The sequence below is a fragment of the Nycticebus coucang genome, chromosome 5 (assembly GCF_027406575.1).
Source record: "Nycticebus coucang isolate mNycCou1 chromosome 5, mNycCou1.pri, whole genome shotgun sequence".
NCBI lineage: Eukaryota > Metazoa > Chordata > Mammalia > Primates > Lorisidae > Nycticebus > Nycticebus coucang.
This window is the reverse complement of record NC_069784.1, coordinates 30,888,005-31,097,500: the sequence shown is the minus strand read 5'-3', so window position 1 is coordinate 31,097,500 and position 209,496 is coordinate 30,888,005. Positions and strand designations below refer to the sequence as shown.

The 209,496-nt window shown below is 39.6% G+C and overlaps 6 protein-coding genes across 14 annotated transcripts; 3 read left to right on the top strand and 3 right to left on the bottom strand.

Annotated features, from left to right (window-relative positions):
* The first annotated feature begins 2,687 nt into the window (after positions 1 to 2,687).
* Positions 2,688 to 55,569, top strand: DBT (dihydrolipoamide branched chain transacylase E2). Of its 4 annotated transcripts, none has more exons than XM_053592089.1 (11): positions 2,688 to 2,784; positions 8,283 to 8,406; positions 25,631 to 25,706; positions 30,905 to 31,086; positions 36,440 to 36,561; positions 40,677 to 40,893; positions 42,658 to 42,824; positions 44,638 to 44,715; positions 47,592 to 47,783; positions 47,921 to 47,992; positions 53,717 to 55,568. In XM_053592089.1, the coding sequence occupies exons 1-11, from the start codon at positions 2,734 to 2,736 to the stop codon at positions 53,882 to 53,884; spliced, it is 1,449 nt and encodes a 482-aa protein (XP_053448064.1). In that variant the 5' UTR covers positions 2,688 to 2,733; the 3' UTR covers positions 53,885 to 55,568. The 4 variants fall into 4 exon arrangements, with proteins under 4 accessions (XP_053448064.1, XP_053448066.1, XP_053448065.1 ...); XM_053592090.1 differs by lacking the exon at positions 2,688 to 2,784 and adding an exon at positions 2,800 to 3,535 and having other exon boundaries at positions 53,717 to 55,569; XM_053592091.1 differs by lacking the exon at positions 8,283 to 8,406 and having other exon boundaries at positions 2,737 to 2,784; positions 53,717 to 55,569.
* A 755-nt stretch (positions 55,570 to 56,324) lies between these two features.
* Positions 56,325 to 127,835, bottom strand: TRMT13 (tRNA methyltransferase 13 homolog). 4 transcript variants are annotated; one of them, XM_053592095.1, is made up of 11 exons: positions 127,603 to 127,835; positions 123,556 to 123,602; positions 123,401 to 123,467; positions 114,999 to 115,061; positions 114,480 to 114,549; positions 114,217 to 114,323; positions 113,711 to 113,878; positions 106,788 to 106,860; positions 105,514 to 105,588; positions 101,084 to 101,516; positions 56,325 to 57,510 (listed from the first exon to the last, which is right to left on the bottom strand). In XM_053592095.1, the coding sequence occupies exons 1-11, from the start codon at positions 127,747 to 127,749 to the stop codon at positions 57,411 to 57,413; spliced, it is 1,350 nt and encodes a 449-aa protein (XP_053448070.1). In that variant the 5' UTR covers positions 127,750 to 127,835; the 3' UTR covers positions 56,325 to 57,410. The 4 variants fall into 4 exon arrangements, with proteins under 4 accessions (XP_053448070.1, XP_053448072.1, XP_053448069.1 ...); XM_053592094.1 differs by lacking the exon at positions 56,325 to 57,510 and adding an exon at positions 98,859 to 100,777; XM_053592097.1 differs by lacking the exon at positions 101,084 to 101,516.
* Positions 69,404 to 100,553, top strand: LRRC39 (leucine rich repeat containing 39). 2 transcript variants are annotated; one of them, XM_053592105.1, is made up of 9 exons: positions 69,404 to 69,538; positions 75,836 to 76,025; positions 84,880 to 84,985; positions 87,879 to 88,035; positions 88,622 to 88,758; positions 92,803 to 92,948; positions 93,712 to 93,864; positions 95,228 to 95,367; positions 100,295 to 100,553. In XM_053592105.1, exons 2-9 carry the CDS (start codon positions 75,916 to 75,918, stop codon positions 100,348 to 100,350), a joined length of 1,005 nt encoding a protein of 334 aa, XP_053448080.1. In that variant the 5' UTR covers positions 69,404 to 69,538; positions 75,836 to 75,915; the 3' UTR covers positions 100,351 to 100,553. The 2 variants fall into 2 exon arrangements, with proteins under 2 accessions (XP_053448080.1, XP_053448081.1); XM_053592106.1 differs by having other exon boundaries at positions 95,228 to 95,371.
* On the bottom strand, positions 85,098 to 87,083 carry LOC128586357 (U6 snRNA-associated Sm-like protein LSm3). Its single transcript, XM_053592109.1, has one exon. It carries the CDS (start codon positions 86,635 to 86,637, stop codon positions 86,329 to 86,331), a length of 309 nt encoding a protein of 102 aa, XP_053448084.1. The 5' UTR covers positions 86,638 to 87,083; the 3' UTR covers positions 85,098 to 86,328.
* On the top strand, positions 127,817 to 164,786 carry SASS6 (SAS-6 centriolar assembly protein). Of its 2 annotated transcripts, XM_053592081.1 has the most exons (17): positions 127,817 to 128,157; positions 133,697 to 133,757; positions 135,640 to 135,719; positions 136,133 to 136,237; positions 137,956 to 138,127; positions 138,778 to 138,843; positions 139,671 to 139,790; positions 141,426 to 141,617; positions 146,059 to 146,253; positions 146,359 to 146,448; positions 146,525 to 146,704; positions 147,642 to 147,723; positions 148,393 to 148,529; positions 150,982 to 151,110; positions 160,406 to 160,491; positions 162,436 to 162,530; positions 162,628 to 164,786. In XM_053592081.1, the coding sequence occupies exons 1-17, from the start codon at positions 128,093 to 128,095 to the stop codon at positions 162,732 to 162,734; spliced, it is 1,962 nt and encodes a 653-aa protein (XP_053448056.1). In that variant the 5' UTR covers positions 127,817 to 128,092; the 3' UTR covers positions 162,735 to 164,786. The 2 variants fall into 2 exon arrangements, with proteins under 2 accessions (XP_053448056.1, XP_053448057.1); XM_053592082.1 differs by lacking the exon at positions 133,697 to 133,757 and having other exon boundaries at positions 128,031 to 128,157.
* Positions 164,787 to 164,919: 133 nt separating this feature from the next.
* MFSD14A (major facilitator superfamily domain containing 14A) lies at positions 164,920 to 206,592 on the bottom strand. The gene is made up of 12 exons (XM_053592088.1): positions 206,362 to 206,592; positions 191,902 to 191,997; positions 186,513 to 186,575; positions 185,048 to 185,175; positions 182,725 to 182,839; positions 179,864 to 180,082; positions 179,517 to 179,630; positions 178,638 to 178,709; positions 171,906 to 172,018; positions 168,439 to 168,536; positions 167,414 to 167,577; positions 164,920 to 166,299 (listed from the first exon to the last, which is right to left on the bottom strand). The coding sequence occupies exons 1-12, from the start codon at positions 206,443 to 206,445 to the stop codon at positions 166,093 to 166,095; spliced, it is 1,473 nt and encodes a 490-aa protein (XP_053448063.1). The 5' UTR covers positions 206,446 to 206,592; the 3' UTR covers positions 164,920 to 166,092.
* Between the last annotated feature and the right edge of the window lie 2,904 nt (positions 206,593 to 209,496).

The window sequence follows — 209,496 nt, the reverse complement described above, 5'->3', positions numbered from 1 at the left end:
TTGCTGTGAGCTATGACACTACAATACTCTACTGAGGTTGACAAAGTGACACTCTGTCTCAATAAAAAGAAAAAAGAAAAAATGCATACCCAAAGAAGGTAAATGGGAAAAAAGCATAAGCAGGTATTTTAAAAATGATTAATAAACATATGCTCAATCTTAATTACAATCAGGGAAATTTAAAGTAAGATCAAAACACTATTTTATAATTACTAAATGAGAGGGAAACTTTAAGTCTGAGCATATTAAATGAGGAACAACAGATACTCCTGTTACACAGTAGCTCGGTGTGTATTTTGTACAATCAAATTAAAAAACAATCTAGGATAAAGTTGAAGATAAGCATAACTCTTGTCTCAACAATTCCATTTCTAGGTATGTATCCCGACCTTACTAATCAAAGTGTGGTTGGCTAAACAATAGCATTTAAATCACCTGGAACTTGTCAGAAATGCAGAATCACAGCTCCATATCTTTTGAATTTGAACTGCACTTTAACAAGATTCCTAGTTGCTACAAATGCCCATGAAATTGAGACGCACTGCCCTACAGAAACTCTTGAACATGCACCAGGAGACGTGATGGAGAATGCTCATAGCAGCACTGACAGTAATAGCAAAGAACTGGAAACAATACAAATATTTACTGAATAGCGTATGAATAAGTAAATCGTTCATAAAATCTAGGTGCGGAACAATTTGATAACATTTTTGTAAGACTCAAAAGCAACTACAAGTAAATAATATATTATTAGGAATCCATATATGTGTATGTGGGTAATTCTAAAAGAAACAAAGAAATGATAAACACACAGTTCAGGGTAAGGGTTATTTGGGGGAAAAGGTAAGGGAAGAAGTGGGCAGTGACCTTCACCAGCCTAGAAAGGTTACCTTTCCTCTCCTTTCCTTTCCTTTCTTTCACTAATTTTTTTAGAAAGAGTCTCACTCTGTCAGCCTGGGTAGAATGCTATGGTGTCATAGCTCACAGCAACCTCAAATTCCTGGGTTCAAGCAATCCTCTTACCTCAGTCCCTAGTGAGATGGGATCTTGCTCTTGCTCAGGCTGGTTTCAAACTCCTGAGCTCAAGCAATCTGCCTGTCTCAGCTTCCCAGAGTGCTAGGATAACAGGCATGAGCCATAGCACTTGGCCAAAAGGTTCTGTTCCTTAATTGGGTGGTAGGTCCAAGAGTTCATGTTGTATTATTATGTGACTTATCTATGGGACTTTTTATTTTTTGTTTGGGGGTGTTTTTTGCTTTTTTTTTTTTTGAGTCAGAGTCTTACTCTGTTGCCCAGGCTAGAGTTCAGTGGTATCCTGATAGGTCACTGCCACCTTAAACTCCTGGGCTCAAGTAATCTTCCTGCCTCCGGCTCCTGAGTAGCTGCTGGGACTATAGGAATGTGCCACCACACTGGGGGTTAGCCTTTTTTTTTTCTTTGTAGAGACACTGGTCTTGCTGTGTTGCTCAGGCTGGTCTTGAACTCCTGGGCTCAAACTATTCTCATGTCTTCCAAAGTGCTGGGATTACAGGCCTGAGCCAGGAGGCCAAGTCTTGGGTAAATAATGAATTTGTGAAATATCTGAGATTTTGTTTCACAACTACTAATCTTTAATGCTGAGGATTTAAAGTATTGTCTTTGTTACATTTTTTTCCTCTAAAATTCTTTAGACATCTGTGTAGAGAACAGACAAATGTTATCCTGGACATTCCCAGAAATTGGTTTCCTAGTTGCTCTGAGAAAGATAGACTATTAAAAGAAAGCTCTAATATATTCTTTACCGGTTCCACTTGACCCAAATGTAACACTTTAAGTGACAAGTAAATCAAGGTTATACGTCTTTGGCATGAATTGTATGTTCTATTCATCTACATTTGACAGCATCCTGTAAGAAGGAAAGGTAATGGCGATAATGTTTATTTTAGACATTAGATAACCTTTCTTCTTTCATGGAAAAAAATTGAGAAGCCAATATTGGCATTCAATATTGCCAGTCACTGAGAAGTGTTCCCGTGAAACAACTAGTAGAGACAGTTGTCTCTTTTGTAGAGACAACTACAAAAGACAGTTGTCTCTTTTGTCATAAAGTGAGACTCTGTCTCACTTTATGACCCTCGGTAGAGTGCCGTGGCCTCACACAGCTCACAGCAACCTCTAACTCTTGGGCTTACGCGATTCTCTTGCCTCAGCCTCCCGAGCAGCTGGGACTACAGGCGCCCGCCACAACGCCCGGCTATTTTTTGGTTGCAGTTTGGCCGGGGCTGGGCTTGAACCCGCCACCCTCGGCATATGGGGCTGGCGCCCTACTCACTGAGCCACAGGCGCCGCCCCATCCCTCAAGTCTTACCTCAACTTAACTTCGTCCAGGTAAGTGCCCTTCCTTTGTGTTCCCTTAACTCTCTCTACTTCTACTTCGCTTTTTACACAGACCAAAAAGATTGCCGCTGGCGCACGTGTTTACACAGCAGAACCTGCCCGGTTCGGTCCTCTGCATTAGGGTTGGGCTGTCCCCTCCCCTGCCCCCGCCCGCCCCTTCCCTCCCCCCTTCCCACCCCGGCCCCTCCCCCCCGCGGGGCGCCCTGCCCCGCCTCCTCTGCGGGTGGCCGCGGCGTGGGAGGCTCGTCCCTCCGCTCGCCATTGGCCGCTCAGGGGGCGGCGCGTCTCCCACCTCCGGATAGGTCGCCCGGCCGAGGCGTCTCCGCATCTGGGCTCACTTGTCATTTCCGGGGTAAGATGGCTGCAGTGCGTGTGTTGAGAACCTGGAGCCGGAATGCTGGGCAGCTGGTAAGCCGGTTTGGGCATATCTGAAGTCAGGAAGGAGTGATTGTTCGGAGTCACCCAGGAGCGGTGTGTTACTTTCTCCTCCGAGCCACGCATACAGTGCACGCGAGACAGAGAGGTGGAGGGATGCATGCAAAACCAAGGGCGGAGAGGTGGCCAGCCGGCCCGTCTGGAGTGGAAACGCACTCCCGCCCTGTACCTGGGCGCAGTTTTGCAGGGACTCAGTCGCCCTGCTGCTCCTTCTGCACCGAGGCCCGGCTAGCCTTTCTCCTGCTAAACTTTCATCGAGCACCTTCCAGGTGCCAGGCATTGTAATAGGGATGCGGGATACAGACATGTGTTCAGCCAGCGTGTATTGAGCGCCCACGGAGTGCCAGACACTGGTAATAGGAGCCCTACCCTCGGGGAATTTACAGTCTAGAGGAAGAGACCGTTCAGCCAAAGAATATCGCCACGATCCTTGCCCCTGAGGAACTGAGATGCTTTTTACTCTTTTGGCTCGTCCTTCTCCATGTTGACAGCACGTATCATTTCAACCCTTCTATCACCAAGGCTGTGTGTGACTCAACTACCATCTCCCCTGCACTTCCCACTCTTTCCCCCAGTCTTAGCACCAAGCACTAACGTGTCCTGGTAATAATACCGTTTCATCCTGTTTGCTTAGCGTTTTTCTTTCTAGAACCTTTTCCCCTTCCCAGTCCCTACATTTTGCTGGCTTGGTGGACCTCTGATGTTACAGCTCTTGAAGAGCCTGGTATGTACTAATGCTGAAGATACATTGTGAACAAGACAGACACCATCCCTTCCCTCTCAGAGATTACGACTTGTGATGGAGGACAGGGGAGAGGGAGTTAGGGGTGGACACTAAGCAGTAACAACCCAGCACGAGAAGTGCTATGATAGGACAAGTGCCTAGAGCTACAGGAAGGCACAGGAGTGGACACCTATGGTGGGCCTGGAGGTAAGGGAGGAGTTCCTGGAGGATACTTTAAAACTGAGATTTGGGAAGGATAAGTAGGAGATAATCAGAGAAGGGAGCTCTTGTCAGCTGCACCTTACTGGTACTGGCCTCTCTTCTTTGCGAGTACTTCATTCTTGCCTTTTGTGATACCATCTTCTCAATATTCTTCTTCCTACACCGTTGGCCACTTAGTCCCAGTATTTTCTTTCCCTACCCAACTTTTAAATAGTGGTGTTTCTAAGCCCACTGACTTTGGCCCTCTGTACTTTTCCCACTTTCTGGGTTATCTCATCCACTTTTTAGATTTAGTTATCAACTATGCTGATGATTCCTAAAGTTCCCAACCACGTCTATTCCAGACCCATATATTCTACTGTACTGGAAATCTCAAGTTGTAGGTATATGAGGTGTTTTTCAGCTGCAAGTCACAAAAACCCAATCAATAAATAAGAAATTGAGTATTTATGAATATAGAACATTGGCAGCTGGCATCAATTAAATGCAGTGTTTTCATCCATTTTTATCTCCATGGCAAACTTGAACCTATAGTTAAACTTCCGTGGCATGCTTAAATTATGTTGATTAAAAAAAAAAAAATGTCTGGCTGTGCCAGTGGCTCAAAGGAGTAGGGTGCTGGCCCCATATGCCAGAGGTGGCGAGTTCAAACCCAGCCCCGGCCAAAAACTGCAAAAAAAGTAAAAAAAGAATATACTTAGTATGCTTTGAACTTCTTTTTTTTTGAGACAGAGTCTTACTTTGTCATCCTCAGTAGAGTGCTGTGACATCACAGCTCACAGCAACCTCAAACATTTGGGCTCAAGTAATTCTCTTGCTTCAGCCTCCCAAATAGCTGGGACTACGGGTGCCCACCACAATACCTGGCTATTTTTAGAGACAGGGGTCTCAGTCTGGCTCAGGCTGTTCTCAAACCTGTGAGCTCAGGCAATCCACCTGCCTCGGCCTCCCAGAATGCTAGGATTACAGGTGCAATCCATGGAACCTGGCCTTGAACTTCTTTTGAAAATAATTTAATTAACGATCTTTAAAATTTTTGCAGCATACCCAAGATCCTCTCGCCGCACACTGGTTGAAAATCACTGATTAAGGGTGGCGCTTGTGGCTCAATGAGTAAGGTGCTGGCACCATATACCAAGGGTGGAGGGTTTGAACCCGGCCCTGGCCAAATTGCAACAAAAAAATAGGTGGGCATTGTGGTGGGCGCCTGTAGTCCCAGCTACTTGGGAGGCTGAGGCAAGAAAATCGCTTAAGCCCATGAATTGGAGGTTGCTGTAAGCTGTGAGGCCATGGCATTCTACCCAGGGCAACAGCTTGAGGCTCTGTCTCAAAAAAAAAAAAAGAAAAAAGAAAAAGAAATCACTGATTAAGTGGCTCATCATTATCAGTGTTGTCATTTTCCTAGCAGTTTATTGAGCACTTCGCTCCTGGTCACAAGAGGGCTATTACAACTTCTTATTCCAAGTTCAAGGCAGGAAAGAGGAGGGGTCGAACCAGCCAGACTTAATGGGTAGAACTGGGTTTCATGGTCACTGGTCACTGCTACCCATCTGCCGTAATGCCCCGATGCACATTAGATACTCTAGGCTTTGGAACTGAACCCTCAAAACTGTTTCCCTTGATTTTAGCCTGCAACTCTCTCTCTGAAAAAAATCCGCAACTCTCTCTGAAAAAATCTGATCACTACTTTTCCACACTCCCCTCAACTGCATGTGTCCTGGTCCTTCCCAATCGGACTTTCCACCTCAAATTTTATGCCTTTCTAACCCATTCTTCACAGTATAGCTGGGGTAATCTTTTAAGACACATTTGATAATGTCATTTTCTTGCTTAAAACTTCTCTCAGCAATATGTCCAAAATTCAGATGACTCTGAGCAAATTATATCTTCTGGATTATTCCGATCTCTCAGGCTTCATTTTTACTAAAACCCACCCATGCTAACCCCAACTCTGACACTGCCCCACACCTACTCCACACTAAAGCACATTAGAACTCTATTGCACAGGCCAGGCACAGTGGCTGACACTTACAATCCTAGCACTCTGGAAAACCAAGCAGGGTAGATGGCCTGAGCTCAGAGATTTGAGACTGTCTGAGCAAGAGCAAGATCCCATCTCTACTAAAAACTGAGATAAGAGGATCTTTTGAGCCCAAGAGCTTGAAGTTGCTGTAAGCTGTGACACCATGGCACTCTATCCAGGGTGCCAGAGTGAGGCTCTTGTCTCAAAAAGAAAAAAAAAAAACTGTTGAACAAACTTTACTTAACTGAACACACATTGTGCTCTCTCTGAACTCCAGACCTTTGCACATGTATTTCTTCTGTTTTAAAGACTCTTGCCTTAATCCCCTGTAGCCTTATATGCAACACACCTCATTTTCGGGGTTACTCCTACTCATATCTCAGGTCTTATTTCAACATCACTTTGTCCAGGTAGATTCCCCTTCCTTCTGGTTCCTTTATTATTTCCCCATAATAGCACTATGTTATGATCACCTGGCGGCGCCTGTGGCTCAGTGAGTAGGGCCCTGGCCCCATATACCAAGGGTGACAGGTTCAGTCCCGGCCCCGGCCAAACTGCAACATAATCACCTATTTACTTCTCTTTATCTTTCACCGGACTCTACATTCCATAAGAGAAAGAATTGCATCTATTTTGTTCTTTATACAGGGTGGCCATGAAGTTCATGTGTATTTTTAAAATAGTTGTCTATTTTATTTTTATTATTATTATTTTTTGAGGCAGAATCTCACTATCAAACTCTTGGGCTTAAGTGATTCTCTTGCCTCAGCCTCCCAAGTAGCTGGGAGTACAGGCGCCCGCCATAATGCCCAGCTATTTTTTTTGTTGTAGTTGTCATTATTTGGCAGGCCCAGGCGGTGTTCTAACCCGCCAGCCATAGGGTATGTGGCCGGCACCCTGGCCGCTGAGCTATAGGCACCAACCTTATTTATTTATTTTTGAGACAGAGTCTTATTCTGTTGCCCTCAGTAGAGTGCTGTGGTGTTACAGCTCACAGCAACCTCAAACTCTTAGGCTCATGTGATTCTCTTGCCTCAGCTTCCTGAGTAGCTGGGATTATAGGCGCCCACCACAATGTCTGGCTATTTTTAGAGGAGGGGTCTTGCTCTTGCTCAGATCTTGAACCTATGAGCTCAGGCAATCCACTCACCTTGGTCTCCCAGAGTGCTAGGATTACAGGAGTGAGCCACCATGCCTGGCCTAATAGTTATCTCTTAAATTGCATAGGATTTACATGGCTACCCTGTATAATCCCAAGTGCCTGTCGTATGGTGGGTACTCATATATATTTGTTGAATGATTAGTAAGAAACAGTTTGGTTTTTCATCTTTTATAAAAGTTTTCGAAAGAGTTCTTACCACCTATAGTAAATAATTTAGATGATTTTTTGTTGTGTTTTACAGTTCTCTGAGACATCATGCATTTGATTCTTGATTAACTTAACCATGCCATACTGAATGTTTCTGTTGTGTCTATCTTCCTGTAGTAAAGCACAGTGGTTTAAATTTAAGACTTTGAATATAGTCATATACTGCTTATATTTAGCTTTGAATTTCCAAGTCCAACACAGTGTCTCACTTAAGGAGCTCTTAGGTTTTAATGTATTGAGTTGAATACATCCAGGCTCACTTATTTGTATAACATATTATTTTGTATTATACTAAGTTGTTTTATAAAATATTTAAATCTAAATAATCACCTATAAATTACCATAAGAAAACCCTTGCATATAATATTATGCATTTTCTCAGTGTCTTTATATGCTAACTATTTCTTTGTTGTTGTTGTTGCAGTTTTGGCTGGGGCCAGTTTGAACCTGCCACCTCTGGTATATGGGGCTGGTGCCCTACGCCTTGAGTCACCGGCACTACCTATTTCAGGAAGTCTTCATGACTTAATATATCTACAAGTTGATGTATTTATACAGAATATATTGTTACAATTTCCTTCCTTTCAGAAGAATTTTGGACAATATAAACATTATCAACTCTAAACTTAAGGATGTGATGTTACTAAATAAACGAACAACAAAATGTTCTCTGTGTGCTAGAATTTGAGTTCTTTGATTGCTTAGCCAAAAATACTTAATAACCAGTCTTTATAAACTTGATCATCACTGTGGCCACGTACTCTGGTGCCTAGATAATTTGATATTTATCTTGTGATACTGATTGTTCTACTTTTATTTTTATTTTTTTGAGACAGAGTCTCACGTTGTCTCCCTGTGAGACATAGCTCACAGCACCCTCCAACTCTTGGGCTTAAGCGATCCTCTTGCCTAGGTTTTTCTATTTTTAGTAGAGATGGGGTCTTGCTTTTGCTTAGGCTGGTCTCAAACTTGTGAGCTCAAGCAATTCACCCACTAGGATTACAGGCTTGAGCCACCGCTATCGGTGCAATTGTTCTACTTTTAGAAAAGAACTGAAATTCAATTAATACTTAAAGAGATAAGTCACTAAGATCATTTATAAATGCTTTTACTTTTTGTTTTCTCATCTGTAGATCTATATTCGATATTTTCAAATATGTAGTAATGTTCATGTTTTGAAGCCAAATTATGTGTGTTTCTTCGGTTGTCCTTCGTTCAAGTATAGCCATCCACATCACCTATTGAAAACAGCTGCTGGTGAGTATGATCTCAAAGTAGCATGTACAAAATAATGTTTTGCATTTTATTCAGTAATTGTTTATTTCTGTATATGACCTTTCACACACTTTCCTTACTATGGTGTCTTGAAAATATTGGGGATAGGTTATGCTGTCATCTGCCTATTGTCATCTGACTAAGCACAATAGTCAGCATTGATATGACTTTCTCAATCAAGGTAAATTTTTGTTTTATTTTTTATTTTTTGAGACAGAGTCTCACTATGTCATTCTCAGTAGAGTGCTGTGGCATCACAGCTCACAGCAACCTCAAACTCTTGGGCTTAAGCGATTCTCTTGCTTTCAACCTCCCAAGTAGCTGGGACTACAGGCACCCACCACAACACCTGGCTATTTTCTTGGTTATAGTTGTCATTGTTGTTTAGCAGGCCTGGACCAGGCTCGAATCCATCAGCCTGGGTATATGTGGCTGGCGCCCTACTCATTGAGCTATGGGTGCCCGGCCTAAACTATTGTTTTTTTTTGTTTGTTTTTTTTTGTAGAGACAGAGTCTCACTTTATGGCCCTCGGTAGAGTGCCGTGGCCTTACACAGCTCACAGCAACCTCCAACTCCTGGGCTTAAGCGATTCTCTTGCCTCAGCCTCCTGAGTAGCTGGGACTACAGGCGCCCGCCACAACGCCCAGCTATTTTTTGGTTGCAGTTTTGGCCGGGGCTGGGTTTGAACCCGCCAGCCTTGGTATATGGGGCCGGCGCCCCACCGACTGAGCCACAGGCGCCGCCTAAACTATTGTTTTAATAGAAGCATCTTCGTGTCCTTACACTTACTGTAGTACACATATTGTTTGTTGGGTACACATACACTTAATTGGTTCTGTAAGATGGTGTGATAAAACCAACCTGGTATAAATGGCTTATACCATTTACTTACTTTTTCTACCCTCTGTTGAGAACTTGAGGGTTAAAGTATTACATTTGGCAAGAGTGCAAGAACTTTTTTTTTCTGAAGTGACTCTCTTCTATATAAATAAAAAAGATTATCAGAATCCTGATAAGGAAACCTAGACTTTTATTACATCATTAAACTTTTGACAAATACATGGGGCCTTCATCTGTGCTGACAAGGAAGAATAAGGGAACGGTGCCTGTGGCTCAAGGAGTAGGGTGCCGGTCCCATATGCCAGAGGTGGAGGGTTCAAACCCAGCCCTGGCCAAAAACCACACACACACCAAAAAAAAAAAAAAAAAGGAAAAATAAGGGGGTTCCAGAAAGTCCCCACACTGGAGTTCAGTCAGTCCTTCCATATTTTCTATATGTCAGCTTCCGTAACAGCCTAAGTTATACACAGCTTATCTTTATCACTTTTTATTTTTTATTTTTTGAAACAGAGTTTCACTATGTCATCCTCGGTAGAGTGCCTTGGCATCACAGCTTACAGCAACCTCCAAATGCTGGGCTTCAGCCATTCTCTTACCTCAGCCTCCCAAGTAGCTGGGACCACAGGTGCCCTCACAATGCCCAGTTATATATATATATATATATATTTTTTTTTTTTTTTTTATTTTGTGTGTGTGTGTGTGGTTTTTGGCCGGGGCTGGGTTTGAACCCGCCACCTCTGGCATATGGGACCGGCGCCCTACTCCTTGAGCCACAGGTGTTGCCCAACGTCCAGTTATTTTTTATTATTGTTGCGGTTGTCGTCGTTTAGCTGGCCCAGGCCAGGTTCAAACCCACCAGCCTCAGTGTATGTGGCTAGTGCTGTAACCACTGTGCTACAGGTGCCACGCCTCCATCACTTTTTTTTTTTTTTTTTTTTTTGTGGAGACAGAGTCTCACTTTATGGCCCTTGGTAGAGTGCCGTGGCATCACACAGCTCACAGCAACCTCCAGCTCCTAGGCTTAAGCGATTCTTTTGCCTCAGCTTCCCGACCATCACTTTTTTTTTTAATTTCTATTCTTTTTTTTTTTGTGGGTTTTGGCCCGGGCTGGGTTTGAACCTGCCACCTCCGGCATATGGGACAGGCGCCCTACCACTTATTTTTTTAAATTGATTTTCTTTTGTTACTTCTCAGAGAAAATAAGAGGCCATTCCTGCTCCAGTTTTTAAACACTTATTATGTGCTTTGGGTTTCTGAATACACCAACTCCAGGCTACCTGGGTTCCTCCTAGTCTGCTAGTTACTAGTGGTATAACTTTAAGCAGAGTCATCATCTGAAAAATGGGAGTAATCAGAGTATTTAACTCATACTGTTGTGAGAATTTAATTATTCAACAACAAATATTTATTAATTACCTTAGAGTAAAGCCAAGACACTGCCCTAAGTACTGGGGATAAACAGTAAGCAAAACAACGATCTTTATACCTGGCTCATGCCTATAATCCTAGCACTCTGGGAGGCTGAGGCAGGAGGATCCTTTGAGCTCAGAGGAATTCAAGACCAGTCTTAGTGAGAGCGAGACATCACTTAGAAAAAATTAGCTCAAATATGGTGGCACACAATTGTAGTCCCAGCTACTTAGGAGGCTGTGGTATGAAGTGTGGTTGAACCTGAGAGTTTGAGGGTGCTGTGAGCTATGATGATGCCACTGCCCTCTAGCTAGAGTAACAGAGTGAAAGTGTCCTTTAAAAAAAGTTTAAGGGGCAGTGGCTGTGGATCAGTGAGTAGGGCACCGGCCCTATATACCCGGGTGGCTGGTTCAAACCAGGCCCCGGCCAAACTGCAACCAAAAATAGCCAGGCATTGTGGTGGGAGCCTGTACTCCCAGCTACTTGGAAGGCTGAGGCAAGAGAATCACCTAAGCCCATAAGCTGGAGCTTGCTGTGAGCTGTGACGCCACAGCACTCTAACAAGGGTGACATAGTAAGACTCTGTCACAAAAAAAAAAAATTTAGATTAGATGAAGTATTTAATATCTACCTTCTCTGGACATTTTTAAAGGTTATTCTTCCTCTACTGCTCTCAAATTTCAGTTTTTTATTGGATCCTGTCCTTTGCCTTCTCTTTTACATTTACACACATGCCTTCAACTGTCACCTCTTTGTTGAGAACTTCTGCATTTACATTCTTTTTTTTTTTGCGTTTTTTTTTTTGGCCAGGGCTGGGTTTGAACCCACCACCTCCGGCATATGGGGCCAGTGCCCTACCCCTTTGAGCCACAGGCACAGCCCCCTGTTGAGAACTTCTGAAGCTGTAGCTGTAGCTCACCAATTGTCTGAACATCTCCCATTCCCACATACAATTCAGACTCCGCACAGTCTTCTACAAATCTTGTCTTCCTGTATTCCTATAAATCTCTTCTTTCTGTGGTTCCTAACTTAGGAAATAAAGCTAGAAGCTTGAAGTCACTCTGACTCTTGTTTTACATCAAATTGATCATCAAAACCTATATATATATATAAATATATATTTATTTATTTATTTTGAGAGATTCTCCCTAGTCACTCTTGTTAGAGTGCTATGGCATCATAGCTTATAGCAACTGCAAATTCTTGGGCTCAAGCAATTCTCTTGCCTCAGCCTCCCAAGTAGCCAGGACTACAGGTGCCTGCCACAACGCCAGGCTAGTACTGCTCAAACCTGTGAGCTCAGGCAATTCATCTGCCTGAGCCTCCCAAGTGGTAGGATCACAGGTTTGAGCCACAGTGCTTGGCCTGACATCTTTTTTTTTTTTCTTTTGGTTGTAGTTGTAAATTTTTTTTGGGGGGGGGGGTTGTGTTTTTTTTTTTTTTTTTTGTAGAGACAGAGTCTTACTTTATGGCCCTCGGTAGAGTGCCGTGGCATCACACAGCTCACAGCAACCTCCAACTCCTGGGCTTAGGCGATTCTCTTGCCTCAGCCTCCCGAGTAGCTGGGACTACAGGCGCCCGCCACAATGCCCGGCTATTTTTTGGTTGCAGTTTGGCTGGGGCCGGGTTTGAACCCGCCACCCTCAGCATATGGGGCTAGTGCCCTACGGACTGAGCCACAGGCGCCGCCCTGTTTGTTTTTATTTAATTATCAATCATAGCTGTGTACATTAATGCGATCATGGGGCACCATACACTGGTTTTATAGACCGTTTGACACATTTTTTTTTTTTTTGTAGAGACAGAGTCTCACTGTACTGCCCTCTGGTACAGTGCCGTGGTGTCACACAGCTCACAGCAACCTCCAGCTCTTTTGCTTATGTGATTCTCTTGCCTCAGCCTCCCGAGCAGCTGGGACTATAGGCGCCCGCCACAATGCCCGGCTATTTATTTTTGTTGTTGTTGCAGTTTGGCCGGGGCTGGGTTTGAACCCACCACCCTCGGCATATGGGGCTGGCGCCCTACTCACTGAGCCACAGGCGCCGCCCCGTTTAACACATTTTCATCACATTGGTTAACATAGCCTTCCTGGCACTTTCTTAGTTATTCTGTTAAGACATTTATATTCTACATTTACTAAGTTTGACATGTACCCTTGTAAGATGCACCGCAGGTATAATCCCACCAATCACCCTCCCTTCGCCTGTCCTCCCCCCTCCCTCCTATCCCTCTCCCCCTTCCCTCTATTCTTAGGTTATATCTGAGTTATAGCTTTCATATGAAAGCCATAAATTAGTTTCATAGTAGGGCTGAGTACATTGGATACTTTTTCTTCCATTCTTGAGATGCTTTACTAAGAAGAATATGTTCCAGCTCCATCCATGTAAACATGAAAGAGATAAAGTCTCCATCTTTCTTTAAGGCTGCATAATATTCCATGGTGTACATATCCACAATTTATGAATCCATTTGTGGATTGATGGGCATTTGGGCTTTTTCTATGACTTAGCAATTATGAATTGGGCTGCAATAAACATTCTGGTACAAATATCTTTGTTATAATGTGATTTTTGGTCTTTTGGGTAGAAGAATTCCTAGTAGAGGAATTATAGGATTGAATGGCAGATCTATTTTTAGATCTCTAAGTGTTCTCCAAACATCTTTCCAAAAGGAATGCATTAATTTGCATTCCCACCAGCAGTGTAGAAGTGTTCCCTTTTCTCCATATCCATGCCAACATCTCTGGTCTTGGGATTTTGTGATATGGGCTAATATTATCAGAGTTAGATGATATCTCAAAGTAGTTTTGATTTTCATTTCTCTGATGGTTAAAGACGATGAGCATTATTTCATATGTTTGTAGGCCATGCGCCTATCTTATTCAGAGAAGTTTCTCTTCAAGTCCCTTGCCCAGCCTGCGATGGGATCACTTGTTCTTTTCTTGCTTATACGTTTGAGTTCTCTGTGGATTCTGGTTATTAAACCTTTGTCAGAGACATAACCTGCAATATCTTCTCCCATTCTGAGGGCTGTTTGCTTGTTTTACTTACTGTGTTCCTGGCTGTGCAGAAGCTTTTTAGTTGGATCAGGACCCAGTAGTGTATTTTTGAAGCTGCTTCAATTGCCCTGGGGGTCCGCCTCATAAAATACTCACCCAGACCGATTTCTTCAAGGGTTTGCCCTGCACTCTCCTCTAGAATTTTTATAGTTTCATGTCTTAAGTTTAAATCTTTTATCCAGTGAGAGTCTATCTTAGTTAATGGTGAAAGCTGTGGGTCCAGTTTCAGTCTTCTACAGGTTGCCAGACAGTTACCCCAGCACCATTTGTTAAATAGGGAATCTTTTCCCCACTGAATATTTTTTTTTTTTTCTGTAGAGACAGAGTCTCACTTCATGGCCCTCCGTAGAGTGCCGTGGCCTCACACGGCTCACAGCAACCTCCAACTCCAGGGCTTAAGCGATTCTCTTGCCTCAGCCTCCCGAGTAGCTGGGACTACAGGCGCCCGCCACAATGCCCGGCTATTTTTTGGTTGCAGTTTGGCCAGGGCCGGGTTTGAACCCGCCGCCCTCGGTATATGGGGCCGGCACCCTACTGACTGAACCACAGGCGCCGCCCCCCACTGAATATTTTTAATTGGCTTGTCAAAAATCAAATAACTGTAAGTAGCTGGATTCATCTTTTGGTTCTCTATTCTGTTCCAGACATCTACTTCTCTGTTTTTGTGCCAGTACCATGCTGTTTTGATCACTATCGATTTATAGTATAGTCTGAGGTCTGGTAACGTGATTCCTCCTGCTTTGTTTTTATTTCTGAGTAATGTCTTGGCTATTCGAGGTTTTTTTCTGATTCCATATAAAATGAAGTATTATTTTTTCAAGATCTTTAAAGCATGACAGTGGAGCTTTAACAGGGATTACATTAAAATTATATATTGCTTTGGGTAGTATGGACATTTTAACAATGTTGATTCTTCCCAGCCATGAGCATGGTATGTTTTTCCATTTGTTAACATTTTTAGCTATTTCTTTTCTTAGAGTTTCATAGTTCTCTTTACAGAGATCTTTCACGTCGTTTGTTAAACTGCCAAATATTTCATCTTCTTTGGCACTGCTGTGAATGGAATAGAGTCCTTAACTGTTTGTTAAGCTTGACTATTGTTGGTATATATAAAGGCTACCGATTTATGAATGTTGATTTTGTAACCTGAGACGCTGCTGTATTCTTTGATCCCTTCTAAGAGTTTTATAATAGAATCCCTGGTGTTTTCCAGATATACAATCACATCATCTGTGAAGAGTGAAAGTTTGATCTCTTCTGACCCTATGTGGATACCCTTGATCGCCTTTTCTTCCCTAATTGCAGTGGCTAAAACTTCCATTACAATGTTAAAGAGCATTGGAGACAGCCTTTAACATTGTCTGGGCAGCCTTGTCTGGTTCCTGATCTGAGTGGAAATGATTTCAATTTAACTTCATTCAATACAATATTGGCTGTGGGTTTGCTGTAGATGGCCTCTACCAGTTTTGGTTAATTCTATGCCAATTTTCTTAAGTGTTCTGATCTGAAGGGATGCTGGATATTATCAAAAGCTTTTTCTGCATCAATTGAGAGAATCATATGGTCTTTGTTTTTTAATTTGTTTATGTGCTGAATTGTATTTATAGATTTACGTATATTGAACCAGCCATGAGACCCTGGGATAAAACCGACTTGGTCATGATGTATAATTTGTTTGATGTGCTGCTAGATTCTGTTTGTTAGGATCTTGTTGAATATTTTTGCATCTGTATTCATTACTGATACTAGTCTATAATTTTCTTTTATTATTGGGTCTTTTCCTGGTTTGGGGATCAGGGTGATGTTCGCTTCATAGAATGTGTTGGGTAGTCTTCCTTCTTTTTCTATATTTTGGAACAGGTACTAGTTCCAAAATGAGTAATATAGGTACTAGTTCTTCTTTAAAGGTTTGGTAGAATTCTGATGTGAAGCCATCTGGTCCCGGGCTTTTCTTTTTAGGGATATTTTGTTGTTTTATTTTTTTGTAGAGACAGAGTCTCACTTTATGGCCCTCGGTAGAGTGCCGTGGCCTCACACAGCTCACAGCAACCTCCAACTCCTGGGCTTAAGCGATTCTCCCGCCTCAGCTTCCCGAGTAGCTGGGACTACAGGCGCCCGCCACAACGCCCAGCTATTTTTTGGTTGCAGTTTGGCCGGGGCCGGATTTGAACCCACCAGCCTCGGCATATGGGGCCGACGCCTTACTGGCTGAGCCACAGGCGCCGCCCTTTAGGGATATTTTGTATGGTTGATGCTATTTCCGAACTTGATATGGGCCTGTTCAACATTTCCACTTGATTCTGGCTAAGTCTTGAAAGGTGATGTGCTTCCATGTATTGGTCAATTTCCTTCAGATTTTCATATTTCTGAGAATAAAGTTTCTTGTAATATTCATTAAGGATTTTTTGAATTTCTGAGGAGTCTGTTCTTATTTCATCATTGTTGTTTCTGATTGATGAAATCAGAGATTTTACTCTTTTTTTTCCTGGTTAGGTTAGCCAAAGGTTTATCTATTTTATTGAACTTTTCTTTTTTTTTTTTTTTGGTCGGGGCAGGGTTTGAACCCGCCACCTCTGGCATATGGGACCGGCGCCCTACTGCTTGAGCCACAGGCGCTGCCCTATTCTATTGAACTTTTCAAAATAACCAACTTTTTGATTTATTGATCTGTTGTATAATTCTTTTGTTTTCAATTTCATTTAATTCTGCTCTGATTTTGGTTATTTCTTTTCTTCTACTGGGTTTGGGGTTGGAATGTTCTTCCTTTTCCAGTTGCTTGAGATGTCCCATTAAGTTGTTAACTTCCTCTCTTTCCATCCTCTTGAGGAAGGCTTGCAGGGCTATAAATTTCCCTCTTAGGACTACCTTTGTGGTATCACAGAGGTTCTGATAATTCGTGTCTTCATTGTCATTTTGTTCCAAAAATTTGGCAGTTTCCTTCTTAATCTCATCTCTCACCCAGCTACCATACAGCATAAGGTTGTTTAACTTCCATGTATTTGTATGAGTATGCAGATTCCTGTTGTTACTGATTTCAACTTTTATTCCATGGTGGTCCAAGAAGATGCAGGGAATAATTTCTATTCCTTTAAATTTACTGAGGTTAGACTTGTGACCTAAGATGTGATCAATTTTGGAGTATGTTCCGTGGGCTGATGAGAAGTATGTGTATTCAGTTTTGTTGGGATGAAATGTTCTGTAGATATCTGCTAAATCCAAATGTTGGATGGTTAGGTTTAAATCTAAAATTTCTTTGCTCAGCTTCTTCTTGGAGGATCTATCCAACACTGCCATAGAAGTGTTGAAATCTCCGACTATTATGGAGCTGGAGAAAATCAAGTTGCACATGTCTGTTAGAGTTTCTCTTATAAATTGAGGCGCATTCTGGTTGGGTGCATAAATATTAATCATTGAAATCTCATTAATAATTGAAATACTCATATTGAGTATGACCCTTAACAAATATGAAGTGACCATTCTTATCCTTCCTTACTTTTGTTGCTTTAAAGCCTATTGTATCGGCAAATAGAATTGCAACACCTGCTTTTTTCTGATTACCATTTGCCTGAAATATGGACGACCATCCTTTCACCCTGAGTCTATATTTATCTTTTAAGGTAAGATGTGACTCTTATATGCAGCAAATATCTGGCCTGAGTTTTTGTATCCAGTCAGAGAACCTGTGCCTCTTTAAAGGACAGTTTAAGGCATTCTCATTAATGGACAATATTGATAAGTCTGGTAAAATTTTGGGTATTGAGTTTTTCGAAAGTCCAGTGAACCCTTTTTTTTTTTTTGCCAGGGCTGGGTTTGAACCCACCACCTCTGGGATATGGGGCCAGCACCCTACTCCTTGAGCCACAGGAGCTGCCCCACCAGTGGACATTTTTAATCCTTTCACCATTGTAGAAGTTGGAGTTTGATCCAAAGTTTCTGAGTGAGTTTACTTTTGTGTCATTATGGAGGACAGGTCTGAGAATATCCAGAGGAGCTGGTTTGGTTATTGCAAATTTCTTTTTTTTTTTTTTTTTTGTAGAGACAGTCTCACTTTATGGCCCTCGGTAGAGTGCCGTGGCCACACACAGCTCACAGCAACCTCCAACTCCTGGGCTTAAGCGATTCTCTTGCCTCAGCCTCCCAAGTAGCTGCGACTAGAGGCGCCCGCCACAACGCCCAGCTATTTTTTGGTTGCAGTTTGGCCGGGGCCGGGTTTGAACCCGCCACCCTCGGTATATGGGGCTGGTGCCTTACCGACTGAGCCACAGGCGCCGCCCGGTTATTGCAAATTTCTTCAACATAGGAATGTCATTCAAGTATTTAATTTCTCAATCATAAATGAAACTCAGTTTAACTGGATACAGGATTCAGGGTTGAAAGTTATTTTGCTTTAGGAGATTAAAAGTTGATGACCATCCTCTTCTGGCTTGAAAGTTTCAAGAGAGATATGCAGTCATTCTAATATTTTTCCCTTTGTAGGTAATGGATTTCTTACGTCTGGCTGTTTTCAGAATTTTGTCCTTCATATTAACTTTAGTGAAGTTAATTATGATATGCCTGGGGGATGTCTTATTCGCATTGAGTCATCTTGGGGTTCTGAAACTGTCTGCTATCTGAATTTCAGAATCTCTTGGCATGTCCGGAAAATTCTCTTTCATAATTTTATGGAGAAGGGCCTCTGTGCCTTGTGAGGCCACTTCATCACTTTCAGGGATTCCAATGAGGCGGATATTAGCCTTCTTCAAATTATCCCAGAGCTCTCTGAGAGAATGATCCATTTTTGCTCTCCATTTCTCTTCCTGTTTGAGAGTTTGGGAGCGTTGAAAGGCTTTGTCTTCAATGTCAGAAATCCTTTCTTCTGCTTGCTCCACTCTGTTACTGAGGGCTTCTACTATATTTTTCAGATCTTTGAGGGCTGCAAAATCTTGTTTCAGTGCATCAAAATCTTTGGTGGTTTTGTCTTTAAATTCGTTAAATTCTTGAGACAATTTTTTAATTTTCCTCGAATTTCTAAGTCCGACTTTTGAATTGCTGCTCGAATTTCTAATTCCACATTTTCCTCCATTTTGTTAATCTTGTTTGCAATCTAAATTCTGAATTCGATTTCTGACATCTCAGGCAGCTGTTTATGAATGGGATCTTCAGTTACATCTGCCATATATTTCCTTGGGGTGGTTGATCTATTCTGGTTATTCATGTTACCAGAGGTTTTCCGCTGATTCTGCCCCATGATTATTTTACACCGTTTGATTTTTCCCCTGGAGCTTTGTCAAAGACCCCATACAGTGCTATGGCCTGAGAAACTGGGGACCTGTTTGGTGTGGTGGGGCTAAGTGGTTCTGTCTTGTTTGCAGCTGGTTTCTGTTCGACCCTAGTGAAACAGTTAGTCTGGGTTAAAGTCTCAGCTGTGGAGAAATATCAGCAATTAAGTCACCCTCCCCCCTCCCCCCCCAGGCAACAATTGGAAAAGGAAAATCAAACCTTCCTACAACCACACCCCCAGAGCACCAATTGAATAATCCTCGAGCGATTGGCTCAGTTCAAAAGGTCCAAATCAATTGTCTCAGTCAGCACCTGTCTCAGGTGGGAGTTTAAAAGGTCTCTGGGAACTAGATCGCAGGGGTCTGGTAACCACTCAGATATGACTTGCTCCACTGCTTTGTGAAGTCAGGAGGACCCACCCAGCAAATAGATCAGTCTGGGAAGGTTGATGCCTCCTTCCCCACCTTGCACCTCTGTCACACCCAGTCACTGATAGCGCCGCATGGCTGTGACCCAGTTGCCTCTAGTGAACAGATACTCCAGGGGTTTGTACCTGCCTGAATCACAAGGAAATCTATTTCTGCTCAGCCAGGCTGCTGGGCTCTGTCTCTATCCAGCAGGGGGAGGTGAGGCCTGACAACTTTGGGCACTTCATGGAGGCTGGGGGGTGTTCACTCAGTTCCAGCCCTGCCCCGATTGACGTTACTGACAGAACAGAAAGAACAACTTTGCGGGAATTTGTTTCGGTCCCTGCTAAATTCCCCTCCAGAAGAGAAGCTGTTTTGAGTTCCCAGAACCTGCGCCTTAGGCCCTGTCTTTTGTCCTGCAGGTTTGTATTCATTAGCTGTCAGTTCTAGCCTCCTGCCTTCCTTTGTCTATAGGCTGACGATCCCCTGAGGGCCAGGTGAGTCTTAGGGTCAGTAAAGCAGTCCTCTGGTCAGCCCCACCCTGGGAATTTCCCAGCTCTACGCATGCGTTTTGTGGTCTCTGCGCTCCACCCAGGCCAGTGCCACCACAGGGAATCCCTTTACTCAACAGGGCCTTTGTTTCCGTCCCAGATCTGTAATGTGGTGGTTCCACCTGAGAAGATGCCCAGCTGCCTCTGGTTGCCCAGAGAGACGGGAGTGTGGCTTCAGAATATCTTGGAGTGAGCCCTATTGTTGCCAAAAAATGGCTACTGCTCTGCGCCTCGGGGCACTTCCGCTCCCGTGTGGTTCCCTCTCAGCCGACCATCCTCTCCTCACTCCCATGCCTCAGAATCAGCACTGACCAGCTGCAGTCTAGGCCCTGTCCACACCCCTCGAGAAATCACCTAAGAATCTGGACTCCTGGGGGACAGGCCTCCAGACCTCAGAGTGAGAGTGGAGGGGAGTGCTGGGAGCTCAGAATTGCAGGTAGAGAGTATATACAGTTCTATACGGTTTTATGCCTGGCAGGAGAATGCCGTGGCACCCTACTAGGGGAGGTAGGTCCAGTTTTTGGAGGTTCTCTCCCGTGGAGTGTAGTGGGAGGACCTTTGAACTCTGCTCGTTTGTTTGTGGGGCACTCCTAGCCATTCTCATGTGGGAGGGACTCCTGTCCACTTGGTGATGGATTTTGTACCTTTTGTTTGTATCCTTGGGGTCGCAGCTCGCCTCAGCAGCGTTGATGTGCGTTTTTCAACCTTCTCTCTTGGTGCAGCTCTAATCCACCAGGTTACTTGCTAAATTTTTGTCCTTTAACTCTCCTTCTGGACAGGAGCCTCTTGGGTTGCATAGCTGTGGTCGCACAGGAAACTGTTATTGATTTTTCCGATATCAATGTCCTCCTCCATTGACCGTAGGGTTACTTGCATGGGAACCAGAAGCCAGCAGACAAGTATCCATGATCCCTCCCCGCAGCCAGTTTCACAGGAGAGGGGGGGCAGGGGAGCCAGTGGGACTGCACCATGGCCTGAGCCTGGCCGGGATGAGGGTGTTGGTCCTGTGGGAGGGCAGCTCTGGCAGGTTGGGACTAAGGAAGCTGGCCGGGAGCTGGGCAGGGTGCTGTGGCCAGTGCCAGCGCACTCACCCTTACACCCACACAGGCGCGCTAGCAGGTGCTGCTGCTGCTGCAGGAGGCTGGAGCTTGTTGTTTTAGCATGCCGGGCTGGGTTCCAACATGCCAGCCTTGGTGTATGTGGCTGGCACCCCACCTACTGAGTTACCTGTGATGCCCTGGCCTTACATCTTATGTTTCTTTTTTTTAATTTAATTTTATTTTATTTTTTTTACATCTTATGTTTCTTAACTATCTTCTTTTCGTACAGCTTTGAAAAATTACACATATATGTAAATACCATACTTTTAATTTCTTGTCCTCAATAACTCTTGGTTTCCCTGCTTTGTTCTGCCTCTGCCATCCCTTCCCCAAACCCATTCACCTGCCAGAGAGAGTTTTTCTTAAAACTATAGACTTGGCTGGGTATGGTGGCTCACGCTTCTAATTCTAGCACTTTGGGAGGCAGAGGCAGATAGATTGCATGAGATCAGGAATTAGAGACCAGCCTGAGGAAGAGAGAGACCTTGTCTCTACATAAGAAAAACATAGAAGGGCGGCGCCTGTGGCTCAGTCGGTAAGGTGCCGGCCCCGTATACCGAGGGTGGGTGGCGGGTTCAAACCCGGCCCCGGCCAAACTGCAACCAAAAAATAGCCAGGCGTTGTGGCAGGCGCCTGTAGTCCCAGCTACTTGGGAGGCTGAGGCAAGAGAATCACTTAAGCCCAGGAGTTGGAGGTTGCTGTGAGCTGTGTGAGGCCACGGTACTCTACTGAGGGCCATAAAGTGAGACTCTGTCTCTACAAAAAAAAAAAAAAATAGAAAAATTAGCTGGGGGTTGTGGTGGGCACCTATTGTCCCAGCAACTGGGTAGGCTGAAGCAAGAGGATCACTTGAGGTCAAGAGTTTGAGGTTCGGGTGCCCACCCCATATACCGAGGGTGGCAGGTTCAAACCCGGTCTGGGCCAAACTGCAAACAAAAAATAGCCAGGCGTTGTGGCGGGTGCCTGTAGTCCCAACTACTTGGGAGGCTGAGGCAAGAGAAGAATAGCCTAAAGCCCAGGAGTTGGAGGTTGCTGTGAGCTGTGACGCCACAGCACTCTACCGAGGGCGATAAAGTGAGACTCTGTCTCTAAAAAAAACAAAGTTTCATTCGGAGCTGGCCCTTGGGGTCTGCAAATTAGCTTCACGGCGAGGCCCGCCAGGGGTCGCTGCCACTGAGCCTCCCACAGTGGGCCAGCCAGAGCATGGCCACCGTCCTCCCTGGTGGCTCGCTCGTGGCCCACCACAACTAGTACCAGCGCCGTCTGGGCTCGGCCTCCAGCAGCAGCAGCTCTTAAGGGAGCACCGAGTGCCCTGGGGAAGTTACCTCCCAGTACCCCGGTTTGCCCAAGGCTGATCCGCGTCACTGGTGAGCGAGCTTCTTTTTCAGAAGGTCCACGTTCCCGTTCATGGCCACAGTTGTGGAGTGCCTAAGCACCCTGAAGCTCCCCAGGCCTTCAGAAACATGACCACCAGTGGCCTAGCCCGAGAAGTCACGAGGAAGCAGCCTTGCGGCCAGCCCAGTGCTGGGCTCCCGTCCTGAACCACAGCTGGGCAACCAGACTGCAGGACACCGGAGAGAAGATAGTTCTCAGATGGCAGAGGCAGCCAGAGCCCTGGCCTCTACCACCCACGCGCACACAGCTTTCCTGGCACCCTGTAACTCTTCACCTTGCACCAAGTGGAAAATAAACTCCAAGCAGCCAGCAAAAAAAGAGTGAGGTTGCTGTGACCTATGATGACACCATAGCACTCTATCCAGGGTTACAGAGTGAGACTCTATCTCAAACAAACAAAAAAAATAGACCTATAGTCACAAATCTGATATTGTAGATAAGACTCTTTATCAGTTAATTATTGCTGAATAACAAACCACTCCACAACTTAGAGGCTTGAGGCATCGGTGATTGATTATTTTTCAGGATATAATCAATCCTGGTTCCTCTGCAGGAACTTGGCCTCACAAACATGGGTGTGTTCAGTTAGAGGATCCTCTGGGCTTACAAGGTCCAAGGTGATCTCCTCACATGTCTGATAGTTGGTGCAGGGTTTTGGCAGGGCATGTCATTTTCCTCCATGTGGCCTCTCATCCTCTAGTGGACTGAACCAGCTCCCTTATAGGGGATCTTAGGGCAGTGTTCCAAAAGGGAGAAGGTAGAGGCTGCGAGGACCATTGAGGCCCAGCCTCCTGCACTTGCACAGGTTCACTTCTGCTTTATTCTGTGGTCTAAGCAAGTCACAGGTCAGTAATGTAGCATCTTCTTCCCAATGGCAATAGCTGCAAAGCTCCAAATTAATTTACTTCTATTTTTTTTTTTTTTTTTTGGGACAGAGCCTCAAGCTGTTGCCCTGGGTAGAGTGCTGTGGCATCACAGCTCACACCAACCTCCAACTCCTGGGCTCAGGCAATTCTCCTGCCTCTGCCTCCCAAGTAGCTGGGACTACAGGCGCCCACCACAACGCCGGACTATTTTTTAGTTGCTGCCGTCATTGTTGTTTGGCGGGCCTGGGCTGGATTTGAACCTGCCAGCTCAGGTGTATATGGCTGACGCCTTAGCCACTTGAGCCACAGATGCTGAGCCTATCTGTCATTCTTTAATAATGCTGGGCACTATCACATTTTCTTCCTTTCTCTCCTTCCTTTTTTTCCCTTCCCTTCCCCTCCCCTTCCCTCCTCTTTTTTCTTTCCTTTAGAGGAGAGGGGTCTTCCTCTGTTGCCCAGGCTGGAGTGCACTGGGAAGATCATGGCTCACACAGTCTCAAACTCCCGGACTCACGTGGTCCTCCCGCATCAGCCTCCTGAGTAACTGGGACTAGAGGCATGGTACAGCATGGCTAAGTTTTTTTTTTTTTTTTTTTGTAGACACAGTGTCTCAATATGTTGCCCAAGCTGGTTTCCAACTCCTGGCCCCTGCCTTGGCCTCTCAAAGTGCTGGGATTACAGGCATGTGCTACCATGCCTGACCAGTATCTATTCTTATTTATTTATTTATTTATTTATTTGTGGTTTTTGGCCAGGGCTGGGTTTGAACCCGCCACCTCCGGCATATGGGACCAGCGCCCTACTCCTTGAGCCACAGGTGCCGCCCACCAGTATCTATTCTTAAGCAAAGTAGAATTATTTGTTGTCAAAGATGTTGACTTAAAAACATTTTTTAAGGCTTTTGATGCCTTAATGCCAAACTACTTTTCAGAAAGGTGCCAGTGTATACTCTGAGCAGCAGGCTGTGAGAGGGTCCAGCTTACTAGAGGGGAAACGAGGAATCTAATAACTCCATATACAAAATGTATTTTGTATTTCTTTACTACTCACTTAACTCTTCATGTTTATTAAAGAAAGTTTTAAAAGCTTAAGCAGTCTAAAGATAGAGGAGTACTCCCTAAATAGAGTCAGAGTAATTTTTTTATTTTATTTTATTTTTTTTATTAAATCATAGCTGTGTACATTGATATGATCATGGGGCATCTTTTGTTTTTGTTTTTTAAGACACAGTCTCACTTGTCACCCTTGGTACAGTGCTATACTGTCAGAGCACACAGCAACCTCAAACTCCTGCACTTAAGTTGTTCTCTTGCCTCCGCCTCCCAAGTAGCTGGGACTACAGGCACCCACCACAACACCCAGCTATTTTTAGAGACGAGGTCTTGTTCTGGCTCAGGCCGGTGTTGAACCTGTGAGTTCAGGCGATCCATCCACCTCTGTCTCCCAAGTGCTGGGATTACAAGCGTGAGCCCCTGTGCCTGGCCCCCAGAGTAATTTGTTAACCTGGAAAAGTGAGAAGGTCCATACATACTCTATTGACTAGAATCCAGTATCATTGGCATCCAAAGGTTATTAAAGGAAGATAGAAGCTGAGCTGGTACATACTTATAGTATCAGCAGCTTGGGAAGCTGAGGTAGGAGGCGCTCTTGAGCGCAGGAGTGCAAAGCTGCAGTGAACTGCTGTGCCTGTGAACCAGCCTGGGCAACCTCTATACCCAGACCTCACCTCTATAAAAAGGAGTAGGGGGTAGAAATTTGAAAAGGGGCAAAAAATGAAAAGAGGAAAGAAAAGACTTAGGGATAAGTTGGCAGAACATAGTTTGGGCAAATAAGAATTTTTCATCAAGTCTGTTAGATATAGAACTGCCTGATTTTTAACCACTAAGAACCATAATAGTTACAGGAGGTTCAAAGACATCTGACATTTATGGTTATTATAGCTTCGCAACATAAAACAAACAGATCCAGCTGGATTTCTCTTTGTATGATGTCTTTGTTCCATTTTCTACTCAATACTATTGTTTCAAAATCTCATTAATTTGTTAGTAGAGCTTTCTATTGCCCCATAAAAGAACATTATTTTGGAAGTTGGAAAATGTAAATTCTTTGGCAGTGTCTATAGGTGTCTGTTGTGGAATGATTTATTTAAACCTTTGATGGTTATGAATAGTTATGCTTTTAAAAATTATAAAATTCTGTTTTTCTGTCTATAAGATGGAACAATTCTTGCCTCTGAGAATATTTTCTAATTTTAGACGTAAGAGCATTTATTGGTAATGCGTTACATTTTAAATGAGATCTTTCTCTTTGTCTTTGAAGCTTTACATGGACAAGTTGTTCAGTTCAAACTCTCGGACATTGGAGAAGGGATTAGAGAAGTAACTATTAAAGAGTGGTAAGTTAACCTGTAAAAATTTATATGTAAAAATAAAAATAATATGAATACAAATAAGTAGGAATCAAATTGAGAAATTTCTTTATATAACATATAATGCTTTTATTTAAAAAAAGCAAGAAGGTAAAATTACTGTCTTGAAAATATGCTAGAATGTATTATCTATGAAAGGATCTTATTTGATGAAGTTTTTTAAAGATGATTTTTCCCTCTTGTTAAAAAACTTCTTTTACTATTTACCCCTCACTTCAGCTAGAAAGGAGAAATTGGCTGAGTGTAGTATCTCATGCCTATAATGCAGCACTTTGGGAGGTCTAAGGATTGCTTAGGGTCAGGAGTTTGAGACTAGTCTAGCCAACATAGCGAGAACATGTCTGTACAAAAAAATAAAAAAAATTAGTCTGGTGTGATAGCTAACGCATATAATCCCAGCACTCTGGGAGGTGAAGGCTGAAGTATCCCTTGAGCTCAGAAGTTCGAGACCAGGCTAGGCACAGTGGCTCACACCTATAATCCTGGCCCTCTGGGAGGCCAACGCAGGTGGATTGCTTGAGCTCACAAGTTTGAGACCAGCCTGAGCAAGAGCAAGACCTCATTTCTAAAAATAGCCAGGCGCTGTGGTAGGTGCCTATAGTCCCAGCTATATGAGAGGCTGAGGCAAGAGGATCTTTTGAGCCCAAGAGTTTGAGGTTGCTGTGAGCTATGATGCCACAGCACTCTACTGAGGGCCACAAAGTGGCACTCTGTCTTAAAAAAAAATGAAGTCTATCGAGTATTTTCTCTGACCACAATGGAATACAAATAGAAATCAACACTAAGAGCAACACAGGAAACCCTACAACCACACGGAAATGAAATAATGTTTCTAGATTACCAATGGGCCAATAAAGAGATCAAAAGAGAATTAACAAATTTCTCAAAGCAAATGAATATGAAAACAACATATTAAAACTTACAGAATGCAGTAAAAACAGTACTAAAAGAAAAGTTTATAGCAATAAATGCCTATAGCTACAGCAAAATAGTAGAAAAACTTCAAATGAAGAACCTAACAGTGTATCCCCAAGAACTACCCTGTTTCCCCAAAAATGAGACATCCTCTGAAAATAAGACCTACTTACAGGAAAGATAAGACGTCCCCTGAAAATAAGACCTAGTGCGTATTTGGGAGCACCCCTTAAAATAAGACACTGTTTTATTTTCGGGGAAACGGGGTTGAAAAACAAGAACAAACCAAACCCCAAATTAGTAGAAGAAAAGAAAAAATAAAGTTTAGAAGAGAAATAATTGAAATGGAAATAGAAAAAATGCAAAACAAAAAGTTGTTCTTTTTGAAATGATAAACAAACTTGACCCACCTTTAGCCAGACTAAGGAAAAAAGAACACCCAAATAAATAAAATCAGAGATGAAAAAGGAGACATTACAACTGATACTGCAGAAATCCAAAGGACTGTCGGTAAATACTATAAGCAACTGTATGTCAAAAAATTGGAAAATCTTGAAGAAATGGATAAATTCCTAGAGACATACAACCTCCAGTGATTGAACCAGGAAGAAATCTAAAACCTGCATAAACCAATAGTAAGTAATGAGATAGGAGCAATGATAAAAAGTCTCCCACTAATGAAAGCCCAGGACCTTTGCTACTGAATTCTACCAAGCATTCAATCCTACCTAAACTATTCCAAAAAATCAAGGAGAGAGGAAGTGTCCCAAACTTCTTCTCTGAGGCCTGTATCATCCTGATATCAAAGACACAACAACAATAACAACAACAACAAAAACTATAGTCTAGAAAACTCTGATGAACATAGATGTAAAAATCCTCAACAAAATATTAGCAAAACAAATTCAAAAACACATTAAAAAGATTATTCATCATGATCAAGTGGGATTCATCCCAGAGATGCTGGGAAGAATCAATTTTTTTTATTGAAACAGAGTCTCACTTTGTCACTCTCAGTAGAGTGCTGTGGGATCATAGCTCACAGCAACCTCAAACTCTTGGGTTTAAGTGATTCTCTTTCCTCGGCCTCCTTAGTAGATGGGACTACAGGTGCCTGCCACTTTTTTTTATGTTTAGCAGCCCCAGGCGGGGTTTGAACCCACCAGCCTCAGAGCATGTGGCCAGCACCCTAACCACTGAGCTATGGGCACCCCCCTGGAAGAATCAATTTTAAAATGTTCATACTGTCCAAAGTAATCTGGAGATTTAATGCAATCCCCATCAAAATACCAATGACATTTTTCATAGAAATTGTTTTTTTGAGACAGAGTCTCACGATGTCACCCTCGGTAGAGTGCTGTGGCGTTACAGCTCACAGCAACCTTCAACTCTTGGGCTTAAGTGATTCTCCTGCCTCAGCCTCCCAAGTAGCTGGGATACAGGCACCGCCACAATGCCCAGCTATTTTTTTGTTGTAGTTGTCATTGGTGTTTTAGCAGGTCCAGGCCAGGCTTGAACCTGCCAGCTTCAGTGTATGTGTCTGGCACCCTACTCACTGAGCTACAGGCACCAAGCGAATTTCATAGAAATTTTTAAAATCCTAAAATTCATATGGAACTACAAAAGATCCCAAATAACCAAAGACATCCTGAGGAAAAAGAACAAAACTGGAGGAATCACATTACCTGTCTTCAAATTATACTATACAATTGTAGTATCCAAAACAGTATGATACTGGCGTCAAAGCAGATGCTTAGATGAGAAGAACAACATAGACAGCCCAGAAATAAATCCACATATCTATAGTGAATTTATCTTCAACAACGTTGCCAATAACATACAGTTGGGAGGCTCGGCGCCTGTAGCTCAAGTGGCTAAGGCAGGTTCGAATCCAGCCCTGGCCCACCAAACAACAATGAGAACTATAACCAAAAAAAATAGTCAGGCATTGTGGCGGGCACCTATAGTCTCAGCTACTTGGGAGGCTGAAGCAAGAGAATCATCACAGCCCAGGAGCTGTGATGCCATGGCACTGTACCCAGGGTGACAGTTTGAGGCTCTGTCTCAAAAAAAAAGTACAGTTGGGAAAGGATAGTTCCTTCCCTAATTTTGCTGGGAAAACTGAAATCCTTATATAAGCAGAAGAATGAAACTAGACCCTTATCTCTTGAGGTATATTAAAATCAAATCAAAATGGATAAAAGATTTAAATTTGGCCGGGCGTAGTGGCTCACGGCTGTAGTCCCAGCGCTGTGGGAGGCCGAGGCGGGTGGATTGCCTGAGCTCAGAGGTTCAAGACCCATATGAGCAGCAGTGAGCCAGAGTAAGACCCCGTCTCTACTAACAACATCAAAAACAGCCAGCACCGCAGGAGAAAGAAGAAAATCAACAAAAAAGGAGTACTTCAAACAAAGAAGAATGAATAAGCACACTGAAATTAAAAATTAAAAAAAAAAAGTGGAAGACATTATTCTTAGTAAAGCATCGCAAGAATGGAGAAGCATGAATCCTATGTACTCAATTTTGATATGAGGACAATTAATGACAATTATGGTTATGGGGGGGGAACAGAAAGAGGGAAGGAGGGAGGTGGGTGGGGCCTTTGTGTGTGTCACAATTTATGGGGGCAAGACATGATTGCAAGAGGGACTTTACCTAACAATTGCAATCAGTGTAACCTGGCTTATTGTACCCTCAATGAATCCCCAACAATAAAAAAAAAAAAATTAAAAAATAAAAATTAAAAAAAAGATTTAAATTTAAGACCCGAAACTATGGAACTACTAAAAGACAACATTGAGGAAATCCATAAGGACATTTGTCGGAGCAAGGACTTCTTGATTAATACGTACAAAGCACAAACAGTCATAGCACAAATGGATATATGGGATCGTATCAAGCTAAAAGGCTTCTGTACAGCAAAGTAAACAACAGAATGGGAGAAAATATTTGCAAACTGTTCATATGATAGAGATTAATAACTAGAATATATAAGCAGCCCTAACAGCTCAATTGGAAAAAATCAAATAATCCAATTAAAAAATGGACATAGAATCTGAATAGACATTTATCAAAAGAAAACAAGGGCCAGCTTGCACTGGCTCACACCTATAATCCTAGCACTCTGGGAGGTGGAAATGGGAGGATTGGTTGAGCTCAGGAGTTTAAGACCAGCCTAAGCAAGAGAGAGATCCCATTTCTACAAAAAACAGAAAAATTATCTGAGTGTGGTGGCATCATGCTTGTAATCCTGGCTACTTGGGAGGGTGCAGGAGGAGCCCTTGAGCCCAGGAGTTTGAGGTTATAGTGAACTAGGATGATGCCACTGCACTTAGGCAGGACAACACAGTGAGACTCTGACTCGATAAAAAAAAAGAAAAGAAGAAAGAATGATATTCGAATCAAAATTCTATGTAGTGTATGCATATATCAGGTTTGGTCCCATTCCTCTTTTTCTTTTTGCTAAGACTCTAGAAAAGCCTTGTGAAGTATACCTAAAGTTATTAAGGGGATAAAGGGACTTAAATTCAAAGAAAGGCTAAAATAATTGTAGAAAGAAAAACAGGGACGTCCTACCTAAAATTCATGAAATTATAAAGGACATTTATCAGTTTTTAAATTTAATTGTAGTAATAATGATCATCCCTTAAAGATTGGAAAGGTAATATAAGACACTTTAGAACTTTTTCCCCCTAATAAATGGGTCCGACAGAAAACCTGAGTGTTTAACTAATTTTTTGGAATATAGACTATGAAGTTTAGTATTTGTTTCTTTCTTTTATTTTTTTTGAGAAAGAGTTTTACTTTGTCACCCTCAGTGGAGTGCTATGGCGTCACAGCTCACAGCAACCTCAAACTCTTGGGCTCAAGCGATTCTCTTGCCTCAGCCTCCCAAGTAGCTGGGACTGCAGACGCCTGCCACAATGCCTGACTATTTTTAGAGATGAGATCTCGCTCTTGCTCAGGCTGGTCTTGAACCCGTGAGCTCAGGCAATCTACTGGCTTCAGCCTCCCAGAGTGCTAGAATTATAGGTGTGAGCCACACCACGCCTGGCCAGTATTTCTTGTAAATATATCTAAGAGACTCTGGAATCCATTACAGCCTCTTTCCAAAACATTTTTTGGTACAATGTCTGGAAATAAATGCGGGGCTGGATGTTGACAGATCTCCCTCAGTGTGGCATTCACACCATTAAGCTGTAATCTGTAGTTATGATTGTTTAAATGTGTCTTGTCTCCTTTTCTTTCAGGTATGTAAAAGAAGGAGATACAGTGTCTCAGTTTGATAGCATCTGTGAAGTACAAAGTGATAAAGCTTCCGTGACCATCACTAGTCGTTATGATGGAGTCATTAAAAAGCTCTATTATAATCTAGATGATATTGCCTATGTGGGGAAGCCATTAGTAGACATAGAAACAGAAGCTTTGAAAGGTACTGTAAATCTGTTCATCTATTTTACCAAATTGATTGCTGCTGTCCTTTTGCAGTGGGTCCCAATTAATAGAGATCTTGAGGGCTGGCCACAGTGGCTCATGCCTATAATCCTAGCACTCTAGGAGGCTGAGGCAGGTGGATTGCCTGAGCTCAGGAGGTTGAGACCAGTGAGACCTCCCATCTCTAAATCCAAAGTGAGCTCCTTGGGAGGCTGAAGCAAGAGGATCACTTGTGCCCAAGAGTTTGAGGTTGCTGTGAGCTATGATGCCACGGCACTCTACCAAGGGTGACAAAGTGAGGCTGTATCTAAAAAAACAAAATAAAATAATTAAATAAATAAATCTAGCTGAGTACTGTGGTGGACACTTGTAGCCCCAGGGACTCAGGAGGCTGAGGTGGAAGGATCACTCCACCCCAGGAATTTGAGGTTGCTGTGATCTATGATGCCACAGCACTCTACCCAGGGTGACAGAGTGAGACTGTCTCAAAAATAAAAAAAATAAAAAGAAGGCTTGATATAGCAAATTATACATAGAAAATTATATCACTTCTTTCAGGTAAAGGGATGTTTTTTCCTAGGGAATTTTTTCACAAAAATTAATCTCCTATACAATGTGAGTAAATCTCAGAGAAATTATGTTGAGTGAAAGAAACTGGAAAAAAAGGAGACCATGCTATATGATTCCATGTATGTAAGATTTTTAGACAATGCAAACTAATCTTTCAATGACGGAAAACCAATGGGTAGTTGCCTGATATTGGACCCAGGAGCGGGTGGAAGGGTTGGAAAGGAGGCGTTACCAAGGTGCACGAGAACGCTTTTGGAGGTGGTGGATAGTGTTCATTAATCTGGATTGTGTGATGCTTTGTGGATATCCCTACTGCAAAGCTTACCAGATTTTTTAAAAAATAACAATAACAATGTTTAAGATAAGGATTGAAACAAAAACCTTGTAAAGAATGAACAAACATAAATACATTCAGAAAAGGAATCAGACAATTGCTACATCAAAATATTAAGCAATATGGGCGGCGCCTGTGGCTCAGTCGGTAAGGCGCCGGCCCCATATACCGAGGGTGGCGGGTTCAAACGCAGCCCCGGCTGAACTGCAACCAAAAAATAGCTGGGCGTTGTGGCGGGCGCCTATAGTCCCAGCTACTTGGGAGGCTGAGGCAAGAGAATCGCTTAAGCCCAGGAGTTGGAGGTTGCTGTGAGCTGTGTGATACCACGGCACTCTACCGAGGGCCATAAAGTGAGACTCTGTCTCTACAAAAAAAAAAAAAAAAATTAAGCAATAATAATAATAATAATGATGCAAAGAAAGTAATATTCACATTGTCAGCTTATCAGATTTTATATTGCTTATTATATGTTAGCTACACGTCAGTAAAGCTCTAAGAACAAGATTGGTGAGATTGAATGGGTTATGTTTAGAATAACAATTACCTCCCAGAGAACTGATCATTTGCTATCTGTACTAGAGGGTGTCCCAGAAGTTGCCTCTTAAAGTCACCATACATAGGGAAAATGGGAAATTATAGCTAAATGTACAAAATTTTAGAAAGAGGTGGCTTGCACATACAGAATAGTTTGTAAAATTTTGTAATGAATATTTTGTGAATAAAGGTACCTTTAGCTACGATTTTCCACTTTCTCTATATATGGCAACTTTAGATGGGACTTTTAGGACACCCTGTATTTCATTTGCCATTCATAGTATATTCTAAATAATTATCTTGTATGCTAGTTTTATTTTGCACGTGTACCCTTTTGGTTTTATATTTATATTTTCCTGCTTCTTTTTTTTTTTAACTATAAGAATAAACCATGAACTATAAACTCATGTATCAAGTAAGCAGGCATAAAGAATAGTAGATTCAGTTTACTAAGGAAAATTTATATATGTCTCATTTTAATTCTGGAAAGAAGAAAATTTCTATATATTTTGTGTACCTTTTCTTAAGCAAGAATTTATGTAATACTGTTTGTTTATATTTGTTCTTATTTTAATGGTAGTAAAATCAATTGTACTATATATAAAAACTACCTAATGCAAAGTCTTCTAGAAGTATAAATTACATTATTTACTTTTTTTTTTTTTTTTTTTGCAGTTTTTGGCCAGGGCTGGGTTTGAACCCACCACCTCCAGCATATGGGGTCAGCGCCCTATTCCGTTGAGCCACAGGTGCTGCCCCACATCATTTTATAGGTGGAAAATAAGTATAGCATAGAACCATGAAGCAGTATACGAGACCAAATCTAGACATTTTAATAGTAGTATTAGAAATTAAATCGTGGGCGGCGCCTGTGGCTCAGTCGGTAAGGCGCCGGCCCCATATACCAAGGGTGGCGGGTTCAAACCTGGCCCCGGCTTAACTGCAACCAAAAAATAGCCGGGTGTTGTGGCCAGCGCTTGTAGTCCCAGCTACTCGGGAGGCTGAGGCAAGAGAATCGCTTAAGCCCAGGAGTTGGAGGTTGCTGTGACCTGTGTGATGCCACGGCACTCTACCGAGGGCCATAAAGTGAGACTCTGTCTCTATGAAAAAAAAAAAAGAAAAAGAAATTAAATCGTATCTAATGCTAATTATGTAGAGTTATTATATCTTTTGGAACATGATTGCAATCTGCTTTTCAAGTGCTAGAACTACTAAATTGCATCAGTTGGGGAGAATCTTGAAATTTGATTTTAAGCTTAGCTCTATTCCCCTTAGTCTGTTTCTACATTGGTAAAATTGAGAAATCAGCCTTCACATTCATAACATTTTTGTAATCATCAATGAAGAAAATGTGTGTTACAACACTGAAAATTAAAGTCCTATAAAGTAAGATGGTAGTTTATTATTTAAGAGAGCATTCTTCCTACAACTATGTGATTATTACGAATAATATGTGAGTAACTTCTCACAAGTTTTATTTTGTCACTCACGGTAATACCCAAGTTATTCTAAAAGGTAGTTCTATGTAGGTGATATATCACAAAATGTTTTCCAGAAAAGGTGAGTTGCCGTAAATTACTTGATCTTTTGGAAATATAATTTTGGTATATAGTATATTTGGATATTTATGCATTTCTCTTACTTCAGCAAATATGCATTGTCTTAAGATAGTATTTGGGGTTCCTACAATTGAATCTCCTGATTTTCCTTGGGATCTTAGTTCCTAATGCTAATCTTTCTTACTAATCTCTCTAGTAACTTTAACAGATGTGGACAATATACCGGGCTTCTGAAAGTTCAACATAATCATGCCTTGGGGCGGCGCCTGTGGCTCAGTGAGTAGGACGCCGGCCCCACATACTGAAGGTGGCAGGTTCAAACCCGCCCCGTCCAAACTGCAACAAAAAATAGCCCGGCATTGTGGTGGGTGCCCATAGTCCCAGCTACTTGGGAGGCTGAGGCAAGAGAATCGCCTAAGCCCAGGAGCTGGAGGTTGCTATGAGCTGTGTGATGCCACGGCACTCTGCCGAGGGTGATAAAGTGATACTCTGTCTCTACAAAAAAAAAAAAAAAAAAATCATGCCTTGAGCTATAGGAGTTGTATTTCAGCTACTTTGAACAGAAAGAAAATTTACTAGGGCCATAAACTAATGGGAGCAGCACAGAGTAAGTCAGCCCTAGGATTGAATTTCAGCTCTTGGATTCATTAGGTGTGTGACCTTGGGCCAATCTTTTCATCTCTTAAATCATTATTTTTTTAATCTATAAAATGGGGATAATAATACATCTCACACAGTTTGAATGAAGATTAAACCAAGATATTGCATATTTAGTATGGTACTTGACACATAACAAGTGCTCAGTTTTCCCTTTCCTTATTCATCTCTAGGGAAATTTTTTTTTTTTTTTTTTTTATTTGGCCGGGGCTGGGTTTGAACCCGCCACCTCCGGCATATGGGACCGGCGCCCTACCCGCTGAGCCACAGGCGCCGCCCAGTCTAGGGAAATTTTTTTAATAGCTCCACTGGTAAAGCTATTGACTAGTGAAGAGAATGAATAGATTACCTTTTCATAGTTGCAGTGGTGGTAAAATTTTATTTGCTTAGAATTGAATGTCAAAGCTGTCAAAGCAAATCCAGTTGTCTGTTAATTTTCAGAAGTTCTATGGTCTTTAGTTTACCAATTTATTCTGCTATACATTGTTGATCTCTTAACAGCAAACTCTGACAATTAAATGCTCTCAAAAACTTTTTTGTTTTTTGCTTGCAAAAATACATGCTGATAGCCTAAGATAATTTTTTTTTTTGTAGAGACAGTCTCATTGTACCGCCCTCGGGTAGAGTGCCGTGGCGTCACACGGCTCACAGCAACCTCCAACTCCTGGGCTTAAGCTGTTCTCTTGCCTCAGCCTCCGGAGTAGCTGGGACTACAGGCGCCCGCCACAACGCCCGGCTATTTTTTTGGTTGCAGTTTGGCCGGGGCTGAGGTTTGAACCCGCCACCCTCGGCATATGGGGCCGGCGCCCTACTCACTGAGCCACAGGCGCCGCCCAGCCTAAGATAGTTTTTGTAAGATAAGGACTACATAGTTAGGGAGAAGAACAACCAAGTTAGTAATAGCCATAGCATACCTTAAGCCATATTCAAAGCAGAGCAGATTTTTAAATACTTTATCATCTCAAAGCAGTATTTAAGATTGTCACAGATTGATTCTTTTATATAATTTACCTCACATTTAATTCTTTTTTTTTTTTTTTTTTTTTTTGTTAAGCAGTCCGGGGCTGGGTTTCTGTATACAGGGCGAGTGCACAGGGCCAGTGCTCTAACCACTGAGCTACAGGTGCCCAGCCAAGGCTTGGGTGTTTCTTTGAATTTTTTGTTTTCTTATTTATGAGGCCTAGGCAAGGCTGGAACCCACCGTAGATTCTTTTTTCATACTATTTGCAAATCAGAATTTTGTTAGGAAAATATTTAAAATACAACATGTTTTAAAATTATTGAAGAAATTCTCATTTTTTAACTTGTAGCTGCCATATGATTTTAACAGAAGTATGTCCCAGTACCAGTACACACTGCCTCCTACTCCATCCCTACCATTGGGATAATTGTGTTTTCCTATCCTGAAGTAACTCAGCTACAGAAGACCCTTCATAGTCGACACCTCCCCACACTGGCTACTTCCTTAAGTGGACCTAATTTTCACAGACTGGAAATGTACGTATCAGTCCAGTAGACACACAGGTTGACATGTTGACCAGTTTGTTACAGTCCCTGGGGTGGCCAGCTTACAGAGGTTCTACTATATTATGCATTTAAAGTATAAACTTTAAGTTAAATTTATTAAGATATTATAGTCCACTAAGATTTTTTTTTTTAATGTTTTCAATTGAAGTTAAGTCTTACCTTATTACCAGATTCAGAAGAAGATGTTGTGGAAACTCCTGCTGTGTCCCATGAAGAACACACGCACCAAGAGATCAAGGGCCAGAAAACACTGGCAACTCCTGCAGTTCGCCGCCTTGCAATGGAAAACAACGTAAGTTCATTTGTGAGTCTGAGATTGCCTAGGAAGTATACATTTGTATCTTGGAAAAATTAGCCAACTATCCCATGATGAAATGGCTCAAGTTAGAAATAAAGAAAACATGAAAATGTTTATTACTAAAAAGTGATAGTTGTATAAAAGTACTTGGGAGAAATGAGAAGTTGTGAACTTACTATAACATTAATCGAGCAGCATGGATTTATTATTTTTCCTTTTTTCTTTTTTGTTTTTTGAGATAAGAGTCTCATTATGTCACCCTCAGTAGAGTGCCGTAGTGTCATAGCTCACAGCAACCTCCAACTCTTGGGCTCAAGTGATTATCTTGCCTCAGCCTCCTGAGTAGCTGGGACTACAGGCACCCACCACAATACCCGGCTGTTTTTTTGGTTGCAGTTGTCATTGTTGTTTAGAAGGCCCAGGCCGGGCTCGAACCTGCCACCTTCGGTGTATGTGGCCGGTGCCCAACTCACTGAGCTACAGGCACCGAAAAATTTTATTATTTTTTCTTAAAGCCTATTTATAATAAGAGCTCCCATTTATTGAGCACTTGTAAATACTAGTCAGCACCTTAGGTTGGGTCCTCTAGAAGCATAGCTTGAGATAGGAATTTGGGTACATGTGATTGATTGATTGAAGGGGAAAACCTATAAAGGGAAGGAAGGAAGCAGGATACGAAGGAAAAGAGAAAGGCAATGGGCCAGGTGTGGATGTGGTGTCAAGAATCTATCCTAATTCGATGGGGAGAGCTCTAGAATTACAGCTTTGCGTTGAGGACAGCCTTTTATATTCCCTCTGCCAGTCATTGAATGGAAGGTAGAATGCCAGGCAAGTGGACTCCGTCTCTCTGTGATAAATATTTACACACTGGGTGGCGCCTGTGGCTCAAGGAGTAGGGCGCCGGTCCCATATGCCATAGGAGGCGGGTTCAAACCCAGCCCCGGCCAAAAACCACAAAAAAAAAAATTTACACACTATCTCATTTAGCCCTATGAGATAAGAGGCAATTCTAAGACTTGAAGAGGTTAAGTAACAAGTTTGAGGATGTAGAGTTTACACAGCATGGGAGCCAGAATTGGAAAGTGAGTCTATGTCACTTTAACACCAGTGCTCTTAGACATTATATGGTGCTTCAGCCATCATTGCCTCTGTTATTTGAGCGCATGCTATTCTTTTTGTTTTTGTTTTTTTTTATTAATATTAAATCATAGCTGTGTATATTAATGTGATCATGGGACACCATACATTAGTTTTATAAACAGTTTGACACATTTTCATTAGACTGGTTAACGTAGCCTTCCTGGCATTTTCTTAGACATTTGTATTCTACATTTACTAAGTTTCACATGTACCCTTGTAAGATGCACCGCAGGTGTAATCCCACCAATCACCCGCCCTCTGCCCATCCTCCCCCCTCCATCCCCTCCCGCTCCCCATTCCCCATATTCTTAGGTTATAACTGGGTTATAGCTTTCATATGAAAGCCAAAAATTAGTTTCATAGTAGGGCTGAGTACACTGGATACTTTTTCTTCCATTCTTGAGATACTTTACTAAGAAGAATATGTTCCAGCTCCATCCATGTAAACATGAAAGAGGTAAAGTCTCCATCTTTCTTTAAGGCTGCATAATATTCCATGGTGTACATATACCACAGTTTATTAATCCATTCGTGAATCGATGGGCACTTGGGCTTTTTCCATGACTTAGCAATCACATGCTATTCTTTGAATAGGTGCCAGACACCGAACTCACATTATCCCTAATCCTTGTAGCAACCCTGCAGGATGGTTTGGATTATTCCCATTTTGCTGATGAAAAAGGGCAGGGAAATTGATTAAGTACATGTATCTAAAATCACATTAACTGAACTGGGGATTTGAACACAAATGTGTCTGTTTTCCAAAGCCTGAGTTCTTTCCACTGTGCCCCACAATGCAGACTTTTTGTTTGTCTGGTTTTGAGAAAAGTATTAATAATTAAATTACATGTAACAAAAGTTTTAGAAAAAAATAAAAGTTTACATTTTGGAAAAACATTAAGAGGATCATTAAAATGTTCGTTCATACCCTTTCAGCCAGTTATGCTGCTGTTGGAGAACTATTTCAAGAAAATTATCTAGGATACATTCTTTCTGGTGTTTTATATAGCCAAAAAATTAAAGGTGTGTATGTGTTCTAAATCAGGGAAATGCTTAGGTAAATTATGTTTTATACCTTTGAGGAATTTATATAATCCTTAAATGTGCTTAAATATGAAGACCATTTAGCATAATTAAAAATGGAAATAATAATATGGAACACTATTAAGGGCATCAGATGAAATGATGGTTTTATATATTGCTTTGAGAGCTATAAAGCATTTTACAAATGTATTTTTTTTTGTTTGCTTTTTGAGATGTCTCACTCGGTTGCCCTGGGTAGAGTGCAGTGGTGTTATATCTCACAGCAACCTCAACCTGTTGGGCTTAAGTGATCCTCTTGCCTCAGCCTACTGAGTAGTTGGGATTACAGGTATCTGTCACAACACCTGGCTAGTTCTTCTATTTTTGGTATAGATGGGGCCTCACTTTTGTTTAGGCTGGTCTCAAACTCCTAAGCTCAGGTAATCCACCTGCCTCAGCCTCTCAGAGTGCTCGGATTAAAAATAGGCATGAGACACCACTCCTGACCACCAATATTTTTCTGTTAATTATATAGAATGACCACCTGTAGAAGAAATGTGTGTTTGGCTTTCCTATGTCACTTCCTAAAGATATACATAATAACTAGAGTATATATGATTACTAGAAATTAAATAGTGGATTTTATTATTATAAGTCAGCTTTTTCTTGTAATCTGCATATTTATAAATTGAGTTTGTTTAAAACTAAAAGCCAGTGACATTTACAGTTGTTTGTAATTGCCAAAAACTTATTTGTTTAAATTCTCAGAGTTTGTTATAAATTTAGTGTTTGACATAATAAAGTCCTTTGTTCTTTAAGGTTATCCTTAGAGACGCATTAATACAAATGAAGCTAGACCCTGAAAAATTAATTACACACTATGTGTGAGGATATCATTCAAGCTAATGTGCTTATTTTTTATTAAATAGAATTAACTGTTCTGTACTGATATTTCTAAAGCAACTATCAGAAAAAACTAATTGGAGAGAACTTTGGTATGATGATCAAACAATTACATGTTTAATTGATAGCTAATATCAGAAACATGGGTCTAAACTTGTTATAGTGTTATTTCTTCTTTAAATTCTCAAATTCTTAGTTCTCAGTTGTTGTTTTGGAGACAGAGTCTTACTCTGCTGTCCAGGCTAAAGAGGAATGGCCCCAGCATGGATAACTGCAGCCTTGAGCTCTTGGGCTCAAGGGATCATTCTGTCTCCTGAGTAGCTGGAACTAAAGGCATGTGGCACCAGGCCTGACAAATTAAAAAAAAATTACATGGGTGGCGCCTGTGGCTCAGTGGGTAGGGCGCTGCCCCATATACCGAGGGTGGCGGGTTCAAACCCACCCCCGGCCAAACTGCAACAAAAAAAATAGCCGGGCGTTGTGGCGGGCGCCTGTAGTCCCAGCTACTCAGGAGGCTGAGGCAAGAGAATCACGTAAGCCCAGGAGCTGGAGGTTGCTGTGAGCTTTTTAAAGAAAAAAAAAATTTTATGTTTCAAAGCAGAGTCTCACTGTGTTGCCCAGGCTGATCTTAAACTCTGGCCTCAAGCCATCCTCTCTTCGTGACCTCCCAAAGCACTGAGATTACAAGTGTGAGCCACCACATCTGGCCCAGTTCTCTCTCTTCTTATGTGGTCTCCAAGAGTAGAAAAGATTGAGTAAAAATTATGCAAGTGATTTAAAAATACTTGACTATTCGTAAGTTTTCAAAATAGCTATGAATTACGTAGATACCTCACAGTTACCATGTGTACAAAAGTAATAAATGATTACTTATGTAAAGTAGCTGTAGCTTATCTATTAAGATAATGAAAATGTTATTTTCTTCTTCTAATTTATTAGGCAGAGATATATTTTTACCTTCCATTGATTAAATTCCATTTTGAAATTTTAATGGTTCACTTTTAACAGTTGTATTTTTAGCATTAAAATATGTCATTTTTTAGATTAAACTGAGTGAAGTTGTTGGCACAGGAAAAGATGGCAGAATTCTTAAAGAAGATATTCTCAACTATTTGGAAAAGCAGACAGGAGCTATATTACCTCCTTCACCAAAAGCTGAAATTGTGCCACCTCCACCAAAACCAAAAGACATGACTATTCCCATAACTTTATCCAAATCTCCGGTATTCACAGGCAAAGACAAAACAGAACCCATAAAAGGTAAAAATAAGAACAATAACGTAAAGTGCTTATTTTGGGGCAAGCTACTTCAACAGATAAATGTATATAATACAATGTTTTCAGTTCTTCCTAAAGGGTAAGTTCAAATTCGGCATATAATTTTTTAATGGTGTGTCAGGATTCCCGGGCAATCCAGCCTGGGATGGTGGTCGACAAGGGAGACAGTGCTAGAAAAAACACAAGACTTTCATAAAAACTTGGTGCATAGGCTTGGCGCCTGTAGTTCAAGTGGCAAAAGTGCCAGCCATATACAGCAGAGCTGGCAGGTTCAAATCCAGCCTGGGCCGGCCAAACAACAATGGCAACTACACCCCCAAAATGGCCAGGCGTCGTGGTGGGCGCCTGTGGTCCAAGCTACTTGGGAGGCTGAGGCAAGAGAATCGCTTATGCCCAGGAGATGGAGATTGCTGTGAGCTGTGATGCCACCCTCAAGGAACAAATTAAAATGTGTTCTATTGGCTCAGCACCTGTAGCTCAAGCAGCTAAGGCGCCAGCCACATACACTACAGCTGGCGGGTTCAAATCCAGCCAGGGCCTGCCAAACAACAATGACAACTACAACCAAAAAACAGCTGGGAATTATGGTGGGTGCCTGTAGTCCCAGCTACTTGGGAGGCTGAGGAAAGAATCACTTAAGCCCAGGAGTTGGAGGTTGCCGTGAGCTGTGATGCCACGACACTCTACCCAGGGTGACAGCTTGAGGCTCTGTCTCAAAAAAAAAAAAAACTTAGTGCATAAAAGCCTGAGAGTCTGAGGAGGCGTACCTAGTCTTTTGTGCTTGCTGGCAGCTCAAGACAGTATAGCACTGGTCCTGCTTCTCGGGCGTCTTTTATTGGTACAGCCACAGGGTAAACATGGAAGAATAAACAGCAGTTAAAGAGAAAACACAAGGGAGCTTAAGGCCTCCAGGAAGGTTGGGTGAAGGGCAGTGGGGTAAATAAGACTGGTGAAATAACATAGCTCTTCCAGGAAATACTTGCAACTTATATGTACTATTAATTTCTGAAGAATGATACCTTAACAGGTTTCTTGGAGTACAGACTTGTATGCTGGTAATTTTTCTGTTTGAAGATTTTCTCAGAATATTTTAAACATTTATTATTTTTAGTTAGCTTTCTAAATAGCTACTTCTAATTTGTTATGTATAAACTCTTAGGATGATTAACTTCCAGCAGAGTGGTTTGGCAAGAAAAGCCAAGAGGTAAACGCTGAATTGCACCCTTCTGAATTATTTTTGCACCATAGCATTTAAAGCGATTACCACTATGTTATTCTACTTGTCACCGGGTGTGAGGCAGCCAGTGCTCCAGTGCTGAGAGTAGTGACTTGCTGTGTAATGTGATGTGATCAAGATGGTAGCAAGAGGAAGAGTTTAATTGAGAGAGTAAAGAACATTAGAGAACCTTCTATTTTTTAAAAGGGGTAGGAGGGATTTAAAAATTTAATAACTCGGGGTGACGCCTGTGGCTCAGTCGGTAGGGCGCCGGCCCCATATACCGAGGGTGGCGGGTTCAAACCCGGCCCCAGCCAAACTGCAACCAAAAAATAGCCGGGCATTGTGGCGGGCGCCTGCAGTCCCAGCTACTCAGGAGGCTGAGGCAGGAGAATCGCGTAAGCCCGGGAGTTGGAGGTTGCTGTGAGCTGCGTGAGGCCACGGCACTCTACCGAGGGCCATAGAGTGAGACTCTGTCTCTACAAAAAAAAAAAAAAATTTTAAATAACTCACAGTTGTATCTTTTCCAGGCTTTCAAAAAGCAATGGTCAAGACAATGTCTGCAGCCCTGAAGATACCTCACTTTGGATATTGTGATGAGGTCAACCTTACTGCGCTGGTTAAGCTACGAGAAGAATTAAGACCCATTGCTTTAGCTCGTGGAGTTAAACTCACCTTTTTGCCCTTCTTCCTAAAGGTGAGATTTTATTCGTTTCAAACGTGTCTTGAGAAGGACATTTAAATTTCATTTTATTTTATTATTATTATTTTTTTTGGCCGGGGCTGGGTTTGAACCCGCCACCTCCGGCATATGGGACCGGCACCCTACTCCTTGAGCCACAGGCGCCGCCCTTAAATTTTATTTTATAAATATGCAAAGTGTTTATTTTATGTAATAAAATATTACTTTGCATCATATCATATAGTTAGAAAATGTATAAATGCACATTTGTTTCGTGGGATTTCTAAAATGGAAATTTTTTTTTTTTATTTTTGAGACAGAGTCACACTCTGTTGCGCTTGGTAGAGTGCCATGGCGTTACAGCTCACAGCAACCTCCAGTTCTTGGGCTTAGGCGATCCTCTTGCCTCAGCCTCCCAAGTAGCTGGGACTACAGGCGCCCACCACAATGCCCGACTATTTTTTGTTGCAGTTTGGCCGGGGCCAGGTTTGAACCCGCCACCCTCGGTATATGGGGCCGGTGCCCTACTCACTGAGCCACAGGCGCTGCCCTAAAATGGAAATTTTTGTCATATTTTTATATACATATCTTTGAGCTAGGTGGAAACTATCCTGCCAGTTAAGTAAAGCCTTTAATTTTAATAGAAACACTCCAGCAAAGTCATGTCTTGACATTGGTTTTGCAAATATCACTGACCAGAAGGCAGAGAGGAAAAACATAAATGCCACTCAGAGACACTTAGGCACCAAAGTATATTAAATGTTCGTGCCAACTCAGCCCTTCGTTTGGCCAAGGACACCAGCTACCAAACTGACCTCTCCTGCCCAGTGCACTTTGAAATCCTCACTACATTTTCCTTCTACACAGGGAAATAGCTTGCCTCCCTTTCTCTGTTTTAATTCCTAGTGTACATTTAGACTATAGGTCTATTTCTCATGGAGATCTTAAGCCTACATATAAGTAAGGAGATCACTTAGAAAAATCTCCTTGATCTTTACAAGCTACCTGACTACTTTATAGTTTATCCTGAAAGCAGCGGTTCTCAACCTATGGGTCACGACCCCTTTGTAACAATGAAAACTACATTCTGCATATCAGATATTTACATTACAGTTAATAACAGTAGCAAAATTACAGTTGTGAAGTAGCAACGAAAATAATTTTATGGTTGGAGGTCACAACAACATGAGGAACTGTACTAAAGGGTTGCGGCATTAGGACGGTTGAGAACCACTGGATTAAGGTGACCTAGTTCTGCACTACTTGAAGGTAACATTGGAAGTAATATGCCCAGGTACATGGAGACTTGGAATTAAACTCAGCATAAATAAGAGCTCTCTCTCTACTTTTTTTTTTGAGACAGAGTCCTACTTTGTCACCTTGGTTAGAGTGTTACGGGATCCTAGCTCACAGAAACCTAAAACTCTTAGACTCAAGTGATCCTTTTGCATCAGCCCCCCAAGTAGCTGGGACTATAGGTGCCCCCCACAATGCCCAGCTAGTTTTTGTTTGTTTGTTTGTTTTTAGCAGTTCTTGGCCAGGGCTGGGTTTGAACCGGCCACCCCTGGCATATGGGGCCTGTGCCCTACTCCTTTGAGCCACAGGCACCGCCCTCCCAGCTGGTTTTTCCATATTTAGTAGAGACAGGGTCTTGCTTTTGCTCAGGCTGGTCTCCCACCTTGGCCTCCCAGAGTGCTAGGATTGTAGGCATGAGCCATTGCGGCTGGCCTTTCTCCCTCCTTTTAAAAATACTTCTTACTGCTTAGACTCTCCTTTTATCCTTCTTAAGTTAAAGGTGCTAAGGTTGCATTCTCTTTCTCTTAAACAGGCTGCATCCTTGGGATTACTACAGTTTCCCATCCTTAATGCTTCTGTGGATGAAAACTGCCAGAATATAACATATAAGGTTGGCTATACAGTGTGAGAATGACCTTGTTATGCATAGAACTTTGTGCCAATGTGCTTGTAAGCTAGAGAGACTTCTGTTGTACCTCAAATAGTGATATTTTCTAGATTAGAATTAAAAATATGGGATAACTTAAGTAACTTAAGTATAATTTATTGTTATTGTTGTTTTTATAGGTTAATAATGCTACTATCTAGATATGGAGATTGGCATTTTTAAGCTTTTTTGGTTTTCTGCTTAAGATAATGGAAATATAGTAGAACTTCTATAAGTTGACCATCCACGGGACTGTAATAGACTGGTCAACATATAGAGGTGGTCAACATAAGGAACTAGGCCTACTATACTGCTACTGTACATGGGCTATATGTCCCGTCTATGAAAATTAGGTCCACTTAAGGAGGTGGTCAGCCATAGAGGTTCTACTGTATATGGCTGTACCCCAGTAGTTGTGTTATTTACCCTGCTTGCACTCTCTAAGAGAAGCAGTCCTCTCAAAATTAAACTCCTGAAATTTTAAGAATAAGAATAATTTAAATGAGAAAAGTAATGTTTGAATTCAATTTGAACCAACTCTTCTATTTGGAGTGGATGCTTCTTATGACCTGGAACTTTTGGGGGGTGCCACTCCCATGTACATTTCTCATTAGAAATATACCACTAGGAAGTGAGTTTAGATATTCTGCATTGTCAGATATAAAATACTAATATGATTAATATAGCTGGCTATATTTTTATTTTAATATTTCCTGATTAAGTGTCTACTTGTTATAAAAATTTCAGGCAAGAAAATAATGTTTACTTTCTTTTCTTTTTTTTTTTTTTGAGACACAGTCTCACGATGTGGCCCTCAGTAGAGTGCTGTGTCATCACAGCTCACAGCAACCTCAAACTCTTGGCTTCAAGCAAGTCTCTTGCCTCAGCCTCCCAAGTAGCTAGGACTACAGGCACCCACCACAACACCCAGCTGTTTTTTTGTTGTTGTCATTGTTGTTTAGCAGGCCAAGCTGGGATCAAACCCACAGCCCTGGTGTATGTGGCCAGCACCCTAGCCACTGAGCTATGGGCGCCAAGCCAGTGTTTACTTTCAAGGTCATAACCCTATGATAACTTACTATTTATGTTAAGATATTCATACTTTCAGGATATCATTCTTACATACTTTTTAAAAAATATATGGAATCATTCATATTTTTCTTTATCTCACCTTTTTCTTTTTCATATACTACAGACATTATTATAGGTAAATATAGTCATTTAGTCAGTGACTTATTAATGAACATTTTCATTGTTTGCAGTTTCTCAAACTTATAAACAATCTGTATTCAGCATTCCTGTGTATCTTTACACACTTCTGCATTTAGCTCTTTAGAATATATTTTTATAGGGGCACCGGCCCCATATGCCAGAGGTGGTGGGTTCAAACCCAGCCCTGGCCAAAATAACCACAAAAAAAAAAAAAAAAAAGAATATATTTTTATAAAGTTAAAAAGTTTGACAAATATTGTCCTGTGCTCTCCAGAAAGTTTATACAGGTTGAGTATCTCTTCTCTGAAATGCTTGGGACCAGAAACATTTTGGATTTGGGTTGCCCCCCACCCCCGATTTTGGAATATTTGCATATATACAATGCAATATTTTAGGGATAGGACCTAAACACAAAATTAATTTGTTTCATATATACCTATATACATGTGCCAAAGGTAATTTTATACAATTCTTTTTTCTTTTCTTTTCTTTTTTTGGTGACAGAGTCTCACTATGTTGCCCTTGGTAGAGTGCTGTGGTATCACAGCTCACAGCAATCTCAAACTCCTGGGCTCAAGTGATTCTCTTTCCTCAGCCTCCCTAGTAGCTGGGACTACAGGTGCCTGCCACAATGCCTGGCTATTTTTTTGTTGTTGTTGTAGTGTCTCTACAGAGATGATAAAGTGAGACTCTTGTCTCTGCAAAAAATATATATATATATATTTTATTTTTTTTTAGAAATTATTTTTAAATTACAATTATTGTTTTAAGAGACAAGACTTTGCTTTGATGTCCGGCTGGAGTACAGTAGTGTGATCACAGCTCACAATAACCTCAAATTCCTAGGCTCAAGCACTTCTCCAGCCTCTCAATTAGGTAGGACTACAGGTATGTGCCACCACACCTGGAACAAATTTTTTTTTTGAGACAGAGTCTTATTTTGTCACCCTCAGTAGAGTGCCAAGGTGGCACAGCTCACAGCAATCTTAAACTCTTGAGCTTAAGCAATTCTCTTGCCTCAGTCTCCTAAGTAGCTGGGACTATAGGTGCCCACCACAACGCCCGGCTATTTTTTGGTTCTAGTTCTCATTGTTATTTGGCAGGCCCAGGCTGGATTCGAACCCACCTGCACTGGTATATGTGGCTGGTGCCCTAGCCACTGAGCTACAAGCGCTGAGCGGAACAATTTTTTTTTTTGAGACAGAGCTTCAAGCTGTCACCCTGGGTGTCACAATGTCACCCTGTCTCGTTGTTGTTTGGCAGGCCCAGGTTGGATTCGAACCCACCAGCTCCGGTGTATGTGGCTGGCACCTTAGCGAGCTTTTTTTTTTTTTTTTTTTTTAATTGTTTGTAGAGACAGGGGTCTTTTTGTGTTGCCCAGGCTGGTCTCAAATGCCTGGCCTCAAGCAATCCTCCAGCCTTCACCTCCCAAAGTACTAGGATTATAGGTGGGAACTGTAATCTCACACCTCTGCTGGCCCTCTTAAAATTATTTCTTTTAAATCATTGCCAATCATGATCTGGTAAAAATCATTTTTGGTAGTTTTTAGAAGAGAGTGAAAGTTGATTTTTTCCTTTGCTATTAGCTTATTTATTTAAAAGCCTACTATATAATTTTTATTTTTTAGGCTTCTCATAACATTGGGATAGCAATGGATACTGAGCAGGGTTTGATTGTCCCTAATGTGAAAAACGTTCAGGTCTGCTCTATATTCGAGATCGCCACTGAATTGGATCGCCTCCAGAAACTGGGCTCTGCAGGTCAGCTCAGCACTGCCGATCTTACAGGAGGGACGTTTACTCTATCCAACATTGGATCGGTAAGTAGTAATGATGTCCAAATTCATAAGCTGTAACAAGATTTTTGATTATATGCTTAATTAAAAATATAAAATATCACTTACCATTTGTTCACTGAAAGCTTAGTTTTTCTACTCTCCTTTTTTTTTTTTAATAGATTGGTGGTACCTATGCCAAAGCACTGATATTGCCACCTGAAGTAGCCATTGGAGCCTTTGGATCAATTAAGGTACCTGTATTAAATAACTGAAAGCCAGAGGTCAGGGCGGCGCCTGTAGCTCAGTGGGTGGGGCGTCAGCCACATATAAGGCTGGTAGGTTTGACCCCAGCCTAGGCCAGCTAAAAACAACAATGACCACTGTAATAACAAAAAAGAAATAGCCGGGCTTTGTGGCAGGCACCTGTAGCCCCAGCTACTTGGGAGGCTGAGGCAAAAGAATCACTTAAAGCCCAAGAGTTTTGAGGTTGCTGTGAGCTGTGACTCCATGGCACTCTACCCTGGGCGACAGCTTGAGACTCTGTCTCAAAAAAAAAAAAAAAAACAGAGTTCAAGCACATTGGGGGTAGGAGCGGTAAACACAAAGCAAAGTAACCACTTCTAAGATTTTTCCCCTCACTTTATAGGTTTGACTTTGTGAATTTGGGTCAGTAAGTCTATTTAATTTCTTCCTAAGAACTAGGCCTGCAGTTTTGGTGGCTGCTTCTATATGTAATAAATAGTGGTGACCTGGATCGTTTCTGAGTGGATCAACCATTGTGGATTATGCTAGGCACAGACATGAGTCTTTATGGATAATCATAAATACAGCCAATCTCCTATTAAATCTTTGAATAAAGAATACCAAAGATGGGTGGTGCCTTTGGCTCGGTGAGTGGGGTGCTGGCCCCATATACTGAGGACTGTGAGTTCGAGCCCAACCCCGGCCAAACTGCAACAATAAAAAAAAAATTAAAAAAAAAAAAAGGAATACCAAAGACTTCCAGCTGTTCGGGAGGCTGAGGCAAGAGAATCGCGTAAGCCCAAGAGTTAGAGGTTGCTGTGAGCTGTGTGAGGCCACGGCACTCTACCGAGGGAGGTACAGTGAGACTCTGTCTTTACAAAAAAAAAAAAAAAAGAATACCAAAGACTCATGCCTATAATCCTACCACTCTGGGAGGCTGAGGTGAGAGAATCTCTTGAGCTCTGGAGTTCAAGACCAGCCTGAGCAAATTAGCTGGGCGTTCCCAGCTACTTGGGAGGCTGAAGCAGGAGAATCACTTGAGCCCAAGAGTTTGAGGTTGCTGTGAGCTATGACGATGTCACTGCATTCTAGCCTAGCCTAGGTGACAGAGTGAGACCCTGTCTCAAAAAAAAAAAAAAAGGAATCATTGAGAATGTTAGTTAAAAATCCAGATTTCTTGGCCTTGGGGACTAAGTCCCCAGAACTTATATTTTGAACAAGAATTCAGGTGGACAAAAATGATCTGTGACTATGTTTTAGGAGACACTTAGAATAAGAGTTGCAATGATTCTTAATCCTGGTTGTGCATTAAAATCATATGGAAAAGCTCCTGGATACCGCTTTAGTTAAATGTCATTATCACAGCATTAACCTGGATTTTGTTCTGCATGTTTTTTTTTTTTCGTTTGTTTTCAGAGACAGAGTCTCACTTTGTTGCCCTCGGTAGGATGCCCTGGCGTCACAACTCACAGCAACCTCCAGCTCTTGGGCTCTTGCCTCAACCTCCTGAGTAGCTGGGACCACAGGTGCCTGCCACAATGCCCAGCTGTTTTTTGTTGCAGTGGCCAGGGTCAGGTTCGAACCCGCCACCCTCTGTATATGGGGCCAGCGCCCTACTCACTGAGCCACAGGCACTGCCCTGTTCTGCATGTTTTAAGAACCTTTGTTTTGGGCGCCGCCTGTGGCTCAGCGGGTAGGGCGCCGGTCCCATATGCCGGAGGTGGCGGGTTCAAACCCAGCCCCGGCCAAAAAAAAAAAAAAAAAAAAAAAAGAACCTTTGTTTTGGCTCAGCACCTATGGCTCAAGCGGCTAAGTCACCAGCCACATACATTTGAGTTGGCAGGTTCGAATCCATCCTGGGCCTGCCAAACAATGACAGATGCAAAAAACAAATCAAAATCAGAACCTTTCTTCTTTTCTATACTTACAATGCTTCTACTTTGAACATCTCTCGGACTTGTCTTATGAATTTACTACTTGCATGTTGTATCCCAAACACTCACACAAGCTTTTCTTCAGCCTTTGAGTTGCTTTCTAAGTTATTCCATCTTCCACTTTCCTTCATTGCAAACCGAGGAGATGGAGAAAAATCATAAACACACAGCGTGACACTTGTTCTTTCCCAATCAGGATTTCTCTGAGTGGTGACTTCTTTATCGCTTATTCTCTTCCCCGCAGGAATTCAACATTTGAATCTCACAGAATTCTGGTTTCCAAACCACTACACCTGTTTGGTAGTTTTATTTTTCTCTTTCCTTAAAGAGATTTATTTTTTTTTCTGAATTATATGTGTGTGTATGTATATAATTGCGATTAAATACAAGGTATGACAATCAAGTTCACAAACCCATCCTAGAAAAAGTGCCACATACCTCGTTGCTGAACACCATTGCAGTTACCTTCAAAGTATTCCCCTTGGGAAGCTACGCACTGCCACCAGTACCTAATCCATCTTTCCAAGCAATTTGGGAACTCTTTTTCTGGAATGACCGTGAGAGCTATTGTCGTGCAGCACGTAAGAACACACAGTAATAATGAACACCATTCAGCAACACATTGCCACACGTTGACACAAACACATTTGTGAGACACTAATATACCAAGGTTAGGAAACCTCTCCGAGTTTGTACCGTGTTGCCAGTGTAATCATGTGGTGGCAAGGTCGCCAATTTATTTATTTTATTTAATTATTAAATCATAGCTGTGTACATTGATAGGATCACGGGGCATCATACACTAGTTTCATAGACCGTTTGACACATTATTATCACAATGGTTGACATAGCCTTCCTGGCATTTTCTTAATTATTGTGCTAAGACATTTACATTCCACATTTACTAAGTTTCGCATATACCCTTGTAAGATGCACCGCAGGTATAAGGGTGGCCAATTTAATTGTCAGACCTCATGCTACTCCAGCTCTGATTTGCATTGTAACCATTTTTTGGCTGGTGTCAGTGATGCTATATCTGTTCAGTAGACATATTTTTACAGAATCATTTTAGCCATGTTCAGCTGTGAAGCATAGTTCTTTGAGTACACTTCTTATTCATACCTTAATGTAATCTTTGCCACAAAGGGACAAGTAGTATTTCATTCCTTTTTTCTTTTTGTATTATCTTTCCTTTGCTATTTTCTCTTTTCATTATAAATTTTTAATTCTTTGTTGTTAAGTTGTTTAAATCAAGAAACCTCCACATTACCCACTTGTCAGTCTTCTTCCTTGACCGACGTAGCTGTACTTGAGACAATTGATCAATTGTGGAGACACTTTCCTCACACTGCCTTGCAGCGTATCTGTCCCCTCTGGTTCTCCCCCTGCCACACTGCCTGTCCCTTACAGTCTCTTTTGCCCATATCCCCTCATGTTCCCAATCTCCAAACATCACAGCACCCAGGACTTAGTCTCACCCCTTTCTGTATCTGATTCAGTCTCATGGCTTTAAATACCATTTATACACAGATGACTCTCAAGTTTTTATTGCTAGATTAGACCTCTTTATTTCATTTTTATTTTTTGAGACAGAGTCTCACTCTGTAGCCCTGGGCAGAATGCCATGGTATCATAGCTTACAGCAACCTCAAACTCTCAGACTCAAGCAAGCCTCTTGCCTTGGCCTCCTGAGTAGCTGAGACTACAGGTGCCTGCCACCTAACACCCGGCTAGTTTTTCTTTTTCTTTTTTTTTTTTTTTTCAGGAGTTAATAAAAGGCTGATTTCATACTCCTGAGCTCAAGCAATCCACCGCCTTGGCCTCCCAGAGCACTAGTTGTGAACCATACACCTACATTTGAACTACAAACTGATTATCTTGCTCGGATGTTTAAAAGGCATCTCAGATTTTAACATGCCCCAAACTGAGCTCCTGCTCGTTTCTCTGTCCTCAACTCTGTTCTTCCTGAAGTCTCCTGTTTTAGTGACTGGCTCTTCTGCTCAGATACCTCCGATGGTTTATCTTGCTCAGAATTAAAGGCAAGTAGCGGTAGCGGCCTACAGGCCCCTACACTGATGCTTTTCAGAGTGATCCAGACCTGTACCTGGTGTGACTTTTGTAAACCAGGTGCGAGGAGAGAAGTACAGAAAGGGACAGTAGAGCTTAGAAACTTTATAGCACTTTGATGGTGGGATTTTATGTCTGTTGAAGTTCCAGCACAGTATACCCCTTCTTCCCTCCATAAGGCCTGATCCGGGTGTAAGTGTCGTAGAGCTTCTTCAGAGCCTGTTTGATCTAGTGTTTCTTGGTTTTGACATCCACAGTGGACACGGTGCGTTGTGGTCTTCATGGCTGACTGTGGTTGGGGGGACTTGACGGCAGAGTGGTCAAGCTTGTTTCTCCTAGGGGTGTTCTGATGATTTTGGGGTTGCCTTTACAGCTGCAGTCTTGGCAGGGAGCTACGTGATGCGCCGGTCTTCTTTTTTGTGTATGGCTGTGAACTTATTTCAGCCCTGCCTTCTTAAAGGGGCAATAATGGAGGATTACAAATGGAATGAACTGTGGCGATGACACAGACCAGGGACATTTGCTTAATATAGAGTATGAGATCACATGGAAATGTGGGCATTTATAGGACTATATAATTTTTTTAAACTTTCAAATCTGGGGTGGCGCCTGTGGCTCAGTGAGCAGGGTGCCGGCCCCATATACCGAGGGTGGCGGGTTCAAACCCAGCCCCGGCCAAACTGCAACAAAAAAAATACCCGGGCGTTGTGGCAGGCACCTGTAGTCCCAGCTACTCGGGAGGCTGAGGCAAGAGAATCGCTTAAGCCCAGGAGTTGGAGGTTGCTGTGAGCTGTGTGAGGCCACGGCACTCTACCGAGGGCCATAAAGTGAGACTCTGTCTCTACAAAAAAAAAAAACTTTCAAATCTGAAGTTTGCATAAGAATCCTTTTTAAAATCTTATTTTAATAGATCTGAAGTGTACACATGGTGTTTTGTTACATGGATGTATGGCATAGGCTTGTATTGTCCTCATCACCTGAATAGTGTGCATTGTACCTGATTGGCAGTCATTCACTTTTAATGTGTTTTTTAAAAAAAAAAAAAATAGTCTTCAGGGGTTTAGAATTTTTTTTTTGCAGTTTTTGACCAAGCTGGGTTTGAACCCACCACCTCTGGCATGTGGGGCCGGTGCCCTACTCCTTTGAGCCACAGGAGCCACCCAGGGGTTCAGAATTTTTTTAAAGTCCTTACCAAATACGGATTGAGAAGCATGACCTTTAATGACATGCTCCCTTCCACCAGTGCAGCTGTGATCTCATCTCCTGGCTGCTGTCATCCACCTCTCCCTCCTCTGCTGCTCCCTCAGCACCTGCCCTTCCCCGTCACGCTTCTACTCTGACTTCCCTCCGCGGGTGTCCATATGGCTTGTTCCTCACCGACTTCAGTGAGGAAGGCATATTTATCCTAATTGTCTGTCTCACAGCCCAGAGGAGTACCCGGCACAGTAGATATTCAATAAACAGTTGTTAAATATTTGAAATCTGAGATGAAATGTAATGAATGCAGCAATGGGAATTTTATGAGGAAAAGGAAATACCTTAGAAAAAAATCTGGAAGATTGAGGCACATTCTCAAAAACGGGAGAAGTAGTAGTCAGCATTTTCAAAAAATATTTGGGATGCCCATTTTTTCTCTGTTGTAGGAAGGAGGATTTACCTGATCTTCTGCCATTGTTAGAGCTTAATCTTTGAGCAAGTGAAAGTTTACTCTTTGTTCTTTTTTCCCCCTAGGCCGTTCCCCGATTTAACCAGAAAGGCGAGGTGTATAAGGCACAGATAATGAATGTGAGCTGGTCAGCTGATCACAGAGTTATTGATGGTGCTACAATGTCACGCTTCTCTAATTTGTGGAAATCCTACTTAGAAAATCCAGCTCTGATGCTGCTAAATCTGAAATGAAGACTGTTAAGACATTTTTGAACTTTCTGAATGTCCAAAGAGTTTGTAAAGCCTCCCTGTGCCAGCACGTGTTTATCTTTCTTATTTGTAATATAAATTATTTGTATTCTATGATTAAGGTTCTAAGGCACAATATTTATCATGGTTCTATTAGATTTTTTACTGACAATGAATAATGGTGTAATGGTTCTTCTTCTGTAATGTGACTTCTTAATATGGTGGTGCTGTGGTCGTGTGTCAATGGATTGAAAATGGCAACAATAACAAAATTAGTGTTACAAAGGGACAGGCAGCCACAAATATACAGTATTTGCCTATTTTTTTTTAGCTGACTCAATAAAATGTTTCAATTCTACTTAATTGGGAAAAGGAATTTATATACAAAAAATATTTTCCATTTCCCTACAATCATGCTAATTGTATAAAATAAGTGCAATTATATTTACTTTTTAAAAAGACATCCAGGTATAGGCTGGCAATTGTAGCTCAGAGGGTAGGTCGCCGGCCACATACACCGAGGCTGGCGGGTTCAAACCCAGCTCAGGCCAGCTAAACAACAATGACAACTGCAACAAGAACAAAAAATGTAGCCGGGCCTTGTGGCAGGTGCCTGTAGTCTCAGCTACTTGGGAGGCTGAGGCAAGAGACTCGCTTAAGCCCAAAGGGTTTGAGGTTGCTATGAGCTGTGACAATACAGCACTCTACAGAGGGCAAAAAAGTGAGATTCTGTCTCAAAAAAAGACAAAAAGAAAAAAAAAGGTATCCAGGTATATATTCTTGCTCTGTATAGAGAATATTAAGTGTTTTATTGGTGTAAATTAACATGTTTTAAAAGGGGAAACTATAACCTAGTCTTAAAAATTCTCAATTATAGTTTTATAACAGTCTATTGAAAGTGTTTATTTAAAATACTGTAGATACACTTTTAGAATTGTGGAAATAATTCAATTTTTTGTTGGGAAAGAGCTTCACCTTTGCAAACTTCCATCATGTAAGGAAACAATTTTAACTGTAGCAAGCTGACATTTTTTATATTCAGAAGTCTGCTCCCTTTTAACTTTCTTGGGCTTCAGCTAAAAAATAGGATAAAATAAGAAATGAAGGTCTATTCTATTCTCCATATGCTAAATGTGAATAAGAGGAGATAGGAGCCTTAATAGGTAATGATGTACATAAAAATAAAATAATAAATTTTATATATCAGTGATTTCATAATGATCATTATGTTAAATGTCCACTTAATCAGAAATAACATCAACATGAATATAATACAACATTTTAATTTGCATTCAGAAATTCAGGTTGTTGCTAATATTGTTCAAATACTGTATGCCAAAATTAGTTGTTCAAGTGAAGTTTTGTGATGGGAAAAAAGATCTTTTTAATGTCTAGATTTTTCTCAAACTGGAAATAAATGTTTAAGTCAGAAAATAATAAATGCTATTATTTTAAAAATTCAGGTAATACAGAGTTATCAAGACAGTAATCATTCATAACCTATCACTACCGATATTTTTATGTATGTATCTGTAGCCATGATTATTCATGGGATCATTTAGCATTATATCATGGATAATTTTCTGTGTCAATAAACAATTCCACACTGTTATGCTTTTAAATGGCTGCATAGTATTCCATTTTGTGTCTTTATTGTACACTCAAATAAATAGTAAACACCTACTCCATACCAAGCATGCCCAGCCTCTTGGTCCTTCAATGGGAGGGTCCCTTAGGAAGGTCCCCCTTCTAGGTCCCTTACAGCTTAGTAGGGGAAGCAAATATTGAATAACCATAAAAAATAGAATTGTTCTTCTAGATATAAAATAACCCAGGTGCTATGAACCATCTAATAGAGGTTACTGATCCTAACTGGAAGGATTGGAAGATGGATGTCCTGTAATAGAGGTTACTGATCCTAACTGGAAGGATTGGAAGATGGATGTCCTGTAATTTAACTCATAGGCATTTGCTGAATTCTAAATGAAGAATAACATGATCAGTAAAAATGTCTCCCTCACTTAAAGAATGTGAAAACTAGGAGAAGAGAGTCTGAAACAAGTATGTAATGTATTCTCTACATTCCCAAAGTAACCTTGAGCTGTCTATTCTGTCTGAACCCCCTGCCATTACTATCTTGTCTGTAGTCTAATTCGTTCAGAATTTAGCAAAGGATTTGTTCCCTATTGTGTGCAGGACCTTACAGGTAGCAGGATCCATTTCCTATCAGAGACCAGAGGGCCAGGAGCACAGCCCTAGCAGCAGTGCTGGTCCACAGGGCTCTGCACATAGGGCCAGGGGTACTCGGGGGAAGCAGGTTCTTGCTGTGTTCCTAGAGGTTGAAATTAAAGCAAAGAAGCTAGAAAATGGAAGTTCTTCACTAATATGTCAGAAGGTTAGGAGGTATATATACTAGGGGCAGAAGCATAAATTATTGCTGAGAATGGCCAAAAAGAAAATCAAGGCTCTGTTCATTATATTGTAGAGCATTCCTCTGACATTTGAACAAGAAATACAACAGAGAAGGAAGTTTGAAGGATGCAAGCCAGAATTGACATGAATTTCCATGTTATTTTTATTATTATTCTTTTTTAAAATTTTCTTTGAATTTCCATTTTAAAGATAAAAATGTGGCCAGGTGCAGAGGCTCACACTTGTAATCCTAGCACTCTAGGAGGCTGAGGTGGGAGGATTGCTTGAGCTCTACAGTTCAAGACCAGCCTGAGCAAGAGCAAGACCCTGTCTCTACTAAAAATAAAAAAAATTAGCTAGGTGTTGTAGCAGAAGCCTGTAGCCCCAGTTACTCAGGAGGCTGAGGCAACAGGATGGCTTGAGCCCAAGAGTTTGAGGTCACTGTGATAACATCATATCACTCTACCCAATGCCACAGAATGAGACTCTGACTCAAAATAATAAAATTAAATAAAAATAGAGATCAAGATGAACCTAATGTGGAAACATACCTAGGAAGTGTTTTGTAGGGAAGAGAGCAAAAGTGACTGCTCTTGTCCAGAAAGCCCATTGGCTTGTCTGGGTATTTCTCATGGCTTCCTACCCAAAGTGGATCCCAAAATCACTTAATGGATTCCCTTGCTGATTTCTAAGTAAACTATGGTTTGCAAAAGAAATGATTACACTCAGCACTGCCCTGCAATACCAGGAGTGCAAAGGTTTCCTGGAAGTCTTCAAAGACATTCAAAACATTTACCCAGTAATTGGCTAATAAGTTAATTCTGCATAAATTTATTGAACATGTATTCCATTCCAGCTCCAAGCAGAGATTGGAGATAAAGGTGAATTAGAGAGATGAAGTGTCTGTTCTCACGGTGAGAGCTTTGGCCAGTGATTAAAGGAGATGGGTACGTTTAGAGCTGAGTTCCACAGGCATCTCCTGTCCGTTCTTAATGCCAGTTTGCTCTTTTCATATACACTACCTTTTCTGAGGTTGGATCATGTGTGTGAACTCACATTGTTTCCAGTCAAAATCCTAACGACATCTCTGATTTGTCTTTCTTGGTTCCCATGCCCTTCAGTGTGGACAAGAGAATACAGTATTCCAGCCACTCTTCAGTTTTATGGTCACATTTGGAGTCAGCCAGCCCCATTCAACTACAGGGACTATGGAATTTCTGTGCAGATTAAAAAATAATAATAATAAGTCAACTACATAAAGTGAAAGGTTGCCTTCTTCCCACCCTGCCCTGATGTTAAATTATGAATCTTTTAAATTATTTTTAAAGATTTAAGATCTTATCTTTGTTTAAATTATGAACTTTTCTTTTCTTTTTTTTTTTTTGAGACAGAGTCTTATTTTGTCACCCTCCGCCGAGTGCCATGGCATCCTATCTCACAGCAACCTCAAACACTTGGGCTCAAGTGATTCTCTTGCCTCAGCCTCCCAAGTAGCTGGGACTACAGGTGTCTGCCATTATGCCAGGCTATTTTAAGAGACGGGGTCTTGCTCTGGCTCAGGCTGGTCTTGAACCTTGTGAGCTCAGGCAATCCACCCGTCTCGGCCTCCCAGAGTGCTGGGGTTACAGGCGTGAGCCACCACGTCTGGCCTAAATTATGAACTTTTCTGTTTTTTTCTCTTGCAGTTTGGCCTGGGTTGGGTTTGAACCCACCACCCTTGGGATATGGGGCCAGCGCCCTACTCACTGAGCCACAGGCGCCGCCCAGATTATAAACTTTTCTAAAAGAGTTTTTTAAGAGGCTGGGTAGGGAGGAGTAGGAAGAATAGGAACCTGGAGACAAGTACACAAATATTATTAAATAGTGTGGCTGTTTCAATTTCAAGATTTTATAATTTCTCCAACAAAGAATATTTGTGGGCTAGGTGCAGGGGCTCACACCTATAATCCTAGCACTCTGGGAGGCTGAGCTGGGAGGATCCTTTGCAGTCAGAAGTTCGAGATCAGTCAGAGCAAGACCAAGACCTCATCTATACTAAAAATAGAAAAATCAGCTGGGCATGGTGTCACACGCCCATAGTCCCAGCTACTCAGGAGAGTGAGGCAGGAGGATTGCTTGGACCTGCGAGTTTGAGGTTGTTCTGAGCTAGGCTGACATCAGGCTACTCTAGCCTGGAGCAAGAGAGTAAGACTTTATCACACACACAAAAGGAACATTTATGTTTTCTTCCAAAGTTAAGTACAATGTTAATGAGAAGTATTTTCATTCTTAAACATCATGTGATGTTGACAATTCAACTGACATCAAAATATGAATTATGAACTTCAATATTCTCTATTCTGATTTTTTCTTAAGATGCATGTTTATCTACTCACTAGTTTTAAAGTTCTGCTCTTATACTGGCACACTAGTTACAGCAGAAGATAAAAAGTCCAAGCTAAATTTTCAAAGCCTAATTCTTTGGTTAAAGAGAAGATCAACAGAACCCCGTGGCTTACCATTGGGATATTTTTCAAGACAACAAGAAGATACATATTTGAATTTACCTGACACGTTCTATGAAATATTTCAGACATGATTAGTCTGAAACAAATTCCTTCCAAATTGTATGGCAAATGCTTAAGCCATTCTTTACAGCGTCCCAAGTTTTTTCTGCTCATTTTATGCACCAACCCAAACATTTTCCTAAACTTGTCATAATAAGCAAATAGCCTCACCTTCTACCTCACAGAGAAGACAAGGTGAATCAACCTAAAAATCTTTAATTTCTCTCCTTTTCATCCAAAATCTATCTTCACACTTTCTCTTTCTGAGGAAGTACTAGCTCTCCATTCACAAAAACCAAACTTTCTACTCATTAAAAGTTTGATTTTAATTCCATCTCTTCCCTCTGATCCAGGTCCACGTGTAACCTCATCACCCCATTTTGGTCCTTCAATCTCTTTCTTATGTCTAGAACCGTGTCAGATTTACATGCTTAGTACACTGGTTAACATTCATTTCCAGGTTCCTATGGAAGTGTTGGAGACTGATCCCAGAACTCTCTGCAAATTTCAATGTGGCAGGGTAAAGTTATGCACTCCTTTTCCTGCTGAGCACATGGTTAAATATTTTTCAGGCTAGCTTGCAGTTAGGTAGGGCCATATAATTGATTTGTAACCATTAGAATATGGGTATATGCAGGTCATTTCCAGACGTGGGCTGCGTAAAACTTCCCAAGACATGTTCCACACTCTCTTCCTCTCCCCTTGAAGGGGAGCTACACTAGGTGGAAGGAACCAGCATTTCCAGTGACTAGGTGAAGCAGTGTGCCCCTGCATCCTAGCACTGATGGATTTGGATGTAATGCAGTTGAACAATATACTTTTATTGTAAGACACTGATATTTTGAGATTAATTTGCAGTCTAGTTAGTAATACCCTGAGCTGTCCAGTGTGGTAGCCATTAGGCACAGGTGGCTATTAAAATTTACGTTTTAATTAACTAATGTGGTCACTGAGCAATTGAAACATAGCCAGCATAACTGAGAAGCTACATTTTAATTTAATTAATTAGTACATTAATTAATTATTTTCTTTAAGACAGAGTCTCACTTTGTCGCTCTGGGTAGAGTGCTGTGGCATCATAGCTCACAACAACCTCAAACTCTTGGGCTCGAGAGATCCTCCTACCTCGGCCTCCCCAGTAGCTGGGACTACAGGTGTCTACCACAACACCCGGCTAGTTTTCTTTGTATTTTTAGTAGAGATGGGGGTCTCACTCTTGTTCAGACTGGTCTCAAATTCCTGAGCTCAGGCAATCCACCCACCTTGGCCTCCCAGAGTGCTAGGATTACAGGAGTGGGCCACCACACCTGGCCATTAATTTAATTTTAATTAAAATTTAAATTTCCATGACCACATGTGGCTAGTTGCTACCATATTGGATAGCACAAATATAGAATATTCCATCATCACGGAAAATTCTATTCACTAGTGCTGCTCTAACTAATAAAATAAATAGAACTGTTCTTATTTTTATTTTATTATTTTATTTTTTTATTTTCTTAGAGACAGAGTCTCGCTTTGTCACCCTGGGTAGAGTGCTGTGGTGTCATAGCTCACAGCAACCTCCAGCTCTTGGGCTTAGGCGATTCTCTTGCCTCAGCCTCCCGAGCAGCCGGGACTACAGGTGCCCACCACAACACCCGGCTATTTTTTTGTTGCAGTTTGGCGGGGCTGGGTTTGAACCCGCCACCCTCAGTATATGGGGCCAGCACCCTACTCACTGAGCCACGGGTACCGCCCTGTTCTTATTTTTAAATAATCCTGAAAATAAACAAAATAAACTACTTCCTCTCTAATGTCTTACTTTGCTTTAATGACTCAGAACACCTTTCTCTCATTGTTACCTCTCCCTGGCACTGCATGAGTAAATCCCCTGTCTTTTCCTTCCTGCCACACTTCCTGAATGAGTGGTCTTTAACTCCTTGCAATCCTGGCTTCTTTTGCCACTGCCCACCTGTAATCATGGTGTTGACAAAAAGCTTGACCACATCTCCCACCCAGATATCTCCTAAATAGTTTTGTATGGACCCACCTCTCTCCTGAGCTCTAGACCAGCAGTCTCAACCTTTGGGTTGCGACCCCTTTTGGGGGTCTTCTGTATATCAGATATTTACATTTCAATAAATAACAGTAGCAAAATTACAATTATGAAGTAGCAACAAAAATAATTTTATGGTTGGGGGTCACCACAACACAAGAAGCTGTATTAAAGGGTCGCGGCATTAGGAAGGTTGAGAACCACTGCTCTAGCCACTCATTTCCAATGCTTTAGCATCTTAAGATCACCAAATAGTTCAGTAACGTCTCATCAGACCAGGCCAACTCTGAGCGACTCATGCCATACCTGACGTGGTTCGTGTTATCATTGTTACCCCATCAAAATAACCACAGGCTCATTTATGTTGCAGAAGACATCATCATTTAAAGAAACACTGAGGGTAGCACAGATCCCTGATGTTTGCACATTCAGAATAAAATGGAAATGAAAATCAATTTATATAAGCCAGTCCCGGTATTGAGCACAAAGGCCTTGAACTATGAGTGAATTCATGTGCTAGCCAGACCCTTGTGAGAGAACTCCAAGCCAGCTTGCTAAAACTGAGCAGGAGAATTTGGAGATAGTCCAGAAAAGAGCTACAAAAACAACTGAAGCATGACCAGAGTGGTGGCAATTCTGTTATAAAGAGGTCATCTATCTCAGGCCTTTACGGAGTACCATGTGGAATGTTACAGTGGAAAGCATGAGGAACAGCTGGGTGGGTCTTGACACGCGGCAAGACAGAAGTGAGGGCAGATGAGGGATTGAAAATTTAGGTTCAGGCTGGGTGCCTGTGGTTCAAGCGGCTAAGGCGCCAGCCACATACACCTGAGCTGGCGGGTTCGAAACCAGCCCGGACCTGCCAAACAACAATGACGCCTGCAACCAAAAAATAGCCGGGTGTTGTGGTGGGCGCCTGTAGTCCCAGCTGCTCGGGAGGCGGAGGCAGGAGAATCGCTTGAGCCCTGGAGTTGGAGGTTGCTGTGAGCTGTGATGCCACAGCACTCTACCCAGGGCGACAGCTTGAGGCTCCATCTCAAAAAAAAATAAAAGAATATTTAGGTTCAATGTGGGGGAAAGTGAGGACAATCAAAGAAAGGGGTTCACACTCATATCAGGCTGAGCAGGAGCCAGAGTCTCCCCCAACAGTGCAAGTGCGTCCACCCATCTACACCCCCAGAGGAGCCCTTGGACTGTGTTCAACTTGGGAAAAGCTACTTGGGAAAATTTTACTTGAAGTTTGCCGAGAGAAAACCTTATAATAGTTCTAAAATATGATGAACAGCAAAATCCCCGAAGACCAAGATTATAACGTCTGTACAGAAGTTGCAAGAGTAGCCAGCCATAAAAAACTAGCAATTTATTTTCTTGGAAAAATGCAGCTATAATTCAAACTGTAGTAACAAAGGCAAATAAACTAAGTTGATAGAGGTCCAACTAAGTCAATGGAAACCTCAGGGATGAATATAAATCAGAACATAACTAACAGTTTGAAACATTAGAAAGTCAAATGCTCAAAGCTGATGAGCTAACAAGTCTGCAAACTAAAGGTTTTGCAAATTGCACAAGAACCTGGCTTTGCTCCCATTGTGTTGCTGGCACAAGATTAGAAGGGCCCCATGGGTTCAAATGTTGCTTGCTTGCACAGAGCCGGGCAAACTTCCCACAGCAAAGTCATCATTTTTAAAAAACCACCACTATCCTTTAGTGCACTACTTTTCTAATAATTAGGTGTATGTTTGAAATAATGATGTATGGGAGGCCAAGGTGAGACCATTTGAGACCGGGAGTTTGAGACTAGCCTGGGCAACAGAGCCTCAGCTCTACAAAAAATAAAAAAGTAGTTGGTCATGCTAATGTACCACCTATGATCCCAGCTACTCGGGAGGCTAAGGCAGAGGATCACTTGAGCCCAGGAGTTGTAGGTTGTAGTGCACTAGCTTGGGTAACAGAGAGAAATCCTGTCTCAAAAAAAAAAAAAAAAAAAGATTTAGGAATGCAAAACATTAAGCAAATAAAAATAAAACAAGCCCAAGCACAGGGGCTCACACCTGTAATCCCAGCACTCTAGAAGGTCAAGGCGGATGGATTGGCTGAGCTCAGGAGTTGAAGACCAGCCTGAGCAAGAGCAAGATCCCATCTCTAAAAATAGCTGGGCATTGTGGCAGGTGCCTGTAAGTCTCAGCTACTAGGGAGGCTCAGGCAAGAGGATTGCTTGAGCCTAAGAGTTTGAGGTTGCTGTGAGCTATGAAGCCATGGTTCTTTACCAAGAACGTCAAAGTGAGACTCTGTCTCAGAAAAAAAAAGAAAGAAAGAAAAAGACAGTTAACTCCAAAAAAAGAAAATACAATAATATAATAATTTCCACTATTTTGTTCAGTTATAAATATTTACACAATGCTAATTAACACTAATTACTAATTTATCCAAAATTGTAATATAAGTATATTGGGAGGGGAAATAAATATGGTGTTGAGTCAGCAATTGAAGATGACAGAAGTCTCATCTTTCAAGCTACAAGGTCAACATTTTTGGTATATGAAGAAAGAGCATTATACGGACATTATTTGGAAAAATAACAAGAAATAGTTAAAGTAGTTGTGTCAGTTTCTCAGATGCCAGTAATGAAATTCTTTCAAGCAAGTTTAAAAAGGAAGGGCTATTTGTTATTAACTTGGCTGGAGTTGGAGACCATTCTACTTAGTAAAGTATCACAAGAATGGAAAAGCAAGAAACCAATGTAATCAACCCTAATATGAAACCAGTAGACAAATATTCCCCAGCACAAGAGAAAAGCACAATTAAACTCAAGTTGGGGCAGGGGGAAGAGGGATTTGTGTACTCCCATCTAAAAGGCATGGTGTAAGGGTATATGCAGCAGACCTCCTGGGTGAGGGGCACAATTTGGACTTTACCTAACAAGTGCAAATAATGTAACCTAATTCATAGGTCCTCAAACTACGGCCCGCAGGCCACATGCGGCGGTGTGATTGTATTTGTTTCTGTTTTGTTTTTTTACTTCAAAATAAGATATGTGCAGTGTGCATAGGAATTTCTTCATAGTTTCTTTTTTTATACCAAGTATGTTTTTTTTTTTTCTATTTTTTTTTTTTTTTGTAGAGACAGAGTTTCACTTTATGGCCCTCGGTAGAGTGCGGTGGCGTCACACAGCTCACAGCAACCTCCAACTCCTGGGCTTAAGCGATTCTCTTGCCTCAGCCTCCCGAGTAGCTGGGACTACAGGCGCCCGCCACAACGCCAGGCTATATACCAAGTATGTTAACCAGTTTGATGAAAATATTTCAAATTGTCGGGTGGCGCCTGTGGCTCAGTGAGTAGGGCGCCGGCCCCATATGCCGAGGGTGGCGGGTTCAAACCCAGCCCTGGCCAAAAACTGCAACAAAAAAAATAGCCGGGCATTGTGGCGGGCGCCTGTAGTCCCAGCTACTCGGGAGGCTGAGGCAGGAGAATCGCGGAAGCCCAAGAGTTAGAGGTTGCTGTGAGCCGTGTGACGCCACGGCACTCTACCCGAGGGCGGTACAGTGAGACTCTGTCTCTACAAAACAAAAAAAAAAAATTTCAAATTGTATATAAAACCAGAACATGGTACCCCATGATTGCATTAATTTCATAGTTTTTTTTTAAACTATAGTCCAGCCCTCCGACGGTCTGAGGGACAGTGAACTGGCCCCCTGTTTAAAAAGTTTGAGGACCCCTGGTACTCTCATACTAAACCAAAATAAATTAAAAAAACAAACAAAAAAAAAAACAACAAAGTAAGGGCTATTAGTCACAGAAACAAAACCCAGAACAATGTAAAGGGAGTAAGAGAGTTACTATTGCTGAACTCAGAACCAGTTTCACTGTTGTGGCCAGGAATCTATCACTGCCAAAATGAACCCCAGAATACATTGCCTCTGCTGCTTCCGGTGGCAGCAAAAACGGACACCAACTACCCAGCTGGTTTTCGCATAGTTTTTTGCCTCCACTTAAAACCCTCTGTTGGTGTGTAGAACTAGTGGAAGCTTAGCCATATCCTCTCATTTGGTGGCAGGGGATGCTGGGATTTTTTCTTCTAACTCTACTTTCAGAAAGCAGGATTCACAATGTAGGGGAATTATAAAAAATATGAAGAAGGTGTTCAAAAGATTTTGGGTAGTCGTGAACAACATATATTCACTATATAGTAACCGTCACTTCCTTCACTTTCAACGTCCCTCAAAATCACCAAAATTCTGGCTATTCTCCCTCGTCAATATTAATAGTTGATGCATCTATTCACTTTTCTCCATCCTCCCTACCAGCAGTTGTTTTTTTTTTTTTATTTGAGACAGGGTCTTGCTGTGTTGTCCAGGCTGGAGTGCCGTGGTATGATCATAGCGCACTGTGAGACAGGAGTCAGATACCCTGTAGGCAGTTAGGGCAGGGACCAGGAGAAGACGACAGGACAAGAAAGCTACAAGAATGGGAACGTGCTTAGCTAAGATAAATGTACCAACAGGAACCCTTTAGTTAGTTATCTAGGGTAACAGGGGAAATTTTTCTAACTGGGGCATGTGCATGATTGAGGCAACAGTGTTCCTAAATTAACTACCCTTATTAACATAGTAAAAGTCACACCCACCAGTGTCCTGACAGTTTACCAATGCCTCCCCAACTCCAGGAAGTTACTCCGTAAGGTCAAGAAAGGAAGGGTTCCCAGTTCTAGGAACTTGCCTGCTGCTGCCATCCCAGAAAGTCCACGAATATTCTGCCCCCAGTTTAGCATAGCATTAAGATTCACTTTAAAAGAACAGACCCTAACTGAGGGGTGACCCTGTTTGTCTTTTTTTATTTCAGATTGATACGAGGGTACAAATGTTTAGGTTACATTGTTTTCCTTTCTGAGATAAAGTTCAAGTTGTAGTTGAGCTCTGTGTGAGGGTGTGCTGAACACCCTCACGTTGCGCACTTTAGGTGAGATCCCGCCCATCCCTTCCCTTCCCTTCCCTCCCCCTTCCCTCGCTAGACTATACTTGTGTTTTTCTTTCTTGTCGGCTTATAGTTGTTTACATATTGATTTCATATCAGTATTGAGTACATTGGATACTTTCTTCCCCCCATATTCTTGTGATATTTTACTAAGAAGAATGTGTTTCAACTCCATCCAGGTAAACACAAAAGATGTGAAGTCTCCATGTTTTTTTTATGTCTGAATAGTAAGTACTCCGTGGTACACATATGCCACAGTTTGTTAATCCATTCATAGGTTGATGGGCATTGTGACCCTGTTTCTTACTGGAGCAGTCCATCTTTGAGGGTGTACCATACTTTCTATACTCCGTCTTTAATAAATTTCTTTGCTTAACCTGTGACTCTGTATTTCAGTTCTTTCTTGTGTGGAGGTCAAGAATCTACTCTGCTGGTGCAGTGATGGTCTTTACCACTGTGAACTACACCCCCACCTCCTGGACTCAGTGATCTTCCTGTCTCAGTCTCCTCAGGAATTGGGACAATAGGCTAATTTTTTTTTTTTTTTAAGAGTCCAGGTCTCACTAGTTGCCCAGGCTGGTCTTGAGCTCTTGGCCTCAAGCAATCCTCCCATCTCAACCTCCCAAAGTGCTGGGATTATAGTTATGAGCCCAGCTCATGCCATTTCTTTTGGGTAAGTCACCTGGACAACTTCTTAACTGATCTCATTTTCTGCACTGTTGCCTCTGAGGTCTGAAGATGGAAAGTATGAGGCTAGCTAGGTGAAGAGGCAGAGAGATGCCTTAAAATTTGTGGGTTCTCTATAAATACTGTCACATTAACATTTAATGGTAGACAGTGCCAAAGCAGAAAGAAATTTGTTTTCAAAGTAGTAAATTAGTGCTTTCTAAACTGAAAGAAAACTCCTCCCTGGCACTCAATTTTTACCTCTGAACATAGTCAAAATGCAGTGTATGGTGAGCATACAGGGTATTCCAAAGGTCGTAATACATATATCATAGGGAAAATGGCAAATTGTAGCTAACTGTACATTTATTTATAAAATATTTACTACAAAATACAGTAGAACCTCCATAGCTGAGCGCCTCCCTCCATTGGCCACCTCCTGGGTTTATCTAATTTTGCCCGATGGGACATGCACCACATGTACTCACTGCAAGTTCCTTAAGTCAGCTGACCACCGCTGTACCTTGACCAATTTGTGCCAGTCACTTGGGTGATCAGCTTGCAGAGGTTCTGCTGTATTTACAAAATGTCTCTATGTTTTGATATATAAATATAAAACATACTAAAATATAAACTGTAATATGAGTTTGTTAACTTTCATACGTATGACGACCTTTGGGACATTTATGATATAAACAATCAGGATGAGGAGGTTGAAGTGTAACTTCTGGCCACGGTTCCAGAAGTTACACTTCTGTGATCTTGAAAAGTCTCATGTGATCTTGAAAAGTCTCTGTGATCTTGAAAAGTCTCATAACTCTCGGAGCACATTCCTTACAGAAGTGTTAGAGAATATGTATGGGATTATCAGGCATTTAGAAGCACTAACATTGCTGAATTATCTGAATGACTAAATAAATTATGATCTACCAGCACAGTAAATGCTACGTAGCCACTGAAAAGAATGATGCTGCTCTAACCAGGCTACTAAAAAACACTTTCCAGGATACTCAGAGTGAAGAAAACACATCCTAGAACAATGTACATGCTACCATTTTATGTGTGTGAGCATGGCAGGATGTCTAGGCAATATGCAGGCTTGTAAAATCATTGAACATTTTCAGGAGAATGTGCAAATAACTGGCAATAGTAGTTGCAATAGAAAAGAGGATTAAGGCTTGGTGCCTGTGGCTCAAGCGGCTAAGGCACCAGCCACATACACCCTGAGGTGGCGGGTTAAAATCCAGCCTGTGCCTGCCAAACAACAATGACGGCTGCAACCAAGTGCCTGTGGTCCCAGCTACTTGGGAGGCTGAGGCAGGAGAATCTTTTGAGCCCAGGAGTTGAAGGTTGCTGTGAGCTGTGATGCCACAGCACTCTACCCAGGGTGACAGCTTGAGGCTCTGTCTCAAAAAAAAAAAGGAAAAGAGAATTAAATGGCTGGAGGTAGGGATGCGGAGGGAAAAGAGTTTTCGTATTTTGTTTCATTTGCATATGTTACAAATTAAAAAAATAAATGCAGGTTTGTTTTTTTTTAAAGAACATGGAATCAAGTCCTAGATACAAAAGCTGAAGAGACAAAATTTAAGAGATAATTCAGTTTGAAATGTGGGTACAGCAGAAGTTTGGGGCTCCTTCGTTACCCATGCTTATCTATGCATTCATTTTTTCTTTTTCTCACACATCCGTGCCTTTAGTTCAAATATTTGTAGACCCATGGTTTACTAGGTAGGATTTTTGTTATGCTATATATCGGCATAAGTTTCTCTGCTTAGATTTATTAAATTCTATTAAATACTTAAAACATGTAAGTCGTGAAAAGTAGAAAAATTTTCATTAGGATTTATTTTTCTTAATACTTAGAAATAGTTGGGTGGCGCCTATGGCTCAGTCGGTAAGGCGCTGGCCCCATATACCAAGGGTGACGGGTTTAAACCCAGCCCCGGCCAAACTGCAACCAAAAAATAGCCGGGCATTGTGGCAGGTGCCTGTAGTCCCAGCTACTCGGGAGGCTGAGGCAAGAGAATCGCTTAAGCCCAGGAGTTGGAGGTTGCTGTGAGCTGTGTGAGGCCACGGCACTCTACCGAGGGCCATAAAGTGAGACTCTGTCTCTACAAAAAAAAAAAAAAAAATATTTAGAAATAGTTATGCTTGGGGCAGCACCTGTGGCTCAGTGGGTAGGGTGCCAGCCCCATATACCAAGGGTGGAGGGTTTGAATCCGGCTCTGGCCAAAACTGCCACAAAAAATAGCCGGGTGTTGTGGCAGGTGCCTGTAGTTCCAGCTACTTGGGAGGCTGAAGCAAGACAATCGCCTAAGGCCTAAGAGGTGGAGGTTGTTGTGAGCTGTGACGCCATGGAACTCTAGTGAGGGCGACAAAGTGAGACTCTATCTCTAAAAAAAAAATAAATAAATAAAAAAACAAAACACACACACACGCACACACAAAATATATATATAGTTATGCTTGGGCAGCACCTGTGGCTCAGTGGGTAGGGTGCTGGACCCATATACCAAGGGGGGTGGGTTTGAAGCCGGCCCTGGCCCAATTGCAACAACAACAAAAATAGCCAGGCGTTCTGGTGGGCATCTGTACTTCCAGCTACACGGGAGGCTGAGGCAAGAGAATTGCCAAAGCCCAGGAGTTGGAGGTTGCTGTGAGCTGTGATGCCACAGCACTCTACCGAGGGCGATAAAGTGAGACTCTGTCTCTTAAAAAAAAAAAAGAAACAGTTATGCTAGATAGTTTTATAACGTCTGTTGGACAGCGCTTTGCAGTTTACAGAATGTGCTCACATACATTATCAGCTGATCCTTTGCACAGGAGCCCCATGTGATTCTTTCTATTCTCAGCTTTGTTCATGAACTAAAATTAGAGGTCGGCTGACATTACATTTCATTTGGGTACAGCTTGACCGAGGATTTAATCCTTGCGACACACACTGAAAAAATTCCCCTCCGTGATCTACTCTTAACTGATAGTCACTAACTTTGGACACATCAGCCTCAACATCCACTGACAATGGTAAGTATTTTTCAAAACTCTTCCCCCCTCCCATTCTTCATATATACAGTGAGGGCTGATGATGTCTTTACTGTGTGTGTATTTGCCAGAATGTCCAACAAAACTGGAATTGATTTGAAACATTTTTTGAGGGGTTCTAGCCACTGATGTAATTGTCCTCTAGAAGACAGATTTGCGCAGCAGAAGCCTTTCTTCTGAGAGTGTATTTCTTTTGCTTTTTGTCTTTTTCTTTTTACGTTGGGAAGGCGATACCTAGCCACGATGTTACCATGCTGTGTGCTTTTCTGTTGTGGTAATAATCAAACCAGAGAACACAATCCTGTGCTACAGGAAGAAATACATCCATTATTAATGACCTGTGCTCCCCTAAAACTGTCATCATGGGAAATCTGATGGATGACCCAAGTTTAATGGCAAATGAGGAAATGAATTACCAAAAGAACGGTTATATATATCTAATAAAATACACACGTACATGTAGATACTTGGGATTTTATTAGCTCTAGAATTACCACAGTTATCCAAGTAGATCTGATAAATGCATGCATCCCCTCCGTGAAGGATACTTGGGATTTTAAACATATTTTTTATTATTTGATACTGATTACTTAAAGTATTTAGCAAACTTCAAACCTCCTAAAATTTGAGACAATAAACTGTGATTGACTGTGATATTCCCAGGTAGTTGGATTACCAACATATGAATGCCCAACAGATCTCATATTCTGTTCCTGAGTAAACTATGCATGTGTTACTTACAAATAGAGACCCCCTCCTAATAATTTTCTGCATATTGCCAATTACATATTAATCCTGAAATAGTTCCTCTCCCTTTCTCTATCCTTCTGTCTCTGTTTCTCTACTCTCACACACATAGACTGTACGGTATTAGTTTAAAAACTCAATAACTTAGAAATGGTTAGTCTGGATGCAGTGGCCGATGTTTATAATCCTGGCATTCTGGGGACCAATGAAGGAGGATTACTTGAGGCCAGGAGTTCAAAACAAGCTTCAGTCAGAGTGAGACCCCATCTCTAAATAACATAGAAAAATTAGTTGGGTGTGATGGTGCGTGCTTGTAGTCCCAGCAACTCAGGAGGCTGAGGAAGGAGGATCGTTTGAGCCCTGGAATTAGAGGTTGCAGAGAGCTATGACGACACCACTGTGCTTTAGCAACCTCACTGCTCTCTATTACCAGTTGTGTTCTCTAGGAGAAGCCACTTTAACTGCTTCAGGATATAGTTTTCAGTACTTGTCTCTGTATTTCCTTTTTTTCTCCCAAAGGGAATTATTCCTTACCAACTTTAGACAATTACCTATGGAACTTCATTATGATAGATGCTTCGTGATGATAGATCCCTCGTACCCCATAGATTTATGTCCCTACTTTGAGTCTCTCTTTTGATTATATTCAAACTTTAAACAAATACTTAAATCCCTACTGCTTGTTCAGACAGTACCACGGATCCCCCATCTTGGAGACATGGATATTGGTGTTCCTACCCTCTACTTCCCCATTTCTTTTTTCCACATTCTATTAAAAATACTTTTAATAATTTCAAGATGTATGACAATGACATGTATATTCTGGTCTGTGACCATAAATACCCTGTTTCCCCGAAAATAAGACAGTGTCTTATTTTAAGGTGTGCTCCCAAAGATGCGCTAGGTCTTATTTTCAGGGGACACCTTATCTTTCCTGTAAGTAGGTCATATTTTCGGAGGATGTCTTATTTTCGGGGAAACAGGGTACGTCTTCTTTCCATTTTTATTGGTTGAGATCAAAACGTAGCCTTCACAGTGTTGTGGCTGTGTGATTATCATTTTATACAGAGCCAACATTTCCTTCTCAGTACCAAAGTCATACTTGTTGTGCTACATGAGTGTTAGAAGAATGTTAAAATAGACCCTCCTTTCCTGAGCGTCAATAATTGCTAAAAATCATGCCATATACTCTTGGCTTTATATGCGGACTGCGCCTTTCTTGTACAGTGTTTTCCTCAACACAATTTCTGAGTGGCTTTATTTTTGTTGTTAAGAAAAAATTTGATCTTTTTCATCATATCTCTGATGTCACACAACTTTTGACCCTTAATTCTAGTTATTTTTTTATTAAATCATAAACACATAGATCATGCATACATTAAGGCATTTATAGGGCACAATGTGCTGATTTCATACAAAATTAGGAACATTTACATCACCTCATTTAATTATTAAATTAAATTATTAAAATTAAATATATACCTCATTTAATTCTAGTTATTTTTGTAAATCATTGGATGGATATTTTCTTTGTTTCTTTTTTTTTTTTGAGATAGAGTCTCACTTTGTCACCCTTGGTAGAGTGCTGTGGCATCACAGCTTACAGCAACCTCAAACTCTTGGGCTTAAGCGATTCTCTTGCCTCAGCCTCCTGAGTAGCTGGGTCTACAGGTGCCTGCCACAATGCCCGGTTGTAGTTGTTCATTGTTTGGCAGACCTGTGCTGGATTCGAACCCACCTGCTCCAGTGTATGTGGCTGGCACCTTAGCCACTGAGCTACAGGCATTGAGCCTTTTTTTTTTTTTTTTCTTTTGAGACAGAGTCTCACTATATTGCCCTAGGTTGAGTGCTGTGGCATCACAGCTTACAGCAACCTCCAACTCTTGGGCTTAAGCAATTCTCTTGCCTCAGCCTTCCAAGTAGCTGGGATTACAGGCACCACCACAATGCCCAGCTATTTTTTTGTTGTAGTTGTCATTGTTGTTTGGCAGACCCGGGCTGGGTTTGAACCTGCCAGCCTCAGTGCATGTGGCTGGTGCCGTAACCACTGTGCTACGGGTACTGAGCCTCTTCCATGTGTTTTGAAAACAAGATGAATATCCTACAATTCTTTCATTGTGGGCTACAGTTTTCACATATAGCATTTAGGTCAAGTTCATTCATTGTAGTTTAAATCTTTAGTATTCTTTTTATGTTTTGCTGTTTATTCAATCGATTGCTGAGAAAAGGGTTAAAATTCTCCACATCTGGCGGCCGGTGGCTCAGGCCTGTAATCCTAGTACTCTGGGAAGTGGAGGTGGGTGGATTACCTGAGCTCAGGAGTTTGAGACCAGCCTGAGCAAGAATGAGCCCCCGTCTTCACTTAAAATAAAAAAGCTAGCTGGGTTTTTGTGGCAGTTGCCTGTATTTTCAGCTACTGGGAAGCTGAAGCCAGAGGTTCGCTCAACCCCAAGAGTTTGAGGTTGCATTGAGCTCTGACACCACGGCACTCTACCCAGGGTGACAAAAATGAGACTCTATCTTCAAAAAAAAAAAAAAATTCCCTACTTCAGTGCCAGATTTCTTGATTTTTCTCTTTAGTCCTGTCAATTTTTCCTCGTATATTTGAAGCCTTGTTTTCAGGGGCATATAATTTAAGGTTGTTTTTTATCTCTTCTGAATTGAATCTTTTATCATGATGTGATCTTTTATACTTATAATTTGCCTAAAGTACATTCATTTTCTATTAATATATTGATATCAGCTATTTTTTTTTTTTTTTGAGACAGATCTTGACTTTGTCACCCTGGATAGAGTGCCGTGGTATCATAACTCACAGAAACCTCAAAGTCCTGGACTTAAGCAATTCACTTGCCTCAGCCTCCCAAGTAGCTGGGACTAAAGGCGCCCGCCACGACGCCTGGCTATTTTTTAGAGATGGGGTCTCCCTCTTGCTCAGGCTAGTCTTGAACTCCTGAGCTCAGGCAATCTACCGGCTCGGCTTCCCAGATTGCTGGGATTACAGGCGTGAGCCACCATGCCTGGCCTCAGCTTTCTTTTGATTAGAAGTTGCATGGTCACTGGGTGCCTCTAGGCAAAACCCACAGATCCACTAGTCTACTTTTTGTATCTATGGACTTACCCCTTCTGGACATTTCATATAAGTAGGATCATATGGGTGGTGCCTGTGGCTCAGTGAGTAGGTTGTCAGCCCCAACTGCAACAAAAAATAGCCAGGCGTTGTGCCAGGTGCCTGTAGTCCCAGCTACTCTGGAGGCTGAGGCAAGAGAATCGCCTAAGCCCAAGAGCTGAAGGTTGCTGTGAGCTGTGACGCCACTGCACTCTACCGAGGGTGATAAAGTGAGACTCTGTCTCTAAATGAAAAAAAAAAGGGGGTGAGGATCATACAATTTGTGTCTGACTTCTTTCACTTGGCTCGATTTTATTCAGAGTTTATTTATGCTGTAGCATGGATCAGTAATTTATTCATTTTTCTAAATAACATTCCAAATTACGTTTTGTTTTTCCATTCATTAGAAGATGGCCATTTAACGTTGCTATCAATAGTCATGTACAAGTTTTTTGAGACCATATGTTTTCATTTATTTTGAGTATACAATAGGAGTAGATCTTTTTCTATTGTACTGTCCATTTTTCTCTCTATTTTTGTTTTTTAGGGGTACCACTCCTAACCGACACTGAGGATTTTGTCTTTTGTTTAATAGGAAAATTTATGTATATTAACTTGGAATATTTAGTCATCAGAAAAGTAGCAGTTAATACCACACCAGGATATCATTTTATGCAGTAGTGGGGACCCTTACACAGTGGTAGTAAGAGTATAAATGGGCACAATCATTTTGGAAAACAACTTATAAATTGGAATATTCACATACACTATGACCCAGCAATTCTAATCCTAGATATGCACCCAATAGAAATAATTCCATTTGACCCGGTGGCTCACGCCTATAATTCTAGCCTTTGGGAGGCTCAGGAGGGAGGATTGCTTGAGCTCAGGAATTCAAGTGTATTTTGGAGATTATGGCATATCAACACATATAAATGCTTTTCCTTTATTTGGAGTGATACAATTTCTTATGATATAGAGATACTATAATTTCCTGATGGAGTGTTAGGTTGCTTCCAATATTTTGCTGTTACAAAAAAACGCTGCAATGATTAACTTTGTAATATGTCAATTTACATTTGAAAATATTTTAAGTATAGCAGGAGATGATGGCTCATGCCTGTAATCCTTGCACTCTGGGAGGCCAAGGTGGGTGGATTCCCTGAGCTCAGGAATTCGAGACCAGCCTGAGTAAGAGTGAGATACTCTCTCTAAGAAATAGCCAGGCATTGTGGGGAGCGCCTGTAGTCTCAGCTACTTGGGAGGCCGAGACAAGAGGATCGCTTGAGCCTAAGAGTTTGTTGTGAGCTATGACGCCACAGCACTCTACCCAGGGTAACAAATGAAACTCTGCCTCAAAAAAAGAAAAAAATGCTTTGGCCTGGTTCACCTGCTGTCAAGAAAGAGAAGAATTATGACTCGCATCAGATTAATAAAATACTTAAAAAAAAAGAAAATACATAAAGTATAAATTGCTAGAAGTGTGAATGAGCATTTTTGAGTTTGATAAATATTACCAAGTTTCTCTCCACACAGATTATAACCCTATTGCCACCATAACAGCATGAGAATACCTATTTCCCTATGCTGTTGCAAATTCCATTTCTTTTTCTTTTTCAAATTCCACTTCTTCTTTTTCCAACTATTGCTTTGTGTTTTCCATTATAGTTTTCCAGTATAAAATTGGATAGAAGTTGTGATTGTAGATGTCTTTATAGTCTTGAATTTGAGACGAAATTATTCAAAAAACTGTGAATCAAATTCTTTGATTATTGCTAATTTGGTAAAAACTCAATACCTTTATTTGTAAGGCCAAAGGATATTCTATAAAATGGATCTATCATAGTTTACACAATATTCCCCTATTATTGGTATTTTACTCTTATTTCTGAGATTCCAGTCACAATCTTCAATATTATATCTATCCATCTGCAGTTTATTTTACACAAGAGTAAACAATTTCAACATATTATCACTTAACTGAATTCCAGGTTGAGCAGATGGCGCACAAATGAGATAGATATCCCAAGATACCAGTTGTATTTTACATATCCATTAATTAACCATTTTCCTATAATTGGACAGGTAGACCCAGTTGCAGTTTTTCTATCATTGTGAATTACTTAGTAACAAAGAAAGTAGACTTGGCATCAGATTCCACCTCTACCACTTATTAGATATGAGGCCTTGAGCAAATTGCCCATCTTCTTTAAAGCTTAGTTTTCTACTCTGTAGACAAGAGTCAATAAAATTACCTATAGCACTGTATTTTTATCAGGATTTTTTAGTGAGATATGGCATGTAAAGTACATAAAACTGTTTTGGGAACATGCGAAGTACTCAACAAATATTGGTTATTATGATCATTACGGTATTCGATGAACATGCTGAAACACATTGCTTTTTTTCTCTGGTACAATTAGGTCCTTTGTGAAATGGCATCTGTGATTCAGCTATTCAGAACCTAATGAAGTTGGTGACTCTATGACAATGTGGAGGAATCATGACAGAAAATCATTGTACTGGGGCTGTCAATGCTGTAAAGGAAGTTTGGGAAGAAAGAATAAAGAAACACAATGAAGAATTAAAGCGAGAGAAAGAATTTCAACACAAGTATGCTGTAACAGTTACTATCTTGAATTGGCGAAAATTCATAACATCATTATGAAAAACCATTTAAGTGTCTTATTACTGAATTTGATGCAAATTTTTATTTACTAAAAACTCATAGTATACTCATAGAAAACATTTGACTCAATTAAATGTGGCTAGGTGATAGGAGTCACAAAATATATATGTTGCATGTGAAAATAGTAGTTATCTTATGCCCTCAAAGGACCCTTTTTAATATTCCTCAAGATTTGATTAGTATCACTTAGTCTAATTTTCAGGATTGTGTTCAGCATTATATGCCTAGGATCTAAAACAATTGTCTGGCAGTAGAAGGTACTATAGATTTCCACCTATTTGAATAGCTGTGAGTTCCAGCCCGGGCCTCTGGGGATCACTTGATTCCTTAATTTGGGCCGCACCTAAATAGTCTGGCTCTCATTTGATATGAGCTTTCCTACTTTCCTGATCAGATGTCTCCACAGCATTCTACTACTCTTGCAAGAATAGCCCCTTTCCTTATAGACTCCACATAGTTCTCTACAATTCTCATTCATTAGATCTCTTTCTAAACATTAAATTAGGAAATGTGTTATGAAGAGAAAACTTCAACTAAAAATAGCTTAAGCAATAGGACAATAAGGTAATTCCAAAGGGAGTCAATGCAAAGCCTCATATATTTAAAGACTCAGCTTCTTTTGGCACCTTCCACTGTCAGTTTCAGTATGTCAGATTCTTGGGTCAGCTTCCCTCAGTGTCACAAGACGACTCAGGTATTTCCAGGCATCACACAGTCAACCATCGTTAGGTTTCAGAAGAGTAGAAACTTCCCCCACCCCCCATTTCTTCTTTAAGAATGAGGAAACCTTTTTCAGAGTACACCCAACCAAACTCTCCTTTGCTAGAATTAGGGTCATTTACACATGCCTAATCCTTCCAGAGCAATAAGATTGTGTGACTGGTTTAGTCTATTTAATATTTATCCCTGGATTGCTCGAGGAAAGGGTAAACACTTGAAAACAACAACTGGTATTCCAGTAAAGAATGGGGGGAAAGGTTATTGATAAACAGTGATTTATGTCTGCTAAATGTCTGTAAAAACAAAAGATCTGGATAGGGAGAACCATTTTTCTTGAGCAAAGCCAATAAAGCTGATAATGATACTAACAGTGCTCAGTACAGTTAGACAGCCACTTACTATGCACTTACTGTATATTAAGGACTCTGCTAAGTGCTCCATTTGTACTATATCATTTAATCTTCTCAACATGATGAAACACAGTGTTGTTATGAAGATTAGATTGCACTGAGAGAGAAGGAAACCAAATGATAATGCCTTAAACAAGGTCTGCTGACTTTTTTGGTGAGTGATGCAGCGCTGGAATAACAGGCCACAAGTCAGACCCTCTGGCTTCTTTTCTGTATTGTTGCTCATCTGTGCATGGTTTCCATTCCTGAAGTCTCCTCATGGCCCGAAATAGACATACCAACTGCAGCCATCACATTGGTTTCTCGCTAGAGGAAGTTGTACTTCCAGGAAGCCGCCACACACAATACTACCTCTGCTAACATTTTGTTGGCCAGAAATTCACATAACCTATATCTAGCTGTAAGAGAGACGGCTAAATGAGGTCTTATGCCCAGTTAAATTTAGAGGATCTACTATTGAAGAAGACTAAGATATTGGGAGTGGGGGAGGGTGATGCATAGTCTCTGCCACACATAGGCACCATTATTTTCTTTATTTTAAAGATGAAAAACTGGGTTGGGTGCGGTGGCTCAGCCTGTAACCCTAGTGCTCTGGGAGGCTGAGGCAGGTGGATTGCCTGAGTTCACAGGTTCAAGACCAGCCTGAGCCGGAGTGAGACCTTCTCTCTAAAAATAGCTGGGCACTGTGGCAGGCACCTGTAGTCCCAGCTACTTGCGAGGCTAAGGCAAAAGAATCACCAGAGCCCAAGAGTTTGAGGTTGCTATGAGCTATGATGCCAGGGGACTCTACTGAGGGTAACAAACTGAGGCCCTTTCTCAAAAAATAGAAAAATAAAATAAAATAAAGATGAAAAACCTGGCCGGGCGCAGTGGCTCACACCTGTAATCCCAGCATTTTGGAAGGCTGAGGCAAGAGGATCACTTAAGGTCAGGAGTTCAAGACCAGCCTATACAGCATAGCAAGATGCCATCTCTCTCTCTCTCTTTTTTTTTTTTTGAGACAGAGTCTCACTATGTTGCCCTTAGTAGAGTGCTGTAGCGTCACAGCTCACAGCAAACTCAAACTCTTGGACTTAAGTTTTCTCTTGCCTCAGACTCCCAAGGAGCTGAGACTACAGGTGCCCACCACAAGACCTGGCTATTTTTTTTGTTGCATTTGTCATTGTTGTTTAGCTGCCCCAGGGCAGGTTTGAACCCACCAGCCTCAGTGCCTGTGGCCAGTGCCATAACCACTGTGCAACAGGCACCGAGCCAAGATTCCAACTCTTTAAAAATATTTAAAAACTAGCCAGGATCAAGTGGCTTGCACTTATAATCCCAGCTACAAGCGAGGTTGAGGCAAGAGGATCACTTGAGCCCTGGAGTTCCAGCCTGAGTGACAGAGTGAGACTGTCTGTCTATAAAAAAAAGCTGAATAGCTGGGCGTTGTGGCGGGCGCCTGTAGTCCCAGCTACTTGGGAGGCTGAGGCAAGAGAATCGCTTAAACCCAGGAATTGGAGGTTGCTGTGAGCTGTGTGATGCCATGGCACTCTACCGAGGTCCATAAAGTGAGACTCTGTCTCTACAAAAAAAAAAAAAAAGCTGAAAAACCCGAGGGACAAGGTAACTTGTCAAAGATCATACCACTAATAAATGTGGAACTGGTATGCACAGCTCAGCAATCTGACTCAAAAAGTATTACTTTCATCTTTGTCCCTTTATATATAAAGCTACTCTTATGAAACTGATTCTGTTTATATTGTACGATTATGATAAACTTGACTCTAAAGTACTTTTAAATCCTATCCATTTTTTTTTTCTAACAGTGGTCAGGAATTATGACTTAGTTCTAAACTCAGTTTCACCTACTACATGTATCTAGTGTTAAAGAAAAAATTATCCAAAGGCTTGCTAAATATGGTAAAGCAGACTTCATTCAGGAGGGGCCATGGTGATAGGCATTAGATGTGCTGCAAGGGGGTCAGAGACTGGACTCAATTCCCATTCCAACAGGGACAAGTGGGGATTTATAACCAAAGGGCAGCGTGAGGGTTAGGGATAGAAATTTACTAAAAGGAAACCTCAAGGATAAGAGGTTTTTGGCTAAAATGATTTGACAGGATTATTGCTGAAAGAGGGTGGTCAAACCCCAAACGAGGAGAGTTTTCTCTAAACAGACATGGCAGGATTCTTGTTCAAACTGGATTTGAGGACTCAGAAAAGCCTGAAGTTCTCTGACCAGTTAAGGACCATTCAATTTCAGCAGCGTCCAGTTGTCTCTGCAGGAGAGTAATGAAGGTGTATTCTTGTCTCTACTGCCTGTACGTTTTTGGCTTCATGACTATACTGTGATCAGATGGGAGGACTGTCTGTTAATAAAATGTAATTTCCAAAAGTTAAGTTATACACACCTCTATGGTTATTAAGACTAGAATTTGTAGTGTTTTCTGACAACCTTGAGATAAATATAGAAGTTAAGATTTTTTTGGGGGGGGATATTATGAACTCTCTTTTGCCACAACTAGAGCAAAATCAGTTTTAGAAACTTTATACGGAGTTTGTGAAGTGTAGTTTTTTGAAAGCACTTTTCTCTTGATCTTAAAACAATTTCAGGCTCGGTGCTTGTGGCTCCAGAGGCTAAGGCACCAGCCACATACACCTGAGCTGGCGGGTTCGAATCCAGCCCAGGCCCGCCAAACAATGACGGCTGCAACCAAAAAATAGCCAGACGTTGTGGCTGGCACCTATAGTCCCAGCTACTTGGGAGGCAGAGGCAGGAGAATTGCTTGAGCCCAGGAGTTGGAGGTTGCTGTGAGCTGTAATGCCACAGCACTCTACCCAGGGTGACAGCTTAAGGCTCTGTCTCAAAAAAACAAAAACAAACACACAAACAAAAAAACAACAACAATTTCATGCCAAGGTAGATGAATCTTCTGAGCTTAGGAGTTCGAGACCAGCCTGAGCAAGAGTGAGACCCCCATCTTTAAAAAATAGCCAGGTGGGCAGCACCTGTGGCTCAAGGAGTAGGGCGCTGATCCCATACGCCGGAGGTGGCAGGTTCAAACCTACCCCAGCCAAAAACCAAAAAAAAAAAAAATAAATAAATAAAAAAATAAAAAATAGCCAGGTGTTGGGCGGCGCCTGTGGCTCAGTCGGTAGGGCGCCGGCCCCATATGCCGAGGCTGGCAGGTTCAAACCCGGCCCCAACCAAACTGCAACCAAAAAATAGCCGGGCGTTGTGGCGGGCGCCTGTAGTCCCGGCTACTTGGGAGGCTGAGGCAAGAGAATCGCTTAAGCCCAGGAGCTGGAGGTTGCTGTGAGCTGTGTGAGGCCACGGCACTCTACCGAGGGCCATAAAGTGAGACTCTGTCTCTACAAAAAAAAAGAAAAATAGCCAGGTGTTGTGGTGGGTGCCTGTAGTCCCAGGTACTTGGCAAGAGGATCACTTGTGCCCAAGAGTTTGAGGTTGCTTTGAGATGTGACACCATGGTACTCGACCCCACAGCATAGAGTGAGACTCTGTCTCAAAAAAAAAAAAAAAAAATTAATTATAAAAGCAACTTGTATCATTACAAAGCTTGTTTTATGGCTAAAATTAAGTCTAAGCCACTTTAAAAGTAATCTATCTAGGCTGGGTAGGGTAGCCATGCCTATAATCCCAGCACTTTGGGAGACATGGGGAAAATTGCTTGAGGCCGGATATTGAGATCAGCCTGGGCAACCCCAGGGGTATAGCAATACCCCATCTCGAAAATAAATAAATAAATAATCTAAACTAGGTAGAAGTTTGGCTTAAAACCTGTGGTATTACTAACGAAATGGTTGAATAAATGAACAAGCATAACTGAGGCACAGTGGTAAGAATGTGACAGACCTGTAAGAGTGAGGCAGAGACGCTGACTGCAAGACCCAAAGGCTCATCGGAAAACTCCAGAATTTAAACTGACCAGACATAGCCCAAAGAAAAGAAATGTCCTATCTTTTTTGTTTTGAAGAAGAACAGTGCTTTTCAAACTTGCCTGTGTGGGAATCACATAGGGATCTTGTTAAAATACAGATTCTACGTCAGTAAGTCTGGGGTGAGACCAAGGGTTTGCGTCTCTAACCCGCTCCCGGGAAGAGATAATGCTGCTGGTCTGCAGATGGCACTGAGCAACAAGGCAGCAGACAAGAGCAGCAGCAGACGTGAGGTCTGTACACAGGCAGGGCTAAAAAGGGTAGGAGCGGCGTCTATGCTGCTTCTCTCAGCTAAAAGCAGCTAAACTCTGTAGTCCCAGATACTGGGGAAGCTAAGATGGGAGGACCATTTTTTTTTTTTTTTTGTAGAGACAGAGTTTCACTTTATAGCCCTCAGTAGAGTGCCGTGGCCTCACACAGCTCACAGCAAACCTCCAACTCATGGGCGCTGGCCGATTCTCTTGCCTCAGCCTCCCAAGTAGCTGGGACTACAGGCGCCCGCCACAACGCCCGGCTATTTTTTGGTTGCAGTTTGGCCGGGGACAGGTTTGAACCGGCAACCCTCGGTATATGGGGCCGGCGCCCTGCTCACTGAGCCACAGGCGCCGCCCGGGAGGACCATTTTAGTCCAGGAGTTCAAGGCCAGCTTAGGCAACATTTGTTTTTTTTTTGAGGCAGAGTCTCAAGCTGTCACCTTGGGTAGAGTGCCGTGGTGTCATAGTTCACAGCAACCTCCAGCTCTTGGGCTTAGCTGATTCTCTTGCCCCAGCCTCCCAAATGGCTATTTTTTTGTTGCAGTTTGGCTGGGGCTGGGTTAGAACCTGCCACCCTCTGGGGCTGGCATCCAGCTCACTGAGCTACAGGCGCCGCCCTAGGCAACATTTTAAAAAAATGGCTAAAGCTTTAGCTTAAAAACAAACAAACGAACAACAACAAAAAATAATCTGTAAGTTAAAAAAAAATTGTTCTCTTTTCCTTTTCATGCCAAGCTGCCATGACGATATCAAACACTTAAGTAAGAATTGGTGTGACAGCATCTGGTAAAGGTTTCATTCTGTAATAAAAGGCTTTAAAGGAGTTGAACATTTCTATTCAAGACATGAAAGAATATTAAGCTTAAAATAAGCAGTGTAGTGATGACAGACTATCAAAGCTGGAAGAGACCTATGTGTTATTTAATTATAACCCCACATTTTATAGACAAGGTTCATAGAGGTGAGGGATCTTGCCCCAAGCAACCAAAAGATTAATTAGTACATTCTGGACATAGACAATAGAAATTAAGAGTCTGGCTGGGCACAGTGGTACATGTCAGTAATCCCAGCTACTCAGGATGCTGAGGCAGGAGGACTGCTTGTGCCCAGGAGTTTAAAACCAAAACCAGGGCTCAGCGTCCATAGCACAGGGGTGAGGGCGCCAGCCACATACATGGAAGGTGGTGGGTTTGAACTTGGCCTGGGACAGCTAAACAACAAAGGCAACTGCAACAAAAAATAGCTGGGTGTTGTGGTGGGTGCCTGTAGTCTCAGCTACTCGGGAGGCTGAGGCAAGAGAATGGCTTAAGCCTAAAAGTTTGAGGTTGCTGGAGCTGTGATGCCATAGCACTCTATTGAGAGGGACATAGTGAGATTCTGTCCAAAAATAAATAAATAAATAAACAAATAAAGCCAAAACCAGCCTTGGTGACACAGCAAGACACCACACCATCTCAAAAAAAAAAAAAAAGGAGAGAGAGACAGAGAAATACAGAACCATTATAGAGATGGAAATAGATTTGCCTAATAATAGCCTGATTATAAAACCATTAGGGACAAAGCTTTTTGTATCCTCGATGTCTAGTATGATGTTTGGCATATAACTGGTACTTGATTAATTCTTTAATTTAAGTTGAAGGTTAAGGGCTCGGTGCCTGTGGCTCAAGTGGCTATGTAGCCATATATACACCTGTGCTGGTGGGTTCGAATCAAGCCCGGGCCCACCAAACGACGACAGCTATAACCAAAAAATAGCCGGCGTTGTGGCAGGTGCCTGTAGTCCCAGCTACAGAGGCAGGAGAATCAGTTGAGCCCAGGAGTTGGAGGTTGCTGTGAGCTGTGATGCCATAGCACTCTACCCAGGGTGACGGCTTGAGGAAAAAAAAAAAAAAGTTGAAGGTTCAGGAACAAGCTACCTGATAGTTGTGAGATATTGCTCTAAACTTCATTCCTTTTTTAGTAACAAGTCATTAATATCCATTATGCCCACTGTTTGGCTAGTTCTGTTTTTATAAAACGTGATGTAACTGAGTAGCTGACATTATACACTTTTTTCTCAGTTAGCCATCTCCATGGGAAGCCTAGCTGTTCAGATCAGGAGGCTACACACAGCCCACTGCCATAGGACACTTGCTAGTAGATTAGTTAAATTTCAAGCAAGTGACAGATTAAAATACATAAATACTATATTAGTATTTTGCAAACCCAAATTTGAGCTTCCATGCCCCCCCCAGGTGTGCCGCCTCCAGGAACCTCCACGTGGTCAGCCATGTGGAAGGTCCTTCTATTCTTGTTCTCTCTTGCATGAAAATTTTTCTAAGACATAGAGAATGTTTTGTAACCTTTTGCTTGTCATTTTGATAGTTGATATTATTGTTATATCTGTTTGCAAAAGAACAAAAATCAATAGAAATGTGCTCCCAAATAAAAAAGATTTTATACTTTTTCATATCTAAAAAATGAAGTCTGGATAAAATTAGCAGGTAGTAAAATGCAATTTAACTCGGAACTGTGTTCTTTGCAAGCCATTAAAAAAATGTATTAAGTATCTCTGGATTACTCACAGGAAAATGCAAATCAAACTCACAATCAGATACCATTTATACCCCCTCGATGGCAATAATGAAAAAGACCAAAGCAAATACTGGTAAGGATATGGAGAAATCAGAGCCCCGAGAGTCTGCTGGTGGGGATGCAAAATGGCATAGTCAAGTTGGAAACTGGCCATTCCTTAAAGATGTTAAACATAGACTTACCATATTACCCAGCAATTCTACTCCAAAGAATATGTACAAGGAAAATATGTGCACACAAAAACTTGTACACCAATGTTCATAGCAGTATTATTAGTAATAGCCAAAAAGTGGAATTAACCCAAGTGTCCATGAACAGATGAATGAAGAAATAAAATGTGGTAGATCCCTACAGTGATGTCATTCTGCCCTAAAAAGAAAGTCCTGAGACATGAGGCAGCCCAGATGACCTTTGAATTGAACGATGCTATGCAAAAGAAGCCAGACACTCGTGACCACACATTTGCCTGATCCTATTTATATGAAATGCTCAGAATAGGCAAATCCACAGACAGAAAGCAGATCAGTGATTGCCAGGTGGTGTAGGGGCAGGGAAAGGGAGGGACTGCTAATTGGTATAAGTTTCTTTTTTGAGTGATGAAACATTTTAGAATTAAATAATGGTAATGGCTGCACAACTCTAGGAATATACCTAAACCCACTGATTTGTATATTTTATAAGGATAAATTGTATGGCATAAGAATTACATCTCAATAAAGCTTTTGTTAGTAAAATCTATGGAAAGTTACTAATATTTATAATTCTTGCAGAATAAATTACTTGCCGATTTCCAGAAACCACAAAAGAACCATTTTCTTTTTATGTAAAAGTGAGTTCCAGCAATATCATTATTTACAAAGTAAAAAGATTTCTGGGTCTCCCAGGCTGGTGCGGATCTGGGAAGAACGTGTAAGCTTAACTAAGCTAAAGGAAAAGGTCACCAAGGAAGATGGGAGAGTCATCCTGAAGATAGAAAAAGAGGAATGGAAGGTAAGCTTTTTATAGAAGTAATGTTTGATCTTCCACATTTTGCATTTTGTGGGACAGCTAAGAAAATGACTCTGAAACTGTACAATAATTAAGACCGGAGAGGCGGCGCCTGTGGCTCAAGGAGTAGGGCGCCGGTCTCATATGCCGGAGGTGGCAGGTTCAAACCCAGCCCCGGCCAAAAATAAAAAAATAATAATTAAGACCGGAATAGTTAGAAATTCTGATTTTAATAATACACCAAGTGAATTTGAGCAACATGAGCAACTGAAAAGGAATATAACTTCACAGTTTTTACAAAAGTTCATTTTGTTTCAACCCTCACTAAACTTAAATAATCTGTGGCATTTCTCCTAATAATCTCAATAGGTAATTTATTTCTTTCTTTCTCTTTTTTTTTTTTTTTTTTGAGACCCTAGGTAGAGTGCTGTGCTGTCACAGCTCACAGCAAGCAACCTCCAGCTCTTGGGCTAAGGTGATTCTCTTGCCTCAGCTTCCTGAGTTGCTGAGACTACAGGTGCCCGCCACAACACCTGGCTATTTTTGTTGTAGTTGCCACTGCTGTTTTAGCTGGCCGGGGCCAGGTTTGAACCCGTCACCCTGGGTATATGGGGCCAGTGCCCTACCTACTGAGCTGCAGGCACTGCCCAGTAATTTCTTTCTTTTTTTTTTTTGTAGAGACAGAGTCTCGCTTTATGGCCCTCGGTAGAGTGCTGTGGCCTCACACAGCTCACAGCAACCTCCAACTCCCGGGCTTAAGTGATTCTCTTGCCTCAGCCTCCCGAGCAGCTGGGACTACAGGCGCCCGCCACAACGCCCAGCTATTTTTTGGTTGCAGTTTGGCCAGGGCTGGGTTTGAACCCGCCACCCTCGGTATATGGGGCTGGCGCCTTACCGACTGAGCCACAGGCGCTGCCCGTAATTTCTTATTTAACATAAAAAATGATGACCAGGTTCCTAATGAAAATCACATAGCCCTTCCAAAGAAATGTTGAGGTAAAACTTCACAGAATGGAGATGAATGTTAATGTTTCTTTTTTTTTTTTGCCTTAAAAATATCAAATTTAATCTAAAGAAAAATTCAGAAACCGTAAGAATAATAGAACAAACTAACTTTTGAAAAAAGTTCTGACCTTGATGATCACATTTATTGGCAATGTTGGAGAAAAATAAAAATGACATTTAGCTTTAGGAGTTGTGAGTTATCTACAAATTAACTCATTTCAGGAGTGGAAGAATCCTTGGTCATTTCTTAATGTAGAAATGTACGCAGGTTTCTCCTTTGAATGTCTTTCACATTTAAAGTGGCACTTGGACAAAGTTTCCTTAATGATAAATTCTTTGTATCAGCCAACTCTCAATGGAGGGGCAACCAGGACAACGCCATCTCCTCGGACAAAAAGCATTGGAATATTCTGTTTTGTTGATTTATATATCTCTTCATATGTTTCTTCATCAATTTCTATAGTAGTTACAGTTTCTTCCACATCTCCCAATATCATATTTAAATGTTGATCATAAGCATGTAATCTGCCCCAAAGCTCTTGGTCATTTCTCATTTTCACATAAATTCGCTCATCCAGGCTGAGCCTGATAAGATCCAGAGGCTCCTCTACAGTGTTGGTAGTTTGTTGCTGGTCCACGTCGTCCGCCATATTTCAAACCCTGCGCTCTTTCCCCTAATGTTAATGTTTCTGTTAGGTCTACCACCTGATTCATATTCCCCTCTTTCTCCCTGTGTACACACAGACACATAAACTCACAATTGTTTAATTACATTAGGCATTCTCTAATTGTTACTAGGGCTTCTAACCCTTGGGTCAGTGTTTGTTTTTATGCTTGTGGTATATTTAGCTATAGGGTTGGCTCCTTTATTTTCTCTTCTGGCTATTTTAGGCTGAAAGGGGAAAAACACAGTTCAGAACAGTTGAATTTCCTAAGATACCTAAATTTAAAAAATCCTCTTTAAAAATAACCTTATACCAGCCCCATATGCCGAGGGTGGCGGGTTCAAACCCAGCCCCGGCCAAACTGCAACCAAAAAATAGCCGGGCGCTGTGGCGGGCACCTGTAGTCCCAGCTGCTCGGGAGGCTGAGGCAAGAGAATTGCGTAAGCCCAAGAGTTAAGAGGTTGCTGTGAGCCGTGTGACGCCACGGCACTCTACCCGAGGGCGGTACAGTGAGAGTCTCTACAAAAAAAAAAAAATAAATAACCTTATAAAATAATTCAAAACAGAAGTGGAAAAATAGTTTGAAAAAAAATTTTTTTTTTCCTTTTTGAGGCAGTCTGAAGCTGTCGTCCTGAGCAGAGTACTGTGGCATCACAGCTCACAGCAACCTCCAACTCTTGGGCTTAAGCAATTCTCTTACCTCAGCCTCCCAAGTAGCTAAACTACAGGCACCTGCCACAATGCCTGGCTATTTTGTTGTTATAGTTGTCATTGTTGTTTGGTAGGTCTGGGCTGGATTCGAACCCACCAGCTCCAGTGTATGTGGCTGGCACCCTACCTGCTGAGCTACAGGCACGGAGCCCAGTTTGAATTATTGACTAAAATGATTCTTTTGGATAGTCCTGTTTTCAGTAGCATATTTACTTTAGGAAAACGTAATACCATCTAACAGAGTCATTAGGACATACTGCTATGTGTATGTACTATTGACCAAGGTACATTATTATTGTTTATTGTACTATGTTGGGGCTTTTAAGTTTAGCCCAAAACCCAACAAAACAACCTAACATCTTAAAACTTGGAACTAACATAAAGTACTCGAAAAGGTAACCTATTAAGGAAAACATATTCTAAAGTGCTTTGACAAGCAAATATCAAATTACAGTGCGGCATGATGCTAAAATCTAAGTAATACAGTGACTGACATTTCTTGTACTTGAGTTTAGACCCTCCCTTCTTCTCTACTGAGACTGAATCAGCTACAAGAATGGCAACTCCATAGAACTGGTCTGCTGAAAATTCCTGAATTCATTGGAAGATTCCAGAACCTCATTGTGTTAGATTTATCTCGAAACACAATTTCAGAGATACCTCGAGGAATTGGTAAGGAAGATTGCTTGTATTCCTGAGCCATTTTTTCCTACCTGCAGACGTGCTTTTCATTGAAATTTTTTTTGATACATACAATAAATATCTCTTTATATATCTCTGAGTCTTGAGAATATTTTAAACATACAATCTAAATTGAAGTTTCCAGATCTGAGCTTCTAGATTTAAAATGAGATTTTAAATTGAGGTGATTCAAAATGAGATTTCATTGTGAGAAGAGCCTCTTTGGAAATACTCTATAGATTCTGGAAACAATATTTCTGATTCAGCTATTCTTAGAACAGAGTGAAGGCAGGAAAGAAAAAATAAAAAGATTCCTCAAACGGGGAAAAAGATACCTAAATTGAAAATTGCTCCCGATGACACAAATGAACATGTTTGTTTTGCTTGTGCCGGTAACAGTGACAGACCTGTTCCTTGTTTAAAAAAGAGGCAGGACACAGACTGGGAAAAAGGAAGAAACTAAGAACTATGAATTTGTCAGTACAAAACTGGCAAGTAAGTTATGCTGTAATACTTGATAACTGGAAACATTATTTTATATCCACCTCCTCTCTAGTGTATGTCATTTTTTTTGTAGGATTGCTAACTAAACTTCAGGAACTGATTCTTAGCTACAACAAAATCAAGACTGTCCCCAAAGAACTAAGCCACTGTGCCAGCTTGGAGAAACTGGAACTGGCAGTTAACAGAGATATATGTGATCTTCCACAAGAGGTCAGGAAGACATAAATGCCTACATGTTATTTTCCATCTGCTAATAGTTTATTTCTCAATTGTGTCATTGTTAACAATAAAAATAGGAAATTCTATGGATTTTATTTCAGGGAAAAAATGTTTAGTGAAAACCACTGCCTTTTATTATGGTATAATGTGGAGGTTTTTTTTTTTTTTTTTGAGATAGTCTCACTTTGTCACCCTTGGTAGAATGCCATGGTGTCATAGTTCACAGCAACCTCAAACTCCTGGGCTCATGCAGTTCTCTTGCATCAGTCTCCTGAGTTGCTGAGACTATAGGTGCCTGCTACAGCGCCCAGCTATTTTCAGGGGTTTCGCTCTTGCTCAGGCTGGTCCTGAACCCGTGAGCTCAGGCAATCCACCCGCCTAGGCCTCCCACAGTGCTAGGATTACAAGCGTGAGCCACCTCGCACGGCCTAAAGTGCAGAATGTAGAATTTTAATTAGAGAAAGATTAGAGGACTGGCAACATGACTCATGCCTGCACCCTAGCACTTGGGGAGACCAAGGTGGGAGAAAGATCTATTTAGTGCAAAAGATCCTTCTATTATTATGCATAGTGCTGATCTTATTTGTTGACTAGACTGATCTTGAATGCCACAGTTTAATTTATATTCTTAGAATTGAGAGCAGAGCCTAGGTTAACTTAATAAATGCTTTTTGAACGAATAAATGATTATCATAAAGCATAGACAGTGTGGTGATAGAAAAACTCTTTTGTTTACTAGTTGGTATTTATAGAATGAAGTGTAAAACAAAATCTTACATAAAATGTATTTCTTGCTAGCTTCCTACAGTCTATCAAATAAAAGTAAGGCAATACAATTGAAATGCCATCAAACTTTGATTTGTTATGAATGTTTTGTAATTGGTCAAATAAAATTGATCATATAAAGATAAGACATTTGTATAACTTTTCAAACATAATTAATGCTCTTATAATCAGCAAAGGAAATTTCTATGGTGCTTTTCCTTGGAAAAGAATGACTTTACAAGGCAAAAGAAAAATAATAAAAATAAATAAATACAAGAGAAAGACTATTCCCTTCTCTCACTTTACCCTGATGAGTATGTCAGACTTTTTTTTCTGAACCCCCTAGTTAACATTACCAATTCCTGTCGCTCTTACGAATAAAACAGTGTGTACATTATGTAGTTCATCTTATGGTTCCACTAAATGAAATACTGGGTGTCCATAAAGTTTGTATGCAATTTAAAATTTATAGCTATTTAAAATTGCACATGAACTTTTTGGACACCCTGTATATATCCTTGCATACAATAAAAATGATCACATAAATAATTTCTTGCACTTAAAAGAGGGCAAACAAATATTTTATTTCTACTTCACGTGATTTTATTTCTAGTGCTGCCTTTGTCACTATAAAAGCTACGTGAATTTGTGCATGTCTATTAACCAGTCTTTACCTGAAAGTGTGTGCGAAACTAATACTGAACTGAGATCTTGAGCCCAGGATTAATTCCAAAAGTGTGGCCTCTAAGTAGCTATGTGGATACACCACTTTATGTAACTAGGTCTCAGTTTTCACATATGCAAAATTAGGACTATTATGTTGTAATAGCTTTATTATCTTTTCAATCTTCTAAAATCAAAACTATTGAGAAACCAGCAATTGGAGACTCATCCCTCAATTATTACAGTGACACATGGTATAGACATGAGCATATCCCTATACACTAATGTAAAAGAGATCCTTTTATACTTTATTCTGAATCATTTGAAAATTCCCAAAGTCTAACAGCAGATTTTGAAAAAGTGCTTTATTCATAGCTTGACTTCTGAAGCTGGAGACACAGCACCATCTACTAGAAGGAACACTCCTGCTTTTCTGCACTACCTACAAACCACTGTGTATTTCAGGAGGTGGAAATGTTGTAGTAAGAATCTGAACATGCCCTGAGACAGAAATAAAACACGGAACCTTCCTAACTAAATGGAGTTTTTAAAATAAGTTAATTAAATTCTCACAACTTGAAACTTTCACTAGGATTTTATGTTAAAAGAGGGAAGAAATTTTGTGACTACAGATCCATAAAAACTTGAATTCACATTGTGGCTCTATCATTTCCAGTTACATGACCTGTCTGAGCCATTATATCCATACAACGAAAACAGTGACATTGACCGCACTTGGTGGATAGCCAGAATTATCCACTAATTAAAGGTATAATTGTGGACAGTTTATGTACTCATAGCATTCTCAGACTGGGGGTAGAAAACACTGATAATTAAATAGATATTGTAAAATGAATAAACTAGAACTATACGCATCAACATGAACACACTTAAAAACTGATCTTGAGAGAAAAAAGCAAGTTAAACATAAGTATGGTATAAGAATCCTTAAATTTAAAAAACATAACATAGGGCGGCGCCTGTGGCTCAAGGAGTAGGGTGCCGGTCCCATATGCCGGAGGTGGTGGGTTCAAACCCAGCCCAGGCCAAAAATCACAAAACAAACAAACAAACAAAAACATAACATACTAAATTTTATGAAAGCGTATGTGTATAGTAGCAATATATACAGAAATACAGGCTGGGCATGGTGGCATATCCCTGTAATCCTGGCACTTTGGGAGGCTGAGGTGAGAAGATCACTTTAGGCCAGGAGTTCAAGACCAGCCCGAACAACATAATGAGACTCGATTTCTATAAGAAAAAAAAAATTAGCCAGGCCTAGTGGCACGTGCCTTTAGTCCCAGCTCCTTGAGAAGCTGAAGCAGGAGGATCACTCTGGCCCAGGAAGTTTGAGATTGCTGTGAGCTACAACGACACCATTGCACTCTAGCCTGGGCAGCTTACTATTATATATAACAACAAAAATATAAAAAAACACACATGGCAATGATAGCTATCAAGTTCAGAACAGGCGCTACCCTGGGAGAGGAAGCAAGGAGCCTATTGTAGGCACATTCATATCAATACATTTTCTTTTTTAAGCTGACCACACTATTGTTTTATTAATCTTAATAATTTTTGATTGTTTATTGCATATAAAAATAGAATTACTACGCCGCCAATTTGATGATTAAGATAATGTATTTAAATTGTTAGACAGAGGGCGGCGCCTGTGGCTCAAGGAGTAGGGCGCCGGTCCCATATGCCGGAGGTGGCAGGTTCAAACCCAGCCCTGGCCAAAAAACCAAAAAAAAATAAATAAATAACTCCCCCCCCCCGCCTTTAAAATAAATAAATAAATAAATAAATTGTTAGACAGAAAGGTTCAATAAAGACAATTATTTTATTATTATTATTATTTATTATTTTAAAGTCTTGCGTTTTCTCATCTAATTCTCAAGTACTGGAAAATATAAGAGGCAGCACCTGTGACTCAGTGGGTAGGCTGCCAGCCATATATACCCAGGCTGGTGGCTTCGAACCTGGCCCAGGCCAGTTAAACAACAATGACAACTGCAACAACAAAAATAGCTGGGCATTGTGGCGGGTGCCTATAGTCCCAGCTAATTGGGAGGCTGAGGCAAGAGAATCGCTTAAGACTAAGAGTTTGAGGTTGCTGTGAGTTGTGACGCCACTGCACTCTACCAAGGGCGCCATAGTGAGACTCTGCCTCAAAACAAAACAAAAAACATAAGAACAAGTATTTGCTCTCAGAAAAAAAAAATTTGCAAGGAAGGTTCTATAAACCCTAGAACCTGGTATTTTGGAACATAAATTTTCTTTGAACAGAGGAACTTTCTATGAGGGAGTCTCCTATTTCTCTAGAGGTTATTTAGCTTTTTGTTTGTTTAGTTTCAAAATGAAGGTCTCACCAAGTTGCTCAGGCTAGTCTCCAACTCCTGGACTCAAGGGATCCTCCCATTTCAGCCTCCCAAATTAACTAGGACTGTGTTTTTATTTTAATTTGTTGTGGAGTACTATGACTAAAGCTCAAGTATAGTGTGAACAATCCTTAGATATAAAATATCTGTTTTACCAATGTGATTCAAACTTGTAATTTACATTGTGCACATTTATTTTAAAAAACCTTGCTTTCCTCTTCAGCTTGGCAGTCTGTTAAAACTTACTCACCTTGATTTGAGTATGAACCACTTTACTACAATCCCTTCTGCCGTGTTGAACATGCCTGCCCTTGAGTGGTTAGACATGGGAAGCAACAGACTTGAACAACTTCCCGATACTATAGAAAGGTAAAATAACTTTTTATGCTACTGACAAATGTCTTGAAACCACTTACGAATAATAAGAAATAACAAGCTAGACAAAGAGAATCCCAAGCGTAATCAATCACAATAGGTCCATTTGGTTTGAAATACGCTATGTTTTAAAATAATATTTTCATTTATTCCAAGTAAGAAAGAGGATTTTGGGAGAGGAAAAGTGGCTATCTGACTTTAAGAAATTAACAAGAATATGCCCCAATTAACAACATTGATTAGCACATGCCAGGTACTTCTCTGAGCTTTACAAATAAATGAAGAAACTAACACACAGAGATGTTAGCTAACTTGTTGCCCAAGGCCACCATTAGTTAAGTGGCCAAACTAGGATTTGAATCTAGGCAGCCTGGCCCCAGAATCCATACTGTTAACCATTATACATACTGCCTTCCCCTAAACAGGCATATGCATAAATTAATAATTTGATTTTTCTCTTAAGACTCCAACTCAGATTAGATAACATTTACAGCAAGTCTTTCAGAAATCCTATGAGAATAGCGAAGAATTCTAGAATACACTGATTTCATTTCTACCTCTAATGTGATAGGAGAGTAGAGATTAACTCCCTGATCTGGTTTCCCTAATAATCAGGTAATGTGAAGCCAGTTAATTCAGTAAGTACACTGGTTAAAGGAGATGTAAAAGATGTTATTTCTTTGATTTTTAACATAATAAGAACCAAGGTTTTCATACTATGTGTGATTAATTGCAGAAACCTCTTCTAATTTTTCAGAATGCAAAGTCTACATACATTATGGCTGCAGCGGAATGAATTAACATGCTTGCCAGAAACAATTAGCAAAATGAATAAACTGGGTACCCTTGTTCTCAGCAACAATAAACTGCAAGATATTCCAGTATGCATGGAAGAAATGGCAAACCTGAGGTAAAGAGCTGTAGATACAAAACTGACATGTTTCTTTTTGGCCACAGAACAAAGTAATGCTGAGATTGTTATTAATAAATATGCATTCTCATTTATATGAATGGGTACATTTAAAAAAAACTTTTTCTATGGTGAAATTCTATAACTGGATGAATAGACTTCATGTAATAGTGGTGTGAATTATTCTAGAAAGCAGCTTTGAAACTAAAGCAGCATGGGCATGTATCAACTTTAAGAAATGTGACATTTTCGGCTCGGCGCCTGTAGTTCAGTGGTTAGGGCGCTGGCCACATGCATGGGGATTTGCTGGTTCAAACCTGGCCTGAGCCTGCTAAACAACAATGACAACAACAACAACAAAAACAAAAAATAGGTGGGCGTTGTGGCAGGTAGTCCCAGCCACTTGGGAGGCTGACACAAGAGAATGGCTTAAGCACAAGAGTTTGACATTGCTGTGAGCTGTGATGCCATGGCATTCTACCAAGGGCGACACGGTGAGACTCTGTCTCAAAAAAACAAACAAACAAAAAAACAACAACAGAAAAGAGGCTTGGCGTCTGTAGCTCAAGCGTATAGGGCACTGGCCACATAAACCAGAGGTGGCAGGTTCAAATCCAGCCCAGGTCGCCAAGCAACAATGACAACTACAACCAAAAAATAAAATAAAAAAAAAAAAAAAGTGGGCGGTGCCTGTGGCTCAAGGAGTAGGGCGCCGGTCCCATATGCTGGAGGTGGTGGGTTCAAACACAGCCCCGGCCAAAAACCAAAAAAAAAAAAAAAAAAAAAAAAAAGAAAAAAAAAGTGACATTTTCATGAAATTATGTAGCTAACAAACCTATTTTATAATATGAAAATCAAAAGCATAAAAGTAATTATTTTCCTTCTAAATAACTACAAATGGACACAAGCAAATGGTACTGACAGAGAGTAGGTACAACTTTTTGCTAATTACTACTGAAACTCTCTAAAGTATTTTTATTTCAAAATTTAATCTCCTGTCATAGTGAATACACACCAAAACACCCAACATCCACAAACATTCATTCATTTATTCAATTACTAATGATAAATAAGACACAGGTCTACAAACAAGCAGAAATTAAGTTCATAGCATTAATTGTATATTTATGATGCATTAAAATTACTCTTAAAAGTAAACTGTGTCATGTTAATCATGCTTTCCTTCTAGCAAAGAAACTTAAAAAGATTCTTAAGATATATCACAATCCCACACCAAGATGTTCAGTTATTGAAACCTGTTAAAAAAGAGTAATTTAGTGTATTATCATTTGATCTTTCTCTAGAAAAGTAAGTGTACATTCTAAGGCACCTATAAAAATACTTTCTTCTTGTGAACTGTTAGGTTTGTCAACTTCAGAGACAATCCGCTGAGACTGGAAGTCACGCTTCCTCCCAGTGAAAGCACAGAGGAGGAGGAGGAACGGGAATTATTTGGCCTTCAGTTTATGCACATGTACATACAGGAGTCACGGAGAAGAGCAGGTAGGTGTGTAAAACAGATTATTCTTTTTTAGTAGAAGAATGTGAATATAATTAACTTCTATCTTTCTGTTAATTCCTCATTTCATGTTGCCTTTTCTGTCAGTTTCTTTTCTCTTGGTCAGTATTGTGGGAAGGAAAAAAGTGGAGAGAGGTGGTAAAGAGATTCAGTCTTTCAAGTGGAGTCAAGAAATAAATTCTTTTGCTAAGCTTCTGCACAACCCATGAAGATGTGATTCTTTTTTTTGCAGTTTTTGGCCCGGGCTGGGTTTGAACCCGCCCCGTCCAGCGCCCTACTCCCTTGAGCCACAGGCATCGCCCAAAGATGTGATTCTTAAAGCTCCACTACCTCATTCTACCAGCTTGCCACACACATCTGTCAAGGCATGAATTGACCTTCCCTGACATTGCCTCTTTTCCTACAATTCACAAACAGCACAAACCATTTTACCTAGGAATGAAAAATATTAGAACATGTATATATACACATATTTTTTAAAGAGACAGGGTTTGTTATTGTCCAGGCTGGAGTGCAAAGGCCATTCACAAGTGCAGTCATAATGTACTGCATCCTTGAACTCACAGACTTAAGCAAGCCTCCTGCCTCAGCCTCCAGAATAGCTAGGACTCTAGACATGCACCACCACGCCCAGCTAGCAGATTTTAAGCCAAGAGTTGAAATGTGAGGTTTTTCTATATAGATTTCAGTCTCTGATAATTTTGAACTTTTTAAAAAGAAAGCATTCCTGTTAAAAAACAAAGACATGATACTATGATAATAGAAATCATGGTTTTATAATTCATTAAAATGAGAACGACCTTTTGCTACGTGCATAACTCTTCTGATTTGAAATGTAGATTTTAGTTCAACTCAGTGTAACAAATAGTTACTTTGAAAAAATTTGAGTATAATCTAAGCAATGAGTTTTTCAGCAAGAAAACCTCAGAGGAAGTTGTTTAGGAAATGGTGATTAGATCTATTGTAGCAAGGTCACAGAGGAAGGAGCTTGGAGGACAGCCTGGGAGAAGACAAGTATCAAAAAGTTGTAAGTTTGGGGCCTGGTGTCGGAAAGCAAAGAATTAATACATAAAAGACAAATAGGAGACAGAACTGATAACTGAATGAAGATAAGAAAAGGGAGGAGTTCAAAATGAATCCCAGTTTTGTTAAAGCAACGAGATGAATGGTGGTGCTAAGATGGAGAAAGAGTAAGTACAGAGGCTGGTTTGGTGGGCAGAATCAAGTGGCAAAAGCAGGTATGTTAACAGTAAATTTCATGAACCTGCGGGACACGTAAGAAGCAGTTATTGTAGAGCAGTGATTTTCAAGCAGTGTGCTACGAGAGCATCTTAGGTGTGCTGTGAAAATTTTTAAAGATCATTAATTAAATTATCTTTGAAAGTAGTTCAAAGCACAGTATTTTTTTTTTTTCTTTTTTGAGACAGAGTCTATTTTGTCACCCTTGGTAGAGTGCTGTGGCATCATAGTTCACAGCAACCTCAAAGCAAACTGTTGGGCTCAAGCAGTCCTCTTGCCTCAACCTCCTGAGTAGCTGGGACTATAGGCGTCCACAATAATGCCCGGCTATTTTTAGAGATGGGGTCTTGCCCTAGCTCAGACTGGTCTTGAACTACCGAGCTCAGGCAATTCACCTGCCTCGGCCTCAGTATATTCTTTTGTTTTACTTTTTTTTAAATCAACATAATTTAAATGTGCCACAGAAGTTCAACTATAGGGCCAAGTGTGCTGTGAGATAAGAAAGGTTTAAAAACGCTAGTACCCTGTTTCCCTGAAAATAAGACAGTGTCTTATATTAACGTGTGCTCCCAAAGATGCGCTAGGTCTTATTTTCAGGGGACGTCTTATCTTTCCTGTGAGTAGGTCTTATTTTTGGAGGATGTCTTATTTTCAGGGAAACAGGGTAGATGCATCTAAAGTTCAAGAAGGGGTTTGCTGAAGTTGAAATTCTGCAGGTCAAGAAATAGCTATATGGATATCCCACACAGTCACTTTCTCACTATATGTGAAGATAAACAAGGTTGGAAAAATAATAATCTTGACATATGGATGGCATGCTGAAGGACAAGCTTACCTTCCCATGTGGTGGTACTTGGTACCATGGTCAGAAACACATCATTGAGCTAAATGGGTCACAGCACTATACCAGTATGGTAGTTCTTGAGTGTGTATGTGTATGTTATGAAATATAATTAAGATCAGATTAATACTCGTTGTAGAGATTTGTTTTTTACAACGTATTGGGTTTATCTTTAATACAGCACTTCTCACCATGCCCCATGGGACTGTTGTTCAGTTATTGAAAAGAAAGGTTTGGTTTTTCTCATTAGATCTCTTTTCCATTTCGATGTCAATATAAAGGATTTTTTTACGTTAAATCTTTTTTCCCTTTCAATATTAGATACATTTTTCTAAAAATTTTTCCCCCAAGGATGAAAGTTTCAATTTTTGGCTTTGATATCTAAATACAATATTAACTTGAGCGATAAAACAAAAACCTGGTAAAAGTATGGAGAAAAGACTCCTCAACATTCAGGGGGGAGCGAGTGTAATGCAACAATGGCAATTTCCTAGGATTCTGGGGAAAAGCTTCCACTTCGTGTTTCATGTGCTTTGAAAATATAAAAACTGTGAAATGTTACATATGTAAATCTCAACCCGTTTACTTCTTTGACTCCCTTTCTAGTCAGCAAATACAAATGATAAGTTGCATTTTTCAGTACACTACTTGTAAAGAAAACATTTTTCCCCCATTTATGTATACCCATTTGCCACTTTTTCTTGAGACAGTTTTGCTCTGTTGCCTGAGTTAGACTGCCATGGCCTCAGCCTGGCTCACAGCAACCTCAAACTCCTGGGCTCAAGCAATCCTTCTGGAAAATTTTTGCCCAGGAAATTTTTCTATTTTTAGTAGAGACAGGTTCTCACTCTTGCTCAGCTGGTCTCGAACTCCTGACCCCAATAGAACCTCCTGCCTTGGCCTCCTACAGTGCTAGAATTACAGGTGTGATCCACCACATTCATCCTCAATTTGTTCCCTTTTTAAGCGAGACAACTAAACATATGAAACTGCCTTATTTACCATTTCTTGGAAACTTTCAGACACCAAAGCTCAGCTTTAGCTTTAATAGCAGAAAAGTTTTCAAGGTGTCCATTGCTCTCCCACGCATATCCTCCCACGAAAGCACAGAAGTCGGGAAAGCTGCGAACGTCAGCTGACAAGAAAGTGACTGCACCTCTGACTTTCACTGCTTCAACCAACAGGCAGTGCCAAAAAAGCGTGAAATGAGGACTAAGAGCGATTATGTTCACTCTGAGGCCATGGTGTTAGGATCTTGAGGGCTGAAGATTCCAAAGACATGGTATATGTGTAATTCTATCTGACTTGAAATTTTCCCTTCCTAGAGCTCTAAACGCTAAGGCTAACAGGTTCCACCTGACAGCCTGTTACTCCAGGAAGCAGCCATTACAGGGATCCTGTTGTAGAATATACTTTATTTATGGGCACAAATTGTTGAATGATGCAAAACAAATTTTATAACACAAATCGTTATTATAGCATTGCCTGACAAAATAAATAAGGTTAATTATTGAATGATGTATTATCTTCGTTTACATTCTCTTGATTGGGGGGTATAAGTAATTAACTTAAAAAAGTAATAAAACTACCTTAATAGTATTTGACATAAAACTTGTAACGAGACAAAAACATTAACAAACTTAAAGAGATAATAAAATCAAAGCTTGCTTATGATATTAAAAATAGATTCATTAATTCCTACCACTGCTATGACTAGCTAATGTTTATTGACTACTTCCTCTGTGCATTTTACTCATGTTACCTCATTTGATGCTCACAACAGCTGTGAGGTAGGCGTTATTGTTACCCTCACTCCCGTTTCAAGAGGAGGAAACTGAGGCACAAAGAGACTAAGTAGCATGCCTCCGGACACATAACTGAGCAGCAGTAGTGTGGGAATCTGGACCTAGACGATTTGACAAAACGTAATGAGATCAAACTGAAGTCAGGAATGAAAAATGGGCAAGTCTCTTATGTAACAATGCACGTAATCTGCACTTATCATTATAATATCTAAAATCAGTAATTCTGGATCTCTGTTTTGGAAAATGTATCAACAATTAAGACAATTTTTACAAATACAGGCAGAAAAAATCACGGATAAGACATGGAAGAGAATAACAGTCCTACTGTGTGTTTGGTTTAATATTTGCTTGTGCATAGAAATCACTCATGAGTTAAATAAGGCCTAAATGTGAGAAAATTTTGGTTTCATTATCTAATTTCCACTTGATTCCATAACATTTTCCCAAGCCGTAAGTATGAAGGCGTATTCCACTGCTCCGAGGCCCAGAGCCCTGAAATACTCTTTACATATAAGCTGTTCGTACTTATATGTAAAAGATGACCTGATAAAAGATATAATTAATTTCAAAGTTATTTGTAAATTTCAAACTTAATTTGTGAATTATGCTTACAAGTATCTTTTTGTAAGTTCTAACTAGATAATTATCCAACAAAAAAATGAAGTGAAAAGTGAAATAATCTTTTTCTTTGAAAACATCTCCTCAATTTTGGTGTTTGTCACGGACAAATTCTGATATTAAAACAGGTATGGCTCTTGAAACCTTAAGGTGATTTCAAGGACTGTGAACATCTCTGAATTTGTTTGCATGTGAGTATATTACAACTGTCCTTGCCAGATCTGCATGGGAAAAAAATCCACACATAAGCCAAATTCTCCAATTAGCCCTTGTTACAAACTGACAATTAATCATCACGTTTTGAACTTGATAAATAAAAAATACTGAACAGTATCAAAAGAAAATGAATTTCCATAATTAATACAAATAGAAACTTAATATGATGTTGATGTATTATGTGTGTTTCAGATCACCAAGTCAACTGTTCAACTACTTTACCAATCTCTGTAAACATTGATGGATAATATAATTCAAGATGCCCTGCTGAAGAGGATTACTTTGGGAATTTGGTGAATTCTCTCATGTTTGGACCTCTGAAGTAAAAAACAAAGCTATTACCAAAAGTTTAACGAGGCCACAGCATTTTTTAACGTTCATATAGTCTGCTATTTAAATTATATTTTTGTGAATATAAAAATATAATTAAAAACTTCTTTTTTTGGTGGAAGACAGATATCATTCAAATTTCTTTTCCATTAAGCAGTTGCTTCTGGAGGTGAAGAACGATTTGGTAAAGCAGTAAGCAATACATTTTCCAAAGACACCAGAGGGTCTGTATAGTACTGTAAGGCAGGACTGAATCCCTTCTGCTGCAAATACTGGACTCGACCTTGGTCAATGAGCAATTTACAAAGATGCCCTATTTTCTTCTTTTCTTCAACAGTAAGAAGCCTAAATCAAATAAATATACACAAAACACTATTAAAATTTTGGAAAAGTTTATAAAAATAATTTTTTATAAACTTACGTTTATTGAAAGACTACTAAATAATGCATAATATATCAGGTACTATGTCCCATGCTTCCGAGACACATTTTATTTATGGCTACAGTAAAAATGTGTATATTTTAACTTATTCTAAAATAAGACTGATAAATACATGCCCACGACTAAACTGTTGGCAGTAGTCACCTAAAGGAAAGTACAGCCATAATCTCTCTCCTTCAGCGCTGCACATTACAGACGTAGTCACTTACCCGGGCAAACTGTCAGTGCTGTCATCTGTGATTCCGTATCCTCCATCATCATGTTCTTCATGGTCATCGTTCTGACTATCTTTCCTCTTCATGGTTCTATCTGAGGCTTCCAGAGCTGTTTTCCGCATCCCACAAGTCGCCCAACTACTCATGCGCTGGAAATAGTGGAATTCCACTGCTCCGAGGCCCAGAGCCCTGAAATACTCTTTGCCCACATAATGTCTCCAATCACACCTGTGGTGACAACAGAGTGCAATAACAATGCCAGCCACAGGGGTCCACTTCTCTGGGACATTTTTTTCATTTCCTTCCTTGGCCAAAGTGTTAATTTCTTTTTCTGTTTTATCATTCTTTACGCGTTTGGCTAAAGGTTCTTCATTTCTTTCCTCACAACTGGCAGCATAGGTTTCAACCAAACATCGTAATGCAAGATCTGCAAACACAATTATGTGGCCCCCCAAACCACATCATCTTTAAAAATAAATATTTTTCACATTTATTAAACAATATGGTTTTAAAAAATGTAACAACAAAACAATACAAACCTACTTAGCTTTATACTTGTAATAATTTTATCATCAATTATCAGTTTTGTTTAAATTTGTCCTTTCTTACTATCTTCTCAATTTCTCTAATGATCTGTTCTGTATAAAGCCTCCTTCCTGGTAAAACTATGTAAAGCTTAAGATCTACAACATGAAAAACTTCTAATCCAGCTACTTGAATTTATCTTCATTTCTCTTATGTTAGCTGAGCAAAGAACTTGTATAGAAAAAATTTATTCACCTGCACTTAAATACCATCTTAAGAAATTTAAAAAGGCAGTTCTGCTTAGTTTGATGCTAGGTCAAGAAGATAGTCTTGAAATGTAAGAAGTTCACGACAAAGAGCAGAGAAGAGGGGGTCAGAATGTAGAAAGCAGGCCACTGTGAGTAGCAGCCTGAGTGTGGACACACATGCATTCAGCAAATGTTTTCATATGCAAAGCATTGCGGATGGAACAATGATTGATACAAATTTAGAGGTGGGTGTACTACATATTACAATGTAAAAAAGAATTAGTACATTTTAAAACTAAATAAATAGATTTTTTGATGACTGTGGCTACTTCCCATTGAGAATAGCTGTAATGTTGACAAGACTGTAATGACCCCAAATGTAAAATGCACATTTTCTGATTAGACTGTCATCTTGTGTCTGTTCAATCAAAAAATATATATATTTAAAAATTTTATTCGGGCGGCGCCTGTGGCTCAGTGAGTAGGGCGCCGGCCCCATATGCCGAGGGTGGCAGGTTCAAACCCAGCCCCGGCCAAACTGCAACAACAAAAAAATAGCCAGGCGTTGTGGCGGGCGCCTGTAGTCCCAGCTACTCGGGAGGCTGAGGCAAGAGAATCGCGTAAGCCCAAGAGTTAGAGGTTGCTGTGAGCCGTGTGACGCCATGGCACTCTACTGAGGGCGGTACAGTGAGACTCTGTCTCTACAAAAAAAAAAAAAAAAATTTTATGACCCGGCAGCACCTGTAGCTCTGTGGGTAGGACACCAGCAATATACATTGAGGCTGGCAGGTTCGAACCCGGCCTGGGCCAGCTAAAACAAAAATGACAACTACAACAAAAAAAAATAGCCGAGCTACTTGGGAGACTGAGGCAAGAGAATCACTTAAGCCCAAGAGTTTGAGGTTGCTGTGAGCTGTAATGCCACAGCACTCTACCCAGGGTGACAGCTTGAGACTCCGTCTCAAAAAAAAAAAAAAAAAAAAAAAATTATGGCCCTAAGTTGTCACAAGTGAATATTTAATGAACTGAAATTCCACTAGCAAGCTTAATTCAATATATGAATTTAATCCAATAAACATTAGAAACCTATTATTTAGAGAAATCCATAGCTAATATAACATTTCACAAGCTATTATTTTCTGGCAAAATATATTCAGTCACTATTTTATTCATAAGTAAATGATTTTCAGAAATGTGAATAACTAGAACAATTATTAAATGAATTATTTCAGAATTAGATGTAGCTTTAGCAATTTATCTCTGCCCCTCCTTTAAGTGACAAAGTCATGTAGCTAGAAATGGACAAGGAAACAGCAAACGGGTGGCAAAGATTATTTATTCCTTCCAATGTGTACTGAGTTCCTGTGATATAACACGCATTGCACTAGCATATGCCTATGCTCAAAAAAATTCATAACACAGTGGGAGAATTAGATATATACACAGATAATTAAGATGTAATATTGTGGTAATACTAAGGAGGCATATCTTATTGAGAAGGCTCAGTGTGGTGACAGCAGAGCTGAAGGAGGAGTAGAACTGACCAGTTCTTGGGTTTGGGTAAGTGGGTGGGAGGGTAGAATTACAGGCATCGTAGAAACAATATGTACACAGGGTTTGATGTTGCTGAATATAAAGATGGAGACGAGAAATGGCAAAGAGAGGAAGGCAGAAGCCAGCTAGAGACTAGGATGTTATGTCAAAGAGTGTGGACTTTATTTTACAGGGCACTGGGAACTATTAAAGGGTTTAAAGAAGGGGAAACACATTAGTTGTGTGGCAGATGGGCCTGACTATTAATATTTAAAGGACAGTTAGGGGAGGGAGACCATGAAAGAAACGGAAAGAATGGCACAGAGGTAGGGAAAGTATGTTACAAAAGAGAAGGAAACAGAATTTCAAAAAGAGTAATAAGCAACTGCAGCAGGGATGTTGGGAGGATGCGGACAGAGTGGATCAAAGGGGAACAAGTGTGCGGAACGCGAGCAATGGTCGCTATAGGTTATAATCTGGATTAGATGGGAGGAATCAAGACACCCCAAGACAGAATCGGTTAGAAGGCTTTCAATAATATGAGGTATGAGAAAGTATAGCCATGCTTCACTTAAACAATGGAGATATGTTCTGAGAAATGCACTGAGAGGTGATTTCATTCTTGGGTGACAACACAAAGGGTATAACACTTACTTATACAAACCACAAGGACACAGCCTACTACCTACCTAGGCTACGTGGGTACAGCATATTACTCCTAGGCTACAAACCTACACAGCACGTTTCTGTACTGAATCCTGCAGCTAATTTTAACACAATGGTTAAGTATTTGTGTATCTAAACATAGAAAAGTTATAGCACAAATACGGTATTATAATCTCATGGGACCACCATTATCCATGCACTCCACTGTTGACTAAAACGTCATTATGTGCTGCAGAACTGTAGTCCGAAAACTACGAAGGACCAGGAGAATATACAGTATTTGAAGCTATTTCTAGGCAATTTGAATAATGTTTTATGGAGGGTCCAAGTTCTTCATGATGGGTAGATAGTGAAACTAGCAGCAGGCAGGATGATGATGTAACAACAGCTAACATAGTATGTGCCAGACACCTTACGTGTCATGTGGTAAATTTTGTTAGTATTCCCATTTTATAGATGAGGTAACCAAAGCTCAGATAAGTTATTTGCCAAGGTTATGCAACAGAGCCAAAGGCTAGACTATCTGATTCCAAAGCACATGCTGTTTTCACTTTATCATGCTACTTCTGATAAACAGAAGTGATATGACAAGATATATTTGATTTAAAAATTAAAAAAATGTTTTTTGTAGAGTATGTTGCCCAGGCTGGTCTCAAACTCCTGTCCATAAGAGATCCTCCTACCTCAGCTTCCCAAAGTGCTAGGATTATAAAGTATGACCCACCTCACCTGGTCTAGATATTTTTGGTATAAAATTTATTTTGTCTTTTCCCCTAGCATGCTGAAATACAATAATTTTTTTTTTTTTTTTGAAACAGAATCTCACTATGTTGCCCTAGATTGAGTGCTGTAGCATCACAGCTCACAGCAACCTCCAACTCCTGGTCTTAAGTGATTCTCTTGCTTTAGCCTCCCAAGTACTTGGGATTACAGGCACCCACCACAATGTTCAGCTATTTTTTGGTTGCAGTTGTCATTGTTGTTTAGCAGGCCTGGGCCAGGCTCGAACCCGCCAGCCTTGGTGTATGTGGCCAGCGCCCTACTCACTGAGCTACGGGTGCCGAGCCAGAAATACAATAAACTTATAGTGGGATAGGTTTTAGAGTTCTTTCTAAGCAATGCCTCTAAAGAAACAAGGAACGTCTCAGGTAGAATCATGCATTTTCTATAAATGGTCTGTTTCCTTTTTTCAATTGGAATATAATCTAAAGCACTTTAAAGCCCAATATGACATAGTATTTACATATAAAATCTTTTGTCATTCTGCAAAATGGCCAAAACGAGAAGATAAATAGGAAAGCCCTGTATTTGATACAACACAGGGCCAATGCTACTATAAAGATTAATAAGTTGTAAACATAAGAAATATAAAAGAGACCACTGAAATGGTTGAAACCAGGTGAAGTCAGAACTTAATGTATTAATTTAGACATTATTATTGTGTTTACATACCTGTCGCCACACCACACAGATGCTTTCCAATTCCTACCACAGGTAGTTTTCTTTCTTTTAGCACAGGAATCTTGTCTAAAAAAAAAAGAAAGTAAGAATTAACTTAGCTCTCTCATGAGGGAAAGTATGTGTTCCTGTGGGCTTCCGAGAAAAAGAATTGAATCAGGGCGGGTAAAAGAGACTTGAATAAAACATTCTCACTTTACAGAACTCAACATATGAAATAATAAATCCTTTAGTATTCATGACATCAATTCATATAGCCAGTTAAATACAGTGATTTATATACAAATGACGATATACTTCTCAAGGCTGGATTAGAATTAGTGGATGGAAGAAGTTGCTGAGATACATTTTGATTATTTTCTTTTTTTTTGTAGTTTTTTTTTTTTTTTTGTCCGGAGCTGGGTTTGAACCGGCTACCTCCAGCATGTGGGGCCAGCGCCCTACCCCTTTGAGCCACAGGCGCCACCCTGATTATTTTCTTTTTAAATAATCTGAAAAACTACAGAAAAAGGCCACTGAAGAGAATGATTGAAGTGTGAACACATTTGTGTATGGAATTGAGTTCCACAGCAATAACTTATTGGTATTATTTATTTATTTATGGAGACAGTCTTCACTTGGTTGCCCTGGGTAGAGTGCTGTGGCATCATACCTCACAGCAACCTCAAACTCCTGGGTTCAAGTGATCCTCAACCTCCCCAGTAGCTAGGACAATAGGCACCCACCACAACACCTGGCTAGTTTTTTCTATTTTTAGTGGAGATGGGGTCTTATTCTTGCTCAGGCTGGTTTCAAACTCCTGAGCTCAAGTGATCCATACATGTCAGCCTTCCAGAGTGCTAGGATTACAGGTGTAAGCCACTTTGGCACAATTTAAAATTATACTAAGTATCCTTTACATGTTAGCTAGGCAGAGAACTATCTCAACTTCTTTAATGGTTTAGGTAAAATCATTTAACCACATGCAGAAGGCACGAACAGACTCAAATTAATTTGAACAGCACAAAGAAGCAACATAAGTACCTATCTTCAAAACTTTTAAATTCTTTCCTAATATGATACTTCATTTCAAGCTGTAACTGAAAAACAATTAAGTTTCAATTCTAATTCAATTTACAATTGTTTAAATGTTACATAAAACATTATATAACAATAATGGATTAATATTGCCCTTCTCCCTGCAGCACTGTTCTGCATGACTGGATTTCTAAGCAACCCTCCATGTGAAACTTATTTATGGCAGAGAAATAGAAAATTATGCAACTTACTCAAACACAAGTGTTGAATATCAATTTGAAGTCTTTCAAACACTGAATTTTTCTTCCTGTGTTTACCATCTACCTGCATAAACAGAACATTATTGTTAACAATGACTTTTTATATTAAAAAAAAGCTTTATAAAAATAAAAAGATTTCTATTTGTTTTCAAAATTCAGATCAAGTTTCCATCTTAGTTTTATAATAGTATTAAAAATAGAATGAATAAAAAATTAAGACTGCATATTCTTTGATAAAAACTCTAATATCACACATTTTGTAGGTATGAAAATTTTATCAATTATTATGTATACATTGTTTCCTTTACTCTTGTTATCCCTAGGATTGTATTTTTTTTAAAGAAAGAAGCTGTCTATTTTATTAATAGATTTTCACATGATTCAAAGTCTAAAAGGGAACGTTTCTTCTATTTTTTTATAGTTTTTTTCCTGAGCCAAAGAGAAATAACAGTTCATTTAAATACATCAAAAACCAACAAGAGATTCACTACTATTTACTTTCCTTTGAATTTATTTTAATGCATTTTTAATCCCATACCACTGGTTGGCAAACCAGCCGTAACAGTTTCTATGCGCTATAATGCATTTCAGTCATTTCTAGTAAGTGGAACCTTTAAGATGGCATATCATTATCTCTGTAAGCTCCTGGAAGTGGACTCTCTCCCTGAACTGTAGCATTCCCGCTAATGAAAGTAGATTTGGAAACACTATTCAAATAAACAAAACTGCTTAGATTTTTCTTGGCATACTATTTTTGGCTCACTTCTCTTCTGACTCTTCCTAAATATCACAGCAATTCTAATTTATGCCCTATGTGCCTATAGCTTATTGATCTACATTTGTGGCCCAGATCTCTCTAATGAGCACGAGACATATATCCATTTGTGAGCTAGAAAGCTCTACTTCCATGGCAAACTGAGCACATTCAGGACAGAAATCATTATTTCTCCCTCAAACCTATCTTTCCTCTTCTTCCTCCTTTATTCTCTACCTGAAGGAACAGCAGCACTTAATCACTGAGCCATAAAAATGCTACCCCAAATTGTTCCTTCTCTCTCATACTCAGTGAGTAGTAAATCACCAAGTCTTGTGCTTTCCAACATCCTAACGTTTCTTGTACTCTTCCCTTTCTCTCCATCCAAGGCGATAGCCTTAGTTCTGGCCCATTTTTTACTTGTATTATTGGATTCAAAGTATCTTATTAATCTTCCTACTTTAAGTATCAGACTCTTATTATACAGTTTTTTTTTTTTTTTGTAGAGACAGAGTTTCACTTTATTGCCCTCAGTAGAGTGCCGTGGCCTCACACAGCTCACAGCAACCTCCAACTCCTGGGCTTAAGCGGTTCTCTTGCCTCAGCCTCCCGAGTAGCTGGGACTACAGGCGCCCGCCACAACGCCCGGCTATTTTTTGGTTGCAGTTCAGCCGGGGCCGGGTTTGAACCCGCCACCTTCGGTATATGGGGCCAGCGCCTAACCGACTGAGCCACAGGCGCCGCCCTTATTATATAGTTTTTTTTTTTTTTTCTTTTTTTTTGTAGAGACAGAGTTTCACTTTATTGCCCTCAGTAGAGTGCCGTGGCCTCACACAGCTCACAGCAACCTCCAACTCCTGGGCTTAGGTGATTCTCTTGCCTCAGCCTCCCGAGTAGCTGGGACTACAGGCGCCTGCCACAATGCCCGGCTATTTTTTTGTTGCAGTTTGGCCAGGGCTGGGTTTGAACCCGCCACCCTCGGTATATGGGGCCGGCGCCCTGCTCACTGAGCCACAGGCGCCGCCCTTATTATATAGTTTTAATGGTGCTGCTAGGATAAAATTTTTTTTTTCTTTAAAGAGCAGGGTTTCGTTAATTCACTCAGGCTGGAGGGCAATGGTCTGGTCATAGCTCACTGTAACCTTGACCTTCTAACCCAAGGCAATCCATCTTCCTTCCATGGCTTCCCAAAATGCTGGGATTACAGACATAAGCCATTTCACCCAGCTAGGATAAACTTTTAAAGACCTGTTTTTACTTTAACTCCTGTATGTTCTTTCAATCTCCTCACAAGTGTCACTTCTTCCATGAAACCTGTGTGACCCACACTACACTGAGGTTGGTGTTCTACCTTCATATTCCCACAGCATTAGGTACTTACTGTTCTCCTAACACTCAGCCTACTGAACCAATTTATACGACTACTCCTATTCCCCTAGACATAGGTTCTTTGAGGAAAGAACTAACTCTTGTTTCTACTGCAGCCCTAACACATAGCAGGATAAAGCCAAACTTCTTCTTCAGCATAACATACGCACGTGAGCTCTTGCATAGACCAGCACTCCAGTCTCACCACTGCTGAACTCCACCCGGCACCATGTACTCTTCTAACAGAAATGTTTCCAGGGGCATGTGGTTATGCTGTTCTTGCTTCCTTGAGGGCTTTTCAAACCCTCCATCTAGCAAACACTAATTTATTTTTCAAGATTTGGCTCAAGATCATCTTTTCTGTATAGTATAGGTCATTCTCCATCTCCTCCCTACAATAAAAATTGTTACTCTTCCAAGGAATGCCAACTATTCTGTGCAGACTTTTTAAGATTTTAACATGTAACTTAGTACAAACATTTGTTTATTTGCCTGTCTCTCCTTTGTAAACATAAGAGAGCATAAGTACCTTGTCTTATTTGACTTTTTTCACTGAACATCTACATGGTGTTTGGCAACAGGCTCAGTACTTGTTCACTAAATGAATAGTTACTGGTGAAGGTAAGAGTGGGAACCAAGACATTTTTTTTGTAAGAGTGGGAACCAAGACATTTTTGCTTTGTCACCCAGGCTGGAGTGCAGTGGCCTTATTATAACCTTGAACTCCTGGGCTCAAGTGACCTTTGTACAGTAAAAAAAAAAAAAAAAGACGTAAGTATCACAAAAGAGACACTGCAACTGATACTGCAATCATACAACACATCACCTGTGAATGCCACAAAAACCTCTATCCAAACAAAATACAAAACCTAGAGAAAATGGATAATTCCATAAAACACACAACCTCTCAAGCCTGAATCAGGAAAAACAGAAATCCTATACAGAACGATAATGAGCAGTGAGATTAAAACAGTAATAATAATTAAAAGAAAATCTCTCAAGCACATAAAGCCCTGGACCAGATGGATTCACAGCTCAATTCTACCAGACTGAGCTATGCTATTTACCCATTTTATATGACTATGCTATAGAAATTATTCCATATGGAGAAGGAAGGAATCCTCTCCAACTCATTTTATGAAGCCAGTATCAGTTTGATACCAAGCCAGGAAAGGAAATAACAAGAAAAGAAAACTAAAGACCAATATGAACATGGATTCAAAAATTCTCAACAAAATACTGGCAAACTAAATCCAAAAACACATCAAAAAGATAATTCACATGACCACGTGGGTTTCATCTCAGGGACACAGGATAACTTAATATATGCAAATCAACAAAGCGATTCACCACATAGACAGAAGCAAAAACTAAAACCATATGATCACATCAACAGATGTAGAAAAAGCATCTGATAAATTTAGCACCATTTCATGAAAAAAAAAATAACCATCAACAAACTAGGCACAGAACATAACTCAAAATTATAAAAGCCATATATTATACCAATGTCATACTGAATAGGGAAAAGCTGAAAGTATTCCCCATAAGAACTGGAACAAGACAAGGGTGCCCACTGTCACCACTTCTATTCAACATAATATTGGAAGTCCAAGCCAGAATAATCAGGTAAGAGGCATCAAAATTGGGAAAGAGAAGGGTCAAACTATCCTTGTATGCTAATGATATGATTTTATATCTAGAAAACCCTAAAGACTCCATCAAAAAACTCCTAGAATTGATAAGTAAATTCAGCAAAGCCTCAAGTCACGAAATCAATGCACACAAATTAGTAGCATTTATATATACTAATAACAGTCAAACTGAGACTCAAAACCATTCACATAGCTAAAAACAAAATAAATACCTAAGAATACACTTAACCAAAGAGGTGAAAGGCAAACTATAAAACACTGATGAAAGCAGCCACCAATGACACAAACAAATGGACAAACATTATCTGCTCATGGACTGACAGAAAAAAACACCATTAAAAACGTCCACACTGCCCAAAGAGATTTACAAATTCAATGCAATTCCCATCAAAATACAAACGTCTTACTTCACAGACCTAGAAAAACTAATCCTAAGCTTCAATTAGAGCCAAAAACACTCCTAAGCAAACAAACAAACAACCTCCCCCCCCAAAAATCTGGAGGTATCACATCACGGGATTCAAATTATATTAGGAGGGTATAGTTATAAAAATAGCATGGTATTGGTGAAAAGTAGAGACAGAGACCAATGGAACAGAATAGGGAACTCAGAAATAAAACTACAGAGCTATGATCAAATGATTTTCCACAAAGCATACAACAGCATACACTGGGGAAAGGAAGCCCTATTCAATAAATGGTGCTGGGAAAATTGGATCAGCACATGCAGAAGAATGAAACAGAATCCCTATCTCTCAGCATATATACAAAAATTAATTTAAGATTAATAAAAGAATTAGATGTAATGCATGAAACCATTAAAATTCTAGAAGAAAAAGTAGGAAAAAGGGTGGCTCAAGGAGTAGGGTACCAGCCCCATATACTGGGGATGGCGGTTTAAGCCCGGCCCCAGCCAAAACTGGAAAAAAAAAAAAAAAGAAAAGAAAAAGTAGGAAAAACCCTTTGAGACACTGGCCTATGCAAAGACTTATAACTAGAACCCCAAAGGCAATTATAGCATCAATAAAAATAAATGGATCTTGATTAAATTAAAAAGTTTTCCGTACTGGGCGGTGCCTGTGGCTCAAAGGAGTAGGGCACTAGCCCCATATACCAGAGATGGCGGGTTCAAACCCAGCCACGGACAAAAAAAAAAAAACACCACAAAACAAGCAAACAAAAAAAAGTTTTCTCTACTATAAAGAAAATAATCAACAGAGATAATAGACAATCTACTGAATGGGAGAAAAAATATTTGCAAGTTATATATCCAAAAAAAGACCAATCTCCAGAGTCCACAAGAACTCAAACAAATCAGAAAGAATAAAACAAACAACACCATTAAGAAGTAGGGAAAAGACATGAAGAGAAATTTTTCAAAGACAGAGAAATGGCCTATAAACATATGAAAGTGCCAGGCATGGTGGCTCATGTCTAGCACTCTAGAGGCCAAGGCGGGCGGACTGCTTGACCTCAGGATTTCAAGACCAGCTTGAGCAAGAGTGAGACCCTGTCTCTACAAAAAATAGAAAAAAATTAGCCATGCATTGTGGCAGGTTCTTATAGCTCCAGCTGCTAGGGAGGTGGAGACAGGAGGATTGCTTGAACCCAGGAGTCTGAGGTTGTAATGAGCTAGGCTGATACCACAGAACTCTAGCCTGGGGCAAGAACTCTGTCTCAAACAAACAAACAAACAAATAAACAACAACAAAAAACCACACAAATACACACGCACAAAATGCAAAAAAATGCTAAATCAGGGAAATGCAAATCCAAACTATAAGATACCATCAGATACCATTCTAACCCCTGTCAGAATGGCCATTATGAAGATGTGAAAAGAGACTTCTGGCATGGATGCAGAGAGACAGGAATGCCTATATACTATTAATGGGACTGCAAATTAGTACAACCTTTATGGAAAACAGCAGAGAGATTCCTCAAAAAAATAATTGTAGATCAACCATTTGATTCAGCAATCCCACCGCTGGGTATCTACCCAAAGCAAACGAAGTCATTTTATCAAAAAACAAACACCCCCCCCCACCCACATTTAAACGCTTAAAGCAGCACAATTCACAATAGCAAAGATGTGAAATCAATCTGAGTGCTCAATTCGTGAGTGGATAAAGAAAATGTGGTGTGTTGGGTGGTGCCTGTGGCTCAAAAGAGTAGGGCGCCAGCCCCATATGCCAGGGGATGGCAGGTTCAAACCCGGCCCCGGACAAAAACTGCAAAATAAATAAATAAAGAAAATGTGGTGTGTACAAACACACACACACACACACACACACACACTATAGAGTACTATGTGGCCATAATAAGGAAAGAAGTAATGTCACATGCAGCAATTTGGATGGAAGTAGAGTCTATTATCCTAAGTGAAGTACCTTGGGAACGGAAAAACCAAACAACCTCAGTTCTTACTAAATGATGGGTACATATGGATGCAAAGAGACATCAAGGACATTGGAAACTGAGAAGGGGGAGCCTGGGAGGGAAGGCGTGGGATTAACAACTTATTTGGTACAATGAACACTATTCTGGTGACAGACACATCAAAAGCCCTGATTTAAGGCATCAATACAAGCTATCTTTGTAACAACATTTTTACCCCCTTAATATTTTGAAATAAAACCAACAAAATTATCTGTAGTTTAAGACAAGTCATCAGTATAATTAGAACTGATAAAAAGCTATAATCAAACAGACAAATAAGAATATTTGTATTTTCTTTTTTTTCATTTTTTGGAGACACAGTCTTACTTTGTTGCGCTAAGTAGAGTCATAGCTCACAGCAACCTCAAACTCTTGGGATCAAGCAATCTTCTTGCCTCAGCTTCCTGAGGAACTGAGACTACAGGTACCTGCTACAACACCCAGTTCTTTTTCAGAGACAGGGTGTCTTGCTCAGGCTGGTCTCAAACTCCTGAGCTGAAGCCATCTACCCACGGTGGCCTTCCAGGGTGCTAGGATTAAGGGCGTGAGCCACTGTGCCCTGCCTTCCCCCCACTTTCCCTTATTTTCTTTTTTCCCCTCTTATTTTCTTTAAGAGATATGTCTTTGTCATTTTTTTTTCAAATAAGAAAAATGCAAACAAAATTTGGTTATTAATATACTGTAATGGTTTCACCTACCTTGAATCTTGTGGTCACCTTTTCTACTAAGATGAAGTGAACTTTTTCAGCATCTTTTAAGGCAACATCAACCCAGTGAGACAATTTTCCCTTTCCTGCTCCAAACTCAATGAAGCATCTTCTTGGACCAAGTAGCTTTAATTTTTCAATGTTACCTAAAATAGAAGCCTGCAAACGTCACAAGATTATTTTATAAACTAGAGCAAACACATTTAGCTCAAAAGGGAAAACAACAAGGTACATAAGACAGTATGCACATCACACTGAAAATTTCATTTGGCCTTAAATTTTTTTTCTCTTGCTCCTTAAATATTTAATACGTGGTACTCAGAACCTCATCTATTCCCCCAATTTTTTATGTATGTTTATACATATGTTCTGAAATGGAAATATTTTTGTACCCTCAAAAGTAAGTGAAATAAAATGTCATTAATGACTACGTTTAGAAGGCCTTTAACAGATTCACAAAGGCCCTTTCTTGCAGGGTCACTGTAGCCCACACGTACCTGCTGTTTCAGGTGCTTGGTTGCAGAATCACCATTTTTAGGATCATTAAGGGCATCGTGTAAAGCTGGATGGGACATAATGTGATGTTTAAGAGTAGAATTCAAACCTGTGTCGAATATAAATGCAACAGATTAAGCAACCACACATGAAACTGGGTGACTTTGAATAATGGTAGAAACATACTTTAAGCCAGAATGATAGCAACTAATACACCACCTAATTACTCTAAAATAATTTAACTTGCAATTTTAGGCAGACTTACCTTTGCTTGCTTTTCTCAATTTCTTAATTAAGTTTTCCAACTGCTCTTCAGATAGAGAAGAAATTGGAACCTATATACAAAAATAAAACTAAATAATGTAGCCAAAAAATGCTTTCAAGTAGCAGGATAGAGACTGAGTAGAGGCCTAACAGCTGGGTCATTCCCACGCAGCTTAGGTTCTTCTTTTTGATCTCCCTGAGCTCCCATCAGAACTGCCCAACTGCTAAGCCTCTGCTCAGCCTCTGTCATGGAACTTTAATTCACCTAACCTCCTCAAGGTAAAGAACAAGTCCAGGCTCAGAACAATTTCAAATCAACGGGGACTCAGGACCATACTATAGCTTGTCTTGTTATGGGGCATAGGCTGGTTCTTAGACTAATGACATTTGTTCTATAAGAAAATGCATTCTAAATTCAAAATGACAGTTTTATTTGAAAAATTGCAACATAGCTTATTCACAACATAGAGACAGCTTATAAATACCTTTTAAAATTTAAATATTAAGTCAATGTACTTACCAATTGTTCAGGTATTTCCACTTCGTCTTTTAAGCCTGCGTTAATATCTTGAATAAAGAAATCCTTTACAAAAACAAAACAACACTGTTGACAATCTGAAGATCACAAAAATTAAGCTGAAAAACTTCCTCCCTTCATCCCATACTCTGTATCTGCCATCCTCCCTTCTTTAATTTATTCAGTTACTCAGTACTAATTAAATCATTAATGAGTAACTACTTTAGTCTTTAGTTTCCCTTAGGTACTAGGCATCCAATCACAGTGCATAATATAAGAGACAAAAATCTCTACATCCAAGGATCTTATATTCTAGTGAGGTGGTTATTTGTATGAGTATTTACAGTCCAAAGAAATTCATTTGTAAATTTTTTAAAGTTTTCAGCTGTTTACAGAATAGACTATGGACTGTACTAATTTTCCTTTACGGCATTACAGCAACAACAACAAAGTACCAACTACCTAATATAGTTGACCAGACATGCAGCATGACCAAAAATAAAGTATTGATAACACAATGGTATTAAGTCTGATTTCTTCTACTTTAAAATATTAATAAAAATTGAAAATATAAATGTCCTTCCTGTGACACTGTTATTTCAATTAATATAATGAGATCTTTCTAGTACTCCTTTAGAGATATATATTGCAGGTAAGGATCTATATTAGTATTGTCTAATAGAACTTTCTGCAATGATATAAACATTGAATATCTGTCCTAGCCAACATGATAACCACTGGCCTTGAAATAAGGCTAGGATGACTAAGGAAATGTATTCTTAATTTTATTTAGTTTTAATTAATACTGATTTAAATAGTCATATGCAGTTAGCGGCTGCCATACTGAACAACACAGATCCAGATAAATGAAATAGTACTATTTCTACAAATCCTCTTTTAAATGTGAAAACAACTCTTGGGGACATTATGTTATGCAGGGTAATGGACTTCCATAACACTGACGGCAGAAAGGCAACGTTCTGATTGTGTTGCTAGCTTTCTCTTTAAGGACAGCAATGGAAACTAGTAATGAAGTGGAATGGGTGAAGGCTGCAGGAATTACAGCGTTTTGTTGGATGACCAATAAAATAACAGAGTATTAGCCATAACTATTAGACTTTAGATGGACTTCTAGGTTCAAAATGGTTACAAAGAGTGCTCTAGGTAACTTATATTGTCGATAAGGGTTTCAAATGTGAAAACTGTTTCTATTAGAGATTTATTACCAACTTACTTTCATTTAATATAAAAAATGTTTTAAAAAACTGATGACCAGAGCTGGGTGCTGTGGCTCATGCCTGTAATCCTAGCACTTTGGGAGGCTGAGGCAGGTGGATTACTTGAGCTCAGGAGTTTGAGAATAGCCCGAGTAAGAGTGAGACTCTGTTTCTACTAAAAACAGAAAAAATAGCTGGGTGTTGTGGCAGGTGCCTATAGACCCAGCTACTTGGGAGACAAGGCAAGAGGATTGCTTTAGCCCAAGAGAATGTGGTTGCTGTGAGCTATGATGATGCTACAACATGCTACCCAGGGTGACAGAGTGAGTCAAAAAAAAAAAAAAAAAACCCCAAAAACCCCAACAAAATTAATAATTAATGGCCAGTGTCCCAAAGTAAAGTAGAATGATAATATGCCTTTACCTGGGTTCCAACATTCCTATGCTACATAGTGTACCAAATATATACTCTCCACATTTCTTTCTTCTATCTTTTATCAACCTGCTGCTTTTCTCCTTTTCTTTGCCATTGTGATTGGCATGCAATACAACTCATCCAAGGGTACTCCATTTTTAATAAATTTACCTCTTCTCTCAAACTTTCCCAAGAATACTTGCTTGCTTTAACGGAAACCTGGCAATTATCTAAGGAAAATACAAGCAAAGACAACATTCTCTCTTTCTACTCAAAGGCACTAAGTTCTAATGGGGTGATGGTGAGAGGTTATTTTTCTTCTATACCATCTTAATGTAAAAACTTTCTTTTACAGTTATATCACCTGATCCGGTAGGTCTAAAGTGGGGAACATTTGGAAATGTTTTGGGGGAGGGGAGTATATTTTTGTCAAAATAACCAAGAGGTGCTACTGGGAGACAATTCTCCCATAGGTCTCTTGATTTTCTATAAGTCTTAGAAGCAGAGGCACAGATTTTCTTTGTTCCAGTCTATTATTTCAAGAACGCTGGTATATCAAGTACCCCTGGAAGACAGAAATGGTGTCGCCTCCCATATAACACAGCAGGGCTTAGTTATTGTATAGTATAAAAAATGTCTACTTATGGAACAAATGTCAGGAAGGTTTACTTATTGCCCAATTTAAAAATAATTTTTATTCCCTGGCTTCAGTTTCTCAGCTGTGAAACAAGCCCACTGCCTAGACCTAGACCCTTCAATTTTGGCTAAGTAGGCCTTGGGCAGCAAAGCGAGTTAATGTAAACAAGAAGCTCATGTTGCTGGCTGTGTGGTGAGTAATACAATCCTTTGTCCTTTGTCTCTGACTTACAAGTCTCATATCTTCTGCTATCATTCAGGAACCCATGGCAGAGTAACTTGGCAGCTGGGAAATAAGACTAATTTTAGACCTTTGATAGTTCTTGACAAGTGTACTTCACATTTGCTTCTCAGAGGCCGGGATGGTTACGTTGACATGTATGGTTTACTTTAGAATATATAGGCTTAAACTGTCCCAGTTGAAATGCCAAAAGCCTCCACTCAGAAACACCAATCTCTTAAACTACCTAAATCTCCCACGACTATTAACTACCAATCTTATAGCCATTATCCAATATCCATGAGGGACTTTGACATCAAGTTGTCCTTTCCACTCCAAATCCAGCATATATGACAATGTGTTCCAGCCACTCAGCATAATAGCTCCACTTGACTTTCTTAACTCTAAATGATGTGCACTCTACTTCTGCGGGCCCTCTAGACCCTGGCATTACTGCGAACCATTTACCTGTGAAATCTTTTTTTGTAGAGACAGAGTCTCACTGTACCGCCCTCGGGTAGAGTGCCGTGGCGTCATACGGCTCACAGCAACCTAGTCTAACTCTTGGGCTTACGCGATTCTCTTGCCTCAGCCTCCCGAGCAGCTGGGACTACAGGCGCCCGCCACAATGCCCAGCTATACCTGTGAAATCTTAAACTCCAATAACCCATTTTCTGACCATAATAACTTTGTATTATGCTAGTATAAAACTTAGTGATTTTCTTGGTCTGAATCATGTTGTTTTTATTCTCTTGATCTTAGTCACAGTCTTCCACCTTTTCAAGACCTGCGTTCATTATTTTTTTTTTGTGGTTTTTGGCCAGGGCTAGGTTTGAACCCGCCACCTCTGGCATATGAGACCAGTGCCCTACTCCTTGAGCCACAGGCGCCGCCCAACCTGCGTTCATTTTTTAATCAGCTAATTTCTGGTTTTCCTTTTAGGCCATCCAGTTTAGATAGCCACCATAATTATTCTCTTTCACAATCTGGTCCTTTTGTCCCAACCATCCTTGCAAAACTCAATACCTGTATTAATATGATTTTTAATTCCAACATCTGGAGTGCTGACCACTGTTGAAGAAAAACTTCCCAGTCATTTGGACTGATGCCAGTTCAAATTCATTATCTCCATACTCAGTATGATTCTAAAAGATGCCTATCTTTAGAATCCTAATTCTAAACTTTTACCTGTCTCTTCAACTCTCTTTCTACTAAAGGCACTAAATTCTAATGGGGTGATGGTGAGAGGTTATTTTTCTTCTACACCACTGCACCACTAATCCCCCTCACTTTCTTACTTCAATTAAGAAAAATATTGCTATCAAATGGGAACTTTTTTTTTTTGAGACAGAGCCTCAAGCTATCACCCTGGGTAGAGGGCTGTGGCGTCACAGCTCATGGCAACCTTCAACTCCTGGGCTTAAGTGATTCTCTTGCCTCAAGTTCCCAAGTAGCTGGGACTACAGTCACCTGCCACAACGCTCAGCTACTTTTTGGTTGAAGTTGTCATTGTTTGGCAGGTGGAAGATCTATCCCTCTGGTTCCTTTTCTTTGCCACTGTGCAAACTATATACCTGCCTGCTACCTGGGAAGCTTTCTACCATCCATGATGTCCTCTACTATTTCCAAGTTCTTCCTTTACTGGCTCTTTACTCTTAGTACAATTGTCCCCTTGTATACAGAGTCCAACAATTAAGTTTGCGAACTCGTCCTAGAAACTAGAAAAAGTGCTATGTTGCTGAATATCACTACAGTCAGCTTTGTAGTACTCCCCTACAAAGAAGTACTGATGCCAGTGCCTAGTCCATTTCAAAGGAATTTTGGAGCTCTTTCTGGAATGGCCATCAAAGCTGTCATTGTATGAGGTCTAACAATTAAGTTCATGATTAGTCTGGGTAACCCAGTCTCAAAAAAAAAAAAAAAAGTCTATGCTTGTGATTTTTCCTGCCTTATTCCTGTCCATTGACTCACATATCATTATGGTCTGGTCTTCTGCCTACCCTACCCTATCAAATATGCATTTTGCTAGGGTTTTTGATCTTTAACAACCACCATATTGCCCATCCAATGGTTTCTTTTCAGTCCTTACCTTATTAACTTGATTCTTTGTGGTGCTAGACACAAATGATCACTCCTCTTTCTGAAATTCTTTTTCCCATGTCTTCTGACAGACCATGACCATGTTCTTCTAGTTTTTCTATTTCTTATCTCTCTAGTCACCCTTTCTCAATCTTTTTCTATGGTTCCTATTAACAGCTCACCCTTTAACACCAGTGGCATCAGAGTTCTGTCTTTGGTCAATTGATTTACATATTTTGCTGTGTATAATGCACACGCATGTTTTTGACCCAAAGTTTCAGGAAAAAATCTTTCATTTAAATTTTTAAAGGAGGCAGAACTGGCAGTGTAGTGCAACCTCTTTCTAAGATGTGTGAGGTGTGGAGGTGGCAGCTATAGAGAAGTGAGCCCAGGCAGCAGGTGAGAGTGGTCTGGATGGTGCCATTCTGAGGCTCCCAAGACACCACACTGAGGAGGACGTCTTCCTTGATGAAACCCCAGTGAAGTACTCTGCATTTGCTTTCCTGTTTAGTGACTACAGCCTGACCTCCTGAAGCCATTCAGGACTTGGGCACTCAGTAACATCAGAATAAATGATACCAGCCTTTCCCAAATTTGCAAACTCTATAAGTCACCAGGGTACTGGTTAAAAGAAGACTCCTGAACTTCACCCAAATACATAGAATAAGGAAAGAACTCTCCAGGAGAAAGACCTGGGTATCTGTCCCATTAGCAAGCATCCTACATGGTTCTTCCTCCTGGTAAGTTTGGGAAATTACACCAACTCAACACATGGGGCGTTCAGACAAGTCATAGGCTCAAAATTACAATCTATGGCCTAAGGTAACTCTGAGCTTTTGGGCTTTGCTACCAGGGATCCTTGCAGACAGAACTTCATGGGGACTGAGGTCACAACAATGGGCTACTAGTAGAATGGGGTTTCAGAACCTAGGTCTCTCAGACCCAGCTCAGGGTGTCCCAGTGGCTTTAAAATGGGGCCAGATGCATGAGAGACAAGGTAGCACAGGAAGGCAGGGATCTACTGTCAGGATCTGCTGTCAGGAGCTCGCGGCATTCAGGCCCAGCTCTGCCTCTCACACCTGCTTCCCAGAAAATAAGCCTGCTGGGGTTCTCAGCGGAGTGCTTGTGGCCATGCTCTCACTGATAGACATGGGTGGGATTAGGAAATGAGGGTGGGGCGGCGCCTGTGGCTCAGTGGGTAGGGCAGCGGCCCCATATGCCAAGGGTGGCGGGTTCAAACCTGGCCCCCACCTAACTACAACAACAACTAAAATAGCTGTGTGTTCTGGCAGGTGACTGTAGTCGGGAGGCTGAGGCAAGAGAATCGCCTAAGCCCAGTAGCTGGAGGTTGCTGTGGGCTGTGACGTCAGGGCACTCTACCAAGGGCGATAAAGTGAGACTCTGTCTCAAAAAAGAAAAAAAAAAAAAAAAAAGGAAATGAAGGTGGGTCAGGAGGGGACAGTTGGGGAGGTGAGGTGCTCAGGTGTCTGGACCACTTTTACCTGCTGCCTGGGCTTGTTCCCCGCTTCTCCATAGTACCTGGCTCTGTACCTCCCGCCTCTCCTGAGAGGAGGCACCCCTGCACAGCCACTTCTATCCTCCTTTTGCCAAGGTCCTGACACTAACCATGTGGCCCGTTCTTAGGAGAGGCAGGCCTGCTTCTGAGATGGCAGCCGTGTCTGGCACAATTGGGCAGGTGGGCTACAGGTTCCCATGGCTGTTGTGCCTGCCCGGTGAGGGGTGGCTGAGGGGGAGCCCGAAGTGGGTGCAATTACCATATTCCAGGGCATTAGTCCGCATACGAGCATCATTATTGCTTTCTAGAGTTACACTTTTAATGCATACACATAAATAAAGGAATTAAAAACATTTCTACAGATACAGTATTAGTACTGCCCATATATAATGTGCATCTTCACTTTTCCTTCAAAAATTTGGGCAAAAGTGCACATTCTACACACCAAAATACAGTATTCCGCGGCTACCTCTCAAATCTCATGCTTTACTCAGCTCTCCCCTGGTATTTTACATTCCTACCACATGAAATGCCAGTGCTATTCTCACTTCTAGGACTTTGCATGTATTTACCTCCTTATCTACCTGATTCTCCTGTGACCTCTATGTCTCTTCTTATCTGACACTTTGTTTAAAGAAGCCTCCCCAACTTCTTCCCCATTTCTTTCACCCCTATATACTCCAAGACACGTTTGGGTCCTTCTTTTTTTTTTAGGGACAGAGTCTCACTTTGTCACCTTCAGTATAGTGCTGTGGCGTCACAGGTCATAGCAACCTCCAACTCCTGGGCTTAGGCAATCCTTTTGCCTCAGCCTCCCAAGTAGCTGCGATTACAGGTGCCCACCATAACACCCAGCTATTTTTTTGTTGCAGTTTGGCCAGGGCCAGGTTTGAACCTGCCACCCTTGGCATATGGTGCTGGCGCCTTACCCACTGAGACACAGGCACTGCCCTGGGCCCTTCTTCTTTATTCTCCCACAGCACCCTGTATTTTATCAATTTTGGCACATAAAACATTGCATCTTCCATTTCTCCCACTAGATTATAATGCTGTTCTAGGCAGGACCCTTGGTACAATGTCTGGCATAAACAGTCAATTAAAATGTACTGAATAAAGAAGTCCCTTTATTTTTCCTCTAAATCACTCAACCTGGGCAACCTAAAAACCCAAAGCTTCACCTATGACCTTTATGTTTGACCTCCAAATTTAGATCACTTGCTCTAAAGAGTTTCAGATTTACACATCCAACTCCATATTTGCAATCAGTCACCAAGTTTTACTGATTCTGCTGCCTCAATAATTCATAAACCTATCCCCACCCTTTTCATCTATGTTAATTCAGTGTTTGACCATATCACACTTGGATTTCAGTAATAGCCTCCTAACTGGTTCTCCTGATTCCAAGGTTATCTTCCTACACTACCATAAAAGAAAGTTTTCTAAGAGGTAAATTTGACACCACCAGTCCTTCTAAGCAGAAAGGATATATGCAAAGTTATGGAGCTCAGAAACTATATGATCCTTTTAAGAAATTTGGGGCAGCGCCTGTGGCTCAGTGAGTAGGGCGCCGGCCCCATACGCCGAGGGTGGTGGGTTCAAACCCAGCCCCGGCCAAACTGTAACAACAAAAAAATAGCTGGGCGTTGTGGCAGGCGCCTGTAGTCCCAGCTGCTCGGGAGGCTAAGGCAAGAGAATCACATAAGCCCAAGAGCTGGAGGTTGCTGTGAGCCGTGTAATGCCATGGCACTCTACCGAGGGCGGTACAGTGAGACTCTGTCTCTACAAAAAAAAAAAAAAAAAAAAAAAGAAATTTGAACTTTATTCTGAAAGATATTAGAAACCACCTCCCTTTCTTTGCCATATCAAGATTCAGCTCAAGTGTTATTTCTTTCAGAAAGATTTTCTTGACCTCTTGGATTTAATTTTAATTTTGATGCAAATGTGTGCTCTCATCACATGTACTTGTTTCATTGACCTTATTAAATAATATCCCTTATTTCCAAGTTCACTTACCAGTCTCAAATATGCTCCTTGAAAGCTGGGATATTTTATTGATATAAATTTAGTAGAGACTAAGTATTTCTCAATAAATAAGTAGTGGAATTATTCACTGAAGAACACTGAAGTTGCATAAAATTCTATTCTCTGAACTAAGACTGTAAGTAGATTTACAGTCTGATACCACATATACACTGAAGTGCACTCACTAAATTCAATCCCTGAGGCATGAGTCTTACTAAATATACATGTTTATAATTTACTTAATATATATGTTATCATCACGTATCAGACATTTCAGCAATTTTAATGTTTAAATACTTACAGGTTTTGGCTTCTCTCTTGAGTTACATTTTTTCAAATGCTTTGCTAGTTGATCTTCATATACTGTACTAAGTTGGAAGAGAAAATTATTTAAAATGAGATTGTGACAAATTACTGTTTCCAGCACAGAAAAACTTTTATCTGATCCATACTTACTGTTTTGGATCTAAAGGACACAGGATTCTTTTGCGAGCATCTTCTTCCTAATAAATTAACAGAGACACATTTATTTCAATAAAATATCAAGTTTATTACTTACAAATACTAAAAGTAACTAATTCATTGTCTTTTTCCTCTCCAAACAAGGTAAGGAACTATAAAAGACCATAAAATATTGGTAAAATCAGGTGACAAGGGTACAACAAAAATCTCTTGTGTAGCTAGCTTATGTAGATATGAACAAAGACTGCTTTGGACAAACCAGGGTCTATAGCTTCAGGTAGGTTATAGAGAGGCCTAAGTATGAAATTTAGAATCTTAGATTGGCTCAGCGCCTGTGGCTCAAGCGGCTAAGGCACCAGCCACATACACCTGAACTGGCAGGTTCGAATCCAGCCTGGGCCTGCCAAACAATGACTACAACCAAAAAATAGCCAGGCGTTGTGGCGGGCACCTATAGTCCCAGCTACTTGGGAGGTGGAGGCAGGAGAATCGCTTGAGCCCAGGAGCTGGAGGTTGCTGTGAGCTGTGATGCCATAGCACTCTACCTAGGGTGACAGCTTGAGGCTCTGTCCCAAAAAAAAAAAAAAAAAATCTTAGAAAACATTGACTAAGATACGTACTACCATTTTATGTACCACAGAGGAAGAATCAATGCTGTATTACTTTAATTGGCAAATAAATATCACACAGGCCATGTACAGTATGTTTTATATGTATATGTTGTATAAATGGACAAGACTGCCCATTTAAATGATAGCATATGGATTTTAAGATGCATCATAATTCTTTACAGATGTTGAAACATATTTTTATTTATTAATTTAATTTTTGAGACAGAGCCTCAAGCTATCACCCTGAGTAGAGTGCTGTTGCATCACAGCTCACAGCAACCTCCAACTCCTGGGCTTAAGTGATTCTCTTGCCTCAGCCTCCTGAGTAGCTGGGATCACAGGCACCTGCCACAACGCCCGACTATTTTTTTGGTTGTAGCTGTCATTGTTTGGGAGGTCTGGGCCAGATTTGAACACGCCAGCTCTAGTGTATGTGGCTGGCACTTTTTTTTTTTGGCCGGGGCTGGGTTTGAACCCGCCACCTCCGGCATATGGGACCGGCACCCTACCCCTTGAGCCACAGGCGCCGCCCTGTGGCTGGCACTTTAGCCACTTGAGCTACAGATGCCAAGCCTTATTTATTTTTTTTTGAGACAGTGTCTCACTTTCTTACCCTCAGTAGAGTGCTGTGGCGTCATAGTTCATAGCAACCTCTAACTCTTAGACTTAAGTGATACTCTTGCCTCAGTCTTCTGAGTAGCTAGGGTTACAGGCACCTGTCACAATGCCTGGCTATATTTTAGAGATCAGGTCTCACACTTGCCCAGGCTGATCTTGAGCTTCTGAGCTGAAGCAATCCATTGGCCTCGGCCTCTCAGGCTGCTAGGATTACAGGTGTGAGCCACCATGCCCAGGCAAAATATATTTTTTTAAAAGTTGCTTAGAAACAATAAAACATGGTATTTATCCATTTGGGATGTGCCATATTTTTTTGTTTTTGTAATTTTTCAGTATAGTAGTTCTGTTCATTACTAAGTTCACGGATTTAACTATGGTCATGCATTGCTTAACAATGTGATACATTCTGAGAACTGTCGTTAGGTGATTTTCCTATTGTGAGATACTTACACAAATCTAAATGGCATAGTGTACAATATACTGAGGCTATATGATGGCCATTACAGGTTTGTAGCAAAGGAAAAATAGCCTGTACAGTTTATGACTGTACTGAACACTGTAGGCAACTGTAACGCAATAAGTATGTTTGTGTGTCAAAGCATATAAAAGGCATAGTAAAAATATGGTATTATTTATTATCTTCCAGGACCACCATTGTATATGCAGTCTGTCATTGAAGGAACAAAACAAAAAAAAATTACAACCACAATAGTGTTGGTAATTCTGCCCACATGAATCTGTACAAAACAGAATAGTGTAATAGTTAAAACTATAGGTTAGCCAGACTGCCTTGGTATGATCCCCAGCTCTATCAGCCACTAACCCTTATGTAGCCTTAGTGCCTTATTTAAGATGAGAACAATAATGTCTTACTTCCTAAGGCTTGTTAAAATTAAGTGAGCTAATAGTTAATCAAAAATAAAACTGCCCAGCACAGTACTGCCCATGTAGTAATGCCAAGTATTGGCTGTTACTATCATTCTTTTTTCAACTTATTTCAATTCTGATGTGCCTCTCAGCATATCCACAAAGCTATGCATACTGAACTTCATGGAAAAGCTAAGAAATTTTTGATACTCTTGTGAAAATACCATATATTATTTCTTTCTTATTTGCTGACTTTAAAACCTAAGCTCCATGTAAAGAAGGCTATTTTTACCACCAAAGCCTAACTAGAGTACAGTAGGGGAAAAAGTACATTTATTATTTGTATTTAGAAACAGGGTTTATAAATCTTGACACTATTGAAGTTTTGAGCTAGATAACTTTTTTTTTTTTTTTGAGGTGGGAAGGGGGTAGTGTTGTCCTGTGCTTTGTAGGTCTCATAGCATCTTTGGTTTTTACTCATTAGATGCCAGTAATACTCCCTAGTTGCAACAGCCAAAATATCTTCAGATTTATCCACTGGGGGTAAAAATCACTCCCCAGTGAGAATTACTTGGTAAAAATGAATAAAAGTAGTGCCATCACAGCTGTAAATGACACTTAGAAAAAGATGGAAACACTTCAACTGTATCATGAATTACAGATTCAAGAGGATGGCTACAATTCAAAACCAAATTCTAGTCATGAAAAGTACTCTCATTTGTTTTGCAGTCTTTCTTCAAGAAACTAATATGTCATTCTTCTCTAGGAATGCTGATCAGCTTGTAAGGATTTATTTATATTCTATTACTATCATGATCTGCACCTACCTTCCAGATGTCTCGATAAAGTGAAGACTTAAGGCCTTGTAAAAGAGTGGGAACAAAATCCTTCTCCTATCACAAATCTCATTCTTCAACCAAGAGACATTTGCTCTTCCCCTAAAAACCGGGTCAATACGACTGTGGATATACTTCAAAGAGTTCTCATAGTAAGTTACATTAACCATATTCCAAAACAAGAATGTCCTTGTTTCTGTGTGCTTTGCCTCTTGGTAATTACAAATCAGTCGAGCCAAATTAGGAAGTAGGCTATGGCTAAGACTGACAGAAACAGATGAAGGGGCTCAGGGTACTGATCTGTGCTGGATATTACCTAGAAGAATAAAACGATTAAGAAAGAAAATAATGCAAATAATACTAGCTATTCAGAAGTGGTGAAACCAGAGGCTGATCGATTTGGTTTATTCGTCCTAATTCAATTAGACATGTTCTTTTTCGACCAGCATTGTACTTCTCGTTTTTATTTTTATTTTACTATCACATACATTTATGCATCTTAAAGTAATATATATATGTGCAAATATATAGTGTTCGGTAGTACAACTATATGTACAACTACTATCAAACAAAATTGTTTTCAGTTTTCAATTTTAAGAATTCTTATATTTTTAAATCCTTCCTTCCCCATTCCACCAAATAGTTATAAATTGCTTCTTACAGGTTAAGTCTAAAAAAAATTTTAAAGGAAGTTTCTTTTTACCGTACCCACAAGAAGTTATTCTCGTTCAGAAAACAGTCATTAGAACACAATTAGCGAAACTTGGGGACTTCTGGCACTGCGTTACACTTCCACTTTCCACCAGGAAGGCGGAGGGTGAGGGCAGTGTACGCTGAGGTAGTTTGCAGTAAAACTAAAATTTAGCACTGCCGTGAATTAGAATCAAGATAAATGGGTCACTGCTGGCGCTTTACTTAGTAAAAGAAAACACTGTTCATCACTAGGGTTCGTCATCGCTCTGCAAGGAAAGCAGAACTGCATTTATTAAAGTAAAGGCTGGAGAATGCGGGGGACAGAAACCCGTCAAAGAGGGGAGGGGGCGGGTTCCAGCACCGACCACACCGGGAAACTTAATTCCGACTCTGGAGAGGGTAGGGCGATACCAGACCTCCGCGGCTCCAGCGTGTTCACCACAGAACCTTTTCCCTGCAGCCACCACCATCCTGCAGAACCGCTTCTTCTTTTCCACGTAGTAACTGCATCTACCCTCAGCTGGAAATCCAGTCGCGGGCGGCGTCGGCGCCGAGGCCGCCATAACTTAAGACCCGTTCAGGAGGAGAGCATCAGGCGGAGGAAGAGTTGTCAGCTTTCTTCGGGTGCCCTTCCCTTAAAAAACATGGCTGCCTCGGGGCCCGGCACATAGGTTAATTCCCGGAAGTACCGCAACCAATTCGTTCCCTCCTTCGCAAAATCGGAAGAAATTGACGGTGGCCGGCGGGGCCCAAACTTCCTTCGTTCCTCTCCGTTTCTCTCTCCCCGCCTCCTCCGGGAGACGAGCGCCAAACTCAAACTCTATCTGGACCCGACCTCTTTCAGGCTAGTACGGAGGGCCGAGCCTGTTGGGCTTTTCCGCACACGGGCCGGGACAGTGGGCCAGTATGAGCCAAGTTCTGTTCAAGCAACTAGTCCCGTTGCAGGTGAAATGCAAAGACTGCGAAGAGAGGTGAGGTTCGCGTCTCTGGGTGCCCGCGGGTGGCGGTTGCGGTCTGGCCAATGGGGAAAGATGGCGGTTCCGGCCAGTGCAGCCGGCCCCCAGAACGCGCTTAGGAACCGGGCTGGGATCTAGTGGGTCCCTCCCTCGCCAGGTCGGCCGTTGCAGCGGGGACCGAAGGAAGGCTAGGGGGAAATGGGAAGCCGACTCCCATCAAGTTAATGTCTCAGATGTTAGCTCTGAACGGGATCGTGCAGCTGGCAGCCTTACTCTCCCCTTTTGACAGATGAGAACTGTGGTCCAGCCAAGTTAACAATTTACCGAGGGCTCGCAGCGAGTTCACGGCAGAGTCAGCACCAGCCCTCAGGCCTTGACTCCCAGGCCCCACCCTCCGCCCCCGTTACTCCTTAAAAATATGCTGAAAGTAAATTTAAACTTCAACTTAAGAAAGAGAAAGATTCCATGGTGTGCTTTGGCTCTTTTTCACATTAGTTCCTAAAAACAGGAAATTACATTCAGCCGATTAAAACTGAGAAAATCAGAACTTCATTAATCCATTCAATAAATAATTGCCTTCTTGTAAAACACCTTGCTGGGTACTGGGAATACGGTGGTTAGAAAGAAAGAACCAAACAGTTCTTTTCTTCGTGGAGTTTATAGTCACAGAGGAAATAAAGGCCAGTCTCATAAATGAAAAATTGCAACTTTGACTAAGGCGGTTGTGCTTTGGGGGTTTAAACAGATTTAACTAGATTCAGGAGATGTATTTATTTTTCTCAGTTCCACCACTCAATAGCTGTCTCTTTTTATTCTCTGAACAGTATTTCCTCTATTTGTAATACTTTTCTAACATGCTTACCCACATGATTGCAATGAGAATCAAGTGTGAAAACGTATGTGAAAACTAAATGATGTGGAAATGTAACATAAAAAATGAAGGTACTGTCTTATTGAACTGCCAGTAATATAAAAATATATGGAATTAGGTTCAAAATCAATGGCAGAATTAGGTTCAAAAGCAAAGTCAAGGAGATGATACCAAAACCAGCAGCTGCCTATGGTTATCTGCAGGTTATTTAGGTCGGTCATTCTTTTGGGCTGTCTAGTATGGTAGCCACTAGTCACATGTGGTTGTTGGACGTTTGAAATGGGACTAATTGGAACCTATGTGCCATAAGTGCAAAATACACATTGGATTTTGAAGACATACTATGAAAAAAGGATATAAAATATCTTCAATAATTTTTATATTATGTGTTAAAGAGGTAATATTTTGTAAATATTGGATAAATAAAATATATTGTTAAAATTAATTTTATATGCTTTAAAAAATATTTTTGTTGTGGCTTCTAGGAAATTTAAAATTATGTATATTCCTCATATTTGTGGCCTGAATGCTATCTCCATTGGGCAACACTGTTCTAGAATGAACAATGGGAGCCATTACTTCTGATGCCAATATTGAAACTCCTAGCTTTTCTCCATGTCATTACATTGTCATCACAATTAATTTTTTTTTTTTTTTGAGACAGAGTTTCACTGTGTTGCCCTTGGTAGAGTGCTGTGGTGTTACAGCTCACAGTAACCTCAAACTCTTAGGCTTAGGTGATTCTCTTGCAGGGGTCCTCAAACTTTTTAAACAGGAGCCAGTTCACTGTCCCTCAGAGGGTTGGAGGGCCGGACTATAGTTTAAAAAAAAAACAAACTATGAACAAATTCCTATGCATATGCACATATCTTATTTTGAAGTAAAAAAACAAAATGGGAACAAATACAATCACACTGCCTCATGTGGGGCCTGCTGGCCGTAGTTTGAGGACCCCTGCCACCTTCTGAGTAGCTGGGACTACAGACGCCCACCACAATGCCCTGCTATTTTTTGTTGCAGTTGTCATTGTTGTTTAGCTGGCCCAGGCTGGGTTGGAACCCATCAGCCTTCGTGTATGTGGCTGATGCTGTAACCATTGTGCTACAAGCGCTGAGGCATCATCACAATTAATCTTTTTTTTTGCTTTTTTTTTTTTTTGTAGAGACAGAGTTTCACTTTATGGCCCTCGGTAGATGATAGGAATATATGAAAGATTTCTAAAGATGAAGAAAGAAAAGGATAAAATTGTGTTTTAAGATTAACTTTCATATATTCCTATCACCTATAGCAGGGGTTAATAAACTAGAGTGCATGAACCAGATGGCCCATTGTTTTTGTGAGTAAAGTTTTATTGGAACATAGCCGTACTCATTTGTTTACAAATTCAGAGGTGAGTAATTGTGACAGAGACCTTATGGCCTGCAATTTATTATCTGGCCTTTTGCAGAATAATTTGCTATAACCTGTCTACGGGAATAACAACCTAAACTCTTTAGTTCAGTATTCAAGACCAGTTCAGTTCAACAAAGTATTTGCAAAGGCCTGCTATGTACCAGAAACTGTCCTAGGTGCTGAGGATACAAAGCTTTCCTTAACCCCCAATAAGAACCTATTATTGTTCTGGTTCTCAAGGAATTCACACTTTAATAGGAGAAATTAAAAGATTTACCTTGGAGAGAGACAGCATAGCATAAGTTAAGAGTTCAGGCTCTGGAACCAGATTGCCTGGTTTAAATCCCAGTCCTGCCGCTTACTGATTTACATTGTACAATTTACTTAACTTCTCCATGTCTCACCTTCAAATTGTTAGCAGTAGCTACCTCAAAGAATTATAAGAATGCAGTGAGTTAATACATACTAAAATGCTTAGAACAGTGCCTAGAGCATAATAAGCATTCACAAAACTTTAGCTATTAATAAAGTATGATTAATGCATAAAGTAATATAAGTATATATACTAAAGATTGTGATAAAGTCTTAGAGAAGGAAATCAGTTGAGGGCAGTAGTAACCATCAGGGAACTGTATCTAGAGGAAAGTGATTCGGTTTGACACCAACTTGATTTTTCAATTTTTTTCGTAAGCTTGTCACAAGAATTTTTATCATCTTCTGAATGTATCTAACACTCTTATCTGTACCATGCCTTTACTCCTGCTGCTCCCTCTGCCTCAAATCCTTTTTCTTTTGTAAAACTTTCAGGGTGTCTCTTAAATCTCTTCACTATAAGGACCCTTCAAAGTTGCCAGTTTAAATTAATTGGCTTTATTCGTTTATTAGATAGGGTGGTGTAGGTGAAAGTTCTAAGTTCTAATTTGAGCTCTACAGTGTGACCTTAGGCAAGTATGTAACTCTGTGAGCCTGGGGTTCTTTCTTTGTAAGAGAGGTAGTGTTTGTTTAACATGGCCATTGTTAAGTGTGATGATATATGTAAAGCACCTGGCAGGTACTTAGTAGTGTAGGTACTGCAGTGTTAGTAACCCTTTCCTCTCCTCTCTTGAAGCCCTTAATACACTCAGAAGCAAATCTAAGGAAAAGTCATTTAATCTACTCTCAGTTGGAGAACATGGACCATGTTTATTTCTGTATCTCCAACAGTGCCTGGCTTACAGTAGCTTTTATTTATTTGAATTGAGAGTTTAAAGTCACAGCTTCTGGGTGGCAGAGGGGGACTAGAATCTAGTTCTGCTAATGCCTGATGTTTAAGGTAATTTAGTTTAAAAGAACACCTAGACAAATCTGACAAGGAAGATATTATGTAGATTTGTACATTGTTCAGAGTGTGATATTTATGAGATGAGAAATATTATCTCTGATTGAGTTTTTATTGATTTTATATTCTTATGACTGCCATTATAATTTTAAAAAAAGATTGGTGATTTTAGATTGTATAGCTCCTGAAAGTTCATATTTGTGTATGTTTCTAGAGGTGTTTCTGAAGTAAACATGGGAATAGGTTAATTTATGGGCCATTTTTCTCCCAACATCTATGCATCTAGGAGTATATACAACAATATTATTAGTATGACTGGTTAATTAATCATAGTAATATAACTCTAATAGAATTGTATAAGGAACACTTTATTAAAAGGATGCTTCAGTTGGGCGTGGTGGCTCATACCTGTAATCCTACCACTCTGGGAGGCTGAGGTGGATGGATTGCCTGAACTTATGAGTTAGAGACCAGCCTGAGCCAGAGTGATACCTCATCTCCAAAAAAAGTAGCTAGGTGTTGTGGCGGGCTCCTGTAGTCCCAGCTACTTGGGAGGCTGAGGCAAGAGAATCGCTTAAGCCCAAGAGTTTGAGGTTGCTGTGCGCTGTGACACTATGGCACTCTACTAAGGGTGACAGAGTGAGACTCTGTCTCCAAAATAAACAAATAAATAAAAGAATGCTTCTCAAATTTTTTTACAAATTTATGAAATATGACAGGATTTTAAAACTGTGAAGCACCATATAAACTTAGGTATGAATTGCAGTATACCACTATGTCTGTATAAACAAGGAAAAACTTCAAAAGATCAAAACCAAACATAATGATGTTATAGGGCTTTCACAAGCCTGATTGAATTCACTTATTTTACAGATTAGGAAATTGAAGAGTTGTAAAACTTAAAGTTTTTCTGCTTAATTTAAGTGGAACTGGAGTAAGACTAATCTATTTCACATACATTGCTTTAGATCAGTATTTTTCAAACCTTTTTATTTCACTGCACACTTGAATCTGTAGTTAAATGGACACACACTTAAATTGTGCTGATCAAAAAGACAGTTAAAAAAAGAATATACTTAATGTGTTTTGAACTTCTTTCAAAAATAATTTAATTATTGGTGTTTAAAACTTTTCATAGCCCACCTAAAATCCTCCACAGCACACCAGAGTGTCTCGGCATGCCAGTTGAAAATCATCGCTCTAGATGCTAAAATAAGAGAAACAGCATATTCTCTTGTTTTTAAGCTAGTTCTTCCTATCTTTGTGATGTAGACCAGTACTGCTTGTTCCTTTCCAGATAATCGATACACGTTATGGTAAAATTTAACCTCATCATATGAGTAAGATTTAGCATACAATCATATGTTCAATAAGAAATTTAAGTAATAGGACACATTTAAACTAATACAAAATTACAGATTAGAATATTAAAAAATCTAAACCATAGAATCTAGTCTTGGTCAATTGTTTCTAAGTTTTTCTGTCAATAGTTGCTATGTTTATACTCTTCTCTAGTAGATAGTAAAAAAAAAATGGAAAAGATTTAAAACAAATCTTTAGAAGAATAACTTAAAATTGAACAGATTCTGTTCACTTTTTTTTTTTAAGTAGGTGTTATTTAGTCCCATATGATCTTCAAAGTCTGAGGCATCACAGAATTAAGCAGGGCAGTAAGGTTGTATACCAGGCCAGCACTAGGTACGCCACGTTGTTTATCTTGTTTAATCCTCATAACATCCCGATTTTACAGATAAGGACACTTTGGCCTTAGGTTAAAGACTATTAGGTTACTAGTGGAAAAACTAGAACTTAAACTTCAAATCCAATGTGCTTTCTAAACATCACTTGGTAAGTTAGAGAACACCTGTGGAAAGTCTAGTAGTTTAAGACTGAAAATTTTAGTTAGTGCAAATTATTATGATAACTCATTTCGTGTGACTGTTTCTGATGGCTGGATGTATCTTTTCATATAGGAGAGTAAGTGTTAGAGTGAGCATTGAACTGCAATCAGTTTCCAATCCAGTTCACAGAAAGGTTGGTATTTATTTTTTTTGAAATATGTTAATTTCAGTACATTATAGATAAGTATTTTTGTTCTTTAAGAGTATGAAATCTGGCTAGACGTGGGCTCATGCGTGTAATCCTAGCACTTTGAGAGGAAGCCAAGATGAGGGGATTGGTTAAGGCCAGGAGTTTGAGACCAGCTTGAGCATCAGTAAGACCCTGGTCTCTACAAAAAAAATAGAGAAATTAGCTAGGCATGGCCGTGTGTGCCTGTAGCCCTGGTGAGAGAATAAAACCTTGTCTTATCTCAAAAAAAAAAAAAAGAAAAGAATGTAAGATCTTTTGTTTTATCCATCTTGCTTTATAATTTTAGGCCATCTTGTGAATATTGCAAATCTAGGGTGGTAGAATTTGTTCAGACAACAATTAAAAGATAATTGTACCACATATATGAAGCATACAAGAAGAAATTGGGGTGATAGTCTCCTTAGGTGCTCAGTGAACTTAAAAGTTGCTAAAGGAGCCGCGTGTGGTGGTTCCCACCTATAATCCCAGCTCTGTGGGAGGCTGAGGCAGGAGGATCACTGGAAGCCAGGAGTTCAAAACCACAGCAAGACCCCATCTCAAAAACAACATGCTGGAATATATTGCTGCTTTATAGAATTAGCATTTCATGGTATAAATGTGAAAATAGAATAAATTGCAGTACTGAAGGGAGATTTTCTTGAATGTTTTACCTTTTGAAGGGAGGCATTTAAAGCATCAGTCCTATATGATCTTCTAAAGTTTGAGTCATGAACTAAACTAAGGATATAGAGTAGAGGATAAGAAATAACAGCATCTGATTTCTCAGTCATAGTTTCCCTGAACACATCCAAGGACCGAGTAGTATTAGCAGTAGCTTCAGTTTTTTAAATGGCATCCTGGGGTGAATTTCAAGAAGTACTTAAATAGAAGGGTGCTCAACACAAGGCATTTTGAGGCAAATGCCCAGATTGCTAATTTCCCCAGGTAGAGATTATAGATCATATTTCTTATATGTTATTACTCATGTCTGTTGTACCTCTTCATTTTCCAGCTCATAAGTTGTCTAAATTTTTTTAGGACCTTACCAGTTCCTCTTTAGCCATGAGAAGATTATTTTTCATGCTTGTTTTTACCCTGAGTGCTGAGTTCTTTATTAGTCTTACATCATCTTGTAGCTATACCCTGTTTCCTTTCACCAGTATTCTCTAACTACATAATTTCGGTGCACTTTTTGCCAACTTCAGCTGCTATGATGATCTGCCATGCTATAAATTTAACTACATGGAAACTGGCTTTTGTGAAAGGTACCTGCTTCATTTGAGACTAAAAACAGATGGGATTCCACATGAACGGCCACCTGGAGTAGGAGAGAACAGGCCCTTCAGAAGAAGCCCTGACAACTTGTTATCCGATACCCTGTCCTGTGCCTGGGACAAAAGCTCCTTCTTTTTCTAGGGTGGATGATTATATATCAGTTCTGCTATATTTGCCACTTTTGAAATACTAGACCAGTTAACTTGAAGGAAACTGAAAGTATAATTGAATAGTATGTTTGTACATAAGGAATATTTTCGTCATTGTGTCAGCAAGGGGTGGGCCTGAATTTTCCTAAGCTTCTGATAGGACGATATTCCTAAACTTTTAACTCTTAGCATTTAATTAACTTTTATAGACCTTCATGTGGCTGTCAAGGAGCAGAATGTCTACCCCTATTTAAGATTCTAGTTCTCTGAAGGCTAATAAAAAACCAGCAGCACCAGAAAACTAACTATCTGAAGTATAGCTGTGATACATTGATGTTATTGGATCACTTTACTCCCAAGAAGAATTTACTCTAAATGTCAAATCTGCTGAAGACATTAAAAAACAACAAACTTTCTTTTAGGACTTAGTTATCCGTTTGACTGATGACACGGATCCATTTTTTCTATATAATCTTGTTATATCTGAAGAAGATTTTCAAAGGTAACTCCTTTTTTTTCTCACCTTATATTTAATCTAGGAATAAATAAGTTTCTAAGTTTTATGAATGTGTTGGTATTGTTCTCTTTGAAACACATATGTATTTGGAACTGTTAGTTATTTTCAGGATATTGGACTATTTGTATTATTATTATTTAGAGTAATTATAATTATTTAGGGTATTTTTGAAAATATGGATTATCTGCTTACAGCAACTCAGGAATTTGGAGCTTTAGCTAAATTTGTTGACCTTTTTCTTTTGATTGAATAAATTTTGATAAAAATGAAAGTTCCCTAGTTTAGTTCTTGATTATAATAGATGTTCAGTAAGTAACAAAACAATCTTCCAGAGAGTTGATTATAATTACAAACAATAATTACATTTAAAAAAATTTATTTTTTTGTTTTCTGTGTAGTTTAAAATTCCAGCAAGGTCTTCTGGTAGACTTCTTAGCTTTCCCACAAAAATTTATAGATCTTCTTCAGCAGTGTACTCAGGAATACGCCAAAGAAATTCCAAGGTAAGTCACATGAGAGCACCACGTTTTAAACTTCTTTCAAGATAGGTTCTTCAAAAGACAAGTTGATGGCAAAATATTTTCCATCCATTATAAGTAACCTTATTTTTAAAACTGGGATGATGGCTCTGTGAAATCTCAATCTTTAAGAAATCTTGATTAAAATCAGAAATACACCTTAATTTTCATGTTTTGAAAAGTATCTGTTTTGGGGCGGCGCCCATGGCTCAGTGAGTAGGGTGCCGGCCCCATATACCAAGGGTGGTGGGTTCAAACCCAGCCCCGGCCAAATTGCAACAAAAAAATAGCCGGGCATTGTGGCAGGCGCCTGTAGTCCCAGCTACTTGGGAGGCTGAGGCAAGAGAATCGCCTAAACCCAGGAGTTGGAGGTTGCTGTGAGCTGTGATGCCATGGCACCCTACCGAGGGTGATAAAGTGAAACTCTGTCTCTAAAAAAAAAAAAAAAAAAAGAAAAGTATCTGTTTTGACCAGGTGCTGTGGCTCATGTCTATAATCCTAGCACTCTGGGAGGCTGAGGTGGGTGGATCGCTTGAGCTCAGGAGTTCAAAACCAGCCTGAACAAGAGCAAGACCGCATCTCTACTAAAAATAGAAAAATTAACTGGACATCATAGCAGGTGCCTATAAGTCCCGACTGCTCAGGAGGCTGAGACAGGAGGATTGGTGGAATCCAGGAGTTTGAAGTTGCTGTGAGCTAGGCTGATGCTACAGGCATTCTAGCCTAGGGAACAGAGACTCTGTCTCAAAAAAAAAAAAAGTGAATTATCTGTTATTATAATGATATGTTTCTATAATGGTCTGGGAAAAGAAGAGTAAGATTTTGTATGTGTATGGTGCCTTATCCTAGCATTGTAAAGTTTATCATCAACCAACCAATTTATTGGTTTCATGATTGTTGTTGAATCATTTATTTCGTTAGGAACTACAAAATGATGCTTTCCTAAGCTGGGTGTGGTGGCGCATGCCTGTAGTCCCAGCTAGATGGGAGGCTGAGCTAAGGAGAATCTTTTGAGCACAGAAGTTCAAGGCTCCAGTGATCCATTGCACTTCAGCTTAGGTGACAGAGTGAGACCTTGACTCTAAATAAATAAAAATAAATAAATAATAAAATAAAATTTAAAATATGCCTTTCTAAGTATACATTTTCATATTAAGTATAATTCTTCTATAAAGAAGAACTTTCCTCAATTAGGGCTATTTTATTACTCCAACAATTCATGTAAGAAAAGGCAAATGCTTAATTTTTGCTTTTAAATGGTCCATTTTTAGAGTTAAGGAATTTGTATTCCAGTTACTTCTGTAGTGTTTGATGAGGTTTGGTTTTTTTTTTTTTTTTTCGAGACAGTCTCATCATGTCATCCTGGGTAGATTGCAATGGTATCTACTGCAACTTCAAACTCTTGGGCTTAAGTGATTCTCTTGCCTCAGCCTCCCAAGCAGCTGGGACCAATGCCTGGCTTTTTTTTTTGTTATTATTGTTGCGGTTTGGCTGGGGTCAGGTTTGAACCTGCCACCCTCGGTATATGGGGCCAGCGTCCTATTCACTGAGCCACAGGGGCTGCTCCCTCAACCCCCGCCCTTAGGATTTCAACATGTGCTTTTTTCTGATTTTTCTAAGTAGAGGAAGAAATTTATGATTCAATGAAGAGAGTTTCACAATGTCATATAAGAGTGTTGTAATGTAACATTTTCTTTTCAAAGGTTTTTGCTACAGTTAGTTTCTCCAGCAGCTATTTTGGATAACTCACCTGTATTTTTAAATGTGGTAGAAACAAATCCTTTTAAGCATCTTACACACCTCTCGCTAAAACTTTTACCTGGAAATGATGTGGAGATAAAGAAATTTCTAGCAGACTGTTTGAAATGTAGCAAGGTAAGATTTAAATTTAAGTTTATTCTTTTAAAATAAGTAACAAATGTCTTTACTACATCACTGAAGAGCTACATTGCTGTAAGATTTTGTTTTCTAAATAAAGTTTTTAACGTGTAATGAATTTATTTTATTATTTTTTTATTTAGTTAAAGCATAACAAGTATTGAATTGGACCAAGAATTGGGAAACTTAGGTACCAGAATTTTTACTAATTTTCTGTGACTCTGGGCAGCTCACTTAAACTCTCATCTCATAGTTTCATCAACTGGTAGATATGTATGGAAATACCTACCCTATCTAGCCCGTCTTAAATGACATAAAATATATGAAAGTGTCTTGAAAATTACGAAGTGCTACATAAGGTACATGGCATAAGGAAACGATGGTAGACATGCTGCTTAAGAGTTTTAGAAAGTCTTTCTACTCAAATGCTGTAGATCAGGGCGTCTCAAACTTTAACGGTACAGAGATTATCTGGGGACCTTGTTAAAATGCAAATTCTGGTTTAGAAGATCTGAGATGGAGCCTGAGATTCTGCGTTTCTAACGAGCAGAATCTAGGATCATGCTGATGCTGTACTTGCTACACTTTGAGTAGCATAGCTACAGAAGATTAAATTGTAAACTGCATTTTACTATTTTTATAAACAGGAAGAAAAATTATCATTGACACAATCACTAGATGATGTAACTGGACAACTGAACTTCACACAGAAGGTAATTGAAGATTTTTTTTTTTCTTTTTAAGTCATCCAGACATGTTTCTGACTTGCTTCTTAACTCATTTCCAAGCTTTTTTGTAATTTTCTTAAAAACATGCCACTGTTGAATTTCCTCTCCTTTTTACCACCATCTACTTAGCAGTTACTTATGTTAATCTGACGGTTTTTCTTTTAGGTGTTTTATTCTACCCAAACATTTCTGTTATCTTCGATAGATGACATGTTCTCTCCGAGTCTTCAGTAAATAAGACAATGTATAGTGTCTGCCATATATTAGTTTTCTACCTAACCTCATTCCTCCATCCTCAAAGGTCTTTTTGGTTCCTGTCTTCTAAACCTGGTTCCTTTCTTCTTTTATGTTTAGAATTAATTCCTCTGATAGGCTTAGCATCATTTCAGTCCTAGCTACCATATTTCTCCTCCTAGTCCTTGAAATTGTGGGCCACAGTATCTGACAAGAAGCTGAAGATTTCCCTGTAAAACGTGGCCCCTTTGGGGACTGAGTTAATGGGTTTCATGTATAATAGGTAAACTACTCCTTGTAACTGACTTGCTCCACCCTGGGTTGGAGGAGAGGACTGGGTGGTAAAGAGTCTGATTTAATTAAAAGCTTAAAGATAGTTAAGCTTGACCTAAGATTGCATTTATTCTAATCTTGATTTTCTCAAATTCTAAAATCTGTATAGGAAAAGGCTTTGAGTATGTCCTGAAGAGGTGTAATTTCATTTTCTTTAATATCCTTGTAAGTATTGCCATGTAATAATCAAAAGTATAACATATTTAGGAGACTGTCATAATATTTTATATTGAACTCTATTATAGACATTATCAGAAAAAATCCAGGAATTAGATAAGTTACGAAATGAATGGGCATCACACACAGCAGCATTGACAAATAAGCACTCTCAGGAACTAACAAATGAGAAGGAAAAAGCCTTACAGGTGAGATCATTAAAGGAAACTGAAAAAATGTTTTTTTATTCATTTTAGCCATTTTATTAACTATAAAAGTGATACATTCTTGTTTTAAATTTTTCAGACATTATGGAAGTATATAAAATAAAAATTGAAAGTCTCTTTTTCAAGGTCTTAGTATTCAAGAGATAAACATCTTTTTTTTTTAGCATTTACTTTTCTACATGTTCAACCTAGAGATGTACAGTAAAAGAAACTTTTCTAGATTGTAGTAGAGAAACTTACCTGATAATGTACTATAGAAATGATCCCAAAAAGTATAGTCTTTCAATAAACATTTTCATGTGTTTTCTAGGCTTTTATCTATGTGTATGTGAATAACATGTAATTTATAATATTCATTTATGAACTTAAATAATTATAATTTTATATTGTATGATTTACATAGATATATAAGTCTATATACGCATATAAGGTTTTGGTTTCATTAACAAATTATTAAGATAGGTTTGTGGATGATTTAGATAGGCACTAGAGATAGGCACAGTTATGATCATGTTCAAATTGTATGGTTGGTAAAATGTGACAAATAAGTATGAGATTGGCCTAATGAACAAAACTTGTAGATTTTAGGGCGGCGCCCGTGGCTCAGTCGGTAGGGCGCCGGCCCCATATACCGAGGGTGGCGGGTTCAAACCCGGCCCTAGCCAAACTGCAACCAAAAAAAAAAAAAAAAATAGCCGGGCATTGTGGCAGGCGCCTGTAGTCCCAGCTGCTCGGGAGGCTGAGGCAAGAGAATCGCTTAAGCCCAGGAGCTGGAGGTTGCTGTGAGCTATGTGAGTCCACGGCACTCTACCGAGGGCCATAAAGTGAGACTCTGTCTCTACAAAAAAAAAAAAAGAAACAAAACAAAACTTGTAGATTTTATACTTTTAGGTGTTTTTCCATTATGGAACATATATATGTATACCAATTATAAAAAACTGAAACACTATAATTGTGTTTAAAACAAGAACTGAAAGGTCTATGGACCCATTCATTTTTTTTTTTTAACACAAGTAGATTCATACTATATGTACTATTTTCTAGTTTTGCTTTGTTTTTTTACTTAATTACATGTCATTCTTTTTTTTTTTTTTTTTTGTAGAGACAGAGTCTCACTTTATGGCCCTCGGTAGAGTGCCGTGGCCTCACACAGCTCACAGCAACCTCCAATTCCTGGGCTTAAGCGATTCTCTTGCCTCAGCCTCCCAAGTAGCTGGGACTACAGGCGCCCGCCACAACGCCCGGCTATTTTTTGGTTGCAGTTTGGCCGGGGCTGGGTTTGAACCCGCCACCCTGGGTATATGGGGCCGGCGCCTTACCGACTGAGCCACAGGCGCCACCCAATTACATGTCATTCTTTAACTTGAAGAGTATTACTTCTAAATATACATGGTTTTAGGAGAAGCAGAAGTGATGAATAAGGTCATGGTGGTAAATTTGCCCTTGTTGACATTGCTTTCTCTTTCATGAAATTCATAATTGAAAATAGACCCTTTCGAAACAGAGAAATCTAATAATTATAAAGAATAAATTATAATATTTTCCCTAATCTTTTTGTATTTTTATTTCTGAATTTTTTTCTTTGAACTTTTGTACTGTATTTTTATTATATAATAGGCACAGGTTCAATATCAACAGCAGCATGAGCAACAGAAAAAAGATTTAGAAATTCTCCATCAACAGAACATCCACCAGCTACAAAACAGACTGTCTGAGTTAGAGGCAGCTAATAAAGACCTGACTGAGAGGAAATATAAAGGAGACTCCACTATTAGAGAACTTAAAGCAAAACTTTCTGGTGTTGAAGAGGTATTGAATGTTGTGGGTATTGTTCCATCCAATTTAAAAGAATGCTTTATTTTGGTCACTTTATTTTAGTTAGATTACTTTATTGCTTATGTGGGTGGTGGTCTTCTGGACGCTCCACGCAGTTCTCTTGTGGTGTTAGGGTAATCAGTTCAGATACTGCATAGAAAATTGAGAGTCTAAAATTTTATAAAAAGGCTAATTTAGAACAGAACTGAGGTGAACTTGGATATTTTCAGTTAGAGTTTTAAGAAATCAGCTTACTGACACAGCTCTCAGATTCTTGTGTGTATTTTTAATATTAGTGTGGCATTTGTCTCTTAGTGTCAAAGTTGACAGGGCTGATATTTTCCCTCAGCCAACTCAACATATCCAGTAATAAGAATAATAATAGTAGGCTTGGTGCCTGTAGCTCAGTGGCTAGGGCGCCAACCACGTACACCTGAGCTGATGGGTTCCACTCCAGGCCGGGTCTGCCAGACATCATTGACAGCTACAACAAAAAGAAAATAGCCGGGTGTTGTGGTGGGCGCCTGTAGTCCCAGCTACTTGGGAGGCTGAGGCAAGAGAATTGCTTAAGCCCAGAGTTTGAGGTTGCTGTGAGCTTAAGACTGTTGTCTCAAAAAAAAAAAAAAAAAAAAAAAAAATTCTGAATTCGATTTCTGACATCTCAGCCAGCTGTTTATGAATGGGATCTTCAGTTACATCTGCCATATCTTTCCTTGGGAGGGTTGATCTATTCTGGTTATTCATGTTACCAGAGTTTTTCCACTGATTCCGCCCCATGATTGTTTTACACCATTTGATTTTTCTCCTGGAGCTTTGTCGAGGATCCGTACGGTGCTATGGCCTGAGAAACTGGGGACTTGTTTGGCATGGTGGGGCTAAGTGGTTCTGTCTTGTTTTCAGCTGGTCTCTGTTCCACCCTAGTGAGGCTGGCTTGAAGTCTCAGCTGTGGAGAAATACCAGCAATTAAGTCACCGCGCCCCCCACAGGCAACCATTGGAAAAGGAAAATCAAACCTTCCTACAACCACACACCCAGGGCACCACCTGAATAGTCCCCAGGCAATGGGCTCAGTTCAAAAGGTCCAAATCAGTTGTCTCAGTCAGCACCTGTCTCAGGTGGGAGAGTTTAAAACAGGCGTCCTCAAACTCCGGCCCGCGGGCCACATGAAGCGTTGTGAATTGTATTTGTTCCCGTTTTGTTTTTTGCTTCAAAATAAGATATGTGCAGTGTGCATAGGAATTTGTTCATAGTGTTTTTTTTTAACTATAGTCTGGCCCTCTGGTCTGAGTGACAGTGAATTGGCCCCCTGTTTAAAAAGTTTGAGGATGCCTGGTTTAAAAGGTCTTTGGCAACTGGATCGCAGGGGTCTGGTGACTACTCAGATATGGCTTGCTCCTGTGCTCCGTGGAGTCAGGAGGACCCACCCAGCAAATAGATCAGTCTGGGAAGGTTGATGCCTGCTTCCTCACCTTGCACCTCTGTCACACCCAGTCACTGATAGCCCTGCAGGGCTGTGACTCAGTTGCCTCTAGTGAACAGATACTCCAGAGGTTTGCACCTGCCTGAATTACAAGGAAATCTATTTCTGCTCAGCCAGGCCGCTGCGCTCTGCCTCTGTCTAGCGGGGGGAGGTGAGGCCTGACAACCTCGGGCACTTGATGGAGGCTCGGGGGTGTTCACTCAGTTCTAGCCCTGCCCCTGATTAATATTACTGACAGAACGCAACCAAGAAATTTTAAAGTCTATCATGTTTAAATAGTAAGATCACCAAAGTTATTCCAGGTCATAAGACTTCTACCTCCATTTCACCAGTCTGTCATGCTTAGATGCTCTAATAACTGATCAATTTTATGTTTAGATCAGACATAAACAGTAGGCATTTTCAGTTTTTCCTCCTTATACCCTTCATACCAGTCAGTAAAACATTTCGGACTTCATGGTATATCAGTAGTTTACAAGGTTCATTATAATGCGACTATCTCAGCCCTGAAAATTCAAGGCCAGTATATAAACAGTCTTCATTATGTTGATTTGATATAATCTAATGAAAATATCTTCTGAGATTTGCATAAGACTTGCAAATAATGAGTCCTGGGCATTTTGGGTTTTTTGCCTCTGAGTATTGATTATCTGGTTAAATTATACTTTTTCAGTATTAGTGCCCTAAACATAATAATTGATCTCATTTATTATTTACTATATGCCAGCCAATATCCAAGGCAATTTATATAAGGATTTTTATGAAGATTAAAGGAAATAATTTATTAAGTATTTGCTATCACTTCTGTTTTATAAATGAGGGATCTGAGATTTAGTAATTCCAAAGATCACACAGTAGAAGATCCAGACTTTATTTTTTATTTATTTATTTTTTTTTAGGACACATTAAAATTTGCTTTAATATTTCTTTGGGGGGGAAAAAACACTTGTAGTGAATGAACAAGAAACATTTTTATGCTATTATTTGTATCTACCATGCCATGAATTCACAGGGGAAGAGGTTCCAGTAGCTCAGGGAGGCGCCTTGCCATTGAATGTGACCAAGTGTTGACTGACTTTTGAATTCGTGGGAAATAGGTTCCAGCACCTTGTATCACTGTTACATGGGGACTATTGGTTATCCTGTGGGCTATGCTGTGCACATATTATGCCATGAGCTCATGGGGAATAAATAGGTTCTTGTACCTAAAAACATGGGCCCACTGGTGCTCCTGTGTGCTATGTTATATGCTTATTATGCCATGAGCTCATGGGGAATAAATAGGTTCTTGTACCTAAAAACATGGGCCCACTGGTGCTCCTGTGTGCTATGTTATATGCTTATTATGCCATGAATTCATAGGGAATGGGTTCCAGGAGCTCAGGCTCTTTTCCGTTAGTTCTCACAAAGTGGGCTTCTCTGGGTGGCGCAGGCTGGTGCTTCAGTTGAACCCAGGTACCTTTCTCTTTGGCTTCCTTCTTTTTCTGATCATTTTCCTTCACACGTTTCAGGAAGCTATCTCGGCTCTTAGAGTGCTTAATATGCTCAATACAAACATTAATCCTCTTTGCGAGGATCTTGCCCTCAGCTTGTTTGTTTACAACAATGCCAACAGCATGCTGGGTAACATTGTAGACGCTTCTGGTTTTGCCATGGTGACATTTGTGTGGCATGCCTTTTTGAACAGTACCATTCCCTTGATGTCTCCAATATCACCTTTCTTGTAGATTTGCATATATGTGGCCAAAGGAACAACTCTATGTTTTCTAAAAGGCCTAGAGAACATGTATCAGGTGCCTTTGTGTTTGTCATTTTGGTGAATTACTGGAAGATGACCTCTTCGGCCGAAAAAAAGGCGATCCAGACTTTAAATTCTGTTTGAGTCTGTGCTCCTACAACCACTATACTATAATGCTGCAAAATTATTTTTAAAATTTTTGTTAAAGGCTAAACGTAGGAATACTCTATACAGAACTTCTGTGAAATCAGCCACCCTTTGGTTGATATTAGCTGATTTAGAAGACATCTATTTTAGATTTTTAAAAATCTATTTTTAATTAACAATTATCATTTGTTTTTGCTTTAGAGACCGAACCAAAAGGAAATCCAATTATGTTAACAATTTATTGACATGGAAAGATACTTGTAATATATTACATCAACAAGGTAGATTATAAGCTGTACAGTATGAGGCCTTAAAAAAGAATCAGTAATACCCTGTTTCCCTGAAAATAAGACTTACTTACAGGAAAGATAAGACATCCCCTGAAAATAAGACCTAGCGCATCTCTGGGAGCACACCTTAAAATAAGACACTGTCTTATTTTCGGGGAAACAGGGTAGAAGCAACAGAGAAAAATATTAACTCAAGATTGTGGCTCTCATCCTTGGCTGTCCAAGGATGAGGAGACATCAGAAAATTCTTGTTGCAAGTTTTTAAAGTTGTAGTAATTTATTCACAAATCAGGATTGTCTTAAATTCCTTTGGTATAACTGAATTAAAAGTAGTGGATTTTATAATTGTATTCCAAATCTATGAAACATACATAATCAAAGACTTTCATATTTTTTAAGAAAACATATGTATAAAGTCAGTAGATGAATTAATATACACCCACACGAGAGAAACTGAATTCAAGTTGGAGGGAGGCGGGTGGGAGGAGTGGGGGGAGAGAGGTGTGCTCATACCTAATGGGCACAATGTGAGGTATATGGCACATCTCCTGGGTGTGGGACGCAACTACAACAGGGACTTTACCCAACAAATGCAAACAATGTAATGTAATTGTGTACTCATATTAATCTGAAATAAAAAAGAAAATATATTCATTAGAACTCTAAAATTATTAAAGATGGTTTTGATATTTTAAAGATCTTAATTAGAATAACTAGACCAGCCAACTTCCCTTTTTCGTAAGATACAACTTTTTTTTTTTTTTTACTTTTACCAACTAGGAGCTACAACGAACTAAGCAAGAAGTCCTCTCTTTGCGAAGAGAAAATTCTACACTTGATGCTGAATGCCATGAGAAAGAAAAACAGATTAATCAGCTACAAACAAAGGTGGCAGTTATAGAACAGGAAATCAAGGATAAGGACCAGCTTGTCTTAAGAACAAAAGAAGCATTTGATACAATCCAGGAACAGAAGGTCTACTTTTAAATTTTCCTAAAGAAATAGATGATCATATTTATAAGCAATGCTTCTCCCAAGTAAACACACTCTAATTATTCATGTATTAAAAACATGTATCAGGTGGCCTTAGAAGAAAATGGGGAGAAAAATCAAGTACAACTAGGAAAACTTGAAGCTACAATAAAATCATTATCAGCAGAACTTCTAAAGGTTTGTTTTTAAAATTTAGTAGATTATTAGTATTTCAAGAGATTATGTAGAGATATACATATGAGTTCTTTTACAGGCAAATGAAATTATCAAGAAGTTACAAGGGGATCTGAAAACTCTAATGGGTAAGTTGAAATTGAAGAATACAGTTACTATTCAGCAGGAAAAGCTCTTGGCTGAGAAGGAGGAAAAATTACAAAAGGAGCAAAAGGAATTACAAGATGTTGGACAGTCTCTTCGACTTAAAGAGCAAGAGGTAGTTAATATTTTATATTTTTTGTATTGTTGCTATTTTATTTCCTCAGATATATTTTTGAAAATTTCTACTTTGTTATATTAGTCGCTTTAGACATTTTTTTCTTTAAATAACAAAGGACTCCAGATTCAAGAGAAGTTAACCTATTTCAGGCCAGACACAATGACTCATGCCTGTAATCCTAGCCCCCTGGGAGGCTGAGGTGGCTGGATTGCTTGAGTTTAGGAGTTTGAGACCAGCCTGAGCAAGAATGAGACCCTGTCTGTACTAAAAATAGAAAAACTATCTGGGTGTTGTGGCAGGCTAGCTGGGTGTTGTTTCAGCTACTCGGGAGGCTGAAACAAGAGAATCACTTGAGCCCAAGAGTTTAAGGTTGCTATGAGCTATGATACCAGGCACTCTGCGCAGGATGACAGAGTTGAGACACTGTCTCACAAACAAGAACAGGCTGGGCATGGGGGTTCATGCCTGTAATCCTAGCACTCTGGGAGGCTGAGGCAGGTGGATTGCCTGAGCTCACGAGTTCGAGACCAGCCTGGACCAGAGCGAAACCCTCATCTCTAAAAATTACTGGGCGTTGTGGCGGGCGCCTGTAGGCCCAGCTACTTGGGAGATCAGGCAGGAGAATCACTACTTAGCCCAAGAGTTTGAGGTTGCTGTGAGCTGTGACTCCACAGCACTATATTGAGGGTAACAAAGTGAGACTCTGTCTCAAACAAACACCCCAAAACAACCGATTTGAGTTTGAAAAGTTAATTATCATGTCTCTAATACCTTGATTGCTCCTATATCTATGTGTATATATACACATAAATATTTTATTACATAGCTGAACTAATTCCTTTATTCTCTTTAATATTAATAATTAATGCATTTCTTCAGTTTTTTATTTCATCTTTATTTTGTTTGACTTACTGTGAGGATTGACATCTTTCAGGTATGCAAGTTACAAGAACAATTAGAAGCTACAGTTCAAAAACTTGAAGAAAGCAAACAGCTTCTAAAAAATAATGAAAAATGTAAGTATGTTACATTTATATGTAAATGAGTCTTATAGTTTTCTTAACCTGAAAATTTTATTTGAATTCATAAAAGTGTAGGTAAATCAAGATATTGCTAAATATAAATAATTTATGCTTTCACTATGCTATCTTAATGTCTTTGCTGTGGTAGATTATTTCACTTGCCCAGTAAAACAGTTCTCATCATTATGAAGAAAGCTATATCCCATGTGTCAGTAACCCCATAATTTACTGTTTACATTCTTCACTACTCCTTTTTAAAAATTGCTGTTTTAAAAATTGGTTTATTTAACAATATGAATTGTTTGACTAAAATATAAGATTAAGTTTGAACTAATATTTTCTCAGTTTCTAGTATTGGGTATCCGACATTAAGATAGTGAATCTTAAGTAAACTGGAAGATATTCTAGAAGTGAAAAATTTTAAACCATGGCTAGCAGAAATAATGTGCTTCTAAGGAAAAAAACAGGAATTTTGTGTGGCAATTGCTAAAATAAGAATCTTTGATTAAAAAAATTAGGTGAATTTGTGTTGTTCTGTGATGTAAGGTGGTTGTAAAAACTTACAATATAAAAAATTTTACCAAAACATTTAAGAATTTTAAATGATTAAAAAAATAAAAAGTTAAAATTCTTTCCTTGCTTTTGCTCTTTCTTTTATTGAAGTAATCACGTGGTTAAACAAAGAACTAAATGAAAATCAGCTAGTGAGAAAGCAAGACACCTTGGGCCCTTCTGCTACTCCTCCTTCACACTCCAGCAACAACACCATCAGAAGTGGAATTTCTCCTAACTTGAATGTGGTAAGGTTAAAATAAGGTGCAAGTGATCTTAGCGAATTCCCCGAAACAAAACTGTTCCCAGATTGTTAGGAAGTTTCCATGACTTGAGGTCTTGGTACCAATAAAGGCTAAAGTCCTACAATTATTAGCACTGAAGTAAAGTTTAAGTTGCCCCTGGAAGAGGGACAAAGGCATACTTGCTCTTAACAAAGAGGCTGTGTTTCAAGGGCACAATTTTTCTTAAAACTTTACTGGTTATAGAAATCATTTGTTACTAAGGTCATGCCAAATGTGCTGAAACACTTTAAAACATACACACACAAAATGCATTTGAAAGACCGCAAGAAGAGAGAATTTAGGTTTGGGCTTAAGTCTGGAACTAAAATAGAAAAAGCTGAGACTAAATTCTGTCAGAAAAAGGAAAGGGGAAAAAAAAAGCCCGGTGAGGGCTTGTCAGCTTGAGATTCTAGAAGAAACTGGTATGAGATGTAAACTTTCTAGCTCCCTGGACCAGATCTTTTGCTTGTTCCTTCAAGAAAAAAGTGAGAATAAGAAAAGCAGCTCCGGGCGGCGCCTGTGGCTCAGTCGGTAAGGCGCCAGCCCCATATACTGAGGGTGGCGGGTTCAAACCTGGCCCCGGCTGAACTGCAATCAAAAAAATAGCCAGGTGTTGTGGCGGGCGCCTGTAGTCCCAGCTACTCGGGAGGCTGAGGCAAGAGAATCGCTTAAGCAAGAGAATCGCTTAAGCCCAGGAGTTGGAGGTTGCTGTGAGCCGTGTGACGCCACGGCACTCTACTGAGGGCCATAAAGTGAGACCCTGTCTCTACAAAAAAAAAAAAAAAAAAAAAAAAGCAGCTCCTTGGGGTGGCGCCTGTGGCTCAGTCGGTAAGGCGCTGGCCCCATATACTGAGGGTGGCGAGTTCAAACCCAGCCCCAGCTGAAGTGCAACCAAAAAATAGCCGGGCGTTGTGGCGGGCGCCTGTAGTCCCAGCTACTCGGGAGGCTGAGGCAAGAGAATCGCTTAAGTCCAGGAGTTGGAGGTTGCTGTGAGCTGTGTGATGCCATGGCACTCTACTGAGGGCCATAAAGTGAGACTCTGTCTCTACAAAAAAAAAAAATAAAGAAAGAAAAGCAGCTCCTTATGTTTGGAGGTGTCCTGGTACTATCAAGTGGCCAGGCTCAGGTGCTGCTAGCTTGCCCGACCCTCACACACAGGCTTTGGGGCTCTCCTGTTATACATAACAATTTCACAGAGTATCAACATCAGATAAGGCCACTCTGTGAGTGTGGCAGATCCAGACAAAATGAAGTCTACTCTATAATCATTTTAGAACACAGACAAAAATAACATATTTCAGCCACAAAAATGGTCATGCATCCGCTTATCCTGGCTAACATGAGTGGCTGTTACTTGCTGCTTTACCAATTACAGCTTTGGCCTTAATACATTCCTCCTGCCTTATGTGGATTTTATTCCAATACTCAGTCATATATTTATTTCTCCTTCCTGATAGCTTCCAGTCCATAGCAAAACCCCTCTTAAACTTTCCCTTAAATCATCTTCTCATTGCCTAAATCCATCAAGTTCCTTTTAACACTCTCTGACTGAGATACGGTACTGTGGTTCTCCATGGTGTGTAGTTTCCCTGTTACGAGGAGCCGTAAACCTAGCTTATACATCTGTAGCGGCGTTCCTGGTCTTTGGCTGGAAAGCATTTTGTAGAGGGTTTAAAATTCAGATGCCTAATTGAATTTTTAATCTACTCTGTTAAATCAGATAGTATTTTCGAATTTAAAGAAGGGAAGGGATTGCTGCTAAATTGAAAAAGTTGTAGAAGTGCTTGAATCTGAATTACAGACTTGAAAATTTTGGCTTAATTGTGAATGACTGATTAGATAAACAGCTGTGTGAAAGGTATTTTTGTTGTGCAGCCGTTGGTGTGCACAAATGCTTCTCAAGATTTGTGTTTCAGGCAGCTTCTCCTTATAAAAATAAACTTTTTATAACCGGTTAATGTTGGTGTCAGTATATTGAACATTAGTGGCTAAGCCAATTATTATCTCAGTCCATTCAAGAAATTGATATTATTTGTACTCAGTCTAGCAGAAAATTATTTTTATTTTATCTTTGGTTAGCCTATTGACCTAGGACTCCAAACCCACATTCCCCTCCTTTTTAGGAGACCTAGAATAAAATAGGATTGCTCCAAGTCTTGGTATTAACTAAATACAACAGGGCAGTTCCAGTAGTTTGTTTTATCTGAGGTTGCACAACCACTGTGATAAGCCCTTTGGTTAAAGGTATCCCAGCCTCCTGTTGTATAAATAAAGCAGAGTTTTGTGGTATGATAAACCACAATTGGCCTCTGGGATAGTGCTCTTAACAGTTAGTTGTCATAACAGGTGCTAATGCCTCTTGTTTAACAGATATTGTTTTCATTAATTTCTCATTTTTAATCATTTTTATGTTTAGGTTGATGGCAGACTGACTTACCCAACTTGTGGGATTGGCTATCCTGTCTCCTCTGCATTTGCATTCCAGAATACTTTTCCTCATTCGATATCTGCCAAAAATACCATCCACCCGATTACAGGACCAAAGGTAGCAAAATTAACTAATGCTTTTTTTGGAAAATATAGCAATTTATTAGCATACAAATACTTTTCTCTTTTTGCAGTTCATTTTTCTCTTTGGTCACTTGCTAAATATCAGGTAATAAATTACCGCATAATATATATGAAGTATATATGTGAAGTATATGCATTGTATTTCTTGAGTCACTGTAATTTATAAAAAGCTGGACATCAGGGCAGCACCAGTGGCTCAATGGAGTTGGGCGCCGGCCCCATAAACTGGAAGTGGTGGGTTCAAACCCGGCCCCGGCCTTAAAAAACTGAAAAAAGAAAAAAAAAAAAAGCTGGACATCAATCTCCTTAAACTTTATTTATTTCTACACAATCTCTCCATTTTTATTCATTCTTTTGCTTATATCTCTTTCCTCTGTTAAGTATAACTTAAGATTACTAATTTGAACATACTGCTGGACTATTAGCTCTGGTAACATTTTTGGAGTCTGTTGCCAGAATTTAAAAGTTTCGGAGGGCAAGTTCTACAATGTAGTTCTGGCAATATTGTCTCAAATGAGCTATGACCCTCTAACCCTTGACTTATTTGTTAAGGCTTTCTTCTACCCACTTGAGTTCTTCATCACTATTATTACTAATGTCTTATACTATTACTAATGACTTATATATACTTATTTATTTATAGATAGGTACCATTAAGAAATATATATTGTTATCATATGTCTTATAATTTTATTCTCACAGTAATTTAATCCACTCAGATCAATCATTGCTTTTATTTTTGTTCCTAACTTCAGGTCCAAGTTGATTTTTTCCTAAATCATGGAGAAAAGATTTATGAAAAAGAATTTATAAAAGTTAGAACTGAGGACTTTCAAAATGGTATTATGAACTCCTTGTCAAATTAGATCTAGGTTCTTCTAAAAATAAGTTGGCTGTATTCTTAGGCATGTACTCCTTTTAGCCTTATTAATTATCATCTATAGAGCCATGGAGAATTCTCAATGAAATAAGAAATAAACTTGAGTTTTTATGCTGAGAATACTATTATGTAAAGAATATTTAGATGTATTTAATTGATTCTTCTTGCGTTGCTTTTTAAGGAAAATTAGATACATGCATTCAAAAGAATACTGTTGTATGTATACTCAAGTATGATTGCATTTAGGATCATTTTTTCCTTGGGAATTACCATAGAATTCACAGGTTTTTATTTTAAACAACTTTCCAGGTTTAAAAAAAATATATATATATATACACATATATATTTATATACAAATACACACACACACAACATATATATATATATGTTAAGGACAAGAACCATTTTAGACATTACTTACTTGGTAGCGTTAAATATGATTTATAAAATAATGAGGTTAGTTTTCTTACAGGTATTGTGGAATTAGAGGAATCATAATAAAAATATTCTTAAACATAGAAGCAGGACTTTGTGTTTCTTTTATATCAGTGATCTCCATATTCTTTTGATTGTGTATTCTCACAGTAAGAAAAAAACCTTAAAACAAAGCACATGGAGCTCCAATTCATGACAATTTGTGATTTTATATATGTATTACTGAAATACTTTTTTATATACAGTATGATTTAGTGGTTAAGAAAGTAGAATCTGGGCTCAGTGCCCATAGCACAGTGGTAACGGCACCAGCCACATACACTGAGGCTGGTGGGTTTGAACCTGGCCTGGGCCAGCTGAGGCAACAATGACAACTGCAACAAAAAATAGCCAGGTGTTGTGGCGGGTGCCTGTAGTCCCAGCTACTTGGGAGGCTGAGGCAAGAGAATCACTTAAGCCCAAGAGTTTGAGGTTGCTGTGAGCTGTGACGCTACAGCACTCTACTGAGGGCAACATTGTGAGACTGTTTCAAAAAAAAAGAAAGTAGAATCTGACTTTAAATCCTGCCTCTATCAGTGTAAAGTTGGGGAAGCAACTAAAAACCAAGCCAGCGCTATCCAACTCTTAGGCTTAAGTTTCCTTACTTATAAAATGAAGTAGTAATTTTCTCTACCTTATTGGATTATTGAGTTAAGTGAACTAATGTACAGTAGAACCTCTGTAAGTTGACCACCCAACAGACTGTAACATACAGAGGTGGTCAACATAAGGAACTAGGCCTGTTCCATAAACAAATGTTATCTACTATTACTAGTAATAAAATATATTCCAAAATAGCAGTTAAAGAATGAGATTAAAAATGGACATAAATCAAAGTTCTAAGATTTTCTTCTCCTACCTCAATGGATGGTCTGAATCACAGCCTATTTTGGTGACCATTGGTATTGGTAGTCTTTTTGTTGTTGTTGTTGAGACAGAGTCATGCTCTGTCACCTAGGCTAGAGTGCAGTAGTATCATCACAGCTCCCTGCAGTGTAAAACTCCTGGTCTCGAGTACCCTCCTGTCTCAGCCTTCCAAGTAGCTGGAAATACAGGAATGCAAACCGATGCCTGGCTAATTTTTCTGTTGGTCTAGGAAGTCCTGCACTAGGAGGTATGGCAATTAAAACAGATTCTGTTGTGTGTGGTGTGAAGTAGGGTTCTAAGTTCATATTTTTGGTATGGATATTCAATTATCTCAGTACCATTTGTTGAAAAGACCTTTTCACTGTGGAATTGTCTAAGCATCTTTATTGAAAATAAATTGGCCATAAACCCATAAGGATTTTCTTCAGGACTTTCTTTTTTTTTTTTAATTTTTAATTTATTTTTATTCTTAAATCATAACTGTTACATTAGTGCAATCAAGGGGTACAATGTGCTGGTTTCATATATAATCTGAAATATTCCCATCAAACTGTTCAACGTAGCCTTCATGGCATTTTCTTAGTTACTGTATGTAGGCATTTGTATTCTGCATTTATTCTGTTGTGTTGATACGCACATCCTTGTGTCCATATCACATCATTTTGGTTACCATGACTTTATTAATACTATGTTTTGAAAGTGGGTAGTGTAAATCTACCAACTCTATTCTTTTTCAAAATTGTTTTAGATTCTGTACATTTTTATTTTAGATCCCTTTTTATTTTCATGTAAATGTATGATGAACTTGCCAATTTTTACAATAAAATCTACTTAGATTTTAATAGGGATACATTGAATTTATAGGTCAATTTTTGAAGAAACCATTTTGACAATATTTTGTCTTCTAATACATGAACCTTAAGAGTCTCTCCATTTATTTAGGTATTTAATTTCTGTTTTACAGTATTATATGTACATGATTTATTTTTCAGAATATGCATCGACATGTGAAGTGTAATTGACTTTTGTATATGGATCTCGTGTCATGAAACCTTGCTAAACTCTTTTATTAGACTCATTAATGGGTCCAGTTTTTTGTTTGTTTTTGTAGATTTGGTTGCGCTTTATACATAGACTATTACATCATATGAAAATAATGAGTTTTAGTTCTTTCCAATTTGTTGCCTTTTATTTATTTTTCTTGCCTTAATAATGGCTAGAACCTCAAGTACAATTTAAATAAATGTGATGAGGATAGACATTCTGGCCTTTTTCTGACCTGCAAGGCAGGGCCCTCAGTTGTTCATCATTAATTATGTTAGTTGTAGGTTTTTTCCTACATGCTATTTTTCAGATTAAGGGAGCTTTATTTCTAATTTGCTGAGAGCTTTTATCATGAATGGATGTTGAATTTTGTCAAATGCTTCATCTGCATTAATTGATAAGATCATGTGGCTTTTCATTTATCAGTTAAGAGATTGTTTTGATTATCAAATATTATATCAGCCTTGTGTATTATTCTTTTTATATATTGCTGGAATCAATTTTTTGATGCTCTGGTGAAAATTTTGTATCTGTGTTCATAGAGAATATCAGTCTGTAGTTTACTTTTCATTTTCTTTCTTTAACAAATTTTTAAATCAGGGCAATACTGGCCTCATAAAAATGAGTAGAAAGTATATCTTTCTTATTTTTTTCGAACCTATTGTTTAGAATTGCTTTATTTTTTCTTTAAATGTTTGGTAGAATTTTCCAGTGAAACCATCTGGGCCTGCAAGTTTCTTTTACAGGCGGCTTTTTCTTAGTGGTGAATTAATTTTTTTTCAATAGTTATTTGGATTATTTATTACTTCTTGGGTCAGTATGTAACTTTCACATGATTAAGCCACTTAATCCAAGTTTTAAATTTATGTGTGAGAATTGTTTGTAATATTCCAGGTGATGTCCAACAAAAATGTCTATAGTAATAGTTGGTAGTAATAGTCTCGACCAAAAATGTTGGTAGTAATAAATAGTCTCTCTTTCATTACTTATAATGGTAAGTTTTTTTGACCATGGCTTTTAAAAATCAGTTTAGCTAGAGGTTTACCAATTTTATTGATCTTTTCAAAGAACCATGTCTTGGTTTCATTGATTTTTATTTTTTTAATTGACTAATTTTTCCTAACATTTTTTTCCCCTTTGAGTTGCCTAGAGATTGGCTTTTTCTACTTTGTTAAGGAAGAATATATTCTGATTTAAGATATTCTTCTTTTTGGTGTTTTTGTGTTTTGTTTTGATTTTGCTTTTGAGACAGAGTCTCACTGTGTGACCTTGGCTAGTCTGCCCTGGTGTCATCATAGTTCAGTGCGGCCTAAAACTCCTCTGCGCTAGCGATCCTCCTGGAAGCGTTAGTCTTCCGGGTAGTTGGAACTACAGATGCACACCACCACACCCATTTAATTTTTCTATTTATCGTAGAGATGAGGTCTTGTTCTTGCTCAGGCTGGTCTCCAATTCCTGGCCTTCAGCAATCTTCTTGCCTCACCTTCCCAATGCTGCTAGGATTATAGGTATGAGCCACTGTGCCCAGCTTCATTTTTCTTTTTTTGATATAAAAAGTTAACGCTATAAATTTTATTCTAGTGTTGGTTTTTTGTTTGTTTGTTTGTTTGGGGCGGGGCTAGGTTTGAACCTGCCACCTCCGTCATATGGGGCTGGTGCCCTACTCCTTTGAGCCACAGGCACCGCCCAACTCTATTGCATTTCACAAATTTTGCTGTGTTGTATATTTATTTTCATTCCATTCAAAGTATTTTCTGATTTCCTTTTAAACTTCTTCCTGGGCTCATGAATTATTTAGAAGTGTATTTTAAATTTTCTAATTATCTGGAAATTTTTCTGTTACAGATTTCTAGTCTAATTTCAGTACAATCAGAAAACATACTCTATGATTTTAATTCTTTTAAACATGATAAGATTGTTTTTAGGACCAAGGACTTAGTCTACCTTGATCAGTATTCCATGTGTATTGGAAAAGAATAATAGGTATTCTGTTTTTGTCGGGGCAGTGTCCTCTACATGTTAGGTCCCATTAGTTGATAATTATGTTCAGTTCTTTTGTATCCTTGTTGATTTTCTATCTAGTTGTTTTTTTTGATTACTGAGAGAAAAGTTTTGATTTAATAATTGGAGAGTTTAATATCTTTTGTTTCATGTATTTTGAAGCTCTTTTGTTAGATGCATGTACCCTGAGAATTAATGTTTTCTTGGTTGAGCCTTATATCATTATGAAGATTCCTTCCTTATTATTGGTAATTTTGTCTCTTTTTCTCATATGAATATATAGTTGCTCAAGATTTCTCTTGAGTGGTGTTTCTGTGGATTATCTTTTCCACCCTTTTGCTTTAAACCTACATATATCATATTTAAAAATGCTTTTCTCATAAAGAGCATACCTTGTTTGTTCCTTCTGTTTTTCTTTTTTTTTTTTTGTAGAGACAGAGTCTCACTTTATGGCCCTCGGTAGAGTGCCGTCGCCTCACACCGCTCACAGCAACCTCCAACTCCTGGGCTTAAGCGATTCTCTTGCCTCAGCCTCCCAAGTAGCTGGGACTACAGGCGCCCGCCACAAGGCCCGGCTATTTTTTGGTTGCAGTTGGTCGGGGCCGGGTTTGAACCCGCCACCCTCGGTATATGGGGCCGGCGCCTTACCTACTGAGCCACAGGCGCCGCCCTCCTTCTATTTTTTAACTCCTTTGTTTCCTCCTTTCTGACTTTTGGGTTGTTTGAATATTCTTAGTATTTTGTTTTAGATTTTCTGTTGTGTTTTTGATTATATCACTTTGTATAGTTTTTATTTTAGTGGTGGCTCCAGGCATTTTAATACTCATAGTTAACCTTTCAAAGTGTATGTAGAATTAATATTTTACCATTTAAAAGTGGAATATAAATACCAACACATAATCCCTTTACCTTTTTCCCCCTTACGTTTTGGTATTTCATATCTATTATGCCTACTGTGAATATACATTGGAAATGTATCAGACAATGATGACATTTTCGCTGTCATCCATTGTACGTATTTAAAACTCTTGAGTGGAGAAGCATAGTTTATTACATTTATCTAGTATTTATCATTTCTGTTATTGTTTTTTCTTCATTCCTGGTACTTGTAAGTTCTTCTCTTATATATCCTTGAATAATAAAACATTCTTTAGCATTTCTGGTAGCGGAGGTCTGTCAAATAAGTCTTTTTCTTCACCTTTTCTGAAAGATACCTTCTCTGGATATAGAATGTCTTTTCACTTTTACCAGTCTGTGTCTTTAAGTTGGGTTTTAAGTTGGGTTTCTTTGGATATTTTATATGTGTGTGTGTATTTTAGAGGCACCAGCAAGAGCGTAGCGGCATTATTGTTGCTCGCTGCACTCCAGCTTGGCACAAGTTACCCTCCTGCCTCAGCTTCCCAGATAGCTGGGAATACAGGGGCTAGAGACAGCATTTTATAATTGACTCAGCATTCTGACGTTATCTTAAGCTATTTAAAATTTAGTATAACAATGAGGTTTATCTTCTTGCCATTTGTTTTCTGTATGTCGCGTCTGTTCCTTGTCCATGCGTTCCTACGTTTTTCCTGCCTTTTCCCAATTTTGTACATTTTATTTTGTTTTCCAGTTTCTATCCACTATTGACTTTGTTTTATTTTCTTTGTGCTTGCTCTGGTATATACAATATGTCATCATAATCTACCTCCACACAATAGTATACTATTTTCCTTGTAAAGTAAGAACCTTCCATTTTCTCCCTCCATCCTTTTGCTATGGTTGTCAAAATTTTACTTCTATGTTTTATTATAAACCTCGGTAATTTTTTTTTTTTTGGCTTTAATCAAGTATATTTTAAAGAAATTAAACAATGAAGAGAAGTTTTAGTTTACCCTTCCATTTACTGTTTTCTTTTTTGAGAGAGAGTCTCACTTTGTCACCCTCAGTAGAGTGCTGTGGCATCATAGCTCATAGCAACCTTAAACTGTTGGGCTCAAATGATCCTCTTATCTCAGCTTCCACAGTAACTGGGACTACAGGCGCCCACCACAACGCCTGTCTAGTTTTTTTTAAGAGACAAGGTCTGGCTCAGGCTGGTCTCGAACTCCTGAGCTCGGGCAATTCACCCACCTTGGCCTCCCAGAGTGCTAGGATTTCAGGTGTGAGCCACTGCACCTGGCCCTAGTTTTTCTATTTTTAGTAGAGGTGACATCTCACTCTTGCTCAGGCTGGTCTCAAACTCCTGAGCTCAGGCAGTCTACCTCCCTCGTCTCCCAGAGTGCTAGGATTACAGGCGTGAGCCACTGCGCCTGTCCCCATTTACTGTTTATTCCTTTAGGTGGATCTGTATCTGGTCTCATTTTCCTTTCTCCTCAATAACTTTAAGTTCTCTTACAGTACGAGTCTTTCAGGATCTCTTACAGTGGAGGTCTGCAGGCAGTCTTTCTGCATTTGTCTCAGAATGTTATTTTTCCTTCATTTTCTCATTTAGAATTCTGGATTGAGTTTCTTTTTTCCTTTCTACATTTTGAAAATGTCCTTCCATGTTTATCACTATTCCTGTATATAAAGTGATTTTTTTCTCTGGATGCTTTTAAGATTTTCTCTTTAGCCTTAACTTTCAATATCCTAATTACGATGTGTCTTGGTGTGTTGCATGTGTATAATAATATTCACTTGGGCTTTTGTGAAGTTCTTCAATGGATGTGTGTATAGTTTTCGTCAATTTAGGAAATTCTGGTCCTTATTTTCTTGCATTTTTTTCCTATTTTCTTTCCTTTTGGTGCTCCCTGGCACTAGTTTTACCTGGTAGATCACATAATACTGTCCCATTAAGACTGTTCATTTATTTATTCCATTATTATTATTATTATTATTTTGCAGTTTTTGGCTGGGGCTGGGTTTGAACCCTCCACCTCGGCATATGGGGCCGGCACCCTACTCCTTTGAGCACAGGCGCCGCCCTGTTTATTCCATTATTGTTTGCTTCATTTTACATGTAGTATAGACTCTAATGCTCACTTAAAGGTTCCCCATCTCCCCCTCTTTAGCTTTACTAGGGAGCATCTAAAGTACTTTCTACTCAAGGGACAGTTCAGCCCTAATACAAAGGTGTGTCCTTCACGGCTATCCACTCCAGCCCAGGACTCTGCTTATGAACCTTGGAAATTATTCAGCTTAAAATGCTCCTATCTTATTTACCCATCCTCGTGGAGTTTTACCATGTCAATATGCCTAGTACTCAGCTAAGACTCAGGGAGATCAACAGGCAGATTTCTAGGGAGTATTCTCTGTGTAGCTCCCTTCTCATCAGAACTCAGCCTGGCAGCCTTCAGTACCCAACCCCCCCTAAATTCTGATTTTTTTTTTTTTTGAGACAGTCTCACTCTGTTGTCCTGGGGAGAGTGCCGTGGTGTCATAGCTCACAGCAATGTCAAACTCTTGGGCTCACACAGTCTTCTTGCCTCAGCCTTCATATTAGCTGTGACTATAGGGATGTACTACAATGCCTGGCTCGGTTTTTCTATTTTGGGTAAAGATGGGGTCTTGTTCATGCTCAGGCTGATCTTGAATTCCTAAGCTCAGATGATCCACTTGGCCTCCCAGAATGCTAGGTTTACAGGTGTGAGTGACCACGCCTGACCTAGAATTCTTAGGTAAACCTAACATAAGCTTTGAAAATTGTGGAAAGAGAAGAATTTTCAGAATGCATAGGTATATTCACTATTGTAGTGCTTGGTAATTCTATAAAACTTATTTGAATGATTTAATGTTCATGTTTTTGTTTTAAAATAAGGGAATCATTTTGTTTTATTCATCTTGCTCATATGACAGGTACTTTTTTGGCAAGGAAAAATAGGATTTTTTATTTAATGTTCTCAATAGAATATGTGTGTTATAAAATACAGGTGAAACCTATATTTTTATGTCTCAATTTATCAGAAAAATAATTTCAGCACCTATCAATATAGCACTGTTCTCAGTTCTCACTAATTCAGTTACATGATGTTTTTCTTCTTAACAGGTTCAGTTTAACTTGCAATTTACAAAACCAAATACATCAGTAGGAGATGTTCAGTCAGGAGCAACTTGCTCAGCTGATAAGGAAAAGTAAGTACTTACTGACATAAAATGTAATGTTAATGTTTGGACTTTTGAAGGTTATCTTACGGAATTTTTACCAGTAGTGTTTGAAAGCTATGGTGCCCATGTATATATCTGATACATTTTAAGTTACTGATAAGTAGAATTTTTAGTCACTTTTAGCTATAAAAAATTTTTCTTGTCTATTTTTTTTCAAACTGTGGAATACTCATAGACATATAGTAAAATTTTATTTGTCTCAATAGATTTTTCTACATAACTGATCTGAAGATTGCCCTTTTAAGTATTCTTGGCCGTATACATAGAAAACTTAAAAAAACAAACTAGTCATGCTCAGCTATTTTTGTTTCTGTTTTCTCGTATGGTGTCTCTGCCGCTGAAGTGCACCATCTTCCTGATTTATTACTTACAGTGTAAGATACTCTAAGAAACCAGCAAGTTAATCTGCTAGAAATATATGGTGAATAAGAGTAAAAAGGTTTGGGAAATTGTCCCACAGGTGACGTGAAAAAGCTTTAATGCCAGTTTATGACTTGTTCTGCCTGTTCAGATTCTTTCCCTAGCTTTTAGGTCTTAAATAGGGGTTACATAGTAAAGTCTATTGACTCGGTGACTTATGGTTAAATTAAACAACACATACCTGCAGACTTTTCTTTCTGGGTGGAGTTCATGTTTGTAATTTTTTTTATCATCACGGTTATTTAATAAGCTTTAATGCCTATCTGCTGAGACTCATTATGAGCTATCACAATCTCAGTACATTACAAACTAAATTACTAATAATTCAAAGAGGGTTTTATCTTTTTTTTAAATTAAATCGTAGCTGTGTACATTAATGCGATCATGGGGCACCATACATATCCTAGAGTCCTAGGTCTTCTTTAGGTCTTTTGAAATTACTACTAGGATGGGTATTAAAATTTTTAACATTTGTGAACTTCTCTTTTTAAAAAGATCAGAATTCTTAGAGGCCTTGAAATGTATGTATTTGTTATATTTAATCTCACACCTGTTCACAAGGCGGAGCACCTGGTATTCCTATTAATAGTAGAGAACGATAAGGTTTATCCTGTGTATTTAATTCATCATGCACACCAAGAGCTGTTTTATTACCAGGAAGTATGACCAGTACAAATTGAAACATCTGTGCATAAAATTAGGACTATTTATTTTGAGTTTCTTCTGTTTCTTTTGTTGTCAGCTAGCAAAAAGTGGCAGTGGGCTATCAAGGTTGAGAAAAAAGTTAAAATTGAAAAAAAAAATGCCTGTTCACTCACTCTTTTGAAAATGTTGTAAAACCATCAACAGCATTTAATTTTAAGGATATACTGTCTTTGTTTTGCAAGACCTTTTTACTTCATATTACAAGTGTACTACCAGGGAAACTTAACACTGAACGGATGGAGAAAGAAGGAATGCAGTGGTTGGAGAAAAATAGATATCCCATTTTTGTTTTCCAAAATTTCACCCTTTATTCATCTGCTCAGAGTTCATTATTGCATAATGTGTATTAATATTTGACAATGATTACTTTAAAGCATTACCAAATTTTGAAGAGCTTTTGGTTAAAGAAAAAATAAATCTTATTCATTTTACTGAATGAGATAGAAATTAGTGATATTCTCAATGCATGCACATATATATTTTTCTTATGTTATCACTTCTGCACTATTTAAAATTTTATAGTATTTATAAAATTTTCATTTCTTCCACAGTCCTTAAAGTCTCAGCTCTTAGAATGTTTAACTTGTTATAATTTACTATCTACTGAGCAGGACACTTTCTGATTTAAATATAGGTAAATTATTTGCTTAGGAAACCAGTGAAGAATCTGATCTGAACAGAGTTAAGGTATAAATGTAACTTATCTTATACATAGTATATGCATATACTTCAAAATTAACTAAGTGTAAGACTTGCTCTTATTAATTAAGTTATTTTCCTTTTAAGTGGTGAAAATTTAGGGCTGGAATCCAAATACCTGAAGAAAAGGGAAGATAGCATTCCTTTACGCGGACTCAGCCAGAATCTGTTTAGTAATTCAGGTGAGAAGGCATTTCTAAATTGGGTTTGTACATTGTGGTTTACTTAGAAGTATAAACAAAGCCTAAGTTCTGGTCTTTTTTGTGTCCTCCTTTGCAGACCATCAGAAGGAGGGCACTCTGGGAGCACTGTCGACAGCCTCCAAACCCACAGTGCTCCCCTCCATGTCTTCAGCGTATTTCCCTGGGCAGTTACCAAACAGTTAATTCTAGTGTCATGGTTTACTTTTCATTGAGATTTTAGAAACTCGGGTGGTTTAAAAATGTTAACAGAAATCAAATCCTGAACAAGTATCAGATTTTACTTCAACAACTGTTAGATTGTTTGGATTCTCTATTTAAAGCACTGCTGTCATTTATGGCAAGTGTTTGTAGGAGCAAATTTGTACTCAGGGATTGGTAAAGATTCTGAGTAAATGACTTTTGGTTTGTCAAAATGGTGTTTTATATATAATAGTATGAATTTTATTAAGCTAATAACCCTTAGAGATTCAGTTCTAAGGGAAGAGTTGACCCTTATAAGGGATACCCTAATCATATTGAAAATCTGAGTAAATTAAAACCTGCTCAGAATGTAATGTTAATAGTGTGAAACCAAAGAATGCTAATAATTCATTTTCATTGGTAAAAGTTGCCACCTGAAATTATGAGGGAAAGGGATTCTTCTAAGACATCTTATATATTAATGACATTTACATTAAAGGAAGAAGTCCTAAATTTACCTTAAATGACAGAAATGAATTAAGCCTGAACAGCAAGTAAATGAGTATTTTCTTTGAAATAGTTATTGAATCAATCTATTAAATAAATTCGATATATTTGTAAAAATAATTTGGACAGTGTATTTATATGACCAGATTAGCTGAAAAGATTTTAGTGCTTCCTGAAAAGTTTTCACTTACCCAGTTTTTCTCAATTTAGATTTTTATTAGTAATGCAGTTAAATCTGTATCAGTGGAATTTAATTTTAAAAATTAGCAAAATATAAAATCTTTAAGAGCATCATGAATTTTCAATGTAAGTTTTTATATCAAATCTTTGGTTGATTTTAATGTTAGTTAATAAAGTAGGCAAAACAAATAACTCTTAGAAGTTACAATTTTCTTTTTGTCCTTATAAGTAAAAGTTTAAAGAAAATTATTTCTTGGAGGGCGCCGGCCCCATATGCCGAGGGTGGCGGGTTCAAACCCAGCCCCGGCCAAACTGCAACAGAAAATTATTTCTTGGAAAAATTAGGTGATTTAAAAAAAAAACACCCAGAATCATGGAGCCCTGTTTTCTTACCGACAACCACCCAGATACCCAGTAGCTTTCTCTTATATGCTCCAAATCAAATTTTGTTGATGTTCATGTGTTAATTTAAAAATTATATTCAAGTACTTTATTACAGTTAAGGAAAAAGACATTTTGAGACATTAATGACATACTAACTGGGTTCCATGGTAAGACAAAGAATCTTTGCTAACATTTTTTTATGAAGCCACTATCTGAGTCTTATTCTTTAAAATTGCTGATAATTGGGCGGCACCTGTGGCTCAACAAATAGGGTGCCAGCCCTATATACTGGAAGTGGCTGGTTCAAACCTGGCCCCGGCCAAAAACTGCAACAAAAAATAAATAAAATAAATAAAATTGCTGATAATTCAAAACTGTCTCGAACTAGGGATCTCATCTGAAAATTCAGTTACTACTGTGAGGCAATGACTCTCCCTCCCTCATTTAGATAGACTATATTAGTAAAGTAAGACTACTTAGAATTACTTGAAAGCACTTACTGTTCTGGAAAGAAGCTTCTTGATATTGGAATCTGGTTTGTTATAAATACTGTGTAATATGTGTAACACTTTATGACAGGTTTGGATGGAATACATGACATATAGATAGCTCTTTTTTAAAATACACATATCCCTTTCCATATATACACATGGAAAATTAAATTTCTGAAAATAGGATGAATATGATTCTGATACCAGCTTGCTGAAGGCTTCTTTTGTATTAAATGTATATATACACAGGCCTTTCAAGTATTCTTTGTTCTACCTCTTAAACCTTTATTTGAAATTGTTTTGCAGTGTAAAATGTACATGTGTTAATAATCAAAATGTTGCATTTAATGTTATTTCTATAAACTGGGGGCTTTGTAATAAAGTATTAAAATTTACTTTTGGAATATGACACATAAAAAGTATATAAAAGAAATACGATTGATGGCAACATCTATGCTTAAACAATCAAGTACTTCTGGTTAACTTACATACCATGGTTTTAGTGAGGGAGAAGAATTGGATTCAAAGAAAGAAGGAATAAACCTTTGTCACTGTAAAAACAAATGCTTATTGGTAACAAAGCCAAAACAGGCCCTGTTGGGATTCACAGATCAAGACTTAAAAAAAAAAAAAAAATCATTAAAATATTTAATTTTATTAATTGAATATTTACATTTCTTTTAAGACCTTATTTAACCATAGTGAGTGTTCCAAATTTAAAAAGCATTAAGCAATAACCACACACAAGATGAAAACAGTGTAAACTATACAATACTTTATGTACAATTTTTACAAAGTAACACTTTTTTAAATAATATAACTGGACACAAAAATATACACTTTAGAGAAATTCACATCAGTAATTGTATAAAGCTCTCCTCTAGGGTCCTGAAAATTTAGGACAAACACTAGCTCTGTAAATAAAGTGTTACTGTGACAGTCCTGAAAGGCCACTATATATATTTATCTACATATAGATATCACATTGACATTTTCAAGGCTACCAGCTTTACTATATAATTTTTAGAATATGTATTCAAGTGTTGAGGTTCTTATGATTATGCAAACATTAAAAGAATAGTGGTATAAGAAGTATATGGAGAACAAATTTGAGCCGACATTTAGGTTTATGGGCTCTGAACACCCCAATTGAAATTCTAAATGGCTGTATTTTTTCACTTCAAAAAACGGTCGTGAATGTTTAAAATAAAATTACTGCAAACAAGCTTGAAACATGATTCAGATTTAGTACAATTTTCTTAGTTTTTTTTTTTTTAACGCAAACAATTCATTTACCATTTCTTTTATTTTTGTGCATCTGCATTAAGGCTTTGAATTATTTGACCCAAGATTTTATAATATTAAAATCTGACTCAGGATTTTACATTGTTAAAACAAACAAGTCCACAACCATACTACCTACTGTCTCACTGAGGGTCAGCATAAATAGAGTTAAAGCTCAACACCTTAAGGAAATGGTAGCAGAGACATTTGCTAATATCTAAGAAGTTACATATATAGTTTTTAATTAAAGGATGTATAATAAAACAAACAGCTTAGTGGCAAGAAACTGGTGCTAATAAACAAAAAGTTTCTTTTCAAAAGAAATTGTAACATCTTTGGAAACTGTCCGGTTCATTCCTTAGTTTCCCACCTTCTTTAGTTCCCACGGAGTTCATACAGATACACTTCTTAAGACAACCGTAAGTACACTGTGGATGGAAATGGAATGTACATCCGGGACGAGAGGTGAAAACTAAGACCTGGGTGCTGATAGAAAAATCTTCCTGATTTTGTCGTCACACGTTTGTGTCCTGGAGTAAAGGTTCTTTGGCCTCTCCTGGTGCTTGTGTACTGTGAGGGTGGCTGTGACTGCCACAGTGCTTTCTCCAGCTGCTGGACCTTAAACTTAAATTGGTATGTTCTGGAATAAACAAGGCAACAAGCAGAGCCAGCAGTACCGAACAGGCTCCAAATAGGAAAGGGGGACCAGGGATGATGGAATTCTGAGGAAAAATAAAATAATTAGGATTTTTGCACAAAAAATTTATTCATAAGAAGAAACTGCTTATCTTTTAGTAATAACTGATTACTCTGAATTAAAGGGACATTCTGATACTCTCGATATAAAATTCTGGGTGTAACAACTGGCAAAACAGCCTATACAAAAATATATTGTCACTTTTCAGCACAAAATCTGAACATAGACAAAAGCTTTCACTTAGTCCCAGAGGATAATATTTATAGGCAGAACTAAAAAGTAAAATCAAGTAGCATACAATATTGGCTACAATAGCAGAATCATAATTTTCTTTGTTTCAAAAAGGTAATTATATTAAGTGACTGAAGGTGAGAAAAATACAGTTTACCATGACAAGAAATAGACCTTTGTTTCAGCTCAAAATTATGTTCATTTATTCTTAGCAAAAACTTGCCCTGCCAGTTTTACTTGAGGGTAGCCCACAAACAAATACTGTGTTTTTTTTTTTTCTTTTTTATTTAAAAGTAGTCTTAGCTGGTTGGAAGATTAGTGTGGAACTCTGTTAAATAAGCCAGCAAAATGATGACCTGTTTGTATTGGTTAAAATGATCAATGTTGTCTGGCATTAATATTTTCATTTGTAAGGAGGGAAGTTGAGCAAACAAGTGAACAAAGATACTGGCCAGCACCTGACTGACTTTTCATACAGCACAAGCTTAATATAGGGAACTGTACCATTACAAAAGTCTCAGACAAGGGCGGCGCCTGTGGCTCAAGGAGTAGTGCGCCGGTCCCATATGCCAGAGGTGGCAGGTTCAAACCTAGCCCCGGCCAAAAAAAAAAAAAAAAGTCTCAGACAAAAGACAAGCAGGGTTATAGAGAAATGGCTCTTACACATGCCATTTAGGTGTGATTTCACAAAGTAGATATTTTAAATAATTTTTCCTTCTTAATGAAGAAGCACATATAGCCAATTTCACGAAGGTATACAGGAGAATGTGTTCCTTACACTTCGGTTTTTAAACGTTTTATTCAATCTATAATATTAATAAGAATCTCACATAAAAGTCTTTGTGACCAGAAAAATCATCTTTTAATCCAGCCAAACTATACGTTTTGTCATGTGAATGAACAATTACCTGTTCAAAGTGGTGCTGCGGGCTTGTGTTTGTTCCCAGGTCCGTTCCTGTTATTGGCAGTTCTTTCAGTTCTACGTGAAATATGTAGAAGATGAATCCATAGAGGGCTGGTCCCAGACCATTGCATAATCCTCGAATTCCTGTTATCATTCCTTGAACAACACCTAAATCGTTTAAACAAATTAACACTTATTTTTTCCTTACCCTAGAACAAGCACAAATATGAAATCATTTGATCTAAAACCAAGGCATTTATCAGACACTAGTAATTTACAGAAGTTCTATTAAAAACTTAGGAGCCATTGGCTTTACAAAGTGTAGTAAGCTGCCAACACACACATGAGCTCAAAGGTCTAACGCAGAAACAAGCGGGGCAAAAGTACTTTACTTCCCTGGAGACAGCCTTCAGAATGTCCCTAGCTAAAAAGTAGTCATGAGTGCCCAAGTACAAATGTTAAAAACTCTGTCCCTGAGTAGCTATTACTACTTTTAGTCAAATATAAACCCATTTTATAGTTTGTTTGATTTTTGTTTATCTAAGATCTTCTAATTTAAAATGCTATTTGCTTTGACCAGAGGCCTTTCCTTCCTCATTTATCAACCACTGCCACTCTTTTGCAACATCTTTTTTCCCCTCATGACTAGATAAAAAATTAGCTTTTCAAAGAATTATTCCTCATCTTAAGAATTAAATGTGGTGGTTCCCACCACAGAAGCACAAGACAATAAAGATATGTTTGCTATGTTGTAAATCTTTAGATAACTAAAACCTTAAGATTCTACAAAAATTAGAGATAGTGGATCTTGCTATGTTGTTATGTTCTAACAAAAGAATGAACAGGGCCACATATTCAGAGTAAGAGGCAAGGGAATATATTTCTATCTAAGGATCTGCTTTTCCTATTTACACTGAAATTTTTAAATTCAGTGTAAGATACTTACATTTCGGCACTTAGGAAATAGAGAACATAGGGTTAGACTGTTCTGTGCTTCTGAGTAATAGTCACTGGTTCCCACCGACTCACCCTGTTGGTCAGCATCGGCGGTCCGCGAGACGAGCGCACTGACCGCTGGGAAGGTGATGCTAGACATGGCTGCTACTGCTCCAGCTGCCCACATCATCCTGCAATCAGAGCAGCAAGCAAAGGTAATGCAACTCTTCCTCTCCACTGTCTCTGCAAGCCACATACTTAAACACACAGAGCTCCTGCTGTGAAATGGCTGAGGTACAGGAAAAGGAGAACTGTACGTGCTCTCTTCCTTTCCTACTAGGTGACTCTGGGCAAGTTACTTAAAAGTCTAACCCCAACAGAAACAACCACTTAGTCACAAGAGGGGTGTGAGATTCCAATATAAAACTAGGATATCATGTTCAAACTACCAAACGTGTTGGGTTTTACTTCTTCAGAAAGTCCAGAGATTACGAGGTCTGACAAGTAAGTCTGTGAACCTGCCACTGCGTTTGCTCTGGCAGCACTGAACAACAACTTGGAGAGGTTTCATCACCTTAGTTTGTCAGTGTCTCACAGCTGTTTTCATGTCAGCATGTGTTGGGGTCTTGCTGAGTGGTGTACGTTTATTTTTGAGTGTTTTTGTGTGCTATCACAGTATTGGAGCTTGAATTAGAACAACGAGCAAACATTCGTAAATTCCTTGTTAAACCTGGCAAGAGTGGATGTGAAATCAGGGACATGTTAGTCTCAGTTTATGGGAATAATGCCATGAAGAAAACAGCAGTGTACAAAGGGATGAAACTTTTTCTGAGGGGAGAAAAAATATCACTGATAAAGAGAGGTCAGAGTAGCTAGTAATGAACAGAACTAACAAAAACATTGCAAAAATTCACTGAACTGGAGTGGTGTCTGTGGCTCAGTGGGTAGGGCGCCAGCTCCATATACTGAGGGTGGCAGGTTCACACCCAGCCTCGGCCAAACTGCAACAAAAAAAATAGTGGGCTGTTATGGCAGGCGCCTGTGGTCCCAGCTACTTGGGAGGCTGAGGCAAGAGAATCGCCTAAGCCCAGGAGTTGGAGGTTGCTGTGAGCTGTGTGGTGCCACAGTGCTCTACCAAGGGCGATAAACTGAGACTCTTGTCTGTACAAAAAAAAAAAAAAAAAAATCGTGAAGAAAAAGAAAAAAAAAACGTGTCAAAATCATTGACTGAGAGAAGCACAGCAGACCAAGTAAACATTGATAGATAAACAGGAAAATCTTCACTGAACTCATGGTTCACCGACTCATGGTTCTCCCATCAGGACAATGCACCAGCTCACACAGCACTGTCTGTGAGGGAGTTTTTAGCCAGTGAACAAATAACTATTGGAACACCCACCTTACTCACAGGACCTGGCCCCCAAAGACTTTTCCTTACCCAAAGATAAGGGTATTTCCCTTATCTGAAAGGAAGACATTTTGATGACATTCAGCACATCAAGGGTAAATACGATAGTTTTGATAGCCATTCCGGAAAGTTCCAAAATCGCTTTAAAGAGTGCACTAGGTGCTGGTGTTCATGCTAGGGGAGCACTTCAGTGGTGACCGTGGTGATACTCAGCATGAGTTTGTGAACTTAATTGTCGGACCTGCTATGTTGAAGATTATAATGTACAGTACAGATAAAGAAACCTCATCAAATATTTCCAAACATGAAGCCAGTAAGTCTCCCAGAAAGGCTGCTATGGACTTGTTTTTCAGTGTGAAGCTATTGCTGATTTGATCTAATTCCTAAATTGTAAATAGTGAGTAACTTGTATGCTCCTGGGCTTGATGTTTAAAAGAAATGTATTAGGTGTGGATGTGGAGAGAAAGGAACATTTTTACACTGCTGGTGGGACTGCAAACTAATACAACCTTTTTGGGAGGAAGTATGGAGAACCCTCAAAGAACTCAACCTAGACCTCCCATTTGACCCGACAATCCCATTACTGGGCATCTACCCAGAAGGGAAAAATCCTTTTATCATAAGGACATTTGCACTAGACTGTTCATTGCAGCTCAATTTACAATCGCCAAAATGTGGAAACAGCCTAAATGCCCACCCACCCCAGGAATGGATTAACAAGCTGTGGTATATGTACACCATGGAATACTATTCAGCCATTAAAAATGGAGACTTTACAGCCTTTGTATTAACCTGGATGGACGTGGAAGACATTATTCTTAGTAAAGCATCACAAGAATGGGGAAGCAAGAATCCTATGTACTCAATTTTGATATGAGGACAATTAATGACCTAGTACACAGTTGGGGTGGGGGAAGGGGAGAGAGAGAGAGAAGGAGGAAGTGGGGTGGGAAAAGGAAGAGTAGAGAGAGGGAAGGAGAACGGGAGGTGGGGAAAGGAAGAGCAAAGAGAGGGAAGGGGGGTGGGAAAAGGGAAAAGCAGAGGGAAGGAAGGAGGGGAGGTGGGGGTCTTGGTGTGTGACACACCTTTTGGGGGAAAGACACAATTGCAAGAGGGACCTCACCTAACAAATGCGATCAGTGTCACATGGTTTCTTGTACCCTCAATGAATCCCCAACAATAGAAAAAAGGAAATGTTTTAGAAGATTTAAATTGTGAGCACCTCTCTTAAAAGCTAGACTAGAAAATCATCCATCAAAACCCACACCTGATGCTTATGCACCTCTAAGTCCAAACACAGATGAAGGGGTCACTTGTTTGAAACATTTGTGCAAACAGTGGCGTTCAATCCGTAATACTTAAGCACAAGTACGTGGGCAGCCTGAAGTCAGCAGTACTCTTACCATCAGCTGCCTGCAAGAAACCAGACTGGCAAAAAAAGCTGAGACAGAGCATGAAGCTGGGACCAAAACAGCTGTACTTCTTTCACTTCTGTTTTGCAGTCAGTAATGATCACTGGTGTTACATAACTTATTTTTTTCTAATTAGAAAACCAAACGTAAATAATACTAACTTTCAGGGCCTTTTTTTTTTTTTTTTTGTGGTTTTTGGCTGGGGCTGGGTTTGAACCCGCCACCTCCGGCATATGGGACCGGCGCCCTACTCCTTGAGCCACAGGCGGCGCCCCAACTTTCAGGGCCTTGTTGCTATGGGATTACATACTTTTTCCTAGTGACGAACTGATCTAGATTAAATGCTTGTTAGAGAGTTAAAAGCTCTATAATCTCATGCAGAAATTCAGCCTGTCACTTAGCTATAAAAGGTCACCTTTCTACCCTTAAGACATTCTAGAATACATACATACACAGGTGGGAGATTCTAGCAAGAGACAACTGAAGTCCGCTCAACCAGTATGCTGTGAACATTTTTAAAGATTAGGTTATTTTCAAAAGGAGTTCAAAGCATAGTAAGTATATTCTTTACTCCTGTTTTTGATGAATATAACTTAAATGTGCTGTGGAAGTTTATAGGTTTAAGAGTATTGTGAGATAAAAAGGTTGAAAAACACTGGTCTATGCCCTAGGTAAAGCAAAGAAAAACGAAAAGATTAATGCCAAAAGTAAGAAAATGATATTAAGATATTTATACCTACCAAGGTTCTGAACCAAAGCCATACCATGCCAGCTGCAGTATCTGAAATCCCAGACCTAGTAAAATGGTGTTCTTATTTCCAATTGACCTCATAAGTAAACTCAAGACTATTGTCTGGAAAAAAGAAAACAAACCCAAAATGGTTTATCAGAATAAAAAGAAAATGTTTGGTGACTTTTTAAAATTTCTAATATAAAAAGATTATTATTACCATTTTCCTACAATTTGACTTTTAATAATTGCCTGAATATATCTGAGATCATTGGTCCAGGTGATATAAGCAGATGAAAGAAAGATCTCTCTGCTGATACAGATCCAGACTAAGAAAGAAAACTGAAGACAAAACTTTCTATTCAGAACATTTCTACTAGGACCATTTAAACCAGAAGTTGAAAATGGTAGTCACAAGGTTCTAACTCATGATTTGGAGATCCCTATCATATAGCTTTAAAGAAGTTTTTAGGCTTGAGTTACTCCAAAATGCTTATCCCCCCACCAATAAAGACAAACTGAAGTAGTACAATGATAATCCAGATATTATTTACTTAATCTACTGTTGAGACCATGAAGCTTTTATAAACAGTAAATCAAAATTTAATAAGTATGATTTGGGAGTCATATAACAGAATCAGTAAGAGTACAGACTTTGGAAAAATGGCCTGGATCACAACCTTGGCTCTAAGTGTGTGGCCTGGGCAAGTCACTTCACTCTGAGCCTAACTTTTAGGATAATACCACCTATTTAAAAACCTTGTCATGTGAATTAAATGACATATATAAACTGCTTACTTACCATTGGGCCTAACACATAGTAAGCATTTAATAAAACAATATTATGAGTGCATAGGTTTTCTTGTGAGAAATTCAGCAATGATTTGAGGACATTAGATAATATTTTTTGCTACTCTAAATAGTTTTAAATATACTATATAAGAAAATGTGTAAGGCCAGGTGTGGTGGCTCATGCTTATAAATCCTAGCACTCTGGGAGGCTGAGGCAAATGGATTGCCTAAGCTCAGGAGTTGGAGACCAGTCTGAGTAAGAGCAAGACCCTGTCTCTACTAAAAATAGAAAAATGAGCTGGGCATGGTGGCAGGCATCGGTAGTCCCAGCTACTCAGGAGCTGAGGCAAGGGGATTGCTTGAGCTCAAGAGTTTGAGGTTGTTGTGGTCTATGACACCACAGCACTCTACCCAGGGTGACAGAGTGAGGCTTTGTCTCAAAAAAAGAAAAGAAAAGAAAAATCAGCTGGATGCTGTGGCACACTCCTATAGTCCCAGCTTCTTGGGAGGATGAGGCAGGAGGATTGCTTGACCATAGAGTCTGAGGTTGCAGTGAGCTATATACAATGATACCACTGCACTCTACCTGGGGTGACAGGGCAAGGCTATGTCTTGGTGGAAAAATAAAGGTTGCAAATTAGTCTACAGAAAGTAGAAAAAGAAGTAACTTAGCAAATCACTACTTTATGACAGCCGGTATTCTAAAGCTCAATTATGAAATATAGTAAGTTTAGAATTCTTTAAACTGAGACAGTCTTAACAATTACAAATATGCTAGTAAAAAGCAAATGAAGATTCTTTTAAGGATTTTTGAATAATTATGACTCTTAGCTTTCTTCTTCAATACTTTTCACTTAACTTGTGTGAGTAACAGATTGAGCTCTCTTTAAGATGTGCCTCCCTTGTAGAACTACACCCTTTGGCAGCCACAGCTGGAGTGAACTCACCCAGAGCCAGCAGTTAACCAAACAAAACCTTCAATTGAAAGAAACATTTGGTCGCCCTTTCACTATTAAGCCAGTATTTTCTATTCTGACAAGTATGCTACACACTTTCGCTTTTTATTGCCCCAATCAAATGTAACCTGTATGATCTTGTAATTTCCTTCTAAAGTGGTAAATATCTTATTTTCCATGGCTTGTGGGTGAAGGCTGTGACCAATATTATAAAAATAACCAAAAGATTAGAAATGATTAGGATTCTAGTATCTTTTGATTTTATTTGTAGAATATTATTCGACTGGCTTCAATTAATTATGAAAAAGAAAACTTGAGTGTCCCCAAAGCTCTGTGGCATCAAATTGCCTGGCAAGGACAAGGGACTAAATGCAAAGTTAAATAACTTTTGAGAAACTACTTTCAAGAAAATTCCTAAATGTAGCAGCTTCATCTAAAAAGCTCGTGATTATTCTTCTTCTTCTTTTTTTTTTTTTGTAGAAACAGTCTCACTGTACCGCCTTGGGTAGAGTGCCGTGGCGTCACACGGCTCACAGCAACCTCCAGCTCTTGGGCTTAGGCGATTCTCTTGCCTCAGCCTCCCGAGCAGCTGGGACTACAGGCGCCCGCCACAACGCCCGGCTATTTTTTGTTGCAGTTTGGCCGGGGCTGGGTTTGAACCCGCCACCCTCCTCACTGAGCCACAGGTGCTGCCCGTGATTCTTTTTATGGTACTAGGAACTCACAGGGCAGAAAACATTTGTTCTTATCATTTGTTGCTAAATGCAACCCAAGAGGAAGGAGCACTGTTAAAAAGTAGAGCTTTCACCTATGATGAAATACCTGCCACTTCAGTCAGGAGACAAGGAGAGGAAGAACCTGACCAGCCAGGCCCAGGTCGTGGGAGAGGATGAACTGGCCACGCGTCCTTTCAGGCCCGCCGGTCTAACGAAGCTGACACCGCTCAAGCATAGATCATGAATATTACCAAAGAATGCTTATAAAATGCACTCAACTCATGGCCCTTCATCCCACCCAGTGAGGCAGTAAGTACTCACTTCTGGAAATTGGTATCCTTCCTTCTGTGGGACGCTATTCTCAAAGAATAAATCCCAATTCAATAAAAATGGCTCAGAGGGAGTACATTACTGGCTCCATTTCTATCTTATAGATGTGGTAACTGAGAAAAAATGTGAATATATTTTCCTAAGGCCCTGAGATGAGTCATTAAAACTGGAAATGGAATTACCAAACTCCCCTTCCTGCGGTAGTGTCCTACATACAGAATTAATGCAGCAGGCCTGCTCTGTGGCCCTCCTGCACTCTCCTCCTACCACACCTTGTGACCCCCAGCCCTAAAGGGCAGCGATACTTAATCACATGACATTCTACCTGGAAAACACGGATTTTCTTCTTGAGAGTGGGGACTTTTACTTACCTTTGTATCCCCAGCACCTACTAAGTTCTTAAGTGTTTATGGAAAACATGCATGATTTTTAATGCTACAATATTCTCAACTCAATAATGGAATAAATTACTCAATACAGTGTACCAGACAGAAAAAATATCGGCTTCCCTTATTTAATATAACTTTCATTTTGAAGATGAGAGGACTGGGTCCCAAAGGTTAAATGACTTAACCAAGATGACACAGCTGATTAACAGTTACCCTGATGTCACAGTTTGGTCAGTGGGTCAACAAATATTCAACAAGTTCCTATTAAGTCTAAACAGGTTTGAGGACACAATGGTAGAAAAGTCAAAGTACTGGTCAGCACACGGGCTGCCTTCTAGGGGAGGACATACGGCCATGAGTGTATCTGACAAGGAGGATGCTTCCTGAGGTGCTGCTTGATCAGGATCCAGGGAAGGCTTTTCTTTTTATTTTTTTTCTTTCTTTTTTGAGACAAAGTTGCCCAGTACAGAGTGGAGTAGTGTCATTATAGCTCATTGCAACCTCATATTCCTGTGCTTGAGTGATTCTCCTGCCTCAGCCTTCTGAGTAGCTAGGACTATATAAGCTTGCACCACCACACCTGGCTAATTGTTTGCAGAGGTGGGGATGGGGTCTTGCTATGTTGCTAGGGTTGGTCTCAAACTCTGTGCTGCCTCAACCACTGAAAGAAAGTGCTGGGATTATAGGCATGAGCTACTACGCCTGTCCAGAAAGTAAGTTTAAACAGTAAAGAAGCATGATTAAATTTCATTTTATAAAAATTACTCTGCCAAGTGGAGAATGAAACTCTAAGGGGGCAAAAATGAAGTGGAGACCAGAGGAAGGCCACTGCAATGGCTCAGACTGGGTTCCTAGTAATGAAGACCGTGAGAAATGCTCCAATTCAGGAAATACAGTAGAACCTTCGTAGCTGACCACCTCTCTACATTGACCACCTTAGGTTGACCTAATTTTCACAGACCACACATACACCACATTCGGTAGGCCTAACTTCTTATGTTGACCACACTGTGACAGTCAATTTAAAGAAGTTCAGAAGTATCATTTGATAGACTGGGGTTGGACTAAAGAGAAAGAAAGGAATCATGAATGATATTGACGTTTCTGGCCCAAATAATCAGAAGGAGAACAAGAGCACCGGGGGGATGGAATCCAGATGTTAGTTGTGGCCGTGTTAAAACTGAGATATCCAGCGCATGTGTCACATAGGAACTTAGGAATTAGCCTGGGGGCACATAGAGGTCTTTATATGAAATACTGAGGGGAAAAAATATGTAGACCTTACATCCATGTCCTTTATATAAACATTTATTTAGTGAAAGTGTTAGGAACTCACATACCCCCCTAGTGCCAGCAGGTGATGAGGCCCTTAGCAAACCACAGAGAAAAGACCCCATGGGGCAGCAGCTGTTTGGCTCCCACTAGAAGGGGGTCCCGTCCAGGGTTACCACACCTAATCATTTTGGAGGAGAAGCTATATATCTATAATTTCATATAATATTTCCCCAAATCTAAATGTTACTGCTCATTTTTAAGACTTTTAAAACATTACGTAAAAAACCAATAACCTTTAATTTAGTGCCTGCTGGACTAAAGGCAATGTAGGGTGCTAGAGGGACAGACGTGAATATGATACCTGACCTCCAAATCTACTCACAAGTCCACTAGAGCTCAGAAACGACTGGGGCATCAGAAATAAACACAGGAAGAATCTGTACTATGGTGGATTCTGTACAATGATAGCCATAAGCCCAAGTTAGTATGGGAAGCCAGAAAACACACACTTAGGGTAGGGAAAAGCGAGATAGAAAATACAACAGGAACAAAGGCACAAGGGTAAGAAACAAACAGAGGCACAAATGGGGAGCTATTAGCAGCTCTGTGCTGCTGGGAAAAGGAGAGAAAGACACTGGCCTTTCAGGGCTTGAGAGGTCACGGAGGGACAAGTCATTCTCAACTGTGAACTGCTGCATAAACGACAACACAAGATCGTTCTACATTGGGGTCTATATCTGTAATATTTTAGTAGTTTAGATCTAACAACATAAAAATGTAGTTTATCAATTTTTATATGCAGAGTACACACACCTATTCACCTGGTTTTTAAGTCCAACTCATTTTTTTCTCTGTTATCAGTGTGACTTTTCATCTCAAGCACTTTGGTGCTTCCAGGTAGGCAGCAAAAGCTAAATGGTTCCTCACGGACCTTATCCCTAGTGGACCATGTGGTTGTGCCAGGGCGGATTGCTTGAGCTCACGAGTTTCAAGACCAGCCTGAGCAAAAGCAAAACCCCATCTCTACTAAATACAGAAAAACGGAGGCAAGAGGATTGCTTGAGCCCCAGTTGGAGGATGCTGTGAGCTATGACACCTTGGCACTCTACCCAGGGCAACAGCCTGAGACTTAGTCTCAAAAAAAAAAAAAAAGCCCCTACCTTCCATTTTCTTTAAAGTAGAACAATGGAAGTTGCAATCTAGTACTCTGGATCTAAGGTAGGTAAAAGGGTTAACTTAGAATAGATCATTTTCAGAAAGTATAGAAGCAGCAAAGCCAAATAAGCAAGAAAGGGGACGCTTTTTCACAGAAAAGAGAAAGACCCTATGTGAGAGAATTATGGTCAGAGATAGTTTGGAGGCCAGAAAATTGCCTAAGAAAAGCCATATCCCTATGCTAATTAATACCTTATTCATCAAACAACCACTATTTACCATCTGGGCTTCCAAAGACCCATACTTTGAAGTTATTCCTCTGCTCAAAATCCTCTAATGGCTTTCTATCTTACACAGGTCTTACGATGACCTACAAGGGCCCTCTCCATCGTAGCCCCTCACTAACTCTCGGACTTCACTTCCTAACACCCCCTCCTTGTTCACTCCACTAGTGCCGTACTGGTCCCCTTGCTATCCTTACACACACCAGGTTCGGTCTCTCCTCGGGGTTTTGTTTCTGTTCTCAATGCGTGTAATTCTCTTTCTCCAGATATTCCCACAGCTTGTTCCTTATACCTTTAGGTCTCTGCTCAAATGTTACCTTGCATCAAGCAAGACCTTCCCCTGACCCATAACACTTTGCCTCCAGTTACTCTCTCTGTCCACTTTTCCCCTTTTCTTTGTAGTTCTCCTTATATCTGATGTATTTATACCAACTTATTTCTTTTCTGTCTTATCCCACCAGAATGTAAATGCTACAATAGCAGGAATTTAGTTAAGTTCACTGTTGTATACCTAGTGCCTGACACATGACAGGCATCTGATAATACTTGTTCAGTGAGTAAATTGACAAAACAAGGACTAATAATAGACATAAAATTTCTAACTTGATACAAGTGTATACTCTAGCATACATCAATAAACTGGCTTTTTGGTTTACACATCATGTATTGATTAATATATGTCCACCCCCAAAATACTAGTTACCCTAACAAAAATGGGCTCCTGAAATAACTAACCTCGGATTCCTGACTTTGGTGACTCTACCATGATACTCTATAAGGCCCCATTTCAGGGGCCAGCCAGGGTCACCCTCTATAACATCATTCCAAATGAAAAAGAAACTCACCTGTGCAATAATGGAAAGAATGCCAAGGACTGCTATAAATGCTGCAACACTTTCTGGTGAAAATTTCATTATCTAGAAAGTTTCCAGAAAAAGTAATATTAATGAATGAAAATGTATAACAGCATACTAAGGCAACTACTTATCCAGAGTGTGCCGAAAAATGTACACTCATTTTAAGAAAGGAAAAAAACTGTATTAAAATTGTGATAACCTCTTGTATATACCTCTTGTAATTGCAGAAGTCGAATGTGAGCTGAGAATCACAAACTCAATACAGTTTTTTTCCTTTCTTGAAATATGTATACATATTTTTTGGCACCCTCTGTATATTAACATTAAATGGGCCAGAAATAATAAATGTGACTCATTTATAAAGAAAGAATTCTTTAGAGAAAATAACTTGAGTCTTAATATACTAAAAGGACCTACTTACACATGGCAGGTCCCTGGATTCGAATATTCAAAGTTGGAGACAGCTACCAAGCACTCAGAATCGTTTTACAAATAAATATTGTAGCATCTTGTGCTTTTCACTGGTAAAGCCTTGATCTCTGCCTAGTCTACTATGTCAAGGAGAAAGATACTGTTTGGAGCAAGTGATGGATTAAATCATCCCATCACCTCTATAAGCAACAGATAAACCTTGTACACTGATGGGGAAAACTGCACCTTTTTTTATTGAAACCAAGAATCCTAGTGTACAAAATCCCCCATAAGAAATGCACAAGGAGCATCAGCTGCACCAAACAGAAGGTTAGGTTTAATGGACTGTTTACAAAACGGCATCCATGTGTAAGGGTCTCTACTGTTCCAGCTTTCTCAAGAGTAAATGTTTTTATCATGGCATTAAATTATGAAAGTGGTAGAATAGGATTTTACCTGTCTGAGGTATAAAAAAAAGCTGGAGTATTGGCCCGCCTCCGGCAGGTAGGAGAGGAACACCGTGATGCAGATGAGCAGCACTATGGAATCCTGGCCCACTTTTTTTAAGGACTAGAACAAGAAAAAGACCGACAGAAGGTTTTACATCAAAAACACTGAAGAAGATTCCTTCTGGCAGCACACACAAACATGACCAGTTGCCCTTTTTAGTTATTTCATTCTCCCCCAAACTATTTTGAAAAGTAATTCAAAACGTTTTAAAAAATAAAATCCTTCAAGATGTTTTCCCAGAGCAAAATAGTAATGTTGCACTGAATCACAAGAAAACGAAAGTGTCAACTCACTGCGAAGGGGTCGGCCTGCTCCCAGGAAATGGGAGCTCCCCACGATGCTGGCCGCATCTTCTCAGGCAACGACTCTGGCACAGCCACAAGGATAAAACAAATATCTAGCAAAGCTATTGCTGTCGCTAAGACCACCACTAAGCTGTCCCCGTACACTCGTCCAAGGTAAGCTCCAATTGCAGGACTAGTGACTAAACTTGCAGCAAATGTTGCTGAAACCTGAAACAAATGAAGGGTAAAAATAAATTAGTCAAGACACCTGTTTACTTCTAACAGCCCCCTAACTCCTTTAGTAATCTTTACTTAGGAGAAACTTCTGTTGCATTCTCCCTTTCCTCCGCCTACCTTCTCTCACACTCTCCTTTTGCAGGAAAACAAAAGAATTCAAGTCTTGCCTTAGAAAGACATAACAACCTTTCAGTACAGTGGCTTCCCACTTTCTTTTACACCTTGGAGCCCTTTGTTCCAATAAATCCAATCAACAAATTCATAGGTTAAACAGATGTTAAAAAAGAAAAAAATACTGGTTTAGCTGAGGAACCGTCGAATGCTCCCTCCCTGACGGCCAGTCATGTAACTCCACTAATGTACTGCTCTGTGAAAGGGATCCAAAGTCCACTGTTCTGAGGAGATCCAATTTCGTTGTGATTTCTTCCAATATTAAAATTAAAACTAAATGAACATTTATTTTGACACATATTAGGATGAAATAAAGCTTGAAGACTTTTGAAATTTCTCTTCTCATCAATAATAGCATTAAGTTTTCCTGGCACAAAACTAAATTTGCTGATCTTTTTCGGTGGCAGGCTTATGACAATGAAGATCACACATACCAGACATTGAGAGTATCTCTAAAATTCTGAAGAAGTCTATCAAGCCTGGTGAAGAGGGTGATTGAAGTAGGGAGGACACAAGTAAAGAAATGCTCTTAACCTCAGACATATCTGGCCTACTGGACAAATGGCCTGCAAATTAGTAGAAGTGACAGCAGATAATTCCTGACAGAAGCCACACTCTTAGTCAGGCACAAGGGAGCCTGCCTGTAGTCCCAGTCACTCAAGGCTGAGGTGGAAGGATCACATGCCAGAAGTTCAAGTCCAGTACCAGTAGAGGATAATGAGAAATTAATGTTGGAATTTTATTGTTTCTATGCTATTTCTGACTTTTGGATGGAGAATTTAAACTCCATAGCAGTACTTATTTGCAGCTGTTTTTGCTCAAGACAAGCAATTCAACCTTCAAAGGTCAATTATTTTAACAAATACATAAAATTCTAATAACCTCAGTCATCTAGCTATCAATCCCAATGTCCATCAACTGTAAATGGATAAACAAAATGTAGAATACATCATACACTGGAATACACTACATGGAAATAAAAAGAAACAAATAGGATGGTGCCTGTGGCTCAAAGGAGTAGGGCGCCAGCCCCACATGCCGGAGGTGATGGGTTCAAACCTGGCCAAAAACTGAAAGAAAAAAAAAAGGAACAAACACTGACACACAGTATCAACATGGATGAATATCAAAAAATTATGCTTAAGTGAAAAGCTAGACATAAAAGACTACATTTTATATGATTTCATTTATATAATATATAAAATTTCTAGAAAGTAGATCTGTCAGCTGTCTGGGATGAGTGGCGAAATAGGGATGGATGGCAAACGGGCATAAGGGAACCCTTTGGGCCGACAGAAATGTTCTAAAACTGGATTGTGATGGCATCTGTTATGGCAGCCCTAGCTGTGGTCTGCACAGGGGAGCCCTAGCCCTTCCTGTGAGAGGCCGTGAGGTATCTGAGGACACTCACAAAGATCACTCCTGCAAAGCAGTGAGCAAAGGGCAGAGGTGCAGGGGTTTTACGTCATGTCCCTTCTCCCTAATTCTCCTCACCTGGTGGCCATTTTTTTCTGGTTAGAAGAGGACCACAAAGATCTTATCCCCCTTTTATCTGCATCCATACTGTTTCCAGAAGATCTAAGTGGTCAATTGCCATAACATGCGTTTAATACACAAAATCTCCAGGTTGAAAATTGTTAATTTCAAAGCTTTGGCTATGGCATAACCAATTACTTCAGTCAAAATCCCACACCCCCACATCTGGATTATGGTGATGGATGCATAACTGTATAAATTTATAAAATTCACCAAACTATACATATCTAAATGGTTAAATTGTATGGTATGTAACCACAGCTTCATAAAGCTATACTGAAACACATCACTGTCCTGCTTCTGGCTAAGAATGACGTGTGTTATTGTGCCTACAGCAGCCATTCCACTGCTACATTTAACAGGTGATAGATTCATTGGCCATTATTTAGTTTACCGGAATAATGTTTGGGAGTTGGCAAACTACATTTCTGTGGCCTAAATCTAGCTAAGAATGGCCCTTACATTTTTAAAGGGTTATAAACATATATACGCATGCAAAACAAGAAGATAGAGACTGTACATGGTCTACAAGGACACAGGAAAGGTTCACTGATCTTCAAGCTAGACGCAAGCCTCTTGTATTTTAGACTAGGCATTGTAGTAATTATTTTTTAAACACATGTAATATTACGTAATTCTTAATTTTAGAATTCTGTCAAATAGGGCTCTAAAGAGGTCAAATACTCAATTGTAATTTCAATTCTGACATGATATAAATGGTTCCTGAATGCAAAGTATTAGAACTTACATGCCTTTTTAAGTAAAATGAAAAAAAATTTAAATATAGTCTAATGGATGATTTTATTACAAAATACACACTCTGCAAAAAATAAATCTTGTAATGCAAAGGTTTGGACACCTTATAATATACTTTAAAATAACGTATTTTTCAGTAGGTAGAAAAAATACAGAATAAATACACATACCAGTCCATAAGCCATACTTCTTTCGTGCTCTTGGGTTATATCTGCTACATATGCAAATACCACAGAGAAAGTCACTGCAAAAACCCCAGAAACAGAGATAACAGCAAAGTACCACCTAAGAATGAAAGATCATTGAAAAGAAATGGTTAGAATAATTATTGTTACTTTAACCTTTCTTCGTTTTTAAAAGTTAATTAGAGTAAGAACAGTTTACTACAATAGTTCAAGAATTAACTTCTAGAAATCATAAGCCACATATATTATGAAAACATAGGGCCAGAAGCAGCCCTTCAATAGCAATTCAGTTACTATACAGGAATACTTAAAATTAGATTAGATATTCGGATAATCTTTTACCCAACGGTTGAACTGTTAAGTGGCTTTGGTGTTGTTTCTACTAAAAATAGCAATAAATTAAAGTCTATTATAATCCATCTATTACTATTTTCTACCACCATAGTACACAAAACACAAAATTCAGTAAATAAAACTGATGAACAAGTTTCTTCCTATTTATTTTGAGCTTATACATAGAAACTAGATGTTTTCTGTAAGTTATCTTTAGCTCTTCGAATGTTGGCAAAACAAACAACTCAGTCTTTGCATAGAAGAAATCTGGACGTTAAGAGTTCAGTGTTCATAAAATTGAGAAGAGACAGTTACTATAAAGAGTGAACAAAAGATATTTTTAAAAAGCAAAACATAATTTTGGTATATATGATTCCAAAATATCTACCTAAGAATAAGAAGTTTCTACTATAATTCTGATGTTTAGTTTTTAAAAATCATTTCTAATCATAGTAAACTTTAAAATATCATTTCACCAGGAGTTTATTGCTACTAAAATTGTTCTAATATACTACTTTCCACAGCAAATTCTTTGTTTATTCACTAGATTCTTCTGATGAGATTTCCTTTCCATGAGTAGTCTTCATCAAGAGTCTTTAGAGTTGTATCTAACCTAGGTTAGTTGTATCTAACCTAGATGCTGCTGCATATATATATACCCTTGAGCCTTTCCAGACAACACCATGGAAATACAGCCTCTGCATGAGGTACAATTAACTAACATTAATACTCAGTGGAACAGAAAGAACATTACTCAGAGAATAAATCTACAACCTGGGATAATTAGTCTCTTTCTGTCAGCTTTCCTTTCTGACCTCCCCAGTGAAAAAAAATTCTGATTTTAATCAGGTGGCCTTGAGCTTAGCCTCTTCTAACTAGGAACAGTGTAAGCCTGATATCTGACTAAGGAGATACAGGAGAAGTTGGATGGGAATTCTATAAAGCTTCCTTAAAAGAAGATGGCGAGTTTCCTTAACCACTCCTTCCATCTTGCTGCCTGGAGCTCAAGTAGCCAATTGGACAGCGAGGTGAGGACTGAGAATGGCAGAGCAGCAAGACAGAAAAAGCTAGGTCCCCTGGATCTGCCATACCAGCTCTAGACTTTTTTGATATAGGTAGAGAAATAAACTCCCTTGATTTTTTATTTCTGGCTTTAGTGATAAATAACAAAGCCTATTCTTACTGAATGTAAATAATGATAAACTTTGTGTATTTTTAACACTATATTTAAGGAAAACTAGTTAGCAATCCTATCTAGTCCTCCAAATATTGTTTTGAAATTTGGGCTATGAAATCTAAAAGCAGGTTAACCAGTAGTCTAGACCTATCAAACCTCAGCTGCAGACAGGTACCGATCCATGGCCTGTTAGGAACTGGTCCTCACAATAGGAGGTGAACCACAGGGCCAGACAGCAGAGCTTCATCTGTATTTACAGCTGCTCCCTGTCGCTGGCACCACTGCCTGTGCTCCGCCTCTGTCAGATCAGCAGGAGCATCAGGTTCTTGAGAACCCTCCTGTTGTGCCCTCCTTATGAGAAACTAGTACGTGATGATTTAGGTGGAGCTGAGGCAGTGACGCTAGCACTGGGAGCAACTGCAAATACAGATTATCATTAGCAGAGAGGTCTGACTGCACACAGACCATAATAAATCAAGTACTTGCAAAATCATATCAGAATCATCTATCCCCACCCCCTGGTCTGTGGAAAAACTGTCTTCCTGCAACTGGTGCCAAAAAGGTTGGGGACCACTGGTCTAAATGCTTCCAATATCATTATCTAGTTCTAAAACCTTTATCAAGTATTACTTAGCTACTTTATTCTTAGGGGCCTTCTCCATGTGAAAGAATATATTAGAAAAATAAAATCAAAATCTATATAGATAAGATGGCAAGAAAAGTGAATGAAATCAAGGAATTAAGAAAGCAGTAACAGAAATTGGTAATTTAGTTGCTATACTATGAATACACACATACCATGGACTGATCTTCATTAAAGGAATTGGGGCACATGTGAAAAATACTGTTAGCAGCAAGAAGGATTTTCGGCCCCAAACATCAGAAAGAGCACCAATAAGTGGGGCACTGAGGAATGACAACAAACCCTAAAAAAAATTAAATGAAAAAAAAAATGTATATTATATGTTCATGAACCCGAAATAAATCATTTTACCACCATAGAAGAATTTTAAAACAAGTTTATTTTTAAAATAAACATATCCCTATACCTTGGATATAACTTTATTTCTTATCTCTGTATCATTTCAAAATACCCAAATAGTCTAGAATCATCTTCAGGGCTCTGGCTGGGTATTAAATATGAAATGCTCTAATGAATTCTCAATCACAGTAACTCCACAGTAGCAATTCTAGAAAGATTATATGCTAATTATCTATTTTTATATCCACAGGCTATTATCTGTAAAGTTGGTCAAACTGGATGAGGAGTAAAGAATCTGGGCAATAATGAACACTTTACCATACTGATCTAGTTTTATACTTATGATTAGTATAGTTTTTAGTGTAGTTTACCCCTCTTCAATCTATATTCTTATTATTAGCTTATAAAAGCCTTAAGATCTCTGGAATAAGAATGCCAAAATATGGCCAAGTGCAGTGGCTCATGCCTATAATCCTAGCACTTTGGGAGTCTGAGGGGGATTGCTTGAGCTCAGAAGTTTCAGACCATCTTTTTTTTTTTTTTTTTTTTTTGAGACAGAGTCTCATTTTGTCACCTCGTAGATTGCGGTGGCATCATAGCTCACAGCAACCTCAAACGCTTGGGGCTCAAGCGATTCTCTTGCCTCAGCCTCCCAAGTAGCTGGGACTACAGGTGCCTGCCATGACACTGGCTATTTTTAGAGATGAGGTCTTGTTCTTGCTCAGGCTGGTCTCGAACCTGTGAGCTCAGGCGATCCACCCACCTCGGCCTCCTAGAGTGCTAGGATTATAGGTGTGGGCCACCTTGCCTGGCCTGAGGCCATCTTGAGCAAGAGTGAGACTGTCTCTAGTAAAAATAGAAAAAACTAGCTGAGTCTGGTGGCACATGCCTGTAGTCCCAGCTACTTGGTAAAGTGAGACAAGAGGATCGCTCAAGCTCAAGAATTTGAGGTTACCATGAGCTATGACACCATGGGGATTCTACCCAGGACAACAGAGTATGACTGTCTCAAAAATAAACAAAAAAGAATACCAAAATAAAACACTTGAGGAATCTATCATGATGTGGTTTATTATTATTATACAGAGTTGGTTATATAGTTGTCGAATCATATTTAAAACCCAGGTAGTCTAAAATGTATAAAGCAATCCTCAAAATAAGCTTGATCTAATTATAAAAATTATCATTTATTTGATTAGTCAATTAACTAACTGAATATGCTGGCAGAATCATGTATATACACACACACATATGTTTATATGTGTGTATGACTGATCCTACCTTTACTCCTTGAATTAGGCCATTCATCAGAAATGTATGTTTAGGGAAGGTTTCATGTAATACCTAAAGAATGAAAATAGAAAGCACATGCTACATTTTAGTCTTGGTAAAATTTCTACAATGACATTTTCAAACACCCCTACATTAATACAATATAATTTTATTTCATATAAATTTTCAGATTGGTATGATACTACACATGCATATGAGTACATGTGAACAAACAAACATTTATATGGCATTTACTATGTTATGGGGCCTTCAGCTGGGCGTTTTACATATATTCAGTTAATTCCTCATAACAGCCCTATCGAAAAATTAATACCCAAGAGGTGAAATGTCCTGTCCAAGATCACATGATCAGGAAGTGCCAAAGCTGAAACTGAACCCAGGCGGTCAGGCTTTAAGCCTGTGCTTGTAATCAATCACTATGCTATGCTTCTTCCCAACACAACTCACTCACAACTTTCAGATGGCTTTACAAGGAAATTTTAGTTGCCACATAGTGGATTCTAGAAAAGTAAGAAAAAAAAATATCAACCTATGAAAAGAAATAACAAGTTGTTCTATCCTTTTCATGCTCTGTTCTTAAATCACATGGCATCAATTTGTTCCATGGGCAACAAGTGAACCAGTGGGAATCCAACGGAAAAATAAAAAATAGCAGCTACCATTTTTACAGCCTATGTGTCAAGGGCTTTCTATCTACATTTATTTAATCCTAACGACATTATGATTAGATAATATTACCACTTTACAGATGAAGCAACTGAGTTCTTGGTTAATTTAGAAGCCAATGCTTCTTTCATTATACAAGGGTCTTCTCAGTAAAAACAACAGAGTGTCAAGGTGGGGAACAAGAAGGAGGGGAACTCTGTTTTACAGTCAGGAACACTATGCTAAGTGTACTTTCTGACATCTTGCAAGGAGAACTCTTACGATTAGAATTGCTCCCTTTAGTTACTCTTCTGTCAAAAATTTCCTCCTTGTATGTAAAAATGAAGAAAAACAGAAGTGTAAACAAAGAAAATCATTAACATAGGAAAACCACATATTCAAGATATCGATATGTTTTATATCAGTAGTTCTCAAATGACAGCAATGTCCCCCTCCCCGCCCCAGGGGATATATGGCAACTTCTGGAGATATTTTTGATTATCATAACTTGCAGACGGGAGAGAGGGAAGACACTACTGATGTCTGCTAAGTAGAGGTCAAGAATGCTGCAATGCCCAAGTCAGCCCCCAACCACAAATAACTGTTTGGCTGAAAATGTCAATAGCGTTGGGGCTGAGAAAAGCTGTTATTATTTATAACAAAGAATAACAAATCTAAAGAAGCAGTCTATAGTTTTTTTTTTTTTTCTTTAGAGGACCAGATAGTATTTTCAGCTTTTCCCAGCTTAGCAGGTCACACAGTTTCTGTCCTAAGTACTTAACTCTGCCCTTCTAAAACAAAATCAGTCATAGGCTACATATAAATGAATGGGTATAGCTGTGTCCCAATAAAATTTTATTTTCAAAAAAGAGTATATGAGAAGGATTTGATTTTTTGGCCATACTTTCCCAGTCACTGTATTACTAAAGGAAAAGATTTAAATGCCTTAGCCTAGTATCCTAAAACCTTTCACAATCAACCCAAATCTGTCTTCTAATAATCACCGGGAGACTAAGGCAAGCCAAATTTTTCTAGGTATAAACAACAGGTTTGGTGTTATACAGAATGAAGAACATAGCAAATGCACGAAGCTTTATAACATGCTACAGCTTATCAGTAATGATTCACTTTGCCACATTATCCTCCATTCTAATCACTCTGTTCTCTTCACTGTTACCGAAATATTCCTATGTTTTCCAATAATCATAAATTTATACATGACATCCTGTTCATTTTGAATGTTCCCCTTATTTTCTCTATCTAGCCAACCTGCAAAGTTTCCAAATTGCTTCTCTGCTACCAAACTTTTCTCTCCAAAGCAATCAATTCCCTTTTAGAGCCATATAACTTCTAATAAAATTTAAACAGAGAGACAAATATAACAAGTAATTCAAATGTTGTAAAGATTTTTGATCTGGGCTGGGCGCAGTGGCTCAATCCTAGCACCCTGGGAGGCTGAGACAGGAGAACTGCCTGAGGTCAGAAGTTCGAGACTACCCCAAGTAACAGCATGACCCTATCTCTACCAGAACAAGAAAAAACTAGCTGGGCGTTGTGGCAGGTACCTGTAGTCCCAGCTACTTGGGAAGCTGAGGCAGGAAGATTGCTGGAATCCAGGAGTTGGAGGTTGTAGTGAGTTATGATGATGCCATTGTACTCTAGCCAGGGTGACAGAGCAAGACTCAGTCTCAAACACACACACACACACACACGTACGCACGCACGCACTTGTACAAAAATTAAAGCTTTACGCTTAAAATTCATTAACATTGAGCTGGGTACAGTGGTATATTCCTGTAGTCCTACCTACTCCAAATGCTAAGGCCGGAGGACTGCTTAAAGCCAGGATTTTAAGATTAGCCTGTAAAACATAGCCAGATTCCCTTTAAAAAAATCATTAATATTTAAACTTTTTTGAGGAGATTCTTGATTTTAAAAATTTAATAGATAAAAAATGAAAAAAGGTAAAGAATTCTGAATAATACTACAAACAACACTACCTAAAAACAGTAACATCATTTTGCCACTTTAAAATTCAAGTACAAAGATCAAACATGGGATTTATAAGTAACTATTATGATAATCATGGAAAAATAAAGTCTTAAAGATACCATAGCAGTTGTTTCAAGAAATGCAGTTATGCTGGCTTAAAACAAATACAAAAAACTTCATTAAAATACCCACGAATCAGCATCTTTCATTTCCCAGCCAGAATCCAGTACAGACATTCCCTGACTTACAATGATTTAGATTTTAGACTTCATATGGTGTAAAAGGCATTCAGTAGAAACCATACTTCAAATTTCGAATTTTGATCTTTTCCCAGACTACTGATTTGTGCCACCATCCTTTCTTTTTCCTTTTTTCCTTCACAATACTTTCTTGTTCTGTTAGGCAGCGGGTAGCAGCTCAGTCAAGGAGCGTCACAGGATCAAGAAGGTAAACGACTGATGTTCGACAGTGTGGTGCGCTGTCGCTGTCGGATGGCGCTGCCCAGCAGCAGGCTCACATAAGCCTTCTGAGCATGTTTAAGGCAGACAGGCTAAGCTGAGGTTTGGTAGGTTAGGTGTATAAATGCATTTCCAACTTAAACATTAAAACTTGAAAATTTCAACTTACAGTGGGTTTATCCAGATTTAACCCTATTGTAAGTCAAGGAGCATCTGTATATTAAAAAGTGAAAAAAAGGAAAAATGTAAAATGCTATCCATTTTTTAAATAAAAATAATTAATAATACACTAAGCAAAAATCTATTTCTATGTCTACAAAAAACTACTAAACAAGACTTTTTGCCTAAATAAGAAGATTCCTTCTTTGTTCTTAAATCTCCCTTTGTTCAACTAGAAAAAAAGGCTGTACTAAAGTGACACAAAAAGTTGCCATAATCTAAAAAATACAAACCAGAAGCAAATTTTTTAAATCGCTATATACATTTCAAATCCTCATGACAAATTATGGAAATACCACAAATTATGGATAGCTTGCTAACAGCTTACGTTTTAATCTCCCTACTTAGCTAGTGGTTCAGCTACCCAACAACCTCAACTATCTAAAACAGCGGTTCTCAACCTGCGGGTCGCAACCCACAGGAACTCTATAAAAGGGCCGCAGCATTAGGAAGGTTGAGAACCATTGATCTAAAACATGAGTAAGAGCCACCTAATAACTAGCATTCCCCAAAAGACTGGGCACCAGAGTCAAGCAAGGCTAGGTTCAAACTATCACAGTAGCAGTCAAGTTTCTTAATTTTTCTAGGTCTCAATTTCCTCATCTGTATTAAGAGGCTAATATTAATATCCCACTTATAAGGTGATTGTGGAGATTAAATGAAAATGTATTAAAAGTGCTTAGCACTGTGTCTGGATCCATCATAATTATAAATACATACGGACTGTTTACTATTACAAAGCTCCAGCACTTTAAATCACAGGAATGGTGATCTACCACAAAGATGTATGAGTTAAACGGGCAGCAGATTATAAACAAGCACATCGGAGCATCTGGAAAGCTGATATAGTCATGAGCCCCCAAGTCACCACAGTCCCTCCACCCTGGCAACACATTATTACAATACAACAAAGGTCCCAATGAACAGACATCATCTGAAGAAGTTCCAAATCACTCTACTTGGATTATGAATACATACATTAATTTTTGAAAGATTTCTATTAGAAATGAGTAAATTATAAAACAAATTGCTATTTTAAAAGTCCACATTTCAATTCTTATGAAAATACATGTATATAAAACTGATGATCTATTATAGGTAAATGATCAATAGAAACATATTCCAATTGGCATTCTTACAATTATACGTCACTTATTCAGGGAGCTATTCTAACTGGCAATACATGGTTTATTATAAAAAGAATGCGTTTATCTGACAATTTTCTTTTCTTCTGAATCCTGTTATAGCAGTGCTTATACATACGCCCTGTATATTTAAAATAACTGCTAAATGTCAATATTTTATGTATTTAGCAATGACTATGTATCTGTAAATAAATATGACAAGAAATAAGGATTGTAAACATTCTTAAACTAGTTCACCCTACTTAATGACCATTTAATTTTTCTATCTCATGAACATATAAAATTCTAGGATTTGGTAAGCTATACATGTAATCCTAAATAGTCCTTTCAAGATATTATAGACGTCTACCATAGTGTATGCCTTCCTTTACTCCATTCCCTTTATCTATACCAAAAGGAGAAAACCAGCTATCACCCAACTCAGGCAGTCTGGCAGGGAGGTCTCTTCTAAGGTTCCAAATCTGGGGAAATTTGGATAAAATCAGCTTAGGCCTATGAAAAGAATAACCCTTCTAGATGGTTACCTCTCAATCCTTAGCCCAAATGAAAAGAAACTTGTATTTAGAAAATGGAACTGCATAAATTAATCTCAAAATAATTATGCTGAGTCATGCAGGTCATAAACACGATCCTTCCTAAACTTGTTGGTGTAAGAATCCCCTTTCCCCTCTTCAAAGAGAGCCACGACGAGCCTCTGCCTGAACGTGTCCAAATTTATACCCTTCACCCCTCCTAAAAAGCAAAGGAGAAGTAAAAGTTGGAAAAGCCCACTCAAGCAGGAAATTACAGGAAAGCATGGAAGGGTTGAAAATTTTGTTGGGAAAATTAACCATGGAAAAGAAAAGGAGCCATTTTCCCTTCCAAACTAAAGAAAAAAGATTTAAGAGTTAATGATAAATAAGTTAAAAGATTACTTACCACCAAGGTGGGTGCTGTCAATAATCCCCAAGCAAAAAACTCCAAAAAGATGACAATTACCGCATGATAAACACTAGGAGAACCTATTCCTTGAGGCTGGAAAAAAAAAAGATTTTTTAAAAAGTTAAGAGTACATTCCAGAATTAATAACAATGATGGCAACAGTCAATACTTAATTAAGAACACGTATGTATTGGGCACTGCGTCAGACTTCTGCACACACTGTATGTGTCCTTAAGGTGACAAGGACAAGAAAACAAATTCAATACTGTAAGCACAGTGTGCAGTGGGAACATACAGTGTGTGTGGGGAAGGCTGAGAATATCAGATTCCCAGGAGGAAGGTTAAAGGCTGTAAGAGAGTTAGACAGGAGAGGGTAGAAGGTGGGAAGGACAGCTCAGCCTGCACAAAGGTTCAGAGGCTGGCAGCATGCGGCATTATGGGACTCACATATATAGTTCAGCACAGCCAGAGCAGGGGCAACATGCTGGGATGTATTTCAAGATGACCTAGAGGTACTCAAGGACTAGTAAAAAAGTGCATATTCTGAAGGCAATGGGGAGCCACTAAAGGATTTTAAATAAGACGCACACGATTTGATGAAAGTTATAAGATTCTTCTGGCAAAGGTGTAGCAATTAGGAGGCGACTGCACTAATCCAAAACATAAATGAAGCAAGCAGCAAAAAAGCCAGGTATCAACATGGCTCAAAAGTAGAACAGTCCTCACAGTAGGACGTAAGAAATTTGGGATTTCATATACACAGGAAAGAATATGCAAGATTAAGTTCACATTTATACAGCTGCTAGATGTGTCACAGAATTACTTTAGTTATTAAATTTCATATCTTAAAGGGCATTATGAAATTGATGGAAAAACAATCTATGATACCACTTTAGTTTCCACTAAAAAAGTCTGTATAATAAGAGAAAGATAAGGTTTTTTTGGCAAATGTCTAAACTACTGCTATTTGACCTCATTAATCAACTTAAACACTTAAGATCAGGATTTGCATGCAAACAAATACAAATTATAATATTATACCTAACTAAAGTTTAAAGAATATTCAATAGCCTTATGTGGAAATATTAACTGTTCAGATTTCTTTATATACTGTAAACAATGCTTCATCATATTTAGTATTTTCACAATGCATCATCATCATTTAAAATAACAGATGACTTTTCTACCTTACAGAACTTAGGTACCTGAAAACCTCCTCGGTAGAACCTGAGGTTGAGGAACTGGAGACAAACAGGGGAGTGGTTGAAGGACCCTGACTGGGAATGAATTTGTGTAAGATCTCATTCACTCAGCAAACATTTACGGAGCACCTGCTACGTACCAGAGGTTCCAGGATTACAAAAACAATTAAGTCAGACATCCTGAAGGCCAGGAGTTCAGTCTGGAGAGGAAGAAACCTCATTATATTCACCTTCTTGTGTGTAAAAGCAGTATTAAAAGGCTAAGAAGAAAGGGAGGAGTGCTGAAAGAAAAGAAAGTGGTATGGATACTCATTTTGGAGAAAACCAGAATGAACTAAAGTTGCTGGAGAATACAAACTTCTAGTCAATAAGAAGAGAGGGAGGTGGATGAGGTAGCCTCTACTTTGTTAAGGAATTTCTCATCTTAAGAAACCACTGAAGGGTTTCAAGCGAGAGAATGGTCTAATCAGATCTGCATTTTTCAATACCTAACTCTGGTGATTTTCCTAAAGGATAGAACTGAGGATCAAAGTGTATGCAAAAGGAAGCTCTTTGAATCAGCTCAAAGATGATGAGGGCATGAAATAGTGAAGTGGTATGGACTCTGGAGAGGAGGGAAGGCGTGATAAAAGTATTCAGGAGGTGAAGATGGCAGAACTTGATAAACAGTGGGAGGGAGAATCAAGAATGACTTCCACTGGTGGGACCACACCTATGGTGCATCTTACAAGGGTACGTGTGAAATTTACTAAATGGAGAATATAAATGTCTTAACACGATAACTAAGAAAATGCTGTGAAAGCTATGTTAACTAGTTTGATGAAAATATTTCAAATTGTATATAAAACCAGCACATTGTACCCCATGATTGCATTAATGTACACAGCTATGATTTAATTAAAAAAAAAAAAAGAATGACTTCCAAGTTTTGTTTTTTTGTTTTTTTGTAGAGACAGAGTCTCACTTTATGGCCCTTGGTAGAGTGCCGTGGCGTCACACGGCTCACAGCAACCTCCAACTCCTGGGCTTAAGCGATTCTCTTGCCTCAGCCTCCCGAGTAGCTGGGACTACAGGTGCCCGCCACAACGCCCGGCTATTTTTTGGTTGCAGTTCAGCCGGGGCGGGGTTTGAACCCGCCACCCTCGGTATATGGGGCCGGCGCCTTACCGACTGAGCCACAGGCGCCGCCCGACTTCCAAGTTTTTAGCTTGACCGTCAAGAGCAGACGGTAATGGCTTCCAGCACTTTCTCCTGTGAGGCTCCTATCTATGAGATTGGCCTCTTTTCTTGAAACATTTCTATTGTCTTTGAATGCTGATTAGAAATGTCAGCAGCATATGTGATGTTTGAAACTACCAGAGTGAATGAAATTTTCAGGAGAGGATGAAGTGTAAAAAGAACAGTTGGCTAAGACAGAACCCCAAGGAACACTTCAGTGGTAGGCAAAAGAAAAGGAAGCCAAGAGGAAGATCAAGAAGGACCAACGAGAAAAAATCAGGAGAGTCAATGTCACAGAAGAAAAAAGATTTCAGAGTTAACGATAAATAAGTTAAAAGATTACTTAACTAAAAGATTTAAGAGTTAATGATAAATAAGTTAAAGATTACTACAGGAAGGAAGGGTTGAGGATCCATAAGTACCAAATGGAGCAAGGTTAGGAAGGTAAGATCAAAAATGGCTGCAAGATTTGGCAAGCACCAAACCTGTTTTGTTTACCACCACATACACCCAGCACCTAGTAGAGAATGTAGTAGAACTCTGGGCCTTTAACAAAGCTCATGTGTAATATAAATGTAATCTATATTATAAATCTCTAAGAAAGAGTGTGCACTGTTTTCCAACTTTGAAGATAGAATCCTTTTACAAAACAGATAGTATCTCATGGCCACTCGTGTCCCATGGAAAAAAGTTTGGGAAATGTTGTAATTATGTTTTTTAAAAATCTAAGTATACAACAAAGAACAAAAAAGATGGTAGAAAATAATGCATTAAGGCTCGGCGCCTGTAGCTGAAGCGGCTAAGGCGTCAGCCACATACACCTCAGCTGGAGGGTTCCAATCCAGCCGAGGCCGCCAAACAAGAATGACAGCTACAACCAAAAAATAGCCGGGCATTGTGGTGAGCATCTGTAGTCCCAGCTACTTGGGAGGCAGACGCAAGAGAATCGCTTGAGCCCAGGAGTTGGATGTTGCTGTTAGCTGTGATGTCACAGCACTCTACCCAGAGCGACAGCTTGAGGCTCTGTCTCAAAACAAAACAAAACAAAACAAAAAGGAAATAATGGGTGCAGCGCCTGTGGCTCAAGGAATAGGGTGCTGACCCCATATACCGGAGATGGCAGGTTCAAACACAGCCCCGGCCAAAAAACTGCAAAAAATAAATAAATAAATTAATTAATTAAAAAAAAAAAAAGGAAATAATGCATTAAATGTGGCGCTGTGTTTAAGCACACTTAATCAGTCAAGGAAAATGGCAGAGAAGCCTTCCCAGGAAGAATCTAAGACTTTAAAGTCCAGCAGGAAAAATGTCAGGATGGTCAGGTGTACATGGGATGGTGTATACCTGGTGTTAGAAGCACATGGGATGGTGTACACCCGGTCTTAGGAGCACATGGGATGGCGTACACCCCGTCTTAGGAGCACAGGGGATAGCATACACCCCGTCTTAGGAGCACATAGGATGGTGTACACCCAGTCTTAGGAGCATATGGGGTGGTGTACACCCAGTCTTAGGAGCACATGGGATGGTGTACACCCGGTGTCAGGAGCACATGGGATGGCATACACCCGGTGTCAGGAGCACATGGGGTGGCGTACACCCAGTCCTAGGAGCACATGGGATGGCGTACACCCGGTGTCAGGAGCACATGGGATGGCGTACACCCAGTGTCAGGAGCACATGGGATGGTGTACACCCGGTGTCAGGAGCACATGGGATGGTGTACACCCGGTGTCAGGAGCACATTGGATGGTGTACACCCGGTGTCAGGAGCACATGGGATGGTGTACACCCGGTCTTAGGAGCACATGGGATGGTGTACACCTGGTGTCAGGAGCACATGGGATGGCGTACACCCGGTCTTAGGAGCACATGGGGTGGTGTACACCTGGTGTCAGGAGCACCTGGGATGAAGTACACCCGGTGTCAGTAGCACATTGAGTGGCATACACCCGGTCTTAGGAGCACATGGGGTGGTGTACACCCGGTGTCAGGAGCACATGGGATGGCGTACACCCGGTGTCAGGAGCACATGGGACGGCGTACACCCCGTGTCAGAAGCACATGGAGTTGGTGTACACCCGGTCTTAGGAGCACATGGGGTGGTATACACCCGGTGTCAGGAGCACATGGGGTGGCGTACACCCGGTGTCAGGAGCACATGGGATGGCGTACACCCGGTGTCAGGAGCACATGGAGTTGGTGTACACCCGGTGTCAGAAGCACATGGGGTGGCGTACACCCGGTGTCAGGAGCACATGGGGTGGAGTACACTCAGTGTCAGGAGCACATGGGATGGCGTACACCCGGTGTCAGGAGCACATGGAGTTGGTGTACACCCGGTCTTAGGAGCACATGGGGTGGTGTACACCCGGTCTTAGGAGCACATGGGGTGGCGTACACCCAGTGTCAGGTGTCCATGGGTTGGGGTGGACTGGGGGATGTGGGGGAGTATGATGACCAAGAATATCTGAGGTAAAGAGGACAGGATACATGATGGCCAGAAAACAGGCCATCAAAACAGTGTCTTGATACCTAAGGAGGGAAGCGGCACAGTTGAGGCTGAAAGGTCAGCAAAGGTGAAGTTGGAGAGGTAACTTGCAAACAGTCTTTAATTCACATTAAGGCCTTGAACCTAAGGCAGCAGTAAAGTACTGAAATGTTTTAAGCCAAAGAGTGACATCACATCACAAGACCACTTTTCTAGAATAACTTTCCCTGTTATGTGGCAAATAGGTTGAAAACGAATCAGAAAGACCAGAAGGCAGGCTGATGCAGAAACCCAAGTTCGTGCAAACAGTAACCTGAATAAGAGTGTCAGCAGGAACGGTGCAAAGCGAACAGATAGAAAAAACATTTAGGAGGCTAATCAATAGAACTCAGTGGTTGAATAGCTGCAGCAGATGGAAAGGGAAGACCAACAAGGAAGAAGGAAGATTTCCATATCTGGCTTGGTCAGCCAGATAGTGAGGAATGGAGAAAGCATGAAAGATTAACTCAGTTTTAGTCATACTGGTTTGAGAAAAAAATGTAAATCATTAGCTAAATTTAAAAGGCAAATTCAGTAAGATTATGCAAGAAATAACAAAAGATTACTATATTATTCAGTGAGATACATAAAAACCAATAGAAAAGCACTAAGATGTGATAAAAAATATACAGGATATACAATAATTTTTAAAATATTTAATAATGTTCTATACCCTATAGAAATAATCAAACATTCAGAAAGAACTCTATCACAAAGACATTCATGGCAGCATCAATTACAGTAGAAAAAATGGCAAACTAAATGTTCAGCTTTTTGTTACACATCCTATAATCAAATCACAGTATGTAAACCAGACAGAATAATATGAAGCCCCAAATTGTTTGTAGATGACTTATAATGGACATGTAAAAATGTCTATGGCAGGGGCCCAGCATGATGGCTCACACCTGTAATCCTAGCACTCCGGGAGGACAAGGCAGGTGGAATGGCTGAGCTCACAGGTTCAAAACCAGCCTGAGCCAGAGCAAGACCCCGTGTCTAAAGAATAGCCAGCGGGCTATTGTGGCAGGCACCTGTAATTCCAGCTACTTGGAAGGCTGAGGCAAGAATGACTTGAGCCCAAGAGTTTGAGGTTGCTGTGAGCTATGATGCCATAGCCTTCTACTAGAGGTGACAAAGTGAAACTATGTTGCAAAAAAAAAAAAAAATACGTATGAAAATGTTAATTTTTTAAAAAAAAAATCAAAGCAGGGAATAGAACTGTTTATTTATTGTAGGTAATTCGACTATGAAAAATAAAAAATCTGTTTGCTGTACTGTTCTGAATTTTCTAAATCATTTCTACTAAGCATTCTTGTACTATAAGAGGAAGATGTGTTATTGAAGAGAACATGGTGGTTTTAATGGATTGCCTACCCATCAGCAAAATTTCAGTACAATAGGGGAAAATTTGGTCATGGACCAGGCAGAAAAGGCAGAGGGGAGAGGTAATGGACACGAAGGTATACAAACATTTGACCAGTTAGGAGTTTACAGTGTCAAGAATAGAGAGCTCACTCAGATCATACAGATCTTACCAATAAATGATGTTTGAGGATACCCAAAAGAACTGCAAGAGGTAAAAAGTGATAACTTCTGACAAATCTGAACATAAACACATACCCAACCACTAATGCCGACATACACAACTATAATAATTACTATACCAAAAGCCCATTCAGCTGAGTAGTTTCTCTCTGACGGAGGCATGAGAGATGGTTCCACGGAGTCATCTCTAACTTTAACCTGAGAAATCAGGGACAATCTCCTTTATTCCTCACTTCTGCCTCCAACCTAAGCCCCAAGTTTCCAAATCCCATTTTCCATTGGTAACAGACCATAGTTTTATCACCTAGGCTTTTGGCTGGGTCTGTAACAATCTACTTATTTATTCTTTTACCCTGTTATACTGAACAACTTTTATAAAGGTCTGCATTCTATTTGGCCAAAACTTACCTTTTTCAAACTCATGCTCCTTAAGACAGCCCTGGGCTTTATTCTTCCATGGTCTGTATCAGCTGGTACATGCATAGTACACAGGTGCTCACCAGATGTTTGTAGAACTGAAATGAACTAATCTACAAGTCTCTTCTCCCTACTATCATAGTATTCAGGATGTTCTATTTAAACACAGTATGTCCATTAATTAAACTGTCAACTTCCCTGTAAGTCCCTCCCCTCTACCTTGATATCCCACTGTTCACTACATGATTTATCACATGGATTGACTATACACAGACACCAGAGTAAAATAACACTGAAGATTTATGCTGGTTTTCATTCATCATCTAACTTATTCTTTCTAATAACCTTTCAAGATAAACACTCTTGTCTCCACTTTTGTTTATTTTTTTTTGTAGAGACAGTCTCACTTTACCACCTTTGGTAGAGTGCCATGATGTCACAGGACTCACAGCAACCTCCAGCTCCTAGGCCTTCGCAACTCTCCTGCCTCAGCCTCCTGAGCAGCTGGGACTACAGGCGCCCGCCACAACGCCCGGCCACCTTTTGGTTGCAGGTCATCAGGGCTGGGTTTGAACCAGCCACCCTCGGCATATGGGGCCGGCGCCCCACTCACTGAGCCACAGGCGCCACCCTCCATTTTACAGTCCTTTACAGCAAATAAGAGATGAATAGAGTCCGTCCAAGCAACCCCAGAGCCCAACTCCTAACTATTACATACACAACCACAAACTGTATTACTCTCTTAACTATAGGGATCAAGTCTTATTCATTTTAGAACACTAATGCACAGCACAACGCCTGGTATATATACAAGGGGCTTATATACCCAGAGCTTGTGTTCTAACAGTAACTAGCCATTATAATTCTATTTATCAAATTCTCTCATTGTAAGGAAACAATGAAAATAAATCAGTCATTCTGTAAGACAACTGGCTTGGACTCTTTAAAAATGTCAAGATCTTTTAAAAAAATTATTTATTATTATAGTTTCCAATTTTGAACAATATATATTCACCATACACCATTTCTTTTCTTTTCTTTATTATTATTATTATTATTATTTTTTGCCTCAGCCTCCCAAGTAGCTGGGACTATAGGAGCCCATCACAATGCCCAGCTATTTTTTTGTTGTAGTTTGGCCAGGGCCGGGTTTGAACCCACCACTCTGGGTACATGGGGCCGGTGCCCTACACAATGAGCCACAGGCGCCGCCAAGACTATTTTAAAAAGAGAGAAAAAAAGCTATTCTAGACTAAAAAGAAGCTGAACAAAGACAGCAACTAAGCATAATGATTAAATCTTGCATCAAAAAACAACTACAAATATTGTTTTTGAGATGATTGGGAAAATAGGACTATAGATCACATATTACCTAGCAGTGCTGTATTCATGTTAAATTTCCTGATTATAGTGATTGTATAATGGTTATAGGAAAGACTAGCCTTATTCTTAAGGGATGTATCTATGTATTTTAGGGATAAAGTGTCGTGCTGTCTACGAGTAACATTCAAATCAGAAAATGTGACTATATACACAGGGAGAGAAGTAAAAGCAAATGTGGTGAGACGTGAACATCTGGTGAATCCTCGGGCTATGAGATGGGCAAATGAATACTCACTATGCTATTATTGTACCTTTTCTGTAGTTGCAAAAATTCTCAAAATTTTCATTAGAAAAATTAAAAAATAAGGAATGAAGGAAAGTAATTTGAACTTAGAATTTAATATTCTGACAAGTTATCAGGCAAGAATAAGGGTAAAACACATCTTCAGAAAAACTAATGCTTTTCCTCTTAATGGTAGGTAATCACCAGTATGATGACTCAGATAATTTAATGTAAAAGTCTTACACAGACAAAAGACAAAGATACTTAGTTGAAGGTATCATAGAATTGGAGCTTTTCAGGGAAGGACCAAAAGAGTTACTATAAAAAATAACTGTAACTACAAAGCTGCTTTTATGGAATCCTGACACATTATGGTATTACTGGAGGAAATACCATGGCATTTTTCTCATTTTCTCAGACTTTAACTAAATAGGCAGAATTTACACATTTGTAAAGCAAAAAGGCAACTGACCCTCAGTTTCCTGAAAATATGAATCATGATAAACATACAGTGACAGTGACACCATTATGCTAATTAAGTCACACTGGCTTAATTTGTGGTGAGATTTAAAAATTATCTTCCTGACATGTTATAGATCAATTTTAAAGCAAGAGATATTCAGTATCTGCACATCATCACAGAGTAAACAGGTATTGGTTAGAATTGCTCCTACATAGAATGGAATATAGTTCTTGAACACATGGTTAGCAAGAGTGCATTAAGTTCCACACTTAAAGCAGTGGTGCGTTTGGGGCTTAAGATTGTATCGCTCTGTGGTAAAGTCTGAAAAGATAAGCAACAAGACAATCATCTCCCATTCTCAGCAGGAAAAGCTGTGGCTGATAAATCAAGTCATCATCATTATACTGTTCCAAATGACTAACTTGAACTTGTTAAAAAGATAAAATTAAATTAAAAACTTAAAAACCACCACTAACTCAAAAATCAAACTGTCACCAATGTCTAGGATGGAGCCTGAGCTGGTCTTAGTATGATCTCTAATTAATCAACTTACATAGCTAAATGATAAATATGTATTATCTACTATTCCTTGTTAAAAAAAAAAAAAAAAGACTCCCTAAGGGAAAATACTTTATACGGTAAAATTCGTAACTGTTTTTATACATTATTAAGAAAGGTGACCCAGGGCAGCACTTGTGGCTCACTGAGTGGGGCACCGACCCCATATACTGAGGGTGGTGGGTTCAGACCCAGCCCCGGCCAAACTGTAACAAAAAATAGCCGGGCGTTGTGGTGGGCACCTGTGGTCCCAGCTACTGGGGAGCTGGAGGTTGCTGTGAGCTGTGATGGCACAGTACTCTACCAAGGGCAATAAAGTGAGACTCTGTCTCTATAAAAAAAAAAGAAAGCTAACCCATTATGAAGAATAAGCTAAGCTACTACATTTGACCTTCAAAGAGACAAGACTTATTGCAAGTATCTTGACGGACCCTGGCTGAAACTGTCAACTGTTACCTTGATACCTCTAATCAAAACAACGCTAAAAGACAACCTGGGCCTTTAAATGAAAAGTTTAAATCATATACACTTGTCAGAATGCTACTTAAAAAAAGCCAATCTTTTTACTTCAAACTTCAAACTTTTGATATCAATAAAGTAGTAGGTGAATTTCTGCAAATGGTATAATTATATTGAGAAGCAGGTCTTCTAACATATCAAGATGAACAGGGTATAGACAGTAATCTGAGAAAATTGCTTACTAACTTATCCCTAACCACACAACCTAAAGCAAAAGTTGATCTGTGGAGGTAAAGAGCTAAGTCGTTCATGAAGCAGCCTGCCCCATACCTACCAAAGACAGTATACAAAGATCAGTATGCCTGATCTTTCTAGGCATTTTGAAAGGCACCACAGGGCCCCCTCAGAGCCTGTATGCTAGTGACTGAAAGTTACTTAACAGCCTTCTGGGTCCATAGGGGAGCAATCTGCCACTCCTGCAGCTATCCTTATAGGTAAAGAGTTGCTGCCGACTCCTATTCACTCTAGTTAAAATCAGAGATACCAGGAAAAAGAAACAATTTGATGCTCTCCTTTTCTGGGCATATGCATTTATCTTTGGAATATATTAATTCTTTTTTCTCAGGTACATCTCACAAAGCAGTTCACACATGTCTTGTTTTTATTAAAAATTTTTAAAGTCATTTTACCAATTCACTGTGAAAAAACTATAAATTTTTTCAGAGATGTGTCCCACAATTGTATTTACAAAACAATAGAGATCCTACAAAAATGAGCAAATTTTTAAAATCACACGCAAAATTCAATTTGAACAATGTAAATAACTCTTTAGCTCTTAGCCTCTAACTGGAATGCTTATAAACAATCTGCAAACAAATATGGTTATGATTTAATAAAACAAAAGTTTAGTATTCTAAAATGCCAGAAAGCATTTTTAATTCAATGGTCTGAAGTGGTCTACACTGAATGAGCTACATCAAAATGTTAGATGCAAATGTTAAAACTTGTAACTGTGTATCTATATATGGATGCTTTAAAAGTGGTGAATACACAGGCATGGTGACTCACACCTGTAATCCTAGTACTTTGGGAGGCTGAGGCAGGAGGACCCCTTGAGCTCAGGAGTGGGAGAGCACCCTGAGCAAAGCAAGACCCTGTCTCTACTAAAAAAGAAAAATTAGTTGGGCACTGTGGTGGGCAATTATAGTCCTAGCTACTCTGGAGGCTGAGGCAGGAGGATCACTTGAATTGGATTTGAGGTTGCTGTGAGCTAGGCTGACACTATGGCTGTCTAGCTTGGGCAACAGAGCGAGATTCTGCCTCAAAAAAAAAAAAAAAAAGGGAATTCAAGGTCATGGTTACTTTCACCAGTGAAATGGTATACAGTATGTGCCTAAATAAATATTTATTGAACATAATCTGTGGAACTTATTGTTTAGTTACTTATGCTGTTCTCAGACATAACAACTGCTTTTAAACTTTTGAGAAGTATGGATCCTTTGGGGAATCTTCTAAGGAAAATGTATAGTCAAAGAAAATTTTGCAAGTGACTTTTGGGTGAACAGTTACAAATTAGGAATGACTGATACAGAATCACATGACTTAGTGTAATTTCCCTTAACTGTGTACAATTCAAATAGGCAGTCTTATCTTGGCTTCAGAGACAACTGCAATACAATTCAAGAAAAAAACATTTATCAAGTGACAACTGAAAAAAAAAAAAAATTTAGGGCGGCACCTGTGGCTCAAGGAGTAGGGCGCCAGTCCCATATGCCGGAGGTGGCAGGTTCAAACCTAGCCCCAGCCAAAAACCAAAAAAAAAAAAAAAAAAAAAAATTTAGTAACAGCATTAACCTGGTTCATTTAGAAGGGTTCAGTTCACTTCTTCAACTATTAAACACTATAAATCTGCTCTAATTTTTTGAAAATCATCAACTCATTTTCTTTATAAATTTTAAAATTGGCTGAACAGCCTTATAAGTATGTCATCAGCAGAAGGACAATGAGAAAGAATTTTAATAAAAGGAAAAAGATAACAGAAGGCGATCAGATCAGTACAACTGACTAGGTATGTAAAATACTATCCAAAGCCTGTCATGTACAACCATAAGCCTTAAACACCTGACCCTGAATGAATCTACCCAGTGGTAGAACTTTGTAAAAGCTCTGAAACTGTAATGTCAATAGTAATAGCTCTAAAACAGTCTATGATACAATGAATTAAAAAAATCTATACAAGAACAGAAGATCAACGGAATAGGGCGCTGGCCCCATATGCCGGAGATGGCAGGTTCAAACCCAGCCCTGGCCAAAAACTGCAAAAAACAAACAAACAAACAAAAAAACAGAAGATCAAATGGCAATTTTTCCCCCTTTAAAAATAATGTTCGTAACAGTTTGACTAAGTGTAAGCAGAGAGGCAGAAAAGCAAATGCCATTTTAAAATCATGTCTGTGACTGCAATAGTTATACTTTTTTCATTTAAGGCTAGAATAAGTTAAAGTACAAATAGTGCAAAAAATTCTCCTGGCTATGTACAAAAAATAAAATTACAATAAAAATTCATCTAGGAATGTACCACTACAAAATAAGTGTTTTTTATCAATATAAAATCCACATACTAGGTTCCGTGGCATTCAAAGGTGCCAGTAAAAAATAAAAGCCCCTATTCTAAAAGACAGTGCTTAGAATGAAAAGTCAAACATTACGTCTGTAAAGATGAGAAATGATGATACCCTCAGACCCACAGCCCTCAAGAAAAGTTTTCATTTATTCTATGTGCCCTCTTAAAACCTAGGGCTCCTGCAAAACGTTTTTGTGTCCTAAAGCAAGCTAAGAATTCACTATAATTTTAATAAATAACAATAAAAAAGATTAAAAAATTGTTTCCAAAACTCACAGGATTTGTAAAGGATCTGCTGTAAAGTAAATCAAACAAAACCTCAAAAGCGTTTTATTAGGAAAAGGAAGGTTTTCTTTATTACAGTTTCATTCTTATCTTTTGTAAAGAATATTGATTTTTAAAAGGTCACTGCCACTATTTTGTAGATTTTTATGAAAATTTTAAAATATTCTCTCCTCTACAGGTTGATGAAGGCCAATAGTATTTTTCTCCCCACATAGTTCTTACCAACTCGGTCAAAAGAGGTACAACTATTTATAACAGAATTCATCAAAGTAATGTTTTAATTAATCAAGCTCTATAAAAAGGATCTGAGGAATTTTGAAGTTTCTCTCTTCAACAAATTTCAAAGCCACTACAGACAATAAATTTAACAGTTAACGAAAATATACCCTGTAATTACATCATCCCAAGTTATTTAAATTTTGACATATTAACTGGCTGTGTTCTGAAATGTCAAAAGAAAGTTGTCGTGTATTTCAATTGAATTCAACAACTCCTCAGTGATGGCCTACTTACATATTTCGTACTGGGCTAGCAATTGATCGGGGCTCCAATTTAATATAAACAGAAACGAAATTGTAGAAGCCATTTCTGCACACTTCTCAGGAAAAGGAAACATGTATTTCACTTTTTCATTCTATTTCAGAACGTGATATCAAAGGCTGCAACAAAGACCAGAGAGTGTAGCAACCAGGAATCTTACCATAAAAAAGTATAAGCGAGGGTTTTTTGTTTTAAATTAAAAATCCCTAGGTCCCCTGCTGGTTAACTGCAACACAGTGCAGAAAGTTTATTACGGCGACAACTGTGTCTAAAAAGCAAAACGTTTTTTTCTTGTTCACAACCTGCCTTCCTTTCAAAGGACCTTCCTCTAATCTTTAGGCCTTGATCAATTCTAGCAGTAGTTTTGATCTCACGGCAGGTGATGACTGCTCTTTAAAACTAGATGCAGGCCCCAGGTGTCCACCGTCAGGCTGGGACTGGGGAAGTGAAGGGAAGAGCTCAGCTCCTGACAGGGTCTACCTTACAGCACGCAGCTAGGAGCAGGGGCACCGACGCACAGCGACGCGGAGGCAGAAGACGAACGTACTCAGGGACCGCAGCAGGGTCGCCGCACCAGATGCCACCCGTTAGCAACATATGGAGGCAAGGATTGTCCCTGGCCCCTTGGCAAGCGCGGCGCCGGCTTTGCAGGGCTGGGCAGCCGAGGCGACGCTGCGGCACCGAGGGGAGCGGCGTGGGAGCCGGCACACCGCTCCCCGCGGCCGAGGCGCACGTGGGGTTCGCTGCCACAGGGCCTCGGGAGGCGGCAGGTGCGGGAGAAGCCTCCGGGAGGATGGGCCCCGGAGGCCGCAGGCCAGAGCGGGGGAGGACAGTCCCCGGAGCAGCGGGATGGGGGTCCAGGAGCCCGCGACACCGGACGGCGGACGGGGTCGGGTGGAAGGGGGCTGACGGGGGCGCCTGGAAGCGGCAGCGGGGTGGGGGTGGAGGGCCGAAAGAGATCGGATGGGGGCCCCCAGGGTCGCTTGCCGGCGCGGAGCCCCAGCTCACCGTGCCTCCGTCCTTAATGATGATCTTCTTGGCCAGCATGATACTGCGATTCGCGGCCCGTTTCTTCTTCTTCCCCTGGGTCATTTTACCATCCTCGACTCCTGGCGCTGCTGCAGCCACTCCCGGGGCGGCCGGCCCCAGCGGCGAGTGCCGTCCCGCCACTACCGCCGGGCCGAGCCGCTCGGAGTGCCCGCCGCCATCTTGAGGGCCCGGCCTGCCTTGGGCGGCGCGTCACATCGTGCGATCGGCCGACGAGCCCGCCCCGCCCACGTGACGCCGCCCGCCCGCGCGCGCTCCGCAGGCTCGCCGGGCGCCGCCGGTCCAGCCCGGTGCCTTCGGTCCCCCAGCTCGCTTAATCCTCGCGACGGTTCTGGGCGGTAGGGACCAGTAGTGTCCTGTCTTCACAGGTGAAATTAGCTTGAAAGAGTCACTACCTGGTCACGGAAATACGGCTAATGGTTGCACGGGAGTTCTAACCAGACGCCCTAAACTGTCCGCATGATCTCCAGTTATGTTCTAATGAAGACGGGGAGTGAAGGAACAGTTAAGAGAAATCATTTTTCAGAAAGACCGGGTAACCTAAGAGGTAAAGATGGCTTTTCAGAAATAGTTTTTTGCTCAGGGCTCCCCACTAGAATTCAGCTGGGTCATGCTTGTTTTCCTAAGTCCTAGGACTTTTTCTTTATTCTCTACCAATGAAAACTTACATGACGTTTGTCACGCTTTGTAGGCTGCTACTTTTCTACTAAATTATTTAAAAATAAATTTGATGGGAAAATTGCTAGAAAGGGCAGTTGAGACAAGTGGACTATGGACTGTAGATTTAAAGTACATCACAATGTCACGATGTTAAATTTTGATTTTGATACCTACTATGTTGTATAAGAGGATATCCTTTTTCTTAATGTTGAAGTGAAGGGGTACAATGCAGGCTACCTACCTTTAAGTGATTAGGAGAGAATACATATGGGATGAGTGCTGTATAGGTGAGGGGAAGAGAGGGACAAGGGGAAGAGAGGGACAAAGGGAAGTGGCAAAATGTTAAAAAAAAAAGGCGAATGTAGGTATGGTGGTTTTAAGATATATTCACAAATTCAAAGGTATTCCTCTCTAGAAGATGGGGGGTTTAATTTCCCTCCCCTTGAGTGTGGACTGGTCTTAATGGCTTTTCTGTTTGATAAAGTGACAGTATTGACTTCAGAGCCTAGGTCATAAAAGGCCCTGCATGTTCCCATTAGTTCTCTTCATTCATTTTGGGGCGCAGAGCCTGGGGAAGTCAGCTGCCATGTCTTGAGGTACTAACACAGCCTATTCAGTTGTTCAGGAATTATAGCATCATACCAAAAGCCTGGCTGCCATCTCTGCCAACATTCTAACTACAACTTCATGAGACCCTGAGCTCAGACTACTCCAGTTTAGCCACTCCTAGAATCCTAACTCTCACATAGTACGTAAGATTAAAAAGTACTTGCTTTAAACCACTAAGTTTGGGGATTGTTACACAGATCAAATATACAGGATGAAAGGAAAAATACAGGTGAAGGGAATGTGTGAATTCTTTGTACTATTCTTGCAACTTTTCTGTACATTTGAAATTATTTCAAAATGTTACAAAATAAATTTGGTTGAATTTTCTGTTTCGTCTATTTCCATACTGACTAGAAGTGGAAAACAAACCAATTTCCATGGAAGGGAGAAAACAGCCATTTTAGCCTGATGGATATTTCAGTTATATTTTCCCATCAATAAGTGAACTCATCATACTTGTTTTAAAAAATATTCTGATACTGAAACTTTTTAGTTGAAGCCCATCTTGAAGCTCTTTAGAGAAAATAGTATGGGGTAGATTACATAATTAAATCCTTGGGAGCTTGTTTTGGATGTATGTAGAAGGCTGGTAAGATAATTTGTGTGGCTACTCTGACTTTTCCTAGCTCTTCAAGATCATGCTTCATTTAATTGCATCAATTTTATCAGGCTGAAGAACTGGTTATTGTTCAGTCATTCAAGAAATATTTACTGAGTACCTATATGTGTCACTGTTTTATCAGGAACTGGAGATACATCAATAAATGAAACAGTATTTATCTGCATGGAGTTTACATTTGAGAGGGGGATGCAGGCAGTTACAAAACAGAAAAGGAAGATAATTGCAGATTGTGGTAAATGCTGTTACAAATAAATAAGAGAAATTTAACACATATTGAATGTCCAGAATGTCCCAGACTTTGTATTAGAAGGGCAGCAATGGGAAACGAGAGATCTGTCCTGTTCTAACAGACCTATTGTGTATATACTTAGGGCTTTCTGTGTGATTTGAGTTATGAATACAATTGGGCCTTCCACATCCATAGTTTTTTTTTCACATCCATAGTTTTAAAACTAATCTCAGATTTAGTATACTAAAACCCGACAACAACAAATAACAGTACAACAGAAAAAAATACCATTTAAAAATACAGTATAAGTACACAGTATTTACATTGTAATGTAAATTTAGTTATTGTAGGTAATGTAGAGATTAAAGTATATGGGAGGATGTGCATATGCAAATACTGTGCTTTTTTTAAATAAAGGACTTGAACATTTCACTGATTTTGGTATCCTCTGGGTCCTAGAACAACCCTTCCCCCATGCAGAGAGGGATGACTGTATTCACGAGCTCTATGTTAAGAGTTGATGTGGCAGTTAAGTTTCTCTGGTCACAGTGGATGGAAACTAGCACTGGCTAACATAAGCAAAGGGAATGACTGGGAAGGATACTGGAAATTCCAAAATTAATGAGGAGGCCAAGAATCAGTGTTGGAAGCAGGCAGAAACCAAAGTTTGGAAAGTTCATTAGAACAGTAAATGAGGCATCTCCAAAGAGAGAGGGACTACTTGGAGAGAAGGGCAAGCTGCCAAGCCAAAGTTTCCTAAAGCAAGGGGATGGTATGACGGAGTCCAAACCTACTCCCTCTCTGCACCATTTACTACAGAAACTGCACTTCATTATACTAACAAAAGAGGGCCCCCTTTAACTACAGAGCTGAGTAAATCCCTTTCCCCACTCCCTTCCATAAAACCACCTGTTATTGTTGATCCAAAAAGTCCTACACATTTTTTCATGAATAGAAAAATCCATACAAGGCTACT

Coding starts and splice junctions, on each gene's coding strand:
- MFSD14A (XM_053592088.1), bottom strand. CDS start 206,445: ATGACCCAGGGGAAGAAGAAGAAACGGGCCGCGAATCGCAGTATCATG. Junction 191,998..206,361: donor TCATTAAGGACGGAGGCACG/GTGAGCTGGGGC, acceptor TTTTTTTTCCAG/CCTCAAGGAATAGGTTCTCC. Junction 179,631..179,863: donor AGCAGGCCGACCCCTTCGCA/GTGAGTTGACAC, acceptor TTCTTGTTCTAG/TCCTTAAAAAAAGTGGGCCA.
- TRMT13 (XM_053592094.1), bottom strand. CDS start 127,749: ATGGCGGCCTCGGCGCCGACGCCGCCCGCGACTGGATTTCCAGCTGAG. Junction 123,603..127,602: donor AACACGCTGGAGCCGCGGAG/GTCTGGTATCGC, acceptor TTAATTTATTAG/GAAGAAGATGCTCGCAAAAG. Junction 106,861..113,710: donor AGGTGACCACAAGATTCAAG/GTAGGTGAAACC, acceptor CTGTTTATGCAG/GTAGATGGTAAACACAGGAA.
- LOC128586357 (XM_053592109.1), bottom strand. CDS start 86,637: ATGGCGGACGACGTGGACCAGCAACAAACTACCAACACTGTAGAGGAG.
- SASS6 (XM_053592081.1), top strand. CDS start 128,093: ATGAGCCAAGTTCTGTTCAAGCAACTAGTCCCGTTGCAGGTGAAATGC. Junction 146,254..146,358: donor ATACAATCCAGGAACAGAAG/GTCTACTTTTAA, acceptor AACATGTATCAG/GTGGCCTTAGAAGAAAATGG. Junction 146,449..146,524: donor TATCAGCAGAACTTCTAAAG/GTTTGTTTTTAA, acceptor GTTCTTTTACAG/GCAAATGAAATTATCAAGAA.
- LRRC39 (XM_053592105.1), top strand. CDS start 75,916: ATGACAGAAAATCATTGTACTGGGGCTGTCAATGCTGTAAAGGAAGTT. Junction 76,026..84,879: donor GAGAAAGAATTTCAACACAA/GTATGCTGTAAC, acceptor TGGGTCTCCCAG/GCTGGTGCGGATCTGGGAAG. Junction 88,036..88,621: donor AGAGATACCTCGAGGAATTG/GTAAGGAAGATT, acceptor TTTTTTTTGTAG/GATTGCTAACTAAACTTCAG.
- DBT (XM_053592089.1), top strand. CDS start 2,734: ATGGCTGCAGTGCGTGTGTTGAGAACCTGGAGCCGGAATGCTGGGCAG. Junction 8,407..25,630: donor CCTATTGAAAACAGCTGCTG/GTGAGTATGATC, acceptor TTGTCTTTGAAG/CTTTACATGGACAAGTTGTT. Junction 47,993..53,716: donor GAGCCTTTGGATCAATTAAG/GTACCTGTATTA, acceptor TTTTCCCCCTAG/GCCGTTCCCCGATTTAACCA.